This window comes from Cnephaeus nilssonii, assembly GCF_951640355.1.
Source record: "Cnephaeus nilssonii genome assembly, chromosome: 14".
In the NCBI taxonomy this organism is placed as follows: domain Eukaryota; kingdom Metazoa; phylum Chordata; class Mammalia; order Chiroptera; family Vespertilionidae; genus Cnephaeus; species Cnephaeus nilssonii.
In genome coordinates this window covers 18,495,170-18,783,527 of record NC_137085.1, presented here as the reverse complement: position 1 = coordinate 18,783,527, position 288,358 = coordinate 18,495,170, and the positions used below count along the sequence as shown (strand labels likewise).

The 288,358-nt window shown below is 42.1% G+C and overlaps 5 protein-coding genes and 1 pseudogene across 13 annotated transcripts in view; 1 reads left to right on the top strand and 5 right to left on the bottom strand.

The window, feature by feature from the left end:
* Window positions 1-4,888, top strand: part of PALM2AKAP2 (PALM2 and AKAP2 fusion) — a 445,326-nt gene extending 440,438 nt beyond the window's left edge. For all 8 annotated transcript variants that reach the window (XM_079790534.1, XM_079790539.1, XM_079790536.1 and 5 more), the window contains one exon: window positions 994-4,888. In XM_079790534.1, coding sequence (XP_079646660.1) covers window positions 994-1,092 — 99 coding nt within the window. In that variant the 3' untranslated portion in view covers window positions 1,093-4,888. The remainder of the gene's footprint in view (window positions 1-993) is intronic.
* A 14,060-nt stretch (window positions 4,889-18,948) lies between these two features.
* On the bottom strand, window positions 18,949-22,605 carry LOC307111238 (uncharacterized protein C9orf152; the record flags this gene model as incomplete). The annotated part of the gene is made up of 2 exons (XM_079790981.1): window positions 18,949-20,192; window positions 22,413-22,605. 2 exons carry the CDS (start codon window positions 22,603-22,605, stop codon window positions 19,666-19,668), a joined length of 720 nt encoding a protein of 239 aa, XP_079647107.1. The 3' UTR covers window positions 18,949-19,665.
* Window positions 22,606-40,258: 17,653 nt separating this feature from the next.
* Window positions 40,259-52,580, bottom strand: TXN (thioredoxin). The gene is made up of 5 exons (XM_079790533.1): window positions 52,409-52,580; window positions 46,271-46,375; window positions 45,828-45,887; window positions 40,912-40,977; window positions 40,259-40,452 (listed from the first exon to the last, which is right to left on the bottom strand). Exons 1-5 carry the CDS (start codon window positions 52,430-52,432, stop codon window positions 40,390-40,392), a joined length of 318 nt encoding a protein of 105 aa, XP_079646659.1. The 5' UTR covers window positions 52,433-52,580; the 3' UTR covers window positions 40,259-40,389.
* Window positions 52,581-77,202: 24,622 nt separating this feature from the next.
* Window positions 77,203-96,865, bottom strand: TXNDC8 (thioredoxin domain containing 8; the record flags this gene model as incomplete). Its single annotated transcript, XM_079790826.1, has 5 exons — window positions 77,203-77,265; window positions 78,192-78,257; window positions 88,495-88,560; window positions 90,514-90,573; window positions 96,746-96,865. The coding sequence occupies 5 exons, from the start codon at window positions 96,863-96,865 to the stop codon at window positions 77,203-77,205; spliced, it is 375 nt and encodes a 124-aa protein (XP_079646952.1).
* Window positions 96,866-118,903: 22,038 nt separating this feature from the next.
* SVEP1 (sushi, von Willebrand factor type A, EGF and pentraxin domain containing 1) lies at window positions 118,904-271,615 on the bottom strand. Its single transcript, XM_079789802.1, has 48 exons — window positions 270,668-271,615; window positions 245,648-245,903; window positions 243,448-243,624; window positions 220,993-221,151; window positions 219,922-220,101; window positions 212,931-213,110; window positions 211,413-211,610; window positions 207,682-207,800; window positions 206,871-207,000; window positions 203,390-203,497; window positions 201,840-201,971; window positions 200,596-200,790; window positions 199,294-199,415; window positions 198,781-198,889; window positions 196,665-196,829; window positions 195,696-195,929; window positions 194,053-194,214; window positions 192,229-192,390; window positions 189,114-189,275; window positions 182,461-182,547; window positions 181,343-181,444; window positions 179,374-179,487; window positions 177,052-177,165; window positions 175,468-175,669; window positions 173,859-174,016; window positions 172,591-172,792; window positions 170,335-170,510; window positions 167,161-167,285; window positions 166,073-166,196; window positions 165,257-165,427; window positions 163,960-164,133; window positions 163,419-163,538; window positions 162,060-162,236; window positions 161,751-161,835; window positions 160,662-160,853; window positions 159,494-159,661; window positions 152,285-152,957; window positions 147,572-150,357; window positions 146,442-146,667; window positions 143,211-143,366; window positions 137,818-137,881; window positions 134,257-134,430; window positions 132,861-133,037; window positions 129,399-129,569; window positions 127,696-127,791; window positions 125,833-125,928; window positions 123,597-123,690; window positions 118,904-119,146 (listed from the first exon to the last, which is right to left on the bottom strand). Exons 1-48 carry the CDS (start codon window positions 271,196-271,198, stop codon window positions 119,125-119,127), a joined length of 10,707 nt encoding a protein of 3,568 aa, XP_079645928.1. The 5' UTR covers window positions 271,199-271,615; the 3' UTR covers window positions 118,904-119,124.
* On the bottom strand, window positions 178,303-178,795 carry LOC307111078 (non-histone chromosomal protein HMG-14-like; annotated as a pseudogene). The gene has a single exon. The product of its transcript is annotated as a non-histone chromosomal protein HMG-14-like (transcript).
* Window positions 271,616-288,358: the final 16,743 nt, after the last annotated feature.

Below are 288,358 nucleotides of genomic sequence, written 5' to 3'. Positions count from 1 at the left end.
CTAATGCCACAGCAGTTGAGCTGGCTGGCTTGAATGGGCATGCTTTGGGTGGAGTGTCACGTACTCGACCATTTCTCACATGTTGGCAACCTACATGTTATTCAGCTGGGTCTTATCCTGATCAAACCAAAGCCAGAAGTGATTCCCCCCCCCCCCGCAACCCCCCCTGCTCAGGAGCCCACAGACTATTCTAGGGAGGGAGGCCCTACCCTGATGGTGGTGAGCTGACTAGTCCTTGATGTTGTCACCTTTCATCTCACTTATTAAGCACCTACGGCCTCAAGTTGCATCAAAATGCTCAGGTTGCTTTTCATTGGCCTGAAAAGCTCTCCTCTCCCCGCCCCCCCCCCCCTTAATGTCTCCTTGAAGCTTAATTATACCAAAGTAGGCTTTCATGATGTAAATATGATCACAGCTTATATAGATCCACAAAGCCTAATGGATTGAGTCCACACTGGCCCAGTGGTTTGGCATTGTTCTCTAGTTTGCTTGTTTGCAATGTGACTAAGGCAGTCTAGAGCTGTGCTGTCACTACTAGCTCTGTGAGGATATTTCAATGAAAATTAATTAAAATTAAATATTTAGTTCCTCGGCCACACCCGGCCTATTTCAAGTGCTGGGTGCCGTGGGTGGCTGGTGGCTACCCAACTGGATGGCCCAGGTACAGGGTATTTCTGTCAGACAGCACCCATCTGAAGACTTGATACAGTCAAGTCTCGTTCAAAGAAACTTGCAGAATGTTTCAGGAAAATTAGTCATCTATATTACTAACTATCGGTCAAATAGCAAAGGGACTTTGGCTTAGAGTGCACACCCAAAACCTCCCACCCCCCTGTGTTTCCTCCTACCTCCCAGCGGAAAGGGCACTCTTACTTCCCCCTCATTAGATGCTATTGAGCGGGCAAGGAGGAAAAAAAAAAACAATGGAGAAATTGGTTTGTATACATAATTAACATCATGAACTCTGCGTAATATTTTCCCCTCTCTCTTCAGGTCCTTGAGGCCACACGGGTTAATCGAAGGAAGAGCGCATTGGCCTTGCGCTGGGAGGCGGGGATCTATGCCAACCAGGAGGAGGAGGACAATGAATAATAAACTTCCTTCCACCCAGGAAGCTTCATGCGTGCTTGGGTTACCAAGAAGCCAAGCCATCCACACATCACAGCATTTTAATGGAATATTTATTAAAGTGCAAACAAACTCAGCAATCCTTCCCTAGACCAGAAGCTGCAACGATGAACCATAAAGTGAAAAAAGAAGTCCACCCATCAAACTCTAACACCCAGGAGTCACCAGAGAAAGGATTTTTTTTTTTTTTGTGGCTCAGAGAACCGCCTGGATTTGGACCAATCCACAACTGCTCCAAAGGACAAAGAAGTGACAAGCAAATCACCATGGTTGTTCCAGGCAGAACTGAGACCAGCCTGGCTGAGTGGGAGGCAACGCAATGGCGATGGGGCCACTGGAGAGCAGGGGGCCCAGGCTGGTGCAATCTACAGGCACAGATGCCTCTGCACCCGGGGCCCGCCTGCCGCTCAGCATCAGAGGTGTCGGGTGAACTCCATCGACTCCAGCAGCCATAACATGAATCCTGTTTCTCTCCTTGCTGAGAAGAGGCAATGATGAGTCCATTTATCTTACATTTCCTTGTTTTTAATCGGGAGCAATTAATGATCGCAATACATAAAAATCCCTATTTTTAAGACAATGTTTCTTCATATTGCAAAACACAATCTGTTCTACATGAGGAGGTTGAGAAAGGGGGAGAAAGCCAAACCAAATGGATTATTTTAGCTTTAGGATCTCGTCTGCTTATGCTATTGACTGATCTGCAGGTTAGAACACATTTTCATGATTATGTTTCTTCCTATGAGAACTATATTTAGTGGACAACAACTATTTTTATGATGGGATGGGGAAATGTATCCATGTATAAAGCCTGTACACATTGAACATCTGGTTCAAGAGGGTAGGGGTATTTTTAGAATGGCAACAATTGAAAAAGGGCAAACTCTGCCTTAGAGAGGGAGATGACAAGACATGAAAAGGGGTTTATATTTTACTAGTATATCATAAAGTGGACCTTAGGGGTGGTAGGAAGAATGGGAAATTATTTTGGATCAATCAGAAATGAAACATTAAAGAAAGGTCATGAAGGTAGAGAGAGAAGGGAGGGAGAAAAAGCGGGGAAAATAAGGAAGTAAGAGATATTTTTGTTGAGCAGCCGGTGTTTTTCAGGATGATACAGAAAAATATAGACTAGACATTTCAGCTACAAACGCTAAAGACGGTGTGTGTGAGTGTGTGTGTGCCTGTGTACACACACACTCACCTACCTCTGTGCGTGGGTGTGAAGTGTGTATGCTCATGAGTAAGAGTGTGTGTGTGTGTGTCAGGATTAAAATTCCAGAATGATCATGGGACAGGGTGTACAGTGATTTCCTCCAAAGCTGTTAGCCAGCGTCAGGAGTGAGTGAGGATTCCTTTTTTATGAAAAGGGACATAGAGGCACCGAACTGATGCAGTATTTGTCATTGTAAACTGACCTAACGTGGTATTTGCATGAGGCACAGTTGCAGAGTTTGGGGCAGTTTTGTAACTTGACGTGTAGGAAAGTACCGTATCTATTCTCATGCTTTGCATTCACGCTGAGCATACTGTAGAGGATGCCAGCCTTACTCTCTCTGTCATTGGAAGCAATGTGACAGGGGCGCTCCATAACTGAGTGCCCTACATTTCTGGATGAGAAAATGTTCCGTTCTGGCCATGAGAAAAAAACCTGACCAGCATTCTTTTTTTTTTTTTTCCTTTTGTTTTAAAACTGTGGTTTTTAACAAATAAGCAATAATGAAGTCAGACCTCACTAAAATTCATTTTTGTTTTTATAATGTGTCATAAGCTCTAATATGTTATTCTGATGAGTAGCAATTCCACAAAATTTGTATGTAGATGTTGTGCACATTATCTTTGTTCCTTTTATTAGACTAGTGTTGACTTAGGGGGAAGTTGATTCACAGACAAGTAGTGGGCACCAAGGAAAATGGGAACTGCCGGGTCATGTACAAGGATCCTTGGAGACTGCCAAGGGAGCCTGCAGTTTGAAGCCACATTCTACCCATGGGCAGTTGGTGCCATCTTTGTATGAATCCTGCTCTTGAATATTCCAAGTGAATATTCAACATGTGCCCACCCCTGGGGGCACCAGACCAATAATACCCCTGTGGCAAGAAATTAATTTTGGAGTGGGGGAAGCTGGCACGGAGATAGACATCCTCGGGAAAATGAGATCTGGGTTAGGTTAGAAGTCCTGTCAGGTGACAGGGGACAACCAGGAAGGATGCTTTGCCCAATGATGTCCCGTGTCGCCAAGGCAGGCTCGCAGATGAACACAGGTGGGTGGGCAGCTTGGGGCGGCCGCTGGCGAGAGTGGAGAGGAGCAGAGTGCTGCTGTGGGCAGCACCAGACACGGGCCGGAGCTGACTCGGGATCCGGCTAGGACCCTAGACATGATCTGAACGACCTCCCCATCTTTCGCAAGAGGAAGCCGTCCTCGGGGCTTAGCTGGAGATATTTGTTCTGATGTGAAGGAATCCCGTGTACCTACTTCCAGCCCACATCCGAGAAGAGGGTTTGCAGCTGAAAGGAAGGCTGTAGACCACACAGCCACGGGGCCACTTCAGAGGCAGACACCTTGGTCTTTGGCTGGTTGGGCCAGAGGCACTTACCGCACTGAGTCCTTTGGTCCGAGCTCCATGTGTAGATCAGGCAGCAAATGCAGAGTTTCCATGACAGCCCGCGGTCACATGGCTGTTTAACGGTGGCCCCCTCCTCTCTGGCATGTATCCATTCCCTCCCACTGCCTCCCACAGATAACTGTTGTCTATCTCCTCCCTCCACTCACCTGGAATCCCACGAACGTGTAAATTCCCTGGGGAGAGCCAGATTTTCTCTGCGCTCTTGAGTTTTTGTACTCATTCAAGCAACATTGGGCCCCTGCTTTGTACATAGCACTGCGCTAGGCTCTGGGATCCCCGATGAACCCCTATTTAACTTTCTGAAGATGTAACAGAGCCCGGGAGGAGAGCCATTCCTGCCGCATCCTCCGGGAGGAAGAGGCTGGTGGGAAACGTGGCCTCCCATCCACATCCCTGCCCCCAAGTAGTACGCAAGCTTGCTCATCTCGACTAGAACAGATGTTTAGATTCCTTAGATGTTAAAGGCTTTCCTGAAAGTTATTCCGTTCAGCAGTGTTTATAGACTTCCCTCCGCAGCTGAGTAACTACTGACAAGCCTTGGCTTTCTCACCCAGAAATTATGGAAACCGGGTCTGTCAGTGGCCGGAGGCCAGGCTGTGCTCTACTCAGATGACACAATGCAATTTCCTTTGCCTCTTTCCACCCGTGCATGCTGCCCACCCTAGACAATGACATAGAAGCAGTATATTGATCAGTGTCCACATATATACACAACACACACACACACAAGCATAACAAGGAACACTACAACAGTGTTGGCTCTTGTCTCTGAAGACAGATAAGCAAACATTTTTTTCAACTAAAAATGGATGTAATTAAACTATGTATTGAAAAAAGAATAGCTTACATGTTTAGAGATGGTGACTATATCCAATTTTAGTGACAACCAATTTCCTGAATTCTAAGCATTCAGTGAGTGAGCTGCCAATTTTGATTTTGTGTTGCTCTTTACCCAAATGACTTTTTTTTTTTTTTTTGAGGAGGGGGCAAAAGCAGCAATACTGTGTTTGAATATTAGACTCTGTATCCGGCTCTCCTGTGTATGTTAACCACTGAGATGTCATTCCTCTGCTTCGGTTTTATAGTGATTGTGAGGCATTCAATGCAAGTATACAATTATTTTCTCATTAAAACCCAGTGTGTGTTGTGTTTTTATAAACGATGGCTTTTCGTTTGACTGTGGGAGGGAGGTCAGAGGACTGAGTAGCCGGCGGCATCCAGTGCCCTTGGCCTCTACTTCTGTGTGGCAGGATCTGCTTCTTGCTCATTTGGAACCAAGAAAGCATCGTAGCTGGTGGGGTGCCCCTTTTGCTATGTGGTCCCCAGCTGCCCTCGATAGAAGCCAGAATCTCTGAAAGGACCCACCGAATACTGCAGGTGCCTCTGGATGAGGTAGGCAGACTCCAAGGTCAAAGAGAAGGTAGGACAAATGGCAAAACTCAAGCTTTGCAAGTGGCTCTTAGGTTTTCATTTTTATTTTTAAAATTTTTTGTATTGATTTCAGAGAGGAATGGAGAGGGAGAGATAGAAACATCAATGATGAGGGAATCATTGGTCTGCTGCCTCCTGCACAGCCCACACAGGGGATAGAGCCTGCCACCCGGGCATGTGCCCTCACCGGGAACTGAACCTGGTTCATAGGTCGCCTGGGCGAGGCTCTCATTTTTATTAGTACACTAGAGGCCCAATGCACGGAATTCGTGCCTGGGTAGGGTCCCTAGGCCTGGCCAGCAATCAGGGCCGATCAGGTTCCCGCCTCTGTGCCTCCCCCTTCCCTCACTCCCTCAGCTCCCCGCCGCCCCCTGGTGGTCAGTGCATGTCATAGCGAGTGATTGAACCCCTGGTCAAACTCCTGAGGGGGCAATTTGCATATTAGCCTTTGATTATATAGGATTCCCAGCACCTTGCTTGGCTCTCCTCTGAAGAATTCAGAATTTCAGACTTGACAGGTTAGTCAGCTCCCTCCCCAAATTTCATCCTGCCTTCCTCCCTTCTGCCTCCTCACACCCCTTCAGAATCCAGCTGCTTTGTTCCATCTCTCAAGCCCTTGCACTTACTTGCACCCCTGACCACCTGCTTCCTGCTCTCCCTCACCCACCGCCTATCCGCACCCGTCCCTCTGCCTCGAGTCTCCTCTCCATCTGCCTCTTCATCTCTCCCCGTCTATGTGGCTTCTTCCAATCCTTTTCAACCATATCTTCCTCTTCTGCGAGTCTGCGGACTTCCCTGTGCACCTGTCCTGCGCAGCATCTTCTCAGCTCTGGGTTTAGACTTCTGTACCGGGGGTTGGGGGAAATGATACAGCCTCTTTGAAAATTTGACCAAACGAGTAATAACGTGTAACATGTATGAAGCACCGAGAACGCGACAGGCACTTCCATGGTCCCCACGCAGTCCTCTGTTTCTCACAGTCATTGGATGTACTGTTTAGATTTCCACTTTACATGTCAGGAGACCTGCCACAGCTCATAAATGGCAGCACTTGAATTTGAACCTGGGCACTCTGACTCAAGGCATTGTTGTTGTTTTAATATATTTTTAATTGTTGAAAGTATTACAGATATTTCCCATTCCTTCCCCCCCCCCCAGCCCTTTCCCATCTCCCCCCCCCCCCCCCCATGTCTTCACTACGGTATTGCTTTTTTTTTTTTTGACACTATTACATATGTCCCCCATCCACCCCTCCTTGCTCACCTCCAACTAGCTCCAGCCACCCCTCCCCCAGCCCTCACCACTCTGTTGTCTGTGTCCACGGGCTACATTAACCACTCTTCACCCAGGATCACACACTGGCAACTGTACATGCACAGTCAGTAGATCTGATCACGTGTGCAAGGTCTTGGTGACCTTACAGCATCTCACGGTACTCTGCAGGAAGAGGGCTGTAGCCGATCAAGGCCAAGGCTGTGATGAGGTGCAGAGTCGGGGGAGGGGAGTGGGGTTTCTTCGTCTGAATGAATTCCCTCTGGGCTCTTCCCAGGGGTCAGCTCTTCCAGGACGCGGTGAGAGGAGCTGGCCCAGGCATCCCAGTTGCCAAAGAGGAGGCAGAAGAGACCACAAGTGGGGTGATGAAAATGGGCTAAAACCAAACTGTGGTGATTATTTGACGACTCTACTAGAAATCATTGAGCTGTACACTTGAAATGGGTAAATTTTATCATATGTAAATTATACCACAAAGCTGCAGCCAATAAGACGGACTAAAGAAACCAGAATAAGAGTCCATGAAAAGGGTCCAAGGAGACACACAGCCCTAGATGGAAAGGAATGAGTGGGGTCCATGCCAACACGCGACCGCCAGATTCACCAGCTAATGAGGAAGAAAGCTTGCTGGCCTGGGTGTCCCCTCCCCCCAACCAGGACCAGGTGGGTTGTGATTGGCTGTGGGTTCAGACATCCTGGTCCTCTTTCTATCCATTCTAACATCTGGGCGTTAGGCAGAGCCAGTGAGTCAAGGCACAAGGGACTGAGATTTGGTGGGCAGGGCTGCTGAGCACTCCGGCTGAGTAAGGCCGGGGAGTGGGCTGTGGCGCCTGGTGTGGTCCGAGTACACGGCATTTTGGAGGGTTCTGAGGAGGCCCTTCCTGCAAAGCCGCCCACGTGAAGCACTGACCCCTCATGGGCGGGGGCAGGTACGCGGGCTTTTTATCTGTGATGAGAGGTAGAGGGAACCCGTGGCCATTACCCCAGGTTCATCTCCCCTGTTTCTTATTGGTGGCAAAGAGACTATCTTGTGGGACACAGGAGGCCATGAGGTTACTTTGGAGCCTTGCTCATTCTAATTATGGAATTCCTGGGCCACAAGAGGGTAGGGACTAGATGCCTCCCGACAGAGAACCCACACAACATTCAGAACGGGCTGCTGGGGCGCAGATCACATGGGAGATTGGAAGGGAGCCATTCCAAAGGTTTGAAATGCGCAAGATGACACTCAGGCAAAGAACGGGGCCTCGGGAAATAACTGAGAGGCCACACGGGCCATTTCCAAAGGTGGCCCAAGCATCCAGATGCTTTCTCTCAGAGAAAGAAAATAAATTTTTTTTAAAGCTATACTACAACTTTAAAAAAAAAAAAATTCCCCACGTAACCTCAGTGTCAGTGAGCATCGGCGGGAGTTATCCAGACACTGGATTCTAAGTTCCCAGGTGGCGGACTCTGAACAGCTTGGAATGGATCTGCCGGTCCCCTAGAGAAGTAAAATCACGAGTCTCTCCCTCTTTGGCTTTTCTCGGCCTTCGCATCTAGACAACAGTCCGTCTCCGCAGTGGTCAGCTGCTAACACCCATGTGGCTCTGGGGGGCACTGTTCTCGAGTGCGAATGGACATTCGCATCACCTGGAGGGCTTGTTAAACGCAGCGGGGCCACATGTCCAGCGTTTCTGATTCAGGAGATCTGGGTGCAGCCTGAAAACTTTCTGGCCTGGAGACGCTGCTGCTGCTGCTGCTGGTGGTCCCGGGACCAGGGACCTCACTCTGGAATCGCCCGCCTGGAGAGTGAGTAACGAACAGGGTCTGGACACACCACCTCTGTTGGAAAACTGGCGAATTTCTAAGCTACAGGTACAGTCATGTGCAGTTCTGAGCTGTTTTGAATATTGGCTGGGTTTTTATGTGTTTGCCCAGCATATCGACTCACCGCTGCATGGGTCTTGGAAAAGCAGAGCTGAGAGTCCACCCTGACTCTCCAGCGAAGCCCTTCTGACGGGTCTGAGCAGATGAGGAAGAACAGGTAGAGAGGATAACACCTATATATGTTTAGACTTAACGGCAGGGTCCCAGGCGCATTGAACATCACTGTCTAGTGCTGTGGTTTTTTAAGATATTGGCGCTTGGGCCTCATCCCTAGATGGCGCTTGGGCCTCATCCCTGACTTACTTTCTCTAAGTGGGGCAGACGGGGGTATGGACTTGGGTATGTTTTAGCAGCTCCCCAGGTGCTTCTAATGTGTAGCCAGGGTTGTGAATCACTGGTGTGGTGGAGAAATGTGTTTGCTTTGTGACCTGATCCACTTCAGAAAGTTCTGGCGGGGCAACATCCAAGGGAAATTAGAGGCCTTGAGGGACTGAACTGGCCCATCTCACTGGTCCCAGGAGACAGAGCGGTGTTGGTGGTGTGTGTGTGTGTGTGTGTGTGTGTGTGTTGCGGGGGGGAATGGGGTTCAAAGCTGCTCTGATGTCAGGAGAGGGCTGTAGCTCTCAGCTCTCCTCCTGCCTGGAAGCCTCCATGCCGGTGGCTGTTAGGCTCAGCTGTAAAACTTTTGAGTTAATGAGGAGATAAACAAGCCACAAGGGGTGCCATAGGCATGCTCTACCTGTAACAGGTGCATGCGGAGAAAGCGCTCAAATGAACAAAGGCCCCAGATGCCACAAGATGATTTCTGCTGTAGGAAGCATGACCATCCTTCCTGTTTGTCCTCACAAGTGTTTGCCAGTTTTCGTGGTGTAATTATTCCTATAATGGCTGATTTGAAGATGCCCAGAGTTGAACAACTGGTTCACATAATTCCGGAATATTTAATAATTGGTGGAGAACAAAACCACTGTGATGAGAAGACACACAGGATGACCCAAGATGTAGGACTAAAGCCCTCATTAGTAAGAGTGGAGGAAATTCCTGGCACTATTTTCAGTGTTTTGAGTTGACTCAAGATGGTCACTTCTGCCTGCAAGTATAAAATGCGGCCAGTAGGTGGCAGTGATCCCTAAAGTCAAAACAACTTCTGAAGCCCTGATCCTTCCTGGCCAGGAGGGCGTTTCTCACCCTTCATGCTAGACTGCACTCCATCGCCAAAGACACGCGGCCGCTCCCAAAACACCGCCGTGCAAAACCGCCCCTGCTGCAATCCTACCTGCGGTGCAGGCGCGGCGCTTTACTTACATTTGCGTTTCCATGGAAAACGGCCCGTGGCCACCAGAGGGCAGCAGACCCCTGCGTGCTCATACCAATAACGCCCGTCCCAGGCGCTGCGTTGAGAGCTTTCCCTGGATGATTTAATTCAGCCTTAACGGTGCTCCTTTGCAGTGTCTACTATTAGTGTCAGCCCCGGTTTATAAATGAGGAAAGGCACACTCAGCTTGAATAACTTGCTTCAGGAGATGCGACCCGTGGTGGAAGGAGGATGCACACGCAGGCGGTCGTGCCAAAGCCTGTGCTCTTACCTCCCAAACTTCCCTTCTCCCGGACTTGGTTCAGCAGCAAACAGCCCTCCAGCCCTGGCCCCGGGCCGGCTCTGTTTGCTCTCTGACCAGGAGAGCCCATCTCAGCACAGTCCTACAGCACCAAGAGGGAGAGGGTACTGCTGACGGTTGGAAACTGGGCTTGTGCGTTGAAGTGGCTAAAACGCGGGAATATGGGTATAAGTGGGGCATCCACAGTCCCTGCCAGAAGCAGCCACGGTCACTGAGAGCCCGCACCCACTAAAATTCCGGCTCTTTCCAGCAGGTCCCCTGAGCACACAGGCATGGGGACTAAGTGATCACACGTGCTTACCGGGTTATGCAAATGTTCTAGAATGCCATAGAAAGCATCTCCAGCTCTCCAACCCAAAGCACTTGTTTCCTTTGGCTCCCACTGTTCACATGTACATACATACCTACATGCACACACATGCACACATATATTACTGAATCACCCCGATTCTACGTGTCCGTTCCTGTATTGAGTCGGGTAAAGCTAGACTGTCAACCAAGAGCCCCAATAATTAATTCAGTGGTTGAAAGAAGATAGGGGTTTATGTCTCACGTTACAGTCCACGGGGAGCATTCGAGGTCCGAGGACAGGCTTGTTTTAAGCAGCACTCCAGAAGCTCAAACTGTTTCCACCCTGTTCCTCCAGCACCGCCAGGACCTGCGGTCATGGTCCAACCCTAGGAAACAGGAAGATGCAGGAAAGCCATGTACTGGGATAATAGTGACAGGTGTGCCATTCCCTGCATCTTCGCTGGACCTTCGGGAGCTGGGACTTCCCTGATTTTTTTTAAAATATATTTTATTGATTTATTTCAGAGAGAAACGGGGAGGGATAGAGAGTTAGAAACATCGATGAGAGAGAAACATCCATCAGCTGCCTCCTGCACACTCCCTACTGGGGATGTGCCCGCAACCAAGGTCCATGCCCTTGACCAGAATCGAACCTGGGACCCTTCAGTCCCCAGGCCGACGCTCTATCCAGGGAGCCAAACCGGTTAGGCTGACTTCCTTGATTTGATGGAAGCAGACAGCAGACTGGCTTCTAGAGACTGGGAGACGGTAATTCCGGGATTTCCCCGGCTATTCCGAAAGCCGGCAAGGGGACGGCTCTCAGCCCGAAGGAATAAGCTGTTAAAACCTTCACTGAGGTTGCCCATGCTCCCTCATCACACAGTCCACATCGACTTGATCCCTTCCCGTAGTTACAACAGCACAAACTGTGGGAAGAAGAACAGCTAGCAGGACAGAGGAGAGGACCACGGGACCGCCCACCGGCCCTGCACGTCCTCTAGATCAAGCAGGACACCGACTGCGTCTTAACACGAAGGATGACGCGTGCCTCCTTGTGCAATGCAAAGAGCCCTCCAGCTCCCGCATTCCAGTCCTACAGCAAGGGAGCCGTGTCAGCATGCTAGCAGGGACTCACGCGGAGGCTTATGGGAGCAGTGTTGACATACTTACAAGGACTCGTGCGGAGGCTTGGCCTGGACTGGGTCATCAAGGACAACCACTCACAGATACAAATAAGTTGACTGTGTTCAAACGTCCCTCAGTCATGTCATCTGTCCACTCCCGTGCAGCGGAGCACCTTTCGGAGCCTCTCAGGGTCATGCAGCTGCTTGTACTTGTGCAAGTTTCTCTGACCCTGGGTTGTAAGCCATATAGATGGACCCGAAGAAGGTTCTGGTGGCCTCCCGATATCTTTGCCACGTTGTTTAGTCTGGGTTCATCTCCATTAGTTTGGAGTAACCTCATGCTTATCTCCCAAGCTGCCAGAGGATGGCCGTGACCCTTAGCTAACACTCTGTCTATATATATAAAAGGCTAAGTGTCCATCCATCTGACTGACTGGTAGCTATGATGCGCACTGACCACCAGGGGGCAAATGCTCAACACAGGAGCTGCATTGATGCACACTGGCCATTTAAAAAGTAACGGCACCATGGACCTGGAGCAGACAAATCAACATTCAGCTTCCCCCAAGTGGGACACAGGCCCTGCCACCACCCTGGAGCGATACCCCACCAAATCGCAGCCAACACTGCCAAATCCCATGTCACAAAATGCGGCCTGCAGCCCAGCCTGGAAACGGTGGCTGTGGGCGCTGGGTAATGACCTCACATAGCAACGCCCAGCTTCCTCTCCCTAGTAACTAGTTTCCTTGGAGTTTCTTCAGCCCAGGAACCCGACTTGCTTTATAGCCAGGTGCAAACATTTTACAGTTTAACCAAATGTTTATGAAGCATTTTTCCATGCCTCATCTCATTTGATCCTCCCAGAAGTCCTGGAGTAGGTAGATAGGAGACTCGGTAGAATCCTATTTTCTTTTCATTAGCAAGATGCAAATAGTGATATTAATATATTTCTTCTAATTAATTTCCTTTCAATGTGCACGTATCCGTGCACCAGGACACTAGTAATGTATTTAACTAAAGATAAATGATATTCTTTAATCGTGAGTTTATGAGTTGTTTCAGGAGAGACATACTGGCCTGCCAGAGAGGCTTAGTAGTAATAATTGAGTTTATGAAATGCATCTGGTCTTAGTGGAGCCTGGAGGGGGAGTGGCATTGAAGGTTGGCCATGTGGCTGGAACATGCCGAGGGACCAGCTCAACATCAGAGTCCCCCAGCACAGGGAGACTTTGGGCTTCCCGTGCTCAGGGGCTTTGCTGAAGGTTACTAAGCAAACTTGTTAAAATGGCATAGTCTCTCCTAAATTAGTGAGCAGTTCGCCATGTCTCCATGCAAGTGCTTGGGACACTAATAGGGATATTTTTGGCTTAAAAAATCTACAAGCGCCCGGCCGGTGTGGCTCAGTGGTTGGGTGCTCAGGAGGTTACAGTTTGATTCCCGGTCAGGGCACATGCCCCGGGGTTGCAGGCTCAAGTCCCAGTGGGGGGTGTGCAGGAGGCAGCTGATCAATGATTTTCATTCATCATTGATATTTCACTCTCTTCTTCTCCCCTCCTCTCTGAAATCAATATGTGTGTGTGTGTGTGTGTGTGTGTGTGTGTGTGTGTGTATTCTATAAGAAGAGATCTACCAAATGTGCCCCATTCATAGTGATCACACATGAAGGCAGGGGACAGCCTATATCATGACCAGGGCGCCTGCCTCTGAATCCCCTGGGTGACTTGCTAAAACAGATAGCCGGGCCTCGCTCTCAGAGTCTCTGAGTCAGTGGGTCTGGGTAGGGACAGAGAATTCTCATCTCTGACCTGTTCCCAGGTGACCCTGATGCTGCTGAACACACTCTGAGAACCACTGAGCTGGACTATCGGAGTGGATTTATCAATGGACAAAGGGGAGCTGAAAGGATGAATAATACATAGTGGGTATATCATCTTTCTGGGTGGAAATGGTTCAAGGCCAAGAAATGAAGGGGGAGGTTCAGTCCCTTGAACATGGCTTCTAGGAAGCGGCTGTTCATCAGCTGCAGGAGAAACCATCACAGCAGGGGAGCTGTGAAGAAACTGGTGTACAGCCCTACCCGGTTTGGCTCAGTGGATAAGAGCATCAGCCTGCGGACTGAAGGGTCCCAGGTTCGATTCTGGCCAAGGGTACAGGCCTGGGTTGTGGGCTCGATCCCCAGTAGGGGGCGTGCAGGAGGCAGCCAATCAATGATTCTCTCTCATCATTGATGTTTCTATCTCTCTCTCCCTCTTCCTTCCTCTCTGAAATCAATAAAAATATATTTTTAAAAAAAGAAAGAAACTGGTGTACAGATGGGAAACGTGGAAAGCAGGGGCACTGGGTCTTTTGCAACAACAAGGAAGTGTCTAAAGGGGTGTTTGTGCAGAGTAGAGACGACAATGCCTCAAAGCCTGGGGAAGTTTCGGTTTTAGGAAGCATGTCCTCCCTATAGGAAAGTTGGAGAAAAGTTTATAGTAGCCAAAATGTTGAGGATATGCCCAGAAGCAAAATCTCAACGGATCAAGAAAATGCTCTGGAGAATGGCAGTTTTGCAGCTCAGCGTATCCATTAGAATCAAGGACGAATCGCCAGGAGGGTGGTGCCAGAGAAGGAGATCCATGCGTGGTAGATTCGGGAGGCGAGAGAGAGCAAAGCAGGGGAATCTCCAGGACCGGATAAAAAGCAAAATGCCTCTGTTACACGGGCGGGTGCAGGATCGTCAACAATTCACATGTACAGCCCGTGGAGCTGGTGCTGGGCGGGGTAGACAAGGTAACAGTGAGGGCTTCTGTGGCCTCGTGCTCTGTGCCTGCATTTATCCTTCGAGGGGCCTAGAAAAAAATGGCTCTGATGTTTCAAAGGCATCTTACCCTAGAGGCGCAAGAACCATTTGAGGTAAAGACTGACCTTTGCGAAGGAAGCTACAGGCCTGGGACGTGACCCCCCCGCATGGCCTGCCCAGTTAGGAATTCATGATCAGACCATCCTGTGTGGTAAATTTCAGTCCCTGAGCTTGTCATTCCTGCCAGGGGCCCCCTTCCCCCCTCCTCCCCCTTCCCCACAGCTGGTCAGCTCTATTACACAGTCCCGTCCGCATCCACGGGTATTTACAAAACATCATGGTCCCCTCTGGCCTCCACAGAGAAGCACCCATTTCACCAGCGGCTGTTTCATTTCAAAAACACAGGGCGGGCAAAATACAGTTGTGAGTATTCAGAAATACACTTGTGAGTATGTGAAACACAGAGTTCATATTCTTGTACTACTAGTTATTAATTATTGTGTTGCTTTCCATACGCACAACTAGAAACGTACTTTTGCCCGACCTTGTATTTGAAAGGGGTTTCCCAGCTATGGTGACATAGAACTCAGTGAGGGAGGGAGTTAGAAGAAGGGAGTTTAACTTAGTAGTGTTAAAAGAGAAAAGGAGGCATGTTAAGGAATTTAAGAAATTTTTTGAGCACAAATTGATTCAAATATTTGGGCCAGCTGTGGGTAGATGAGACCAGGACCACTAGCAAAGAGAAGCGGACCTCTGATTGGGGGGGAGAGGGGGGCGGGGGGGGGCGACGGTGTGCAGCCGGTGCAGGTGTAACCTTCTCACAGGGACCCCCAGTGCCAGGGGAGCTGCTGGGATGGGGTCCCTCCCCTGCAGGGGCCGGTGGGGGCCGCCACGTGTCCACACCGGGAGCCAGATCAGTGTCAACAGCCCGGGGACAGGAGACCAAAGTGCACACAAACAGCCGGCCACATAAAGAGCCTGTGTCCTCTCTGTCCTTCTACCCTCGCGCCAAAAGCTGTGGGCACAGAAGGGGGAGGGTGGCTGAGCGGCAAGACCGCGCCCCTCCCTCTGGCCTTAAAGGTATACACCCGGCTGTGCTGGGAGAGGGGTGGCGGGGGGCGAGGGAGGAGGGTTGGTGGGCTCTGACTTGAATATGAGATAGACTTTTTAAACTCGAATGGTTTCACGTGTTCAGAACGGGAATGACAGCGCTTTCAGGAAGGAGAGCGACTGGAAAGTGAGGAAATCGGGCTGAGCCGTCGTGCAGGGAGCCTGCCCCCTAGCGGGACGGAGCAGAATTGACAGCAGATGAGAAGGACTCTCCGGTCCGCATCCTCACCCCACGGGGGCTCTTACCGCCTCACTTCACAGCTGGAGCTGGCTCTGCGTGTTCAGTGATTCAGCCAAGGTCATGTCTACACAAAGGCTGTGCTGAGACTGAAGCCCAGATGCCCCCGCCTCCAAGCCCGGGAAGACTGAAGCAAGTCTCAGGGGAGCCACGCGGGGGCGCCTTCTCTGTGGGCCGGAAGGTTGGGGGTGGTGAGGGGTTGGGGGGGCTCTGAGGGGTGACTCTAAGGAAGGTAACCTGCCTGAGGCAGGTTTTATGGTGTGAGCTGTTGCTCTCTGGTTTAGGAAAACCTGCTAGGACTGCGGAGAGTGAGGGAAGAGAACCTTAGCTCCAGTCCTGGCCAGCAGGGGAGAGAAACGCAGAGTCTTGAGTAGAGTGAGAGCCCAGATGTAACCTGAGCCCTTCGCCCCAGCAGGTTTGACAGCCCAAGGGTTGGTAAAAGCGTGTGATTGCGACACAGAGGGATGGTTCCAGGCCCATGCTCTTGGCAGAAGCAGCAGCCTTGTGGGACGGGCGTGGAAGGATGGCCAACTAGCTTCCCCTTGCCTCCGCCCCCTTCCAGCTCTGCCACAGGGAACTCTCAGTCCGCCCCCCACCCGGGCTTGGGAGGACCCAGTGCTGGGGAAAGGCAGGCCTCCAGGGCCAAGGCACTCGCAGTGCGCTTGAACCTGAACTTGCTAACACCCACCTGGCCTGCCCTTGGCTGAGACGTTTTCCCACATCTGTGACATTTCCTCTTGGACTCTGGCCTCTTAAAAACACATCAGGCACTAACTGGTTTGGCTCAGTGGCGAGAGCATGGGCCTGCAGACTGAAGGGTCCCCAGTTCGTATCTCAGCTGTAGGCTCGATCCCTGTGCCGGACCTATGGGAGGCAACCAGTCTATGTGTCTTTCTCACATGGATGTTTCTCTCTGTGTGTCTCTTCCTCTCCCTTCCACTCGCTCCAAAAATCAATGGAAAAATATCCTCGCGTGAGGACTAACAACAACAAAAAACCACACTCAAGAAAAAGTGACTCCAGACTAACGAAGGCGGACTCTAGATAACGGGCATTGGTGGGAGGTTTGCGGTTAGGGGAGGGGCTGTGCAGCATCTTACACTGTCTCTCTCTCTCTCTCTTTTTTTTTCTTAATATTTTTTTAGTTATTGATTTCAGAGAGGAAGGAAGAGGGAGAGATAGAAACATACATGATGAGAGAGAATCATGGTGGATTGGCTGCCTCCTGCAAGTCCCCCACTGGGGACCGAGCCAACAACCCGGGCATGTGCCCCTGACCGGAATTGAACCCGGGACCCTTTAGTTCGAAGGCCGACGCTCTACCCACCGAGCCAAACCGGCCAGGGCCTGTCTCTTGCCTCTTGCGGTCTGTGACTCCACGTCCCCTGGCGCTTCTTTCTCCTGGTCGCTCCTCTTCAGTGCCCTCTGCTACCTCCTCCTCCATCTACCCCACCTCTTCTAAGTAAGAATTGGGGAAATCCTTGGAGATTCTTCAACTAAGTAAATTGGGAGTCTTCCGGACTCATTTTGAACCCCGTCTTCTCTCTGCACTCTGCCTAGGCGACCTCCTCTTTTCTCATTCTTTGGAGAATCTCTACATACTCATGACACCTAAATTCGTAAGTCCAGCCCAGAACCTAGCCTCATTTTTCCACATGTCTATTTGATGTCTTTTTTAAAAAATATATTTTTATTGATTTCAGAGAGGAAGGGAGAGGGAGAGATAGAAACATCAATGATGAGAAAGAATCATTGATTGGCTGCCTTCTGCACGCCCCCTACTGGGGATCAAGCCTGCAACCTAGGCATGTGCCCTTGACTGGAATTGAACCCGGGACCTTTCAGTCCCCCTTTCAGTCCACAGGCCTGTGCTCTATCCACAGAGCCAAATCAGCTAGGGCTATTTGATGTCTTGATTTGTGTGTCCCATGAGCATCTCAAACTCAGTCTTCTCCAAACGGAACTTAGGGTTTTCCTTCAGTAAATCCTATTCTATCTCCAAAGTATGTATCAGATCTGTTCACATTTTCTCCGTCTCCCTGCTTCCACTCTTGCTTGAACTGACAGCATCTTTCCCACTTGAACTTGCCATGGCCCCCTTTCCCCTGACATTGCCTCTTCATGTGACCCTCAACTCCTCCTCCTTAGAACAACCAGAGTAATCTGGTTAATTTGCAAATCAAAATAAATTTAGTCTTGTATGTAAATCCCTTAATGGCTACTTATTGTTCTCAGAATGAAACCTAGTATTGTGCTATGGTTTGGCCCCTATCTATCTGTGTTAGCCGTTAGTGCTGCTCACCCATGCTTCCCTCTCTTCTCTCCTTCTTGGCACATGGGATGATTGTACTTTCTCATACCCTTCACGTGGAGACATGACCATGTGACTTGCTTTGGACAATGAAATGGGAGTAAAAGTGATAAGAGTCAGTACATGACTATTAATGCATAGCTTCTTCTCCTGCCAGTATTGATAAGGTGGTGTCACAAGATTAAAGCAGCCTGAATTGCTGGTAAGAGATGCAGGAAAGCTGCCCTGGGAGTTTGCCTAAATCCGCAGTAGACTTCAGGAGTGAGAAAAAAAGATTCTGTTGTGAGATTTGGGGGTTGTTTGTTTCTGCAGCAAAACACAGCCTATCCTGACCGATACACTATAATAAGGAGGGTTTGGTGGGGAATCCTTTTAAAAACAAAATCAAAGGACACAGTGCTTTTTAGAAATTTTTCTTGTTTTTCATTAGACTATTAAAAATTAACAATGAAAAAAATTAACAACAAGCTCTTATTAGTTATTCACAAAAGGAATCACAAGGAATCTCCAAATTGGACTGCGTTTCTGGATGGTCCACGGAGCAGGCACATATGTATTTTTGACTTGTAATGACAATCCTGGAAGGGGATAGGCAAGACTGTGCCCTGGGGTGTGTGGGGGGAGGGGTGAAACTGTTCAGAGAGGGGATTTATATGAGGAAAAGGCACCTTAGATGTGTTTAAATATCATTACTGAAGTCAAACATTAACCAGGAAGGACATACTTTATTCCCCATCACACCCAAGTAACACCTGCTGTGCTTTCTCTTAGGTTTAAAATATCCCAGAAGGATCAGAGTGATCCAAATTTGGCTGAAAAGGGAGCAGTTTGTGGGAAACACATTTTCTAAGCAGGAGCATTTCTTTGGCTGCTTCTGCTCGGGCTGCTATTACTATAGGTTGTCAGTGATTGGCAGTGTTTACTAATTCAATTTGGAGAGAGGGGAGTGGGAGAAAGGAAAAGAGAGACAACCAGAAAAGTAGAAGGGAGGGAAGGAAGGAAGGAAGGAAGGAAGGAAGGAAGGAAGGAAGGAAGGAAGGAAGGAAGGAAGGAAGGGAGGGAGGGAGGGAGGGAGGGAGGGAGGGAGGGAGGGAGGGAGGGAGGGAGGGAGGGAGGGAGAAGGGAGCGAGGAAGGGAAGGACAGGAAGAAGTAATTCTGTGATGACACTGGAATGTGCAGTCTCGGTGAGAGGTGACAGGTGACAGGTGAGAGGTGACCAACCCTTCCTAAAGACCCTCAAACTCACAAGGGGGTGCCGGTGGCATTGTTCCGCCCCCTTTGCCCAGGGTGACCATACCTTGGGAAGCTCAAGCTGAAATGGTGTGGTCACTAAAGTGAATGCAGTGACTTGTAAGTGAGCTGGCCTCCAGGCAGAGCAACCAGTTCTCAGAGGCCATCTTCTCCAGAACATGTGAGAAGTCACCAGAAGATGTGGGAAACAAGACTGTCCACGTTCGTTGACTCCAGGGCACTGCTACGCATTCCGTTGGCCAGGGTCCCTGTTGTATGTTTCAAACTGGCTCCCTGGTTCTAGGGGCTGAGCAGGTGTCCTCCTGGACCGCCCCGAGGAATGAGCCTCTGGGCTCCCTGGCAATGAAGCAATGTCTTCTGTGTGAGCAGAGCGGGCTGCACGGACCGGACAGCGCCCTTTCCTCCTGAACTGGGAGCAACCTGCTCTGGACAAGCTCTTCTTTTTTGAAGGACAAGACCACGTGCCCACTGCGAGGCTCATTTCCCACAATCCCTGCCAGTGAGTTAGCCCAGCTCTGCTCATAGCGAGGGGTCCTCCTTGTGGTCTGCCTCCGGGTCCTGTGATGAGACCAGAGCTGGCCTCCAGGCTGGGGCATCGGGCTGGGGAGAGAGCTTCAGGGTGGGCCGTACAAGCCCAGGTTCCGGGCGGCTTGGGAGATCCGGGGAGCTTTCCTCTGGGGGAAGGGGTAGTGCGCCGGTTTCCCAGGCCGTTGTGGGTTCTTTGTGGGAGAAGGACACGGAAGGCCATTGTGTAGGCCGGAGCCCGCGGTCTGTGTCTGGGGAGTGTCTACTCCATGTTCATGCTGGGCTGCCTCTGGGGTCGTGGCCTCCTGCGGGGTCCCCTGCCTGTTTGCCAACAAGCCCGAGTCTCTTTCCGGAGGAAGCCTTTGCTCAGCCCCCAGGAACAGGCCTTGGTGTTTTCCTTCATGGCTGGCGTCCTGGTGGGAGCTTTGGACCGAGCAGTGCATCTGTAGGTGCGTGTGCCACGGAGACCTGGGGACCTGGAGAGAGCCACCGTCGGCCTCCTCCAGCATCGCCGCTGCCTCGGGGTCCCCCTTGTCCTGGGACAGTGAGTGCCTCCTCTCCTTGTTAATCCAAACAGCACTGACCATGGATTCGGCAGGAGCAGGCGTGTTCCCTCCTGAGAAAGTAAGGCACAAGCAGGGTCACCGCTGGGAGGTACCTGGGCAGCTCCATTAAAGAGGGCTACGCCCCAAATATCACAGAGGCCAGGTGCCCAGTACATGGCGTGTGTGTGCACACATGTACATGGACACACACATGATCACACGTGTACACTCCCCACCTCACACACTCACATACTCACACCCATGCAAGCTGTCTCTCTTTCACACACACACACACACACACACACAATTATTAATTCTTTCAACAAATATTTATTGAACACTTATTATGTGCCAGGCATTATTTATCCTAGGTCCTGGTAATACAGCAGTGAACACATACCTTCATGATGTGTTCTAGTGGGGTAGAAAAACAAGCCAATGAATATAATAAAATGTAGGGTGGGGACCAATGATTTGGAGGAAGATGCAAGCATAATAGAATTTAATAATAGGCCTCAGTTTCTTAAAAATATGTTTTTATTAATTTTTAGAGAGAGAGGAAGGGAGAGGGATAGAGAGATAGAAACACCAATGAGAGAGTAACATCATTGATCTGCCTGCCTCCTGCATTCCCTCCCACGGGGGGTCAAGTCTCAACCCAATGGGAGCATGTGCCCTGACCAGGAATCGAACTGGTGACCTCTTGGTTCCTGGGTCGACGCTCAACCACTGAGCCACACCAGCCCGACTAGGCCTCAGTTTTTTCCCTGCATCGGGGGAGTGAGCCGAGGAAGCACTAAGGAACTAGCATTTCGGGCTGGACAAATGTCAAGGAGCGAAGGCACACACGTGTTCACCCATGTCAGGATTCACATACGGTGCCGGTGGGGAAGTCTTCACTTACGGGCTGTGTGTCCTGGGTTCTGACCACGGGTTTACCGCCCAAGGCGAGGAGGGAGGCATTGTGTTCCGAGCAGCTCCTTTTGGGGGGCTGGCCCTTCTCCTTCCATCCCATGGACTCTGCTCTGGGGACACGTTGGCAGCACCCACTGTTTCCCTGAGCAGCTTCAGGGGTGAGCATGCGGACCAAAAAGCAGGCCTGTGACTGGCCTGGGGGGGGGGGGGGGCTCCGGAATGTCAGGGCAGCTCCCTGGCGCATTCTGGCCTTTGTCGCCTGCAGGAGGCCCAGTAGGTGACGGTGTCCGGCGGGCATGGGGAGCGCTGGGGGACAGTCAGAGGCAGCCCTGAGCTCCAGGCCTGGGGATCCAGGAGAAACCAGGCCCCATTGTGCCAGGTCTGCAAAGTCCCTGTCCCGCCCTCGTCTGCAAAGTCCCTGTCCCGCAGACACGAACGCGGGTGGGAATTCTGAAGGCCGGTTCTTGCTTCGTAGCCGCGGTGCGGTTTTCTTCACTTCCGGGCTGTGTGCTCTGGGATTGACACCTCACAACATGAAAACCTTCGCAGCTATTCAGTGCCCTGTGCTGCTCTGAGAACAGGGGAGGGGGGGACGCGCTGCTTCCTCAGTGCCCCGTCCTGACTGAACCCATGGCCACAGCCTCTCCTAGGCAAGGCCTGACCTGGCAGGGACCGCCCACCTCCTTGGACCCAGAGCCAGGGTCTCACAATCGCTGGATTTCTGCGCCTTGTTCCTAACGTCCTCCGGCCATGAAATCTGAGTTCCACGGGAGCAGGCCTCACCCCGGGAGGAGGGGGCTGCTGTGCCTCCTGGCACCTCCCTGGCTGCTGTTTGAGGCTGCCATGAGCCAGCTCCCCAGCCAGGGCTCCTCCTGGGACCCGAGCCCTGCGCTTCCCCTGGCCAGTGCCCGGGCTGTTGGCGATGCCACATTGCCTCTCTCCCCAGCCAGTTTCTTGGGTTTGCCAGAGGTGCCTGGTAAGACCCAGCCAGGAAGCAGAGCTCCCTCCCATCTCCCCACCTGGCCTTGCAGGGGCCAAGCCTGTGCCCCAGGCAGACCCGTCCGTCTGGCAGGATGGGAACGGAAGAGCAGAGCCAGGGCACAGCAGGCTGCCGGCCAGGTGCGGGGGGGGGGGGGGGGGGGGGGGCGGGGGGGAGGCCCCTGGCTCAGCGGGCAGGGGCACGGAGCCCTCCGAGCTGCCGGCACCAGCCTCTCTGTTTGGCTCTGACTGAAGGTGCAGGTATTCCCGCTCTCCCCCATCAGGAGGGCGGGCCGGCAGAGCCCGGGCCCAGCCCTGCTTAGAGCTGCGGACCCCCCACCCACCCCATCCACCCCCACAGCCAGGCCCCCCTCCCCTCCCTGCTGCCCCGGCCCTACCTTTGGGGAGCAGCACGCAGTGCGCCTGGGCCCTCTGCTGCTGCCTCAGGTCCTCGTACTGGGCCCGCAGGAGCTGGATGCTGAGAGGGGGCCCTTTCCCCAGGGCCCGAGCCCCCGAGCCCTCAGCCATGAAGGAGGACCCCAGCAGCCAGAAGTGGGCAGGGCACAGGCCGGGGCAGGGCCACCCTTTCATCTGGATCCGGGAGGAAAGCAAACAGTGCTGGGCGGGTGGAGCGGGGAGGCGTGGGGGGGGGGGGGGGGAGGGGGGAGGGGAGGGAAGTGAGGAGGGAGGGTGGAAAGATGTAGGGAGGGGAAAGATGACCGGGAAGAAAAGGGAGGGAGAGGGAGCTATGAGGGGGGAGAGGTAAGTGAAAAGGAGCAAAATGGAGGGAAATGTTGGGCCCAGTGGAAAGGTGGAGGAAGGGGTAAAGCTAAGGGTGGGGTGGAGGGGTGGGGGTGGGGGGTGGGAATGTGAGGGGAAGGAAAAGTCGGGGGGGGGAGAATCGGGGAACAGGGAAGGAAAGAGTATGGAAAGAGGGAAGGAGAGAATGGACGAGGAAGAAGATAGTTGGGGGGTGTTAATGGATGAGAAGACAGGGAGGTCGGTCGGGGCAGAAGGAGAAAGGAATGAGTGGGGGGGAGAGATAGAGGGGTACAGGGGTGAGGGAAGGAGGAGGGGGATAAAGAGAAAGGCAGGCACAGCTGCTCAGAGTCCTTCTGGGGCTCCGAGGGGCTTCGTACTCCAGGTCCTGCCCGCTTGGTCCTGAAGTTGGGACTGCACTTCCGAGAGCCAGGCTAGGTCTCCCGGCTGCGGCAGGGCTGCAGCCCAGGCTGGAATGCCGGTGCCTGCCGGCTCTCACCTCTTGGCCTGGCACGGGGCGCGCATCAGCAAACCTGTCGGGTGGGTTGGTTTGCAGGAGGAAAAGGAACACGCTGTGCAGCCTGGGGCCCCAGGAACGTGCCTGCTGCAGCCAAGGCCCAGAGAATCCAGTGGCAAAGGGGTCCCCAAGAGGTTCCCGCAGCCCAGCCCACGTCTCGGGAGAAAGCCCAGCCCCACGCCGTCCTCTCTCTGGGGGACAGAGCCCAGGGGAGCCCAGGCCCCCAGCCAGCCCCACCGCTTACTGGCAGACACTGGGTGCAGCCTCTGCGGTCTCAGCCTTCCCCAGCCAAGCCAGCATTGTTTACCTTACCCACAGCCAGGGGCCTGCTCCCGCCGTGTGCTCTCTGGACTTCAGGCATCCTGTCGCTGGCACCAGCTTTGACCTACCCTGGCTCCCTTTGGACAGGGGAGTCCCTTTCTGTCCTCTGAGAGAGAAGCCTGTGCTTCATCTAACAGGGCTGCTCACAGGTCCTCCAGCTCTCACTGGAGCTGAGAGTAGAGGAAATGAAACCCAGAGAATCATGTTCGCTCCTGCCCCAAAGACCCAGCTATGGCAGTGGCTGCGCATGGACCTAGGACCCAGGAGGTCACGGTTTGATTCCCCATCAGGGCACATGCCCGGGTTACAGGCTTGATTCCCAAAGGAGGGTGTGTGTGTGTGCAGGAAGCAGCCAGTCCATGATTCTCTCTCATCATTGATATTTCTCTCTCTCTCTCTCTCTCTCTCTCTCTCTCCCTATCCCCCCTCCCTTCCTCTCTGAAATCAATAAAAAATACATGGAAAAAAGATCCACTATTGTATGAGACTTGAATGCCACTTATCACCAGTGAGAATCACTCCAGCGAGAATCACTCCGACTGGAGGCTGTGCCCTAAGGCCGGCCATCGGGGAGTGGGGTCCCGGGGGCTGGAAGAAGGCAGCTGTGAGGGAGCCGGTCTGAGAAGCGAAGGCCAGGAGAGCGAGGTGCACAGTGCGGGTGGGACAGGGTGAGCCCTGTCCTGGTGGAGGGCTTTCATTTCAAGTGCGTTCCACGGAGACTCCAGGGAAAGCTGGTTACCCCAATCTCTAGCTGTCCCTCGGCCCCTCTCTTTCCAGCACCTCCCCGTCACTAATCTGCTTTCTGTTTCTATGGATTTGCCTCTTCTGAGACCTCGGATAAATAGAAGCATACAAAGTGTGACATTTTCCGCCTGACTTCTTTCACTCAGCCTCGTGTTTTGAAAGTTCATCTCCGTTGTAGCACAGATCAGCACTTCATCCCCTTTGACAGTGAACAATGTTCCATTGCAGGGCAATAGCTTTTGTGTATCCATTCATCTGCTGATGGACGTCCTGGCTGCTGTGAATCGCATCGTTGTGGCTAGTGCTGCTGGGAGTATTTTGTTGGAATACCTGTCTTCAGTTCTCTCGGGTGCTCTGCCTAGAGGTGGAATTGCCGAGTCATGTGGTTTTGTGTGTTGTTTGAATTGCAAAACTTCCCTGATGATATTAAAAGATTTCTGCGTCTCATGCTTCGGTTTTTCTGTGGAAGTGCCAAGAACGCTGGCCTTTGCATGTTAGTTGGTTCAGGTGTTTGGTTTTTTTGGAAAGGAGCTCATGCTTTATAATTTTTCACCAGGTGAAAACAAGGTTTTGAGAAGCAAGGATACCTTCTGTCCTTGATATGCTTATTTTCCCAGCACCACTATTTCAAATACATTGAAAGTCCATTGTGAAAAAGGCATAAAAGTTTCCCTAAATTTGTTTGCTGCGGCTCAGAAGAATTATTACCGATGCAATTACTGCTTTATGTAATAATTGTATCAAGTCATTAGGTGAATTTTAGAGGCGGAGTAGTGGTTATGTGTCTGGAGTCTGCAGCCAGGACACCTGAGTTTGAGTCCTGGCTGTGCCATTTACTGGTTGTGAAATCTTGGGCATATTTCCTAACATAAGAAGCAGCTCTGTCCCTGGCCTGTTTTGCTCAGTGGGTAGAGCATCGGCCCACGGACTGAAGGGTCCCAGGTTCAATTCCAGTCAAAGGCTCGAACCTCGATTGCAGGCTCCATCTCCCCCCCAGTCAGGGTGTGTGCAATAGGCAACCAATCGATGTGTCTTTCTCACATCAATGTTTCTCTCTCCATGTCTCTATCCCACTCTTCCACTCTCTCTAAAAAAAAATCAGTGGAAAAATATCCTTGGGTGAGGATTAATTAAACACACACACACAAAAAAGCAGCTCTGTGCCTCAGTTTCCACGTCTGTTAACTGGAGCTAATAACAGCATCTTTGTAAGAATGCAATGTCCTTAGAACTGTGCTTGGAATGAAGTCAGCACTATATGAGCATATTTTGAATGTAAATTCACAAATTGGTCTAAATAATTACCAATACCTTTAATCAGCATAATCAACAACTAAATAAAAGTACAAGTTCTTCTAAAGGGGCAATCTTACTGATTTTAGTTTTGACAATGATCCAGACTCACTAACCAGGACAGAACAATAAATTAAACCCACATTATCCTCGTGGAACTTCCAGTCCAGTGGTGGGACAGAAATGAAAAACAAGTTAACTAACTAATACAATTAATTAACAACATAAGCAAAAGATGATTGGAAAAATAAATTTCAAATTCCCTGGCCAAATATAAATACATTTTGGTTTAATCACATTTAAAAATGTAAAAAATCAACAAGTTAACTAACAATTTGCCTAATTATAATTTATGATGTGGCTAGGTGAAGAGAATACAGTAAATAAATAAAGTTATGCATATAAGGTGTTTGGGAGAGTTCCTGGCCCTTAGAAAGTGTGCAACAAAAGTTATCTTTTTTTAAACTTATTATTCCAATAGTTATAATTTATCCAGTTTATTGACCTGTAAAATAAAAAATCCATCTTAAAGTTTTGTGCCCTCTAGTGGGCACTTTGAGTCATAGCCACACAAACAACTGCGTATTTTCCATGTTTCAGCTGCTATTTAATGAGCTTCTACTCTTGGAGCCGGCACTCCACAGGCCCGTTACACAGACTCAGGGAAGAATAGAGAACCTAATCTCTCAGACTTCTGGCGGGACTTACCTACAGCTGTCCGACCTGTGAATGTTGCCCTGTCTTGTTACTCAGGCTGTGAGCTTCGGCTTAGAATGTTGTCATTCAAGGTGCAGACCTCAGCTCTGTTGTTCGCCTACAACACTGTGGGCATCAGAGCACCACGCTCAGATCTAGTACGTGTACCAAATGCCAGGGAAATTTACTGAAAGCCCTATGGTTCTTGGCTTCTATTTCCACCAAAGACTTCCATGCATCGAGGTCTTTTGGAAAATGACTTTGGGAGCCCAGGAGGTTTTGCTCTTGACCCCCCGGGCTTACAGAAATCAGCCAACTGAGAGTTGTTCAGCGTGGCATCATTTCCCTGTGGAGTTTTCATCTTTAATTGTCCCCTTTCTGATATTCTAATGGACTATGTTTGTGTTTGTCAGTAAGGCGCCAGGTGTTAAAACATCAGAATAAAAAGACATGCTTGATACACTTCGTGTGAAAGACTTGGTGTTAAATGCAATGCTGTAATTTTCTTTAAAGTATATTTTTTATTGATTTCAGAGAGGGAGAGAGATAGAAACATCAATGATGGGAGAGAATCATTGATTGGCTGCCTCCTGCATGCCCCCTACTGGGGATGGAGCCCCCAACCGGGGCATGTGCCCTGACCAGGAATGGAACCGTGACCTCCTGGTTCATAGGTTGACTCTCAACCTCTGTCCACCGCGGCCAGGCACAATACTGTAATTTATGTCACGATTAACTGATGGAAAACCATCATCACCGTCGATGAAAGAACATCCAAATCTAGAGAACGTTTTGTAGGAGGCTGAGCCACATTTTGAGAACATGCCCAGAAGCGAGAGCTCAGCAGATTGAGAAAATGCTCTGGAAAGTGGCCGTTTTGCAGCTTGTGTGGTAAATATTGGTCACTGAGCTTGTCAGAGCTGCATTACACTCCACCCTCCTCCCCACAGCTGGCCAGGTGATCATGTAGCCCCTTCTTCGTCTACGCCATTAATATGAAGCACATGTGTGTTTTGCTGGAAATAATCTCCTGCTATCAAAAGGGTTAGAGTCTCTCTTCAGTATCGTTATCCAACAAACACAGTAACATCCAGAGGTTTTGTCCTTTCTGATTAATTTGCTGGTTTCATGGCTATCATGTTCTTTATCTGGCGACGTGCAGCCCAGAGCTACAGTTGTCACCTCTGAATTATGTATTTGGCATGAATAATCCTCTTTTCCACCTCAATGTTTTCATTCAGCACTAAAGAATTGTTTAGGAAGCAATAGGAAGTTGCAAGCATTTAATCTGGCCTGAAGTTCAAGGTGTGCATTCGATAAGAATAATTACTCATTTTCAAGAGAAATTAAACCTTCATTAATAAATAATTTATAATGCTTACTTCTAAATTTTACAAGGATGATGTTCAATATAATCTTAATTTTTATTGTTCCTAGTTTTTAAAAAGTTAAGCAGCCTTCTTATTTGGAATTTTTCTATTTGTTCCTTTTCAGTTTTTCTTCTCCTCTGTCATTATTATCTATTTCTATTATGACCTTGACTCGCAATCATTTCAGTGATCCAAAAGATTAAAAAATGATGTGTAGCTGTTTCCAAACATTCAAAATTTTAATATAATTTAATCTAAAGATATAAATCAGAAGTTAGAAAATAAAAAAACCAGAATGGTCTCACATTTTCAAAAATGATTTTTCTCTTCATATATTCAGAATTGCTTCGAAAATTGAGGGGCAAAACCAAAGAGATTATTCATTAAAGCCAAAATGTTTACTTAACTTGGGAAAATTAATTAAACCTTATTAAACAATTTCTTATTAAAAAAAAAAAACTACTCATTTCTGGTATCCCATGTCCATCTACTTGCCAATGTAAAGGATTATACCTTAGTAGCACGTTTCACGCGTTACATCTAGGCCTATATATTTATATGCAAATTCAAGATGAGATGCATTCTGTTACACTGCAAAAGGCTCCTCGGTTGCCAGGTGCAACTTTGCAAACACTGCAGTAATGAGTGGGCAGAACGGGGCTTGGGAACCCCAAGGGAGGCCGGCGGGGGTCTCTGAGGACAGGAAAGGACACGTGGCATCCCGGCCGAGAAGGAGGGGTTGGCTCGCTTTTTCTCTGACCTATGGCTTCTCCACCCTAAAGGCTATTAAACAGTCTCCCCCATCAGCAGCCACCCAGGTATGTCGAAGCTGAACCCGTGATAGATTGCCGAGCCCCAAACCGGCTCAAAACCGAGGCTTACTGGCGAACAAGGTGAATGAATTCTCTGAAGGCGGGCAGCGTGCTTTTACTGGTTTTACCGCGGCTCATTCTGGGGCGTGCCTTTTGGTAAATCCTTAAAGTCGTTTTTTTTAAATGTTTATATCAATACCTGTAGGTAATGATTGACTCCTGTAGGTTCTACCTCCAAAATACCTGGAGAGAGCCTATTTAAAATGCAGACCACTGAGTCCCAGCCCTAGAAACCCTAATTATCTGCAGGCCCAGGCATCTGCCTGGGGGAGAAGTGTCCAGGACCCACACTCTAAGAAACAGGGGTCTACACCAGCACCCCCTCTTCAACGCCTCAGTAAGGACTCAGGTCCTCACGTTCCTCACTGCACAGACTCCCCACGGACATGCAGGCCCTGGGGCATATGAACAGCGATTCCCACCCCCCAGCTGTATCTTTAAATCACCTGGAGAACGTTTAACAAATATTGACTGATGCCCGCGCCTCGCCCACAGCCCACTGGGAGCGGGCCCCAGCTGCCAATGTGATTTCAGAGCAAACCCAGTGGTTCTGTGCAGCCAGGGCGAGTGATGGTTGTAACTCACCCACCGCCTGCCTCGCTCTTTCTCGCCCTGCCTGCTCGTGTTCTAAGATTTCTTCTTGCCTAGAGCAGCTGCCCAGCCCGCGTCCCAGAGAAGCCAGGCGGACGGCAGGTGTGGCAGGAAACCTTGATCCGGCTGGTCCTCAGCCTGCCCGTGGGCTCAGCTGTGCGGAGTCCCGCCCCCAGCCCCGGGGTGGTAGCTCGGGCCGGGTGGCGGTTGCTCTCCCCTCATCTCCCCTCTGCTCTGGCCCCTGTGAACTCCGGTGCCCACTGCAGACGAGGTGCCAACCGAGGGGCAGAAGGAGAACAGGGCCGCAGTGCCCAGGAAGCTCAACACTAAGGTATGGCTGGCTGGGAAAGGGGGGTGACGCGGGCTGGGGTGGGTGGAAAGACCAGCTGCAAGCAGAGCCCGGGGTCACTGGTGTGTCCTCTGCATGGTCCCAGGGTGGCTACTCCAGCGGTGCAGGTGGATTCTGAAAACCCGTGGCCGTAGCACTTGAAAAGATTTGAGTTGAAAGCATGAGAATGGATTTGAAACCGATTGGCGTCATTACATTTTAGCAGTAACTGTTCTTTCTTTTAAATGTCATTTCCATGCTGATGGGTACGGTTGCTTAAAGGTTTATCACCTACGTGTGGGGTTAAAGTTTTGGGGTTCATGGATGGTCGCTAGCCAGGATACAAAGAGAAAAGTTTGAAAGACGTGGTTAGAAATTGGTGTGTGTAACAAACATACCCCATCAGAAAACGTCCCCAGGTGCTAAAGGCAACTTCTCTACCCGACTTCCAAGGGTTCAGTGGTATAAAAATTGTGAACTTGTTTACCCCCAAACTCCACAAAGTGGGCGAAAAGTTAGGCCACAAACTAGAAAATGCTTGCAACCTAAAATCAATCAATAACTAGTACCCAGAATGGATAAAGAATGCTGAAAAACCAGTCAGAAAAGGATGAACAAGCAATAGGAAAAAAGGGGAAAAGACTTGAACAGGTGCTTTCACAAAAGGGAAAATCTGAGCAGCCAAAAGCATATTAAAATGCCCGGCGTCACCAGTAAGCACAGAAATGCAAAATTAAACAAAACATGCTTACGTGCCCACTAAATTGGATTTCACTTCATTTACATGTAAAGTCTGAAAACCAAGTATTGTGGAGTTTGTGGCACAACAGGAACCCTTATTCTTACAAACACCTTGTAAAACTGGCAATACCTGGTGAGACGGAGAAAATGCCTGGCCTGCTCACTGTGTGGTGCTCGGACCAGCAGCATTGGCATCACCTGAGAGCTCAAAGCTGCAGGCCCTCAGACCTGAACCAGGGTCTTATGGTTTAAACGCGTCAGACTCATTTTAAGGTCTCCAGGTGCCTCCATTGTAGGCATTCGTGGTTGAGAAGCACTGCTCTGTGACCCAGTGACTCCACTCCAAGCATTTATTTTAAAGAACCCCTTTCACAGAACAATGTTCACAGCAACGCTGTGAATAAAAACAGAGCCTAACCCTCGTTCAGTAACGGTGGAATGAACAAAGTGTGGAGTAGCCATGTGATGGAATACTATACAGCCAGGAAAACAAATGCACCACAGGTGTGCATGTTAACATGGGTGATATTCACAAGTTATGAAGACGAGGGCAAGAAGCAGACCACAGAATAATACATTTATTGCAATCCCACTTACATATTTATTTGCACATGTGTTTTATGTATTCTGTATTTCACAATTAAACATTTAAAAGGAGTTATATTCTTGAAAACACGTTTGAAGTGTCACATTAAATTATTAGGATGTTTTTCTGGGAATTTTATACAAATTCTATAACACCCTCCCTAATGGTTTCTAGTTCATTTTCCTATTTAAATGATTTAAAATAAAAATATTAGTATTTCACTAGGCCACATATTGATGTCTCTAAATCCTTTCCACTTCAACCCCACGGGCTACTCAATTGTTTTCTTTGTGGACCGTGACATGAAACATCGCAAAATAGGGTCCCAGGGGCCAAATGACCTCGAAGGTCTTTGAGGGCCCAGCCTTTCCTTGCAGCTTCATCTGTTGCTCAGCCCAGATTCTAGCTGATGGGCTCCTTGCCTTTCTCCAAAGATCCCTCGAGGCCACTAAGCCCCTTCCCGTTAGGCTTTGATCAAACCCCATCACCTGTGCAAAGGGGGTTCAGAATTTCTGGGCACGATAACTACTCTTTCGTTTCCAGAGACCTCAGACCCAACCAAGCCACGTGTAGTTGTTTTGATATCTTTCTCCTCTGCTGGACCATGACCAACTCTAATGTGTTGTTATACTATGTAGTGTATCTTTGTAACATACTAGCATTCCAACGTGCTGCCAAGATGGAGAGCCAAACCCTTCATCTGACCCAATCCCGCCCCATCTTTCCTCCCTACCTCTCAGTCCCTTTTCGTTACTTGCTGGAATTTACATCAGGAGCCCTCTCTACATCTTCAATGTGTTCTTGGAGCATCACCTCCTTCTTAACAGAAATCTCCCAAGGTTTCCCCCTCCTAACCTTTTATACCCCACATACCCCAGAGTCAGGAGGTGATTGGGTTTTTTTTTGTTTGACCTCTAATGCCTCTTACAAACCACTTCTCCTTCCTGCAAAATCTACTCTTCCGAAACTCACTTATGCCCTTATACTAACTTCCTACCCTCCTTACTGCAATCATCTACTGTATGCCAGTCCCCCTATTCACTGAAGATGGTTCACTCTTTCCATTCCTGCTGTCATTTTCTTTTTCAGCGACCCATCTAATCCCTGGTCTCAGATCCCTGACCTATGGAGTTACAACCATCTCCCTCTACCCCACCTCTACCTTTCCAAAGTCACCTGAATTCTTATCTACCCTGGAAATGGCGTTACCTCTAAAATCTGTTTTTAAATCCCACTCTGTCCACCACCTCCTATCTTGCTCAATCACTCCCACCACCACCTTTCTTTGACCTTGTCGAGACCTCTGATCTCCAGTGTCCATCCAGTGTCTTCTCTCTGCCGGCCTTTTCCTGCTGGCTGTGCCTCTCTACCTACCCAGCCTCGGTTCTCTACTGCCTCAGTATCATCAGCTCTTTGAAAATGCTGCCAACCCTTTTGCATCCTCCCTCTACTGGACTTGCCTACTAAGACCCACTCCTGCTTGCGCTCTGACTCCCACCTTTGATTGCCTGCACTGAGGCAGCGAATGTGGCTGGAGAAGCACAGAACGGGGCTTTGGAGTCCTAACAAATGTCTCATTGGGCGTTCAACACCGCCTGGAAACCTTGCTCTGCTTTCACGCTTTGAGACTGAAGGGTCTCGGGGTTCTATTCTGGTCAAGGGCACATGTCCGGGTTGTGGGCTTGACCCCAGTGGGGGGCATGCAGGAGGCAGCCAATCAATGATTCTCTCGCATCATTGATGTTTCTCTCACTCTCTCCCTCTCCCTTCCTGAAATTAATAAAAATATATTTTAAATATAAAGAAATCTGCATACATCTTTATGTGTGGGTTTTTTTCTGGGTCTCTATTCTGTTCCATTGATCTGTGTCTGTTTTTATGCCAATACCATACTGTTTGATTACTGTGTCTTTGTAATATAGTTTGAAACCAGGGAGTATGATGCATCCAGCTTTGGTATTCTTACTCAAGATTACTTTGGCCATTCTCAGTCTTCTGTGGTTCTCTACATGTTTTAGGATTGTTTGTTCTATTTCTGTGGGAAAAAATGCCATTGGAATTTTTATAGGGATTGCACTAAATCTGTAGTTTGCTTTGTATGAACAGTGTAACAATAGTAATTCTTCCAGCCCATGAGCACAGAACAGCTTTCCATTTATTTGTGTCATCTTCAGTTTCTCCCATCAATGTCTTATAGTTTTCAGTGTACATGTTTTTCACCTCCTTGGTTAAATTTATTCCTAGGTATTTTATCATATTTGATGCAACATAAATGGAATTGCTTATTTAATTTCTCTTCCTGATATTTTGTTATTAGGGTATAGAAACTCAACAGATTTCTATCTATTGATCTTGTCCTGCAACTTTACTGAATTCATTAATTTTAACAATTTTCTGGTGAAGTCTTTAGGGTTTTCTCTGTGTAATATCATGTTATTTGCAAATAGCAACAGTTTCACTTTTTCTTTTCCGATTTTGATGCCTTTTATTTCTTTTTGCCTATTTGTTTTGGCTAGGACTTCCACTATGTTGAATAAAAGTGGTGAGCGTGGGCACACCCTTGCTTTGTTCCTGATCTTAGAGAAAGATTCCAGCTTTTCTGGGGTTGGGGGAGGGGTTGAGATTTACCAAAGAATTTATATGCATATATGAGTAACCCATGGACACAGACAATAGTGTGGCGAAGGCCTGGGGAGGAAGTGGGAGTGGAGAGGAAGGGGTTAATGGGGGGGGGGGGAAGGGACATCTGTAATACTTTCAATAAAGATAATTTTTTTTAAAAGCTTTCAGCTTTTCACTGTTGAATATCAAATTAGCTGTGGGCTTATCATATATGGGCTTTATTATGGTGAGGTATGTTCCCTCTATGTGCACTATGTTGAAAGTTTTTATCATAAGTTGATGTTGAATTTTGTCAAAAGCTTTTTCTGCATCTATTGGATAATTTTTATCCTTCATTTTGTTAATGTGGTGTATATCACCTTGATTGATTTGCTGATGTTGAATCATCCTTGCATCTCTGGAATAAATTCCACTTGATCATGGTGTATGATCCTTTTAATGAATTACTGAATTGTTTGCTAATATTTTGTTGAGGATTTTTACATCTATGTTCATCACGGATATTGGTAATTTTCTTGTGGAATCCTTGTCTGGTTTTGATATCAGGATAATGCTGGCCTGGGAAAATGAGTTTGGAAGTGTCTGCTCTTCCATTTTTGAAAGACCTTGAGATGGATTGGGTGATTCGTTTGAAAAGGATTCTTAAAAGCATATTTGTTCGATTACAGTTGGCATACAATATTAGTTTCAGGTGTATAACATAGTGACGAGGCATTTATCTATCTTATGGATAGATCTGGCACTATACATAGTTATTGACAGTGTTATTGATTATGCTCCCTATGCTGCCCTTTATATCCCCACGACTAGTTTCATAACTGTAACTATTTTTATGACTTTTTACTAGAGGCCCAGTGCACGAAATTCGTGCAGGGGGGGGGGCAGCGGGGAGTGTGTCCCTCAGCCTGGCCTGCACCCTCTCCAATCTGGGACCCCTCATGGGATAACCAGCAGTTGGACATCCCTCTCACAATTCAGAACTGCTGGCTCCTAACCGCTCACCTGCCTGCCTGATTGCCCCTAACTGCTTCTGCCTACCAGCCTGATTGTCCCTAACTGCTCCCCTGCTGGCTTGATTGCCCCTAACTACCTCTGCCTCGGCCCACACCTGGTACCCAGGATTCCCTCCTCCAGCTGACCACAGGCACCCAGGATCCGGGCTTCTCTCCCTCTGGTCAGCCATAGGCGCCCAGGCTGGCTGCAGCCTTAGGGGATGGTGGACAGGGGGCTTCGCCTGTGCTGCAGCTGCAAGTGCTGGCGCCCAGGACTGCAGGGTGGGCGGCTTCTTTGTCTCCCAGGCCACAGCCAGCCACAGGTGCTGGTGCCCGGGACTACAGGGTGGGCGGATTCTCCATCTACCATGCTGTAGCCAGCTGCAGGTGCTGGCACCTGGACCACAGGGTGAGCGGCTTCTCTGTCTCCCAGGCCAGAGCCAGCCACAGTTACTGGTGCCCAGGTCCGCAGGGTGGGTGGCTTCTCTGTCTCCCAGGCCACAGCCAGCCGCAGGTGCTGGTGCCCAGGACTGCAGGGTGGGTGGCTTCTCTGTCTCCCAGGCCACAGCCAGCCCGCAGGTGCTGGTGCCCGGGACTGCAGGGTGGGCGGCTTCTCTGTCTCCCAGGCCACAGCCAGCCCGCAGGTGCTGGTGCCCGGGACTGCAGGGTGGGCGGCTTCTCCATCTCCCGGGCTGCAGCCAGCCTCAGGTACTGGTGCCGGTTTCTCCATCTCTCCCAGGACGTGGGGCAGGTGGACATGGGGTGGGCAGCTTCTCCAGCTGGCTGTAGCCTGGGATCATAGGGCAAGTGGCTTCTTCATCTCCCAGATCGCATCCACCCTCAGGTACTGGCACCCGGTTTCTTGTCTCCCCCAGGACGTGGGGAGGGCGGCTTCTCCAGCTGGCTGTGGCTTGGGATCACGGGGCAGGCGGCTTCTTCATCTCCCAGGTCGCAGCCAGCCTCAGGCGCTGAGGCCGGGTTTCTCAGTCTCCCCCAGGAGGTGGGGCAGGCGGACCTGAGGTTTCTGCTGCTGGCTGCAGCCTGGGATCACAGGGCAGGCGGCTTCTTCATCTCCCGGGCTGCAGCCAGCCTCAGGCACTGGCACCTGGTTTCTTGTCTCCCCCAGGACGTGGGGTGAACCGTTTCTCCAGCTGGCTGAGGCCTGAGATCACGGGGCAGGCAGCTTCTTGGTCTCCATGGCTGCAGCCAGCCTCAGGTGCTGGGGCCCCGTTTCTCCATCTCCCCAGGACATGGGGCGGGCGGACCTGAGGCTTCTGAGGCTGGCTGAGGCCTGGGATCATGGGGCAGGTGGCTTCTTGGTCTCCGTGGCTGCAGCCAGCCTCAGGTGCTGGGGCCCCGTTTCTCCATCTCCCCAGGACATGGGGCGGGCGGACCTGAGGCTTCTGAGGCTGGCTGCAGCCTGGGATCATGGGACAGGCAGCTTCTTGGTCTCCGTGGCTGCAGCCAGCCTCAGGTGCTGGAGCCCAGTTTCTCCGTCTCCCCAGGACGTTGGGCAGGCGGACCTGAGGCTTCTGAGGCTGGCTGCAGCCTGGGATCATGGGGCAGGCGGCTTCTTGGTCTCTGTGGCTGCAGCCAGCCTCAGGCGCTGGCGCCTGACTTCTCCAACTCCCAGAGACCTGGAGAGGCTGGGGGGCGGGGCTGCCGCCATGTTTTCAGTTTAATTGCATACTCACTCAGATTGGATGGTGGGCGTGGCTGGTGGGCGTGGCTGGTGGGCGTGGCTTGTGAGTGTAGCGGAGTGATGATTTGCATACTACTCTATTATTAGATTGCTTAGGAGGATTCTTTAAAGTTTGGTTGAATTCACCAGTGAAGCCATCTGGTCCTGGACTTGTATTTGTTGGGAGGTTTTTGATTACTGTTTCAGTCTCCTGACTAGTAATCAGTCTGCTCAGATGTTCTGTTTCTTCATGGTTCAATTTGGGAAAGTTTTATGTCACTAGAAATTTGTCCATTTCTTATAGGTTAGGTTACTCTAATTGTATTTCTGTGGTACCGATGGTAATGTACCTCTTTCATTTCTGATTTTGAGTGCTCCCCCTTTTTTTCTTGGAATCTAGCTAAAGGTTTGTCAATTTTATCTTTTCAGAGAACCAACTCTGGGTTTCATTGATCTTTTTAATTACATTTTTGCTCTCTAATTTTTTCTATTTCTGCTCGGATCTTTATTTCCTTCCGACTTTAGGCTTCATTTGTTCTTTTCTTTAGATCCTTGAGGTGCAAAATTAGGTTGAGATTTTTCTTATTTCTAGAGGTAGGCATTTATCACGATGAACTTCCCTCTTAACCTTTTGCACTCGGATGTCGAGTGTGACTCGACACGGTTAGCATTAGAATAAAGGAAATCGAGAAAAAAGCAAGCGAGTGCAAAGGGTTAAAACTTTCCTCTGCTTTTGCTGCCTCCCATCAGTTTTGGTATACTGTATTTTCATTTGTCTCAAGGTATTTATTTTATTTCTTTGTTGACCCATTGGTTGTTCAGTGGCATGTAGTTCAATCTCCACGTATTTATGAATTTTCTAGTTTTCTTGTAACTGATTTCTAGTTTTATACTATTGTGGTTGGGAAAGATGCTTGATATAATTTCAGTCTTCTTAAACTTGTTATGACTTTATATGATCTATTATGTTAATGTGGACTTGAAAAATGTCTTCTGTTGCTTTTGGATGGAATGTGCTGTGTATCTGTTAAGGCTGATGTTTCCTTATTGATTTTCTTTCTGGATGCTCTATCCATTGATGTTAAGTGGGGCATTAAGAGTTCCCTATTTCTCCCTTGAGGTCTGTTAATATGTGCTTCATATATTTAGGTGCTCATGCACACATCTTTATTCCACTGGCTATGATGCAGTGACCAGCTTCTCCCATTGTGCTCTGAGTCCTTTTTATTTTTTAAAATCTTTGTTGAAAGTATTACATATGCCCCTTTTCCAAGCCTGCCTCTGCCTCACCCACCCTAGACCTTCACCCCACCCCACCCTTATTGTCTGTGTCCATGGGTTATGCATATATGCATGAGTCCCATTTTTTCTTGACTGCACAAGGAATTCCCTTTTTCAGGTATCCTATTTCCTGCAAAATCAGTCTCTACCTCTATCATTTCTATTTGCATGCTAGCAAACACACTCATCTTATAGACAAAATGCCCCCTTTTTAAAAAAAATATACTTTTATTGATTTCAGAGAGGAAAGAAGAGGGAGAGATAGAAACTTCAATGATAAGAGAGTCATTGATTGGCTGCTTCCTGCACGACCCCACTGGGGATCGAGTCCACAACCCGGGCATGTGCCCCGACCGGAATCGAACCCGGGACCCTTCAGTCCGCAGGCCAATGCTCTATCCACTGAGCAAAACGGGGTAGGGCGACAAAATGCTTAACTCCATTGCTCAGCTGTTTTAGAGCAAAGTTTCTCATGAGTTCTACAGCCCTGTTTGTCTCTCTTTACATTCTATTACTTAAATATTTTTTTTCATTTGTAAGTGTCCAGAAATCACTGCTGTGATTAGTTAGAAATGTTTCCTTGGAGACATTTTCCTGTTAATTTACATGCAGATTTACCTACAGAGATAGACAGCAAGTCTTGTGGTTTATACAAATGGAATCATACAGTGCTGAATTCATATTGTTTTGCAACTTGCTTTATTTCACGTAGTCACTGAGATTTTCCTATTTCAGTAGTAATAGCTCCTTATTCTGTAATACCTTGGAAGGATACGAAAAGTGTGACTTCCACGTCATTTCTGACCACTCTCTCCATTCCCACCCATCTGGCTTCCATCCCGATTGCTCCATAGAACTTCTTGGACACGCCACCACCTGTTTTGTGTTCCTGTCACCTTTCTCTCAGACATTTGATGGTTGGGACACCTCTTCCTCTTTGAAATCCTCTTTACTTCTGGGACTAAAACCCTTTTCTGGTTTTCCTGCTCCTTGGGCTTCCCTTACGATTTCTGTTGGTTCCTTCTCTCCTGGTCTCTAAATGTTGATGTTCGTCAGGCGGCACTGAGTGCTCTTTACTCAGAATTCTCTTCCTGGGTGATCTCACATATTCCTGTTTTGAAGCGCCATCTACATGACGTCTTCTAAATTCCTACCCCAGCAAGGCCTGTCCTGAGTTCCAGGTTAGTACCCAACAGCCTGCAGGACATCTTCATTTGAATACATATCACTGGAGCATCCGTCTTCACCTGTCCAGAGAACATGACCTCTCCAATCTTCATCTATTACAACTTCAACTACCAAGTTGCTCAAACCTTAAAGCTGGAATTTATTCTAGAATTCTACTCCTGTAAGTTATTGGATCTTCTTTCCTAAATGTTATAAGATCTGGACACAGTGTTTCATCTCTACCCCCTCCCTCAATCACAGCCATCACTATCTCTGGCCTTGATCTCTGCAAAGGCCTGACATTCCAGTCCTCCCCCGACCATTTTCCATACAGCTGCCAGGAACTCTTGTTGGAGTACTTTAGCTCTGGCTTACCCTTCAACGGCTTCTAGTTGCACCTACAACAAGGAAGGCCTCAGATAACTGGTCCCTGCCACTCTATCCAGCTTTAACTCCTGCTTCGGCTACAATGTACCAAGCTGGTTCTTGCCTCGGGGCCTTTGTGCGTGCTGCTCTTTCTAACGGAACTCTGCAGGTTAGTCCGGGTCTGTCACCTCCCAGAACCCTGCCCCAACCACTCCATCCAGAGCCAGGCTGTTATTCTCCATTATGGTGTCCATGGGCTTGTCGTGATCGTGTATAAAATTCCTGTCTATCATTCCCTAGTTTGCATGTAATCTCTGGGAAGGGTATCTTACAGTTAACAGCCCTAGTTTCGCACAGAATAAGCATTGTGAATATTTTGAAAGATCACCCAAGTTCAACTCTCTGATTTTAGATGAGAAAAGGAAGCCAGGAAAGAGAGCATCGTTTTACTCTTTACTCAGCCTGCTGCAACGAGAGGCAGTCGAGAGCCAAGTGCCCGGGCTCCGGACTCCCGTGGTTGGAATCTCGGATCCTCGGACTAGTGTGATGCTGGGGAAATTCCTTAGCCTCTTGGCCGGTTTTCTCACTGGGAAATGGAGTTTATATACCCACCTTTTTGGAGGTAAAGATTAATTAAGGATGATGTGGGGCATATGACTAAGTCTAGGATTTTTTAATTACTATACAAATTTTAAAACGTCAAGCATTCTCCCAGCGCTTTGCTGTCTCTACACTTCCGGTTCTTTGAGTGAAATAACCAGTAACTCCCACACACTTGACCACTCGGGTTGGAACTTCTAGCTGCCCTCCAAAACTAGTTTCTTAGCTACTTTGAGGGAATCAAAATTCCCACGGTAACGTTTGCAGGAATTCATTCTCTTGTGAGCTGCCCATGAAGAATTTCTGATAGAACAGGAGTCAGTTGAAGCTCACGGGATCTTGTGGGACAGGAATCTCAAACCAGAGAAACAATTCCTTCATGGTTGGACATTAGTTTGGGTCTCACTGATCATTCAGAGAGCACAGGGGATTTGCCTGCAGGAGTAGAGAATGCTATTTTCTCTGTTCTTAAAAATAAAACAACAATAGAATTTAAAAATAGTAATCTATTACCTACATTGCTCTCAACAAGATTTTCCTAGAAATACACGAAAGTAGTAACAATACAAAAGAAAAATCTTAAAAGCAATCAGTGACCTACAAGTTTTACTAAAAAGTGATCAAGAATATGTGACAATAATTAGGACACTAAATACCTTCTAATTGGCCACTTTTCATTTATTTTGAAAGCTAGTCAAGACACCAGGCAGTTTTAAAAAGGGTAGAATTAATATTTTATTGTCATTTATAATCAGATGGTAGTTGAGTATATAGTCTCTATACTTGATCTATCTTTTTTTTTTTTGTAAATAAAAAAAATTACAAGAGCCGATGGCTGGTTAACATGATTAAACGAATTCATTGATGGTGGCTTCGAGTTTTTCCTTATTAGCTCCAGAAAACTCACCCACCTGTTAAGAAAATATTGAATTGACATTAGATGGTAGCACTGTTATCTCTACTTTGTGCATAAGACATGATCACAGAATGGGGGAAAACGGGGGGCCAAGGAGAGGTATAATCTTATTCAAAATTAACACTTTAGATAACACAGTTTTAAGTTAAAAACAAAAACTAAGAGGAAATAGCCCCTCAAGAACAGGCAAAAGACTCAAATACCTCTTAACAATGACAAATATACTTCGTTATAGAATATGAAGTACCAATCACAGATTTAGTGACTGGGTCTAGCAAAGATCAATTTTCAATTAGATGCCACATTATGTACCCCAGTCAATGAAGAGCGACCTATTTAAGTTCTTAAAAGTAAACAATGGGGACATGCTTCTCGGTATGAAGGAATAAGTAACTTCTTCATTTATATCATGATTTTCTATTACTCAGCTGTCTTCAAGGTCAGATGTGCCTACCTTTTGTCCCTTTTTAAAAAACTGGAAGGTTGGCATGCATTTGACTTCACACTCCGCAGCAACATCCTGGGTTGGGGGGGGGGGGGTAGTTGGAGAGAGAATAAAAATAAAATTTAGTATTGAACTTTGACAGAAGCACAGAATCCAAAACCGGATTCTTTTTTCTGTTGTATAATCCATATCTCAGTATGAGGCCTTTATTTAGCGCATAAAAATCGGCAATGAATATAATGGTAACACAAAATCCTAGTTATATTCTCAATTAAAATTCTTACTAATATGCACTCTCCTCAGAGGGGCACCAAGGAAGGAGCCGAATGCTACTTGCATCCGATGCTATCTGGTGAGTCAATAAGCTGTTTCGTCCAATTATATCTTGGCTATTTCAAGAATCTCATAAAGCAACACATTCTTTAGTCATACTCAGGGCTATAATCCCAACTATCCCTCAGAATTAGCACCTCTATCTTTGCTCCTCGTTTTTCCAGATTTATTATGGGAATGGGGTACAGAGATGGTGATCATAAAGGCTAAAGGCCAGTGTGTTAGAAAGAGGAGCAAATTACTTGTGAAAAAATTGTTCAAGAATAACGTCACGGGGAATCTAAAAGGGGCACACACTGGTTCTTGTTTCTTTTCTGTTTTTAATTAAAATTCTACTTGCCAGTTCTCAAACAAGCCCGGCTGCATCATCAGAACTGCCTGAGGGGCACGACAAGCTTGAGCCCCATCTGACGCTAACGGTTGAACCTTCGTGGGCCACCCAGCTTTGAGACAAGTGGGCAAACTCAAAACACTGTCAATCGGGCTGGTGGGCTGGTGGGCTCCTTTCTCCTTCTCCCAGATGCGGCTCTTCCCACACCTAAGATTTTTCTGCAGCTCAAAGGCCATCGAGCATTCTTCGGTTTTGTCACAGGAACTTTTAATACAACACTCTGTTCCCATAAGGTTTGGAGGGAAATGCCATGAAAATAGTCTTGTTTGGACAAGTGTTTCGGGTGAAGAGAGCTGTTAAGGGCTGGACAGTGCCCGCTCGGCACTCGAGAGGAGCAGGTAAGAAACGGAGAACCTCACAGCCCCCCAGGCAGCAGAGCCCCGGACCCAGATCTCGGAAACCCAAGAACTTCCGTGGGGTTTCCCTGGCCACATTGTTTCAGAATGTCATGGTCAAGCTCCCCAAAATGTCAGATTCAGTTAGACAAATTTGGGAGTCTGACATTTTATTTATTTTTTATATGTTTTTACTGATTTCAGAGAGGGAGAGAGAAACATCCATGATGAGAGAGAATCATGGATCGGCTGCCTCCTGCACGCCCCCTACTGGGGATCGAGCCCACAACCCGGGCACGTGCCCTTGACCGGGAATCGAACCCGGGGCCCTTCAGTCCTCAGGCCGAGGCTCTAGTCACTGAGCCAAACCGGCCAGGGCGGGAGTCTGACATTTTAATAGTACTGAGTCAATATTGCAGGAACACAGTATTCCTATAACAATCTTCTATGGACTTGACCTTTGCTATCCAAAGTTAATGTTTTACTTTTATCACTTTTGTTTTCTTCTTCTTCTATGGACTGGTTTGCTATTTCTGAAGTGATTTCCAAGTTATGCGCACTTAAAAATTAAGTAGTTACCTCCGAGGCTCTGAAAACATTCTTAGCACTCCCCTCTTAGAAACGAAAAGCCAGCCTCCTCCCCAATAACACCTCCACTTCCTGTTTTGTGTGTGTTTCTTTTTGGTGAGCAATCTGGAATTGTAAACTGACATATAGTAAAACTCACTTTTGGGGGTGTGTGTGGACAAGTTCTGACACCTGCACAGTCATATAAACACCGCCCAAGCCAGGACACAGAACTATGCCCTCACGCCCCCCAAATTCCCTTCAGCAGCTCCCTCGTAGTCAAACCCTCTGCTCACCCCGCCCCCTAGCAACGACCGACCTGCTCTCCATCCCTACAGCTTTACCCAGTCTCTGATTTTTATTAGCATTTATTAGTAAGTGTAACAAGACTACATTTTACCTTGTTTTATTGGCTTCTGGCTTACACTCCATATAGCGAAATATCTTTAAACCTGCTTTTGTCCGCTCTATTATTAACTCATTTCTGGCTGTTCTAAAATGTCACAGAACTAGCAGGGCTAAACCACTTGTTTCTTGTTTTAATTTACCGAAGCACCACGCCCTGCGGAGAGCTGGGCGCCCATCGTTCCCAAAGGGCTAGTACGCAAACTTCTCTGTGAGTACCGAGTTTCCCTTGTGCACCACATCACGTGTCCATGCCGCCTAGCTGCCCACTTGAATCTATTACACCCAACAGGTAACTTCTTCCTATCCTCGGGGTTATGGCTCCTGCTTTCAAAACTGTGCTGCTTGCTCCAAAGACATTATAAAGGTATAAATGACCCTGGGTCTGACGTTCATGGTCGGGAGCGATCTGCATATAAATTTTAAAAACTAATTCAGTCATTAAACATTCCATCTATTTAATGATACGATCTAATGTTCAGAAATGAGACTGATGTAATTTTCACCCCTTATCTGTATTCTTTTAGAGTCCACACGAGGTGATGGTTTCACCTAGAGTTTCCAAGCAACCAGAAGACCCACTCACGCAATTCATGAATTCCACGGCGAAACGACTCACGGATTGTTTAAGGAACTGCTTTTTGTTTGAATGACCAGGTGAGTAGGAGCTGACAGAGACTGCAGCTATGTGTATGTGGTGATCAAAGGGTTCTGGAATTAGCTCAACTTTTACCTCTGCAACAGATAAAGCTACTGAGGTGGTTGTAATAGCAGCCATTAAAGGTATTCAACCTTTAGAATAGGGAGGCAAAGTGAAAGGCCGCCCGTGTGTGAGTGGGCACTTCAAGGTTTGGAAACTCAGGGTGAGTATGCCAACCAGACGTGGAAGAGCAGCTCAGGCATACAGCAGTCCTGCCTGCTCTGCACCTCTCCCCGGAGGCGGTAAGAGCGCTGGGCTACGAGGCAGGGCTCAACACGCCTCCTCCCCGCCCCCCCCCCCCCCAACTCTGCTTGATTGACATACCTCTGTGCTACAGTCCACTAGCTATTCAGCGGGGGTGCTAAGAAGCTGTTCTCAGAGTTCCTGTGAGGATTAAGTGACCTAACGCATGCAGAGAGCTTCCCACAACACCTAGCACATGGTATTACTTTCCAATAAAAAATGTATTCAGTTGCTATATGACAGGGTCAGCACCAGAAGTTTCTTTCAAGACTTTAAGTTGGGAAAAAACCCTTGCTCCCTGTTTTAACCTAACACGTACTATCTACTCTCAATTCTATTTTTCCTAAAACTATGCAACACATCAGAACAACAGCTCAACAGCCATTCACTTTACATCTACTGCATGCCAGGAAGGTGTGCTTAGTGAAGAAACCAAGGTAAGACAGTTCCTGACCCCAAGAAACTAACAGTCAAGGATAGACACACAGAGGCCATTCTAAAGATTCAGTGAATATTTAACATGTGCCGGGAATTGTTCTCAGCACTTTCTAGGTGTTATCTCATCCTGATGACTATCCTATGATGTTGCATTAACATTGCCATTTTACTGAGGCTCAAACCGAGGCGCAGAAAAGATAACCAAGCCTGTTCAGCGAACAAGGGACAGAGCTGGGGGAGAGAGCAGGCAGTCTCCTAGGAAGAGGATCCACCCCACTCCACAATCGTAAATGCCAGAGGAAAAGGGGCCGAGGATACCATGGGGACAGAGGAAGGAAAACTAACTGAGTCTGGGGCACAAAAGGGGGTAACTGGAGAAGTGTTCCTAGAAAAGATGTGAAGTCTGCAGCTAGGAGTTCATCAGCTAGGAAAGGCAAGGCCGTGCCCGCAGAGCATAGAGAGCGAGGGGACGCGTGTGGAATTGGTGAACGTGCTGTGGGAAGGTCCTCACAGATTCAGAAAGTATAACCCTGTACCCACTTTTATCGACCCTTTAGTACATTCCATAGTTGCTCAACGAATATGCAACTCTGACCAGCTGATGGGGCAGGTACTAACATCTGACCGTAGCGAAACACCAAGGCTCAAGGAAGGAGGATTAGCCTGAAGCAGAAGTCCCTGAGCCAGGACTGGAACCCAGGTCTAGCGCCTTTGCGGCCACATCACAGCCTGGACCGCTCCTGCCCACTGGGGCAGGGGCAAATGCTCACCTAGCTCTAAAGAGCGCCCAGTGAGACGCCTTAGCAGGCTCTCCTCGCTCAGCGGGCTGTGAGGGGCACGGTCCCGTGCTGGGAACCTGATCTGCATCCCCCACACCACCGAGCGGCCTTGAGCGGGAAAGAGCAAGGGCTGGGAAGCCAGCGACCCCATTTTAAACCCAGGCTCTGCCACTGGACCTCCATGGACCACCTCACACCTCTGTTTCTCTCTTCTGTAAAATGGGGGTGATAGCACCAGGATTTAGATGAGTCAGTACTTATAAGGCACAGAACAGGGCCTGGCCCATAAGGTGCTAAACCAGCATTTGTTAATTCAGTCCACCTGGAATCTTCCCTTAATTATTCTCTCAGCTCTCTCTCTACTAGGCAACTTGGTGTTTTTTTCTTTAAAAGCGTTGGGTTTTCTAATTGACCAAAATCAACTAAGACTAGATAAGAATAAGTGTGTGAATATACTTTCTCATGTCATTACTTCATAAGAACCTTAAAAGTGGTCTCCACATTTGGTGATAACCATCAACTCTATAGCGTTAGGTAGAATATAAAGGTTTTTAGAAGGTAGATAACTGGGAAGTAAAGTACCGAAGCCTCAACCATCTGTTTTTATGCTTATTTTAGGGTGCGACACACGTACCTCCTGATATCTGGGATTAAGCTCCTCGTTGGCACAAGTACCCATTCTTTCACAAGAAAACCTTTTAGCTAAGTAGCACTCCAGATTCCCAGCCACGTACCTGACAGTCATCCACATCCACTTCAAGGAACACCACGTTGGAATACTTCTCAGAGAGGGACTGGAACATTTTAAATGAGAAACACACAAAGAATCAGAACTTGTTAATGGCAGTCCACCCCAACCTTCTTCAATGGAAATATAACAAAAGATGCCGAAATTTGGACTGGGGACCAGGTAAGCATAAGAATCAAACGCCTCCTAGAGTAAAATAACTCGAGGCCCCAATTTCAGAGAGAGCGAGCTAAAGCAAAACTATTTAAGACAACCGAATTAGCTTGTCAACGCTGTCTTCAATGGGCTATGAGTGTCAGAGCTAACTTATTTAGGTTGTTACATTATTACTTTTAGACCAGACACAACCACCAACCCACAAACTTTGTTTTTTGCCCCCAGGGTTGTGACCACCAACCTCTCACAAAGCAGAAGGCGCTCCGTACTCACATGAAAGAAGGGTTTGATCATTTTGCAAGGCCCGCACCACGTGGCGGAGAAGTCGACCACGACCAGCTTATCTCCCGCACTGTTCAAGGCTTCCTGGAAAGCATACTGAGGAACAAAGAAAGGCACGTGTCAACTAAAAAGCCCCAATAAAACCTGATGAAATGGGACACAATTCAGAGGTCCTGGAAGCAAAACCCATCTTTTAATAGAAAAACCCAAAGAAACTGCTTGAAAAACAAAAACTTGATAAGATGAAACAAGTATGGGTATAGTGTATCCATATTCATGTGTCTATGAATATTTTATAAAATATTAGTCAATCTATATCCAAACTAAGGAAAAAATAGACATTTGTATTAAAAATGTTTCCACATCAAGTCTAGGTACAGTGTAACCTCATTTCAGCAAACTTAATTCATTCCGGAAGGCTGTTCGAAAACCGAATCATTTTTTCCCCCCCATTAGAAATATAATCCATTCCAGACCCCCAAAGATTCCGTTTTAACCTTTCTTACATACAGTATATGTCTATTCTGTGTAATCTATAAATAAACACTTTAAGTACAGAAAGGACATGAAGTGTAAATTAAATTTTAAAAACTAAAGGAAATATAGTAAAAACGAAAATTTTACAAATTATAAGCAGCAAAAAAATAAAAAAAACACGAAAATATTCACAGCACAATATCCTGATATCTTAACAGTAGTAAACTGATTTACAGTATCTTGATATCTTAACAGTAGTAAACTGACTTATATTTGCACAATTTCTCCTTTGTCACCTGGGAGATGTGTGACTCATCCTACAGGTATCAGCATGAAAGGGTTGTCAGGTTGAGAAGCGAACTGTTCGAGACGGGAGACGTTTGAGAAACGAGGTTCCACTGTATTTTGGACACATTTACTAAATGCTTACCTGGTGAAAGGGGATCACCTGAATTAAGTTGTCACAAAGACACAGAATTTTGCTATCTACAACACAAGTTGTTGTTGTTTTTAATCTAACGCTTTTTTCATTAAATTAATATTTCCTATGGTGGAACTTTCCAAAAGCAAAAGAAAGGAAAAGTAACCTCCTCCAAATGCTTACATTCAGTCACTGGCGACAGTAAGCATATTTCTTAGTATTCCTTTTAATGGCGTTTCCAGAGTTCAGATCAGAACTGTGTATAGTTGACTTCTGCCCTTTATCTCAAAACTCTGCCCTCATTGTTGACCGAATGAAAGACAGTTTTATAGTTCCTCCTAAGGAATGCGTGTTAAATAAAATGCCAGGAGCAGAAATGACCAAGAAATCCCTCACCACCAACCTCCGTGAATAATTTACCAATGGTCTTGATACTGTAACCCTGGGAACCTAACATTTCAGTTAAGAAACTCATTTAACCACAATTAGTCAGTCAGTGCTGATCAAAACCGGGGCAACGAAGAGAAATCAAGACACAAACATCTACATCTGAAGTCCAGGTTTTCTTCAAGGAGAAAATGCGGATCACACTGGTTTCATTAAAAACGAATGTTCCGCCATAACCCGTTTGGCTCAGTGGATAGAGCGTCCGCCTGCGGACTCAAGGGTCCCAGGTTCGATTCCGGTCAGGGGCATGTACCTTGATTGCGGGCACATACCCAGTGGGGAGTGTGCAGGAGGCAGCTGATCGATGTTTCTCTCTCATCGATGTTTCTAACTCTCTATCCCTCTCCCTTCCTCTCTGTAAAAAAAATCAATAAAATATATTTTAAAAAACAAACAACAAAACCAACCCACAAATGTTCCCCTCCTTTGACAGCTAAGAATCAGATCAGATCTGGTCCAGTAGAAAGGGAAAGGAAATAAAGCACCACTAAGACCTCGAATGAATGAATTCCCCTGAAGTACAGTTACTTCTCTAGATTTCTAATTTTACTTCATGTTTTTTTTTTGGGAAATAATTCACAAATGGTGTTTCCAGAATGGCATGTCATTACTTATGTAACCTTTTCAGTTACGCAGGTACAAACTGTCACCCTGCCTTTGGGGGTCGGTGGGGAGAGTCAGAATGATAGAAATTGGCCCTAGCTGGGTAGCTCAGTTGGTGAGAGCACCATCTGATACGCCAAGATGGCAGGTTCCATCCCTGGTCAGGGCACATACAAGAATCAAGCGATGAATGCATGAATAAGTGGAACAACAAATTTCTCTCCCTCCCCCTCTAAAATAAAAAAGAGTTCTACAAATTACATTTCCAAATCATCACTGATTTTTCCAGATGAAACTTTTATAAGGTCAAACAAGCCATTCTACACAAGCAAGATCCAGAAAAGACAGGAAAAAAGTCAAGGAATGACACTGTGGTCAGATGAATACAGTGGACCCTTGAACAACACGGGTTTGAACTACGTGGGTCCATTTATAAAGTTTCCCAATGAGTATAGACAGCATTGTAAATGTATTCTCCTTCCTTATGACTTTCTTTTCTCTAGCTTACTTTATGGGAAGAATCCAGTATACAATACATATAACATACAACATATGTGTTAGCTGACTGTTAATGCTATCTGTAAAGTTTTTGGTCAACAGTCGACTATTTGTGGGGAATCAAAAGTTCTACTCGCATTCTCAGTTGTGTGGCGGTTGATGTCCCTAACCCCTATGTTGTACAAGGGTCAACTGTATATTGTTTTGTGAACATAGCTGGCTGGCTCTCAGTAAATACTTGGTAAGGTTACTTTCAACATAGAATATTATTTCAAACACTCTCAAGGAATTCCCCAAACAATTCTGAATTAAATTCCAGCAAAACTACCTAAAAATCTGAAGGAAAAAAAAAAAAAAAGGCACGCAATAGGAACTTTGGGCTCAAATGAACCTGAGTTGGAGCCTGGTATGTGTAGACTTCATAACCATTTCTCATCTCCTGATACTTAAAATTTACCTAAAACAGACATCAGTTTGAAAATGATTCAAAATTACTTCACTAAGAAGCAAACCACAATCCCTAGCTTCCAGAAACTAAAAATGAAAATTATTAAAGGTCCTCTTTACTGACACAAATATTTTAAAACAAATTTTTAAATTCTCACCCAAGGATTATTTTGTCCATTGATTTTTTAGAGTGGAAGGGAGGGAGGGGGAGAGAAAGAGGGAAAGGGAGACACCCTAGCCTCTTCGGCTCAGTGGATAGAGCATCGGCTTGCAGACCTAAGGGTCCTGGGTTCGATTCCAGTCAAGGGCATGCACCTGGGTTGCAGGCTCCTCCCTGGCCCAGAGCCCTGGTCAGGGAGCATGCAGGAGGCAACAAATCAATGTGTTTCTCTCACATCGATGTTTCTCTCTGTCTTTCCCTCTCTCTTCCACTCTCCCTAAAAATCAATGGAAAGATATCCTCGGGTGAGGATTAAAAAACAAACAAACAAACAAAAACCTGAAAGGGAGAGAGACAGACATCAATGTGAGAGAGGCACATCAACGGGTTGCCTCCTGCATAACCCCCAACGGGGTCAGGGATGGGGGACTGAACCCGGAGACCAGTCTGTGCGCCGGCGGACTGGGAATCGAACCTGAGACCCTTCAGTGCGTGGGCAGACACTCTAACCACAGGGCCTGACACAAATATTTTAAAAACAAAACTCCATTAGGTAGGGTACATAAATAGAAGCAGAGTCTAGCATCTCTTTTCCTAAACACAACCATTCCACAGATAACTAATAAAAGCACAAGAGTAGTTTGTAAAGCATTGAGCAAAATGCCCGTGTTCAATAAATGGCAGCTGATATTCTTTAAAAAAACAACAGCAGCAGCCAACTAAACAATAATGAAAACGAAGAAAAGAACCTGTGTGATTTCTTCCTCATCACATTAGCCCAACTGTATCTGAAACAGATCGCAGGGGCTCCAAGCTATTCCCCCACCCCTGGAAGCGTAGTTTTGGAAAGCCAATGGCACCAAGATGAAAATCTAAAGTGTATTCCATATTTACAAGTGACATTCGAATCAGTTTCCTTTTTGACTAATGACTCTGGGTTATAAATCTGAAGACCCACTGATTATCAGAGCCTAATGTCGTGCTGCTTTGAGGAACAAATTTCTCACCCCGCTTCTACATCTCATTGATTAGGGGAGGAGGGCGCCGTAAATAGGACCACGTAAACGGGTGCTGCCGGAATCACTCCATTGTCTGTCTGTGCCGCCTGGGTTCCGAGACTGCTCATACAGACCCCGCCAAGGCGTTTCACTCCTTTCCTGGGTGCCCACCTGTCAGGGTACACTGAGGTGGCCAGACCCTGGACGAAACCCCCCACCCCATAAGCTGGTAGTTCTCATTCAGCAGGTATTAAATAAAAGTATGCAGAACAAAAACCAATATTAAGGACCTCTGTTTTCAACAAAGGAGAAGGCTGCTGATTTCAATATAAATGCCCACAATTTGAAAAATGAATCCCAATAGGAAAGTAAAATCATTAAGGACCAGCGGATAATAAGACTACAAACAGCCAATCAACACATGTGGGAGAAGAAAAGTCAGTCAGTCACTAATCACCAATCAAAGAAATTCCAATGAGAATTTTCTTACTAAGGATCTGGCCAAAGTTTTGGGGGAAAGTCAGCGTTGAAAGGAAAGGGAGGGGCAATCACATGATTCATGTGGCAATTACAAGCCTTAAAGGTGCCCATCCCTTAACCCAGGCGCTGCACTCCAGCCGCTAACCCCAGCACAGGGCGTCACGAACAAAACGGCCACTGAAGCCGCAAAAACTGCCCAAATGTCCAGCAGTGTGTTCAGATACCGACATGGCTACAAAGAGCTTCGGATGACATGTAAACTGTTCAGGCTAAACTAGACAGGAACAGAAAAGCTCAGAAACAAAATAGCATACAGACATAATTTCAATGAGTACTTTGTGGCTTGAAGGAAAGAGCAAATCCCTCTCGTCCCAACCTTTCTACAGTGATCACATATATTTTCTGGTTCTAAAAGTGACAAAAAGATAAGGGCCCATTACAGAGAAAGAGGTTCTCGAAGCCCGCCCCAAAGGGCCCGGGGCACTCCAGGTAGGCGCGGACCCGCCTTGGGCCAGCTTCCCTGGGGCGGGAATACCGCGGGGTCAATGCTTTCCAGATTCTTCCACGGTTCGAGCAACATCCATTCTCTCCCCCTCACTTTTCTGAATCTGCATTTAACAAACACTTCTTGAGTGGCTACAGTATACCAGACACTATGTGAGTTAGGCTCTTGAGTTTTCCAGGCGGGAAGGTATCAGTCTCGGCAAGAACTTTTTTTTTGCCTGGGGCATCCTCAAGGATGGAACCACCGAAAGCTGGGTACCAGACAGCTGCTCCCGGGGGCATCCCTGGCTCCAGCGAGAGTCACCGACGGAGGGTGAGTCCCACCGACGGGCAGGGCAGCGGAGGTCCCTGGGCCCAGCTTTGGGGACTGAGTCATTCCAAAGCCAGCGCTGCCGGAAACACGCCCCACGCCGCGGGAGGAGGAGTCCCGAGGGCGCGGCCCGGGCCTCACTTCCTTGCGGGCACCTGGGCCTCCGGGGCTCGGGGTGGTCCGGCACACCGAGGGAAGGGAAGCGGATTCTCCGGCCAGGAACCGCCCCCTCGGCTAGGGTACAGTGCGCGTCCCGTCTGGGCACAGCACTGGCGGAGGCAGCCGGGGGTCTCCGTCCCAGATCCGCTCCTATGGAAGCCCACCCCACCAGCGCGCGTGGATCACGCCACTCACCGGGGAGGGTGTGGCGGCCAGCCACCCCGGTCTTCTCCAAAGGGCCCCCCATTTCCTGGCCCGGACGCGTGTCCGGATCCATAAGGGGGCCAAGAGTAGACTCGCTGCACCCAAGCGAGAGTTCCCAGACAGGGGTGGTGCAGGAAGCGCAGTGAGGGGACCGCCCGTACACTCCACGCACGCGTGCATGTCCCCCCGCTCACTGGGCACCCCGACCCTGCCCTCCAGGGGGCTCCCGTCCCCCTCCTCCCTTCCTCCAGGGCATGCTCGGGCGCCTAGGGCGCGCCCAGGCCTGGGCTTCTAGCAGCCCCAGGCCGAGCCGCCGCGTCCCCTTCCTCCGGGATGCGGAGCGGCGGCCTGCCCACCTCCAGCCCATAGCCTTCCCCGGCGGCCACGGAGGCCACGCGTCGCGCCCTGGCCTTGCGCCTACCTTGCTCTCGATCTGCTTCACCATTTTGGCGGCTGAGGTCTGACCGGCGACCGTAGGAGGCGATGCAAGTGGATGAAAAGCTGCAGACCGAGCAGAGACGGCACGCAGACCGCCTTCCCTTTATAGTCACCGGGGAGCTGGGCGCGGGCGCGCGCGGCGTGCGTGTGGCGGGGGCGCGCCCGCTCGGCCCTCCCGAGCCCGCCCAGGCGCCGCGGCCGGGCCCGCCTCCCGGAGCCGCTCCATGGGGGCGGGGCCGCGGCCTGGGGGCGGGGCTTCCGCGGGCCCGGGGCGGACCTCCAGGGATACCGGGCTGCGGGGGAAACCCCCCGTGGCCCCCTCACCCCCTCTAACCTTTACCACCACCGTGCCCTCCCCTCTACCCTCCCCCCCCCCACTCCCGGTACCCTAGCTGGGAGCCGGGGTCTGCAGGGGCCACAGAGCGACTTAAAGGGCGCGTGCACTGCGAATGACCTGGGGCGGCGGGGAGGCGGCGAGTCGGCGGCCCCTCCCAGAGCCGCAGGCAGGTTCACCTGGGAAGGGGTCAGCCAGGCCTTACTCGAGCTCCTTCCTTAATCGTGAAGGAGCCGCCTAGCCAGGGCTGGATTGATCGGAAAGGCCCGCCACACCCACACCCCCAGTCCCCCTAAAGTGCTGAGTAACCATGACCAGGAAGTTTATCTGCGCCGCACCCCCACCTTCTTTTCGGCACTTAAAGTGATGGCTTTCTCTTCCCTCCTCCCTTTTCTTTCACTTTCACTGAAGAATCCACTGCTCCATGACACAGCACTTTAGTTTGGAGGCAAGGCAGGGGAACTGGCCCAGCTCTGGAAGGGCAGACTTGAGTCGAGCAAGGAGAATAGGCCAGGCACGGAACTCATCAGGGCAGAAAGCCCCTGTGCCTAGCAACTGGGAAAACAAAAGTTTCCCTCCAGGGTAACCTTTCCTCCCCTCGCATATGCTAATCATGTGGTAGACCCCCCTTAGAGGAGGAACAAGGGGCCCAAAGAGGGGCCCCCTGGGACTCCCCTGTGGGCCCTTGCACGACCAGTCAGTCCCCTAAGCATTAACCCCGAGGGATAACATCTAGGCCTCAGTTGTGTTTCAGCTCCAGGCCCAGAGACGCAGCAAAACCAAACAAGGGTTGCGGTGGCTGAGTTCAGGACCAGCTGCAATGACTAATGATCCCTGAAAGGTCACACCTGGAAAGCTGAGGAATGTTCTGTTGAGATCCTCTCCTGGGACTGCCCCTAAAATCCCCACCCTCAAAAGCCCTTAGGGGCTTTTTGCTATTTTGTTCTACATTCTCTCAGGGAGGACCCAGCCCACCCACTCTCTTCTGCCAAGAATGCTGAACTGAACCAAGTGCCCTCTGACTCCACCATCCTAACACCCAGAGTCATTTTTGCTGCCGCCAACAATCTCAGATGCACAAAAACAATAGATAATTTCCAAGTTAAAGGATGACCCAAAGAAAGCTACAGGCCTAAGACATGACTACCTACCATGACCCACTTTTAGTTAGGAATTTTTACGTTCAGACCATCCTGTGTGGTTACTTTGGTCTCTGTTTTTTTGTGTGTGTGTGTTTGTGTGTTTAATTTTATTGATTTCGGAGAGACAGGGAGAGAGAATCATTGATCAGCTGCCTCCTGCACATCCCCTACTGGGGATCAAGTCCTCAACCTGGGCATATGCCCTGACCAGGAATCGAACCAGGAATTGAACCGGTAATCGAACCAGTGATCTCTTGGGTTCCTGGGTCAACACTCAACTGCTGAGCCACACCCAGCTGGTCTGGTCTCTGGTTTTGTAAGGTCTACCACTCAGGTCTCCTGTGAGCAAGTCAGGTTTGATATGTGGCCCTTTTTCCAACCACAATGGTCTCTAACTCATGGTGGTGGTGTTGTGAGAGTTAAACAGGGATCAGGACAGTGCACATAGTAGTAAGCACTCAATAAACAGTTATAATTACAGCTGTCGTGAGTACCAATTAGGCTTGCTTGGAGTCCTGGGGGTGCCATGATGAGCTTGGCGACCTTATATTTATGGCACCAGTTCACACACTTGTGTGAGCTTTTTCTAGCAGTAGTAGGGATGCTACAATTACAGGGAACTGGGAGGCTAGCATGTGTGTTAAGAGGTGGGATGATGTTGGGGTGCAGGGTCTCAGCATGGATTTTCAGAGTGGAGCAGCTCAGGATGAAGCTACACCTAGGTATGTTTACGTGGGATGGTGAACTGCAAGTTTTGAACCTATTGTGCAAAGTTTCTAGAAGGTCGAGGCATAGAGACCACAGGTAAGGATATGGGCAAGGGACACATTGTAAGGACAGTCCTAGGCAGAAGGAGGATAGACTGGCCTGAATGCAGTGGCCTTCTCAGAGAATAAGGACATTGGTGCACAGAAGAGGCCTTACGGGGCACCTGGAGCAGATTATATAACTTGCTTTTCTGCCTCTGTGTCTTCAGCCCAACTTGCACCCCAGCAAGTATACCCAGTTTACAGGGCATTATAAAATAATACTATGTCATAGGACCAGTAACTGGCACATTTACATGAAGGATGACAATAAATAATTGAGTTGCAGGAAGAGGAGGTACAGAGCTCTCTAACAGACATGCTCAGCTGTCATTCCTTACTCTCAGGGACATTCCAAATGCCCAGTGACTCAGTTAGTTGGAGGAGGTATGACTCCCTCCCACCTTCAGAGGACCAATACAGAGTGGCTGTGGGGGATGCTACAGTATAGGGAACTGGGAGGCTAGCATGTGCGTCAAGAGCCCAGACTCTGCAATTAGATTCCCTTGACCTCATCCCCTCTCTACCACTTAGTAGCTGGGTAACACTAGACAAGTCCAAATAGCCTTTATGTGCCTCAGTTTCCTCACCCATAAAGTGGGGATAATAAAAGTGAGCTAAAATATCCGTGAAGTGCTCAGGTCCATGCCTGGTATGCAGTAAATGCTACATAAACTATGATTACAGGCTACTGAATGGAATGCTGAAATCCCTCTGGAATGACGGCAGGGCTGGGAGGGGAGACTGTAAAACAGGTGTCAAAGTCCTAAGTGACTTAAGTAAACAGTGAGCTTGCTAACATGAGTCTCAAAGGAAAAGGATATTTTTCTCCTCCAAGAGGAAAAGAGAAGTGGGCTAAACCTGACCCCAGGAAAAGAGGAGGGTCCCCTGCCGCCAGGACAGGGGAAACTTGAGTCCTTGGGATTTCAGTTGTGGCGAGGAGGGGACACTGGGTGAGGAGAGTGAGGTGCGGGGAAATGGAGACAGCCCAACGAGGGAGGATCCTTTTCTGAGGAGAGGTAGGGGTGAGAGGAGAGGCGGGTGTTGTAAAAGCCTTTATGTGGGGGGTGTTTTCTGTGTGTTAGAACCCTCAGGAGACATGCCAGAAAACTGACCTCAACCGAAGAGAAAGTAACTCATATCACCGGGAACTCCGGGGGCCAAAGTCTGTCACAGGGGCACCATTTCTCCCGGTTCCTTCTCAGCAGGCTCTCCACCTCATCTATGTAAAACTCCAGGCTTAGGTTCCCAACAGTTCAGTATCCCTGAAGGAAGAGCATTCCTTTCCCTTGTTCTAGTGACTGTCCTCGAGGCTGACCTTCACGGACTTGAGGTGGGATGGGGGATGGGGAGAAGGAGGGCATCAGCCTAGCTTGAACCACCTGCCCTGGGAGTGAGGAAAATCTGGAGGGCTATCAGAGAGAGGGAAATGGGTGCTAGACAGGCAAAAATGGTAATTCCTGCTCCTCAAGAAGAGAAGAGAGAACATGGGTGATAAAGGAGCTTGCTCCAGGTCTCTGGGGCTCCAAGCGGGGAGGGGGGCAGGTTAGAAAAGTAGGTTTGTTGTCTTTGTTCAGGTCTGAATTTGAAGAAAATGCAGCTCTAGGGCTTCTGAAGCAAGCTTTTCTCAGATCATAGGTTTCTCCAAGTGTGGCCCTTGGCATAGGCCTCATTTGGCATAGCTGGGGGTCCTTGAGGATACTGCGGATTCCCCGGGCCACACCCAGACAGACATATGGAATCACAGTCTTGTGAGGTAGACCCCCCACATCTGCATTTAAAGAAGCATCCAGGTAACTAGGCACACTGCGTTGGGATTGTTAAACTCAAAGACTGTGTCTAGCAAGAGAGTTGAGATGAGGACAGAAAAGAAACCATGGTAAATGATATAAAATTGGGAGCTCAAAATACTATGACAAAGAAGTGTCAAAGGAAAAGAAACAAATACACATGTACAATAATTGTCAGGCCTAGAGCTAGGTGCATTGCATCATTCTTCTCAACATCTGCTAGGAGATAGATATTATTCTTCCTGTTTTACAGGAGGGAAATCAAGGCTCAGGAGGCTACCTGGTCACACCAATTGGGCACTGACTCTTAGTCTCTGTTCATGACAGGGAGAAAATGCTGGCACAGTTTTCAAGGCAGCTCATCCACACATGGTAACCTCCTCTCACTTCCTAATTTCAAAACTTCTTACAAAACTACAATTTCAAAACAGCACAGTATAGATCAATGGGATGGCATTGAGAGTTCAGAAATAAACCCATAAATCTATGGCCAACTGATTTTCGAAAGGGTGCAAGACAATTCCATAGGGAAAGGATGGTTATCTTCAACAAATGGTGCTGTGACAACTGGATATCTACACTAATAAAAGAGCAACATGCTAATCGACTATACCTTTGCGATGCCCACCAGCCAATCAGGAGTGGGTATGCAAATTAACCCAACAAACATGGCGGGTTAATTTGCATACACAGGCAGTGAGTGGCCAGGGGTGGGGAGGGATGCTTGCGTCATCGCCATGGTGACGACGCAGGCGTACCACACCAACCCAGGCGCTCCGGGCCTCTGGGCAGCGTGGGAAGGCAGAAAGGCGGCTCCAGGCAGAGCAAAAAGGCAGCTCTGGCCAGAGTGAAGGCGGTGCCGGCAGCCAGGGGAAGGAAGGCCCATTCTTGCACAAATCTTCGTGCATCGGGCCTCTAGTCCACTTATAAAAGAAGGAGGTTGGATCCTTACCTCACAACATTTATAGAAATGAACTTGAAATAGATTAAAGACCTAAATCTAAGAGCTTAAATTGTAAAATGCTTAGAAGGAAACACAGATGTCAATTTCTGTGAACTTGAATTAGGCAATGATTTCTTAGATACACCAAAGGAGCAACCACCAACCAAATAAAAAACACAAATATTGGACTTCTTCAAAATTAAAAAGTCTTGTGCTTCAAAGGATGCCATGAAGAAAGTGAAAAAGACAACCCATAGAGTAGGAAGAAATACTTGGAAATCATATATTTGACAAGGGACTTGTATCTAGAATATATAAAGAACTCTTATAACTCAATAGTAATAAGACAACTCATTTAAAAAATGGGCAAAGGATTTGAATAGACATTTCTCCAAAGAAGATATACAAATGGCCAATAAATACATTGAAAATCTGTTCAACATTATTAATCATTAGGGAACTATAAATCAAAACCTCAATGAGATTATCTGCTCTTTACCTACACGGGTACTGGTGTGCCAAATCATTCATTGGCACTCTATTAACAACCAGGGGAAGTAGCAGTGGAAGTAGAAATGAAGAAATTCCAGGTGCTTTATTGAAGTAAAGATATGCACAATTATTCTTACAAACAGGTAACCTCTGAGGAAGGAGACTGATCCCATAAAAGTTGTACGTGATTGGATCCTTAGGACGTAAGAGTTCAGTTGAAATACATGGCTGTCCAGGATCTAATCCTAGAACTATTTAGAAGTCACTTGACTACAAATACATAATTAAATGGTCCAACAAGTACATTCAACACTATTCCTGATGTTGGCATTGAGGGTGCGGTCAAGGTATTGCAAGCCCAGTTGGATTTTTATGTCATAGTGGCCTTTACCTTTTGTTTATCATTGTGACCTGGCACATTCTCCTTCCAGGGAAACAGGGTTAGTCCTTGAATTAGAGTTTTTTATCAGCAAAGATGAAATTAAAGAGATAACAACATTTTAAAAACTTATCATTGTAAGTAACTTTTACGAGATGTGAGGTCATTTGTTTGGCTGATAACCTATCTTTACTTCAATAAAGCACCTGGAATTTCTTCATTTCTACTTCCACCGCTACTACCCTGGTTCAGACCACTTCATCTCTTATCTGCACCACTGTCAGTCTCAGAATTCATCTCCCTTCTACCATGGTTGGATTTTTCACACACCAACATGTAAACCTGAGCATGTCACTCCTCTACTTCTTCAACGACCTTTTCACTGCTCCATGAGCACAAAGGAAAATGCTGACCACGGCCACAGGATCACGTATGCTCTGGTCCTCACCTGTTCTACAACCTCATCTCATGCCACTTTTGTTCTCATTCACCATCCCTCCAGGCGCACCATGGTTCCCTCTGCTCCTCTCTCTAAGCATGTTCTTAAGTTGGGGGCTTTAGAGGAGGTAATTAGTCACACCTCAGTCCTCTTTCACGAGTTTGGAATCAACTGGGGAAAAGATAGAGGCTCAAACCCAGAAAGATAAAAATATCAGCATTATTCCTGAAAACACTGGATTGAAAAACAGACTTAGAGGTATAGCTATAGTGAGATCTTCTTAGGAACCAAAATTTCCTTGTAGAACTACAAGGACTAGGGCAGAGGGATTTCATCTCTACTTACTTCAGGCCCCTTCCTGGTTTATTTCTTGGTGATGGCAGAAACTAGTAAGTACTTTGTCTAATAATAAATGGCATGCTTTATGGTAGCAGTTACCATGTTAACACAATTCCGAAATAATTGTAGAGATACTGAACTTTTTCTCCCCTTCGATTTTTCACTTTTGCAATTTACAGGAAATTTATCATATGTGACTCACACTTAGTCATTTTCTCAGGAAACACATTTTGAAAATAATTGTGGGTTTTTTTTTCTGGAGAAATCTGATAACTGAAAAATATATATAACCTGCCGTCCCCTCCCCAACAAACCCAACAAATAATTTCATTCCATGTAATCCTGAGTTGGAGCAGAGTTCTGTGAAATAACACTGAACACTATTATCAAAATTTTCATAGACCTAAAACAGATAATTATATTTAACTTTTCACCATTCTCACCTGAAAACAGCTATGAGCTCTTAGTGGAAACTATGGTTTGAGCACCAAACACTTAAATATGAAGCAAAAAAAAAAAAAGAACTGCAAGGTAGCTGAATTAAAATGCAATTTGTCCTTGGCCAGTGTGGGTCAGTTGGTTAGCTGTCGCCCCAGGCATCAGAAGGTTGCTGGTTTGCTTCCCAGTCAGGGCACATGCCCGGGTTGTGTGCTCCATCCCTGGTAGCGGGTGTGCAGGAGGCAGTCAGTCCAGGTTTCGCTCTCACATTGATGTTTCTCTCTCTCCCCCTCTCCCTTTGTCTCTCTCTCTCTCAATAAATAAATAAATAAATAAATAAATAAATAAATAAATAAATAAATAAATAGATAAATAAATAACTAAATAAAGCAATCTGTCTTGTAAACTCTGATTGTGGAACAAATTCTGCCCTCTTCAGGCCAAACAGAATCAAACAAACAAAAGAGTGGTTCCAGAGCTGCTTCTTTTGGTAAAGCTTCCCAGGCTACTTGAAAATGGAATCCTAGTGTAGCACATGCTTTTCTCTCTCAGTTCCTTCCATACTGCTATCCCTACAATGGCCATGCAGTTCTCTAGGCAAGCAGGAACATTTCTTTGACGGGAAGAGACGGAGACACCCAAGTGCGGTGATTTGCCTGGAGCTGCTTGGTATGGAGCAGGAAACTCTGGGTAAGACTCTGCCTTAATGGTGATCTAGAGGTCAAAGGCATTGGTCCTCGGCTCAGCTGTCACCATTCCTGATTCTGGACAGTCTCACACTTGCATGGGAGGGAGGAAGACAGACTGTAACAGTTAGAATTCTCTTGTTCCAAGTGACAGGAACCAAACTGATCCAGAAAAGGGAATTTGGCAATTCCAGGGGGAGGTCGGGCATGGACTGATGAAGGAGGTCAAGTATGTCACCAGGGCCTAGCTTTCCTTTTATCTTTTGGTTCTCCATCCTCTGATTTGCACTATTCTCAGACAGGCCTTTTCACTGTGGTAAGGGCTTGGTTGCTGCAGTTTTAAACCTTTCCATCATTTCAAATCCAGTTTTAAACCTTTCCATCATTTCAAATCCAGAAAAAGAACAAAAATGTTTTTCCCCAGGAGTCCTAGTCTGGGTTGTATTGTGTCTCATTGACTCTTACTGAGTGGACTAGTCAACATGACCACGTATTGGACCAGGCCTAGGTCTCATGCTCTACCACTTAACTAGGCTGGGACAACGAGAAGTAGGATCCTGGAGGAGCCTTTAGAGACACCCCCCCCCCCCCGCCCCCCAACACACACACCTTGGCTTCTTTAGTAGGATGACAGGCTTTGGTTTACTCTCCCCTCTTAAATTTCACGCAGTGCGGGAGCAATACTTTTCTGTGAGGAAATCAGTGTATGTGAGAAAAGAAGAATGGATGCTGTGTCAGAAAAAAAAAAAAATCCACTACCTGTATGTTTTAGTAGCCTGTTCATGCTTGAAAATGTCAATTGTTAAGAGATCTTTGCTTCACATGTGGCTTCCAGAGCCATGCCAGCCATTCCAGCTGTGAGGGAATGAAGCTGGGAAAGGCTGCAGAGGCTGTGTCCCGCTCATAAATTCCAGCTTCAACCCCAGCAAACCACCTTCATCATCAACTCAAGGAGCCAGTTAGCCCAAGGGACGCACTAATTCCCTGGCATGTGTGCAGGGTAGCCGGAGTGGCTCAGTGGTTGAGCTTTGACCTATGAACCAGGAGGTCACAGTTGGATTCCCCACTCAGGTTCTATTATGTCTCATGCCTGGGTTGTGGACTTAATCCCCAGTGTGGGGCATGCAGGAGGCAGCTGGTCAATGATTCTCTCTCATCATTGATGTTTCTATCTCTCCCATCCTCTCTGAAATCAATGAAAAAAATATTAAAAAAAAAGAATTTCATGATCTAGAACCAAGATGCTTCATTCACAATCCAAAGCAGAAAGAGGGCAGTGTTTCTAGTCTATAACCATTAGCTTAATTAGATCGCTTCATTAGTCTACCCAATGACAACTGGCAAATTAGCATCAGTTAGTTATTTCCCTTTGAATAATAATTTCCTTTGAATTCCAAAGGGAATTCAAATCATGAAGATATATTATTCTGGGAAAATAAGAAGGTGAAAAGGAGTACAGTATAATTTAGGAGCCCAAAAGTATTAATGATGTTTTTCACACTACAGGTTTTCATTGTATTCATATTATCAAACTTTATAATAGTGAGATTATTATATATGAGAAGAATTTAGTTTTATCAGTGAGAATAGGCCAAAGGAAAGGAAAATTCTTAGTAAGGAAAATGTTTTGGCTATGCCAGAATTTTATAATCCTTCATTTTTAAGTCATCTAACATTTCCAGAATTGTTTCCACGTTACACTTAGGTTAGTTAAAGCAGGAGGCATTGTTGTGAAATTCCTTAAGCCATAAACAAAGCAGAAGCTTGCAAAGAACCCTGTTCTTCTAAGGCCCAGCTAGACAGGAATGAGCAGAGTAGGAATGAGAGGCCCGGTATGGAATGTCACCAGGTAGAAAGCCTCAGGTGCCTAGCAACAGACAAAGCTGGGAAATCAAGACTCTTGCCCCCAGGGTGGCTTTTTTCCTCTCTAGTTTATCACTTGTCATGTGGTTTAGAGTCACTGAATTTTCATATCAATGGTCTTGTGGTTTAGACCCTCCCCTGACCTTTCTTCCCGCAACATGCTGCTGGTCACGTGGTAGACCCTCTTAGAGGAGGAACGAGGAGGCCCAAGAATAGCCTCCTGTGACTCCCATACAAGCCTTTGCATGGCCACTCCCTTAAGCCCTCAAGACAGTGAGGTCTGACTCACATCAAATAATCTCAGGAGCACAGCCTCAGATCTGCTGACCGCAGAGGCAGAGAGAACATCTAGGCCTCAGTTGTGTTTCAGCTCCAGGCCCAGAAAAGCAGCAAGGCCAGGTGGGAAGACCCCATGGCTGACACCAGGACCAGATGCAATGACTAATGACTGGCTGCCCTGGCACCAACCAATTAGCAGAGGCCACGACCCCGAAAGGACGCACCTGGAAAGCGGTTGAAGATGCTATTGAGACCCTCCCCTAGGGTCTCCCGTAAGAGCCCTGCCTTTAGAGAGGGGAGAAGTGGTCCTCAGGGAGGAGGACCCAGGTGCTCGCTCTTTCTCTTGGGCACACCAGTGCCTTCCCCCCTCTCCTTCCTCCCCACCCAGGTGTGTTCTCTCTGCCTTTTTCTCCCCTAAGCTCCAAGGGCCCACACAACCCAGACGGCTTCCTTCGATCTACCTCTGTGACTTTCTAAATAAAACTTTCTCCTTCAATTTAAATTCCTTGGCTCTGAATTCTTTCTTTGCTGAACTCAAGGACTGAGGTTGCTGAACTGAGGCCCAGTACCATTCGGGTGCATTTCACCAACAGCACCATGCTACTTCTGCTTTAAAAATGCGCCTTTCCTCCTGCCCTGGCTGGGTGGCTCAGCTGGATGGAGTGTTGTCCCACACACCAACAGGCTGCCGGTTTGATTCCTGGTCAGGGGACATACCTAGGTTGCAGGTTCGATCCCCAGTCAGGGCACATACGGGAGGCAACCAATCGATGTTTCTCTCTCTCTACCGTCCTTTCTCTAAAAATCAATAAAAACATATCCTCGGGTGAATATTAAAAAAAAAAAAAAGTTCCCTTCCCTCTTTGTGTTTCATGCTGATATCAGTGCTAACGGGTAGGTTCAAACTTTTGTAGTGGATGTTGAGATTTACATGATTAGGGTTCATAATTGCAACAGCCAAAGCTTACGTTGCATGATTTGTTCTCACAGAATTCCGGGCAATGATGTAGAACCAGGCTTGGAAACTGAGCGGGAGCCAGGAAGGGAGGTAGCAGGATGGACCACAACCATAAACCAGCCACGAGCTCAGTCAGGTGAGGACCCTTTGCCATTGCAACTGAGCCTTCTGCTGCCACTGGAAACTGGCTGCCGTGGGATTAGGACTGTCGGATAAAATACTTAAATTTAAATGATTAATAAACAACGTGTAATTGTTTTAGTGCAATATGTCCCAATGCAATCAATACTTGGGACATATACTAAAAAATACTAAACAATTATTGTTTTTTAATATGGAATTTGAACTTACCATAATTGGTGGGTCTTTTGTATTTTCATTTGCATTCCTACATTCAATGTACCATTGCTACTGCCACTGCTATCCCTGGAAACAAGCTACCACTGCCACCCACGTGGATTTTCCAGAAGGTTCCTGGCTTTTTGCCTCACGGGTTCTCAAAGGAACCTGACTGAGACAGTACGCGTGATCCGTGGAGTTTCTGTTACACGCCCCTGCTCCAGCTGCAACAGAGGCCAGAAAGCTGATGGTGTCTCTGTTGTCTGTTATTATCAACGGAAGGTGGCCTCTGTCTTCTACTGTGTCTCACTCGTAAACTTCTCAGACACAGGGATGGGGCAGTAGTGCGTTTCAGTTAAAGGAGAAGGAAAGCTAAATGCCTACCCTGTTTTCTCTTTCACACACGCTTCTTCCTGTTGCCGAGGGGCCAGGCACGATGATACAGTTCCCTTTGCCAGTGACTGGTTCAAGAACCCAGATCTCAGCCAGTTAGCACAGGGCATCTCCTTGGCCACAAGGGGTTGTGTGAGGATTGGGCACGTGACTTAACCTGGGCCAAGGGGCTGAGGGGAAAGTTCGCTAGAGGATTCTAGAGGCACTTCCCTTATCCTGGGGTCTGCACTAAGAAAGGACCTCACCTTCCTCCCGAGGTGGTTTTGTGCAGTCGTGAGGCTGGATATTCTGCAGCCTCCTGCTTCCAGCCTGAGACGAAGAACAGAGGGAGAAAATGAGGGCAGAAAGCATCGCGGTAACTGCAGAGAAGTAGAGCTGGAACCACTGGATTAAGGCCCCCGTGCCTCTCGCACATCTGGATGCCCAGGTACCTGCTCCGATCCGCTTGTGTTTCGGCAACAGGGTTGGGTGTTCTTGTACTTGGAGCCAAAACAACCCAACTGAAAACAGAATTCATGAAGGGGGAGCCACCCTTGTAAGCTTTATCGTTTGTGGGGTTCTGAAAGTTCAGCATAATGTGTTCTGATCGAACTAGAAATCATTGCTATTATGGAATTTGTGAGGCGAAGATTAGCATTTAGATGAATGCAACACAAATTACTGGCGATTCGCTTCATTGGGCCGGGGAAGCAGTTACCATGATTGACAGATTGCTGTTCTTTTTGCATGAGTGCTGGGGTGACCCAGCCTCTCAGAGGGTACCCTCTGAGGAGAGAAACGTATTTAAATTCCTGGAAAGGCCTACGGTACAAACATAAATAGGATTCTGAAACTACCTTCCCTCCTTCATTCTTCACTGTGGGGAGGGGGGACAGCTACAGTGTTGGCCTGCCTAGCAACCGCCCCCCCCCCCCACCCCCGCTTTGGTTAGTAACACCCTGTTGGGAGAATTCTCTCTCCTCCATTCCCTGAAATCCTGTTGGACTAGCCATCTAGGCACCACAGCTGCTCCTTGTGCCTAAGCCCAACGGTAGGCCTGTGACTTCAGGCCAAATTCAGAAGAATTCTCCAGGGCAGTGATGCAAGAGGGAAACATCTCTGGTGTTATTAGTAAAGGCTTTGCCTTTTTGAGGCTTGATTCTGCTCCCACCGCCGCCCCCAGTGGCTTTGAGCGAATTTCTCTTGCATGTTGCCAAAAACCTTAGCGGATACTCTCAACCTAACAATCCTCAAACACAACCTAGCCTTTATTCAGGAGTTGCATTTTCGATTTTCAGTAGGCATGTATGACTATAAGCCTGATATAAACCTCTTTATAACTTCTACCATGTGCCTAAATTATTGCATAATCAATTACTAACAAAACCTTTACAGGGAACTAAAGTATTGAAAACTCAAGTGTGTTTTTAAGGTTAAGAACCCACTTGTACAGCACTTACTGTGTCCAAGACATTGTTTCTTGGTTTAATCATCATTATAATCCAGTGATGTAAATACTATCATTATCCCCATTTTACAGATTTTGAAACTGGAGCACAGAGAGGTTAAGTAACATTCTCAAGGCCACACAGCTAGAAAATGGTGAACTTGCGATTCAAACCATGGCAGTCTGACTCCAGTCCACGCTCTTATCTGCTGCGTAAAAGCTGGCATCATTAGAGTACTAAGACCTAAACAACAAAACGGACTTCCCATGACTAAGGTCAGTTGTGACAGGTCGTAGTGATAGGAGGCCTTCCAGCACAGAAGCAAGAAAGATCAACAGAGTTGGCTGAAGCTCCCGGACTTCAACTTCCGACTTTGAGCCACACGAAAACTGCTTAGGCTTTCCACGCACAAAACCCCTCAGCTAATTAGCTAGCAAACACGAACTGAGTCCCAACACCTGCTACTGTTTTTCTTTCCCTGTTGCCAGGTGCTCCACCAGCAGCCTTGGATCCATAAGTAATTACAATGGAAGCTAAATGATAAAAATTAATCATGTGCCTTTAACTTATTGATTTCCATTAACACACCCCAGCAGACTGCGACATTTTAAAGGCTGCCACAGCAAAGGAGAGCGCAGAGGACCAAAGCCTTTCGTACAGTTGACTCAGCGAGGAGTCAGATCCCCTCCGCGGTGAGAACGCTCCCATCTCACCATCAGAAACTCTGGTATAGGAAGTAGCCAGGGAGGGACTCACCCATTCATCCGATGAAGTGCACGGAGTGCCTGCTAAGTGCCAAGCACCGCCCTGGGCCCTGGGGTTATGGGGCGGAGAACAAGCAGACGATTCGACAATCAATCGTTGCCCTCACGGCGCAGGCGTTCTATGGGGGGGTTGCGGTTCCACAGCCACCTAAGAATTGAGAAAGCCTGACTCCCTCTGCCTCCTGGTTGTGTTCATGGCTCTGATGAATGAAGGAACGAGGTCACCTGAGGGCCGTGCTGAGCTGTGCATCTGGCCAGGGCAGCTGGTCCGGTCCTGCGGGAGGTGCCCCAGGCAAGGACACTGTGGCTCAAGACGGCCCGGCAGAGGCAACCATGTCTGCTGGGAGATGGTGAGAATGTATCGTGTGCCCAGGGTTTTACATGAATAAACCAACGCACTTGTTTATTCTAACGCACATGTATTCTAACGCACTTCATTCTCACAACCACCTGACTTCTGCAAGCAGGAGCACTGCATCCCGAGACTGCTGCCCTGGACTCGTCTTTCTTCTTTCATCCCCCTCCCCAAAGGGGTACCGTCCCTCACCCCACACCTCGGATGTGCGCACCTTGCCTGAGGACTTGTACAAGACCCGGCCAAGCATCCACGGGTTCTTCTCAAAATACCAAACGGTCTGTGACTTCAGAGGAGTTTGTGAAAAACAACTTACATGGATCCTTCTGGTAAAACCAGAACTTGGGAAACTGTGAGGCGTACCAGCACAGTCGCCTGATGCTGTGGCCGTTATCTCGGTGGCAAGCACTCAGCCTGTGCCTGCATCCGGCCGGTGCAGCGCCTCTGACCCCCCGTGGGTGGGAGGCTGCCGGCTAGAAGCCCAGCAGCTGTGGCAGGCGGCAACCAGCACCCAGACACAGCTGCTCCTCGGAAGGTGAAGGGAGTGAGTAGCCATCGGGGTGATGCTGCTGACTCTCCAGCGGTAGGTGTGGATCCAGGTTTGTCCAACGGTACCACACACGTCATGACGGGAACTGTTAATGAGACTGAAAATGGCAGACCCGAGCCGAAGCCGGCGGCTGGGCTGGAGAATTCGGGAAAGGGGTTTCTTTACCAAAGAATCACCGGCTGCAGAGGCTGGTGCTCCGGGGGCTGAAGACCACGTGACAGCGGCTGAAGACCACGTGACAGCGGCGTCAGAGTCTGTTCCAGGCCCTGGTGCTGAAACACACAGACACGAAGCTCTTGTACATGCCCTTCCTGAACTTTTTTATTATTATTATTATTATTATTATTATTGTTTAAAGTATTACATATGCCTTCCTGAAAATTTGAGGCCAGAGGTCATATGTCTTGCAAATAAGACCCCCAGGCCTCCTTCACTAAACTTTGTATGCAGCTTAGTTTAATGCAGATTTGAAATAGGCTGTTTCATAAAACAAAAGCAACACATAATGCAATCAATTAGGCAATGAGATTTGCCAACGCACCTGTTTTGACTCCAGTTCTGTGAAGGTGAGGGGTGTCTTAGACGCCATTGCTTCTCTTAAGTGCTGTCTGCAGGGCGCCGTAGTGATGGGGACCTTGCCTACAATGCCACACTTAGGCCTGGTATTGAAAACAGTACCACGCGGCAGCATTTCAGTTGAGTTACAAGCATTGCTGATACGGATGTGTTCAGTTATTTGTTCTCTCTAATGCCTTCCTGGTTCTGGTCTGAAACTTCCTGTTGGCACCTGCCAGTGAGATCATCTTGCAGAATGGCGTGGAAGAAAGTCCCCCAGGCTGGGCTGGGAGCAGCTGAGGCATCTGCCGTTGAGTGCTTCTCTCAGAAATGCTGCTTGGCTAATCCCAATGATGGGACAGGGGCCAGGTTTGTAAAAAAAAAAAAAAAAAAAAGCCTCCGTGATAAGAAAACACTGTGTTCTAGTTCATTGGTAGGGTTGTTTTTCCTTAATGGTACATGGTGTGTCTTACAATCGAGGGCATCTTGGAGTCAGTAAAACACAGGATTGTTATGCTCATTTCACAGATGAGGAAGCAGAGACACAATAATGTGAATAAACTTGCTCCAAATCCCAGAGCTAGTAAGTTGGCAGAGCCAGAATTTGATCCTGGCTGACTTAGAGTCTAAATACTCAGTTAACCTTTGCACAATACTGTTCCCCAGCATTCATGCAGCAGCTTGAGGAAGGTTATTGTAGCCTGACTTACCCAATTGGCCAACCACCTGATTCATCGGGTGCCTACTATGTGCCAGACAGTGTCATATATTGGAGATAGGTCCAGTGGTGAGCAAAAACCTGGAGCTACTCTCAAGGAGCGCACAGCTTACTAAGGGAGTAGGTCTTAATTACACAACAACAGGAATAAATGCACAGTTGCAACTGTGCAGTAACAGGAAGGAGAACTATACAGTGCTATTAAAATGTAAAATGAGGGGCCCTTTTTATAATCTGGGAAATCAGAGAAGGCTTCCTGGAAGAAGAGTCCTTTGAGTTAAAGGTAAAGAGGTAAAGAGGCAAAGAGGGTGGAAGGAGGAGCATCCAAGAAAGAGGAAACAGCATGTAAAAAAGGCCTGGTGGTGGGAAAGAGGTTAGCGCCTTCCCAAACTGGAAAGAAGCCAGAGTGGCTATAGTGTGTGTGTGTGTGTGTGTGTGTGTGTGTGTGTGTGTGTGTGTGTGTGTGTGTATTGGGGGGGGGGGGAGGTTTAGACCAGAGAAACCATAAAATAAGTGGAGTCTATCTTCTCTGTCCCCTGTCCCGCCTTTCTAGAATCTTGCCCCCATCTTAGCATCCTTTTCTCCATCCACTTCACCACCACCCTTCCTCTACCTGATCCCTAACTTTGAACTGTTCTCAGGATGTCTCTTTCTCCCCACTCCCTTTCCCAGGAATGTACCTTTAAAAAAAAAGAGTATTGGGAATTTGATGTGTCTCCATCTGGTATAACTTGCATTTTAATAAAGACCACTTGGGAGAGGATAGACACTGTTTACCATAGGAAATGAGTAACTATTGGTATAATTTAAGGAGCCTGCAATGCACAGGTTTCTCATAAAACTATAAACACAGGGTGACTCAATAAGGAAACAGCTGAGGAAAGTCAGGAAGATCTAATTCTCACCTTGGCATACAGGCCGTTCCAGGCTGTTCCTCATGGCTAATTCTGCTTCTCCCTTCCTCCTGTATCTTGGCTCTCTCTGTACAAAAGAGTGGCTGGGTGGATGGCGTTCCCAGGCCCAATGAAAGGCATAGACAAGGATGGAATAATTTCAATATATGAATTTTCCCCATTGCAGTGCTAACAACAGTAACAACAATGGCACAACCAACAATGACGGAATGTTTTCTATTCTTTCCATCCCCAAGCCTTGTAAAAGAAGTTATCAGTAAACTTTCTGGTTAACATAAGCTAAACCTCAATCTTTGGATTCTTTTTACCTGGACTATCTTGAATACACATTTGAGCTGACTTAGAAATGAATGCTAAAATTTTAAGAAAAAAATAATTTGATTAATGTATTTCATAGACGTAGACTTAGCATTGAGGAAACTGGCTCAATTAAAAGAGATGCAGAGCCCTAGTCGGTTTGGCTCAGTGGATAGAGTGTCAGCCCGCAGACTGAAGGGTCCTGGGTTTGGTTCTGGTCAAGGGCACGTACCTTTGTTGCAGGGTCCACGGCCCTGGTTAGGGTGTGCGCAGGGAGGCAACCAATCGATGTGTCTCTCTCACATCAATGTTTCTCTCAGTCTCTTCCTCTCCCTTCCACTCTCTCTAAAAATCAATGGAAAAATATCCTCAGGTGAGGAGTCACACACACACACACACACACACACACACCAAACAAACAAACAAAAAAGAGAATAAATCTCATTAAAAAAAAAGAGAGAGATATGCAGAGATTAAATAGAGAGATGGGATCCTGAGGACACAGAGCTGAAAGGGAGCTTAAAGAATATGGATTCCAACTTTCTCATTGTACGGGGGTGGGGGGGGGGGGGAATTACATCCCAGGTAAAGTAAATTGTCTAAAGCCAAAGAATCCAAGAAAAAGATTTGGGAGGGTGAGGGTGACATGTTTACAAAAGCAAGTGCCAATGAAGAATTTGCTAGATTTAAGTCACATATTAATATGAAATTGCAAGTTGAATGATAGCTATTGCTAAACTAGGCATGAATGAAGATGAAGGTTGGAGAATGGTGTCTATATGGTTAGTGTTCCTCTGCTGAGAGCAGATGACTCCTCATCCTGAACTCTTCCCTGGAGCAGCTGGTGAGCAGGGCAAGCACCAGCTCACCGAGGTGTGTTCCCAATGGTGTGTGCCGTGATTAGGAGACAGTAAAACACAGGATTTTGTGAAACACTACTAAGCCAAAGTGTGATGGAACATCCTGACGGGAAATGTGGGAAGAATGGTTTTCCATCAAAATGGCTCTTTACTATTTTAAGCAAGAAGGGACTATGTCTTGATTTCTCTCATGTTTCTTATTGCCCAAACGTAGTCTATCAATTATTTGCGAAAGACAGTGTGCAATCTACCAGTCGCTTACAAAGGTTAATTTCTGGTCCTGCCCTACTCTGCTGTGGTTAAATATTGTCAGCTTTATGAAAGGCAATAAAACACTGAACTTTTACAACACTTCAGTCTCTTTGGATGTCTAGCTGATGAATACACTTTACTGCACATTATACTAGAGGCTGTTGGAGGCTACAAACGATGTAAAAATAAATAATGAATGAATGAATGAAATAGTTCATAGGCTCAAAGAGATTATAATCTGGCTGGAATAGTAGAAAACATAATCACCCTCGTCACCATCATTGTTTCTACCCTTGATCACTTGCTATGGACAGGTACCATACAAAACATGTCATGTGCATTATTCCATTTAATACTCACATCGACCTTTCGGAGTTGCCATGAAAACCTGGCTTACAGATGAGAAGACTGAGCCCCAGCGAGGGCTCCCTCCTGGCAGACGCTGAGTCATAACCACAAACCCACGTCTCTCTGACTCTCGGGCCTGTGATTCTTCCATCGCGCACACTCCCCTCACAGGAAAGCGCTAAAGCAAAACATGATGATTAATTGCGTACCTGATTCATCGAGACAGAACTGGCCCTAACGTGGAGTAGATCTGTTCTTGGCTGCTGCTGCTGCTATTTATTCTGCCTGTCTTTGGATTCAGTGTACCAAGTTCTCACCCTCGTGTGTGATTTATGTGGGAGCTGACTGTAGACGGTAAAGTATATAGAAGCCAGGCAGGGTGTGGCTTGTTACTATGTGTGCTGAAGACAAGATGGAGAATAACGTAGACACCTTTGCTCCTTCCTACAGATCTAGTTCAGGAATTATAAATGTATTACATTTGAGCATATTATCTTTCCCCCTGCCAAACCTGCATTCCTAGCTAGAAATAGAAATGTATTCCTGATATTAGTTGAAATCTTAGGGTTTCCTGGGGGAGCTGGACAGCAGTCATTCAATAGTTACCAAGACTCCACTAAGTGCCTGGTAGTGTCCTCAGTGCTGCATACACACGGATGCAAAGCCACCGCTTTTATCCTTAGGCAGCTGAGTCTCATTGGAGACAGACATAGGATTGCCAAGCTTAGCAAATAAAAAATAAATATTGAATGAGGCATTTGCTAAAAATTATCCTTTGTCTGAAATGCAAATTTAACTAGGTGCCACGTACTTTATCTGGTAACCCAGGGCAGACATAAAAATCCACCGTACCCCACAAAAGATGGGGGCTCCGGTGGTTGGGCCCACACAGCACCCTGGACGTACCTGAGGAGGAATGCCTCCCCTGTCTGCGATAGCCCAGGTAGGCTTCACATGGCTGGGTGGGCTGACTGGAAGGAATGATGCCTTTGCTGGGTGATCCTGAATAAGACTTGACAGGCAGAGATGGGGGGAGGAAATTCCAGATACCGGGGTGAGCACAGAGTTTGAGATAATGGCTGGAGTGCATGGGCAATGGGAGAAAGGCATAAATGCAACGCGGGTCAGGCCATAAAGGGCTTTGGCAGAAAGGTGAATGAGTCACCGCTTCATTTTGCCATCAACAGGAAATCATCCAATCTATACTTTTTCTTCTTATATTTCCATGTTATCAGACTTTGGCTTAGTGGTGTTTCACAAAATGTGGGCCGTGGACCAATGTTATCGTGAGAGGTAATTTCAGGGAATAATTCGGATGTTAGGGATTGCATGGGGAATGCACCATTAAACAACTTTGACTCATGTAGGGAGAAGGTTAATTCTTTTTTTTCCAATTTAAAACTCAATTTTATTTTTTATGTGTACACTTAAGAAAATTAATAGACCTTTTAAGAGCAGTTTTAGATTTAGAAGACATTTAGCAGAGATTCAAGAGAGTTCTCATATACCCCCTCCTGATTCCCTTTTTATTTTCTTTCAATACTGGTTACTCAAGAAGGAAGTCTTAATTTGGTGCTATTCTAGCTTTAAAATTTCTATAGTAGTTCATTCTGTTGGAGGGGAGAGGGGAGGGAGAGAACGGGGGAGAAAGAGAGAGGGGGAGAAGGGGGAGGAGAGAGAGAGAGAGAGAGAGAGAGAGAGAGAGAGAGAGAGAGAGAATTAGGAAGAGAGAGGGGAGAAGAGGGGGAGGGGAGGACAGAGGAGAGAGAACTCTGCCTCTGAGTCTTTGACCAGCCATATACCAAGTTAGACTTCAAAACAAAAATAATTTTGTTTTCAGTGCATTTTGTTTATTTCAAGTTTTGTTCTGAGAACAATACTCATCTTCCCTTTAACGTGTGGTGATAAAAAGAGTTGTTGCCAAAAGATTTGTTCATATTCAAAAGGTGAATAGATTTAAGTAAACGGTAACAGAAGTGACATGGCCCTGAGGCCCTGGCCGAGGTTGCTTTCTTACCTGGTGGCAGGTTCCCTCCTGGCCTTTTCGGTGTTGAAGTTTCTGGAGGACAGCCCAGCTTTTTTGGGAGAATGAATGAGGATCACCCACCTGGGCCGCAGTGCCTTTTGGGAAATCCGATATGTTGCTTAAACGCTTCCTTCACGGCTTTTCTTTGACCTCTTATTCCCATTGTTACATACTCCTTTTCTTTTCTTTTTTTTTTTTTTTTAACACATTTTTATTGATTTCAGAGAGGAAGGGAAAGGGAGAGATAGAAACATCAATGATGAGAGATAATCATTGATCGGCTGACTCCTGCACACTGTCCCCCGCCCCCCCCCCCCCCCCCCCACGTTCATCATTCCTCTATTTTCCTCTAGCACACCTGGGTTCACATTTGGGCTCAGTCATTTTCTAGCTGTGTGACCTTGGGCAAGGCACTTCATCTCTCTGAGCTTGCTTGTAAAATGAGAACAGTATGACCGCAGAGTTGCTTGAGGATTAAATGCTATATTAGCGTGTGGGATTCTTGAGCCTCAGTATTTACCAAGACCTGCATTGGTACGTTACTGTGGACTAAACTCCAGATCTTATTTGCATTTCACCGCTTTTTCCACTTATGTCCTTTTTCTGCTCCAGGCTCCAGTTCAGGGCACCACCCTGCATTTAGTGGTCATGTCTCCTTGGTCTCCTCGGGTCTGTGCACTGGGCTGGATACCAGGGGGTTAGAGATGAGTAAGAACATGCTCCCACCCTCTGGGAGTGACCCAGGCTAAACATCCTGAAGGTAAAGGATAAGCAAGTCAAGGTTAAACAGAGATCAACCCCATCCCCTGCCCAACCTCTAGGAGCCTTGCTCACTCACCTGTTTTTCTGTATCACTTGGCATTTGCATAAAGATTGATTAGGGCCTCTCTCACCAAAATTCCTTCAGCTTCATTGGCAGAGGGCGTTCCCCTGCTGAAGTAGTATTTGTACTCTACCCGTCCCTAGGATAGGCCTGGTGCTCGCATAAAAAACCCTTCAATTAATGACTGGGGGATGAATGAGTGGAGAAACAATGATAACCGAGAGCAAGGAGGGCTCTGAGGAACTCAATGTAAAATGTGTGCTGGGGGGTGACAGGAATGGAGGGAGGAAGGAAAGCTGGGTGAGGAAGAGGTCCTGGAACTGAGAGTGGAGAAGGTCTCAACGTGGCCTACCGCCTAACTTTGCCGGAGCTATCTTTGACTGTGCCCCATAGAAAATGAGGTGTGTGTGTGTGTGTGTGTGTGGGGGGGGGGATTAGGATTTTAAATTTAGACTGAAATCTGTGATTCTAGGTGAGCAAAATGTGGACAATAAGCCAGAACTTTCTAAGCTTGTTAAAGATGTGTTCGTTGCAGATGAAAGAGCTAGGTAAAATATTTTGTTACGGTTAAATAACGTTATTATTTTCACAGGGAGGAAATGATACAGTGAGTCTGAACGTATTTTTTATTATTATTATTCTTTAATGCGAACTCTGAGAGATGAGAGAACTGTGCTTGGGAATCGGGGGGCCGGGACAGACAGACATGGTCCTTGGACTCGTGCACCAGGAAGAAGGAAGGGCTCTCGGGAAGGACTGTGGACTTGAAGCCGACTGCATTTTGACTGCAGAACTGCAATAGGCCTGTGGAGGTTGGAAAGCGGCTCCACTGAGCTGCAGATTTCATTGTGGGCCTTGGAGACGGATGGGCCTGGGTGTGAATCCTGACTGCCCGCCTCCTGTGTGACCTTGGACAGATCAAACGCTGAGTCTATTTCCTTGTGCACGCTGACAATGCTAAGAACCTATTAGGGATGTTGTGAGTAGATGAGGTGGTGCAAATAACACATGGCACGAAGAATCGGGTAAATTGTAGCTACGGTTTAGAGTCCTGGAAGTGCAAATTGAGACGTTTTGCTCTAAACCTCTCTTCAATGGGCTCTTATCTGAGATGAGGGCACCAGAGAAGATGACTGAAAAATGTTGACACTATATTTTGTTAAGCAGTGAGAGTGACTGGTAAAATTTAAGATAAAGATGGCATTGTTATAAGCCCAGCTGTATTATTTTGCTTCAATTCTTGGTCTCAGTTTTGGAACCAGACAGCCTGGGGTCTAATATAGATTCACCTGGGAAAACTTGGGCAAGTCATTTAACTATGTTGTGTCTGTCCTCTCCTCTGTAAGAAAACAGGGATAAAAGTAGTACCTCATGTACCAGTATATGTAGTGATGTCCTGGAGCCAAATCTTAACCAGCTCATAAGAGCCTTTTACATACATCTTTTCCATACTCTGCAAGATCAGGTTAGTAGCTTGAAATCCACCAAGTATTTACACGAAATTGGCAATCACTACAAACCTGGACTACCCCTTACCCCCTACCCCCCCACACCCCCACCACACACACACCCAGTCGTTAAATATTTACCAGGTACACAGCTACTTACAGAATTGTTGCAGTGGTCAAATGAGGGATAAATGCAAAGGGCTTAGGGCCGTGGTCGGCAAACTGCGGCTTGCGAGCCACATGCGGCTCTTTGGCCCCTTGAGTGTGGCTCTTCCACAAAATACCACGGCCTGGGCGAGTCTATTTTGAAGAAGTGGCGTTAGAAGAAGTTTAAGTTTAAAAAATTTGGCTCTCTAAAGAAATTTCAATAGTTGTACTGTTGATATTTGGCTCTGTTGACTAATGAGTTTGCCGACCACTGGCTTAGGGTATTGTCTAGCACATACTGGTAAGTACATAAATATTTATATACATAAGCATAGGTGGATATATGTTCTCTTGTCCAATACTTTTTGCTTTAAATTGTTACTTTGTTTTAAACATTTATGTTTAGTATGGGACACAATATTTTGAGTCTTTCCAGCCTCTTGCTTGTCTGGGATCCCTGCCATCCCCACCCCTATCCTTATAGCATGAGCAAAACTGTTTTTATCCTGTGATCCTACCCACTGGCTAGAGTCTTCCTGAGGCACAGTCTGGCTGGTCTCTTGAGTGGAGGGGATAACTTGGGAGTAATTCTCAGGGGATACTTTCCCACACGAGGACTGGGAAGTAAAGAACACCTATCCAAAACAACGGGAATGGCGATTCCGATGAGAAGAGAAAAAAGCAGAGGACATACATCCTCAGAACCATCCTGGGCCCTCCAGGTCCCTTCTCTCCTCATTTCTATTCTCGTAGAAAGGCTGGCTCTATCTTTGTCTTTGGGTTCTATCAATCAAGTTTTATTTTAAGGGACCATAACGTACTTGGCACAGAGTAAGTGCCCAATAAATATTTGTTGAATGGTAAATCAGTGTTGCTTCTTGCTTAAGCTAGCATGGGTTGGTTTCCTCTACTCTACATGCCAAAGAATTCTAACAAGGCACATGGATCCTATGCTTTGTCAAAATCTCAGTCACTGATGGCTAGGGAGAGCTGGCTCCCCGACTTAAAACCCCTGGTGTTCATCTGATGGCAGCTCTAGGGTGGGCGCAGTTAATAGGAGAAGCAGCCAACTTCTCTGAGCTCTAATGGTCTGAGCGATCTCAGTTTAAAAAACATATATAGGTAGTAAAATGTCTTTCTGGCTTTTGTTTTTGAGGGATTAAAAAAAACACATTATAGGATCATTTTAGAAAGGCAATGAGGGAGAGAAAAACGACACAATTCTAGGTAATACACTGGAAAAGAATTTTGTACCATGAACAATGGCTTCATTGGGAAGAAACCTCTATATATTTGGAGTGCCCAGGGAATGAGGCATTTATTGGTTTCTAGATCACCATGAAGAATTCCATCTTTGGTGATCTCTGGAATCGTCCTAATGACCTGATACTATGTAGCTGGACAGGGTCTCTGTTGTGAAGGCCATAACAATATTGCCTCAGGAATGTGCTCAGAGTAAGTGGAAAGGACATCTTAGAGAATGGGAATGACCGCAATCTCTGATAGCTCAAGGCTATTAAGCAATTTCTCAGTGAGCTGCAAGCAGAAATTCAACCTGCAACGCATTAGGAGAGAGCACAGTAGAACATTACAATATTTGCTGGAAATGAAAACACAAACACTTGGCTGTGGGCTTTAAAATGCTGCAAGTGTATTTTGTCTTGGAGATCAGGTTACATTAGTTCTTGAATCTTCGTTTCTAATTTGCTAGCATCAGCTCCACAAAATTCAAAAATCTGTTCACAAATACACAAAGGTGAAATGTTTATTGGTTCAAATATTGCAAAGATTTTGAAGCTTTGAGGTGTTCTGTTCCTGCTTGTAAAAAGTATCCTCTACTCATTTTTATCATCTACACAATACTTTAAATAGAAATACGCATTGAACACATTAAACTCATGATGCTTTCGTTGTTGGGCACCTTTTCAAAATGGTGTATGCTAGTGTTTTGCCAGATTTCCAGAATTCTCCATGACATGCCTCTACACTAAGGTCTAAAACACAGAATGTTGTTGGCAGTGAGGAAACCCAGTCACTGAACTGTCTGAGCTTTAATCCATCGGTATTGAGGGCTTGTTAACTCACATAGAGGATTTTCTGAAGTCAAAGGACTCGGACTTCCCATCCACTTATGTTTGCCCGGGTAAAGGTATTGCAATCATTGCTTCTAAGCAGCACATTTTCTTCCCAAATGTTCGGGTCTCTGAATCAGGGCGCATTTCACAGTGGATGGGATGTTTTATTTGCAACGCTTTTCAGTAGCATATAAAGAAGGGTGCATCTGTCCATGCGCATCTTAGATATGATGAAATAGGAAAGCTAAAGACCTTACTATTCATGGTCATTTCAGTACCAATTGTCTGAGGTAGTTGGGGAGAAGGAACAGTGTGGGTAAACTGAGGCTGGGACTGGAGTTTCTAGTGAGGGAGATTTCAGCAGCCAAAAAAAAAAAAAAGTGTTTGGACTTTGGGGTAGGGGATTGGAAAAGGTTAGAACTGACTTCAAAGCTTACTGTGCAGCAGAGAAGAAACTATCCCCACACCTAATGATTCCACTTCCCCAGCACTGAGTCTGGGGGCTGCCTGTGGGCATCCTGGCTCATTCTATTCCTTTAAAGTAAAACCCCTGTCTTGTGGCTCTGTCTGGATCCCATTTCACTTACCGGCTTTCTCTCGACTCCACTTCTATAGCAGCAAATTGCTCTTTTGATTCTCGTGAATAGGTTTACCTAAGTGTGGGTGCAGAATTTCATGATTTATCTGGGTTGTCTGGTTTGCAGCCATCTCCTCTAAAAAAGTTCTCTTAGGCTTGGCCACCGGGGGAGGAGGGTGTCAGGAAGGGTCTGTACGAGTCTCTCTTTGCTAAGAGTCAGGTGGCAGCTGGATGGTGGCTCTAGGAATGAAGAGAGTTCCATAGTCCTCTGAGGCAGAGCAGGTGTCCTGGCAAGAACATAGGCAGGGCTTGGCCACCTGAATGACCGACCTTGTCAGGGAGCGGGAAAAAGATACTGAGCTCAGCTAAGTGACCAGCGTGCTAAGTGCATTGCCAGGAAGCCAGCGGCCCGTGAGGCAAGGTGTTGAGAGAGAGGGGAAAAGGCTTTTTACATTTCTTTTCACTTGGAGGAAAGAGGACATCCTCGGTAGCTCAACTGGGTCTTAAAAGAGCATCACCCTCTGCCTCTCAGCAACGCTGGAGTGGGATGCTGGGTGTGAGCGGTTTCGGGGTTCCCCCACAGTCTCAGTCTGTCTTTCCCCACGGGAGCTGGAGGCAGACATCCTAGGTCTGCAGTCTTCCTCTTGTGGCATCGGCCTTAGAGCCCTGTCCTACCCCACTGCTTCAGGAGTCCTTTGACTCACGTGAGCAGAAGACAGACACTGGCAAGGAAGGGAGGGGAACTTCCCAAGGTGAGTCTGCTCCCCGTGACCACCGCCATGTAATTCTAGGCAGTCCCCCGGGCCCCCAGGAGTCTAGAAGAAGATAATTTTGGTATTTTTGTGGAAATAACTTCAGTGGAGCTGATGGTGCCTGCTTATTTTAGGACCTCCCCTACCGCCGAAGGGCATGATGGAGACAGAGAGAGTTTAGGGCCATTAAAGAAGGGCTTCTTTTCTTAGAGGAGACTGCCCTCCTGCAGGGATGGCACCGGCTGGGGAGGGGGGCAGTAAGAAGTGGGAGGGCACAGCCCTGAAGGGAATTTCCAGGGAGGGGTGTCTTCCATGACCATGGAGTTATGACAGGCCCGTGCTGTGACACCAGGACAGCCACCAAGGGCAGCCAGAAGCCACAAGTGCAACAAGAGCCTTGGTCACTGTGGAATTTGACCCCCTTTTCTTCTAGATACACTGAACCTAGTGCAGGCACCATCACCCGCCCCTGTTACCCGAGCCCAGAAACCAAGGTCACATTTAAAAAATTCATATACACTCAGATAGGATTTTGAACTCATCAGCTTTCGCCTGGACTTCAGCAACGGCTTATTATTTGTTTCTCTGTCTCCAGTCTTGTGCCTCTTAGGTCCCTTCATTCCCCTTGAAACTCATAAAACACAGTTCCGGTGATGCTATCCTTCTTTGTGAAATTCTTCAGTGTTTCTCTATCATCATCAAATCCAAGCTTCTTACCACGGATTCCGTGATTTTATCCTGTCTACATTGAATGCCGCTGCCTACCATAAGCTCTGAACCCTAGCAACACTTTGTAGATGAATTCATTTAACCAATACTTAATCGGTACCAGTACCTACTACAAGCCAGACAAAACAGACACAATTCCCTCAGGGAGCTCATATTCTAGTGATAATTTAGTAATTCTTTACCTTTGTTATATTATCATCAAACAATTCCTGACACATACTCATGCTATTTCATAACTCTTTGTTTCCTCTGTGAGCTCACAGTACCCTGGCATTCCATTGGTAAAAAAAATGATTTTGTTATCTTCCTTCCCCATTAGTCCAAGGATGGGAGCTATACCTTATTTTTTCCTCCATATGTTTAGTATCTAGCCCAGAGCCTTACACCTAGGCTCTCTGTGAATGGTTTTAGGCCTGAAGTGAGTGGAGCAAAGCTGATTTCTGGGCACTAAAGTCCAGGTCTGAGGCTCTGGGTAGTGCTAAGTTTCAGGCACTAGAAGGCACACCCTTCTCACACTGGGCCCTAGTTTATTCTTGCTCTGCCCAGTATGCCAAAGGCAAATGTTGCATTTGTGTCTCTTTGTCTAGCACGGACTTTGCATACAGGAGCTTAATGAATGCAGTTAATGAAGGAGGAACAGCTTACTGAGAAGAGCTTATTTCATAGGTAGCTCTATTTTTTTTTAAAGAGATAATATATACACGGCAACTAGCATATTCTTTCTGCCCAAATGTTTTCTCATTTTAACCTGACTATTTGGCCGTGCCTCTCAAAGGCACCCTCCACTCTGAAGCATTAGGGAGTACGTTTGCTTCTCTCTTCTCCATGCCTGCATTTCCTTTGTGCTGCTGGCACCCTCATGGTGACTGCTAACCACAGTTATAAGCTCAGTTCAAGAGACCACTGGGCCATGGGGTGGTTGTCCATGCACAACAGAAACACCTATGTGCAACAGTCAGTTAAAAATAACTTTTACTTGGTCATGTTCAAATACACATAAAAATAGACGAATGAAGCAAACTTCCCCATTTGCCCATCACCCAGCTGCGACCAGAGGCAGGCTTTTTTTTTTTTCTTTTTTCTAAAAACATCAAATCTTCTACAAAACTTCTATTACTGTTACTAGGAAAATGCAAAGAGGCTGGAGTCAGTGGTCCCTTCCTAAGAGATGGACAAATGAAGGAGTCTGAGTATTGATGCCCTCAGAGAATAATGATAATAAAACTAGAGACCCGATGCACGAAATTCGTGCAGGAGTAGGCCCTTCGCAGCTGCCGGCCGGCTGCCTCGATCCCTCCCTCCCAGCCAAGACGGCTGCAGCCCCAGCTTGGTCCGGAAGGACGTCCGGTCTAATTAGCATATTATGCTTTTATTATGATAGATGCCATGGCCCATTGATATGCAGTGTGGTTGAGTGAACACCGAAGTTATATTTGGACCAATTGTATGAAAATGTGAGTATTTTCCAGCCATCTGTACTGAGTTCAAACCAGTGACAACAACAACAACAAAATCCTCAAAGCAACAGCAACAATAACAATACAAACAAAAAAAGCCCAACCAACTGGCCCACACAAGACATTTTGTGGGGAGAGCTGTAGAAATGTTTGTATGTGCAATACAAGTTTGTAATCTGTACTGACACAACGTTCTTTTTCTTTACGAACGGTTTATTTACTAAGGCAGTCAGTCTTATGAACAAGATGGGAAGGATATGTCTAGCAGGAGAACTTGTAAAAGTCCCTTAACCTTGTATTACAAGGTGGACAGTACTGATTAGTTTGTTCCCACCTTGGCCACTTCTCTGACTCCACCCAGACCCATTCCTTCCCCAGGTGTTTGCACACTTCCCCTTTGACATTCACAACGGCCAGCCAGGCCTTGCAAATGTAAGCAGCTTAGTTAAGATTTTTGGAGTTGAGCAAAAGCAAACCGAGAAGCCAGGACCTCCTTGGAACAGTCTGTTTCAAACAGCTTGAATTTCTATGGATGTGAATTCAAGAACAGAGCATGTAAAAGCGATCTATCATCTTTTTTTTTTCTTTCTATTCCACACTGCACCTTTTCTCAGCTTGTACCAATAGTGAGATTTCAGTTAAATACTAACTTACTTCATTTTGTTGTAGCTAATTTTGAAACTCCGCATATCTATCTATCTATCTATCTATCTATCTATCTATCTATCTATCTATATCTGTATCTATCTATATCTATCTATCTATCTAATCTATCTATCTATATCTGTATCTATCTATATCTATATCTATCTATCTATATCTATCTATCTATCTATCTATATCTGTATCTATCTATATCTATCTATCTAATCTATCTATCTATCTATCTATATCTGTATCTATCTATATCTATCTATCTATCTATCTATCTATCTATATCTATCTATATCTATATCTATCTATCTATCTATCTATCTATCTATCTATCTATATCTGTATCTATCTATATCTATATCTATCTATCTATATCTATCTATCTATCTATATCTGTATCTATCTATATCTATCTATCTATCTAATCTATCTATCTATCTATCTATCTATATCTATCTATATCTATCTATCTATCTATCTATCTATCTATCTATCTATCTATATCTGTATCTATCTATATCTATCTATCTATCTATCTATCTATCTATCTATCTATCTATCTATCTATCTATCTTAGAGTCTTGGTGGCATAAATAATGACCGAAGTGCTTTTCTCCTTCTATGTCAGAGATTGACAAACTTTTTTGTAAAGGGGCTGATAATACCTCCTTTAGGCTTTGCAGGCCATGTGGTCTCTGTCGAAACTATTCAAATCTGCTATGTGGTTCGAAAGTAGCCACAGACAATGTTTAAACAAATGGGCATGGTTGTGTTCCAGTAACATGTTATTTACAAAAACTGGTGGAGGGTGAGATTTGGCCTTCGGGCCGTAGCTGGCCAACCCGTATTCTCTGCCATCAGCGGAAGCTGTTGAGGACACACAGGAAGCCACCTGGGAGCTAGTGACTCAGTACAGTGTGGCTTTCTCTTAAAGGGGAAGGGGGACATGAATCTAATTTGGGAATTCATTTCAAGCCCCACTAGAATAGGAAAAGTAATTTGTTGGACTCTGGCTGGAGGAGATGCCATTCTGCTCACTGCTGGAAGTATGGGGTGGAACGTAAGAATGGTTTGGAGTCATTTCCTTCAATGGCATATATTCTATTCTCATGTTTCCACTGGAAAATCTGCACAGCTCTGAAGTGCTGGGAAAATATGCTTGTTTTTCTCTTTCCTGACATTCCTCCAAGTTGTATATTCCCTTCCTGAGTTCTCCCCAAATTCAAGGCGAGCTTATCAATTAGACCTAGACAAAGGAAGGAGTTCGTGTCTAACTCCTCCCTTTTGGGGGTGTTCTGCTTAAGGGCCAGAGCTGCTCTCCTCCCCCTCCCCCACTGCCCCACTGTTCTTCTGGAAAGCACATCTCAAGGGGGCCTAAGGTCTGTTTTCCACAGATAGGTCTGGAAGGCTAACACCCTCTGGCCTCACTTTTGAGGATCAATAGTTGTGAAAAGCAGCAATATCTTCTTCACTGGGTAGGTAAGTTTCTCTTCTGCTCCCCCAATTCTCCCACAGGTGGCTCACCTCAAGGTCTAGGTTTCAAGGGATAGTAGGAAGTCTGTTGACTTGGGTCCAAGCCATGCCCTTCAACTAATGCAGTTTGGCACTATTGCTACTTATAACAGAGGTGACATTTGATGTTCCACATGGCTCCGGGAAAGAAAAGAGTTAATGCAGCAGATCTGGGGGCTTAATCCTTGCATGTCTCCAAGAGAACAGTGATAGGACTTTCACCCCTCTCCTCCCCACAAGGAAACGTGGCCCTCTGAGTGTTCCTTGTGTCAGTGATTGATGACTTTATTATAAATACCTGGAGCGAAGGACTGGGACATGCTAGCTTGTCAAGTTGCTTTGTGTCAACATCAATATTGATGATGTGTGCCTGGTTTTGTTTTTGGGGTCCCAAGTTTCCACTGTCATGGCTAGTTGTGTAGCAATGGTTGCCTAGCATGATATATCTATGTGGCTAGTCCCCACATAAAGTCCTCAGACCCTGAGATTCCTAAGGGCACCCCTAAAGTAGAGGTGCACATGTCCCTAAAGTTCATTGCTGGAGAGAGTACTCCTGTATGTCCTTGGACAAGAAAGAACATCAGAAGTCTGTGCTGAACCTTTCTAGACTCCATCAATGCATGTCTGTTTCATGCTGCTTTTACTCTGTATTCTTTGCTGTGATAAATCTCAGCTATGAGTACAACCTGCTATGAGTCTTGTAAGTCTTTCTGGAGAATCACCCAATGGAATACTCCCATTTTTCAATAATTTAAAATTCAGAGAAGAATGGGACTGAGACTAGGGTATAAAATTCAAGGGGTGCCAGAAACTCAGGCTTCAAGGGAAGTAATATTTTAACACATGTATAATAATCCTATCTAATAAAAGAGTAATATGCAAATTGACTGTCACTCCAACACACAAAGATGGCTACCCCCATGTGGTCAAAGATGGCTGCCCCCATGTGGACACAAGATGGCCACTACAAGATGGCCAGCAGGGGAGGGCAGTTGGGAGGGATCAGGCCAGCAGGAGAGGGCAGTTGAGAGGGACCAGGCCTGCAGGGGAGGGCAGTTCAGGGTGACCAGGTTGGCAGAGGAGGAAAGTTGGGGGCAACCAAGCCTGCAGGGGAGAGCAGTTGGGGGGGACCAGGCCTGCAGGGGAGGGCAGTTAGGGGCAATCAGGCTGGCAGGGGAGCAGTTAGGCATCAATCAGGCTGGCAGGGGAGTGGTTAGAGGGTGATCAGGCTGGCAGGAAGAAGCAGTTAGGGGCAATCAGGAAGGCAGGCAAGTGAGCAGTTGGGATCCAGCAGTCCTGGATTGTGAGAGGGATGTCCGACTGCCCGTTTAGGCCCAATCCTACTGGGATCGGGCCTAAACGGGCAGTCGGACAACCCTCGAGGGGTCCCAGATTGGAGAGGGTGCATGCTGGGCTGAGGGACAACCCCACCGTGCACGAATTTCGTGCACCGGTCCTCTAGTAAAAACATAATATGCTAATTAGACCAGACATCCTTCCGGACGAAACCAGGGCTGCAAGAGAAGCCTGGGTCCCAGGTGCCAGAGGGAAGCTGGTGCTGGCAACTGGGGGAAGGAAGGCCTACTCTCACATGAATTTCTAGTATTATTAAAATACGAGGCCTCTAGTATTTTAATAATATTAGAAATTAATGCAAAAATCCATGATAAACAAAACATCAAAAATTCAAATAAAGACAGGATTCTCCCCATACACTTGCAATATCCTGCCTCACTTGCCTCAGCCTAATAATCCCTGCCCTGGAGAAAAGAGGTACAAAGTCATTACTGCCTTTCAGTTGCTAAAGCAGAGAGCCGCACCTTTGGCAACGGCACCAAAGGTTGCTAAATGGTGAAGAGTGGTTGCTGCACTTCTCCGACTTTCCCTCCATCTCACTCAGTTCTTGCCTCCTCCAGTCAATTACCCTTTGCCCATGGATCAGCTGCTTATGGGGCTGATATGCAGCCCCTTTTAGGGATCTGCACCCTTTGGGACCTTGAAGGCCATGTGAGAGTTCTTTTTTCCCTTCTCACGCAGAACCCTTCCGTGTTTAAAACAATCCTTAACAACTTGGACGCCATTGGGTCGGTAACTCCGCAATGCTAAGAAGACTTAGCTTATTATAGTTATTCAAAGAGCTGTCAAGATTTCTCATAACAGTTATTTCCAAATTTCTCTTTATTTTTACATTTTCAGGAAGACAGGTGCACAGGGAGACCCTGGGGATCTACTAGCAGCTGTGTTTTGTACCAAGTCCAGTGCTAGGGCACCTTATGTACACTTTCATGACAATCATTCAAAGACACAAGATAGAGTCCTATTTTACAGAACAGAACACTGAACCTCAAGGTGGTTAAGCACAGTCCCAAGGTCACACACTAATAAGAGGCAGACCTGGGGTCCAACCTACAGCTGTCTGACTCCAGAGATGGCAGAAATGAGTATCTGCAGATACTCTTTTTAGAGGGCGGGTCAAGCACAACTTTCTATGAGCTTGACAGTGAGAGCATTTGGGAGGTGATTTTCCAGGGACCACCCTACTCCTCACTTCCTACGGTCTCACCTATGGTCCCTGCCTGACCCTTGAGGACACCGCGTGTGTGACCCCTGCTTCCAACACTGTCCTCCTTTCAGCACACAATGTTGCTGCCTACTGGGAATTCTTTTCACCTCTCTCCCTGCTTCAAGGAGGGCACTTGCTAGAAGTGACTTCCACGACCTCCGACCTCCGCAAGGGCCCTGTGCTTCAGAAGCATAAAGGCAAACGTTTCCTCCCAGTTACGACAAGAGCTCAGTTCTTCTGAATTATTCTTTTGCGAATAGTTCATTTATTAGCATCTACCTCTCCATATCTCATCATTCTTAGGAGAGGACTGAAGTGCATTTTATTCTGTCAAAGAATGAAAGGAGGAACCGACTGCGGACAGTGGCCCATATTCACGCAGTTGGCCAAGACTTGCTAAGTCTTTGTTATTCTACCTTCGCCTACTCCGTGGACATATACCAACTTTGGTCTGGAACTGAAGCCATTAACCAAGGGGATCTATTCATCAGCTTCAGAGGCTCATCGAATACCCTAGTATTACATGCACATTCTGGTTTACGTGCATTTTTGCTGGAGAAAGTTTATAGGCTTTTAAGAGAGTTGATAAACAAAAATTTATGAACTACTTACAATGAAATACAGTATAAAATTCTGGTTACAAAAACCAGCCAAGGTTTTGGATGCCCCACCTGGAAGACACCACAGCAACGGACTTTTTAAAAACTTTTTTTAAAACAGTTACTCTTACTGGAACACTAAGGAGCACACCAGGCAGGAACAAGCCCATCTTATTTATTACCTGCAATAGGCTTTGGCTGTCCTGTGCCCTGAAACTGAGAAACAATGACAGCTATTGTTTATAGGGCATCCCCGCCAGGTATTTGTTCAACCCCTGGATGGAAACTGCCCGCACCAAGAAATGCCCATTGTACACCATGGCCCTAGGTCATTGTTACATAGCTGAATTGGCTTTAGATTTTTAACGTTTTATTTTGTTTATATTCTATATACCCTGAAGGTATTTGAAATGAGCTAGAATCTAGAGCACGACAGAATAACAAAGCCTTGAAAGGATGATGCTATGTATAGAATGCCAGAAAACTGGCTAAGGGAGGCCTTGGTATTTGAGTATCAGAGGTAATGTGGAGGTTCTTGGCAGCAATGGAAAAACAGAAACCCAAGGGATTCCCTAAGCCTTCTGATGGAATGCAAGGGAGCCGGTTATATTTTTAAGGGAGGCAGACATTCTCCAAAGTCTGTGATCTAAGAGGAATTGCCATAAGGCTTTTGGTACAATCTACATTAAAAATAAAAGGGACAGTGGCTCTTTGCCAGTGAATGGAGGCATGGAGCAGAATAGAAAGAATTCAGTCAAGACGTGGTGGATGAATGGGTTTAGGAAGTAGAAAGCATCCTCATTTTTGAGATAAAAGAGGGGAAGACACAAATAATATGAGATGTAGGCAGGGGTGGTTATGAATGCATATATTAAATAGCTTCAATTTTCAAGTAAAAGCTCAAGAGAGGGAGTAGGTAGTCTTATTTTTTTTAAACATTATTTAAATCTACTATACTGATTATGTATAGTAAATACATACAAATAGAAGCTGGGTATAAAATTCTACAGCTAGCATAGCATATCAAGTGCTTTTATTCTTCATATTGCAGACATAATCTTTATAAAGTTTAAGCATGATTTTTTTACTGTACATATATTCTTCATAAAACTTTTTAATTGATACTATTTCATAGAGTAGATATATAATAAATTACTTAGCCATTCTACTAAAAAAAAAGGCATTTAGCTTCCTTCCATATTTGATTAGCAATAATGTTACAATTACTATACACATAGCTGTTTATCTTTCTTTGCAGTATATCTGAAGCAAAATTTCCCAACAATGGAATGATGGTGTGAAAGGCAATTAAATGTTTGTTTCTCTGAACAGTGTTGCATAAGGTATGCACAATCATCAATGCTCTCAGCCATATGTTTCTATTGAAAATTACCAGTGTTATCACACACCAAGTATTTCAGACATTTCATTCCATTAATATCTTCATGAGATAATGTACTGAGTGCTTAAAGAATGTCAGGATGGGTCTAAAAACTTTACTCATGTTAATTCATTTAATTCTCATAACCACTCCGTGAGGGGAAAAACTTATGCTGATTCATTTTTATTTTTTACAGCCAGGGAACCTAAGATACAAAGGGGTTGTTAAGTAAACTGCTAGGAAGTGGTAGCTCTGGTGTTTGGACCATAGAAATCTGAATCCAGAACCTACCTCGCCCACCAATGGACTTTATAGCCTTGTGATTGTTTTTGCTTAACATTTCCCCAACTGTTGTTAAAAACTTGTATACATTTGCATGACAATTTCATCATGTCCTTTTTCTGTGAGATTCCTTTTGAAGGGTTCTGCCTCAGACAGAGATAATAGTGGGGTATTTCTTACGAATTTGGACACCTCAGAGGGTCTGAATAGGGAGATCTATTATAATTCATGCATTTTTTTTTTTAACTCATGGCCAATATGTAAAGTTCAGAAACGAAGAATTACATTGCTAGGTATTAAAAACAAATGCAGTTGTTTCATCCTTTTTAGACTCTGATAGTTCTATAATCTCTTTCAACTTTGTCCGTTATCATGGAAACATACCTTTTTGGTTTGCTTGAACAACTGAAATGTGGGTATTACTCTGACGTTACAAGTGTGGGCCAACTCCTGGGAAAGAAAAGAAAGGGCATGGAGTCACAACTTTGGTATCCTCTGTCTTTACCAAGCATGGAGCTTGGCGATTTCTCAGGAGATCGGTCTGAAAGCTCAGGGACAGCTGACATTTATAGATTCTCCTGCCAACAACTTTTCTAACATATAAAGCTTCCAGGAACGTTACACTAGGAAATGACTGTGCCCAGCATTCCTGAGCTTTCTCACCCGGAGCTCTAGAAGAGAGGTGAGAGATGGAAGCCAAGACAGAATGGATTGAATGACTAAATGCGCTCTGTTTTGAGAGTTTACAAAAGATTGCAGAGAGCCCCAGTGGAACCCAGGGTAGAGGGAGAATATTGCAAACACAAAAACTAAAAGGAAGAAAGGAAGAGTAAAGGTATCTGTAACTCACACTTGAGACATGTGGTGATGTGATGGTCTACCATTTTAAGTATGATTTACATGTTTCTTTTACTTTTTTTAAACCTTCACTGACCATCTGTGTAAAAATTCTGGAGCAAAACCCCAAGACAAACGTAAAAATTTCAGTTGTGTTAAACTGTTATAATCTGCTTTCAATGCCAGTTTTTATTTATCTTGTTTAGAGTTGAAAGAAAATTGCCCACCCACAGAATCAACAGAATTGGGTTTTTCTCCATAAAATTCTTAGCACTTTATGGCACTAAATCTCTCTCCTGCCACCTACAACACACACACACACACACACACACACACACACACACACACACATTAAATTATAATTTCCATGACAACAACTAATAAATAAATTGCTATCAGGAAAGAAAACTGTGCATTTTGGTTAACCTTAAAAGACAGAGCTACAATAATAAAAAAAAAGGCAAGCAATAATGCGTTAGTGAGGTTGTGGAGAAATCAGAATGCTCAGATGTTGCTGGTGGGGCTGTAAAATGGTTTGTCAATTCCCTATGAAGCTCAACATAGAGTAACCATACGACCCAGCAATTCCACTCCTAGATATATACCCACGAGAACAGAATACATATTAAAGGGCACAATGGGTGAATAACAGATTTTTAGTTATTCTGAAGCTCAAATTCAACCTAAGGTATGCATAGGTCACTAGTTAATGTTACCTTTCCTCATTATAAATGAACAAATGTTGGGAAGAATAATTCTGTAGGCACACTGTGTGCATTATTAATAAGGCACATTTTGATTGAAGACCCATGGCTCATTATTTTGGAGGGGGGTGGACTGAGAAAGGAAGGCTCTAGGGACATAAGGGAAGGATTTCCTGGAATTTCTTGTGATGTTTAGAAAACTCCCCACAAAAAAAGATACAGCAAGAGAAAAGTAAAATATATTAACGTGTGTGTAATGCTGCCCAGCTGGTGTGGCTCAGTCACTGAGTGTGGACCTATGAACCAGGCAGTCAGGGCACATGCCAGGTTGAGGGCTCAATCCCCAGTAGGGGGTGTGCAGGAGGCAGCCAATCAATGATTCTCTCTCATTGATGTGTCTATTTCTCTCTCCCTTTCCTCTTAAATGAAATCAATATAAAGATATTTAAAAAAATTAAATGTGTGTAATGCATTGAGTTAGAAATTGATTAATAATAATCCATTACAGGGGCGAAATCACTTTTCGCCTTGAGCCCAACTCCAGCCATCTGCTGTTGCCTGCCTCTAGCCACTCCGCTGAGCAGGTTTCCAGCAGAGTCCAGAGAACACTGGGACTCATTAGTGACGTCTGCTACAGTATGAGCTGGGGGAGGGCGGCAGGAGAGCCACATATTCGCTGGCTTTTTGTCTGTTTGTTTTTTAAGCTATACAAAACATACAAGAGCATTACGAGGGAGTTTTCAATAGTTTATCAGGAAGAATTGTGAAATTCTACTTGACTTTAAATTGGCTATAATCACTGAACCAGTGCTCTCAAGGACATTACATTTGGACTTTACGTGGAAGGATTTCAGACTCTTACCCGAGAATCGTCCACATCCACATTAGCAAACACGACATTTTGGTAATGGAGAGACATTGCCTTGGAAAATAAAAGAATAAAAATTTCCTGTTAGCTTAGTGTTAATATTGAACTACACATTAGAGGTATTTTTTTTTGGCAAAACCAAGAAATGAACAAAAAGGGTGTTCAAGACAGCTAAGCATCATTCTGGCCTTTCACTGCTGCCTAGAATTTGAAGCACCAAAGTCAAATGTCAGATGATGCCAAGGTCAAGCGAAGGTCCATGGTAGAACCAGAGTCTAAAGAACCAAACTGAAGACCAGAGTTTCAAAGTTAGAAAAGGACACAAAGCAAATAAATAATGAAATGTATGTGGCAGACCCAGATACCCTGTGGGATGGAGGGAGAGATGGTAGCTTTTTCCTGAAGGGGGCGGGGGTGGTGGGGAGGGAGAGAATCTGTCTTCTGTGGTCTGAAAAATACAGAGCTCTGAACCAAATACTCAAACTCTGCCTTTACTTTCTCTTCTTGCCAGGCTTTTTTTTGTTTTTAAATGTATTTTTATTGATTTCGGAGAGGAAGGGAGAGATAGAAACATCAATGATGAGAGAGAATCATTGATTGGCTGTCTCCTGCATGCCCCCTACTGGAGATCGAGCCTGCCACTGGGGCATGTGCCCCAACTGGGAATTGAACCATGACCTCCTGGCTTATAGGCCGATGCTCAACCACTAAGCCACACCAGCCGGGCCTGGAAGGTGGGAGGCAGGAAGAAACAATGATCATCTGCTTCTGTTGTGTTCTGGAAGCATTTTTGGCAGTGGCGGTGACAACGGCGTTAGTGATGGGTCTGGGGGATAGTGGACACATCAGCAGCAGCGACAGCCTGTAAGTGTCAATCCGGTGTGGTCTTTTCCAGATGGCTGTGTTCATGCACTTAAGGACACCTAATTGCACATTGATTTGTTTGCTTTAATGTCATATTTCAAGCATATTTAGTGACTTATTTCAGATGGGACCTGTCTCTGATGGTGGTGTAAGGTATGCTGAGCTTGGCCAAGTGGAGTCAGTCAGAGACGGGGCTGCTGCTGAGGGTTGTGCTCATGGGGAAGAAGGAAGAAGCATGGCGCCGGGTGAGTATTGGATTTGTGCACAGTTCTGTTGAAGGGTTCTTTCCAATTTTTTATCCATGGATGGTGACCAAAGTAGGAGTTCCTTCTTCAGAGGCTCATTAAGATGGTGAAATTGGGGGAAAACATTTAGATAATAAACATAAAGGCCTTTGGAGCTTTAGAGTATATTTCAGGTTAAAAAAAACAAAGATGTTGACTTAGATTGGCAGCATCTCCATACCTGGCAGGAAAATGGTGTCACCCAAGAACTCCAGGGCAATTGACTTGCACTTGTCAAGTTTGGTGATTTATGGATGTTCCCTCATAGGAGTCATGGGAATGGGTTTGACCTATGTGGTCACCTAATTCCCAGGATCAGTTCTATTTATGAAGTTTTCAGAGCCTCCCAAATCTGTCAGGAAATGTACAAGGATGTGGCAGTTATTATTTTTGAATCAAGTAGCAGCCAGAAGACATGGTACAGATATGGTCCCTTGCTAGGCTGGAGTTCCTTTATGGGCATTGCCTTCTTTCCTATCCCCACTCCATCCACCTAGGACCACTCCCGCCCTGCCTCCAACAACAACTCTTCCTTCTGCTCTGTTCTTCCTCATATACAATCTGTTAGTTTTTGGTCTTAATTCTAAAATGTCTCCTGACTTTGATCTTTCCTATTTTTCTCCAGAAACAACCAAATCTCCAAAATTTAGATTGTTGTTCACCTTGGGTTACCTGACTTCAGTCTTTCCTACTCATTCTTAAATAACACTGCCAAAAGTATTTTCTAAAACCCACATTTGATCATGGAAAACACTCCTTAAAATTCTTAGGACAGAACAGCAACTTGAGTTATTACACAAGGTCCTTTTTGATCTGGCCTCAGCTTCCTTTTTGAAACTCATTTGATGCCACTTCCACTGTGCACATTGTGAGTTTGCCTCGCAGACTACTTGCCTTCCCCATGAACACACCAAGCAATTTCTCAACAAATTTGTAACATTTCCTTTCCAGAAATGCTCTGAATTGTATGCCTGATGATTCACTCAGCCCAGGGTTAGCAAACTATGCTCTGTAAACCAAAGCCAGCTCTCCATCTGGTCTTGTAAGTACAACTTTATTGGAACACAGCTTATCCATTCGTTTGTATATTGCCATTGGCTGCTTTTATGCTACAACAGCAAAGCTGAGTAGTTATCACAGTGACCATATGGCCTGCAAACCTGAAAATATTGATTTTCTAGAGTTTTACAGAAAGAATTTGCAATCCCTGCTCTTAGTCATCAAATGGGACTGTGGAATTTACTGAAGATTTAAAGTTTTAAATCACTTTTTTAAAAGCACATTTTCTTATAATTCACCTTATTCTTGTTTCAATGCATCCTTTAGCAAAAATGCTATGGGTTGTAGACTTGTAGTTTTGGTGTGTCTAAAATGTCTTGAATCCTTCCTCCTCCTTGAGTAATGGTTTAGCTAGCTAACTTCCATTCCATCTTCCTTCAGAGCCTATAAAGGTAAAAGGTAAAGATGTCTTGGACTCTCTTGCAGCTAGCATTCTGGGAGCAAATTGGTTTTACCAATGAGATGTATGCAGGTGAGACTTGGAAGGCAGATGTGAGACAGAAGGCACTTTCTGTTTGTTCTTGAATGTTCCTGCTAAAAAGCAAGACTATGGGTATGGGAAGGTAGTTGTGATGAAGGCAGCAGCGGTTGGCTGACTCAGGGATCCCGTGTCACATATCAGTTTCCTGGATGTCCAGAGGCAGCTGTGGCAGCAGTAGCTTCCTGATTCTGGTTCTGGCTCCCTGATTGCTGCTCTGCGGATGTTTTTTTTTTTTTTTTTTTTTCTTCCATTAGTGGCTCCCATTTCCCCTCACTTCTGATAATGGCAAAGTTAGGATCCCTGTAGGTGGGTCTGTGGTATTGTGAAAGAGTTGCTCATGGAGCGGCAGTGCAGAGACCATTCATCCAGTCTTTCAGCTATTTTACATACCAGTAAGCATGGAATTCCTTGTATTTAAATCCCTTTCTGTCTCATTTGTTTTCTGTTTCCTCTTTTGACCTCTGACTGATAAAATGAACTAGAGGAAATAAAGCCTTTTCTCCAGCACCCTTATGGGCTATGAGTTTAAAAAAAATTATACCCATACATGAATATGTTCTCTTGCAAAAGTTCAAACAGTACAAGAAAAACAAAGCAAAGCATGAACTTCTCCCAAATATATGTGGGCGTGTGAGTGTGTGTGTACATGTATAGTTACACATGCATATATGTGTGTTTGTTTTACATAAATGGGACCATACCATATAAGTCTTCCTATATTATACTCTTTTTATTTACTACTATGCTGTCTTCTATACGTATGAGCCTACTTGATTCTTTTCAACATCTGAACAGTATTTCACAGTGTGGATGAACCAAAATGTATTTAAAAACTACGTTTGCATTAGTTGGATCTCAAGAGAAAACAGATGACACATTCAAATTAGGATACTTCAGGGTGTTTATCTCCACAGGGCTAAAATAACTAACAATAAAGTTAAGAATGAGTGTAGGAGTGGCTGCGGGAACCTGGTTATAGCAGCAAAGCTGTTACTACTCTTAAGTCCCTAAGGTATGAAGGGAGAGGTTACCAAGCCTTAGATTTCATTGCACTTTATGAAAATGTCTCTGGTTGACTGTTGGAATTTGATCAGCCTTTATTCTGTAGCATGTGAGTATAAGTAGACTCTTAAAGCTGAACTGTGGGGATTCTCCAAAAATTTGAGTCATAATAGAGGGGTATGTCACATATTAAAATGTTCCATATCTGTATATTCCATGAATTTTAGGCATAGAATGGATGTTCGTATGTCATGTAGCTAATTTCTATATTTGGATCTAAGTTTATTTTAAATTAAATGTCAAAGGTTGTGGCTGTGGATAGAATTAATTCAAGTGAATTCAAGAGTTTAAGTCAGAAAAGTAGAAATATTAGAAACCTCCTTGGAAATAAACCAGAGTATTTTCACTTGTGTAGCATAATCAAAACTTTATATTTGAAGGAATAGATTTCACCAACTTGACCGTAAATGTAAAACTTCTCCACTTAAGGAGAAGTGCAGAATTCTATACTGAAAATAAATAAGTAAAATGGTAAAAACTTTTAAATGAAGCAATAGGAAAATTAAATAGCTAAAACATTGTATAAACATTAAATTATAATCTAAAGACTACAAAAACCTGAACCAGTGTGTATGTGGAAAAAGATCTGAATATATATAAAAGGCTAATATGCTAAGTGTCCGTCCAATCGGTTGCTATGACATGCACCAACTACCAGGGGGCAGATGCTTAACGCAGGAGCTGCTATGACATGCACTGGCCATTTACAGAGAAACGGCACTGTGGATCTGGCACCCACAAAGCAACACTCAGTTTCCCCCAAGTGGGACATGGGCCCCACCACCACCCCAGAACGACACCCCACCAAATCACAGCCAACACTGCCAAGACCCCATGGCACAAAATGTGGCCCACAGCTCAGCCCAGCCTGGAAACAGTGGCTGCGGGTGCCGGGTAATGACATCACGTAGCAACACCTGCTTCCTCTCCCTAGTGACTAGCCTCCTTGCAGTTTCTTCAGCCCAGGAACATGACTTGCTTTATAGCCAGGTGGAAACATTTTACACTTTAACCAAATGTCTGTGAAGCATTTTCCCATGCCTCATCTTATTTGATCTTCACAGAAGTCCTGGAGTAGGTAGATAGGAGACTCAGTGGAATCCTATTTTCTTTTCATTAGCTGGAAAATGGAGATTTACAAAGCTTAGAAACTTGACCCGACTGAAAAGAAGAAATGGTGGACCTTGAAAATGACTTCAGGTTTTCTCACTGCACAGAATATAGTCAAAGACTGCTGCAGTTAAATATTTTACCCTTTGTTCTCCCTGTGTGATCTACAATAATAAACTGCTTCGTGTTGATATTTACTGCTGTGTGGCTGACAATTACCTGAAAGAGAAGTTGGGGTGCTTCACTGGGCTGGAAAAAGTTTAGCTAAATCAGAAATCAGGTCTAATTAAGCAAGTTTATTTTCTATATATAGAAGGCTAAGTTGACTCGTGCATGCATGATACATATAAAACTCTCGCTGGCGCCAATTGCATATGTGTGTTTCCATCTGTCATTGTCAATCGTGAATTTGGTTGACACTTCTATTATAGAGAAAGGGCGAATAGCAATATTAGCACATTGCAGACCAGTAGTTTTATTGCTAGCTTTACCCAGTGGCCAGATAAGTTTCTATTGAATGAGTACACAAAATGTTTTACATAAATGTTAAAGGCATGCTTTAAAATTAAATACCCATTATATTTTGAAGTTATTTATTACATGTTCTTACAAGATACTATCTTTTTAAAGTATGATACTTCGTAAAACACTGTGTAATATGAAAACATGAGAATTCTAATGATCTGTCTGCAATGTGTTAAAATATTTCTTCTAATTTCCTTTCTATGTGCACAAATTTGTGCACCGAGCCTTTAGTATATATATGAAATTATAGTACAAATCCCAGAAGATTAAGACTATTTGTCCATGGATAATTCTCCAAGGAACATCATATGTGAAAAATATTCTACTTAGTAAAATATAATCATATATATATATATATATATATATATATATATATATGATCATATATATATGATTATATTTTACTAAGTAGAATATTTTACAAAAATATTTTATAAGGTAGATCAAAGATACAAAAGAAATATGATGTAAGGGATATATGTTTTGATAATAGGGTTGAAGGATTGGGGGTAGTTTATTCTTACATGTTATAATTTTAAAAAGTATTATGTATATCTGGAATCTAATCCAATACTGAGAAGTCCTAAACTCAGGAACTTTGGTAAAATGTCATTATTATGAATAATCCATTCACTTGTACAATTGTCTCCTTGTGCACATATGATGTTCCTTGGAGAATTATCCATAGAAAAATAGTCTTAATCTTCTGGGGTGTGTACTATAATTTCCTAATGGCTCATAAGTGCCAAACTTGATTTTCTGGGAACAATATTTGGGGACTTTGAATTCGTGCACATTAAATTCCTTCTAAAACTGTGAAATAGAGACTGATGATACTTACATGAATAAGAGGACAAATCTTTTTGCAAGGACCACACCATTTTGCTGAAAATTCAACCACCACAAGTTTGCAGCCGGCAGATTTCAAAAGTGTTTTGAATTCATCCTGAGACCAGAACATAAATGAGGAAATGTGCACAATCACTGAGACTCAAGAAGTTTTACAAAGTATAAAATGACAGGTAAGTTCTTAAAAACCTTAACCAGGTTCCCCACATCATTGTTCTCTAGGTGGCCCAACTTTCTTAAATGTCCCAGAGGAGATATATATATATATAAAGTATATATAGTGATGGACTCCTCCCCCCCAAATTAGGATTGTTGGTAATGGTTGTTTACCTCTGGGGAGAAATTGAGATTGGCCAGTGAGAGATGAGGGGTAAAGGGTCGGGTTGCATGGTTCAAGGTGAACATCTATATTTGATTTTTTGGGGGTCATTTCTTACCAGAGGATATTTTTCCATTGATTTTTAGAGAAAGTGGAAGGGAGGAGGAGGAGGAGGAGAGAGAAACATTGATGTGAGAGAGACACATTGATTGGTTGCCTCCTGCATGGGTTTGACCAGGGCTGAGGATGGAGCCTGCAACTGAGGTATGTGCCCTTGACTGAAATGGAACCCAGGACACTTCAGTCCGCAGGCTGACACTCTATGCACTGAGCCAAACAGGCTAGGGCTATATTTGATTTTCTAAACAAGGACCTAAACATGCATTAATAGTGAAATTTAAAAGAAGAACTAATCTAACAACTTGAATTGCTTGTTTTGTTTGGGGGGAGTGATCATTGTTAAAGCTGTCATCAAAACCATACATGTAAGGATTGGACATGCTTCCTGCTGAATGTCTTAAGTGAATTTTCCATCACCTGCCCACATCATCTAAGTGTGTAGGGTTTCCCTTCCTGGGACCTCAGGTCACAGTATCTATATTTGCTTGCTTTATGAACAGTGACTGTAGGGGCATGGTTTATCTCCCCACAAGCCCCCTATAGAACTCAATCCTGATTCATTCCTTTACCTTCACGGACTCTGACTGGCACCTGATAAGTGATCTTGGAATGTTTAGTTAACTATGTTTGCTAATATCTAGTGTTCTAGTAAAGATTTATTTTTCCTTTTCTGACTGGAATTGCAATAGTAGTTAACTTACTCTGTGTCTGGTATTCTCTCCCTTCATCTTTAAAACCACCCTATGGAGTGGGTGTTATTAGCATTATCTCCATTTTACAAATGAAAATGGATTAATTTTTCTCATGGCCAACCAGCTGGTGAGTGGTGTAGTTGGGATTGCTAACCTAGGCAGCCTGACTCCAGGGTCAATTTCCCTTAACTGCTACAGTCTCTTCTGAGTTCTTTATAGCAATGGGGCTTGATCTCCCTCTCACAGGTCCTCATTGTATCATGTGTTCATCCCTGGAGCAATCATTAAATTGGGGGGATGGGATCACCAACTGGATTAAGTCAAGCAGGTCCTACCACTGGAATTAGGCAAGTGGTTAATTCCATACCAATGGCACACTGCAAATGTAGGTTTACAGTGGTTCATATGGAAAAATATATAATACAAGAATAAACTCTGTGTTTCATGTACTCACAACTGTGAAACTTCTTTTGCCCACCTCTGTGTAATAGGGGAGCCTTGACGTGTACATTACCATTTGGTTTAGTTTCAAGCAGGTGAAACTGATGGCTTAACAAAGATACATTCTGGCCCTAACCAGTTTGGCTCAGTGGATAGAGCATCGGCCTGCAGACTCAAGGGTCCCAGGTTCGATTCCGGTCAAGGGCATGTACCTTGGTTGTGGGCACATACCCAGTACGGGGTGTGCAGGGGGCAGTTGATTGATGTTTTTCTCTCAACTCTCTCTCCCTCTCTCTTCCTCTCTGTAAAAAATCAATAAAATATATTAAAAAAAGATACACTCTGTTCCATAACATTGATCCTTTAGGACAGTGATTTTCAACTGATGTGCCTCAAGAATTTTTAAAATATTCAATACCTGACTAGTGAGGGGCATTGACCTATTTTCCCTTAGATTGTGAAATAAAAAGATGACAACAGCCAACACCATAGCTGTCCGGTGTGAATGAATCAAAGTTATACCTATTTATTTTTTCTAATGGGCAAAAATATGTTTTTTGATGTGCTACAGAATTTTAATAATTCCTTTATGTGTGCATGAGGTGAAAAAGGTTGAAAATTGCTTCTCTAGGATATGGAAAAATTAACTTGTCAGGGAGCTACGCCAGGCCTCTATTTTTCAGTTGCTTCTGAAGTTATAAGGTAGATGCCATCCATCTTCACAAATCCCAACACCCACCACATCTCAGCAGTTGTTAGGGTATAAACTGGCCTAGTGTGACTGATGAAGTTGACTTGGCTAAGTTCTCTGAAGAAAATACCCCATAGTATATGTGTTGATTCAATATGCATCTATTGAGGCCTGTTCTATGCCAGGTCCTGGACACACTGCTAGGACACAACTGTGGACAGAAAACAAGACAAAACATTCCCTGCCTTCATGGAACTTGTATTTTAGAGGGATAACTGATGGTAGGATCGATGGAAAGATCAATAAGTAACATATATCATGTGTTAGGGATCATTGCTAATAAAGAGAAAAGGAGAAGAATAAAGTTGGAAGAAAGTATGGAAGCTGGGTTACAATTGTAGCCTGGGTGGCCAAGGTCCACATCGATGAGAAGGGGACAGTTGAATAAAGACATGGAGGAGAGAGCAGGCCCCTCCTGAGGAGGCGACGGAGGAGGCTTCTCAGGGTGGTTAGGCTTCTCAGGGAATGGGTTATACTGAGAGATTCCCAGAAAATTCAAAAACAAAGCACCAAAAGCATTAGCAAATGTGTGCTGTTTTAAAAAATACATATATTTCTACTGATTTCAGAGAGGAAGGGAGAGGGAGAGAGAGAGAGAAACATCAGTGATGAGAGATATTTTTTCCTATCCCACTGCATAGGAATGCCTCTTCTGTTCTCTTTCCCAGAATAAGAGAAGTACGTGAGCTCTTTTACTTCTAGAGAATTTTCCAGGTACAGCTAAGGTAGAATCTGTGGGATCAGAATAGGATATGTTAGGAGCTGGCCTGGATCCAGCCAGTGTCAGAGCGAGAAATGAGCATTAGGGAGGAACAAAGCCCTTCTGGATCGATTTGTCCCTTGGCTATTCTGTAGGTAGTGCCACCTTCAAGAAACAGAATGAAGAGCAAGCATTTCAAAATCTCCCCTTGCCACAAAGCAACAAAGGTACTGGGTGGAGAAAATAACTCTTTTTTTAAAAAAATATGTTTTTATTGATTTCAGAGAGGGAAGGAGAGGGAGAGAGAGATGGAAACATCAATGATGAGAGAAAATTATTGATCGGCTGCCTCCTGCATGCCCCACACTGGGGATTAAGCCTGCAAACTGAGCATGTGCCCTGACCAGGAATTGAACCATGACCTCCCGGTTTATAGGTTGACGCTCAACCACTGAGTCACGCCAGCTGGGCAGAAATAATTATTAAAGTTGATAAAAATCTGTTTCAAGATGGTCTCTATTGAAATATTCAATGAAGCCGAATAAGTACTTGCCTCGTCTTTAATGCACTGCATCGTGAGTTACACCAGGGAATTGCTGATGAAACTCTCCAGTTGGGTCAGCTGGCTCCCTGTAGCTGTGTCTTATCATTATAGAACCTTAGCTGCAACATAGGGTAGCTTCTCTATGACATCATTAAACATGACATCTCAGAACCTAGAACTTTGGCAGACTTGGAACTAATGTCGTTTTTATGCCATGACTATTAGTCGACGTGTGGTCAGCCAAGAATCAGCCAACTGCAGATGCAGTAATGTCTATTTTTGACCTCCTGAAACCCATTTCCATACAGCCCTCTCTTTTCCCCAGGCCTGCAACCACCAAATGAGAACTCAGCAAGGTATTAGATGGGTGAGTGTTATTATTAGTGAGGGTTTTGAAGGGGTTATTTTGCAGTTGAGGTAAACATTAAAGTCTTACTCCTATAATAAGTTTCCTGTAAATTTGGTTTTATGAGTCATAGATTCCCTACACTTGGCTATTTTTCTCTAATTATTTAAGAGGCAAAGAAGCCTCACTTGGGTGCACTGGATTAGGGGCTGGCACACTTTTTCTGGAAAGGCCCTGATAATAGTTGAGGGTGTATAGACCACATGCAGTATTTGTTGCAAATTCTTTTTTTTTAAATGTATTTTTAATGGTTTCAGAGAGGAAGGGAGAGGGAGAGAGAGATAGAAACATCAGTGATGAGAGAGAATCATTGATGGGCTGCCTCCTGCACACTCCACAACTGGGGATCGAGCCCACAACCCGGGCATGTGCTCTGACTGGGAATTGAAGCAGGATCTCCTGGTTCATAGATCGATGCTCAACCACTGAGCCACGCCACCTGGGCTTTGTTGCATATTCTTAGCTTACAAAAGCATCAGCAGTTCGCCGAACCCTGCACATGATGATTTGTCATTTTCAGAATTTAGTGTCAGAAAACCCCCCAAATATGACCATGGCCAATGTTCCCCAAACTTTCTTTGGAGCAACAAGAATAACAACAAAGTGAGAAAGTAGATTTCTATCTGAAGTAAGATCCTTCTTTGTGGTTTCCTGTACAACCAGCCAGGTCTCCCAGGATGGGTTCCCCGCCTTTCCTCTTTATACGCATTACATAAAATGTAAAGCATGACTATTTCTTGTATAGCCATGGACCAGGTTGGTTTTGTAGCGAGTATCTACACCCTGCACCCATTTCTTCCACTTCGCATCAAAAATATACTAACTTTTTCATGGGCAAATTTATCCCCCCTCCATTTTATAGCAGCAGCTATGCAGTGGTATGGGTTTAATGTAGGCCAAAACTCACACTCGGACCCTGATTACCTTCACCCAGTGGTCGGCAAACTCATTAGTCAACTGAGCCAAATATCAACAGTACAACGATTGAAATTTCTTCTGAGAGCCAAATTTTTTAAACTTAAACTTCTTCTAATGCCACTTCTTCAAAACAGACTCGCCCGGGCCGTGGTATTTTGTGGAAGAGCCACACTCAAGGGGCCAAAGAGCCGCATGTGGCTCGCGAGCCGCGGTTTGCCGACCATGGCCTTAACCCAACCTGCAATCCTATCTTCAGGCCAGAAAGCAGGAAAGCCAGCGAAAGCAGTTCCTAGCACGTATGACAGGGTTTAAAATCTTCTCTTTCCCCACCTGGATACAAACAAGACGATGCCGGTGGGCAGCTATTATAAAACATGCGGGAACCCGATCTTTGTTTAAGGCCAGCATTTTATAAAGCAGCAAGCAGACCTAGAGGGAATCTTTTTTTTTTTTTAATATCTTGACCTACTATCAGATATAATATAGAAATTTCTCCACTTGGGTCTATTTGCAAGAACTATGACTTAACATCATGATTGGTGTATAAAAATGTCTCCCATAAAGTTCACCATAATAGAGCAATATCTAACTTTGGGATTCAGGAAGTTAATTTCTAAACTCCAATATGTTCAGGCTCAAAATATTCATGAATGCTCTGAAATACCCACTTGCCAACTGGCATTCCAGTGATTGAAACTTGCTTCCAAGCCTCCTCCACTGCCTAATATTTATCAAGGCAGGACATGGAAGAAAAATGAGCCTTGGACTCACAAATGTTATTTTCCCATGTCCTGGTATTTGAAAGGTGCTAAACTTGGGTAAAATAACCCAGTTCCAAATCTGTGTGAGATCTTGAGCAAATTATCCTATATAATAAAATTGTCCTAATATGCAAATAGACTGAACAGTGGAATGACTGGTCGCTATGATGCACGCACTGACCACCAGGGGGCAGACGCTCAACACAGGAGCTTCCCCCAGCCCTCAGGCCCCAGGCTAACCAAGTTGGGTGCCAGTGGGGGCCCCGCAGAGGGAGGCAACTGGTGGCAGCAGTGGGGGGTGGGGCTGGAGAGTGGGTGGCACCAGGCTGGCTAAGACAGGAGCCAGCAGGGGTCCCCCAATTGCCCCACCAGTCGTCCCACAGATCAGCCCTGATCACCAGCCAGGCCTAGGGACCCTACCGTGCATGAATTTTGTGCACCGGGCCTCTAGTTACTTATTTAAGCTTCTACCTCCTAATCTGTGAAACAGAATCATGCTCACCTCATAGGGATATGGTGAGAACAAACAGATATGAAGTCTAGTCAAGTGGGTACAGTTTCCAGCCCATGCTAGGAAAGGCAAAGCATGCATCCCATGCTGACATCCCAAGTTTATATTTCAGAAAGGGCTCTCTTCCCTCTTAGAGAACAGAAAACGAACAGCAACTCAACGTGCTCCCTTCTGTGTTGGCTGAACTCCAGAAAGGAAAACGCAGGTTGCCACTGAACTGCCCACAAGCCTTTGGGACCACACTATGTTGGCCATACCACAGTGTTGGCCGACGTTTATACACGGCAATATTTTAGGAATAAATAAAGCCTCCTACTCATCTTGAAACAAGTTGTAAGGTCTGGCCACACTGGGCCTCGAGTCCTGTGTTGCATGGTAACTGCAAGGTGGAGAGAGAGCGGCTGCCCCTCAGAGGAGGCACGATCCATCCAGTTGACCCCCAGCCCCACTGTCTCCTTCTTACTTCCAGAACTCAAGGTGGATTGGCAAGATGCCATTTTTTGTTGTTGTTGTGGGTGTGCAGCTACGTTACCTTTACTATAATAACAAGTATTTGAAGCATTTCTAATGCATTTGTCCACGATCTGCTTTGTTCTTTCTTCTTTGCCTCTGTGGTGCTGTTCTTATTTATGTGACTTGGCTTCTAGTAGCTTTTGAGTTTGAGACCCCTGATGTTGTTGCTTCTACCATCGCAGCCAGGAATCTTACTGATGGTTACATACTGAAGACGTATCATGTCCGTCTCCCTTTTCTTTCCTCTCTTTTTCCACCCAAGAAGGAAAGGTGATGTTCACACAGACTGAACATCTTCTAAGGCCTCAGTTAAGAACCACTGTTAAGAAGTGTGGCCTTGTTTCTAGGCATCACTTTCATTTCCGTCAACTTACAAGTACCCAGTTAGTGAAGGCGACTGTCCACTCTACCGATGAGTCGATCGAGGTGAAGCAAGTTTGTATAACTTATCCTCGCTAGAATTCATTCAGAATCCAAGTCTGGGCCACCTGTCACATAGGGAGGAACACAGGGCCAGCTAAAACATGCAAGTCTCTTAGAAGAGCCTTCAAGCCCCGGATGAATTGGAGTCAGAGTGATTGGCTTTTTGCTTCTGCACCAAGAAGACACTGACCATGACTACCCTCCCTTTCCTTAAGAAAATGAGCTCTTCTTGAACTTCACTGCATTTGGCAAGAACACAGTACAGCATTAACTCTCAGACACAGCTACTGTCTGACAAGCAGACAAACACCTGCCCGTCCCTGGGTCCCTGGAAGGGGAGCAAGGCTGGGCAGTACTTTGCTTTTCGGTTCTGGTTGACTTTTCCACAGAACTCACTGCTAAGCAGCTTGCCCAGCCCAAGGGCAGGGACAGAACAAGCTGACGCCGCCCAGAAGCCTGTTTGTTCGTAAGCAGATGAAGGTTAAAACCCAGAAAACGACCACATTCACAGAAATGAAAAGCATTTCAATATGTTACAGAGTGCAGGGCAAATTTCTAGTCCTGGAAGAAAGCCCCTGGTCACGTATTTTTCAGGAAAAAAAAATCCAGGCTTTCCCTTGGCACTTGCCTGCCTTCTTTATTCCCTGACAGGCACCCACATGTATTTTCCTAGACTCGTTTCTGACCTCACCGTGGGGCTCATTAGCTCCAAGACAATCCGGGTGGAGTCTTTTTGAGAAGTCAGGGTTGAGTGGTTGTTTTTTTTTTTTTTTTTAAATAATTCCAGGGTGGAATCCTAAGTGGGTTGGGAATCTTAAACCTTGAAAAAATTAACAAGAAAAAAAACAGAGTTGGAGGGAAAGAAACAAAGGGAGAAAGGAAAAGAAAGGATGAAAAGAAAGCCCATGAGAGGAAAAGGGAGAAGGAAAGCCCAAAAGATGGCAAAGTGAAAATTTTTTACAAAACTATAAAATAAATAAATCATCCATATACTTACTTGTAAACCACCTCAGAACTTAGAGACACACAGAGATATTAAGTACCACAGAAGTAGATAGGGACTTACTTAATACAAAACTCAGGTGACTATTAGTCTTATCCTAAGGAAGAATGTCAGTTTATTCTTTCTTACCAAATGCCCTGGTGGTATCTTGTTTTGTGTGTACAGGTTTAGGCTTTAGTTTCATGGGGAGATGGAGTTGGTCAAGGATATACATGAAAGAGAGATGAGAGGGGCTGCTCTAAAGTGCTTTGCATGGAGGAAGAGAATTGTGTCCATTACTAGAGTCTTAATACTCAGTATGCTCTGCAGACTAGCAGTACCATCTGGGAATTTGTGAAAAAGGAAGAAAGAAAGGACGGAAGGGAAGGTGGGAGGGAGGGAGGGAGGGAGGACACAGAAAACCATGTGGTGGTTACCAGAAGAAAAGGGGGTGGGGGCAGGTGGAAGAGGGTGAAGGGGATCAAATATATGGTGATAGAAGGAGACTTGACTCTGGGTGGTGAGCACACACCGCAATATACGGATGATAGAATTGTACACCTGAAATCTGTATGATTTTATTAACCATTGCCCCCCAATACATTTAATAAAATTTAAAATAAAGAACGAAGCTACAGGAACAACAGCAACAACAGAATAATAAATGAAAGGAGGGGGATGAGAAGGAAATTGTATACAGGAGGATAATGGATTTATAAGTAGGACTTGCATTATGTGGACGAGAAGGGTGCATTCTCTTTAGTTCTCTAAGACCTTACTATCTAAGGTCACAGAGACTTTGGCATCACCTGGGAGCTTGATAGAAATGCAGAACTTCAGGACCCATCCCAGATCCAGTGAGTATGAGTCTGTATTCCAGGATTCCCAGGTGATTCTTAGGTTTGAGAAGCACTGCCTTAAACATATCAGGGCGCTGTCTGTGGGACAGAAGACCTGGGACATGATGTATCAGCGTTGCCTGGGAATTGGGAGAAGTGCAAATTCTCAGGCCCCACCCTGGACCTACTGAATCAGAATTTCTAAGGGTGAGGCCCGGATGTATATGTCTTAACAAGCCCTCCAGGTGATTGTGCTGCATGCTCAAGTTTGAGAATCACTCGGGTTAGAAGCTGTCTAGAGGAAATAAATGATAAAAGAGAGTGAGGAGAAGAGAGAAGGGGAGATTTAGATTGGGGTTTTTCTCCACTCTATCAGGGAACTTCTATGTGGGGACATTATGAGGTTGGGGCACGGAAGTCTTCCATTTTTATAGAGAGCAAAGGGACCAGAAACTAGACGAAGAGGCATCCTCACCTCCTACCACTCTGTCCATTACCTTTTGATTTTATCACCTTTATTTGAGACAAAATTATTAAATCTTTTTTCCCCCCATCATGTATGCTTTTGCTCAAGAGTGAGTGAAGCCAACTTCAATGGCATGGGGAGGACAATACATCCCCAAGTCAATGTCATATCATTTTGCTCTAAAGAATGGATGATAAATAAATCCAGCCATGGAAGATCCTCAAATGGAGAAGGAATTTAGGGGGTCAAAGATGAGGAATCTAGTGCCTGGTTGCATGAGGATGCCAAGGATATAGCGTGGGACATGCTTTAACCCTTTCCACATACCCTCCACTCTTTGATGTGGACAACTCTTCTTTCTTGATGTTAAATAAAGTCAGATACAAGTGGACTTTTGAGCTCCATTTTCCACCACATTGCTGACCTATGAAGCCACCGCTCTCGTGATGTTCAGTACATTCTCTTACCACTTTATGGCAATCCAGAAAGATTACAAAGATGACTATAGCTGTCTAGTGTTGCACTTTACCTGCTCTTCTTGAGGCTGTAGTTGGAGAGGACCTACACTGAGTAAAAAGGAAGGGCTGGGGGAAGTGGCCAACCTTCTCTTCTCTACTCTATTCCTAATAGTGTCACTCTGGGTATGTCCCTCTACCCTGAGCTTTATGTTTAAAATCTGAATATTAAGAGAGTCGCTGGTCCCCCAAACTCTTCACTTGCCTAAGGCCCTTTTCCATTCTGGCGACAACATTGCGGAGAGCTGTCAAGAGGATTGGCTTGTTGCGATTGCTACTACAGAAGCTGATTTGGGCAAAGGCACACTTCCTAGAGAGAGAAATATGAAGCTGAAAGTCAGCACACAAGGAAAAAGAGAAAAATGATCATATCAACAATCCAGAGACAAAGTCAGGGTTTAGGGGTGCAGTCCAGATATGCTGCCAAAAAGACAGGCCCTGCAGCACATGTTTCTGTGAATCACCAGGGAACTTGATGACCAGGCTGATAATGGGTGGAGGAGGTAGTTTAAGTGTGTGGAAGGGAATGCCTGTTTTAAGAGGCATCTTAATGAAAAAAAACTAGATTTTGCCAACTCGGTTTTCCCATAGTCTCCACTCACTGATTCGGAAAACCAAACAGAGTTGGGATCTGGAGGGGCACTCCACAGTGACTCACACAAACAAAAACAACGATGCTTAGAAAGCTCTGCTCAAATCAAAGTTTAGGGTTTCAAAGAACTCATGTTTTTTTCTTTATCTTGATGTTTCTTTTAAATTAGAAACAGCAGGGTTTAGAACACAGAGACTCAAGAAGGCTTTTCACAGATCTAGGAAAAATCTCTAGAATGCACTTAAGCTTATAAATTTTCATATGTTAAATACTATATAGATACAATTCCAGACACTGAAGATTTCATTTGATCATTTCTTATAAAATCTGAGATACTATGACAGTAAGATATATCATTAAACTGACAATTCTATATGCCATGACATTGTAGAATATACTCCCATTTCAGAGATGTTAAAATAGAAAAAAAAATGTTTTGGATGAATGACACATACTGAAGATACTAACTCTGTTGAATATTATGGTTTATGTTTAAGTCTAACTTTAACTGCTACCTAGACACTATTATATCTCAGGATATGGTTAGGCAACTCTGGCTAAGACCTCAAGGCCTTCTTCTAGTACCCAGGTCAGAATCCTGAGCACCAAGCCAGTAGAATTAAGTGTAGAGGGTCGCTGGTGGCATGCTGGTAACAGGGGTGCTGGGCAGTTGGGTATAAAAAGCTTGATTGTCTTGTAAAATTGACAGCATGGCACGTAAAAGGCCAAGGATAAGAGCGTTCTTCAATTCCAGTTCCAAGTACAGGACAGTGCAGTTATCTCCATCCTTGTTTCTTCTTTAGTGAAAGAGGCTTGGGACCATCAAGGCATCAAATCCATAAGATCCACAGAATGTCTCATTCACCTGTGTAGCATCAGCAAGGAAGCACTGGGCTAATGTTTGTACTTTCCTCTGAAGTGTTCATCTTTCAGTGTTGTTGTGAAGTTTCCTCCAGTTTAGCATGCTTGCCTGAACTGAATACGGGGTTAGGAAATTAAAAAGCCTGGGCAACTGCCCCATGGACAATTAGTGTAGTAATGGGACTCACAAGGAAATGTGCTTGAGAACAATGGACTGATCAGTAAATTATGTGAGCACCTACTTCTTTGTGAGAATCCTGAATCCTTACAACAACAATTACAGTGGGTCCTACTATTGCTTCCATTGTGAAGATCAGGAAAATGAGGCATTCTTGTCCAACTCATGTGGCTTGTAAGGTAGGAGTCAGGATCAAATATGGGTGGTTAAATTCAAGAGCATGTGCTTTAAATCACTGTACCCATAAATAAGAAATCAATCTTTCCATCAAGGAGATTCAGACACATAAACTAGCTGTAACACAAAGAAAAGTACTTCAATAGAGATGTGTACAAAGTGCTATGGAGTCTAGAGAATGAAGCAATTACATTCAGGGATCTTACATATTAATAAGAAAATTAAGCATGAATGAGTTAGACTTTCTTTTTAATAAGGGAAACATCTTATTATTCTATAATTTCATCTCATACAGTTCCAAGATACCACGCATTTGCCTGTTTGTAGGTTGAACAGTAATGTACTCACTCCAAAATTCATGGGTGTCCAACACAAGGGTCTTTAGATACAAACCAATGTTTGGGTTGCAGAAAGTTTCAAACACAAAAGTAAGGAGTATAATATAATAAACCCGTGAGTACCCCTCACTCAGCTTCCATTATTATCAGCATTTTGCTGCTCTTGCTTTAGCTATACCCATCTTCCTTTTCTCCAGGCCCATTTTTCAAAATTTATTCTGGAGCACTTGAAACCAAATCCAAGCACTCATGTTATTTCACTCATTAATATTTCAGTATGACTAGCTAAATATACCAGCTCTTAAAACATAATAAAAATATCATTATCCTAACCAATGACACGAGCAATTCCAAATATTTCATCTAATCCCCAGTCTATGTCTAAATTTTCCTGATTAAAAAGCATGGTTTTAATGGATGAACTTCTACTTCTTTTGTACAGAATAGAGATAGACAGTTTTCTTTCTCTGTTCTAGTCTGGTATATTTGCAAAGACATGGAATCTTTTGGAGGAGCAATTTAGGCTGTACAGAAATAAATATAAAATGAACGATTTTTATAGATCACACATGAAACACAACTTTATTTATAAGGTTAAAGCTACAAAGTAGATTGAAAAGCAAACAGCTGGCAATGATGGAAATGGAATGGCATGTGCCCTGTACCTGGGGACTCCCCTGCATGCTCTTTTGGTATGCTATATGAAAGCTCTTCCCCGCCCCCCACACCACCAATTATTTCATTTCATTCTTTCCTTAGTATTGTTTGAGCACCTACTATATACCAAGTATCACCAAAGACATATTGATAAATAAGATATAACCTTGTCTTCAAGCGGGGAGGGACGGAGGTGAATGATAACCATCTGCTATGGGCCAAACTCAGAACTGCAGTGGAGAAGCAACTACCAGCAGGGGGAAATCAGAACAGGAAACAGGAGTCTACTGGATAGGAGGGGGAAAGGCATATACAAGGAGTCGAGTTTGTAAATTAAAGTGTGCTATATGCCAGAAGGTAAGATTAGGAGAGAAACCAGGTGGAACTATTTGAGACATTTTATAAATTTTTAACTATAAGAGAGGGGACAAGGAACTGTAGGAATCTGTAGAGTTCAATGTCCCATTCTTGTTTGTACTGTATGCACTTCACTCCTGGTTGTCTTGGTACTAGATCTTCAAATTATAGGGACTGTATTAAAATATAAAGCACATTAAATAAACATAGTCTGAAGCAGAACTTCTAGTTTGCTTTACCTTGGGGAAAGTTCTTGGGTGTTGTTAGGAAGGGGTGTATGATAGTTGACCAGAAGTTCAACTAGACCTGAAGCTCAGCTAGCTGAGAAGTTCAGCTCGACCAGATCACAGAGACAGGTCCTGCCATTAAGACCAAGGAAAAGGATGACTGTGACTTGGGTATATTTGTTTTTCCTTCAGTTTATAATACAACTAGCAAAACAGAAGTAGTAATAATGATATGCCTGAGATCAAGAATACAAAAGAATGGGTGTGCCTTCTGTTGCCTCCACTGTTCCACTGGCTAGGGTCATCAAAGTTTGAGCATGTCAGCAGCCTGTGCAGTGAGGAATCAACCAGAGCTCAGTGCCTGGTCTACCTTTTATTCTAGTAGGAGACACCAGAGCACCCAAGAGTCTACCCTATTAAAATAAGTTTTTACAACAACATGTTATAGTCTTCTGAATTCCATTCTTTATTTTTGGGTATACTTAAGGTTCAAGTGTAGCAAGCTGGACAGCGGCTTAAGATCAAAGTGATAAACTATTTTGATAGGGATAAAAAGGTGTGTGTGTGTGTGTGTGTGTGTGTGTGTGTGTGTGTGTGTGTGTGTATGTTGAGAGCTTCTGGATATATCTAACCTATTACTTCTCCTTCTGAATCTCAATACACCACACTCATACACAGAGTATATTCATTATGTAGTTGAATATCCATATTGGTTTGCCTGTTCTACTCATTGCTGACTAGAAGGAATCTTGGAATGAGAAAGGGCAGAGATCACATACCCTGTGTTTTATATAAGCTGATCTTTGGGTGGAGATGAGAAGGTGGGTTTAGAATAAAGTCAGCATCATCTGAGAGCTCAAGAGCACATGACAGAAAGAAAAGTGTGGGGATGGTATCACAATGGTGGGGTTAGGTGAGAACGGGGGGTAGAGGAAAGTGACATGGGAAAAGGAAATGGCTTGTATAAAAACCTCAAGACGAGAGTGTGGATATTCAGAGAACTTAAAGGCATTCAACATGAGGTCCTCTCAATGCTGCAATTATGACTTATGGAACATTTGGGGCTGTCTTTTAAACGTAGCCTGAAGTTATTTGGTGGGACTCTTACAAAAAACAAAGCTGCCTTGTGATTAGGAACATTTTCTTTTGCAAACATCAGAAACATAGCCTGTAATAACAAACTACCATAGTTATAAAGCTTGCCTGGGGTTGAAAATGCCAGCCATATTCTCGCTAGGGTTTAAGTTCTAGAAAGTGTGCTGTGGCTGACTTGGAACCTTAGCCTTGGACTTCAGGTGTCAGGAGAGGAATTTCCGGATCTTGTAGGTATTGCTTCTTTGTTCCTCAGGTTTTTGTTGTTGTTGTTGTTGTTGTTTGTTTTTGTTAATTCTCACCTGAGGATATTTTTCCATTGATTTTTAAAGAGAGTGGAAGGGAGAGGGAGAGACAGAAAGAAACATTGATGTGAGAGAGACACATTGATTGGTTGCCTCCTGCCTGCACACCAACCAAGGCCGGGAACCTGCAACCAATGTAAGTGTCCTTGACTGGAATCAAACTCGGGATCCTTTAGTCCGTGTGATGACACTATCCACTGGGCCAAACCCGCTAGGGCTGTATGTCAGTTTTCTTTAATATAAAGTGGGAGCTCTGTAGAGTTAGTGACGATGGGTTGGGGAAGGGATGAGTAGAGGGAGGAACATCAACATTTGTTCAGCCATTGCTCCATGTTAGGCATCCACATAACTTCCAATTCTCACAACTTTAAGAGACAATGTAGGAGAAAGTACATTTTAAATTACAGGGACAGAATACAAATTCTAAGGTGCACAAAAAAGAGTTTGGAACTATTTCCCCTTTGACTATATAGTTTGTAGATTCTCAGTAAAAGATACATAGTCTTTGAAAGAACCCTATATAATAAAGAGCTAATATGCAAATGGTCGTCACACCCTCATACCATCATGCCATAACAGCTCAGACACTCAACACTGGGGAGAGAGGAATGGGGACCAGCCAGGCTGCAGCCCAGGAGAGGGACAAGTCGCCCGCCCTGTGGTCCCAGGCGCCTGCGGCTGCGGCCCAGGCAAAGATGCCCGCCTACGGTCCTCTGCAGCTGCGGCCAGCCCAGGTCCTGGGTGCCTATGATCTGCCAGAGGAGGGAATCCTGGGTCCTGGGTGGTAGGCGAGGCAGAGGTGGTTAGGAGCGATCAGGCCACTAGGGAAGCAGTTATGGGCAATCAGGCAAGCAGGCAGAGGGGTTAGGGGCGATCAGGCAGGCAGGCAGGCAGGGGAGCAGTTATGAGCCAGTGGTCCCGGATTGCAAGAGGCAGTCGGACATCCCCCGAGGGGTCCTGGATTGGAGAGGGTGCAGGCCAGGCTAAGGGACCCCCATGCATGAATTTTGTGCACCAGGCTTCTAGTATGGTATAACTGAGAAATGCACGCAGGTAGTTTTTGCTACTTTTTTATGGTCTTCACTGTAATCCATTTGTTCAGGTTTTTCTAGTTTGTCAGTTTGCACTCTTTATTCCACTTGCTGATCAGATACACTTTTATCTTCCAGGAGCATAAACTAGCTTGAGCACTTGGCTGGAAGAGTGAAAAGTCCAGTGGACACAGTGAAAGGAGGAATCTTCATGATTCAGAAGGGCGAGGATGGGTGGGTAATAGACAGGTCAGGACTTGGGAGGGTGGAGCAAACACTAGAAATGGTTTCTATGAGGAGTGGGTGTGATCAGCATTTCCTCTGAAGAGAAGGGGGCAGCAGTCTCGTACAGCCACCCAAGCAGCCTAGATATATGCGAGTTTCTTTAGAGTAACTTGGCTTCTTTCACAAAACTTAACACCCAGGAATCTCATGCCGAGGATCCCATGTGCTTGGTGGCTTTGCTTGCAGCCAGGATCCTGTGGCAGCAGTACCAGCTGGAGACAATGCAGCCCTGACAATATGTTTGCAGCTTTTCATTATTTTCTAAAGAGTCCATTTCTTTCAGGTTCCATCCAAGTCTACACTTTGGGTCCAAGTTACCTTGAATGGCTGGTTGTTAAGATAATTGGGGGAAAGAAATAAAGATCTGAAGTTGTTGTTACTGCCCAAAGCCAGAGTTACGAGGGAATCGTAAGTAGCTCTAATCCGTAACCCCCCCCCCCCGCCCCCACAAACAGTATTGCTGCTGCTATGCTGGTTGTTAAGGAAGCATAAGAAAGTAATTCTGAAGGAACTTGGCTAGTAAATTTGAGATATTAAGTGTCCACCTTTTATGTACATCTGTAGCATAAAGCACAAAGATAGAAAGAACGAAGGGGGAAGAGACAAAGAAAGAGAAACATTGATGTGAGAGAGACACATTGATTGGTTGCCTCCTGCACTGGGATTGAGCCTGCATCCGAGGTACACGCCCTTGTTGGGAATTGAACCTGGGACCATTCAGTTCTCGGGCTGATGCTCTATCCACTGAGCCAAACTGGCTGGGGCTAAGGTAGAATAGTTTAGAATTCTTTATTGTCCGACCTTTCATGCATGCCTATATTTTCACCAATAATAATGCCATGATGAACTTTATTATGCCTAAAACTTGCTTTACATTAGCTCAACATATATAAAAATACTTTTAAAGTGCTTTCTAAAATTATTATACCAACTTACACTCACTGACAATGTATAAAATTTCCTATTTCATTCCACATTTGCCAGCAATGTTTTTAATGTTAAAAATAAGTCATTGCTAATCTGATAAACAAAACGATTTCTCACTATTTGAATACTGGTGAGGTTGACATTTCCTCTCATACATATGAATTTATTATATTTCTTTGGTGAGATATCTGTGTTCTTGAGTTCCATAAAAGTTTTTCAATTTATATAACACATACATTATAATAAAAATTATTCCTTGGTCTGTCATAAAAATGTGTCTTTACATTTTATGATTTTTTGAATGACTTCCAGACTTTCTATGTACTTTTGCTATGAAATCTGCTCATCATTCCTACTATGATTTCTCTTACCTTCTAGATTTAGGTTTTTAAGTCTTCAAATTCTTGAGAAAAAGTCTAAAAATACATATTTTTGTTTTAGTATTTATGCTTAACTCCCCAATGAACCTTGAATTTATTTTTTACATGATAATATAAAAGCTTTTCAAATTTTTACCAATTGTCTAATGCCAGTCACTCAAAATTTCTCTCACTTTCTAATATAATGAAATTCCATTGATTATTGATGTTTTCTTGATCACTTATGTGTTTTTAAATAGAATATTTGAAATTATAGGTATAGACTATCACAGTGCTGCTTTTGTGATTCTTGACATAGCATGTACTATTTTAATTACTGCAACTTTTTTTATTTTTTAGTACAGATGGCCCTTTTCATTATTTTTCTTTAAAATATTATAATTTTTTTATTCTTAACAAATACTAAGTACATAATTTGGTCATGCTACTACCTGCTCCTCCCCTCTGCCCCCCCCCCCCAAAAAAAATCCAATATGGCAGGTGTGATTTGAATTACATTAGTACTACAATTTTATTTGGGGAAAAATCAATATGTTTAAGACATGTTTTCCAATCCAGGAAATGAAATGCTTCTTATTTGAGCATTTATAAATGTTTATAGATTTATAGAGTAATTTTGTAGTGTTCTTCCTTGTGACTACATACATCTTATTCTCTCTAATAAAATGGTAATATGCAAATTAACCATCACTCCGCTACATAAACCACGCCCACCAGCCAAGCCACGCCCACCAGCCAATCAGGGAAAGTATGCAAATTAACCCCAATCCAAGATGGCTACAGCCACAGAGAGCAAGGTTTCCCAGGTAACAGAGCAAGTCAAGCTTTCCATAGCTGTTGCAGGCCTAAGCCTCCACTCAAGCTATAAAGTTTCAATTATAGAAGGTAAACAAATTCAAACAAATGGCGGCAGAATGGAGCTTGAGAGAGCAGGCCAGGGTTGCCATTAGACTGCATGGCGGAACAACTGGCCTTAAGGCTACAAAGTTTCAATTGTAGAAGGTGAATTAACTGCCACAGAAATGGCTGCCGCCCCAGAAATGGCTGCCGCCCCAGAAATGGCTGCCGCCCCAGGCTACAAAGTTTCAATTGTAGAAGGAAAATAAATTCCAGATACCAGGGCCTCCCCTTGGGTTGCCAGGGGGCGTGGCCGGCCTGCAAACCACCACAGGCCTCTCGCCCAGGTCGCCCCATGCCCCAGGGGAACCCCCACCCTGATCCAGGACACACTTCAGGGCAAACCAGCTGGCCCCCACCCATGCACCAGGCCTCTATCCTATCTAATAAAAGAGTAATATACAGATTGATCATCACTGCAACACACAATATAGCTGCCCCCATGTGGTCAAAGATCCTGCCCCCATGTGGACACAAGATGGCCACTACAAGATGGCCAGCAGGAGAGGGAAGTTGGGAGGCACCCGGCCTGCAAGGGAGGGCAGTTGAGAGGCACCAGGCCTGCAAGGGAGGGCAGTTGGAGGTGATCAACCCTGTAGGAGAGGGCAGTTAGGGGTGACCAGGCTGGCAGAGGAGGGAAGTTGGGGGCAAACAGGCTGGCAGGGGAGCAGTTAAGCATCAACCAGGCTGGCAGCGGAGTGGTTAGGGGGTGATCAGGCTGGCAGGCAGAAGCGGTTAGGGGCAATCAGGAAGGCAGGCAGGCAAGTAGTTGGGAGCCAGCAGTCCTGGATTGTGAGAGGGATGTCCGACTGCCCGTTTAAACGGGCAGTCGGACATCCCTCCAGGAGTCCCAGATTGGAGAGGGTACAGGCTGGGCTGAAGGACAACCCCCCGCCGTGCACGAATTTCGTGCACCGGGCTTCTAGTTTATATAATACATACCTATATTATTATTAATATTGTAAGATCTTTTTCACTATATTTTTATTTATAAACTAGAGGCCCGGTGCACAAAATTTCATGCACTGGGGAGGGGAATCCCTCAGCCCCGCCTGCGCCCTCTCGCAGTCCGGGACCCCTCAGCAGACATCCTTCTTGCAGTCTGGGACTTGCCCGCCTTACTTGCGAGCCGTGAGCCTGGCTTCTTGCTGAGCGTGTTCCCCCTGTGGGAGCGCACTGACCACCAGGGGGCAGCTCCTGCATTGAGCGTCTGTTCCCTGGTGGTCAGTGTGCGTCATAGAGGCCAGTTGTTCCGCCATGCAGTCAATTTGCATATTAGGATTTTATTATATAGGATGACATGCAGGAAAGCTCTTTGTTTTTGTATATTTATCATGTAACCACCCAGTTTCCTGAACTCAGTGTTTCTAATGGATTTTCACCTTATAAGGTATATCATCGTATCTTCTGCCAAAATGAAAATTGTTACTCTTAACTTTTTCATTTTATACCCTTTATTTACTTTATAAATTTATATACTATGGCTTTGGCTGGAACTCACAGAATGATGTTTAAAATCAAGCCCTGGCCAGTGTGGTTCAGTTGGTTGGGCATCATCCCATGCACCAAAAGATTACCAATTTGATTCCTGGTCAGTGCACATGCCCGAGTTGCAGGCTTGATCTCTGATAGGGGGCATGCAAGAGACAACGAATTGATGATCTACTCTCACATTGATATATAAATCAATATATATATTGATTTCAGAGAGGGAGAGAGATAGAAATATCAACAATGAGAGAATAAATTTTCTGGTTCCATTTTTCTATTACTTGGATTTTGAGATCTGTTTTATAGTTTTATGATTAGAAATAAAAAAAGTGCAACATAATTTGGAAGTTGATAAGATATCTACATATATAAAAGGCTAATATGCTAAGTATCCCTCCACCTGTACAACTGGTTGTTATGATGTGCAACTGACCACCAGGGGGCAGACACTAAATGCAGAAGCTGCCATATCGCGTACTGGCCATTTACAGAGAAATGGCAGCACGGACCTGGTGCCAACAAACCAACACTCAGCTTCCCCTAAGTGGGACACCGGCCCCACCACCATCCCAGAGCGACACCCCACCAAATCACAGCCAACACTGCCATGGCACAAAATGCAGCCCACAGCCCAGCCCAGCCTGGAAACAGTGGCTGTGGGTGTAGGGTAATGACGTCACATAGCAATGCCTGGCTTTCTCTCCCTAGCAACTAGCCTCCTTGCAGTTTCTTCAGCCCAGGAACTCGACTTGCTTTATAGCCAGGTGGAAACATTTTCACTTTAACCAAATGTCTGTGAAGCATTTTCCCGTGCCTCATCTCATTTGATCCTCACAGAAATCCTGGAGTAGGTAGATAGGAGACTCAGTGGAATCCTATTTTCTTTTCATTAGCAAGACAATGGAGATTTAGAAAGCTTAGAAACTTGACCCAACCGAAAAGAAGAAATGGTGGATCTTGAAAATGACTTCAGTTTTTCTCACTGCACAGAATATAGTCAAACACTGCTGCAGTTAAATATTTTACCCTTTGTTCTCCCTGAGTGAGCTACAATAATAATCTGCTTCGTGTTGATATTTACTGCTGTGTTGCTGACAAATACCTGAAAGAGAAGTTGGGGTGCTTCACTGGGCTGGAAAAAGTTTAGCTAAATCAGAAAGCAGGTTTAATTAAGCAAGTTTATTCTATATCTATAAAAGGCTAAGTTGACTTGTGCATGCGTGATACATCTAAAGCTCTTGCTGGCACTAATCGCATGTGTGTGTTTCCATCTGTCATTGTTGATCATGAATTTGGTTGACACTTCTATTATAGAGAAAGGGCGAATAGCAACATTAAAATATTTCTTCTAATTAATTTCCTTTCAATGTGCACAAATCCATGCACCGGGCCACTAGTAAATAAATAAAAGATATATTCATAAGCATGTAAGATTGGCCAAGGGAGTGAATGTCAGGAGAAGGAGTCAATAGCCGAGGGAAGTTCAGGGCAATGGAGAGAAGCAAGAGGACAATAAAGATCTTTTTCATCATTCATGTCTCCACAGTGTTACAATGCACCCTGTGCCTATGTGGAAGTCGTTCTCCCAGAGGTTGGAGACGAGTTTTTCTATTTTAAACAAAATTGTGATTTTCCTATTTTAAACAAAATCTAGTATTTGGCTTTATTTTCCAGAAGTCTGGGGAAATCTTTATGCTGGTAGAAGTAGAGGGATGGCGTTAGGTGGAGCAGTGGGGGCTGAGGGGAAGCTCAGTTCTACCTTGGGTATAGCCTCAATTCATTTTTGCAGGTGGGACCAGGAGCAGAGTTCTGGTGAACTTGTCCCATTTGCCTTTTCCCTCCCCTTTCCTGTCCTCCTATTGCTACTGTCTTTCTTCCAAAGCAATTGTGGGATTGTGATCCAGAAAGGGCTCTCTGTTACTCTTCCAGTTCTTGCATTTTTTATGCCAGATGTGAGAAGGAAGGGGAGCACTTTATTTTGTGTGCCATGGTCATGATGTTCACCCCAACCCCCACATCTACTAAGTTGATACCTATGGCTTTCCAAACGTTGGGAAAGGAGTTAGCCAGGCTGTCCTCAGCACCAGGACAGCATTTCACGTGGAGGGTAGTAGATCCAACAGCGATTCTCTGATTAAATAAAAGGAAACCTTCATGGTTACACATATTGTACAGAAGATAGAAATAGAATGAAGGTGTCTCCTTTACTGTAATCTCTTGGTATACTACATGTGATCCAGCAGCATAGATACAAGTCATTAATCCTCTTCATTGTTTTGTGGCCACCTCACAAAATGGCACTATCCAGCAAAATATTATTTAGTAGCAAAATATATTTTAATTGAAACATTTTAAGTAACTGAATAAAAATGTGTACCAGGAACTTTCCCAACAGACAGCAGAGTATGTACATTTTGTGAGTGGAGCAGCATCTTTTTAATATATTTTTATATAGAAAATACAGGCATATTTAAAAATGGAAACATGTAAGAAAGTATATCACAAGAAGTAACAAATATAACACAAAATAAAAAGGTAAACCCCAAATAACAAGTGTACTACACAAAACGAGACCCAGCACCGTGTTGGAATTTCTTTGCGTAAGTTCCAGGACGCCCAGGGCTACCAGGAAGAGATGACCCTGCTCTTAGGAGAGCTCCTTGGTTGTGCAGTGGTTAAAACCCAGTCCTCCTTTTCCTGGAACAGAAAAAACGAAGAGATTCAACAGAAAAGACTGAACTGAAGAGGTAATAGCCCCTTTGGGGTCAATTTAAACAGGATTGAAAATCTCAGATACCTGGGCATTATCCATGGCGTTGTTTATAAAGATGGGAGTCATTCCTTGAGACAACTAAAGGGCGTGAAGATCATGTGCTAACTCATGAAAAAATCCAAGAATCAGCAGGCCTGGGTTTTAGCCTTGGCTCTGTCACTAGTTTCCTGTCTGATAATCCTCTCATCTGTAAACTGAGGGGTTTGGACTTCGTGAACCCAAAGGTCTCTTATAGCTTTCACAGTCTATACTTTTTATTTGTGGTATTTGCTTATGATCAATTTTATGAAGAAGGACATAGAGATCAGGGGAAATACAATCTCTTTTTTTAAGGATTGAACTACCTGGGAACAATACCAGGTGAGTCTTAGTCATTGGTAGAGAAAGTAACTGGTTGAGGTATTTAATTAATGCTACAGGGCATTTCTTCGCTGGCTGTCACAGATGCCCAGAAATTGCTCCGTCTGTCATCAAACATTTGTTGAGCATTAATTTTTGTGCCTGTGCTAAGCATGAGGGATACAATCTTTTAATTACTCAATCTCACGGGAGAGAAGAAAATAAAACATGATTTGTAAACATTTATTGTTTTAATTTCTCAGAAAAGCTTTCTCCCCTCCCCATTTCAGGGAATTATATTCCACCTTTCTTTCCTCTGGGAACTGCCAATCTCCTCTCCCCTTTACCCAAAGGTGAGGTGAAAGTTTTGACAAGAAGACTCTTCATGTTAGTACGACATAGCCCGACCTAGGACCACAGTTGACTGATTGATTCACGGTTGCCCCCCGAATCCACCTGGACTAGGCAGTTCTTCTGATTTTTAAACTGGGTCAGCACACTATTTCAGTGGATACAGTAGTATGACATGTAAAATGCGGGAGCTGCAAGCACTGAACAGCAGAGAAAACCACTCTGCAGCAGGAGAAAGGATGGAGTAGATGCTGGAGAGAGAAGGTGAGACAGGAGGTGGAGAAGCTTCAGGTGGCTTTCAAGTCCTCAGTGGGATCCTCCTGATGTTCAGCCATCCATGTAATTGGGTTCCATGCAAGGTCCCTCAATTGTGATAACAAATCCCTTTCTTTGCTTAAACTAGTTAGAGTTGCAATTAGAGTCCTCACTAATATGGATCTTCTAGAAAAATGGATCACAGTATAATGGGGGGTGGAGAGGGGCTGCCCAGTCCTTGAATGTGGGATACACTTACAAGCTTAATTTGCCATATATTTTTTGATTCCTTATCAAACGTTTGCACAAAAAAATGTAATTTTGTTCTCTTTATTAGACAGTATTTTCACATAGACTCTTTTGGGAGTATTTTGATGTTAGGAAACCACACAAACTCAGGTTTCCTTATCTGTTTGAAGGAGTTGAAATAGAAAGTCTAAAATTATAAGAATGTTGTAAATAGTTCCTGTTCCTTTTTGAGTCACTGTAATTCTTATTCCTTTTATCCTCTGTCTCTCTCTCTCCTCTCTTCTCTCCTCTTCTCTTCTCTTACTTTCCCCCAAAATCCATTCCAGTTTGACTCTCATTTTTTTATATTCATTTAACTCTACTCTCAGATGAAAGCATCATCTTTATCTTGGAAGCTTCTAAATAGACTTGTACAATCCAAGCTTGCTCTTTAGGGTTTAGTTTATTTTTTCTCTCTGCAGAGATGGCATATGCTTGAGATGATATGAGGAAATTTATTGGCACAAGATGGATTTTTTTTGTTAATTAAGTTTTTATTTAAATAGATTTTTGTCTTTGAAAAGTTGACTTTGACATTCCAATCAAAATAAAAGGAAATGAAAAAGAAGAGTTGTTTTCAATGAACTGAAATTCCCATTTTTAAAAATGAATATGCTCTTTGTTTTCAATGACTCCTATAAGATGGAAGTAAATGTACATTATACAAATCTAAATGATGTAATGCAATAGTGCATATTGAAAGTCATAAAATAGAGCTGGAACTACTCCAATATTGCAACATTTTTATATTGAAAATATTTATCCACGGCATGATGACAATTTATTTGATATTTCCTGAGGGTTAAAACAGTCAAGAAAGAACAACGCTGGAAGCATCATGTTTCTGATTTCAAACGATATTACAAAGCTATTGTAATCAAAACAGTATAGCATTGCCATAGAAGCAGATACATAGATCAATGAACAGAAGAGAGAGCCCAGAAATAAACCCATGCATACATAGCCAATTAACTTATGACAAAGGAGCCAGAATCTACGATGGGGAAAGGATAGTCTCTTCAATAAATGCTATTGGGAAAACTAGAGAGCCATATGCAAAGGAATGAAACTATGTTATACCACACAAAAACGTAACTCAAAACGAGTGAAAGAAAATATGGGCAGTAAGCTCCTTGACATTGACCTTGGCAATGATTTTTTGGATTTGTTACCAAAAGCAAAGGCGACCCAAGCAAAATCAACAAGTGGTACTACATAAAACTAAAAAGTTTCTGCACAGCAAAGAAAACCATAAAAAAAAGAAAGAAAAGGCAACCTACTGAGTGGTAGAAAATGTTTGCAAATCATGTATCTGATAAAGAGTTAATTTCCAAAATATATAAAGAACTCATACAACTCAACAACCAAAAAACAAACAATCCAATTAAAAAATGGGCAGAGGATCTGAATAGACATTTTTCCCAAAGAGGACATACAGATGGCCAATACACATGAAATGATGCTCAAATTACTAATCATTAGAGAAATGCAAATTAAAACCACAATGAGGTATCACCTCACACATGTTAGAATGGCTATTATAAAAAAGACAAAATAAAATAACAAGTGTTGGCAAGGATGTGGAGAAAAGGGAACCTTGTGTATTGTTGGTGGGAATATAAATTGGTATAGCTACTGTGGAAAACAGTAGAGTCCTCAAAAAAATAAAAATAGAACTACCATAAGATCTAGTAATTCCACTTCTGGAATATTATTCAGCCATAAAAAAGAAGAAAATATTGCCATTTTCAACAAGGATGGATCCTGAGGGCATTATGCTACCTGAAATAATAAGTCAGACAGAGAAAAACAAATACCATATCACCTCACTTAAGTATGGAATCTAAAACAAATAAAAAAATCAAAACCAAACTCATATACAGAAAACAGATTAGTGGCTGCAAGAGGTGGAATGAAGGTGTGGAAGGTTGGTGAATGGAGTAAGAAATCAAAAGGTACAAACATCCTGTTGTAAAATAAGTAAGTCATGGGGATGTAATGTAGAGCATGGCAATTACAGTTAATAATATTGTACTGCATATTTTAAAGTTAAGACAATAAATCTTTCTATCTTAAAAGTTCTCATCACACACACAAAAAAACAATTTTGTAACTATGCATGGTGATAGATGTTAACTAGATTTATCATGGGGATAATTTCACTATATATATATATATATATATATATATATATATATATATATATAGTGAAATTATATTTATCTGTATGTATATATATATACAGATATCAAATCATTATGTTGTACACTTGAAATAATGTAATGTTGTATGTATGCCAATCAACAATGTTTTTTAGAAACCTTAACTTATTTTTTTTTTTTGAAAAGAGACAATAAAAGGTTTTATTATTCAAAGGTATAACTGGGTAAGTTGATTTGTTTACATCCATTCTTGTGAAATATTTCTTAAAAAAATACGACTAACTTCTTTGTAAATAGCAGGCACATACCTCAACTATGATGACCTAATTTTTGGTGGATAATGTACATGATTAGGCAGAAATAGGTAAGCTCACCTTAACTTATTTTTTAAACTATTTCCCCTTTGACTTATTTTTATGATGATCTTTTTTCAATTATATTTATCTAATTCGATATTAGAAACCAATTGACAGAACATGTATTTATATAACATTTTTGTAGCCAATTAAGTTTATTTTTATTGCAACCAGGAATGCAAATGACCGTCAATAAATGTACTGAGTTTATTATTTACTTCACACCCTTGAATATAAAAAATACAATCTTCTATTCAAGAAGGCAGTTGACTTATTTAACCCTTTTTTTTATGGAAAAATATGCAATGCTTCACGAATTTGAGTCAACCTTGTGAAGGGATCAAGTTTATCTGCCCAGTATTATTCCAATTTTGGTATATGTGCTGCCAAAGTGAGTACAAGATTATTTATTTTTTAGGTATCATTGTTTGATTTGTCAATCCTTAACTAATATTTCTTTGGGTTGGCTTTAGTTCAAATTTAGAGAGTGTATCTCACAATGGACATTTTGGAATACAAAATGCTCACACTCGCACTAGAGATACCTTCTGGTTCTTGAACAACTTAACTTGAATTTCGATCTCTTTATGTTAGTGATAAACATTAGTCTTTGGCTGTCTTACCTGGAACAGTCATGTCCAGTCCAAGCTGAGAGACAATGGCATCGGTTTGGTCTTACGCATTTTCCACCATTTAAGCAGGGAGACTGGCAAACAGCTGGGATAAAAAAAAAATGCATGCATTTATTTAATCAGCACTTAGAAATTCTGAAGATGTCCATGAAAGCATGTAAATAAGATTTGACTCTGTTTTCGGCTCCAGCCACCAACACTCCTCATTATGCATTTCTGCCCTTTTGCTTGACCTCATGTCCTTGTGTGGCTCCACCTCCCTTTTTCCTTCCAAGCTAGTCATGTTCATATTTAAGTTCCAGGTTAAGTCCTACTTATGTATTGAAATCTTTGCTGGTAACGTCAAGTCCACTGTCTTTTCTCTTCTTTAATATTTTTATTTATATAACTAATTTGGCACATGCTGTTTTGAACTGTGAATTTTTCATATGCTCAATTAGACTGTAAATCCCTTGAGGGAGCTAGCACTGAACTCTATGATTCAGTCATTACATCAGACATCAACTCATGACAATAAATCAGGCAAGAGCTTGTCTAAAATAACAGATGACTCAAAAGCCCTTGTGTTGGCTAGGAAACATATTTCATGACTTTTACTGGCCTTAATTAGAAAGATGGAACTGGAGTAGAGTTAAAAATTAGCCAAATATGAAACCCTGAATGAACACTCAAAGATTTACTATAAAGACATCTTCCTTATAAATCCGTAGTCTCATCACCGAACTCTTTATTTGCATGAGTCTATTTGTTAAAGAAACTTAGGATGTTAAAAACTGATAAAGACCCAACACCAGCAAGTTTAACATATCAAAGAGAAAGGAGAACTCCCTCCAGGGAGGAAATGAAATGCCTGCTGAGAGAAAGCTGGAAATGAGAAACATTTCAGTTTCTATTTCAGCCTCATTATAGCTTGGAAAGGTAAGCTTGCCCAGATGAAGAGTTCATCTTTGGTGAGATATAAATAGATGTACTTCTTTAATCATTCATGCATATAATATGGGCGGGGGGGGGGGGGGCAGATGCCAGCCAGTACCAGGCACTTGGGTGGAAGAGAGAGGACAAGAAATAAAACATTAGTCTTTGCCCTTGGGGAGCCATCTTGGCAAGTGAAGAGTAAGAGTAGGCCAACAGAATGCACATATGTGCAATACAATAAAAGGAAAGTATGAAACAAAGCAGGCTTAAAAATAGTAAAAATGAAGCCCAATAATTTAAACCAACTCTCCATAGATTCTGCTTACCAATATAAAAAATATTACTCCTTCTCAGGAGCATGATGATTTAATGGTGCCTGACTGTACTAAGCACTTATGTTCACTTCCTTGTCTAAAAGCTTAACATCTTCCTCCTTCCCTTTAACATGGGAGCTCCCATGGTTCCCTTCTGAGCCACCTTCTCATGCCATGTGTCGTCTGCATAGTCTTATTCTTTTCCCCATGATTTTTTTCCTATGATAACCTACAAATTTCTCTCTTCAGTATAGATGTATCTTCTGGGAGCAATCAGCCACCTGCCTATCAGACCTCTCCCTTGTATGTTCCACAGGCCCCTCAAAGTGAGTCAATACTTAACTCCTATCTAAACCTCAGACCTGCTCCTCTTGGGGTCTCTGTCTCAGTAAATGGCACCATCAGGGACCCAAACTGGAAATATCAGCGTTGACTCTTCTCAGACCTTTACTCCCGCAATGAAACCTGTAACTGAGTAGTGTTGATTCACCTCCCAAACTTCTCTCAAATCTATTTGGGTTGTCATTTCTCCAGACTTTATTATCACTTGCCCATTCTGCTTTGATAACTTCCTAACTGGTCTCCTTGTTGTAAGTCATGCTTTCTGCCATTTTCCATATTGCTGCCAAAAGCATTTTTCTAGAAGAAAATCTGATTACGTGATTTTCCCACTTAAAACCCTTCAGTGGCTTCTGCTACTCACTAGACATGATCCAGCATTTTGAACTTGGCACTCAAAATAAATATTCTTCTGAACCTCTGACACTAAGAAGCCTGACAACTCAGTCAACTTAGCTGCTCTTCTCTGGCACATGACTCTGAAAGGTGCCTTTGAGGCATTCAGATTCACCATTCGAGGGGCCATTTGAGGAATTCTTGAGAAACCCTGATACCCTTTCTTTCACTGCCACCTCAGAATCTGAGTCCTACTCATCAATGTCCTCTAGGACTTCAAGGAGCTAAGTCACCAAGACAACAAACCATGATAGGACGCCTACCTGTATGACAGCGGGACCCCGTCCAGCCAGGTGGGCAGTCGCACTGATAAGGGGCCACACAGCGACCGCCATTCAGACAGGGAAGAATACATATTGCTAGAGAGGAGATCGAAAAGGACTTGATGAAAATACACACACTAAGATACGTTCACGTCTTCAAAAAACATTATCCAGGAAGAACAAAACCTTGTATGACCCACGAGAGAACTTCCCGTATGTGTTGTGTTTATTAATCAGTATCACTGGGAAAACACAATTAGGAAAGTAACTCTGGCCCCTTAGCCTGCAGTCATGACTGATGCCAAATGCGCTCCTTTGGAGAAGACCCACTGTAATCAATATCTGCTAAGTGCTTTGCTTTCCCTTCACAGAATAAGCAGAATGTTCTCCATTTATTGCAGTTTCAAATTTCCATTACAAATTACATAAAATGCTCTAAGAGGGTTTGGCTGCCACGAGGCACTCTTCTTGTCTTGAATTAAATGTGAGAATGGGAGTCAGACAGGCTATCCTACAGGCTGTTGGCAACACATTAGTAGTGATGGGAAAACTTGCTCTTTGTATCCTTGGAGCCGAGGCCTGGTGATGATTGAATCAGGCCTCTCCTACACCCTCCACAGTAAGCATTCCTCCTATTGAGCTCTTTAAAGAGGTATAGTCTGTTTAAAAGGAGTGAGATTGTCTATTGGTTTGCTACTCCAAGCATGGTTCTCAAACCAAAAGCATTGGCATGACCTAGGAATTGGCTGGAAATACAGAATCTCAGGTCCCAACTCAGATCTACTAAATCAGAATCTGCATTTAACAACATCTCCCAGGTGATCTGTGTGCATATTAAAGCTTGGGAAATCCTGCTCTAACCCAGGAGGGCAGGTGCATGCTCAGTGAGATAAGCAAGGCCTGTTGCTAGGGCACCCCAGGGTAAATGTTCCCTGAGTCTTTGGACTCTTGCCATTACAGCAGGTCAAGTATGGAAGCCCTAAGTGGGAAGGAATGACTGGGGAGAAGAGGAAGAAAAAGTGTAATTTCTCTCCTTTCTTCATCATTGTGAGAATACTTGCTTTGGTGATTTGTTAATAGCCTAAATTTTTCCTTTCTACAGTAGTTGAAATAGTTACACTTAAAAAAAGTCTTAGAATCTCATAAAATGTCTGGCCTTAGAAAAACCTGATGTAGACAATGACCATCTCATTAATGACTTTTAATGTTATTTACATATACCACTCCCAACGAAAAATGAAATCATTTTTTCCTCACATGTATTTTTTAAGATAGTAAAACAAAATGTGGCTTAGACATTAAAAAATGTTTAAAACCACTTATTCACGGCCTTCTGGAAGTTCCAATTGAAATGTATTACTATGAGAATAAAAATTCTATATTAATTTACCAACCACTGTGTAGATATGGGAATGCCAACTTTCCTTATTTCCTTATTGGGAAGAACTGCCCTTAATGAAAAAGAGTAAATGGTGAGCTGCAAAGTACAATGTTAGGCAATGCCATGAATTTACAGCTGTAGCAATGAGTGGTAGAATATATAAAAAGACTAGAGATGAAGGAAGACAAAGTCTGGGAAACCCCTGATGATTAGCTCCTTTCCAGATGATCCTTAGCAATTTGTGCCAGGAGAATGTGGAGATGACTTTGATGGATGTTGATAACTAGATTTTCATGGTCTAATATTCTAGATCTCCTGGAAGTGATTCACATATTCCGATCAGCTCTAGCTGCCCTGTCTGGCCTGATGCAGGATAAGCAAATAAATTCCTGCCACCAGTAGAGCCAGTTCCTAGTAACTCTGAGTTGGCAGCTTCCAGGCAAATTATCCGGACTCAAAGTAAGGTTTGAAGAAAGACTCACGTTCTTCACAGAGGCGCCCCATCCAGCCGTCTGGACAGGAGCAAGCATTTGGACGTTGGCAGATACCTCCATTCTGACATGGGAATCGACAGACGGCTGTAAAAGAAGCAGATGGTCATAAATCGAGGGAATTATGGAAGGAGGGCTGTGAGAAAATAGGATTACTCATGTATATTGCATACTATATCCTTGACTTAAGCTTTAAGGAAGAGAAACAAAACTGAATCTCAAGATTTGGTTGGGGATGAACTTGAGGGGCTCAGAAGGGCCACAACACGGCTATCAAGGTTTTAGTAATTTGGAGATTCAGGGTAGGGGGGACAGGTGGCTTATATAAAGGAATGCCCCTTTAGAAGACTTGCAAATGCCCTTCCAAAGGTGGCCTTTGGTGGCCAGTAGCTCTTTGGTGCTGCCACCACCTCATAGTATCTTAAGACAAAAAAAAAAAAAAAAAAAAGAAAGAAAGAAAAAGAAAGAAACAAGAGCAAACAAACACACAACCCTCATTTTGACTTCTCATGTTAAGTAAAATCTGGACTATTCCCTGCAGATGCCACCTCCTCAGCAGCCCTCTTAAAAGAAGGTTGCACTTTCTCTTACATCCCATGTGCTGATGATCTCATATCTCGCTGTTGCTTTCAGAAAATTAATCTGCTTTCTCCTGTAATAACCCTAGACATTTTTGAGGCTCATGCCATTCATCATGGACTACTTCAATTCTCCCTGCCCCCACAAGTTATGAAAGACTTTGGCTTTCATACCAAATCCAAATCTGATCATTGTCCATGAGGCCATGTGGACAACCTCTCCAACAATTTGATTATTGTTTTAGTTCCTTGGATATGTGTATCTTGTTCACTAGCACAGTTCCTGACTTTCAGTAAATGTTTCTAGAATGAATGGAACAATTATGATTTGTAAATAAAATTATTAGAAAAGTATACGTTTTAGAAGGACGTGCTTGAATGCTTCGTTATCTCCCTCTTTCTATTTTGCAGAATTACAAGCATAGAATCTTTTATTCCCCCAAGATTTTATGGAAAGCACACACAAAATTCATCCTTGGGTTTGAAAATTCCATACAGCAAGTAAAGAGACAGAAGTGCTCATGTGAACACAGAGTGCTGGCCACCACCCAAGTATGGCCAGATGGGATGAGAGCTCTGCTTCCCTGAGGCCGCCTGGTACCTCTTGTTTTATCCTCTGCCCATTAGGTGGGCTGTCCCATCTCCTATGGGACTTGGGGCCTGCCTAGGATAGGTGGGTAGAACCGGTATCTGTGCTAAAACACTTGAGGGGCCAAGAGGTGCACCCAGGACCCAGACATGACACAGCTTCTCTTAGCAGCTGAGAATACTCCTGAGATTTGGGGAGAAGATGTGCCTGAGGATCCATGATTAACTCAGGAAGGGACACTGTGCTGGGCTAGAGTTCTGTGTGCAAGCTTTCAAAACTCAAACCAATAAAGTAAAAAAATAAAATGACACAAATGTTAAAATTTAAAGACAAGAAAAAATAAAATAGCATGCTCTCTACTTTTGGAATGTGTTAGATTTTACATAACTCTAACTTAAATGAATCTTCATGAACTGGCTTCCAAAAGGTCACTTAATGCCCTCGCCTAGTTGTGGTCCATATCAGACTTCCATATATATATTTCCCTATGGTTTCACTAAGAAATAACCATCCAAATGTTTCCTTACCCCTGCAAATAGGAGGTGATGTCCAGTTTCCACTCTCTAGGCAAACACTCCTTAGGGAACCTTCCAACATGTAGCCACTGTAACACGAGTAGGTGATCATGTCCCCATACTGATAATGTACGCCTCGAGCAATTGCATTTGGTACATGACTTGGTGGACCGCATGAGATTTCTATAGGAAAACAAAACAACAATGAGGCTTGTGCTACTAATCCAGCTGGTGGATGGAGAAGAACACAGTCTTATTTCTAAGACTTAATTAATTGAAAGAGCAAAAAACAAACAAAAAAAACACACAAAAAAACACCCCAAAACATAAAGGCTACCATTTCACCTATAAATATCTAAGAGATACTAGGAACTAAAAGCATAATTTGCTGCTGTCTAGCAAAATTAGATGTGCAAGATGAAAAGTTTCGTCTTCTGATTCAAATGTTGAAGCTGAGCTGTTTTATACTCAAGGCAAGACGTCTGCACGAGACCAAGAAGGAGCTCTGCTAATTTGCCTAAAACGTGGCTGCAAGAGAACTTCATTGCAGGCTGCTTATCTAATTAGAAGAGAAGGAGCACGAGGATTACTTGCAGTCCACCATTTTAGAATAAAAAGCATTAACAGCAGCACTACATATTCTTTTTTAAAATAGATTTTTATTGATTTCAGAGAGGAAGTGGGAGGGAAAGACAGAAACATCAATGATGAGAATCTTTGATCAGCTGCCTCCTGCACGCCCCCTAATGGGGATTGAGCTCACAACTCGGGAGTGTGACCTTGACCGGAATCAAACCCAGGACCCTTCAGTCCACAGGCAAGAAGCTCTATCCACTGAGCCGAACTGGCTAGGGCTGCAGTACTGCATATTCCATCAGGCTGTTTTATTAGTGCCTATAACAGTGCCAGGCATGCAATGGATGCTCTGTACATATTTGAAAAATGAGCAAATGAATGTTGTCTCTGGCCTATAGATACTGATTTTACATACCTTGAGGTTTCTCTACTTTTGAAATGCGTTAGATTTTGCATAAGTTTAACTTAAATGAATCTTCATGAACTGGCTTCCAAAAGGTGACTTAGTGTCCTAGCCAGTTTGGCTCAGTGGATGGAGCGACGGCTCGCTGACTGAAAGATCCCGACTCCAATTCCGGTCAAGGGCACGTACTTCGGTTGCAGGCTTGATTCCTGGTCCTGGTCAGGAGGCAACCAATCGATGCATCTCTCTCACATTGATGTTTCTCTCTGTCTCTCCCCCTCCTTTCCACTCTCTCTAAAAATCAACGGAAAAATATCCTCAGGTGAGGATTAACAACAACAAAAATTAAAAGGTCACTTAGTGGTCAGGATACCATTCAAAACTTTTCAGAGGGGATGTTCAATGTATATCATCCTTTTAAATTTTCTTTTTCTTCCAAGATGGACACAAATATTAATTTAATCAGTAGGATAACAAATATGTATTAATACCTACTGTGTATCAGAAAGTGGAAAAAATAAATGATGATAACGCTGTCCCTTATCTCAGACAGGATGGGAATGACAGACAAAGAATACTGCAATACAACTGAGAAAGAGCTGTAGTAGAGCCCTGGGTACTGTGCTGTAGAAAAAAGAATGAGTAACTAAATTGAATTAGTGAAATGGGATATAAATAGTAATGTAATATAAATTATGATTCCTGAGTGGAATGTAACTAATTGCACTTAGGATTGTCAGGGTGTAAGTTGTAGTGAGAGTGGCTTTTGGATGAGGCTACAAAGCTCAAGTGGGTCAGAGGGAAAGAGCTTCCAGGCTGGGGAGCATCATGTTGCACGATCATGGAGAGATGATGGGTGGTTTATACAAGTGGTTATCAAGCATGGATTTCAGATCCCCTATACGGGAATCATCTTGGCTCCTTATTAAAAATACAAATTTCTGGGGTTTCTAGGACAGGAGTCTGCATCTTACATAGTTTGGGTGATTCTCATGCACATTAAATTTTAATCCCTGATTTGTAAGAATATGTAACAGGAGGAGGTGAAAAGAATGAGGAAAGTAGCTGCTCAGGTTCTTCAGGCAAGATATTTCGTTCTAAGCCAAAGACTTCCAGTCTAATAGAAAGTACAAAAGAGAGATTGAAGATAACAAACAATAGTGGGAATGGTCTCCTTCTCTCCAAGCCAACCCCTGATCCTCTCAAGAACATTGAGGAACAATTGAGCATACACTGAAGGAGCATGAGTAACAAACACAGGTCTCTCCTGCTAGTTCTTTCAGTGCCCTGAGTGGTAAGTCTCAAGGAGCCAAGATCAATGTGAGGGTATGTGGGCAGGAGGAGGCCGCCTGTAACACACAGTTTCCTGGAGTAAAGTAAACATGCTAATGCTGCAGTTGGGCTGCCAGTTGAAAATTCAAGGACTTGAGCTATTGGTGTATCTCTTACTATAAGGAGATAGTGCTAATGTATACCAATTCACTGATCCTTCAAAACTAATATATAAGATCGGTATTGGTGCTATTTATTCACTTAACATAAGAGCCTTAACATTCAGGGAAGTTAGGGTACTAGCATAAATTTAGAGTTAGAAAGTTTTGAGGATAGAATTCAAATCAAGCTCTTATCTGATTCCAGATTCCCCGCGGCCCTCATATACACATTTCTTATCTCATTAACTGGGATGCAAGTGTCCTGAAGATGGAGGCCATTGTAGGCATAATCGATTCTTATATCATGCAGCCCAGTGCCTTTGCATCTGGTTAGACTCAATGAATATTAGTTCATTGATTGCAACAGAGGGAGTAACTTGGAGTACAAGGAAGGCTGGAGGGCAGGATGTTGGGAAGGGGAGATGTTTTAAGTATAGAAAGTGTCAAGAATTATGGCAGCAGGAGATGCTGCCAGATGGCCTGTTATATATCAAGGGGGTGCACGCCCAGAGATTCTCAAATTGTGGTTCGGGCACCGGCAATATCACCATCAGTACCACCCAGGAACTTGCTAGAAATGCAAATTTCAGGCCTCATCCCAGACCTACTAGATCAGAAACTCTAGGCCGCTGAGGGGCAGGAGAGCAGCAATGTTTTTAAGAAGCCTTCTAGGTGCTTCTCATGCAGGCTCAAACTTGAGAACCACGATGGAATGTTTGTATTGCAAAGCATTCAGAGCTGATTAAGGGATAGTTTGGGAACTCTGACAATGTGGAGAGAAACTGTGTTTTAGATTTAACAATAGAAGATTTCATCTTAGAAGAGCACATTTCAAAAATCTGTAGTGAATCCTAGTCAGGTGGGTTTTAGCCTAGTTCTGGAAACTTTTCTTTCAATGTTTGGAATTCAAAGGCCTTTTATGAGAATTTTAAAAACTATCAATAAGAAGCTGATATGCATGATAAGACAGAGACCTAAATATCTACAATTAAGTTACTCATCTCAAAGATGAGAAAACATCCTGCACTACTGTATTTAACTGGATTCCACCTGTCCACTCACTTTCACACTTGGCACTTGTCCGTGTCCACGTCTCGTCGGGGTTGCAGGTAATGACGCCCTGGCCCTGGAGCAGGAAGCCTTCTCTACACTTGATGGACACGTTCTGGTCCACATAAAACTCCTTTTCAGAGAGCAGAGCATTCTCAGGAATGACAAAAGGGACGGGGCATGGGTTTGCTGTTAAAAAGAAAAGAAAATGCTTACTGCTATTTCCCCTCTTTTCTTAATTTATTTCTTTGAAGGCAAAGGATGAGCCCTCTAAGAGGCTTAAAAATATAGAGCTTCAAACAGTAGACACAGACTCGTTTGGCATTCCCATGAAATTATTTGGGAGAAGAAATTATTTAGATAAGATCTGAAAGCATCAAGTATTCAACCACGAATACATGGTCCTACACCTCTAAGAGGGCACATGAAAAATGCAAATTTCTGGGGATTGATTATGGCCCACAACATTTTTTAGACTGGTTTTGACCAGCCCTGGGGAAGCAAAGGCATGCTAGAAAGCAAGGAGTGCATCACACATTCTCTTAATGTCTGAAGAATATTAAGGCATAGAGTAAATGCTTCTCGTGGTCGCTCTACTTCCTTTTACTGAACATCCTTCAGAAGGATGAGCCAGAGGGTCATCAGACACATTGAAGTGAATGAATATGACTGTAGACCTTGCTATTAATGGTATCAGAACTGAAACAGTAGAGTTTGCAAGGCTTATTGACAAAAATTGATTCATTTTACCAGGTCTACAGGAAAAACGGGAAATGATAGTGGAACAATTTCTTACTGCAAATGTGTGACACACATATCAACGCATATTTCAAGCAATTTCAGTGCTTTCTTCTCCCCCCGCCCCCCAAGTGGGCACAAAGGAAGTCTTTGTGAAGGAGTTAGATGCCAGATCAATCTTAAAGGCTCAGTCACTGTATCACAGCACTTTAAACGTAACTAGAGCTCTCTCAATTTATACCTTGCTCATGAATATTGTTTTCATTCCAGTGGTTATAACTAATTATCTTTATGTACTATGTTTATATATACTTTATTCATATTCCACATTTAGCAGATATTCTTTCTTCACCCCTTTCACATCCTCAACCAAATTCATTATACATACATTTATGTCAAATCTTTTTCATTAAGTTGCATTTTTCTCTTAGTGCCTTAAACCTGTAACCAGTCAAAGAATCTGATAAAAGCTGCTTTGCAGAGGAGATATTTTAGAAATCACAAGCAGGTTTTTAAGAACACAGCAGAGTATGTGGCTTGGGAATGCACAGTTTGCTTTCTCTGGGCCAATCTCTCTTATCAGTGAGTCCCGCTGTAATTTAGACATTTGGGGAACTCATCGTGAAACCGAATCTGATTAAAACCTTTCTGAGCATAAGTCAACACACACGTTTGCAGTGAGGAACTGGGTGGCTCCAGGTTCCATTTTCAGTGCAATAGGCCTCGGGCGACCCTTCCAGACTGTAGCCTCTGTTGCAGGAATACACCACGCTGGGGCCAATGGTGGCATTTTCCACCTCAGCTTTCCCGTTCAGAAACCCAAGTGGAGCTTCACAACTGATCTCTGAAAAGAAAAAAAGAAAAGCTTCAGATCAAATCCTTCTCCCAATTCTCTTTCCTTCTTCTGCTATAATTGCTAAAGGTACCCAATTCACCATATAAAATATTATAGCCTACTCATGTGTGAGGCACAATGACAGGGGCATTGAAGAAGCAAATACCCAGCATGCATAAGCTTTATATTAATACATGCAGGCAATTAAAGATTGTTATTTTGCCCAATTGACTCTAGCTGTAGTTATGTATAATGCTGGGGGTATGGATGAGCAAAGGAATTCTCATTTATTAAGTTGTTGCCATGGCCAAGAACTTTCCAGACATTATCAAATTTATTTCTTACAACAAGAAATAAAATACAGACTGTCAGTTAAATTTGAATATCAGATAAACAACAAATAAAGTTTTAGAATAAGTATGCCTCAAATATTTCATGGGACATATATTAAAAAGCATTTTAAATCTGAAGTTTAAAAGTAACTGGGTGTCCTTTTTGTTTGTTGGCTACATTTACATCCTTAGTTACAACTCTGAGATTATCTCAATTGAAGAAAAGTGAGGCTCAGAGAGGTGAAATAATTTGACCAAGGTCATACTACTTCTAAAGAGAGATAAAAGATAAAAATTATTAGAAGGTAAAATATAATAGGAAAGTGTAAATCACAAGAAATCATGAGCCTGACCAAAAATTCAGATAAGGAGCATTTTATATGGCTTCTAAGGATATAGACTCCATAAACTGATGGTTAGTTTTAGTGCAGTTACAAAGCATGGCTTGGCACATTTGAGAAATGTTATTAGCAGGAATGTGCTAGTAGGATAGCAGGATTATTCTTTCTGAGTCTTAAGAAATGGGTTTGAGTCTTAATCTGATGATCTTGGTGAAGGTAGAGGAAGTGGTCTAGACCAGTGAGTCTCAACTTGGGCTGCACACAGGGGTCCTGGGGAAGCTTTATGCCGAGAGGCCTGTCCCAGACCAAATGAATCAGAATCTCTGCTGTGGTCTTGCTTTTGATATTTTTTTAAAAGTTCCCCAAACGATTCTAATGCTGACTCAGAATTAAGAGCCACTGGATTATATAGATGCTAACTGACTTCTTTGGGCTTCTTTCAGCCTGGTGAGTACTTAGACCATGAACTTGAACTAGGGAAGTACCCTGGAATCACTAGGGAGCTTCAAAAACATATTGATATTGGATCCTACCCTCTGAGACTCTGACCTAAATGGTACAGGGTGCAGACTGGGGAAAGAATTCTCCAAAGTTCCCAGAATATTTCAATGTGCGGAAGGCTAATAACCACAGGTCCAAGGTACTACTTCTCAAATTGCAATGTGCACAGGAATCACCTAGGGATCTCATTCAAATGCTAATTTTAATTCAGTGGGATTGGGGTGTGGCCCAAGAGTCTGCATTTCTAGCAAGATCCCAGGTACTATTGATGCTGTTGGGCCACTCTTTGAAGAGCACCGTCTAGGGTATCCTATGGACTTGAACAGGCTTCCCTGAAATCTGATGGATACAGATATCAATCTATTTAATAATTTAATAAATATTATATGAGGATCTTTCAAATTGGGATGCTCCATATGAGCACTATTTCCTCCAAAAACTATTCGTGTTTTTTATATGCCTAGGAAAAAAGCGCAAATACAGTATATCAAAATAGCAATAGTTTTTAAACTTGAAGGTATGGGGAAGCAAGGGACTTGGTTGGAAAATCTGCAAGGAGGAAACTGCAAAAGGTCAGGACCTCCAGGGGGAGTTGGCTGAAGACAACCACCCCTGCCTTGACTTTTCCAAACAAGTCTGAGTCCCTGGGTGTTTACTGGAATCTTTATGCTTAGTCTTTAGACATCTTTGCCTAAAGGACACTGCATGTGTCTTCTCAAGGATGATTACCCTACTGATAGTAACTAATACTTAATTTTAGTTCAAGCTGTTGTTACAATAAAAGCCTAAGCAGACAGGTGAAAGGGGCTGTCTGGTTTCGCTAGCCAGGCAGTCCCTTAGCCCTCTCTTTCACAGAACCCTGTGTCATCCGTCGCTCAGGGTCTGCTGGTCAGCCCCAGCATGAGTGGTGGGATTAAAACTATTATTTTCTTTTTGCTTATTTCTGCCATTTATTTTGCAAATAGCTTGTATAATCTTATTTAAGAGTTAGAAAGAGGGGAAAAAGAAAAATACAGAAAATAATAGGATTCAAGTAGAGCTTTTTATCATTATCTTGCATTTCAGAGAGAGAAACTAGACTAACCATTGTCATTGTAGTTTGACTTAAACCTGCTGCAAACTGAAACAACTTCTTCACATTTCCTACTCAGGCATACCCATTTCCATTTCACTCCCTATTCCCCTCCCCTATGCATGCACACACTTTCTGATCATAAACAGCTGAGACAAAAATGCCATTATCAGGAATGCCCAATAATGCCTTTCTGTGACTTTAGATGTTACTCAATATTTTTTTTAAATATTTTTCTACATAATACTTATATAACTTTTTGAGAACAAAAATATCATATATCCTCTATTGAGTTTCAGCCATATAATATTTCTTAAAAGACTTAAGATTTCTATATACATGAAATCAATTGATTAATTTACCTCAGAAGATATGTTTGAAACGACAGTGAACAAAGATTCAAGTACCTCAAGTTCCAGTCACAGCTCTGCCACCAAATTAATTTATGACACTGGGCAGGTCACTTCACCTCTCCCGGCCCCATGTACTCGTTGAGCAAGATGAATAAATCTTACTCACATTGATGTAGTTCGGCCTAGTTAAGCTAGATCACCTGGAAGGTTGCTTAGACTAGATTGGTTAAGAGGCCCCTTCCAGTGTGAAAGTTTGATGACTCCACCAGGCTTGTTAAGAGGAAAAAATATTTAAAAGCTTTTCACATTGATTGATTTGTAATTATTGTATATAAACACACTGCCGTTTGACAGAGGAATCATATGGGTCTCTGTTGCTAAATACACTTGACTCTTCCCATAAAATGAGTTAATGTAAAATTCCATGAAAAATGTGAATATTTAATTATTTAACATATGTGCCAACATCACTTTAGGAAGATGTCAGTATTGGTCAGTACTGTCACCAAACACCAACAGATCTAAGTTTTCTAATTTATAATTATCTGGGGGAAAAACACAAAATGCAAATAAATTCAATCATTAACTATTACAGAGTCAGTCATCTTGTGCTCTATTCCAACATAATCAATGATCTCAACTATAGTTTTTGACCCTTTTATTGATTTGATGTCCTTCAGCAAAAGTCCAAAGTCAATTTTTTAAATTACAAAACTGCTTTGTAAAGACACTGTTGTCTCATTGCTATTCCGTATCCCCAGTATCATTTTTGGGACGCTAAGGGCCATTTGACTTACTTTTGCACGTTGCTACCCTGCCACTCCACTGTCTGTTCTCCTGACAGAAACGTTCAACGTTCCCCTGTGAATCAATGAAAAAAAGTCATCGACATGGTCATAACTGTACAATGGAAAAATAATAAGGGAATGCAAAGTAATCATAGCTGTGAACTCGAATATCTCAGCAATGGAATGCTAAATAAATTCATTAAGTAGACATAGCTTAAGAGGTAGATTTAGATTTGTAAAAATGTTTTCATCAAATTACTTCAAGATTCATATCCTGGCTGACAAGTGTAATTAAGGTGTAAGCTTTGTTTCACTTTCTATTTAAATGACTAGTTATAACCAATAGTAAAGACTGAAGAATGTGTTTGAAGTGTCAAAGAGGTATATTTGCTTAGTATATTTTAAAATTATTTTGAAAATACCTGAGTGGTACAACAAAGAATGAAATTGTGTTGTTGTTTTTTTTTTTGTATCTTTCAACATGACACATGCCAAGATATCTTATTGGTATGAGGATTGAATTTTTCAACAATATAATTTATCCCAGATAAATTTACCCTAATAAGGGCACAAGCATTTAAAATTTTAAATATTTTCACCTTAGCTGGTTTGCTCAGTGGATAGAGCATTGGCCTGCAGACTAAAGAGTCCGGGTTCAATTCCAGTCAAGGGCATGTACCTTGGTTTCAGGCTCCTCCCCAGCCCAGGCCTTGGTCAAGGCTCGTGCAGGAGGCAACCAATCGATATATTTCTCTCACGTTGATATTTCTCTCTGTCTTTCCCTCTCTCTTCCACTCTCCCTAAAAATCAATGGAAAAATATCCTCGGGTGAGAATTAACAAAAAAATAAAAAAATTTTAAATACTTTGGGTAAAAGCTTCCCAAAATTTACTTTCTTGCCTTGTGAAATAAGAGTAAAATGAATGTAATTTACTTGAGAAATTATTTATAATTATTATATTGAATATACTTTTTGTATATTTTTCAATATCCCATTACCCTTAGGGGGTTATAAAAATTGTTTGGCCCCTATAGCTATTATAGGCTTATATATCACTATTCTTTGATTTCTGTTACAATTTTTATTAGTCTTTGCTTAGTCTTTCTTGTTTATCTTTTATTAGAGGTCCAGTGCACAAAAGTCGTGCACTCAGCAGGGTCGTCCCTCAGCCTGGCCTGTGCCCTTTCACAGTCTGGGAGCCCTCGGGGGATGTCCGACTGATGGCTTAGGCCCGCTCCCCTTGAGGAGCGGGCCTAAGCTATCAGTCAGACATCCTTAGCACTGCTATGGAGGTAGGAGAGGCTCCCGCTACCACAGCTGCGCTCACCAGCCATGAGCTCCTGCATTGAGCATCTGCCCCCTGGTGGTCAGTGCACGTCATAGCGACTGGTCTTTCCACCGTTTGCTCAATTTGCATATTAGCCTTTTATTATATAGGATGGTAATCATCAATGTTCCTAATGATAACTCTTTTCATGCTTTAAATTCCTAATCTCTGGAATAATAAACAAGATAAAGTAAATAAAATTCTGTAACATTAAGAGTTAAAAAAAAGGTCAGGTTCTAAGTAATGTATTAAAGGGTTTGACTCCAAGTCAAATATATGAACTTCAGCATATGAATTCTGTCACATGCTTTTTCATTGCTCATAGTCCTTTGGGCATCTCATTGTCTTAAAATTGTGTCCTAAATTAGCAAGATGTCTGAAAAGAACCTCTCACCTCTACTTTGGTTTTTATTTGGATTCACTGATGTCTTTCACCCTTATTCATCTATTCAAAATATTTTCTCTAAGCTTTCAGATTAATTACTGACAAATCTTTACCTGTTAAAATTCCATTGACTTTGATGGAATGACACTGTCCTGATTTTCCAAGAAAATAATTCATTCTATAAAATGAAATGTTCCCTAAATGATGTATTCATTATTTTCTTCTTATTGAAAAACCAATACGTGTTCATTATAGAAAGTTTGGAACATAAAAGAAAAATAGAAGGGTTTCCAGGATTCTTCATCCAGAGATAAACACCATTAATATTTGCTATACTTTTTCTAGGCTAATGTACTTACGTATGCACAGGAAAATATACTATTTTAGCTTGTGAATTATTTTTTTAAATTAATTTTGAGGAAGTATATGCCAAGCCTTAAAATCCAGCTAACTCCCCAATGATGTGGGCTCTTCAGAGTAGACTATACTCAAGTAGTTAATTTTAATTAATAGCTTAGTATTTTTCTCAGTAATATTTTCCTTGTTCTCTTTCCTCTAATGATTTGAATGATAATATTCTGTTTTGACTATGATGATTTTTATGCCAGTAAAAACTCAAATATATTTTCTGTAACTATTGATGTAAAAAATCCAACACCATCTGTTGACTCCCTCCTCAATAAGCTGTAAATTTTATGATACTGTTCCTTCTTTCTTTTTCTCTGTTTCTGTTCATATCTTGCTTTGATGAATGGAGCTGGAATTTTAGATCTAGATTAGCATTAAATTATTATTTTTAATGTACCTGCTTAATCAACAATTAGGTTAATTATATTAAGTTTTAGAATCAAAGCAACCACTTTATTGCTCACTAGCAATGGTTTTATAACATGACCACCCCATTTTTGAGTTTTGTATTTTCATTTATTCTCCAGTTGCCTACAGTAATTTTTATTTCAATAAGATTGGATGCATAATAAAATGTTTGAGGTTTAGATAGCTCCAAAGAGTACCTTACATATAAATGACATCTTATTTACATAGTCAAATAATTTAACATCAGTTGTCCCAATTGCTTTGTCTGATTTTGGTAATAACACAAATACAGAAAGTAATAATAAGTACCTTATAATGAACTCAGACAATGCACAAAGGGCCATGCTCACCACTTTATTTCTTTTATCTCCAGCTCTTGCAGTAACTTTGCAAAAGTGGTTATTGCATTTCTAGCACAGACATGATGAAATAGAGGCTCAGGTGGTTCGGGTGGTTCCCAGAATTTTCATCCAGCAAAAGTGAAGACCAGTAACAGAGGTCTTCCAGGATCAAGTCCCTATTTTTTTTTTTTTTAATTGATTTCAGAGAGGAAGGCAGAGGGAGAGAAAGACGGAAACATCAATGATGACAGAGAATCATTGGCGGGCTGCCTCCTGCACACCCCCCACTGGGGATTGAGCCCACAACTCGGGCACATGCCCTGACCAGGAATCAAACCATGACTTCCTGGTTCATAGGTCGACGCTCAACCATTGAGCCACCGAGGCTGGGCCAAGTCCCTATTCTTAAACACTTTCCCTTCTACTGGCCTTTGGTATACAGGTTACTTGTTAAAAATACAAATCCCGCTTGGCTAGCATGGCTCAGTGGTTGAGGGTCGACCTAGGATCCAGGAGGTTACAGTTTGATACCCAGGTTGTGGAGTGTGCAGGAATAGCCAATCAATGATTCTCTCTCATCATTGATGTTTCTCTTTCTTCCTCTCTGAAATAAAAAAAAAATATATATATATATTAAAAAAAATACAAATCCCCAGGTCCTATTTGGTTTAGAAGGTCTTGGCCTATGAGTATCCACTCCTTTTATAACTCCCCAGGTGATTCTCAAGTAAGTGGCTCTTGGACCACACCTTAAGAAACATAATGAATGGCATGTCTATCCATCAGGAGGCACATAATGTCTGGTTGCCTCTATTTTTTTTCCTGATATGAACAGCTTTGATGATGATGGCCTAAACCCATTAATTGGCATGAGTTGCAAATTCTTGGATTTATATTCTATAATTTGTTACCTGGAATACTTATCTAAAGGAGAACTTCCCCTTCATCTACTATTGGATTATCTAGCAGTCTGGGTAGTATGGAAAAACATTCTTCCCTTTTTGTTGTGTGTTTTCAAAATAATGAGTTTGTTCATTACCAAGACATTTTTTAGCATCATCATAGGTCTAGTATTAGTCACGACACATTTGATGTGTTTCAGTCCATTGAAGTTACTACCCTATTGATGCCAAAATGGCCTCTTTTTTGGTCTGTGGGAGCCTTGTTCAGTTGGCTCCTCAGTTTCTGTAAACTGAGCTACCGTGGCCGGGCCAAGTCCCTTGTTAAAAATACAAAAATACCTTTGGTAGGTTCTCTCCTGTCTCATGTTACAAGATTTTCTAAGCGAATCTTTTACATTTCTTGTCCCAGACCTGGAATCAGTAATTTCTGCAAGTACCTGGATATTAATGTATTTTTAAAAAGTTTCTCAGGTAATTCTAACGTGTAATGTGGAGTGAGAACAACTGCTACAGCACCTCTCTCAATTTTGCAGTTAACACCAGGACATTCCCCAAAATTACCTACTTCCTCAAATGTAATGACCCACCAGTTTTCTACATATTTGTTTAAATCTTATACTACTTTTTTTTCCTTAACAAATTGCAAAATTAATACTCGCACATGAAGAACAACTGGTTTTCAAAAACAACTTTCCAATTGCAACCAACTGTTATATCATTATCTTTTCTTTCTTATAATTTTTCAATCTTTTGAAGAATTTGAGCAAGATCCATATAAGCTCGGTTCCAGTTGTTCATGGGCCTATCTTATGACAATTCTCTGATTGTGTGGCCAGAAAATGGAATGCACTGTACAAATTTAACAGACCACTGGCAATGAATAGTTCTGCAAAACCTACATTTAAATACCACTACAATAATAAAAGCAGGGAGGAACAGTTTCCTGAGAAACCAGATGACAACATTCTGTAATGTAGGACAGATTTCTTAAATTTCCAAGTTTGATGATATCGCCATGCTTTCATCAAAATTGACTGCAGCCTTCCCACCAAAGTAATTAGGGAGGCGGAGGTGCTGCTGATGGGGTTTGAATATGACAAACCAGGAGTGGTCATGAGACCTAACCTGGTCCTTGGTTTGAACTGCTATGAGGACTTTTCAGGCCAGATCTGCCATGTGGGAACCTGGCATCTCCATCAGGAACCTGTCTAGGTGTTTGAGCCCACTGCTTGAGGAAATCCTAGCCTTGCATACCTAAATCCCTATCCTATGGTCACCTCCCCCTGGTGACAGATGGACTGCCTGTTGCAGAGTCTGACCAACAGACAACGGGCAGAATACGACCAATAGACGGCTGAAACGCAGGCTTACAGTATCAGTCTTATGGTTGGCATACTAACTGCTCCCTTTTCATGGCTTTGATTTTTTTTTTAATTCAAGACTTATTTTGCTTTTTAGAACTGCAAGTCACCTTGAATATTTCTTGTAAAGTATTAGGGTAAAAGGCAACAAAGTATAAAGGAATATTTTAGGACCAAAATGAGTGAAACAAATCAGTGCTAGTACTAAACATGTTCCTAAGGAGGCTGGAAAAACAAATTAATTCTGGTTAGACAGTTTGTTTGCTCACCTCTAATTCATAGCCGGGCTCACACTGATAAATCACCGTGCTTCCAAAGCTGTACGTACTGCCAATCACAAATCCATATTCTGGACTTTCAGGTTTCCCGCAAGAAACTGGACTGCACGATTCATCAGAAAATGGTGGCTCCCAGGTGCCATCAAGCTAAGTAACAAATACCAAGTTGTGAGTTGTATTTAGGAGTTAAATTATATGAATGAGGAAATATGTCAATATTGATTGCATAGCAGGATGATCTCCAAAATGGTAGTCAAAAGGACCTACAATTTGGTCCTACTTCTGCTATTTACTGTCTGTGGCCTTAATAAACACCTTAATCATTATATAGTTTTTATAGTCATTACTAAACAATTTTGGACATTTCTTAAACATATAAAACAAGCATTTTCTTCCTAATAAAATCCATTAAAAAACCAGTAACAGCAAGGAGTATGTTTTCATTATGATGCATGAGGGCTGGGTGATTGATACAAACATTCTGTGACATACCAATGCACCCTTGTATTTCACAAAATTCTACAGTGTATTTTAAAGTTTATGAGAAAAGGCAAATTTTAGGCATACCACTCCAAGTTTAAGCAGATGGCTTCCATTTCTCCATTCCAACTTGAATACTTGAAAACATTCTATTATATATTTTGGAGTGGGTCACATAGTTAAAAAAAAAAATATATATATATATACACATACACCCATATACTTTATTTCCCGACCATCATGGTCAGAATGAACATTTCTCAGCCCTCTATTTAGGTAAAGTGAAGTATGCACAGATATTTCCTTAGACTATTATTCTCTTGCTAATAGTTTTGTCTTCTTTGAGGAAATGGTTCATGAGTTGGATAACTGTCTAAAACAGGATTTGAGGCAAAGCCTTTTATTATACATATCAGCAAGAAGTAATTATGTATACATATATGCCTGCATCATAATCAACCATTCCCCTAATGTTGGAAATATAAATTGTACCTAATTTTATACTATATATAGTGCTTCAATATTTCTGAATTAATCATTCTAGGTATTTCTAGTAACTTTTAAAATGAGATAATATTGTTTTATTCAGCTATATCTGGAATTTATTTTGGTACATTTTAATTTCCTCCCTAATGGTAACTTAATTGTATCAAAATAATTTGTTTACTAATTATTCCTTTCTCTACTGCCTTGTGATGATCTACTTTATTTATTTTTTTAAAAATATATTTTTATTGATTTCAAAGAGGAAGGGAGAGGGAGAGATAGAAACATCAATGATGAGAGAGGATCATTGATTGGCTGCCTCCTGCATGCCCCACACTGGGGATCAAGCTCACAACCCAGGCATGTGACCTTGACAGGGAATCGAACCTGGGACCTTTCATTCCACAGGCCGACACTCTATCCACTGAGCCAACCCAGCTAGGGCGTGATGATCTACTTTTGACTCATTTCTTCTCTTTCATTTGTTTTTCATTTTACCTAGTTTTACACCAATACCACACTGATAGGAGTTCTGTAATTCTGTAATTTATCTTAATTTCAGGAGGAGCTGCTCCTATTTAGTATTCATTTTCCAGAATTCATATTGATCTTTTCATGCATTTGTTTTATGAACCAAAGGACCATTTTGTTATATTACAATAAAATATTTTTAGGCACCGAATATAGTTTTATACAATGTATACATTTAAACGGTTAGAAAGGGTCTATTTACACCAAAAACTAAACCAAAACTCAACTGAGTGAAGGTTAGGGGTCATACTATGTGTGGAGAAAGTAAATAAATTACTGACTTGGAAAAAACGAGCATAGACACCTGTAAGGCAGGGTCCTTCGGGGCACGTGAGAGGCCATCTCCTCGTGCACACACTCTCAATGGGAGAACACTGAGTTGATTCTCATAAGTATGCTGAGGCTTTGCTTGGTTCAGAAAGCTCAGAGTCTTTGAAAAAGTTTCCCTTCAAACTGCTTCATCTCTAAATCTAAGCGGGAACATCTGGAACTCTACCGATTTTGAGAGCATGGCCACTTTGATGTTCCTGTTCCCGGTAATGTTTGCTTTTAGGCTTGGCAGCAACCAAGCATTGAATATGCATGATTTACAAATGGGAAACTGGAAGGAGAAGGAAGTAGTTCTCAAGTCCCTCCTTATGGCAGGCATATACTACACACTTCATTACATTAAATAATGCAATCCTTTCAATGGCAGATATATGTAAAAAAGAAAACAAGTTGGAGCAATATAAGGTCACAGAGCCTAAAAATATTTGAGATGAAGTTCAAAGGCATGTTTAATGGAAAAGCCACTCTATACCATGCAGCATTCCTCCTCCCCCTACCCCAAATTCCAGCAAAGAAAGACCATATCAATGATTTATTTTTCTTTCTTTGGTACAACTTCAGGAAGCCAGGAGAAGGGAATGCCCTAGGGAGTTGGCTGCCTTTGGTGCTGAGCTAGGCACTTTCCCTCGTTATCTATATAGCTTTTCATACTGACCATACAAGATATGCTTTACTATACATTTTCATTTCTTTTTTTTAAATACTCACTTGAGGATATTTTTCCATTGATTTTTAGAGAGAGTGGAAGAGAGGGAAAGACAGAGAGACACATAGATGTGAAAGAAACACATCGACTGGCTGCCCCCTGCATGCACCCGGACCAGGGCCTGAGCCAGGAGCCTGCAACCGAGGTACGTGCCCTTGACTGGAATTGAACCTGGGACACTTCAGTCCGCAGGCCAATGCTCTATTCACTGAGCCAAACGGGCTAGGGCTCTATACATTTTTCTAGTAAGGAAACTAAAACCCAGAAATTTTAAGTAACTTTCTTAAAGTCACACATCTCAAAAGTAGCAGAATCAGAACCTGACTCCAATTTCTGTCTGTTTCTGCAGCCTCGGATCTTTCTACTAGAACTGGAAACCTATTTGGAATCATCAGGGCTCATTTCTATACATAGACTCTTCTGAATGTCTATGTGTAGACTATATAACCATATGGTTAATTTTTCCTGAATATCTTGTTATAGATATTTTAATATTTGCCTCTTTTTATTGAACTCTACCTTGGCATTTTCGTTAGTTTAAAAACAGGAATATTGGAAAGATATATTTTATTATATTTCTACCAAAAGACTTCTCAAATCCTTTGACATGATTGGAAACATGAGGCATCTTCTTGTGTTGATATTTATCAATGAGTTACACTTACACATTCTAATTAAGACAATCTTACCCGACATGTCGATATGTTAACTCCCTCATAGGTGTAGCCTTCTGCACATGACACAGAAACTTGCTGATTCACACTGAAATCATCCCCATGAACAAGGACACGTGTGATGTTTGCTGGCAGAGAACATTTTTTGGGACTACAGGAGATTCTCTCAGGGGACCAACGGCCATCTTTCTGACAGGTGAATGTGTCTATGTCTGTATCCATCATATAACCTTCCAGACATCTGCAATAGACAGGCAAAAATAAGTGCCTTAAAGAGAGGACAATGCTGCTGGTGATCTGTTCTTGAATGTAAGACGCTGTTATAAGGCTCAGTAGGTATTTTGTATGCTATACCAAAACTGATGCAAGCATCAGGTGGAGGCATTGCCATGCAAAAACACCAACATGATAACCAGACCAACCCTCTGTTATCCACGTTAAGGATTAGCCAAGATTAAAGTTGCTTGAAATGTTGTTATTATTGCCCTTCATTGTAGATAATCACACTACTGAATTCCTGTTTATTCTAAAACAGCTAACAGTTCAAGAAATTCTAGACAAAGTCCAAAGTAGACTCAACTACTAGTAAGAATATAACATAATTAATATTTATTGGGTATTTACTTTGTGCCCAGCACTGTTCTAGGTCCTTTACTTAGGATACTTCTTTAAATCCTGATTATTAGGTACTATAATGTCACAGTAGTGTGGCTGTTCAAATTTAAATCAACCTGGCTCTAAAACTCTATGATTTAAAAATTTTGCATTTATTTATTCAGCAAATACTTACTTATTAAATTCCAGTCACTGTTCTAAGTGCTCTACAAATATTAACTCATTTAATACTCAAGTCAACCCTATGAGTAGGTACTACCATTATCTTTATTCTCATTTTGTAGATGATGAAACTCACACAAGCAAGCTGAGATTTCTACCTAGAGAATCTGGCTCTAGAATTAAATAATTTAATTAGCTAACATTTATTAGGTGGATATGTGTTGTTGTTTTTTAAATTTCACAAATTACAGGCCAAGTAGGAGTCAAACTTGGAGCAATCGTTTCTCTATTAAGTGATTTTGACCAATCACTTTTCATTTACAACTCTTTTTCCCTCATCTATTGGAAACTTTGAGCCATGGTCTTACCTGAGTTTCACTATACTTTCATAGGTGTGTGCCTCTCCAATTGCCACTGCATTGGCAACAGACGGCGGGGGTCCACAGGACAGGGGCTGACAAACTGGGTAAGGCGGGCTCCACATCCCGTTCTCGGTGCAAATCAAATCTGAACTGCCCTGGATGACATACCCAGGTCTGCAGCTGTAAGTTATCACATTTTCCTCCAAAGAGTCACTCTCACTGATGAATGCATTTGGTATTGTTGGTAGAGAACCACAAGACATGTGTTCACAGCGGGGGAAGTCAGAGCTCCACTGGCCATTGGCTTCACAGGTGATTTCAGAAGGTCCCAGGAGCTTGAAGCCTTTAAAGCACTGAAGCTGAGCTGTTTTTCCACAATCCACATCTGTTCTGTTGACAGTTCCACCTTGAATGACTGGTGTGACGCACTTGCAAGGCTGGCAAGAAGGTGGGCTGCCACTCCAGGAGCCATTGGAGAGACACCTTCTTGAAGGGCTTCCATGGAGTTTATAACCGGAAAGGCACTGATACTGTATATGCCCCCCATGATAAAAGGAAAAGCCATTAGGGAAGCCATGGGAAAGATCTTCAGGAGGCCCACAGTTAACTGGTTTACAGAGAGGAAACTCGGCATCCCAGTTCCCATCTGATTGACAGGTGAGTTTTGGAGCACCATGCAACACGTAGCCCTCCTGACAGCGGAACACCACTTCCTTCCCAAAGCCATACTCCAGGCCATCCATCACCCCATTTGCCACCTGGGGTGGGGTGGCACAGTTGACAGGCACACAGATGGGAGTGGTTCCACTCCAACTTCCATTGGCCAGACAAACACGACTCCTGGCTCCCTCAAGTAAGAACCCTATATGGCAAATGTACTCAACCTCTTTTTGGAATGTGTACTCATCTCCTCTCACCTGGCCATTGGCTAAGATTGGGGGTGAACGACAGTCCACAGGAATGCAAACTGGCTCATTCCCATCCCAATTTTTATTTTCTTGGCACGTTCTCCTCTCAGTGCCATTCAACACATACCCAGGATCACATTCATAGTACAACACGCTCAGGTATGTGTAGTTGTTTCCTTTGATGGAGCCATTTGTAACTGGACTTGGCTTTTTGCATGCAATGGCCTCACAGTGTGGGGAAGCACCACTCCACTCTTTATTCTGTAGACAAAGTCTTATGTCGGAGCCCACCAGAATGTGTCCGGGTTTGCAGCTATACTGGACGGCACTGCCCATGGTGGTCTCTGAAACATGCAAAAAGCCATTTTCAGGAGCAACAGGCAGGTCACATTCAATTGAAATGCAGGATGGTGCACTGCTGTTCCAAGTTCCATCTTCCTGGCAGATTAGCACAGGGTTCCCCAAAAGTTCATAACCTGGATTACAGGTGTATGAGACCATGGAGCCATGTAGAAAGTTTGTTGAAAGTGTAGCAGGAGTTGAGTTTTCCCAGGTTTTAGCCATTGCTTCCAGATAATGATGAGGGTGAGGAGTCAGATATGGAACTTCCATCATATCTTCCTCTTGGTCAAAATATCCCTGACCATCCTTGAGCTTAGTATAGCCTCCAAAGTCAATTTCAGGAGGGAGACCACAGTCTACAGGTTCACATGTTGGGATGGAGCTTGACCAACCTGACTCTTCACAGGTATGCATGGCATGACCAGCCATCTGGAATCCAGGGAAGCAGCTGTAGATGATCATGGAACCATAGCTATAATCTGCACCTTCTACAAAGCCATTATCAATGGGTTGTGGGGGGTCACAGTGGACGGCACTGCAAGATGGGACATCCATATCCCAATCACCTGTCTCTAAACAGGTCAAGGTCCTGGGACCTTCGAGCCTGAAGCCTTGGTCACAAGAGTATGTGATGGTTTGTCCAGAGTATAGGTTTGTGTGAGAGAATTGTCCATTCAAAATCTCCTTGGGCTTTGGACACTCAATGGGTTTACATGTTGGTTTGCCTCCAAGCCAGTGACCATTTTCTCCACAAAGGATGGTAGTATTTCCCACCAACTCAAAACCTGGCCTGCAGGTATAGAGAGCTGTGCTGAGATAGACAAGACCATGCACATCAATGATGCCATTGAGGATTTCCTCAGGTTGGGGGCATTCCACTGGGACACATTCTGGCAGTGGAGAGCTCCAGGTACCATCAGCTTGGCAGAGGGTGGTAGGATCTCCTCTTAGGAAAAACCCATCCACACATGAATAACTGACGGTACTTCCGAAATGAAGAGCAGAAGCAGGAGCAGGGACACCAAAGGCAATTAGGGGAGGTGGGAGGCAAAGAACCATCTTACAAACAGGAAAAGAATCATTCCATTGCTGGGATGGCAGGCATTTCAGGACAGAGGGGCCCTGGAGGACATGCCCTTCTTTACAGGAGAGCATCACCACTCCCACCTCAGCAGTCACCTCTTTCAGCACCAGCTGGTTTTCCAGGAGGGGTGGATCTGGGCACTTGGTGGGCACACACTTTTGGTTTGGCTTCTTGTTCCATTTGCCAGATTTCTGGCATGTCCAAGAGTTATCACCAATAAGTTCATAACCCTCATTACAGAAAAACTGGACTTTGGACCCCACTTCAAAATTTTCTCCTTTCATGTAGCCATTCTGGATCGGGGGAGGTTTTCCACAGCTGAGAGGGATGCACGACAGAGGGGACTCACTGTGCCAGTGGCGATTGGCTTGGCAGACAAATACAGGACTTCCAATGAGCTTATATCCCGGGTTACACCGATATCTCACTTCACTCTCAAAGATCCTGCCAGTGACATGCTGCATGACAGGGAGAAACAATTAAGTACAATTTGTATGACAGATCATATGATGAACTTAATACATTGAATAGTAAAAACGAACTAAATTAAAATGCCTACTTTAAAATAAATCAATTAATACAAGCAAATAAGGATTTATGTTTTTTTTTTCCCAATAGGTCCAAATGCTTTTTTTTAAATAAGTTCAAAGGACAGTAGGAAGTCAAATTAGGTCATCACTACTGCAGAAATTATTATCACAGTGCTGAGCCCATACGTAAAAGATAAGTACTAAGTGAATAAACTGATGGATGAATTTTTGAATTTTTAAAGTAATACTGAAAATTATGTTACTTGGTAAGTTCAAAAAATCGTGCTGACCAAAGCAACACTATAGTTCATTGTTTTAATCACAAAAGAGTGAACACATAATCAAACATACATTATTTGTTAATTTCATTAGATAATTTAAAAAGCCAATGAAATATTTTTCATGGATATGGTCCTAAAAGTACTGTCAGAGTTTGATACTCATTCTTAATATACTTTTTAAAAATTGCTGCTAAAACACAAACAAGGGAAATTAAAAAAAACACTATTGAACTTTTAAACAGAATACTTGATATTCATGATCTCAAAATTCAAATAAGTAAGTGCATAATTAACAGCTCATTTTTAGGCGGGACGAAAGATGGGTTAGTTATGAAACCTTTAAAAGATTACTATGGGTCTTTGTTGTGAAGACTAGCTTCCATGCTGTAATGAACTTCTTGGTATTTGGACATAATTACTTGTTCATTTTACTTATTTATTGCTTGGGCACCCCTCATATGCGTCAGCATCAGGCCATTACAGATATAACCTGTACTGTTAAATACTACCTGGCACCAGTAGGAGCTCCAGAAATATTTGTTAAATGAATAAAGAAAGAAAGCCTCCTTACATATACTATAATCCTCTTCCAAAGGAAATGTAATGCATTTGAGCAAAATAAATAAAAGCCGTCTTAAATAAATGGCTTTTACTGTTGTTTTGTTGCTTTTGAATATAAAGGAGAACAGGTACTATGTATGTGTTGGCCTTTAAAAAGTGTTCAATTTAAATGTTGTCTATTTAAAATGGCCCTTGTTTTGAGGGAATAGATTTTCCTGCTTTCTTGATGGACTTAATGAGAAGACACATACTAGTGTGAAAGCAGGACATGTGTGGGTCTAATGTAACCCTTTGTCCATCACAGTAAAATTACTTTTAAACCCACTAAAACAAGCCTGCAAGAACTGCATCATAGCGAATAGATGGCTTAATCCCATCTTTTGTCTAAAAACTAGAAATGATAATAGATTTCTTTAGACCTTAAGTTATTTCTATAAAATAAAGTACATATCCATCTTGGAATAACTTCTATAAAGCAAAGTGTATTTTATTGAAGTTGGTTTATTCTAACAATAGTTAAGGTTGAGATACTGCTACAAAGTGCTTCAAATGTCTATATACTAGTAGAATGTAGAAAGCTAATACATTAGAAGGATTCATATCTCTATCACTTTTTCTCCAATATTCACCACCTACGGATTTAGCTACTTCTGTTTTTCAACAATCTGTTCACTGGCCCTGCTTTAAAAAAAGTACATATATTTATATTTATTCTATATTCTATATTCTTGATTTCAGAGAGGAAGGGAGAAGGAGAGAGAGATAGAAACACCAATGATGAGAGAGAATTATTGATCAGTTGCCTCCTGCATGTCCCACACTGGAGATCGAGCCTGCAACCCGGGCATGTGGCCTGACCAGGAATTGAACCGTGACCTCCTGGTTCATAGGTGGATACTCAATCACTGAGCCATGCCGGCCGGGCTGGCCCTGCTTTTGAATCCCAGGTTAGCCACACTGGCTGGCCCTGAAAGTGAAGAAAGCCATGGACCACTTGCTAACCAGTCTCTTACCTCCAGAAAGCCATTCTCAATCTTCGGTGGCTCACTGCACGACACTGGGTGGCATGTAGGTATGGGGCTACTCCACTGTCCTGTGGCTTCGCAGGTGCTCTTCTTCTCCCCTTTGATGTAGAAGCCCCTGTTGCAGCTGTAAGCCACCATGGCCCCAAAACTGTAGTTTGATCCACTCGCATAGCCATTCATGATGCTCGGTGGCTCTCCACACCGCACGGGGATGCACTGGATGGACATGGGGGAGGGGTTCCACTCCCCGCCTCTCATGCATTCAATCTTTGCTGAGGTGTTCAGTATGAAACCTTCCATGCATTTGAAGCTCACAACGGAGCCTGCTGCAAATTTTGCTTTGCTTATAGATTCCAAGATGCTGTAGGAAACAGATGGGGGTTTTTCACAGAAGTGAGCTATACACCGGGGCATGGCCTGACCTTCTGGGGGAACCCACTTGCCCTGGGCATTGCAGAGCAGCTGGGAATTGTCTGCCAGGCTGTAACCATCCGCACAGTAGTAGAATGCAATGTCTCCAAATAACCGATGGGCAGTCTCTGGAGAGGCGTGGTCCACGTGGGGGGGCTCATCACAGGAGACAGCCAGACACTGCTGGTTACTTCCACTCCACTTGCCACTGGCCAGGCATTCAATGGTGTCAGGTCCAGCGAGGGTGTAGCTATGAGATGGGGGGTGGGGTAGGGGGTGGAGGGAAAGAAACAATAAGGATAATATTTGAGAAAAGGTATTTGTGCCTCTTTATTTGATTTTATATTTATTATCTGTCCCACAGCAACTTTACTTTTATTCTTTAAAATAATATTTTCTATTCAGCTTATTGATCACATGACTTTTAATTGGGATATAGAAATATTTCTTGATTTTAATATTCATGCTCTTTCAGAAAGGGAAGTGGATTGAAGATTATTACGATTTAAGGAACTCTAAAACTTGTGACACATGTCTTTAAAAATAAAATGAGTAAGCTATACCCCTGTTTGACTCAATTCAAAATTGGAACTTCATCTGTCTTTAGATGGTTTTAGTTGGTTGATTTTATCACTAGTCTTTGAAACAATCTCTTATGAGCCATATGTAGCCTACATATAGCTCACAGTTACACACTTACTTATATTCAATGAACTTTAAAGCAGCGATTATAATTTTAGTCTCCTTAACCATGTGGTTAGCATTAAAAGCTACATTCTACATATGGCTCTGCTATTCAAGCAGAATGAATTATGCTTAATAACTCTCAGTCTTTTTGTACAAGGTGGTTACCCATATATGACATACTTGCAAAAATCTTAAATTATTCTCAAGTGCTCCCTCAATGAAGTAGAACAAAATAGTAGGGTATGCAGTATTAGAATAATTATATCTGAGTCATTCTTAGTTTTATTCTCACTTTCTTACTGAAGGGAAAGGTGATCAGTCTATCATTTTGATATTAATAAAGGGTGAGGGGACCAAAATAATTTGGTACCTAATTTAATCTGTTTAGACATACTAATTTCTTCACTTTATAGATGAATGAATGATTATGTAGACAGGTTAAGAAACCTGCCTAGAGTCACACAGCTGCAAGCAGCAGAGTTAGGATCTGAAGTTAGTTTATTGGATTCTAACACTTATACCTTTTCATGACATTGTTCTGTCTCTTTTCCTCTTCTAAATGAGGTTGCTTAGACTGAAACTTGTGGGCATCCTTTGGAAACTGTATTGCCTTATTACAACTACAAATTATTTGACCCACCTTTCAGGAAAGATTCTCAAGTCATTAGTTAGCAAACATTCTCGTGAGGTCCCAATGAGTTTTATAAGAAATTAGCTATTATAGAGAGGTTGGAATTCCTTCACCCTAGCAAGCAAGGTTTATGAAATCTATGAGATCAAGGGGAAAATGATAGAGCATCAGCAGAAGTGTGTGCATCCACCCTACCTATGATCACATATGTTACTGTCTCAAAATGAACACTCTCCACACCTCCGATAGCTGAGCTCTGCCTCCAATTAGAGTCTGCTGCATTCATTGTTTTGGATAAGCATCATTCTTTGTATAAGAATCTGAGCCTAATACATTTTTAGATGGCTTCTGTCTTAAAGGATCCAGGAGGTATACAAAAACAATATCCTAAAAACATAATTTTATTATTAAAAAAAAACATTATCCAAGGCCTGAGTGCCCAGGTTCTACTACTTCTGTGTAGCATGTGCTCTGGGTAAAAATTCCATTGGTAGAGGCTCCTGATGTTTTATAGCACAATTTACATCCCTTGCACACTTTGAACCATGCATCATTACTGTCATGGGTCCCTTGATGTTGCTAGCATAAGTCATTGGCTAAAATGCACAGACATCACCTGAGACATCCCTGATTTATTAGGATCCATCATGCCATCTATAAAACGCTTCCTTTAATTAATAGGACCAGCTGTTCTGTGGCAGAAGCATCTGCCTCCAGAACCTTCCTTATTCCTCAAAGCCTCTTAAGGACACAAGAACTGTGTTTTGTAATTTGGCAGGACTCTGTTAGACCTCTGATCTCTCATCTTCTGGAAAATCTCCACCAACCATTCCTCCCTAGTGGAAAATCACAGCAAAACTCTTCTGTAATGGAATGGAAAATTACCACTAAATACATAGATTTTGAATAAATGAATTTAAAGGATGCATTTTTGATACTACCCATGATTTCTTAGGTCTTATATTATTTCTTTTTCTGACCTACAATCTTGACTTTTCTTTATGATTCTCAGTCAACATATAGTCATTAAATAATTTAAGGGCCAACCTATGTGCTAGAGTCACTTACATACTTTAACTATCATGCTATGTGCTAGACTTACTTCCTTAGTGCACAGATGCAACACGAATACATTTACTTGTTTACACATCTGCGCCACTCCCCACCCCCATTACCTGCTGCATTGTAGGCCCCTTCACACATAAAGTGGTTGCTTAAAGGAGAAGTAATTGATTCTATCCTAAGAATGAAAAGAGGAAGGCCTCATAGAAGAAAGGCTTTTGAGTGGAGTCAGAGAGAAGTTGGAAAGGAATCATTCGAGGCAGAAAAGTAACATGAGCAAAGAAATGGGAGTATGATAGAGCTGGGCCATCTGAGAACTTACAAATAGTTAGAAAAGCGTATGAACCCCCAGAAAAGGAAGTGGTGAGCACTAGAAGTGTGTATTTTGACGGATTGTGACGGTTGATGGGCGGAGATGTAGTAGGCACAGATTAACTGGAAGTGGTTTTTGACAAGAATCTTAGATTTTATCAGACAAAATGTCACTAGAACAGAAAGCTATTTAAGTGGTTTATTAACCACATGACCTAAAGAGTATCGATGCATAGAAGTAAGCTAGGTGGGAGTTTCGCATGTTGGTGAAAGCCACAAAACTCTGTCCTTAGCCTAGGCGTCCACCAGTTTGTAAGCAACCCATAACTATTGGGTAGGGAGAAAGAATTGTTTTAGGCCAGTTCAATGTTTCTAATTCTGCAAGGCAATATTTAACAAAGAGAAGTGCCGATCTGAGATTGAGCTGGCTGACATGTCTGTCTTCCCCGACCAAATGTCTGTCTCCCAACGCTGCAAGTTTGGCCCCTGAGCCAGAGTGGAGCTTCATTTTCCAGTCATGGAAATGTGTGGAGCGGCTGGGATTCTTCCTGAAGCCTCCTAATGCGCTCCAATGAACGAGCTGTAGGAGAACCTGGTACCAAGCTGGCACTACTTGAATGGTTTGCCTTTCAAAGCAGCAGAGACATTTATGGAGTGGCTTCAAGAGTGGAGCTAAAGCCAGTGCTTTAGATGAGATAATATCTTTTTAAAAATATTTTTTTCAGGGAGAGAGGGTGGAAGGAAGAGAGAGAGAGAGAGAAGAGAGAGAGAGAGAGAGAGAGAGAGAGAGAGAGAGAGAGAGAGAGAGAGAGAGAGATATTTGTTGCTCCACTTATTTATGCATTCATTGGTTGATTCTTGTATATTCCCTGATCAGGGATGGAACCTGCAACCTTGAAATAAGGACTAAAAGAAAGACACAAAATATTATTTAAAAAGAAGAGACTATATAAAAATAAATATTTGAAAAATAAACAAATAGAAATTCTAAAACATATAGAAAATAATTTCTGAAAATTAATGGACACATTCAAAAATAGATTACACATAGTAGAAAGAAACATTAGTGAACTGGAAGAAATATGTGAGGAAATTACCCAAATGTAACAAAAGCTTATAAAGAGATGGAAAATGTGACAGGTCAATAAATATGGAAAATAGAAAGAAAAGGTCCAATATATAACCTAATAAGACAAAAAGAGAGAAGAGAGGAAGTAAAGAAGAAGAAATATTTGATGTGAAACTGGATGAAACTATTTTAAAATTGGTGAAAGACATCCATTCTCAGATGTAAGAAGTGCAATGTGTCCTGGACAAGATGAACAGTGATAAACGCACCATTAGTCACATCATAGAGAAACACCAAACCAACAAAGATTAAAAAAAAAAAAAACCCAACGGAACAACAATTCAACAATTGGTTGATTACAAACTGGTGGACGCCTAGGCTAAGGACAGTGTTTTGTGGCTTTCACCAACATGTGAAATGTTAATCTCAGCACTGTTAACATTTTGGACTAGATAATTCTTTGCTGGGAGGTGAGGAGGGGTGTCCTCTACATTGTAGGCATTTGGCAGTATACCTGGACTCTATCCACTAGATGCTAACAGCACCTTTCCCCCAGTTGTGACAACCAAAAATGTCTCCCGACATTGCCAGATGTTCCTGGAGGGTAATACTGCCCCCAGTGGAGAACCACTAAATTAGCCTGTGATGGAATTCTCAAGAGCAACATTAGTAGTCATAAGGCAAATGGAACATCTTCAAAATGTTTGTGGGGAAAATACTATTAATGTAGACTTGTACACCCAGCTAAACTATAATCCAAGAGCAAGGGTAAAACTATTATTTTCAGACAAAGATTGTATAATTCACTAAGTCCTGCCCAAAGAAAATATAAAGGACAATGCTTTAGGAATTAGAAACACGAAGTCCAAAAGGAAGGAATGGAATGCAAAACAAACAAATGAGAAGCAAAGCCCCAACAGTGATGAAGAGATTAATAAACACATGAGTAGATCTAAGTAAGCATTGACTATATTAAAAATGACTAATTTGGAAAGTTGTAAGAAAAAGGGGAAATAAAATGTAGATAATGATATGACATTTATGATGAGCCCGGTGATAGAAGTTAATGTTTTCCAAGATCTTTGAACTGGTCAGGAAGAAGGAAGAGATACTGAGTATGATCTCAGGGTAGGAAGAATTTCTTGAATTTGGCACACACTAGAAACAGACTATAAAGAAAACGACTGATAAATGTCAAACACTATCTAGCAATGTTAAAAATGTGCAGATCATATGATCCCACAGCTCCAAGTCTTGGTGTCTAGGCCAGAGATATTCTTATTGACATGTGCCAGAAGACATGAGATAGTTCCCATGAAAGTCCTTTGAAAAATTTAAAACCCTCTACCAATGTACAGATTTGTTGTAATGATTTTCATTATTGTCTCTAATTCTTCTTTTAATAAATCCCTTTTGTATAATATATAGATATAACATTAGGCAGATAAGGAACTCTTACGAAATGTTATAAGTGAATGATTAGTGACAAAAATACACGTATGATTTGTGAAGGAGAACAATGTAAATTTTATATACAGTGTGATCTTTAATACTAGAAAATATATGCAAAGACAAAATTCTGGGAAGAAATATAGTAAAATATCACTAACATTTATCTTTAGATAATTTTTTAAAATAAACTTTTATTTTCTAGTTTTATATGGTGACAATGCCTCACTTTTTAAGTGAGAAAAAAAACAAAACGTTGTCAATATTTAGTTATTATTTGGGACATTTATATTTGATAAGATTTCACAAAAATGACTAATTTTTATTAGTCTACGCAGTTTATTCTGAAACAGTTTTTAAATGAGTTTTTAATCTACGAGAGAGAGATGGGGCCATCAGAAGCTAACTCCTGCACTGATAGTTTAATATTAAAGATTTCCTTTTCACTTAAGAAGGTGTTAAGATTTGAGATTTCTGTCTGCTATTTATGCAATTTGCAACAGAATGTCACCACCTGCTGGCAGGCCTGTATTTGTGGGACGGTCTATCCAAGTGAAACAAACTTCAACTTCGATGATTGTACAGAAACTGTACCCTCTCAGATGTGCTCCAATCATAATGATAATGGCAATTTTTGTTGAGTTTATTAATTTTTTCTTGCTAGGCCAAGCATTATGTCATTTTATTCCTTGCATTATCCATAAGAATAATGAACCTTTAATGAACTCATCTGATGTAGGAAATCAAAGCAGAGAGAGGTTACACAGTTTTCCCAAGGCCACACAGTGAGTGAATGCCAGAGCCGAGCTCACAAACCCGGGCAATGGCAACCCTCCTGTGGTTCCTGCTCCCAACTGTGTGAAAAGCAACTGTGGTAAATCTGGAGTGTGAAAGCACGAGGAATGGTGAAAATATTCACTGAGGAAGCAGGCGGGGAAATGTGGGGTCGCCTGGGATTCAATTACCCCTCCATTCTTCCTGGCCTGTCTGAGACCCTAAGCAGATCACCACCCATCCAGAGTGACCTCTCCTTTCTCTGCACCCCCCGGGGCTTTCGTGAGGATCAAATGAGACATTGAGGGTAAAAGCTTTGTAATCTGCATCCTGTATTTTTTTTTTCAAATTCATCTCTGAATTAAAATGAGCTCTTCAAATTCATCTCTGAATTAAAATGAGCTCTTTAAAAATGTAACAGCCTGAAACTGAGTATTTTTTTCTTGAAGACATGTCATCTTTCTGTTGTGATTTAAAGTCTTGCCTTTGGTTTGCAGAGGATAAATGCTTATTTAGCTGTGCTTTTTGCATCGTTAATTAAAGTGTAATGATCTTTTCCACTGCATTGCCCAACGCCCATTACTCAAGGCCTAACTTGATAAATCACTCTAATCCCAAGCAAACATGGTTCCCTCAGGAGAACTTGCTCCCTTTCTGCTGTCAGGGAATAAGAGCATAAAGCTCTCCTCGGCTTTGGCTGACAGCAAATGCAATTTAACGTGCAGTGGAGCCCGTCTCCAAAGTCGGAAGCATCCCTGCCCTCAGCGGCTCCCAATGCTCCTTACCGCACAAGGTTACTCACCCTTCTTTGCAGGTGTAAGAGACCGTGCTCCCCAAAGTGAAGTTACTCCCGGTGATGACAGCATCTTTGATGGCAGGAGGCTCTCCACAGAAGACAAGATGACAGGTAGGTGGCGCTCTGTCCCAGCTGCCAGATGCCGAGCATTCAAGGATGGAAGGGCCCTGTAAGCTACAAGAAAGAATGACACCGCTCTTTCATTGTCTGTTTATTTCCTGCTATGGCACTGAAACAGGAAGGACGTAGAAGAGAACAGGGGACCCCTGAGGAATCTAAATACATGAATATAAAATTTCTTCATATGTTACTGCTTTATATAAAAGGAAGGGGAACCTGAGCAGGCTGTAGACCCTTTAAAACAATGAATGGGCTAAAACAACATAACTTGGTGCAAAATAAAATGTGCTCATTGGTGGTGTTGTAGGGCCCTCTAGACCTTGTGAGGAGGTTACCTAGATCAGAAGGGGTTAGCGGGCTGGCTAGGAGACAGACACCAGGATAACAGAGATGCTCGGGGTCACTGATGTCAAAGGGCACTATCCTGGCCCTGAGCCTGGGATCTGAACTGTGTTGCTCATGACTCTGACCTCTGGTCTCCCTCAGATTTTGCAAACCTCGCATCCTGTGGCATGGCTTATCCATCTTTGCTTGCCAACCGGATTCTGATGGCCTGTATTACTCACTCCACGTTCTGTGCACTTGACCTGTTTCACTTCAGATCCTGTTGCCCAAGTTTCTGATCACAGACTGACTCTCTCCATAGTCCCCTCTGTTTGTGCGCCCCCGGACTCCCCCCGCCCCCCCACCCTATTATTCAAATTACCTTCTTACCGTATTAAGGACCCAGGTCCTTAACTTGACATGCTTTTTATAACATCCCATGTGATGATGAGTATAAGCTTGGTAAGTCATATACCAAAAATCCAGGCCTTGTCTTACACTTCACAACACTTTTTGCCTTCATGTTTAATGTCTAAATGCTTATAGCAATTGAACTAGAGTTTCCAGATGGAATATTTCCCTGGGCATTTACTGTAAGCTGGGCCTCAGGAAGCATACCAATTTGAGAAACTTGTATTGAAAACCAGCCAGTCACATGCAAATGAAACCTACTGAGTAAATGGCGAGTAACGGGTATTATAGGAAGCTTGGCTGGTGTCTGCGGACTTACCTGTATCCACTGTCACAGGAATAAGATGCGGTAGAAAGGTAGGTAAGCCCGCTCAAAACGTATTTCCCATGATTTATATTTTCAGGGCTAGGACACTTGATCGGTTCACACACAGGAGGAGAGTGACTCCAAGAACTGCTAGCAAGACAGGATGATTCTTTATCACCCTCCAGAGTATATCCTTTATTACACCTAAAGGAGATAAAGGAAAAGAACAGAATATAATTTGCTTTACTTCCCATAATTTTATCTGTGCCCAAGCCCCCCAAAAATATTGAGAACTTATTCATACTGAAAGAGTTCTTTTTTCCTACTGAATAATGCTTTGAAATTATTTTTTTTTTATGGTTCAATACTGTACATCATCCCCACAGGAATCTTGCTGGGTGATAAGTAGGACTACAGATTTAAGGATTCGGCTTGCCTCCAGTTTGTGTCATGGATTAGCAGCTACAAACAGAACATTCTTGGTTTGAGAGTGGTCTGGTCTAGTATTAGCCCCTGTAATATTAGATTTGGCGCCAAAGCTCCCTTATTTATTTATTTATTTATTTATTTATTTATTTATTTATTTATTTATATTGATTTCAGAGATGAAGGGAGAGACAGACAGAGACAGAGAGAAACATCAATGATGAGAGAGAATCATTGATTGGCTGCTTCCTGCACGCCCCACACTGGAGACTGAGCCCGCAACCCAGGCACGTGCATGACCGTGAATCAACCGTGACCTCCTAGTTCATAGATTGACACTCAACCACTGAGCCACACTGGCCAGACCAAAGCTCCCCTTTTAACCAAAGATACTAGCTTGCAGAGCTTTCTTACATGGCATCCATTCTTAGAGCTTCTCAAGGAGATGCTGGTGGCAGGAACGGGTTGTGGTCTAGGGATTTAAGGATTCTAGATATGACTACCATCTGATAGATTATTGCATTCAGTTTCTTCATACTACACACAACCCAATTAACTCCATATTAATTCAAAACCTTCCTCTGGGCCTATTCTTCCTCCTTTATCCCAGTATTATATCACTGCCAGCAGGTCACCAACAACTTCTACAATGTCATTTCAATTTTAGATGCTCACCTAAATATCACTTTACTGCCATAGGTAAATGCTGATCCATCAATGGCACCATTTTCTGGAGCAGCTGGTTCACCACAGGAAACAGCTGCGAGGACGGAACACAAACAGCATTGCTTTTCTTAGTGAGGGCGTGCAAAGTCTCTGAAAGTTCAAGGGCAGCTCTAGGTTTTCTTGTCATGTTTACACATAAGCGTAAAAGTTGGGTTTTAGATACTAAGAACATTGACGCAATACAATCCTTGACATTTCTAGCCCTCAAATGTCTAGGATTGCCTAACACCACTGACATGGGGAATTTACTAAACATACCTTCACAATGTGGTATCAGATGGCTCCATTCTCCAGACTCCAAGCACATGATTTTGTTTGCGCCCATCAGCTGGTATCCTTCCTCACAAGAAAATGTGACTTCGGCACCCACTGTGTGAATCTCACCAGAAGAGTGGCCATTTTCTGGATTTCCTGGAACCTTACATTTTATTGGTTCTTGAAAGAGAGAAACAGTTTTGGAGGAACAGTAAGTGGCTTTCACACAACCATCCAAGGTCTCACGGCAAAATAATTCCACTACAGGTTAGGTACCAGTTAGAGCCTGAGGAAAAGGCTTTTGAAGGCAGACACATGAAGGCCAGAGATACGATGAACGATTAGACCAGAAAATATATTTAATAGGCATTTAAACAATATTTTGAAACAGCAAAAAATATATAAAATTTTATCTGGCCGAAAAGGCAGTTATATATTGGGAGGTAGTGGTGGAGCCAGGGCATGGCTTAACCAGGATTCAGTCCCCTTGACTTCCCCTAACCTCATAGCCATCTTTTCAGAGTAATTGACGCTCTCTCAAGCTCATCCAAAGCACATTTAGGAGAAGTCTCCAGCCTCACTATTCAAACAGACTACAGATGGTGAGCCCCTACCACATGCAAATTTGGGGTCAGTCACCACTTCTAGGATGGGAAATAAGTTAAGGGGAGATGTGTGGCTAGCTCTGAGTCACAGAAGTGACTATAATACTTGAATTCTCCAAAAGGGAAGATATATTGATTCAATTTTTCTGAAGAGCACTTAAATGCTAAGAACTTCAAATGAAATGCTCTCAAAAAGTCAATGTATTATAAGACAGATTTTGAGAATTATTCTTTATTATTTTTCTGGTAGTTGCTTTCTCTAATAAATGTAGAAAAATACTGATGAGTGGAGAGATGGGTCAGTATTATCAAAGTTATCACAACATATAGAGATGTGGTAAGGCAAGATGGCTATTTTTTTCCAATGATATTATTCTGTGTGGCTGAGGCAGAAGAAAGATACTGATGATGAAGATGTGATAATGCATCTTTCTTGTTCTGACTGAGGCAGTGGAAGCCATTGGTTATATTTCTAAATTCACCCTATTATTCTTTTACTCTGTAGGCATTTCTTCAATAGTTGGGTGATATAGCTGGCTCTCAGTTTTGTTGTTCAGAACTTGGGAGGTTGGGAGAGGCACAGTGCTAATTTAAAGCACCTTTAGTTGTTACTTATGTGTCTTTTTAAATTTGGTTTATCTTCCCCATCTCCCCTTTGATGCTGAAAATATTGTCTTATTTTCAAATAACATACATTGGAGATATATATAATTGAAAAAATTTAAATAAACTTGCCAATTACACATATACTAGTTACCTGCACAGTGTTTACCATCTCCCGTGTAGTGAGGGTTACACAAGCAAGTGTAGGACCCATTCGTGTTCAGGCAGGAAGCATACTTGCTACAATCGGACCCAAGTGCACATTCGTCAACATCTAAAATGAAGACAGATCACAAAGAGCAAAGTTAATTTTTCTTACGTATCAAGCATTTGTTTTTATTTTTAAATCATTACATATCACTTAATGTATAACACTATATTATCTATATAAATTTTAAATATAATCATAATCACATTCAGATATATAATAAAAGCTATTATTTCTTTAGTTTATAGATGGGTAAGTAGAAGAACAACAACAATATAAAGATACTCTTAATATGGAGCCTAGTAAAAATTTAAACTTTTTTGGCACCTCTGTGGACAGCTGTTTTGCCACTGTGGTTTGCCCAGAGTTTACTGGGATGAGATGAAATTAACAAAGAAATACCATGAGAGAGTCTCAGGGGTTTGGGATGATTGTCTCCCATAGAATTTGAATAAATCAACACAGTAATTGTCAAGATTTATCTCACCAATGCATGATGGTGAAATGCCATTCCAGCTCCCATTATCCGTACAGAACATCCTGGAATCACCCAACAAATAGTAGCCGTTGTTGCACTGGTAGGTCACTGTGCTGCCAGCATGGAAGTCCTCGGCTGAATAAAAGCCATTGTCCAAAGAGGGTGGCAACCCACAGCTAATGCCTATAATGTGACCAGGAAGAACACAACTACATTAGGGACAAAGTGCTTAAGGGGCATTTTCTTTATATTGACAGATAGTTGAGTTAAGCATGAATTTTTCATTGCCCACACACATTAGATGGAGAGTGCTCTAGGGGTGGTAGCACAACCATCATTGAAAACCACCTGAAGTCTAGCTGAAAGATATAAAGAAAAACCCACATCGAGACTGGAAGGAGGGGTAGAGAGGCAGAATGGACTGGTCCCACACCCATGTGTGGCGGTTAATAATTGGGAGGGATATTTTGGCTGCAGAGGTCCCCCTGAGAAGCAAAGGGTCCCAGAACTCTAGGCCCCCAGCCCAGAGTTCTAGTGCCAGGAAGAGAGGTCCCATAATTTCTGGCTATGAAAACCGGCAGGGATTGTGGATGAGTGAGATGGAGGGCTGTTAGAGTCCCAGGCATTTCTCTTAAAGGGCCCACACATGGACTTACATAGACTCACTACCTCTGAGGCCCAGCCACTATGGCAGTAACTCCAAAAGCACCAGGGACAAACCAGAAGAACTAAATTGTTTGGCTTCAGAGTGAGGGCTGGAGGGGCAGTTTTCTCCCAGACAGAAGTGCTGGCAGAGGCCATTCATTGCTCCTTTGCTGAGACCGCCCCCTGCAGGTGCAGGACTGCACCTTTTCTGAGTCTCCATCAACATAGCTAACACCTCGCAGGTGATTCCCTGACAACTCACCCATCAACATTTTGGGCCCACTTAAGCCACTTCCAATGGCATTTCCATATAAGTGACCTGTCTTGACTCTTGCTGCGGACTTTCTTAAAATCTCTTAAAGGTCCAGAAACCCCATACAAGCAACATCTGGCCCTGTACCTCCTGCTAAGTGGCCCACGCCCGGCACTAGCAGCAGCCAGCCTCACTTTGCAGCTTGGTGGTCTCTCTGGATCTTCATTGCCCACCACCCTCCTGGTGCCCAGCATACAGGGCTCATTACACAAAGGAAGCACTCAATGGATGTTTTCTATATTTGCTACTGTAAAGTGTCTAGCTTTTACATAGCATTCCTGAAAAGTGTTCTTATGGTTCCAGTATTTTTCAAGAGGCACTAAAATGCCTTCAACAAAGGCAGCTCACGTTCACAGTGAGGGAGTGGTTGTGTCCACTGTCCTTGATTCAGACAGTACTGCACAGGGTTCCCGACCATCTGGAAGCCAGGTTCACAGGACAGATTCACTCTGGAGCCTGGTTTTAAGTCTACTAATGCAGTCCGCAGATGAGGTATGGATCCTTCTAAGGGTGGGCAATCTGAGGGCAAACAACACATGTAGAGAGCTTGTCAACAACAGTGGAGCATCGCCACGTCAAGGTTTTCAAATTGTATGTTATACCAACATTTGAGAGCCACTCTACTGATATTAAAATCACTGGCAAGCAAAATTGCCAGAAAAAATATTCCAGTCAACAAACAACTTACCCTCTTTCAGGGGGAAATATATATACTTTAAAGGAAATATGATAGGAATAATTAAAATGTTCTTATAAGTTATGAATGTAGGATATATTTAGAAATTTGTTTAAACACATTGAATTTTAGGATGCAGTTTTGATCATTCAGAGTTTGACTATCAAATGTGCAGGTTATAACATCCACTGTGCTACCCACCCCTGGAGGGCTGCTAGCAAGTGTAGAGCCGAGAGAGTGCCCATCTCAAATGGGAGGACAGGACTTCGCTGTTTATTCCACAATTAATTTGTACCCTGTTATTCAGAATGTATTTAGTAGTTAAAAAAAATCCTTTGGATGAAGTTGGGTAAAAATGAACTATTTGTTAACCAATAGACTAAAGGGCACACACTCTTGGATTAACAGAATTTCAAAGTGTCTCCTTTTGCTAGAAACCCAAAGTAGTCAAAGAGATAGTAGAGTCTACGGAAGAAGAAAACTCTAACCGGAACAGAATATGCTCTTGGAATCGATCTTCACTTTCCCCACAATTCCCGACAGGAAGTCAGGCCAGGCTAACACATTTCCTTTAGTGAGCTCCTCTGGGCATGAGGTAGCCAATGATTTCACCTGAAGATTTAAGAACACATCTTTAGATAAACCTTCCTTGTTTCCCTGAGACAGAGTTATTATGTCTTAATGTAGTCCTATTAAAAACATCTGCAGATTTTGGATGGGGTGGGGTGGAGGGAAGCAGGCTTTTGTAAGACATGATTTTGGGGCAACAGGAAAATTCTCTTCTTCACCTCCATCTTTCCCTTTCCCAAATATTTTATGATTGCTGGAAATTCTGAAATTCTATGCAGAGAATTTGTCTAAAGCTTTGCAGTCTGTTAAGGTGCTGTAGAGGTCCCCTCTCTCCATTTTCCTGTCTGCTATCTCTGATCTAAAGTTGAGGCAATAAAAGCTTAGACAAGCTCTGCCACTAATAATAAGAGCAAGCATTTATCAAGCCCTTAGTATGTGACAAACACCACCGTGATAGTACATGCCGGATTAGGTTAAATCCCAAGCTCCACTATGCCGTTCTATTTATCTTCATAGATAAAAACACATACACACACACACCCTAAAGCTTAGAGAGAGGGAGTAATATGTTCAAAATCATCATGGCAAGTTTGTGGTAAAACAGGGATTTGAACCCAGGCCACTGTAGTGCTTTCACTACTCACTCATCTGTAACTCTCTATGTATAATTTTATGCCATTCCTAAATTCCTGCACTTTAAGGAGACGGGTTTGAAGTATTATTCTCTATGATCTTTTCCAGCTCTGAAATGACAAGATTTTATAAAATAATCATGTCCAAAACAATTTAAAAACATCACCGAGAAACTGAAAAGGGGATTTATTGAAAGTTACGGTAGATAACCTCTAGCTGGCTTAGTCTACGATCATAGCCTCAAATGATACTGGCGGCAAAGTCTGAAAACCCAGAGGTTGCAATAAGATAGGGCATCATTAGGCTGTTCACATTTTTACTAGTTTTGTACCTTTGTATCTCATTACTGTCATACACTGAAAATGGAATTGACCTGCTGTGGAGACAGGACATAGTCCCAGAGGTTGAGCTGGCTTATGGAGCCCACAAAAGACTCCGCTGGGTTGAATCCCTCTCCTTTTTTGTCTTGCTCTTGCCCAAGAACTAATGCACCACCACCTAAAGAGGGAAGAGAAAAAAGGAGGGAAACTGGTCTGATGGTTATTCCTAAAATGCTAACTTAACAAAAGCACAGCCAACATAAATGTATTAGGCTAAGTTATTAAAAAACTCAGTTATGTACATTTACTACATGTTTTATCAATAAGGACAAATTCAATGTTTTATAAAACAACTTAAAATAAAGTTGTATTTAAATATTAGATTTATAAAAATTTAACTATAAAACTAATATAGGTATACATGTATATGCATATATAATTTTATGTCAACAAAATAGTAAGTCCTATTTGGCCTCCTTTCTCCTAGGCCCGCGGTCGGCAAACTGCGGCTTGCGAGCCACATGCGGCTCTTTGGCCCCTTGAGTATGGCTCTTCCATAAAATACCACGGCCTGGGTGAGTCTATTTTGAAGAAGTGGCATTAGAAGAAGTTTAAGTTTAAAAAATTTGGCTCTCAAAAGAAATTTCAATCATTGTACTGTTGATATTTGGCTCTGTTGACTAATGAGTTTGCCGACCACTGTCCTAGGCAATTATCCTCCATAGTAGACTATCAGTTGATACTCTTTTTCTTATGTCTTAAACCTACAATGCTTACATTTCTTTCACAGATTCCAAGGAATCTTCTAAAGTTGCCAAATCCAATGGACATTCTTCAATATTCACCTCTGGTGACTTCTCTGTACCATGTTTCTTTTGTCCATTTCATTCTATTTAACTGTCTGTCCTTTTTGCACTGGGTGGTCTGTGTCTGTCCCTCTAGAGCTAACCTTCACCCTTCCCCACTCTACTTTGTGCCCCCAAAGGCTGACACCTATGGACTGCACCACATCATTTCCTTGTCCCTCTGGCTTCTTTCTGATCCTGTGGCAAATGGAAGGACCAGCCCGAGATAAGAAAATGAGATGAGGAAGTTTAATATCCTGGATACTTTCCTCCCAGGCAACGGAGGGTAGTGGCTGCCTTCCTCTGTCTGACATCACTGTTCCCGCTGAGTGATTTCTCTCCATCGCTACAGGCTGGCCTAAATTCTGGCAACAGCTCTCACTCCTTGTCATTTCAGGCCCGTCCCTCCTGACTTTCCATTGATGCTACTCACGGGGTGTTTTACTATATTATATTGGTTCTCTTAACGCTGGTCATACTTTTGAAGAGTCCCTTCATTCAACTCTTCAGTTAGCTTCCTTGGGTGTGCCACCTGCTCCCTGCCAGGAGCCTTGTGGTGCCACGTGGTTTCCATGAGAACATCCTCTCCTGGTTCTCCTCGAACCTTTCTGCTCCTTTCTCTGCCTGCCTCTTAGATGCTGATGCCCCAGGATCCTACCCCGCTTCCTCTCTTCTTCCTTCAACCGCTCTCCTTATCTGACCTCACTCACCTGCCGATCAATGTCTATAGATCCCTCTTTTAAGATTTCCCAACCTACATCTATTTCTTATAAAATAAATAATTAAAAATTAATACATACACCTGGATGGAAATTTGAAAAAAATAAATATAAAGAATTCACCCTACCCAGAAATAATCATTTAATACTTTGTGTATTTCCTTCTAGGTTATATTTTTATTTTAATTATTTTTTAGTGTGTGTGTATGTGATATTTAAAAACACACAACTCAGGATTCACAATATACATGATGTTTCAATCTTGTTTTCTTGATGTTCAGCTCTTGTTTCATGAATTTTAAGTTATTTTATATGAATGTACAATAATCTATAATTTGCTTAATTAACTAAACCACTTCTAATTGGATACCTTGAGATAAATATATTAGTACGTAAATACTTGATTCTTGGTAGTTGAATTGTTGATTGCATGCACAAGGTTTCTCTAAGGCTCTTGATGGAAGTTTCTAAATTGTTTCCCAGAAAGGTTGTATCACAACCTTTTATACAATTCAACTATGCTGAATCCTTGCCAGTCATACCTTATCACTAAAAACAACTGTCAATTTGATATAAAGTTGTGTCAACCTATATCTTTGGTTGCATGTATTCCTGTGATCAGAATTCAAATTCATTATGTCTAAAACCAAATACAGAATCTTCCCTGACTCCAACTCTTGCTCTGATAACTGTGCTTCCCCTAGAATTCCTATCGCAGCTTACAGACTCTTCAATAAGCTTCTTCGTCCAAACTGAAACCAGCCATTCACTGAGCTCTGTTAAATGAGTTTTGCAATATTTATGGACTCCAATTCATTCTTACTGCTGAGATCAGACAACCATCTCCCTGGGTGGATACTATTTCAGCTTCCTCCCCGCTCCCTATTCCTTTAACCTACTTTTCACTCTTCCATCAGGGTTTAATTTTTTATAAGATAGAAATGCTGTTTTTAAAATTATAAATTAAATCATTATGAAAATATCAGAAAAAATAAAGAAGAAAATAAAAGATATCTGCCATCCCACCACTCAGAGAAGAGATAGTTGAAAACAAGAAATCTCCACCCTACTTTACCTGGTAATGCCACTTCCCATTGAAACACTTACAATGTTTCCACATTTATTAAACTTCCAACCATTCCTCCTCATTTGATGCACATCATAGAAAAATCTATATAGAGCAAACTTATTGCCTTGTACAATGCTGAGAACCCCGGATCGCCTAATACTTTTGCTTTCCTTCAAACTAAAACTCTTCAAATATTTTCCTAAAAGTGTTTATAGAGGGGAGTTTTGATTTTTAGTGCTCCAGCTTATGCACTGGATATATTTGTATACTGTGAAGACTGATCATAAAACAAAACAAAATCAACATACAAATAACACCAGCAATTAATTTCCTTGGAAGACACATTAGTTCAGAATGCTTCTTGATAGCCTTATTAAAGCCCCAAAGGCATTTCTTACACCGAGGGTCACAAAGCACACCTAGAAAAAGCTTCTAATAATTTACAGGCTGGGTAGTCAGGGGGTAGTAAATAAAAGAGAGACTTAATGATCTTTGTCTAAAACCTAACACAACAAAGCTAGCAAACTCCATGTTCACCTAAGCACCACCACTTTTAGTGATTAACACAATTCTATTTCTTTTGCTAAGACATACCAGGTATGGCCGAACCTACGGAGAGACCCACACCACCATCAGATAATTTCCCATCAATATAGACTTTCCAGGCTCCATCCACACTTGTCCAGGTGATTGCAATATGATGCCAACTGCCGTCATTCACGGAGGGACAATCTGTTATCTTTTCCTTGCCGTTCACATAAAGAACCCAGCTGTGGAAAGATTCCAGGGGACAGAGTCATCAGTCATATGTTGTAATCCCACCTGTGGGGCATGCTACTGTTTTTTTCTTCTCTTTCCATGTGGGTATATAAAGCCATTACTTCTTCCCCCTTCCGCCTGCCCCCCCCCCCCCCCGATTTGGTCATATTTCACAGAAGCAGATTTGATTTACTAATTATGCTTTATCATAGCTCACTGAATATTTGTGTTTCTTAAACATGGAGAACTAGGAAAAAGTCTTAGGATGAGCTGGGACACATTGGTCTAATTTAACTGACCATCCACTCTGGAGAGAGTAAGCCAAGAATGAAAGGAATGCCATCAGTAGATGAGTGGATAAAAAAAGCTGTGGTACATTTGCCCAATGGGTTACTATGTAACTGTAAAAAAGAAGGATCTCTTACTCTTTGAGAGACCTGAAGAGTATTATACTATGTGAAATAAGCCAGTCAGAGAAAGACAAGTATTACATGATCTCACTCATATGTGGAATCTAATAAACAAGATAAGCTGATGAACAAAATAGATCCAGAGACACGGAAGCATGGAACAGACTGATAAATCTCAGAGGGAAGGTGGGGAGGCAGGAAGAGATTAACCAAAGAATTTATATGCCTATATGCATAGCCTATGGACACAGACAATAGTGTGGTGAAGGCTGGGGGGTGGAGGCAAGGTGGAGAGGGTCAATGGGGGGATAAAAAGGAGACATCTGTAATACTTTCAACAATAAAGATATATTTTAAAAAGTAAAATGCAAAAATAAAATGCAAGGAATGAGAGTTGTACAAGCACAGAATGGTTGTCTTCCTCTAGATGTATGTTCTTAAAATCAGGAATAAACTTCAGAAAATAAGTCTGTCTCTCCATTGCCAAAGCTATCACATGGCAGACAAAGCACGTGGATCCAAAGAAAAGAATAACTAGAATGAAACAAAGGTGACCAACACACGAGGGTTCCAACAACCACGTCACTTAGGGAAATGTCAAAGATAATAAGCAGTTTAAAGTGAAATATTTTCAAAAGCAAATGGAGAAAAAGAAAAGATCAGGGAAAACTGATAAGATAAGAACTCATTACGTATCTGTCTCGGCATCTTCTTAGCCCCTATTCCATGATCTTTATGATGAAATAATGTTTTTATAATATTGGTTTTCCTCTGGAAAGAGAGCTCAGTGGGTCTTTGAGGCTTGCAACCTTCTCAGTAGCGATAGGCCACAAATTTGGAGGCGTCTGAGAGGAACAGGCCATGCAGTGAACCACAGAATCTATCCAGAGTGAAGGTATAAACCTCAGCCTCGCCAAGGACTCCACATGCGGTGAAGAGCGGTGGTTCTGAAGGGACCACAGAGCTGAGGCAATGGACAGCTCAGGGATTAGTACTGTGGACAGATGACCAATGATGGGAGTCTTGTCCAGGTCTGTGGGTTTTATAAAAACTCTGGGTTCTATGAATTAATCTGCGAGAACCCACTCAGTAGTGAGAGCAATAGCTGAGGTTGAGGGGCCTGATAGCCCAGAGGGATGGGGCCCTGTGACTGAAATTAACTGATCCAAAAAGAAAAGAGAAATGTCATCTTGCACACCCGAGTTTGTAGACTGCTTCCTACTCAATACGTGTCTCTCATAGGTCAGCAATGTCGATGATATCCCTTAATGCCTGGAGGCCCTGATTTGTAAAAGAAGGAGCAAGGCTCTACAAGTCAGCGTCTGAGACTTGACTTTGCCACTCCCAGAGTGTGAGATTTGAGGTACACCATTTAGAGTCTTAGAAACTGTTTTAATATATGTTAAATGTGCATGAGTTCCTCAGGACACTGTGAAGATCAAATGAAGTACTTAGTAATCAGCAGTACTTAGTAAAACAAGAAGAAGATGCTTAGTAAGTAGCAAAATACATGTATAAGGTATTATCACGAAAATTGCCCTCTTATAGAACTTGTCCATATGCACCATTTGGTTACTGTCACCCTGCTATCCTGCCGAGGCACCTGACTCCCCTGCTCCCCAGTCCCCGGTGTGAGGTCTAACTTGGTGCTGGGATAAGATTTCCTGCCATTTCTGCTCACCCATTGTAATCCGTCAGGAGGAAGGTATTGTCGCTGCCATTCTCCAGTGCGTAGGAGATTGGCGTTCCGTAGTTGTTGATGTCAGAGGATTTCATCCAGAATGTGCAGGTTATGGCACGGAGAGATGGAAGCACACCGTCTAGTATGACGTAACCATAGGTACCAGAAACCTCAAAATCCAGGTTAAAACGCGTAGACTGTTCTGCAACAAATAAGGAAAGTGTGTAGACCATGGTGCTTGCAGGGCGTTTTTCAATCGTCTAAAGCTGTGGTCGGCAAACTGCGGCTCGCGAGCCACATGCGGCTCTTTGGCCCCTTGAGTGTGGCTCTTCCACAAAATACCACGGCCTGGGTGAGTCTATTTTGAAGAAGTGGCGTTAGAAGAAGTTTAAGTTTAAAAAATTTGGCTCTCAAAAGAAATTTCAATCGTTGTACTGTTGATATTTGGCTCTGTTGACTAATGAGTTTGCCGACCACTGGTCTAAAGTAAGCAGCAGGTACACAGGGCTACTGTCAAAGCAGCCACTGCAGTAAATAGGATGACCTGAGAAGTGGTTTCAAAATTAAAAATATATTCTTTACAAAATATAAAACACATTCTTTTAAATAAAATAATCAGTGAGTATCTAAGATAGGAAAAACACTCAGTAGTGAAAGGAACAGAGATATAGGGCGTGGTTGGAAGGAGAGGTGAGACTGGGGAGTTACTAAAGATGAGAGACACTAAAGCATGGCTGGATGCTGTTGGGAATGACCCAGTAGAGTGGAGTAACTGATGCAGGGGAGAAGGAGAGGCAACTAACTTAAGGGCACCATTCCATCCCGACTCAGGGCTCTGGCTCTTCCCTAGTTCATGACCAATTCAGCTTTGCCTCAATCCTACATACCTCACTCAAAACAAAAGTCCTACGGTTAAAAGGCCGCAGTGCCCCGAGCAAGCAGTTTAGCATTGATTCTCAAATATGTCCATGGCCTGTGACCTCCTTAATCAAGTAGCTTATCAAAGCGTCCCTTCTAAACCTATAGAATGTGAAGAGTTCTACTAAATTTTTCTCATTTCCCCCTTACACCTCTAAGTTTCTATATACTTGTCTGTGCTATTGCAGATAAGATTACCTAGTTTATTAGAGGGCTCTGAAGATTAAATAATTAATGCTTATTACAGTGTTTTTTTTTTTTTTTACATAGGTGGTGCTTGGTGCAGGTAAAAATTGATTGGGTTATATCAGTATTTTTAGTATTGTTGTTAATACTACATCCATATATACCTGTTTCACACCTGCTGCCTGAAAATCCCGGCTGACATTTACAACTGTATGAGTTTAATTCATCCACACAGGTGGCTTGATTTCTACACGGGTTAGACTGACATTCGTTGATGTCCAGTTCACAGTGCAGCCCTGTGAAGCCAGCTGCACACTGGCACCTGAAGGAAAACAAAATGTAACAATGAGAACAGCTGCAGAAAGGCAGTAGAGGATGGATGTCTCCCACTTATGATAACGTGTCTCAAGGACTACAAAAACTGAAATGCTCCACATCAAAACTTTAACTGCTAGTTATTTTTGCTAGTTCATCTAATAAACTTATTTAATACAACATTTATTTGAAATGTTTTAGTAGGAGGTAGTTCTTATCAAGATGAAGTATTATTCACACACTGGGAGTTTCTCTCCCCATAGATGTTCTAGGAAAAAAATATTAAAAGTCCAGTGCTTCTGTATTTGCTTCTTGTGTAATTGTGTTTTCTTTCATCTTTTATTGCCTTCCCAAGTACACTGGCAGCCTGTATCCATGGGTTCCACATCTGTAGATTCAGTCTATCATGCATGGAAACTATTCTACAAAAAATTATTATGTGTGGCTGACATGTACTATGCAGTTAGGCATTCGATGGTTGATGGTTGCATCTGTACTGAACATGTACAGATTGTTTTCTTGTCATTATTCCCTAAACAATACAGTATAACAACTATTTCCATAGCATTTACATTGTAATGGGTATTGTAAATAATCTAGAGACCATTTAAAGTATATGGGAGGATGTATGTAGATTATATGCAAATACTAGGCCATCTATACTAATAAAAGGGTACTATGCTAATTAGACTGAATGTCTTCTGGACATCCTTCCGGATGTCCTTCTGGACAAAGCCACAGTGGCGGGGTCCAAGGCAGAGGCAGTTAGGGGCAATCAGGCTTGCAGAGGAGAGCAGTTAGGGGCGACCAGGCCAGCAGGGGAGAGCAGTTAGGGCAACCAGGCCAGCAGGGGAGCTCAGTTAGGGGTGACCAGGTCAGCAGGGGAGCAGTGAGGGGCAACAGGCAGGCAGGCAGAATGGTTAGGGGTTATCAGGCAAGCAGGCAGAGTGGTTAGGGGCAACCAGGCAGGCAGGCAGGCGAACAGTTAGCAGCCAGCAGTCCCAGATTGTGAGAGAGATGTCTGACTGCCGGTTTAGGCCCGATCGGACATCCCCCAAAGGGTCTCAGATTGAAGAGGGTGCAGGCCGGGCTGAATTTCGTGCACCAGGCCTCTAGTTTTATATAAGGGACTTGAGCATCCCTAGGAGTCCTGGAACCAATTCCCCATGGCTATGGAGAGATGACTATATAAAACAGCAGTTCCCAAATGCAGCTGAGCACCACAATGATTGGGAAATTTAAATCATATAGTTTGCCTATTTTAAAATTATATACTCTATGCCAGACTTAGTGAATCAGAATCGCAGGTAGTGGGGAGATTCTACTGTAGCCTATTCTTGGGGTAGAATTTGGGAATAGCTGACCTGGGACTCAAGAATAATACTCCATAAAGACTACATAATGACTGAACAATTAAGTAAATAAAAATAGTAGAAAGAATCAGACTTAGTCTTATACCTGAAGCTATTGACACCATCTTTACAAGTAGCTCCATTTTTGCATGGTTGACTGAGACACTCATCCATGTTTTTTTCACACCGGGTACCCCAAAATCCAGGTGGGCATTTGCACAAGAACCTCCCAACCTGATCTTCACAGACTGCATTATTTAAGCATGGGCTTGACTGGCATTCATTGACTTCTGTTTCACAGTGCAGGCCTGGGGATGGTGAGGAGGAGAAAGAGCCCAGTGTTAATCCCTTGGGAGGACTGTGATCCAAATGTTGACTTGGAAGATGCTGCTTCTAAAGGGAGGCTGCAGAGCCACTGCCTATCAAACTGGTTTGAGATTCATTCCTTAATGAGCTCTGGCTTTTCTAAGTCATTTAGGACTGCGTTTTTGATAATCTACTCTTTTTACCTTATGTCTTTCTGAAACTAACATCAGTAGTAGACATCTACTTGAGATAATGTTAAAAAGTAAAACTAGCCTGGCTGGTATGGCTCAGTGGTTGAGCATCAGTCTATGAACCAGGAGGTCATGGTTTGATTCCCGGTCAGGGCACATGCCCAGGTTTTGGGCTCCATCCCCAGTACTGGGTGTGCAGGAGGCAGCCAATCAATGCTTCTGTTTAATTGTCAATGTTTCCATCTCTCTTTCCCTTTCCCTTCCTCTCTGAAATAAATAAAAAAAATATTTTAAAAAATAGTAAGCTATCCTATCTAATAAAGAGGGAATATGCAAATTGACTATCACTCCGTCACAAAGATGGTGGCACCCATAGCCACCAGATGGCGACGCCCAGTCCTCTCAGCCCCACAGGAGTCTCCCAGTCCCAGGGGAGGGGGTGGCCGCTGAGAGCAGGCAGCGTGTGCGGTCTGGCGGAATGCTTGCTTTGTCGCCATGGCGATGAGGCAAGTATTCCACCCTGGCCGCGGAGGGCCTCTGGGCAGCGGGCACAGAGCGGCCGGCAGGGAGGGTGGGGGGCGCGGCCTGGCCAGGCTGGGCATGGAATGCTTGCGTCATTGCAGGCTGGGCTGAGGGACCCCCCCCCCCACCATGCACGAATTTTGTGCACTGGGCTTCTAGTTTTTTAATAATGTTAAAAAGGAAAACTAGCACATTTAGTTAAAAAATGTCCTCTGTTTCTTTGACATTGCCTCTTTTCTTCATTGTCCATTTTTTGGACTTCCTCTTTATCAATTATATATTTAACCATATTATTTAGCATCTATTTCAATATAATCTTCTATGCTTTATCTCCAGTTCCTTCTTGAATACTTGTCTTACCATATAAACTCTTATCTTCTCTCTCTCTTTCTCTGTCTATGTCTCTACCTTTCTTTAGAAATACACAAAGACATTATTTTTTTTCTGAACTGTTTAGGAGTAAATTGCAGATGTGATGCCATGTTACCTCTAAATGCCTCAGAATTTTCTCAAAAATAAGGGCTTTCATGGCAAAAAAAGGGACTTTCTCTTATATAATCATGACACCTTTATAAAATCAGAAAATTAACATATATAATGTTAGTAAATGTAATAATTTGTGGTGCTTTATAGGACTTTAAGACAATGCAGGAAGAATGGAAACATCCTACCTATGTATCCTTTCGCACATGTGCAGCGATAGCCAGCCACACCATCCACGCAGACACCTTTATTTAGACAGGGACTGGAGCTGCACTCATTTATATTTTCTTCACAGAGTGGACCTGCAAAGAATCATAAAATATCTGAACTGGAGAAGTTTAAGACTAATACTTCCCAAGTGAGTCGTTCAGGAATAAAGCAGAATAATTAGAAATCATGGCTAATGTGTTTGTAAAAAATTTTGCTCTTTGCCAAATATATTGAATTAAAACATTTTCTTTTATTGTGTGAACTGCAAAACTTTACTAGCAAGAAATCTGATATTTTCAGGATGCAATGGAAAATGACAACCATAAATATCTAGCTATTTTTAGTTAAGTAGATAAATGTGACTTTGTTTTAAACTTTATCATATTGTTAGCTAGTTGTTCACCCTTTTTTGAGTTTATCCCTTGAATCTTTAACATGATTTATTTACCTACTAGTTGCAAGTTTATACTCTTAAGTAACACAGACTCAATATTCCCATCCACTACCCCCAGCAAACACCATTCCACTCTGTTTCTATGAGTTTGGCTTTTTTCTTTCTTAATTAATTAAGATTTTATTGGTTGTTTTGAGGATAAGTACACAGACATTTCAATTTATACACAATTCTTAATATATGTACCAAAGACCAAAAGTTGTATAGTTGTGATTATTTTCTACACAGTTAGCCCAGTGACTTTCCAGCTTAAAATTTGGAGGCTAATTTTCCTTAATAGAATATCAAGTACCAGTATCTTCAAATGCTGATATGCTGTTACATCAAAGTCCCACTAATTCACAATTTAATATCATATATACATAATCAAATTTTCAATCTTTCACAGCACATTAACAACGTTACTAGGGAAACTGGACTATCACACCAAAGATGTTGCAGAAAATTCTGATGGGGAGAGCCAAGGTCAAGGGTGGTTTATTTAGGAAACAATTCTACCAAAAGCATGAGAATGAAAGTAGTTTAAAATGTTAAAGACAAGTGAAGTGCTCAACTAATCTCAAATTGCCATTTAAACTGATAGGTATTAAGGATAAAAAATTACCCCCATCTATGGGAGGTTAAGCTGCTGTCCAAGACAATTAAAGCCTCCCATGTTCAATATCCCACTGTTTTCTGGTTGTACAAAAATAAAATAAAATAGACAACCAGCAAATAATTTCACCTCTTACAAAACATTTATACTTCAAAAAATGGAATGAACTGGAATTCCCTTCTAAGAAAGGTTTCTAGAGCTACTAAAAAACTTGTTTCCCAAATAGTTGCTAAAAACATTCCTGTGGATTATACAACAAGGGGGATAGGGACTACTGATGAGACATGGTACATGACATTGATCAGACTTGGCTTCTTTCTCTCCTGCTTTATCCGAGGCTGCACTCCCTTGGTTTTTGCTTTTCTGTTTTCAGCAGGTAGATCTTCTGCAGGTTCCTGGTTAGCCACTTCGGCCTGCTTTCCCCTTGCTCCCCTTTTCCCTTTGTTTGTACTTTTTTGTCTTTATCGTTCCTGCTGCTTTTTCTGGCCTCCCTTCCACTTTTGCAGAAGCAGGTTTAGCTGACAACCTTCCTGATCTCCTTTTGGGCTCCTCCTCACTGCCCCTCGGTAATGGAGCTGACCTTCCCCTTGGGCACCCTGGCAGCAGGGCAGGTGTATGCCCAGTGCCTGCAGGCTGCTTGGCATTGAGAGCCTTTCAGAACCTGAGTTGCCATTTCTCCCACTGTCCAAGCTGCTTGGACCCGCCATGAGGGCGGTGGGAGAACAGACTGAGTTTGGCTTTTTAAGATTCCATAGAAGTGAGGTCATAGGTCTTTCTCTGTCTGACTTATCTCACTTAGATAGTGCCCACAAAGATGTATCTATATCTACTACATTTACTTTATCCCTCCATCCCTTGATATACACGTCTGTTGTTTCCATATTTTGGCTATTGTGAACCATGCTACAGTGAACACAGGGCTGCAGACAGCCCTTTGGCACAGTTACTTCATTTCCTTGGATAGATACTGGGAAGTGAAATTGCTGGATCATATGGTAGTTCTAAACTTTTAACTTTCTGAGGAATCTCCATACTGTTTTCCATAATGGCTGTGGTTATCACAATTTGCATTCCCACCACCAGTGCATGAGGGCTTCCTTTTCTTCATGTCCTTGCCAACACTGTTACCTATCTTTTGATAAAAGCCACTCTAACAGGTACGAGGTGATGTCTCATTATGGTTTTGATTTTCAGCAATGAAATGTCAATGATTCCAAGGTTTAATGTGAAAACAAAAAACTCTCCCCTTACCTGTGTAACCAGATGGACATTCACAAATGAATCCCCCTACTTGGTCTTTACAAATTCCATTGTTGAGGCATGGCAGTGAGCTGCATTCATCAATGTCTGTTTCACACTTTGAGCCTAAAATGCAAACCAAACACTGAAGGACAATCAGAGGGAGGGAGTAAGAAAAGTAGAGTCAGGATCATTAAAAGGTATTTATCCCCATAATCTGAATTTATGGAGAGTGGTGGTGGAAAAGAAAAGGCCAGTACTCATATTAAGTGTTACCATCTAGGTAAGTATTTCATAAAGGTACTGCCTCTTTCTAAACAGATTTAAGATATCCTTAGAAGGCTATATAAAAGATAGCAAACTATCTCAAGTTACTAACAGAAGTACTGGGAGGGGGAGGAAAACCTGGACTCACAAAATGGAGCCAGGAATTTGGTTAATTTTCAAGTGGAAAATATAAAGTCAAATATACCTGCTACCAGGTCACTTGGCTGAAGGGTAGAGGTGGAGCTAAATCCTACCAGAACTCAACTCACATGCCAGGTGCCCGAGTGGTACTGCATCTTCCTACAGAGTGCAGATAGGCAATCTATGGGCTAGCTCTGCTGGAAACCATGTCTTCCTCTCTACCACAGGGTCTCAAAGTGTGGCCCCTGGATCAACAGCATCAGCATAACCTGGGACTTGGTAGAAATGCAAATTCTCAGACCTTCCCCAGAGCTACTGAGTCAGAGAGTCTGGGGTAGTGGTGCAGAAATCTGTTTTCTCAAACCCTCCAGATGATTCTGATGCACATCAATGTCTGAGAACCACTGTCCTATAGTTTGACCTTTCTCAACCATTACTCATCTATACAATTCTAGGAAAAGATCCATTATTTCTTATAAAATGTCCGGAAAATTTTTTAAATAAAAATTAAAACGGGCACACACAAGCAAGCTATGGTAAGTAGAATGCCAATACTCCTGATAGCCTTGGACTATGTTTTGTTTTCCAACTTTCCTTTTGTTTATTTTGTGGTAAATTCTTTTATTTGGATATTTTTCTCATTAAAAAGGTTTTATGTTGGTTGGACAAAATTCAGAAAGATGGCTGTGGCTATAACAATTTGCATTCCCACTCATAACTTAATTTCTAGAAGAAAACATGATTTTAAATAAATTGCAATTGTAGGATATTGTTTATTTCCCATCAAAAATGATGTTTCAGGACTGAGCCAGAAAGAGAACCAAACTGCAAGGAAACGTAATTCTTACATAATTCCTACATAATCAAGTCCAAAGCCATATTGTTTTTCTAAGCACAACTTCCGGAAAGAGAAACAAAGCAACTAACCATAGTTATTCACAAGAATGTCCACTAGTGTGAAGCAAATGAGGGAAACTAGAGTTTGCTTAAAATGTTTATGCTGGCCAATTTGCTCTGTGTTGAGTATCATGCATTTTGTGTTAGAATGAAACCTTGGAACTGTATTCCAATTTAAATTGTAAGATATAATGAGACTTTTTCATCGAAAATATAATTCTTTTTAAAAAATACATTTTAATATTTTATTGATTTTTTACAGAGAGGAAGGGAAAGAGATAGAGAGCTAGAGACATCGACGAGAGAGAAACATCGATCAGCTGCCTCCTGCACACCCTCTACTGGGGATGTGACCGCAACCAAGGTACATGCCCTTGACCAGAATCGAACCTGGGACCTTTCAGTCCACAGGCCGACGCTCTATCCACTGAGCCAAACCGGTCAGGGTGAAAATATAATTCTTTATTCTTCTTCCAAAATGTGCAAAGAAAACTGTCATTTGTAAGATATGTATATGTTTTTTCACCTATTAGTTTATCTTGTTTAAGTTTTTATGCATTGATACGGCCTAATGTATCTTACAGGGTTTATTTTTAATGTTCCAAAGTTTGACACTGCAAGTCACAATCATTTCATATTATGAAAAACACATTAAAATTTGCATTCCTGTATTTACCTGTATATCCAGGTGAACAGAGACAGACATAACCATGCCCAAGTTGTTGGCAGGTTCCACTGTTGTGGCAGGGGTTTAAGAAGCATTCGTGGAAAACCTGCCCTTGACAGAAAAGAAATCCATCAGAGACAAAACACTCTATTCATTTCAAAGAGATCCTGACTAGGGAGTCAGAAGGTTTGCAACATTAGACAGCTGATTCCTGACTTCAGGTGAGTTCACTCAAGCTCAATGGTCTGCATATATGTTGGTGATGTTCTGGTAAACCAGTGTTTCTAAATGCTGGCTGCACATTAGCATCCATTGAGGTATTTTAAAAGTATGCTGAGGATAGTGCCGGCTAAATCAGGATCTCTGGGAGTGGGAGTTGTGCATCATTATTTTTAAAAGTTGACCAGTGGATTCTTATATGTCTCTAGGGTTGATGGCTCCAGCTCTAGAAGTCCTTACAAAATCAGTGTCCACTAAGCTTAGTTTCAAATATGATTTATGAAGCCCTTACAAATCAGTATGTTTGGATGAGGCTGTAGGAAGTTGAAATAAGAAATAAAACCTTATTATCCTCCTTAAAAATACTTAGAGCCAAGGAATTTATCATGACATTAGGCAGGGTTAATTCAGAGTAATGGCTGAACAATTAATTTAGTTATGTTCATGAGTTATGCTTAATTTTTTTTAAACCCAGGCCGTTCTCCAACAAATGATTTTTTTTTGCAGACAAAAAGATTTTAAATAATTTTCATGAAAGTTCACTAACTCTTCCTGCCAATCAGAAAAGGCCTTTGGCTAATACAAATGCCCTTACTCAAATGATAGGTTATGCTTATGGTAAGTTAATTATTAGTGAGCCAAAAGGCTCCCCATATATATACATTCTCTATACTAAAAATTGCTTGGAAAAAATCCATTTTTGGTACTTGGTACTTCTGATACTAAATTTTTGGAAAGTTCTTATCAGAAGTCACAAATACAATTACTCATGGATAATATTTATGAGTCTTTATTACTTAAAGTTTCAACTCTGATAATTTTCCTCTGTGTGGCATGTATAATGACAAATTGTTTTCCAAACATCCCACTAGAGAAAATTTTATACATAGAAAATGGACTTGCCTGACTGCCAACTTCATACTTCTTTTTGATATGTCCTGGAGAAGGTTGGGGCACTATACTTTCCTCTGCTGCTGAGAAAGTTGAACCAAAACCTGATGAAATTAATAGGAAAGCATTAGAGAAACATACTGTTGTGTGGTAGATCTTGCCAATATGTAGACTCTATTTAAGTACTATAGTCAAGACTCTAGTTCTTGCCCGGCTGTCATGGCTCAGTGGTTGAGCATTGACCTATGAACCAGGAGGTCACCATTCAATTCCCGGTCAGGACACATGCATGGGTTGTGGGCTTGATCCCCAATATGGGTTATGCAGGAGGCAGCTGATCAATGATTCTCTCTCATCATTGATGTTTCTATTTCTCTCTCCCTTTCCCTTTCTCTCTGAAATAAAAATATATTTTAAAAAAGATTCAGGTTCTCAGAATAGACAAAGCCACATATATTTTGTTTTATTAAAAAAGAAAATACAGAGATGGATGTGATATGTCATTAAATTCTAGACCCTTAGAAAGAAATTGGAAGTTATCAAAATTCCCAAATTAAGAATCTTTGAGTCACTGTCATAAAAAAGACATCAAAAGGACAATTTAACAAGTCTAGACACCAAAATCCACTGAAAATGTTAATATTCAGAACTGAAGCTATCACAGAGACAAGCAAAAATCCCTGACACAGGATTATGAACAGCAATTGGAGAAAAAAATTAAAAAGCAGGAGGAAAGCCTAAGGGAGCTTCGGGACAACATGAAACGAAGTAACATGCGTATAATAGGGCTGCCAGAAGGACAAGAAGAGCAGCAGGGATTAGAAAATCTATTTGAAGAAATAATGACAGAAAACTTCCCGGATATGGGAAAGATAAAAGTTACGCAAGTAAAGAGAGTCCCAAGCAGGATCAACCCCAAAAGACCCACACCAAGACATGTCATAATTTCAATGGCAAATATAAATGATAAAGAGAGAATCCTAAAGGCGGCAAGAGAGAGACAGAGAGTTACCTACAAAGGAACACCCATCAGATTGTCAAATGATTACTCATCAGAAACACAACAAGCTAGAAGTGAATGGAAGGAGGTATACAAAGTGTTGCAAAGCAAAGGACTGAATCCAAGAATACTATATCCAGCAAGACTATCAATCAAAATTGAAGGGGAAATCAGGAGCTTTGCAGACAAAAAAAAGCCTCAGGGAGTTTATCACCACCAAACCAGCAATGCAAGAATTGCTAAAGGGAATACTGTAAAAAGAAGAAATAAACAGGTAAGAAGGAATACAGACACAAAAATAGATGTGACTGCAAACAAATACCTTTCAGTAATAACTTTAAATGTAAACGGACTAAATGCTCCAATCAAAAGACATCGAGTAGCTGAATGGATAAAAAAACACGACCCATGTATATGCTGTCTACAAGAGACCCACCTCAGAACAAGAGACTTACACAGATTGAAAGTGAAGGGATGGAAAAATATCTTTCAGGCAAATGGAAATGAAAAAAAAGCAGGGGTAGCAATACTTATATCTGACAAAATAGACCTCAAAGTAAATGCCATAACAAGAGATAAGGAAGGCCACTTCATAATACTAAAGGGAGAAATCCAACAAGAAGAAATAATTCTGGTAAACATATACGCTCCCAATATAGGAGCACCCAAATACATAAAAAAACTCCTGGAGGATATCAAGGGAGAGATTAATAGCAATACAATCATAGTAGGAGACTTTAATACCCCACTATCACCACTGGACAAATCCTCTAAACAAAAAATCAGCAAAGAAACAGCAATCTTAAATGACTCACTAGACCAGATGGAATTAATTGACATCTTCAGAACATTTCACCCCAAAGCCACAGAATATACATTCTTCTCAAGTGCACATGGGTCATTTTCAAAGATAGACCATATGCTGGGTCACAGGCAAAATCTCTTCAAATTCAAGAAGATAGAAATTATATCAAGCATCTTCTCAGATCACAGTGGCATAAAACTGGAAATCAACTACAATAAATACAATCCAAAGAAATCAAACACATGGAGACTAAACAGCATGCTATTAAACAAGGACTGGGTCACCAGAGAGATCAAGGAAGAAATAAAAAACATCATGGCAACAAATGACAATGAAAACACAACAATCCAAAATCTATGGGACACAGCGAAAGCAGTCTTGAGAGGGAAGTTCATAGCTCTACAAGCCTATTGCAAAAAACAAGAAACAATGGTAATAAATTACTTAACCCTACAACTCAAAGAGCTAGAAAAAGAGCAGCAAGAAAAGCCCAGTGTAACCAGAAGGAAGGAAATAACAAGGATCAGAGCGGAGATAAATGACATAGAGACCAAAGAAACAATACATAAGATCAACAAAACCAAGAGCTGGTTCTTTGAAAGGATAAACAAGATTGATGGACCTCTAGCCAGGCTCACCAAGAAGCAAAGAGAGAGGACCCAAATAAACAAAATCAGAAATGAAAGAGGTGAAATAACAACAGACCCTGCTGAGATACAAAGGATTGTTACAAAATACTACGAACAACTCTATTCCAACAAACTGGACAACCTGGAGGAAATGGACATATTCCTAGAAAAATATAACCTTCCAAAAATCAATCAAGAAGAATCTAAACAGCTCAATAGGCCAATAACTATGGACGAAATTGAAGCAGTCATCAAAAAGCTTCCGGCAAACAAAAGCCCGGGGCCTGATGGCTTCACAGGAGAGTTTTACCAAACATTCAAGGAAGAACTAAAACCTATCCTCCTCAGACTATTCCAAAAAATTCAAGTGGAAGGAACACTTCCAAGCTCCTTCTATGAAGCCAGCATCACCCTAATACCAAAACCAGATAAAGACAACACAATGAAAGAGAATTACAGACCAATATCCCTCATGAACATAGATGCCAAAATCCTCAACAAAATTCTAGCAAATCGGCTCCAGCAGTACATCAGAAAGATCATACACCATGACCAAGTAGGATTTATCCCAGGAATGCAAGGATGGTACAATATCCGCAAATCAATAAACGTGATACATCACATAAACAAATTGAAAGATAAAAATCACATAGTCATATCCATTGATGCAGAAAAAGCATTTGACAAAATCCAACACCCTTTCTTGATAAAAACTCTCAACAAGGTGGGAATAGATGGCTCATACCTCAACATAATAAAAGCTATATATGATAAACCCACAGCAAACATCATACTCAATGGACAAAAACTAAAAACATTTCCCCTAAGAACAGGAACAAGACAGGGATGCCCACTCTCACCACTCCTGTTTGACATAGTACTGGAAGTATTAGCCATTGCAATTAGACAAGAAGAAGAAATAAAAGGCATCCAAATTGGAAAAGAACAAGTAAAGCTGTCTTTATTTGCAGACGACATGATATTGTACATAAAAAATCCGAAAGACTCCGTCAAAAAACTAATAGACTTAATAAATGAATTCGGCAATGTAGCAGGATACAAAATTAACGCCAAGAAATCTATGGCCTTTCTATACACCAATAGTGAACTTACAGACAGAGAGACTAAAAAGGCAATCCCATTTACCATCGCACCAAAAAAATTAAGATACCTAGGAATAAACTTAACTAAGGAGGTAAAAGACCTATACACGGAAAACTACAGGACACTGAAAAAAGAGATAGAGGAAGACGTAAACAGATGGAAGAACATACCATGTTCATGGATTGGTAGAATCAACGTCATTAAAATGTCCATACTACCCAAAGCAATCTATAGATTCAATGCACTCCCCATTAAAATACCAACGGCATATTTCACAGACCTTGAAAGAACTCTCCAAAAATTCATCTGGAATAAAAAAAGACCCCGAATAGCCACAGCAATCCTGAGAAAGAAGAATAAAGTAGGAGGGATCTCAATACCAGATTTCAAGCTGTATTACAAAGCCACTGTTCTCAAAACAGCCTGGTACTGGCACAAGAACAGACACATAGATCAATGGAACAGAATAGAGAATCCAGATATTGACCCAAACCACTATGCTCAATTAATATTTGACAAAGGAGGCATGAACATACAATGGAATAAAGATAGTCTCTTCAATAAATGGTGTTGGGAAAATTGGACAGATACATGCAAAAAAATGAAGCTTGATCACCAACTTACGCCATACACAAAAATAAACTCAAAATGGATACAGGACTTAAACATAAGACGGGAAACCATAAAAATACTAGAGCAATCCACAGGCAGCAAAATGTCAGACATATGCCAAAAGAAATTCTTCACTGACACTGCCCCTAGGGCAATGGAAGCTAAAGAGAAAATTAACAAATGGGACTACATGAAAATAAAAAGCTTTTTCACAGCAAAAGAAACCATCAACAAAACAACAAGAAGGCCCACTGCATGGGAGAACATATTTGCAAATGGCATCACTGATAAAGGTTTAATCTCCAACATCTACAGGCAGCTTATACAACTTAATAAAAGGAAGATACATGATCCAATAAAAAAATGGGCAACAGACCTAAATAGAATCTTTTCAAAAGAAGACAGAAGGAAGGCCAAGAGACACATGAAAACATGCTCAACGTCACTAATTATCCGAGAGATGCAAATCAAAACAACACTGCGGTACCATCTCACACCTGTCAGAATGGCTATCATCAACAAATCAACAAACGACAAGTGTTGGCGAGGATGCGGGGAAAAAGGAACCCTCGTGCACTGCTGGTGGGATTGCAGACTGGTGCAGCCACTGTGGAGAACAGTATGGAGTTTCCTCAAAAAACTGAAAATGGAATTCCCATTTGACCCAGTAATTCCACTCCTGGGAATATATCCGAAGAAACTAGAAACACCAATTAGAAAGGATATATGCACCCCTATGTTCATAGCAGCACAATTCACCATAGCTAAGATTTGGAAACAGCCTAGGTGCCCGTCAGCAGATGACTGGATCAGAAAACTGTGGTACATCTACACAATGGAATACTATGCTGCCATAAAAAAGAAGGAATTCTCATCATTTGCAGCAACCTGGGAGGAATTGGAGAACATTATGTTAAGTGAAATAAGTCAGTCAATGAAAGAAAAATACCACATGATCTCACTCATTTATGGATAATAAAGAACATTATAAACTTGAACAAAAAGTTAGATACAGAGACAGTAAAGCATCAAACAGACTGTCAAATTATAAGGGGAAGGTTAGGGAGAGGTGGGGGAGATAAGAGATCAATCAAAGGACTTGTATGCATGCATATAAGCATAACCAATGGATGCAAAACTCTGGGGGGTGGGGGCATATATGGGAGTGGGGTGTGGGGAGGGCAATGGTAAGATATGTACACATATAATACCTTAATAAAAAAATTGGGAAAAAAAAAATCCCTGACACAGGATTATCCTCTCTAATAAAATGGTAATATGCAAATTAACCATCATTCCGCTACATAAGCCACGCCCACCAGCCAAGCCACACCCATCAGCCAATCAGGGCGAGTATGCAAATTAACCCCAATCCAAGATGGCTACAGCCACAGAGAGCAAGGTTTCCCAGGTAACAGAGCAAGCCAAGCTTTCCATAGCCGTTGCAGGCCTAAGCCTCCACTCAAGCTACAAAGTTTCAATTGTAGAAGGTAAACAAATTGAAACAAATGGCGGCAGAATGGAGCTTCAGAGAGCAGGCCAGGGTTGCCGGCGGCAACAGGGGAAGCAAAGCTTTCTGCACACCCTGGCCGGGCTCACCCGCTTAAGGCTACAAAGTTTCAATTGTAGAAGGTGAATTAACTGCCACAGAAATGGCTGCCGCCCCAGAAATGGCTGCCGCCCCAGGCTACAAAGTTTCAATTGTAGAAAGAAAATAAATTCCAGATACCAGGGCCTCCCCTTGGGTTGCCAGGAGGCGTGGCCAGCCTGCAAATCACCACAGGCCCCTCGCTCAGGCCACCCCACACCCCAAGGGAACCCCCACCCTTATCTGTGACACCCTTCAGGGCAAACCAGCTGGCCCCCACCCGTGCACCAGGCCTCTATCCTATCTGATAAAAGAGTAATATACAGATTGATCATCACTGCAACACACAATATAGCTGCCCCCATGTGGTCAAAGATCCTGCCCCCATGTGGACACAAGATGGCCACCACAAGATGGCCAGCAGGAGAGGGCAGTTGGGAGGCACCCGGCCTGCAAGGGAGGGCAGTTGTGAGGGACCAGGCCTGCAAGGGAGGGCAGTTGAGAGGGACGAGGCTTGCAAGGGAGGGCAGTTGGAGGTGATCAACCCTGCAGGAGAGGGCAGTTAGGGGTGACCAGGCTGGCAGAGGAGGGAAGTTGGGGGCAAACAGGCTGGCAGGGGAGCAGTTAAGCATCAACCAGGCTGGCAGCGGAGTGGTTAGGGGGTGATCAGGCTGGCAGGCAGAAGCGGTTAGGGGCAATCAGGAAGGCAGGCAGGCAAGCAGTTGGGAGCCAGCAGTCCTGGATTGTGAGAGGGATGTCCGACTGCCCGTTTAGGCCCGATCCCACCAGGATCGGGCCTAAACGGGCAGTCGGACATCCCTCCAGGAGTCCCAGATTGGAGAGGGTACAGGCTGGGCTTAGGGACAACCCCCCGCCGTGCACGAATTTCGTGCACCGGGCTTCTAGTGTAGAAATAAAATAGAGGATCTTACTGGAGCAATCTGTGATGGATGTGGCACCAGCGAAGGTTGTAGTTCCGTAAAAGGGACAAGCCAAGCAGAAGGACTTCCCTGCATCTGGTTGGTAGTAGTCTTGAGGACAAGGATGACAGGGCATTAACCCAGAGCGAGAGAATTCTCCTAGTGGACAAGGTACTGTAAAGGTAAAAACAAACCATTTGTGCAGTGAAGTAACACTGCCTATATTGAAAAGAAATGCTTTAACCTTTGGTTGTAAGAAAGCCATTGAATTGCTAATACATTTTCTTGTGTATATTTACTGCCCAGACAATTCTATCACCCAAATAAATGTTTTGTTTTTCCTTCCTGTCTTTAACAATACACTAGGGAGTTATTGTATTTATGTCAATCTGTTATGTGTTGAATGGTATTAACTCAATAAAAATTAGAATTGGCCATATATTATATTCTGATTTTTCTATTTTACATTATATAATAAGCATTTCCCAAATCATTTGCCAAATTATTAAATAACAGGGTTTTGAATAAATGAAAAAGATTACATTGACAGACCATCACTGATCTAACATTTCATCTACTATTGGACATTTAAGTTGATTCTATTTGGTTGCTATTATAAATAATGCTGATGTGAAATTTTCTACTCCCATTCTGAGTCTCCTTTAAACTTTCTCCTCGAGGATGAGGGTAAGAAGTGTTGTCCTCCTGTCCCTTCTCCTAAGGGACCATGTGTACACACACCACCACCTAAAAAATCATATGTGGGGGGTTTATCCTTCAGCTAAAAATCATTTTAAAAAATGAAAAAAATTCAGACTGTTGTAATCACACCAAGAATATTTACTAGGCTAAGAAACGATAAAAAATGAAATGTATAAAGCAAGTAATATTATTTTAACATAATAATATACTGAAATATAATTGCTATATTGGTGAAAGATATTGTAAGTTCAGCATACTAAAGAATGCATAAAGTAATATCTTAGAAAAAATAAGGTAAACTGTACAACATGCCCATAAAATCAATCAATCAAGAAAGAAAGCAAATAAAGAAAAAGGAAAAAAATAAAAAAGGAAGGTAGGGAGAAAGAAAATAAGAGAAAGGAAAGAGAATGTACTGAAAAATAGAAAATATATATGGGACCGTTTTAGAACTCCTACAAATTTAATTTTAAAGTAAAATGGTGTTTATCCAGCACCGCAGGAGAGTGTTGAGTTCAGTCATTTCCAATTCTCACTCATGACAAACAGAATGTGGTTAAACTCGTGCTAGGAATATTAGGAGAAATAGGCCAGTTACCAGAAGTTTGGAGACTTTCTGGAAATTATAATTGCTTAATTGTAATAATTTGGTATTAGACAAACCCCAAGGCTTTTTTGGAAAGCTAAAGGAAAAATAAAGTTGTCAAATGCGAACTTGTTTCACTGTAAAAATCCTAGTTGCTTTTGTGGTTAGAGAAAGGGAGAGAGAATTTTTTACTGCAGACTTTCTCCCCAAACTAGTTTGTATACTGACAAAATAAGAGTCTCTATTAGATCTGTTTCAACCATAATGTGAAGTCTTATTTGACTTTTATTAAGATAAAAAAAATCCAAAGCTGGTATTACACAACAGACATGGTTTATGAGTTTCAATTAGATCCTAGTTAAATTCTCAACTCTTCAGTGAAACATTAAATTGATGAACACTATTCGCCCCATTCCTCAGGTCTAACAGACTCATCCACAGTGATCCTACTAGACTGAGATAATTTTAATGGATGGAGCATATAAAAACCTACAGTATGTTTTTCCTGTGGCACTCAACTTATGAGGACTATTATCTCCCAAGATGCAATGCTGGACACTTCCTTGGCCACTACTACACTCAAAGGTCCTCGTAACCTAAGCAGTTGCTTTCTAGGAGTAACCGTCTCTAATTAAATAGAGATGTGTGTATATATAACTAGCATGCAACGAGGGTGGAAGGTGTGTGTGTGCATGTACCGCTTGAGAGAAATGGGAAACCAGCGGATTGGCTTCTTAAAAATATCACCTATTTAATAAGGGAACAGCTTTTTAATTTTTAGATTGCCACAGACTGTAGGTTTTAAAATAAGGATGTAGAGAATGAAGAGAATAAACAATTTTTTAAAAAGTCACTTTGCAACTTTTTAAAAAGGCATGCTTGTTTTGTTCTGATGTATCAGAGGGAGGACAAAACCTTTTTATTTTTAATCCAGTTCCATTGATTTTGCAAAGTAGTTGCAGTTTTTGGAATATCTGGACATAGGCTGGCCTTGACTTCATTTCTGGTTTTCACAGTCATCCTAAATTTTCATCTTTTATTTCTGTTTTTGTCTTCCAGTTTTTACACTGCTGGAAATCTGTACTCGATATGGATGTTAAAACTATTTGAAAATTGAAACTCCAATCTTTTTATTTATATTTAAACCAGTGGCTCTCAACATGATCTCCCTGGACCAAATAGAATCAGTTTCACTGCAGAACCAGTTAGAAATGCAGGCCCACACTAGACACGCTAAATTAGAAACTGCCTCAACGAGCCCTCCATGCTAATACCTGAAAATCAAAATTAGTGTTGTACTCAACTTTTCCTGTTGTTTTAGAATCACCTGGGGAAACTTAAAAAAAAAAAAAGAGGAAGAAAACCAGACAAATTAAATCAGAATGTCTGAGGATAGAGATTGGACTTCAGTATTTTTAAAATACAGATGTAAATGTGCTGATATTTTTGTGTGTGTAGCCAGAGTGGATAACTGCTCATGAAAATCTTCCCATTGCAGGGAATGAAATGCCATAATCCATAGAATATATTTTTAGAGTTTCAAGGAACATTGGACAGGACTTCATTTTATAAATGAGGAAACACAGTTCCTCGCTGAGATGTATTTCTACCATCTCAGGAAGCCACACGTTTGTCACTGTTGAGTTTAGGGTCAAGTCTCGTATTTCTTTGCATTCCTAACAGCACTAGCACAGTGCTTATTCTGCCGGTGTTTATAGTTCATATTGGCTGGCTGGATAAAAGGGACAGTTATTTACATTCTTTTCATACAGTAGACATTTGGTTTTGCATGGAACCTAGTAGGTTTGAAGAAATATCAATGTCTAAGGCTTTGATAACCTCCACAAGCAGAAATGTCCACGGCTCCTCTCTTCACAGTTGAAGTGTTTTTTGGACATGAGAGGCAGCTCCTGGCACCAACGGCTGGCTGATAACTGCCCAGTGGACACGATTCACAAGTCTCCAGCCCATTTGATGAGTAGGTGCCTTGTTTACAAAGAGCTAAAAAGGAAAAAGTAATATGGTTAATACCAATGACATTAAGCTGTAAAACACTAGCTCTGTGTAGGATAGGGTTTTCTTCATTTTAATCTACTGAGGACAGAATGAAGTACAGGAACTCCAGGCATACACAATGTATTTTAGTCTTCCTCATGCTTCTGTATAGTAGTAAGTTTTAACTCATTTCCAGTTACTTCCGGTATTACCCAGCACAGTGTTTGACACGGAGAAGGTGTCGGTAAGTAGTTTTTGAGTGAAGTTCAAAATCTGTATCTCGGAAAGTCACTGTTATGAGAACAAGTTAGCGTGGGGGGATCTGTTCGTGTACAAGTTCTCAGCTTGTCCACTGCTCTCTGGAGTGACAGAAACAAAACCCCAAATTGGGCTAGAGCCTCATGACTAAGCTGGCACCTCTGTTGCTCTAGTTAAGAGCTGACCCTCCCACCTCCTACCTACAGACACTACTTCATTGGAGGGCTGGAGGAGTACAAAGTAGAAAATAGTCTTAGCACCAGGCCCAGCGAGGCTAGTTAAGCAACATTCTAAAATTCATCACGGTGGTTTTGTAGTAGAGGAGTCAGGGTTAGACTCCCTGACTCCATCCAGGTGCTGTCCTTTCCCTTTGCCCTTGTCCTGCACATGACTCTCACTCTCAGGACTGCTAGCATGTTTCGTGTACCTCCCGTCACCCAGCGCTGCTCTGGAGTTCATATTTGCCAGTGTATATCCACACCTGCACTTGTAAGAACAGCAAAGAGGCCCAATTTTCAAACTCCTTTTTTTAGGTGTGTCTTACTATAACTTCAATTATGAAACAAAATGTCTCCTTAAAAATGTTCACTGAGAATAACAGGAAATATTTTGAAAATATTGAATGTCTTATTTAGTAGCAAGGATATATGCATATGTATCTGTAGTTATGAATTTCCAAGTAAATTGGAGAATGGATCCCATCAAGTCAAATGCTGTTCTAACAAGAAAAGCAACCTAATGATTGTTAAGTGTTATCAAAGTCCTTCCTACCAATTCAAGTGAGATTCAATAAAAACATCCAGGGTAGCTACTGAATGTGGATTGAAATTATTGACTTAGAGTGGAGTTTAACTTAGAGCAATAGAATGTTTCAAAAGAAAAGATAAATAGACTCCTTTAAAGTATGGGAAACATTAAGGTAATCCTATATAATAAAAGCCTAGTATGCTAAGTGTCCGACTGTTGGACTGTTCAACCAGTGACTATGATGCGCACTGGCCACCAGGGGGCAGACGCTCCAACCGATAGGTTAGCTTGCTGCTGGGGTCCGGATGATTGGGACTGGGCAAGATGGGCCAGATATGCACTGGAATCCTCCCATGATCCCTCCCTGGCCCCGATCATGCACCGGTGGGCTCCCTCGGCCTGGCCTGTGCCCTCTTGCAATCTGGGACCCCTCAGGGGATGTCGGAGAGCCGGTTTTGGCCTGATCCCTGCAGGCCAGGCCAAGGGACCCCACTGGTGCATGAATCCGTGCACCGGGCCTCTAGTATTTTATAATTAAGAGAAAGAAAAATTAAAGCAACGGCTTTCAGTGATGCTCTTATTTAATCCCATTTGCCATTTAGATTCCATATCTGGAGACAAAATTCAGGCTTCTTCTGTTCAAAATGTGCACGTAGCCTCTACCTTTACATTCCAAGATGTTTCTTGAATGGAGATATTCAGTGTTAGTCCCATTTGGGCAGAGTTTGCACTCAAGTTGCCCTTCTTCATCTTGATACGATCCCATCAAGCAGCTTTCACAGCCATACCGATTCAGAGAATAATAGGTTCCCACAGGGCATTTGACTAAAGAGAAAATAAACAGGAAACTCTGAATATAGTAGAAAACAGCATGGGTGAGTTAAGTAGACCCTTGCCTCTGACTGCAAGAATAACTGCCAATGGGAGGAAAGTCTGAGGCATCCTCAGAGCCATGACCCCAAGGAAAAAGGCAAATTTTAGGACCTTACTTCCTAGAAGATTTGATCTATTATTTGCCACGCTTGGAGTGATTCTGAATTTCTGAGACCAAAGTAGAACATTAACCTCACTGAAAGACTCCTAGCAAAGGAAGTATTCTTATAGGGAGGACACTTGAAACTAGGACCTAGGTGATTCTGAGGTGTTAAAGTGTGTAAGAATATCCTGGGAACTTACTAAAATGCAGATTCTAAGGCCCTGCTCCCAAAGATCCAGAGGCATTAGTTCTGTGATGGAGCCCAAGTCACGATGCATTTCAACAAGTACTGCAGGTGATGCTGATACAGGTCATCTGAAGACCTTATCGAGAAATGTGGAACACTGCTCTTGGCAATTTCTGCTTTTTACTCACAAGGTGGGGGGGAGGAGGGGGAGAGCAGGCTCAGAATGACAATTTCAATGTGCTTTTGTTGGGCCAAACTGATCTCACTATGGAAAACCCAACTGAGTTCTGGGAATAGCACTAAGAACTGTTGAGGAAGGTTTTCCAAGATCCCTCAACTGCTGAGAGATTAACAGAAGACTCATGTCATTTGATTCAGTTGAGTTTAAGGAGATTGGTTAGAGGAGATTCCACTATCTATAGATGGTGACTTATTTGGAAAACAGGCTGGAATTGATCCAGATTGTGGTAGTCTAGAACAAGGGTTAAAAGTTAATGGACTGGGGGGAAGAAGAATGGGGAGTGACTGCTTAATAGGTGTGGGGTCTCCTTTGGGGGTAATGAAAATGTTTGGAAATTATGAGAGAGGTGATGGTTCAGCAACATTGTCAATGTACCATTGAGCTGTACACTTTAAAGTGGTTAATTTTGTGCCATGTGCATTTGGTGTTGGCTGCCCGAGTGGGAATCTTAGCGACACCACCTATTGTTTTAATGGGTTTAGACTTACTGGGCTGGTTCTTAGCCTCCCTGGCTTCAGTTTTCTCACCTGTAAAGTGTGCTTAATCATAATGGCACCTCACAGAGCTGCTAAACAACATTAAACATGAGAGGTTTAATCCTGTTCAGCCAGCATAGAGAAGTGGTAAAAAACTATTAGTTATTATTATTGGAGCTGCTGCTGAAAGCTGTGAGGTCTAAAGATCTATGGATAAAACTGATATTTGAGTTCCTCATTAAAATAGTTTTCTTGTCCTAATCAATAGTGGTCAGTTATACCTTTGAAACAAAATAGTAATAACAACCTCACAACAACAGCAAAACATGTTTCACTTCAATATCCCGTTATAGTTGTAAACCGCTCTACCTATATCATTTAACCCAATATACACCAAATATTTTTGATTGCAGGGGAAAGTCTTACCACACATCCGCCCTCTGAGTACTGAGCCTGGTCTGCAGAAGAGGAAAGCCTTTTCTGTTTCTAAGGAATTGCTATCAGCTACAAGTATTTCAGATGCCAGCTGGAAGGAATACATGGGCTCCTTATCAAGGGTCATTTTCAAGTGATTTGTGATGGTCTCCAATGTGTTAAGGAGTCGTCGCTGATTTTGCAATTCAATAGTGTCATTTCTTTCATCAGGTAAAGGCACACTAGCTGAGATAAAAACAACACAGAATAAAACACACACGCACATGGGGTTTCAGGAAGCCATTTGTAGTTAGTTTTTAATGGTATATTAAAAATATTCCAGGAAAAGAACCTCAAACTCTACCACTACCTATAAAACAACTAGTACATGGATAATATTAAGAACTATACAGTTTGTTTTAATCCTTCATTCCCATTCTGGATCTGAACCACCTTTGTTCAGAGTTCTTCATTATAGCATATTAAATTCTTATAAGCTCTTGCTTTTTAAAAGCATGCCTTTGTTCATCATGCCAAGATGAGAACAAAGCAGGGTGTTTGTTGCTGTCAGAATCATAACATACATCTGTGACACTGATTTGCAAAAATATCATTAGACTTAGGTGACCATGTTCTCCCTAATTTTCAGTTCCAGGATCATTTCCTGATAATAACAAACAGAAGATTTGAAAAATAGGTCTGCAACTTGCCCTGGCCAGTGTGGCTCAGTTGGTTGGAGCGTTGTCTTGTACACCGAAAGGTCACGGGTTCGATTCCTGATCAGGGCACATACCCAGGTTTTGGGTTATTGGTTTGATCCCTGGTTGGCAACCAATTGATGGTTCTCTCTCTCTCTTCTTCTCCCTTCCTCTCTCTCTAAAATCAATAAAAACAAATCCTAGGGTGAGGATTAAAAAAGAATAGGTCTGTAACCAAGAATTTCACATATTGTTTTTTTTCAAATGGACTGTTTGTTCTTACCTGTAATGTTAAAAGTGAACTTAACTTTGTGGTCAGTTAATGGGGCACTTCTTTTAATCCGTGAAGATCGAGCTTTGTCAGCACCTGCAGGTGTTTCTTGCACAGAGTCCAAGAAGTCGTCATAAGAGTAATCTAGCCGATTAGCTGCACCCCAACCACCTGGTCCTGGGTATTTGGGGCAGAGAAACAAATGATTTCTATAGTTGCATCTTTATCAGCATTTAGCTTCAAAGGTTAAGTCACAAGTCCAATGACCCTTGACCTCTGCTTAAATTACCCATATGCGGTAATCTGTGAGTATGCTTTTGTACCTACATATTTGCCAACCTGGGTATTAGGATTCTTATTTGACTCTTTTAATCTGACAGGTCAAAAGTGGCATCTCATTTTAGTTTTAATTTGAATTACATGGTTATTATGAGGTTAAACCATTTTAATATATTTATGGGACCTCTGTCTTTCATACATTACGATTTGTGAAGGTGTTGTTATAAATACTACACTGACCTTGTGACTATTGTAAAGACATTCAAGGAGAAAAGCTTGTCTCTTAGGATCCCTTGTACCTCTGCCTATGTTTGAATCTAGAAAACTGACAGTTGGATCCCTCTTGGATGACAAATATCACCCATCTTAAAGCTGACTCCCTCCGTGTATATTCTTGTATCTCACAACCTACCTCAACAATCTGGGATGGGAAACCTGGTCACGTGTGACAGAATAGGCATTGTAATTCTACATGTGCTACTGCCAACTCCACTACCAATGCCACTTTATACTTTTCTTTCTAAAACTGTAATGCCCAATATGTTCACTGAGAGTTGTACATATAGTTAAAAATGAAAAACAATGTGGACATTTAAATTATATTGAAGCATAATATTTAATGACATAAAAATGTCCTCAATATAATGTCAACTAAAAATTTGTGTTTATAACATAGAATGGGGATATATACACATACACATATGGTTATCAATATTAACATATGAATAGAATTATTTTTGGGATTGTGGATTATCTTGATTTCATTCTTTGTTTCTTAGCATTTTCTTTTTTTTGCAATAAACATATATGCACAAATAATATTTTTTAAATGTAAAAAGTGTAACCAATAGTCAACATCACTCTTAATGCTAAATTACTAATAACATTACAAATATGATTAGCATCTGAAAGAAAAAGGATGTCTACTGTATGTGAATTAATACTGTCTCAAATAACTTTCTAAGCACTTCACTTGAACTTATTCATTTAATCTTTACAACGGCCCTATGAGTTCAGTACTCTTATATCCCCATTTTATAGGTGAGGAGACTGAGGCACAGAATAGTGTGATAAATTGCTCAAGACCACACAGCTAGTAGGTGGTAGAGCCAGGTTCTGGATCCAAGTAGTATATCATAAAGTCCATGTACTTAAATTGACCATGACACTATCTTGTTATCACTTTGTGAAAACATTACTCTGAAAGTTCTGGAGAGTTTTATAAAAATGAAATAAAAAAAGAAGAAAAAGTATTAGAGAGGACAATGATTTTGCTAATCAAGAGATACAAAAAAAAATCACAAGTTATACTTTGGAATTACATTAATAAAAGTTATTTGACAATTATATCTCAATAAAAAAAATGAGAGGAACAAACTGTTCAGAGCCCACCTGAAGCAAACATCAAAAATCCACTTGATGGTATATTAGACTTGAATGGATTGAATCTTAACATATTCTGAGTGAGGAATTTGAACATTTCACAAGTGTAACTATTTAAAATTAAATTTGCAATTTAAATTGAATGCCATATGAAAAATGCTGTTAGAACTCTGTAACTATTATCCTCTTCTAAAGCATCATATCAATATTTGAATGTGACTTTTCTTAGTTTTTATCATCTTGAAGAGTTTTGGCTAAGAGTTTGGAATAATTTATTTGACCTATCCCTAAAATTTAATCTATCCCTAAAGATCACGAAGTACAGTAACACATTATCCAAGCATTTAAGAATACCTTGAATAAATTAATTAAAGTTCATTTTTCTAGTTTGCCCTACTCTTCTGAAATTATTTTCTAATTTTGCAAATCAGTCTTGCAAACTACCAACACTAAATCATTTAATTACCAATTGCAAAGCCATTTTCGTAGTCATAATTATATTCCAGACAGTATTTTTTGGTCAGGTCCTCCAGTCTGCAGTCAATGTCGTCAGCGTCACTACAAAATGATGGGACCTGCAAATAGAAAATGAAGAGGAGAAAAAGCAGTCACGTCTCCGTGTGCTTTGGCCTACACACCTCCGTCAGTAGGAGGGAGGGGGCTTGGAGTTCCACGTGTTCTCCCAAACACTCCTGACCCTCCTGTAACTCCCTGTGAACCACCAGGGTTATTCTCATGCCTCTTCTGTTTACATCACTTTCTAAACATTCAAAACTTTTAAATACAGATTTACTTATAATTCACTGCATAAGTGCAAAACCCATGAATAATTCTAAATATTAAGAACAAGTTTGGCTCACAAAGCAGAGGCAAATCATTAGGACAAGACATTTCTGTTGCAGGTGACCCAGAGAGGCTCTGAAAAGCTCAACAGCGTCCTTTGAAACATCGCAAACGATAGAGGAGGACTCTGACATACCATTTTCCCCAGGGTCGTCTCAAATGCTTCTGAAAACTTTTTCAACAGGTCCGTGTCATCACAACGAGTTGCTTTGTACAGCATCTCAAAGGACTTGAACCCATGATTTGCAAACCGTTTTACTGGAAAATGTTGGGGAAAACAGCTTCAGTTGGTTAGTGTTTTCAAAACAGAGATTTAACTTTCCCTGGAATAACCGTAACTTAGTATTGTAAACTTAACATAATTTGTGGATTGTTATAAAAACAAGAGACGAGCATCAAGGAAAGTTTTTAGGTATTAATTAATCACTGAAAACCAAGTACAAGCCAAATAAGCACTGTACCTAGTTACCAGGTGATGAATTTGCTTTGATAAATTATTCTTTACCTTCCTACCATTTAAGGAAAAACAATAAATAAAAATTGTTTTCATTATATTCCTGGGAAAAATCATGGCTGGATCAAAGATATTCTATTCCATATTTATTTAAATTTACAACATACATGTTTATATTCCCAACCACTAGACATTTAAAATTTTTTCTGAATATTATGCAAAATTACCTTTGTTGACAGTGTAATTTCACAGAGACAAATTTGTCTTTTGGGGAAATTAGACTCAGCAAGATGCCTCAAAATATTCTGAGATAAGGCCTCCTAATAGTATCACCATTAAAATCCTACCTTCTGATAGTCTATGGTAGAGGCAAGTGATACTGCTTCTACTTACTTCTCAAATTTGGGGAAAAACAGCTCAGTTAAGTAGCTTTTATTCTTTTTCCAGGACACTTAAACTCCATCTATGGTACTGGATCAAATATTCACTCCAGATAATGTTATTTACACCAAAGATATTCGGTTGGCTGTTTTTATAACAATACATATTTAAGATGATCTAAATTTAAATCAGAGCTAAGGAATATACGACTGACCTCCCTCACTCCATCACAGATCCTGGCTCTTTAAATGTTATATCTTCCCCAGTCTATAAGATTATACCTCACGTTCAATTTCACAAGTCAAGAACAACATACTGACAAGTCTCTGCAGATATTTCTGGTAAATAACAAGGAGAAGGTCTATATGGTTTTGCCTTAAATTGAATCTTGTCCTGTAGCAGTACTCTGGTCGGGTAATACTTTAAATGGATGGATGAATGAACATTTATCCACAAACATGTCAAATTCATGGCACTATTTTCTACTCACAAAACCTAATCCCTAAAATTAAGGCAATTTCCCTCTTTAAATGCATAGAAATCTACACAATCAGCCGGCAGACACACATACTAAAGGAATTCAGAAAAATAATCAACACTTACTAGCACAGTCTGGCCATTCAGTGGAATATGGTGGTTTCCAGATACCATCTTCATAAGCACAATAATACTTCTCCATAGACCCTTCTGTGAAATCATAGCCCTCCAGGCAACTTAATGTGCAGTTAACTCCAGCACTATCTTGAGTACATATGAAATCCCCATTTACAGGGGTAAATGGAATTTCACAGGGAGAACCTGTATAAAAAATACAGTGATAGAAGAAAAATAAATCAAATTCCAGGAGTCTGAGTTGAATTATTAGAAAGATTCCTTCTGTCCACCATATTCCTAGAAGGACTTTCATCACAAAGCCTTAGCATGGTATTGTAGCAATGCTTGCTTTTTCTTTTCTTTTTTAAAAATATATTTTTATTAATTTCAGAGAGGAAGGGAGAGGGAGAGAGATAGAAACATAAAAAATGAGAGAGAATCACTGATTGGCTGCCTCCTGCATGTCCCCTGCTGGGGATCGAACCGGCAATCCGGGCACATGCCCTGTCCGGAATCGAATGCCTTAATTTAATGGCATTCTGTTCATAGGTCAGCACTCAACCATTGATCCACGCTGGATTAGCACAATGCTTGCCTTTTAATCCCTAGGTGGACACAGTTGAAAAGCTGTATCTACATGTAATTAAAAGTTGTGCATATTTTACAAAAAGTATTTCTGGTTTGGGATTGTTATTTTTGGCATTCTTTAGTAAAAATAAAAACGACATTATATGGCAAATACATTTTCAGAATCTGTCTCCTCAAGCATTCAAAATAAGATCATGACAATACTTTGTACATTTAGAGAAAATGTTAATAAAATGTTCATTAAAGATCACCCTGGAAGAAAATATTTTTGTTTATCATGAAGTGAAGTAATAATAATTAGAAACCTAAATAAAATCTGTCAGTATTCTAACTTTAAAAATCTGCTGCTCATAACCTGGCCAGTGTGAGCGTCAACCCATGAACCAAGAGGTCCCTGGTTCAATTCCCAGTCAGGGTACATGCCCGGGTTGTAGGCTTGATCCCCAGTTGGGTGGGGGGGAGGGCATGGAGTGCAGGATGCAGCCAATTGATTTTTCTCTCTGATCTATGTTTCTATCTCTCTATCCTTCTCCCTTCCACTCTCTCTAAAAATCAATAAAAACATATTTTTAAAAAATCTATTTCTTATAGCCTATTTTGTTTCACAACAGCAATTATACATATCAAATGTCACCTAGATTTTTGGAGACTTAGGAACAGCATACCTTTTATGACAATGTGAATGTCACATGTTCTTTTATTGCCTGAGGGGTCAGTGGCTGTATACCGTACCACAGTCTCCCCTTGAGGAAAGAGATCTCCTGGTGTATGACTTCGGGTGATGACCAACACAGCCCCTGGAAAGGAAAGAAGGAACCCGATTTTGGGGTTACTGGTGTGCACTCACTTCACTAGCAACCTTATTTTACTCTTCAGTTTCTGATTTTTAGAGAGAGTGGAAGGGAGAGGGATAGAGAGATTGAACCAGTTGGGCATTCAATTTATGTTGATTTGACCACTAGTAGAAATTAAAAGATGTAATATCCTATCTAATAATAGAGTAACATGTAAATTAACCATCACTCTGCTATGCCCACGATTGGGCGGCAGGAGGCTGGGGGGCGGGACTCGGGGTGGCCTATCCGGCCATTGAGAGGCACGGATCCGCTGCCACTGAGGGGGGCTACCCTGCTGTTGAGAGGCTGCCACGGACACCTGGCTACTCTGCCATTGAGAGGCGCAGCTGGGTGTCCGTGGCAGGCCCCCTCAGAGGCCGCGGATCTGGCCGTTGAGAGGCACAGGGGGCGGGAGTCCCTCCCCCTGTGCCTCTCAACAGCAGGGTAGCCTCCTTCAGCAGCCGTGGACCATCAAAAGTGGGGGAGCTGGGTGCCTTTCTGCTCCGGCACCAGGCCTTTCAGAAGCCTCCGCCGAGCAGAGGCTTCTGAAAGGCCTGGTGCACCAGCGGACAGGCACCCAGCTCCACCGCGGAAAGCAAAAGCGTGTAGGGGACCCTACACGTGCATGATTCAATCATGCACTGGGCCTCTAGTCCATATTATAACATAGAAACAGCAGACTCAAAAACCTCATTAAGTTAAGGCATTCTTGCTTAATAAATGATTTTCCTTGAATAAGGTCAGTCTATCTGAATATGGAAAATTCTAATTTTCATTTTTTAATATTGTTGACTAGATTTTGCTGAAATCTTAAAAGGGAAATTTAATTGTACTTGCTCATTTTTTGGCTTTCCTGTGATCGTCTCTAATTTTTTTTGTCAAATGTTTAAGAAATGAGTATGAATAGAATCCCACTCAAGATACCAATACAATGCGTAGTTTGTGCCTTCAGGACAAAGTAAGCTTAGCGACTGAGTAAATTTATTAGATCCCCTTTCAAGTACAACACCTAGCACAGGTTAATAAATGTCCATTGTATATTGAAGGAAGGGAAACCCCAGGGGTAGGTTAGATTAATAATGTTAACTTATATACACAGGGGTGGGCAAAAGTAGATTTACAGTTGCACTGTGACCTTCTTTTGAGCTAAAAAAGCTGTTGTAATGATCATAACCTGCATGTATGTTTCCACACAAACAACTATAAACCTACTTTGCCAACATTTGTAATTGTCCTAGCATTAAAACATATTACCTTCTATAATTATTCAGTCCACTTAGATATAATTTACTTTTCATTTCTCTTGTGTTTTCTGAAAGTTTTTAAAAATAAAATATGTCCGTGTTACCGTACTGAGAACAAAATGCCTATACTCTCACCGGAGTTGTCTGAGAACTGAGGCTCATCCCAGGTTGCAGGATGCTGCTTCTCGGAGACCTGGATGGGAGGTGGGGATCTGCACCTGTCTATGCTGGGTGGTTCCACATCTAAAAAACATGAAATCAGAGAAAGAAGTCACAGTTGACATTAAAAAATGATGAGGGGGTTGCCAGAGAGAACTGATGTCTGCTTGTGTTTGGCAAGGAACCCTGACCTTGTTAAACACAAGGTTGACCATGGGGCCCCCTTCCTCATGAGGCATGTTTTAGCCCTGGTCTCAACATTAAAAGAAAAAGCTGATTCTTGCATACTGCCCTCTGCCTGTTGAAGAAGAAATTCCAGGTTACTAAAATCACGTGAGCACAGTGGTATGAAAGGTAATACAGATGTGGTGGGCATTTAATTTGTGTGTCCCACCAGCAATAGTTAAGCTGATATACCTGCCAGTGATAAGAACCTTCCCAGATAAGCAGGAGAGAAATGACCAATCTTAGTCATTGCCCTCGGATCACTCCCAGGATCCTCCTCTTATCGGAAGGGGCAACACAGGCTAAAGGTAAGGAACACTGGGTAGAAAGATCTGAGTCATGTTTCAGAATATGCAAGATGTGAGGATTTGATATTGCTGAAATGCAAGGAAATTACGTGCAAAGCTGGACACTGGAGTCTAAGAGTTCTAAGGTTGATAAATTCTAGGTAAAGACAAATAACAGAGTGTGGTGTGGACATGGAAGTCAGGTGCTACAGTGGAGAGGGGTGAAAGCCACAGTAGAAGTTCAAGAACTACGAATAGGTGTTGCTGAGCACTGTAATCCACATTGAAGGAGTAGTTTGAGGTGGCCTGAGTGAGCCAGTTTTCAAAGCTCTGATTGGATGTGGTAGGATTTTTAGGGTATCAGTAAAGAACAACAAAGAAGGTGGATAGAAGGTAATTTTAATTATTTTACACATTTGAAATGTCCTTATGTCCATAATCGCATGTCTTTGAGAGAGACTGTTACAGGCATCAAGTCTAGGGTATTTTTATCTATAATATATGAAAACACATACTCTAAAATTAAATGAGCTACACCTGTGAGAACATATAGATATCCGTTTTAAGTTAAGTCTTATGAATAAATGTTCAATTTTTCTCTTTTCTTCATGCTTGTCATTTCATCAGAGCTGTAGCTTTGGGTTACTACCCTCCTGGGCTGTAAGCTTTGGTAATCAGAAATGGAGTTTCTTTTGCACATGGTTAGGTCTCCACAGAACTTGGCCCATAATCGGTGCTCAGAAAACATTGTTGAATGAAGAAAAGAGTAAAGGGATGCTCATAGGAGGTCAGTGCACTTTGAGGTTGTTGAATCAAGTCAATTCATAGTTCAATTGAAAAATTTGGCAGTATTTGTTATTTTCCTAAAGAAATTATACATTGATATTTACAAGATTTTCTAAAATCTGATTTTAGCCACACATTTTAAAGCTGAATCAGAGGTACAAGATGCTTGCAGTCAGACTAGTAAAATACTGTCAATAGAAGGGGAGGTACAGCAGATGCACTGTCTCCAAAAGAGAGAGACAACTTCCCAAGCAAGTGAGGCGACTGTGGAACATTAAGCAAAAGCAATCCTGCTTCTTCTCTTTATCAGTAAGACACCAACACCCTGTCAACTGAGGTAAACAAGAAAAGGCAGGCTTTGGAACATTTTCTCTCTGACTCTGTCGCTCTGTCTTTCTCCCCTAGCCTCCCCCTCCTTCTCTCTCTTTCTCAACCCCTTTCTTTCCCCTGATCCCTCTTCCTTCCCATTTTCTCTCTCTCTTTCTAATTTGAAAATTCAGCTAGTGTCTAGCTAGACACTTGAGTTACACATTTTACCTTTCAACATGCTGACTCTTTGTTGTGAAAAATTAAAACTTCACAAACTCTTGAACCACAAATCCAATGTATTTTCCATGTTTCTGCTAAAGTTCATGTTGAAAACATTGAAAAGGCAATGTAAAAACACTATTATGAAATGAATTAGACTGAGTTTTACTTGAGTCTTTTTATCCGCTTTTGCCAAAAACTTATAATTCCGAGGGTAAAAAGCCAGTTTAATATACATTAGTTATTTCAAGAACGTATGTAGAACTCTTAAAATAAGTTTAATATATTGAGCTTTAAAATAAACACATTAAAATATATCAGAGACAAATGTCACAAAATGTTAATATTTATATAGCACTTAATGTGTCAGGCACTAGTTCAAGGAATTTATATAACTTAACTAATTAAAAACCTCACTATGTTTCTATGAGGTAATATATTTATTAATTCTATTTTTTGGATAAGGAAATTGAGGCACAGAGATGTGACTGGTCACATTGCCTTTAAGTGGAAAAGCTGGATATGGAGTCAAACAGTTTGGGTTCAGAGTCTGTGGTCTTGACCATTGTAGATGACTATACATCCTACTTCTCCACGTAGTAAGTCTTGGTATTTGGTAGCTATTGAATATCTACCAAATTGACTGAAAGCACAATGACCAATTGGGTAATGAAATAGTAAACCAGGCCAAAAAAAAAAAAAAAAAAAGAAGGACTGATCTATAGTAGTGGTTGGGAGAATATGAGAGACTGGGAGAGATTTCAAAGACATTAAGTAGATGAAACCAGTAGATGAAAACTTATTGGGTGCTGGTGCTGGAGGAAGAAGAGTCAAAGATGACTTCCAGATGTCTGCTTGGTGGCCAGGTTGTTGGTTGTACCATTTTCTGAGTTGAGAAATATATTATGTTTGGGTGAATTTTAATTGCCTGTGGTACATTCATATGAGATATTCACAGTAGGCAGTTTTATATAGTGATTTGAATTTCAGAAAAAAAGATCTGATCTGGAGATGGAAATCTAGGAGTTGTCAGTTAACAAAGTCACCAGGAAAACTATGAAGAGAAAGACAAGAGAACCAAGGCTGGAATCCTGGGGATATTAAACATTTGGGAGTTGTTCTGAGGAAGAGAAGCCCAGGAAAGCAATAAAGAAGGGTAAATGAGAAAAACTGGGGAAAAACAGAAAATACTGGTGTCAGAGAAGCTGGGAAGGAGACAGTTTTAATAAGGAGAGTATGGTTCATAATGTAAAATCTACTGAAAGATTATGTAAAATAAGGACTAAAAAGTACGTGGTAGGAATGACTTTAGAGATCATTGGTGACCTTGATGAGAGTAGCTTATATGAGTGAAGGAGAATGAAGCCAGACTTGAGTGACTTTGAGAATAAATGGCAGTTAAGTCAAAAGAGATGACAACCATTGGGAACTTTTGAAAAGGCTTGGATGGGAGGAAATCAAAGGGAAACAGTGATAGTTAAAGAGTATGTATGTTTCAAAAGGGCGGCTTGAGCAGGTTTTAATGCCAGTAGGAAGAATCAATAGAAAGGGAGTTGTTGAAGCCAAAGAAGCAAAGTCCTAGAGGAACTGGATTATTTTCACAAACTGACCCAAGTAATTTGAAGACTTACCAATGACCTTGATATGGAAAGTGCAGCTGGCTTGGTTGCTGGATAGGTCAATTGCTGTGTACGTGATAGCAACCTCTCCAATTGGGAAAAGGTAAGGTGGGGTAAAAGCTGGATGAACATGGATTGACAGCTTTTGGAGATAATATTTTGAAATTTAAAGTTAGTATCAACAGTACATTTATTCTTTGTTACTTATATACTATTTGTAAAGTTTAAAATGACACAATATTTCACATATAGGGAAAAGGAAAAAAAGACAGGCACAGTCTTTTGGTGTATTTCTTTCCAGACTATTCTATTTGCATAGTGTGTAGCACTGGCATAATATGAAATGTTTCTTGTTTTTTAAACATATCTTAAAACACCTTTTATGCTGTTGCCTAGTCTTTAGAACTTAAGATGATTTAATTGTAGCCATAATATTCTGTAGAATAAATATATGATAATTTAAGAAAAATCCATTGACAGACACTTAAATTGGTCCTGAATTTTACTACTGTAAACAGCACTGGGATGAACAGTTTTGCATAAAGAATTTAAAAATATTTTTATTATGTCCTTATAATAAATTTCCATGGATGGGATTATTAACCTCAAAGTTACTAACATTTAATGTAGCTACTACAAAATTTATTTCCCAAAGCATAGTACTAATTTGCATTCTCACTGCCAATATTTGATAGTATCAATGTGTATATGTATATAGAGAGAATGCTATCATTAGAGTATTAGTAAATCTTCAATATCACACATATTTATAGTGTATTTAGAATTCATTTGAAAAGTATGCACATGTTTGCATAAACCTTACCTTTTCCCCAGAGTTGTCTTTAGCTGTTGGGATTTGCCAGGTGATATTAGCAGAGTCTTGCTGTTCCTGCGTCTTAGCCTCTATATCCGGAGGACAGTTGATTTGAGGAGCCTCCACATCTGACTCAGAAAATACACAAATCATTTAATATGTTAAGTAAGTCTATATCACTTAAGGATTAGATAAGAATATATTAATACTTTGTGTCTCGTCATTTCCATATCGATTCCTGATTGATTTGAAATGCACAACTGCCTTCAGGATAATTGATCTCAGCATAGCTTCCTAGGACCTCCAAGAGCTACTACCGGCTGACCTCAGCCTTGCCTTTATAAATCCCCTACTGGAATTCACTCTCCACGATGAATACTCTCAATCCCATGAAAGCTCCATGGTCTTTCTGGAACCTTTGCTTGTGATCTTTTATTTACCTGAATCAATACCCCCTTCACCCTTTACCTAGGTAACTATTACTTGTCCTTTAATTCTCAGCTTGGACACAAGCTCCTCTGACTCCCCTGGTCCATTTTAGGTGCTCACTCAAGTTACCACAACTCTCTGTCCTTCCTAACCATAAAACTCATCATGACAGTTTGAAGTGGAATTGTCTCCCCCAAAAGAATTTAAGGCCTTTGAATGCCAGGGTATCTTTTGTCCCATAGTGCTATATATATCTGGCATAGAATAGGACCTTGATAAATATTTTTTGAATGAAATAAAGAAATAAACAGAAAAATGAATGTTGACTGGCAGGAAGGAACTACACTTTAAAACAAGGGCTGTCAAGTAGGATGAATTAGTAGTGCAAAAAGATACTGTCAAAACAAACAACAAATTACAGTCAATGAAATTTTCCTGCAGTGTGAAACTTTCAGTACAAATACTGAATTAGAAGTGGTAACATTATACATATCCACATTAGTTACTGTAGAGCTAAGTTCTTATTATATCCTATGTAATAAAAGGGTAATATGCAAATTGACCCTAACGGCAGAAGGACCAGAACAACTGCTGGACCAGTCACTATGAGGCGCACTGACCACCTCTTGGTCTCTTTCCCCAGCTGGCAGGCTCTGATCGCCTGATGGCTACCCGTGGTAGGGGTGGGACCGGCGAGCAGGCGGAAACAGCCAACCTCTCGGTCCCTTCCCCCCGCTGTCAGGCACTGATCACCCGATAGTGAACAGGGAACCGGGGGGTGGGTAGTGGCGGGGGGGGGGGGGACGGGGACAGCTGTGGGCAGCCGGGGAAGATGGCCCTGATCGCAGGCCAGGCCTAGGGACCGTACCAGAGCATAAATTTTGTGTGCCGGGCCTCTAGTATATAATAAATACCCTCATTTGAAGTTGCATTAAATTAGGTCTTTTGTAACTTGCAGTGGGGTACATATATCCAAACTGATTTAATTAATCTTCTTGTTTCTTTGCAATTTTATTCAATTTATATTTTCTCCAATAATTATCTGACTATTTCCCCTCACAAATATATATTAGCACTAGAAGCCCGGTGCATGAAATTCGTGCACGGCAGGGGGTTGTCCCTCAGCCCAGCCTGTACCCCCTCCAATCTGGGACTCCTGGAGGGATGTCCGATTGCCTGTTTAGGCCTGATCCTGGTGGGATCGGGCCTAAACGGGCAGTTGGACATCCCTCTCACAATCCAGGACTGCTGGCTCCCAACTGCTTGCCTGCCTGCCTTCCTGATTGCCCCTAACCGCTTCTGCCTGCCAAGGCTGGCAGGCAGAAGCGGTTAGGGGCAATCAGGAAGGCAGGCAGGCAAGCAGATCACCCCCTAACCACTCTGCTGCCAGCCTGGTTGATGCTTAACTGCTCCCCTGCCAGCCTGTTTGCCCCCAACTTCCCTCCTCTGCCAGCCTGGTCACCCCTAACTGCCCTCTCCTGCAGGGTTGATCACCTCCAACTGCCCTCCCTTGCAAGCCTGGTCCCTCGCAACTGCCCTCCCTTGCAGGCCGGGTGCCTCCCAACTGCCCTCTCCTGCTGGCCATCTTGTGGTGGCCATCTTGTGTCCACATGGGGGCAGGATCTTTGACCACATGGGGGCAGCTATATTGTGTGTTGCAGTGATGACCAATCTGTATATTACTCTTTTATTAGATAGGATAGAGGCCTGGTGCACGGGTGGGGGCCAGCTGGTTTGCCCTGAAGGGTGACACAGATAAGGGTGGGGGTTCCCTTGGGGTGTGGGGCGGCCTGAGTGAGGGGCCTGTGGTGGTTTGCAGGCCGGCCACGCCCCCTGGCAACCCAAAGGGAGGCCCTGGTATCTGGAATTTATTTTCCTTCTACAATTGAAACTTTGTAGCCTGGGGCGGAGCCAAGCCTGGGGCTCCGGCAGCCATTTCAGTGGCAGTTAATTCACCTTCTACAATTGAAACTTTGTAGCCTTAAGCGGGTGAGCCCGGCCAGGGTGTGCGGAAAGCTTTGTTTCCCCTGTTGCCGCCAACAACCCTGGCCTGCTCTCTCAAGCTCCATTCTGCCGCCATTTGTTTGAATTTGTTTACCTTCTATAATTGAAACTTTGTAGCTTGAGTGGAGGCTTAGGCCTGCAACAGCTATGGAAAGCTTGGCTTCCTCTGTTACCTGGGAAACCTTGCTCTCTGTGGCTGTAGCCATCTTGGATTGGGGTTAATTTGCATACTCGCCCTGATTGGCTGGTGGGCGTGGCTTGGCTGGTGGGCGTGGCTTATGTAGAGGAGTGATGGTTAATTTGCATATTACCATTTTATAGAGAGGATATTGCCTCTGAAAATTTGAAAAAATATTTGACTTTTCATTCATACTTGAATAACAGTTTGACAGATTTGAAATTTAAAGTTTACAGCCATTTCTCTCTCCGTATTCGTTGGACATTGCTACATTTCCTTCTGGCATTTAGAGTTCTAAAAGAGAAGTGAGTCAGATTCTTCTTTCTTTTGCTCAATTTCTCACTGGAAACTTATTTATTTAATATTTTGTCATTAACTTTGGACCTCAGAAACTTCACCAGAAGTAGTGAAAACATGCCTGCCTTATACTTAGGGGCTATTTTTTTATCTAAAGGTTCAAGCTTTTCTGTGTATCTCAGGGAAACTTTCTTTTACTGGTAGGAAAATTCTTCTCTTCCACCCCCCTTTTCTCTCTCTTTCTGGAACTCTTTGTTAAATGGATATTAGGTTTCTCAATTAATCATTGGTATCTCTTAATTTCCATCTATTCAGTTTCATCAGTTGGAATAGTCAAGTTCTTTATTAGTTCTGATTCTGAAGGAACACTCAACTTGGTTGTTCAAATCACGAATATTGTTTTCAACAACATCTGTTTCATGTTTTTGCCCTTCTCTTAGAGATATTCATATTTTTACCTTTAAGAACTCTTGTTTTCAACACCCACCCCTTCATAGCTGTTTCTCCCTGCTGCAAGGAAGATGGCAATGTTCTCCTGTGAATAATGGATGCAGGTCTCAAAATGCATTTAGTCTCACCTTCTTTATATGGGTCAGAAATTCCTCAAAGAATTTCTGCATCTACTGATGTAAAACTTACCTGACTTCCAGTTCCTATATTATCCTTATTTTCATATGTCTTCTGTCATTGCCTGGCATGTTGCAATTGGATTTTGTAAATCCACCATTTATCATGGGTTTGCAGCAGAAGTTGCAAAGGACAGTTCCACAATCCACCAACTTGTATTTACATGGGAATTTGGTTTTTAATCTGATCAACATAGAAGACCTACCTTTACAAACAGCTGTCTGAACTCTGGCACTCCATTTTCCAGAGGTGGTACATTGCAATTCTTCTCTGACTCCAGCTAAAATGAATCCTTCGTGGCAACTTAGCTGACAAATTGTCCCAGGTTTGGCTGGCTGCCTGCCGCAGCTGGGGGGGGATATGATGACACCTTTGGGCGTCTGAAATGTGGAGCACTGGCGCTCTATGGTAAGGAATAAGAAAACGAGAGATGTTCTTTGCGTTCTCACAAATTGCAAATGCCACACATTCTCTTTACCCAATAAAAGTACTGACAATGTTGGTCAGGCCAATGTCTTTCAGTACTTATAACAGTAGGTATGGCATTGTTACTGCACTGAATCTTTGTGTATTTTTTAAAAACATATTTTATTGATTTTTTTACAGAGAGGAAGAGAGAGGGATAGAGAGTCAGAAACATCGATGAGAGAGAAACATTGATCAGATGCCTCTTGCACACCCCCTACTGGGGATGTGCCCGCAACCAAGGTACACGCCCTTGACCAGAATCGAACCTGGGACCCTTGAGTCCGCAGGCCAATGCTCTATCCACTGAGCCAAACCGGTTTCGGCTGAATCTTTGTTTAATAGTAAATGTTATTCTTCTGTATCAGAGAGATAATCTCTTCTCGGTATTATAATATCAGTTTTTCTGAGCCTGCATAGTGAGGGTCAACTGTAAATGAATCCCCTAGTAAGTCCAACGTCCCTCCTGGCCACACCCTCCCTTATGATCACCCAAGAATCGAGTACTAGATTATACTAGAACAAAGCTGTAAATCAATTTTGGACGACCTGGCATATTTATAGCATCTCGCTTTCCCATCTGAGGTCCTGGCACATCTCAATTTTTTCCAAACATGTAGTTCTTCTTCTCCTTATTTGGGAAGTTGTTTATTTCATTACATGCCTGCTAATGCTCCTAGGTTACTGTATCTGATACAGAGTAAGGTTTCACTAAATAGTAGTTATCAACATCTCATCATATTATCATAACCATTGTTATTTGTATCTACAGTGTATAAGAAGCAGAAAACTGAAAAAGCTACTGAATTTATTCATTTGGGACCCAACTGCAATAGCGAGATGTCACAGCTCTTAGTGAAGGACAAGGCAGAATATAGAATGAATTTTATGGTCCATCTTAAGATTCATTGGTTCATAATTCAGTCCTCTCATCAACAAGGTGAAAGTAAATTGTGTTTAACAAAGTAATGGGATTATATAGCATTTCCTTTAAAAAAAACACATCAAAATTGGCCCCATTTAAAAAAAATGATTTAAAGCTGTAAACTTCAGTGACTTGGAAAATTAGAATTTCACCAGTGGAGGGGAATAAAACAACATTTATTTATATGCCTATATCTCTGTGCATCTGTATATATGATTTTGTATTTATAGTCATTATGAGTCAATTTTTAGTTCTAGGTCTTCACAGAAAACAGGGGAATCAGAGAGCAAGAGAAATGAATCATGAAATGCGCCATAGCTTCCAGAAACTTACCCACACAGCGAGGTTCTAAACTATCCCACTGGGCGTTTCCTTGACAGGTCAGCTTGGCACTTCCTTCTAGTCTGTACCCTTCATTGCAGGTAACCAAACACGTTGTCTTGTAGGACATTTCCCCCGTGGAACAGCTCAGGTGGCCATGTCTGGGTTGGCGGAGACGAGGGCACGTTCTTACTATATAAAATGAAAACTATTAGATCACTTGTTACTGAATAAGGACAAAAATGATAATTATAAGTTTAATAACGCTGACACATTGCATGCAAGAAAAGGCCCTTTTCTCCTTTTCTTAAAATGGCAAAGAGTAAAACATACCATTATTTTTTGAGTGAGTGCTAGACAATTAATAGCCTGTGTTTTACCAAATGCATTGCCCAAGCGATCTCACTGTGTTCAGCCATCTACCCATAGGTGGGGAACTTAAACTGTCTCTAAGGAGTCTGGTCCTAAATCAGGGGTGGGGAACCTTTTTTCTTCCAAGGGCCATTTGGATATTTATAACATCACTTGCAGACCATACCAAATTATCAACTTAAAAATTAGCCTGCTGTATTTGGTCAGACATTTAGTTAACTCACCCCTAATGCCTTGGCAGGGCCAGACTAAATGATTTCGAGGGCCCAACATTCCCCACCCCTAACCTAAGTGGATGATGATGCCTATAGACAGGGGGTGCTTGACAAAGGCCTTGGCTGTGACTTTCCAGGCTGTATTCCAACAAAAGGAAGGGAACAGAGATTCCAGGTTGATGAGCAACTCAATTCTCAGATCTCATGGGCATGTCCTGGGTCTTTTAATGATCCCAGGATCTGCAAAGCAGCCCAACCCTTGCAATCTTAAAATTCCAGTATTCTATTCTCTGACGACAACTCTTGTCCTTTTAGCATTTTCACTCCCTTTTCCCAGACCTTTACTGTAAATCCTAGTTCATGATGCTGATCTTGATGTAGGCATTAACATTGAATTGTTTGTTTTTTGCTACTCGGGCGAAGAATGCTACTTGCCCTCCCCAGAACCATTCTTCCTAGTTTATTCAGCATAATAACATTCACAGCTAGAAGACAATTCCCCCCCTCCATCATAAGGAATGACAGTCAATGAGATAAAAGCTGAAGTTGTGTGGGATTTCTGGACAAGTTTTTTAATTGAGAGAGTACTTTTTTGCCTTCCCCCTCTTTCTCCTTTTTTGTCTTAAAATACAGATATGAGGGATAGTACTCCAGCGTATTATAGTGTAAGTATAGGCATGTGACTCCCTGTCATACACAGAGATATGAGGAGGGAAAGAGTGGATTCCTGTTGAATATGTCAAAGGGTGGGTGCATATAATCATTTTAATAGTTTACAGATATAATCCTATGGCATCAGGAATTATACAAAAAACAAAGACAATTCCTACAAAGGAACAAAGTTCAGTTTGCTCTCAGATAGCACTACTGCAACACAAAAGGCCAGAAGGCGACACAGCAATCTCTAGACATTTTTGAACAAAATCATTTGGATTCAATTTTATTGGGACTCTGGATAAGATGTATTTTTTCTTTCTTTTACTTTTCTGCATTTTCCAATTTTTAAATATCAAACACATATTTATTTATGATGAAAGCTTAATTTTAAAATAATAGGGAAGAAAGCTGGGGCAAATATTCGGTGTATATTCAACCGAAGTAATTTTTAAAATAAAATATACTCTGAAGTAACCCATTCAAATGATATTAGTCAGCAGAGCATAAATACTGGGTGCATTAAATATATGTTTAGGATTGATTGCTCCTTAGAGAAAATTCAAGAATTAGATGTTAGGTGAAGCCATAAAGCCTAGTTTTTCAGTCCCTGGGATGGTTTGAAAAAAGTCAATTACCAATGACAACAAAATAGAAATCTTTTGCCTTCCACACTGGATTTTTATTAAGTGTGTGTGTCCATCACATAAGTAGAATCTTTATTAAATGTGTATATCAAGGTTATTTAGCCTTCCACATTCTGACTTTCACTGAGTGTGTCCATCATGTGTAGCATAATGCCAGGTGCCAGGAAGGATTAAAAGATGAATAAGATAAATTCCTGCCCAGCTGGTGTGGCTCAGTGGTTGAGCGTTGACCCATGAACTAGGAGGGTTGATTGATTCCTGGTCAGGGCACATGCCCAGGTTGTGGGGCTCAATCCCCAGTAGGAAGCATTCAGGAGGCATCACTGGCATTTCTTTCCCTCTCTCTCCTTCACCCTTCCTCTCTGAAATCAATAAAAACTAAAAAAATAAGATAAATTCCTATGATCAGGATACATAAAATCTGAAAAAACATATTAAACAACTGATTTTGGAGTCAATATACTGCTTAAATCACTCTGACTTTCCAAGCGGAGACAAGATGGATTTACAACATCTCTCAAGAGTACTGAGAGTAAATTACATTTGGTGTTTCATACACATGCAAATTATATTGCTTCTCAAATGTTGGTTTTAATAAGTTTTCATTGCTCCTCAGGGAAAACAAAGGATTCAATAATTCCTATTTGGTCATCAACATTTTATACTCCTTGTCAATCAAGAATGGCCATTTATTATCATTTTTAATAGGAACATGCTTATTTATTAGTATCCATTTATATTTTCTTATTTCAACAGCTGAAAAACTCTACAAATGTTTCTTGACTTACATTCATGTTAAAGCAATCCTTAAATACAGTCTTTTTAGAAAATAGCAATATAGTCTTTTAGAGAATAATCTACTATGTAGTAGACAATATAAAAACTTGCTCTCTGGCTCTCATTTAAAAGATAATTCGATTTTCCCCAGACACACACTTTCTGTAAATCTCAAATTGTGATAGTATCCATACTAAAAATAAAATATTTCTGATGTGAAGTGTAGGACTCTCATTGTTATTTGAACCTTTTTCTCAGAAAAAAAAAAACCTCCACAAAATTTGATGTACTGTGATGTTGTGGTATAGCTAGTTGTTATTGAGAAGCCACAAAAGAATCCTTACAAGTTGGTAATGAGATGTATAATTCAGATAAAATTGAAAAAGAGTGTAAGTCTTTATGAAGAGTATATGAGAGGAATAAGAATCAATTAGTATCTAACACTATAAAATATTAATGATGTAACATTAAATGTGTAAAAGGCTTTATATTTTACACTGGTCTTTCATTTCAGCCTCAATTTTATAAACCTTTTTAAGAAAAAATACACTAAAATTATTCTGTCCTTATAATTAGATTTAAATTAGATCTTTAAAATATTACTCTCTCCATTCTACCCAGCCTGAAAAGAAGTGAATGGCCACACAATGGCCACTTTTCATTTAATTCCAGATGCCCAAATTGTAAGGCACACCATAATTTTGAGCCACTAATAAAGAAATGATAATATTTATAAACACTTAATGCCACTATAAGATGCATCCCAGTTTTAGAGATATTTAAATGTGCGGGGGAAGTGTGTGAGAATTAATGAAATATGCTGTTTCATAGAACAGCAAGTAATTAAATCCACTAATGATGAGCCAGAGGAAGAGTCTGAATAGAAAATATCTCCATTCAGGACAACTTTTTACACTGGAAAGTTAGGTAGTGTTTGGGAGTGAAATTGAAGGGATCTTAAGAAGATCCATGGTCCTGTACCATATGGCCTTCTTTGATTGACATTTTTTTTATTTAATAATAGGATATCAACTCAAATAATATAAAAGAGAACAAGCCTGCATTTAAAAAATGCAAATGCATAATAGGAAGTGACACAAGCAGATCATCAAGGTGTCTGTTTATCAATGTACTTATCAATATATGTATTTGTTCAAGTTTTCAATCATTCACAAGAGGTATAAGCAAGAATTGAAGGGGAAAAGGTACATTCTGTGCTCACAATGAACTCTGTCTAGCTGAAGTGATAGACAAGTTAAGTAATAAAAGTAAGTGTGGTGGTCTGTATTGTAACAAGTTGGCTCAGCTGAGAAACACCTTGTCAGAATCCCCTTATGTGGATCAGGTAAGGGTTGATCAAAAAAACTTTCACTAGATTTGCAAGGTGGGAGGAAGAGTGGCCATTGTATCTAGACTCAATGATAGACAAATGCAGACATGTCCTATGGGTCCCAGCTTGTCTTGGTTCCTCTCCATCCCACATCCTGACTGCTGACCCTATTAACCAAAGGTGGCCCCAAGTTCATGGCCGGCCAGGTTCGTGGCTGTAGAGCATCAGGATGTGGCTACACAGAGGCAAAACTTCTCTTAGACTCTCCAACACATTTCTCCCTTGTGGTTCCATTTCAGCAGCTGGACGGCTTGGATTCTCATACTGGACTGGCAGTTAACTTCTCTGATACTCCAACTTCTCTTCTGGAGCTTCCATTTTCCAGATCCTTCCAAAATTGTGTGAGGTCTGATTCCTAAAGCAGTCTCTTATCCCCCAACGTGCATGGTGTGTTTCCTGTGCTTTCCTGCCTGACCCTGACACACAGAGCACAAGGGCTAGAACGGGTGGAGGACAGGGCCCTCTAAGCCGAGGAGGTTAGCAACAGGGAGGGTTTCTACATAGGAACCAAGAGCAAAGGCTGGATGATTGAACAATCAAAGCTGTGGGAACAAACGGGTGGCTTCCTGAGAGGGAGTGGCCATGTCTTCTGGATGCTAGGGTAGAATGTGGATTGTGGGGGATAAAGAGAAAGGGCCAGTCCTTATCCTAAGGGGGTTGTCCATCTGCTTTTCTCACTCTCTTTGGAAGGCCAGTAAGTGAAAAGTTAAAATGTAATGTTTTCCACCCTCTACAATGAGGTCTTTGGAAGAAGGGGTAGAGATTTTAACTGTTGACTTTACAAGAATATTTCTTTTAAATTTAAATGTCTTTTTCTTTCCCCCCCAATTACGGTTCGCATTCAATATTATTTTATATTAGTATTGAGTGTATAGCATAGTGGTTAGACAATCACATATTTTACAAAGTATTCCCCCTGATATTTCCAGTCCCTACCTGGTACCATACATAGTTATGATATTATTGACTAAGAGATTTTCTATGATTAACTTTTTCAGTAATGGGATGTGACTTTTTACCATTAGAAATCATGTGACTGAAAATGTCTTCCCCCATAAAAAGCAGCTTGTCTGAGTTTAGAGATCTAGAGTCTACTGTTTTTCTTGGTCTTCTAATATTTGGAATGGCTAGTAAGGGGCAAAAGTTTCTATTTTTTCCAGGGCATTCAGAAATTTCACTAAGATTATTTCCAGACATGGATCTGTTTTTACGATTTTTTTCTGGTACATAGTAAGTGATTTTAAACTGAAGATCAAAGATTTTTAATTGTGTATATTTTCAAGATTTCTGATTAGGGATATATTATGTAATCTTCTGTGAGGGTTTCTTCTCCACTCCATTCTCTTTCTGGATTCTTAACACAAGAAGAGTCTATTTCCTGTGACTATTCTCATGTCTCTTTAGACTTTTATATATTTATTTTAATCTTTGAAATTTTGCCCTATTTTCAGAATTTCATGAGTTGATTTTCTAACTTATTAATTTGACTCTTAACTATGTCCATTCATTGTGTCAGCAATCTTTTTGTTTGTTTGCTTCCTAAGAAATATTTTTGCGCTCAGATTATTTCCATTTCTTGGAATTCTGGTCTTATTTTAGTAATGTAATTGCCTTTGAATCTCAGAGATTCCATGTTTTCCCCCTTTCTTTCAGATCTCCTTTGCTCAATTTTCTGATTCTCTTCATTTTTTCCTTGTTTTTTTCGTAGATGTAAATGAGAATCTGGACTGGGACCTGATTTAGGCAAATCCACATTTATAGTTGGGTTCATATCAGTAGCTGATAAAAATAAACAGAGGAGGTCTCCTGGGGTTCACATATGACCTTGCGGTGGTGGGCTTCCCTTTTGGGGGCTGGAGCCAAGAGAAGACCAGAAGACAGAACTCCTTACTCTAATCCAGTGAGCTGAGCGATGGGGGGTCTGGGCGCAGTCAAATCCTCAGCAAAGTGTATTGCCAAAGGATGCCAAGGGGATGGGGATTGGTTGCCAGATTCAGAAAACAGCAACAAAACACCACAAACAAATTAGGATATCTAGTTAAATGTGTATTTCACAAAAATCAACAAATAATTTTTAGTATAAGTAGGTCCCAAATTTGGTATTAGATTTATACTAAAAAATTATTTGTTGTTTATCTAAAATTCCGATTTAACTGGAGGTCCTGTATTTCATCTGGCAACCCTAGACAGGGGCTAAATACTGTCTTCAGCAGCTTCATGGGCAGGGATTCTCAAGTCCTGCACCTTGCTCCCCTCTTACCTTTTCTTTGATAGCTTTCTCTTCCAACCCTACTGGTGAAACCTTAGGACGTTGCCTGTGCAACAGTTGTAAGTAGGGAAGTTGATCACAGATATGGCAAGATTGGAAGTGAACTTAGGTACCATTCTGTTTGTTGTTTCCCTGTATTTAATGTGGGATCCTTAGGTTCTACCTGAGTTACTGTCCCCTTTTCTATGGGCCTGACTATGCTCTTTGAGGTTTCACTTTAGCAAACTCCCACTTTCTCTAGCATACTGCTATTCCAAGTGCAGGTTAAAGATGGATAAATTAGCTCATTGCTTCTACTGCAGGCTATTGCTGTGGTTTCCTAAGTCCTGCAATCACAGCAGGCATCAAAATCCCCTCTCTGATCATCCCCAAACTTCCCCTGGCACCCAGTCTTGGCTGCTTAAAATCTGAGGTTTGGGGTAACCTGTCTATTTCCTTCCCAGGCAGGCCCTTCCTTTGCTCGCTCACAGAAGAATTATAAAAGGCATGATTCATAATGATGTGGTCAATTGAACTTAGCAGTTCTAACTTCAAACTTCCTATAATTTTTTTTTTTCCTTTCTGTGGTCTGTGGTCTATGAAATTAAAAGAAACAAAGAACTTACTGGTCCATTAGAGTTTAAGTCAAGAAACTCAAGCAAGACAATCAATAAACAATGTGAATTGGCAATCTGCATACCTTTGCAGGAGCTCTCTGAACCAGACCACAAACCATTGGGTTGACACAAGAGGATGTTGCTTCCCACGAGGTCAAATCCAGGGTGACAACGGACCCCACAGGCAGCATTGAAGTGGTTGTGGCAAGTGTTTTGGATAAAGTAACCGTTTTCTGGAGGCTTCAGGGCAGGGCAGTGCACAACTAACGTTTATAAAAGTAAAATGAAAAAGCAAAGTTAGTCTTTACCTATGAAGCATCCACTACCCCCCATTTTGGGGGACAAATCTAGGGTGACATCAGACCACACACACTTCTTTGGTTTAAGAGGACAGTTTATAGATACAGCTAATTTACCCACAGAATTCCCACTTGCATTTGAATTTCTAAGTGCGTACTGTACCTGGAAGAACCCATATATCTCACTTCCATTAGGTATTTACTCCCACTTAAAATTTAAAAACAAATTAAATATTATTTGGTATGCTTGAAACATTTTTTATTTTGATATATATGTAGATACAAAATTTTCTAGTTCTCAGCCTTCCTATGCCATTAGCTATCTTCTTTCTTAATTAAGGTGGCAGGAAATAAAAACCAGATAAGGCCAGCAAAGGGGTGTCTGCTTCAAATCCCAAGAGTCACAGCTTCTTGTATATGTTATAGGCTAATTAAATGTTTTTAATTTTTGATATGAATAACACTAAGACACTTTACTTATAAAAACACTTTCTTTAAATGGATTTAACTATCACCGGGGCCCAAATTTGTTCTTTTGTTACTCGAATTTGTTGTTAAAAAGTTTTGGCTTTTTCCATTTAGATTCATTTTAGAACTTTTCTAAGTGGGTAAATCTTTCTGGTTTCATAGTTATATTACTCCTGGCTCAGATCTCCTTTCTCTGGAGCAAGAAATGGGTGTATTCAGTGATAAGAAATGCTACTTAATAAGAGCAAGGACTCCCCCCACCCAGATATGATTAGAGAAAGAAATACTAAAGATCATTTTTAAATGAAATGGATGAAAATACCAGCATCTTATCCCTCCAAGAGACCCACTTTTCTATTTCCTGTTTGCCAATGGGGGCAGGCTTACCTTCGCAGGTCTGGCCGGATGCCCGGTAGCCCTCCTTGCAGACGCAGTCCTCAGGGGACGTACTTCCGGGTGGAGAGGTGTGATTTTCATCAGGACACGGAAGGCAAGTGCTGATGCCCCCTGGCACACCTTCTGGTTTAAATGTCCCTGGCGGGCAAGCTGTGGGCAGGCCAGAGAAGTCCGTTTTATGTGGTATATCAATTGATAATTAGCAACATTTTTGAGACTAATTAGAGAGGAAAAACCGAACAACAGCTTTTCATAGTAAAAATCATATAATTCAAGAAAGGACAGCTGCCACTTTTTTTGTTTTGTTTTTTAAAGAATGATGGAGTTTGTTATTTGCAGGTTATGAAGTGGCCTCTTCTGTCCCACAATTAGTTACAATTACAACACAGCACAGCATGATATGTCTGAGCTTTTTTGTGGGAAAACTCCAAATAGCAATGCATCTAAAGGGACTAAAATAAATGAATGACACTGGATATATAAAAATATCATCATAATAGGTATGCTCCATATTCCATCTCTGCGCCCCCCAACCTGCGTAGCTTCATCTTCCCCACTGCACCCCCAGCACCCTCTCCCAGCAGATACGCAAAAGGCACTAAGCCCATACTTTCTGTTCTGAGCCCTTGACAAAGGACAGGAGAAAGTGAAGGGCTTGAGGAAGATAATTCAACTGATGGGAAATAGGCCCTTTGAAGAAACAAGAGTTAGAACCTTGATTTTCCCAGGCTGAAGAAAAAAAAAAGAAAAAAGATTAAAAGCAGGATCTAATTGACCTTGCTTCAAAGCCTTCCTTTGCACTGACAACATGGCTTTGAATTTGTCACTTACTCTCTCTGGAGTTACATATCTGTAAAATAACTCCAAGTTAAGAATTCAATAATGAAGAAATTGTGGAATAAAGGGACTGCCAGTGCTCAGTTAAGTCAATTAAATGTAGCTCAGTCAAGTATGCATTTGATTATTTAAAAACAACAGCAACTAAGTAATGTGCTCCACTATGATGACATCTGATATAAACTCAATTAATCCTCACAGTTTTAGTAAGTAATATTAATAATTATAATATGTTATTACTGAATGCATTAATGTAATAGTTTTATGACAATTTTAAAGATGAGAAAATGGAAGCTTAAAGAGATGTGAAGATTTGACTGTTAATTAGTAAGTGACAGAACTAGAATTTTTGTTTAGACCATAACATTGATTTATTGGTGAATTTTTATGACAAAAATTCAAAATTACATGGATCTTGTTCTTAATTAGCAAGTCAAATATTTTTAAATGGTAGCATACTCTCTCTCTATTGCTATTTGTTTAAGGTCTGTTTCTGGGTAATAAGATCTGGCTTATTTATTTTTTAAAGACTTTATTTTTTTAAGGTTTACAATAAAATTGAAATAAAGGATGCAGTTGTAATTTAAAGAAACTATTTATGCAACATTTATTATGTCCCAAGGACTATTCTACATATTATCTTTTTAATCTCCTTAAGGACCTATGCATTAACTAATATTATTAATCTCCTTTTATAGATGAGAAAAGTAAGGCGCCAAGAGGTTAAATCACTGCCCAAGTTGCACACTGAGTAAGAGGAAGAGTTGGAATTTGAACCCAGATCATCTGGATCCAGAGGCCATGTTCTTTTTTTTTTTGGTAATCCTCATCTGATTTTTAGAGTGGAAGGGAGAGGGAGAAACAGCGAGAGAGAATGATGTGAAAGAGACACATTCATTGATTGCCTCCCACACAGTCCCAATCAGGGCCGGGGATTGAGAGGTACATGTCCCTGAGCAGAATTGAACCTGGGACACTTCAGTCCGAGGGCCAACGCTCTATCCACTGAGCCAAACCAGCTAGGGCCCAAAGAGCATGTTCTTTACTACTACATGTGCTGTGCCTCAAGCCAAGGTTTCCTGTGTTAACCATTGTAATATGCTAAAAATATAAATTATCATTATTGAGAGACAAGGTTTAATTATTAGAAAAATAACATTCTAAAATTCTTGATTATATTTTAAAACAGAAGATAATATTTTTGCATGACATATAGTAGAAAATTCTAGAATTAGATCAATTTATTATTATTTAAGAATAAGAAACATTTTAAAATAATTATAATGATAATATGCAAAATGCTTCAGCAGAAAGGGAACATTGCTGCAAAGCATATTATTAAATATTGAATTATTCATATTACTGAGAATTTCCTTCTAGAAAAAGTTCAGTAAATATTTGTGCAGACCCTCAAGAAGACGCAAAACTACATGGTCTCCTTTAAACAGGAATCAGCAGCTGTAGGAGAAAATGATTAAGTTGTAAATGCACAAATGTAAAAGAAAATATACACTGTAACAGCAAAATTAAAATTGTCATTGGATGCAGTAAAAAGAAGCCGTAAAGCTCCAGAACAACAGAACTGAGTAGACTCAGGAGAAGTAATAGTTGTGATATTAATGCAATTATTTATTCCTTACCTGAAGCTTAAGAGAAAAAAAAAACACCTCATCAAATTCCAGGCAAAATTAATAAAAAGTAATTCACATCCAGGATAAAGAAAAGTATTACAAACATCTAGGTAAGAAAAACAAGTTACTTACAAATGGGACAGTCAAACTGATATTTCATTTTTCCTGTACAAAAACAAATGCCAGGAAAAAGATATACAGCTACATGGGGAGAATATTATAAGCCCCCAATTCCATATCTGAGCAAGTTATTGGTAAATATGAGGAAAGAGAAAGACATTCAAGGATATGTATGACTTCTGGAAATAAAGATGTATTTCACTGATTGAAAATAAAGAACTCAGGTATGGGGGAAATGACAATAAATTGCTTGAGATTAAGCAACTAGTGGAACATATAATCTATTGCCAAATCTCTTACTAACATAACTGTGAGAATGAATACCAAATAAAGCCCATTGTTATAAAGAAGGGCATATGCTCCAAGAAAGAAAATAATCATCTTTGTATAATATAAAGAAGAAAGATTTAAAATACGAGATAAACTCGGAGATGGGTGAGAAGATGAAGAAGGTGATGTTCTCATTTCTTTCCATATACATCAATGTGATAAAACTGAAAGAAAATCATAGCTTCAAATTTGCACATAAAAATACAAATAAGCATGAACAGAAAAAGAATGCATAACCCCCAAATCGGGGGAGGGGAAAAAAGGACAAAGGTAAAAAACATAGGAAAATAGAAGAAATATCAGAAAGCATTAGAAACAAAGGTGATGGAAGAGTATCAAATTCATCAGTCATTATGTCTGTCCCCCAGAGTACGTTACCCTTACCTCTGCTCTGGCACACGTCACACTGTATGTAACATAAGCACTTGTCTCTCTCTTTTAGTGGCCAACATGCTCTTGGAAGTTCAGTCTTCCAGTTTTCTGACCCCAACCATTACCCATCCCATAGCCTGAGCCAGCAGTCAATCAATCAAAGGAGGGCAGGAGAACAAGCTCTGTTGGAAGGTGGAGGGTGGGTTTAGTTGGAAGGAGGACTGAGGTCAGAGAAACTAACAACAGGGTGAATGAAAGAACATTAGGCTTGGAGTCAAGACAACTGAGTTGCAATCTTGGCTCTCCCACTAACAAGCTGTGGGTCACTGGCAAGTGACTTTGTTTTCTTTTCCTACAAAATACAGAAGTTACAATTAGTGATGTCTATGACATTTCCAATGCTAACATTTGGTGATTCTATAAATAGAAAAAGACTGAAAAGTAAGTTAAAAATGCCTTCCATATTAGCAGTCAGATTATGTTTACAGATTTTATAATTTATCTAAAAATAATATTACACAAAAAGGAACTAATCTTATTCTTACTCTCCAAAACCTTTTGAGTAATCAAGAATTTACAACACTGGAGAGCAGTGTTTTGGATAAAAATATACAAAAGCACATTTGGAAATATATTGTGAAATTCATAATGATAATGGAAAACAGATTTGAGAACTATTTAAAGGCATTGCACAATTCTGGTGGAGAGGTGCAATCAAACTCTCTGATTCCCAAGAGGGAAAAATTCCTCATCTAAAACCAGGCAAAAGTGAAAAGATGAAACAGACTGCGGTTTGAACAAGTTCCACAAGTGATGGTAAATGGCTAGGGTATGTTTTTTTCTTTTTAATATGAAATGTTTCCTTCCTGGAAATGAACCAAATATTATTTCTTAATTGCTGTTTTTGTTGTTGTTAAAATAAGCACTTTCTCTTTTCAGAAACATCTTGGCGGTTACCAGCTACTATTACTGGAAGTGTGATTCTTGAAGCTAACATTAGGTTTTTCTTCAACTGATAACTCAGTTCTTTGGCGGTAGTAAATTAAAACATCAATAAGTTTGGAACATGTAAAATACAAAGAAGTCTTCATTCTCTGTAATCTATCCTACCCATTAAATATCAATTTCTTAAATGACTATTTTAGTTAATATTAATTACATTATACAATAACTTACATTTCATTAAAATCTTTCCTATTCATAATCTAAGATTCATTTTTAAAAAAATCTTTATAAATATTAACAGCCTCTGTTCCTTGCATAAAGGACCAGTGGCATCAGCTGCCTCTAGGCAGTGCCCTACACAACTCCAAGGGTGCTCATTCATGTAGATTACAAAAGTATCCAGGAGTTGTGCCACTTAAAAGCCCTAGTTCCTAGCATACCTAAGTAAGGCACCAAGCAAGTTCCTGGGCCCCCAGAGAAAGGCTCTTTATTATTACCATATTATGCTTCTCAACCTTGTGGATTTGTTCTGAATAAGGAATCTGTTCCTACAAATAGTTGTGCTAGGATTTTTGTTTGTTTGTTTTTTTATTAAAAAATTTTAATGTTGACACTATTGTAGATGTCCGCCATTTCCACCCCCTTTGCCCACCTCCACCCACCCTGCCTCCCCTTCTCTTGGCCTTCACCACACTACTGTCCCTGTCCATGGGCTATGAATATATGTTCTTTAGCTAATCCCTTCACCTTCTTTATCCAGTCACCAATCCCCCTTCCCCCTGGCACTATTTTGAGCACAGGAATCCACTGCACTAGAAGAGAAACAATTTCTCCAAAGCTGAGCCAATATGTTCACAAATATCTATAATAATAAAAGCGTAATATGCTAATTAGACCGGATGTCCTTCCAGATGACCTTCCGGACAAAGCTGGGGCTGCGAGGGAAGCCTGGGTTCCGGGTGCTGGAGGGAAGCTGGTGCCGGCAGCCGGGGGAAGGAAGGCCTACTCTTGTGTGAATTTCGTGCACCGGGCCTCTAGTAAGAGTATAAGAGACAAGAACCTAGACATACATACGAGGAGGTTTTGGTTTTTTTATTAGACAGACAAGATGCTTTCTATTTTCATGAATGAATTAGGTGAGGAGACTTGTAACTGCCCTGGATTCTGCATATCCAAATCTGTGTGAAATGAATTAGCATCCTGCCAAATCACCCCGAGATTGCTTAGCTCATTTGGCTGGAATACAGACTACTGGGAGAAAACTGTGAATCTGAGCAACTGTGTGGTGCCATAGCAGCAAATGGCCCTAGCTGCAGGACACCATGTTGCAAACCTAAACACCTGCTCAGACTAGAAAGATTACTGATGGATTAGGACGAGTCTATCAAAAACCAAAAACCTCAGAAGATTGTGTCTAAAAGAAGATGCATCAGCAGTTAACTGTCATATGTTAAGAATTAATACACGAAAAAAAAATTTAAACTCAATAGCTCATTCTCATATTATTTTACATTCCCATCACCAGGAATAAAAGTACACGTTTTACTGTACTCTCATTAGCACTGGGCATTACAGTTTTTAAAACTACCAATTGATCATTATTTAAACGTGAAGTCCTGTGAATTTCAGGGTAACAGCGTTTTTACTTAAACCCAGAGTGAAGATTCAGACGTGTGTAGGCCCAACAAAAGTTTATTTGCAAAAAGGACTTGAGAGCCTTATGGGAGAAAACTTCCAACATGGTAGGAGTAATATTCCGAGTGTTACAGGCCAGAATGGCACGACCTTTGACCAATGAGAAACAGACATAGTGGTGACATTAAGCAGAGTTCTGCAAGCCTGCCTATCTGCCAAATGCACTGGACTGCCAATGAACCTAGAAAAGGGGTTGGGTCAGTAAAGGGGCATTCAAGGGGCTCAGGGCAGCAGCTCTTTACCCACCAGTACGTAAGTATTTCAATATTGTATCAACTTTTACAACTGTACTGATGCATATCTGCTGAATATCAGCCTGTCGAAGGAACAAGAAAACTGCTGCACATTGGACCTAATAACATTTGAACTTAGCAGTCAGTATAGTTCGGTGTTGACACATTTGTTTCCCTGTGGGTCTTAATTTAAAGAGTGGTAAGTTATACCCAGCCTGTGTGGCTCAATGGTTGAGCATTGACCTAAGAACCAGCAGGTCACTGTTTGATTTCTAGTTGGGGCACATACAAGCCTGAGTTGTGGGCTTGATTCCTGGTAGGGAACATACAGAAGTCAGCTCTCTCTCCTCATTGACCTCTCTCTCTCTCTTTCTCTCGCACGCTCTCTCCCTTCTTTCCTCTCTGAAATCAATAAAAATATTTTTTAAAATTATTTTAAAAATAAAATAAAGAGTGGTAAGTTATGAGTAAAATCTCAGGCCTTATTTGCCTTTGGTATTTCCTTTCCTCATCGCCTCCACCTCACTTCCATAAGACTTTAAGGTCTTTGGGGATTTGGAAATGTGGATACTATCAGTTGCTGTTTTCCATGTCCTTTGTTGCTACACTAATTTAAAACATTATTTTATGACTTGATTGATTCTGTAACCTCCATACCTACAACCTCTTCTTTTTCTGGCCACAGATGCCAAATTACATTTCCTATAACAAGGCTCTGATCATGCCACTTTCCTGCTCAAACATCTTCAATGGTTTGCAGTTGCCCATTAACCGAAGGCCATCTCTGTAACCCGGAATTTAAGTCCCAGCACAGTCTGGTCCCTACCCCTTTCCTTTCTTGCCCCCAATACCATCATGTTCATATATTAGCCTGTTTTTCCATTTATAGAAGCTACCTCTAGTCACCATCACAAGTCTGCACTTTCCTTTCTCCACAATACTACACCCCATTTCTAACTGTCCAAATTCTATCTTTCAAGCTCAGTTCAAATCACATCACCTCCATAACTAAATGTCAATATTTTTTGAACAGCTATAGCATTCTGTATATCATATATTCCACATCACTTTTATTTTTGTTTAACATCAGTTGTTTAGAATTGGATTAAACCACAGTTCTTAGTTCATGACACACATTCTGACTTCTTTATAGTAATCACAGCTTTTTTTCATAATAAGCTACTTTAAAGCAACTACTATACAGCAATCATATTTTCCAAAGTACCTAAAAGATCTTTGATAAATAGTTAAAGGAGCCAACAAACATATTTAAATGACTTCCTTCTGTAGTGTCCATAAAAGCTGATTCAAAATGATCCATTCTGTGTGGTCTAATCTATTGCACCTTGAAGTACTCCACTCAGCTAGTAATTTTTTTCCTCCCATATTCCCATATTAAAATGTTTGGATTATTTTCTGATTAATGTGTGTATAAATAAAATTGCAATTATTTTCCTTTGGCAACTGTAATGCTTTTAACATATTAAATTTTACCAGGCCACCACCTTTCTCCACTTTCATCCATTCAAGTAGGGTGTGGTGCTCAGGATCAAGTGAGAATCCTCAGATGGGAATTCTGCTAATTATTACTAGCTCTGACACTGTCTTACCTTCTCCAAGTTGTGTAACCAATTGGAGAATTGGATTTTCCATCACGACAACATGGATGATTATGTTTGTATCTAAGTAGTTGTAAAACTAAAATTTCATGACCCTCTGTAGGGATGAAAAGGATATGACGGGTAAAGGGGTAATAAGGATACAGAAAAGAATAAGATAGAACTTAGTCTGTACCCTTACCGCCATTCTAATCTTAAATAGATGATTAAAAAGAAAGTACCATGTTATATGACAACAGATAAGAGGGATGTTATCTAGGTTTGAGGCAGGTGCAGGTGATCAGGTAAGCTCTTTTTGATCATTATGATTTCAGAGGTGAGACCAGAACCATGAATAGAAGTGAAGGGAGGTGTAGAAGCAGGGTGATGACATTCCAGACTGAGGGATCAATATGTGTAGACCCAAAGGCAAGAGAGAGAACGCTTGAAAAAATAAGAGTTCACTCTGGCTGGAGTGCAGAGGAGTGAGCCTAGAAAAGTGAGTGAGTGCCAGACGTCACATTCAAAAGCTTCAAGTTTATCCTCAAAACAATAAGAACAATGACAATGTTTTCATTTAGGGTATGTGTCAAGATCATTTTGGATACTTTCTGGAGAAATATTTTGAAGGATATAATTTTTCATTTTCAAGCACATGGTATGCTTCACTCACTCCCATGTATCCCTACAGATAAGGATGATTTAAGAACTTTGACCTATGATTAAGTAATGTTTTTGCTTAATTGTGTTTATGTTTTCCTCCGTAATTCTTACAAAAGTCATCATGGGACATAAGATATGTGATAAATGGAGATCACTATGCTTCCACAAAGGCTATTCCTAATTAACGCACACAGAGCAGTGTCGCTGTTGGATTGATAGCACCAGGAAAAACCTGGCCACAGAGAAGAAATGGTGCACACAAAAGCAGAGGAGTCTGTTCTCAGAAAGATGAAGTAGATAAACTTTTCTTAGTCTTCCTACTAAGTACAACTAAAAGCCCTAACATTATATATAAAATAAACAGAAAGTGGCATAAAAGAAGGCAGACCGGTGAGGGAAGTAGAGATCCAAGAACCTTCATGATGGTGCTCCTTGAGCTTCCTTCTTCCTTGCATATCCCAGACTCAGAGAAGAAGGTGGCCATCCCAAAGCATGAATAGGAATGGGAAAAACACCCCAAAAACCAAACAACAAAAGGCAAAGAAAATAGCAGCCTCGCAAGATAGAACACATTTAGACAATAACCACTGAACTCTTCTCCTCTAGCTAAACACCACAGAAAAACTGTGGTCCAACCTCAGCCATACCAGGCAGAGGCTAAGTGGAACCTAGACTTCTACTCTTGCAAAGCTCTAGTGAGCACTCCAGGGACTCTGCCCGAGTGCTACCAGAGAAGATTAAGTAGACAGAGGGGTCCTTTATGCTAACGGAGACCATAGGGGTGAGGATTGTGTCTCACTTCCACGCTCACCCAGAAGTAACAAGGGGTCCCACTGTAGTGGTGTTATGGTAGGAGAGTCAGGACTTCCACCACCAACCAGCAAAGAGGTCACCGCCTTGCAGTGTTAGTGGAGGCCATGTGAGGAGCCACAAAGAGGCCCTCCTAGCCCTCCCAGCCAGGATGCTGTCAGTGGCAGCTTAGCAAGGAGCCAGAACTTCCATCCAGATCCAGTGGTAATGAGGACCCTGGATACACATACTTATCAATGGGGGCAAAATGAGGAACCTGGCAGAAACAAAGGCAGTGTTCTTCATTCCTCTTCCTCTGCTTAGAGGAATGTTTACATAACATCTTAAAATTCTCCAAAATTATGGAAATGGAGAATAGATTAGCGGTTGCAAGAGGTAAAGGGGGCCAATAGGGGTAGGAGGAAAGAGCATACTATGGGTCCTTGTGGTGATGGGGCCATTCTGTATCTTGCCTGCATCAATGACAATATCCTGGTTGGGATATTACACTATAGTTTTGCAAGATGTTAGCTTTGGGAGAAACTAGAAAAATGACATAGGGGAGCTCTCTGTATTATTTCTTACTGCTTGTGACACTATAATGATCTCAAAAGAAAAGGTGTAATGAAAAACAAAAAGCAAAAGGCAAAGAAGCACAATTTCTAAGTATTTCAGAAATAGTCAAGAGATAGAAACTGCCTCTTGGGGACTGGGGTATTTTTTTTTATGCCTCCACTACACAGCACATGGACTTGGAGTAAGCATTAATAAATTTTGAGTGAATGAATAAGTAAATATATAAAGCAAAGTGCATGTTTAGATACTAGAACACAGCATATGGAAACTCTGCTTGGTTCCCAACTTCCTGGGAATTTTCCACTCCTTTTTTGGAGAAGCAAAGGTGAACAAGTCTACTGACCCTGAGAAGCACTGGCTTAGAATCAAAGGCAGCCATCTGGAAGGCCGCGTTCAGCAATAGGAAGTGGCTAATCACACATTTCTTTATTTCATGTTCTCTAGTTACTGAGATTATTTTTGACATTTAGCCCTAAACCCATGGTATTTGTGTGTGTGTATGTGCACCTGTGTAAAGCTATTTGCATGTGTTGATGATTAAGGGTGTGGGGTAGTGTTTCAATTCATGTAACAATGCAAGATAGCATTCCAGGGTATTACGAATTTTTAGACTTAAGTAATTATTTAATAAATATGTAAAGTAAACCAGTACTACTATACTATACGTAGCATAATGTTAGTGGTTGGGAAATTTTCTGTTACCTGATATTTGTAAATTTTGCTAAATTATGGAAGCAGTTAAATGAAAATAAATCATTAACTATGGAAAATGTTATAAGACAGACTAGAGGCCCAGTGCATGAATTCGTGCACGGGTGGGGTCCCTCGGCCTGGCCAGTGATCTGGGCCGATTGGGGCTGGCCAGCCTGAGGGAGGGACTATGGGAAGTTGGCTGGCCCAGGGCCACGGGAGGTTGGCAATGGGAGTGCACTGACCACCAGGGGGCAGCTCCTGCATTGAGTGTCTGCCGCCGGTGGTCAGTATGCATCATAGTGACCGGTCGTTCAGTTGACCAGTCGTAATGGTCACTTAGGCTTTTATATATATAGATTTGTAAGGTGGCAAGGTAAATACTTCAAAATCAATAACTTTGTATAGAAAAACGTTTAAAAAATGCAATGAAATCCCATTTATAATAAGAAATCTATATATTGCTAAGAATAATTTGAAGGAGAGTAGTGTAAAATTTTTCTGAAACTGATATATGAATAAGAAGAGCAACTTACAAATTTATGTTGGAGGAATATACCTCTCCAGTCATTCTAATACTCATGTATACTGTTCATCATATTCTGTTCCATGTATCAAGGTGTCCATAAAGCAATGTTTAGGCATGAAAAAATATCCCTGACCTCCAACCAATCACACCTCTCTTTAAATAAGGCACAATAAGCAGGTCCTCTAAGAAGCCCGAAGATGTAATCTATTCAAGATTTGGATAAAAATACATAAAATAATTTAATCAACACTTGTTGAATTGTAAATTTTTATAAAAACTTGTAATACTTTAATTTCCCCCCAAACATGATTCATTTGAACAAACTGCTTCCAAGTGGAATAGTAACGGGTAGTCTTTTATTAAGTCCTTTTAAAGTCTCTTTGGAGGACTTTCCAGAAATTTGAGAAAGTGAATGATTGTAATGATTGGGTAACAACTCCTTTTGTAAGCTATAAGTTTTCCAATTCTTCAGTTTCAATCAAATTGAAAAAGGACCTAAGGGAATCATCACTTAATAGATCATTTATAATACTTTTTTGATGATAGATAACTCATGTTATTTTTGGCATGGAACTCAGGAGGAACTCAGAGAATTTAGTGACATCAGTTTAACACGACTCTTTCAAGTCCCATCTACATATTTGTATGAAGAAGTTTGTCAGCACTAAAACCTATAAAAATAGAAATAAAATTGATGCTGTATGCTCTCATTCTAATAGCAATAAGACCGTCAAACCTCAGAGGGAAGGTAGGGGAGGGTGGGGGTAAGAGGGAGAGATCAACCAAAGGACTTGTATGCATGCATATAAGCCTAACCAATGGACACAGACACCAGGGGGTTGAGGTCATAAGTAGGGGGGTAGGGTGGGTCAATGGGGGGATAAGGACACATATGTAATACCTTAATCAATAAAGAAAAAAAATCCATGGGTACATGAATTAATAATCCATCTCATTAAAAGATGAAGCTCCAATAGTATCTTATTTTTTATGTGTAATAAGTATCAAAATGTACACTTTGACAAATTATATACAAATCACAATTATAATAATAACTCAGTCTAATAGCAATTTTGTCATAGAAAATTTAAAAATTAGTTTCAATTTATATTTACAATTTCTGTAGCAGAGAAGTAGAATGCTGTGTTCAATAAAAGGCTTTAAGACATAAACATATATTGCATTCAAATAGAATTATGTGATGGAAGTAGAATGGAAGAGATTTAAGAAAAGAAGCCATGCCAAGTTTTAAACAACTCGCTTGTTCACAAATGCATACTTCTAGAAGGAATCCAATTTGCTACGGCATTTTAATTTCAGTGGGTACATTCCAAAGTGATAAAATAGTTTCATTTTAAAATGTCAAAACAGTACTATGGAGATCCCATCTTTTAAAATCCTGCCAAAAAAAATTTAGATGGCTCAGGGGTACATGGGTTTTCGATTTTTTTTAGGAGTTACGTGAGCAGAGACCCTTGAAGACTACTGATTTGGCAGATGATGTTTTCCGTGTGTGTCCTTTTCATTATTACTGGAAAGAGTTACCAATAGTGGGGATGGGGTAAAGAAGAAGAAAAAAGGAAAATTTTACAGTAATAAGCGGGATTTGGTCATAATACTGATTTTGACAATTTTAGAATATTGGGTAAATTTTTGTATGTATTTCTAAAGAACGCTGTATTCTGACTTTGGGAGGTTTCAGTTCAAGACGGCGATGTAGGAAGATCTTGGGTCACCCCCTCCCAAGAACTCACCAAATACGCACCTTCATATGGAACAACTGCCTCTGAAAAACACACACCTAAAAACTGTCTGAGCATCAGGCAAAGAAAAGAAGGCCCAGGTGGAAGCAGGGAGAAGAGGCTGAGACACAGTCTCACCCTAAATCCCATCCCTGGTGTGGAGCCCCACATTTGGGTGGGAACTCAAAACCCAAAGCTTCTCCCTGAAGAGCAAAAGCTTTGAACCCCACACTTGGCATCCCAACTGAAAGCCCTGCACCTGAGAGATGAACTCCCATAACATCCACAAATGTCTCTTAAAGGGCTACTCACCGGCACCAGGGCTCAGCACAGAGGCAGCCGGTCCAGAGGTGCCCAGACTTATGTGAATGAGGCTCATTTGCTCCTGAAGGCATGGGCCTGAGGGGCAGACATCTAACCAAGGTAGAGTTGAATGACATGGTTCATCTAAGGGCCATGGGCAGGTGGGCAGCATATTCATGCTCTCTCTCTGCCTTGCTTCAGCCTGCGGGCACCATCTTGCTTTTCCCCCCCTTCTTTGTCCTGGCAGACACCATCTAGATGCTCTCTCTCTTCGCCACACTCCAAAGGGCCAGTATCTCCCTGAGGGAGGCTTTGACACACATGTGGTGCCCCAGTTTTTGCTGCTACCGCCCAGGGGATACCCCATGATCGCCTGGCTGTAGTGGGCAGGGAGCTGTGTGCTTTGGTGCCAAGGGGCTGTAACAATTGGAGAGACAGTTGTCAGCAAGGCAAGCTACCACCCCAGGGCACTGCACAGACAGCAGACTGAAACAGTCCTTCTGCTTAAGAGGCCTCCTATGTGTTTGTCCTGGAGCTCTGGCCTGGGGGCAGGCTTCAGGCTTGGGACACAACCATGGGCCTGCAGGTGCTCTCAGGTAACAAAGGCAGATGGATGCCATCTTTGCTCTCTCCCTCCACCTCCCTACAGCTGATATGTCCCAGAAAGGAGCTTATACATTTGTCTGGAGCCCCAATATATATGACTTCTGCCTAGGGGAGACCTCCACATTGCCTAGCTCTTAGGCTTATGGTCCCATAGGAATGTATATATTTTCAGACTTCAAAAGCTTCTACCTGAGGGTCTTGGCATACCCTCAACCCCTAGGAGACATTAAAAATAAAATAGGCTCCTTCAGAATCACGAAGGTTTGAAAGACAACCAAGAACCAAGGTCGGGTTGAATCATGGTTCCTCTCCTATAGGAGGCCATTCCTTCAAGATTGGGAGAGGTGGCTGTTTTTATCTACTGCACAGAGACCAACACAGAGAGCAGAATGAAGGAACAAGGAATAGATTCCAAACAAAGTAACAAGATATAACCTCGAGGGAAAAAACCTTAAGGAAATGGAGATAAGTAATTTACCTGATAAAGAGTTCAAAGGAATGGTCATACAGATGTTCATAGAACTTGGAAGCAGACTAGGTGAACACAATGAGAACTTCAATAAAGAGTGAGAAATACAAAAAAGTACCAAATGTAAGTCACAGAGCTGAAGAACACAACAACTAAGCTTAGAAATACAATGGACTGACTTCGGAATTTAGTGATATTTCACATTTATGGTCTAATTCTATGTGTTTTCCTGTTACAAAATCATGATGACTGGAAAATACACTCCCAGGACTGTAATATCTGAGCAAACTAGCCTCCTATAGGAAGCAGTTAACCATTCTGGTCCTTAAGTTGTTGGAAACCCATGTCAACATGCTAGCAATATTTCCTCATAAAAAGCAAGTAGGAATACATTCTACAAATTCCTTACACCTTACAAATCCATTATTAGTCACCTCTGGGGATGTTTTGGGGGAAATCAACTAAACTCTGCTCAGAGAACAAGATTTCCAAATGTTTTGGTTTTCATTCAAGAATTTCTAGAGCTCTCTGTCCTCTCTCTTTCCAAAGAAATTATATAATAATACTTAGAAAGGAAAGTGTTTGTGTGTGTGTGTGTGTGTGTGTGTGTGTGTGTGTGTGTGTGTAGACTGGGAGTGCGGATTTATCTGCATATGTTTACATATATAATAAGATATTCCCAAGTAAATATTCAAGTGTTTCTATTTCCTAGTTATCCTCCTTTTATAAAAAACAATAGAACTGGGGCTTTGGCTCGTATCTAGCCCTCGTCTTGGCCCCCATCTAGCTATAATTTTCAATCTGCTAATTATTCCAAACTCACTGAAATGGAGTCCATATCTGCAAAGAGCAGTGTCCTCAAATGCCTATTGTTTCCATGCTCTGTCTCTCAAATCCCTTCAGGGGAAACTCAGAACAGCTGCAACCGCTTGGATTTACAACAGAAGTTCACAGACTATTCACAACTGATGGGATGATCCAGCCATTTAAAAATGACCAATCTAGTGCATCCATGGTTCACTGCATTTGACTTATTGTTGACAAAGTTAAACCACATGTAAATATTTTACATTTAAATGAATTAAATACATTTTTAAAAACTTCTTACCATGTGCCTTTTTGCTAGGGATCCTGTGGTTCACAAGGCAGAGGTGGAAACCATGCAATGGCCTAAGATTTCAACCATGAGTTCTTGTCCGTCTAAGATTTTGATATTCAAGTTGATGTCTTACCAAACCCTTTTTCCTGAGCACTTACTATGGGCACTGAAAGCAGGCAGTGGGGATACAAAATGAATTAGAGAGTCCCCGCTTGTTAGAATCACTAGTCTGATGAACTAGGAATAAAGACAATAGTTGGTGTGGTGGGAAAAGGAGACAGAAGAAGCATGAAAAAAGGTCTGAGGAATGAAACAATGTGTTATTTAGGGGAAACTACAACTAGTTCCAGCGTTTAGCTCAAAGGGTAAAGAGAGATCAAGTCATGCAAAGCCTTTATTCCATGCTAAGGAGCTTAAGTTTATTTTATGAATGAGTCACAAATGAAAAACATTAAGCAGATTTGCATTTTATATAATTCATTTTCTTCTTTACCTTCCTAGTATTAGTTTGAACCATGTGACGCTGCTATTTCATGGGTTGAAAAGGATCAAATATTGATGATCTCCTAAGGGTCAAACTAATACTTAATATAATTTGAAATTATATTTTTAATTGTGTTTATATGTTGAATGTCTATCTCTATGGCTAGACTGTAGACTCTGGAGCCAGACAATTTGGGTTTATAAAACAGTTCTAATAGCTGTATATCCCTGGACAAGTTACTTAACCTCAAACTTTTACTTTCCTTGTCTCTAATGGAACAATACTCCAGAGAGTTATTGTGAACATTAAACAAGCTAATATACATTAATGCTTGGAAAGTATCTGGAATAGAGTGAGCACTATTTTAATATTAGTTATCATCATCATCATTATCGTCATCATCACTGTCCAAAAGCCTATGTTAAATGTGAAGGATGAAGAAAATACTAGAGCTAGAAATGGAAGCACCATCTTTTGATTAGATGCTATACTTTTTCAGTAATCTTCCCTTAGCTCAAGTTAAATGACTAATCCTAGAAAGATATTTTCTCAGCCCTTTAAACTTTCGAATGTAGTGTTAAAGTCCCACACAATTTCTGAATCATACAAAATATTTGCAGGAAATGAAACTGAGTTATGTGGGATTTTCTTTTTTTAATCATATGCCTTTTATAAAGCATTGATTTAAAACAACAAAAATTGATATGCAAGTGTTCCTGGCCTTTCTCCATTTCTAATTCCCTAAGGAGTGATATAAAATCAAGAAGAAAGAGCAAAGACAATAGATTTGAGCTAAGGCTTGGGAGGCGAATGTGTATGTGTGTGTGTGTGTGTGTGTGTGTGTGTGTGTGAGAATTTGAAGAAATATGTGCAAAAGAGTTATGGTTTCTAAGGGAAACAATGATGAGAAAAGGCAGATTTTAAGAAATGGAGTTAGAAAAAAACAAGTAAATGACTTACACTATTTTGAAGTTTATCTTGGTTGCTGAACTGGATTTCTTTCATTGCAATGCCTCTCTTAGACTGGACCACATGGTGGGTGGCTTTCTAAGTATTACAACTTTTCCTAGCATATTTTTAGTGTTATATTCTGTCAAATATGGTGTCCATGTTCAGTGCCATTATATAAGTGATTGAGACATACACGAACAGCCCTGCCAGCATGGCTCAGTGGTTGAACATTGATCTATGATACAGGAAGTTACAGTTCCATTCCTGGTCAGGGCACATGCCTGGTTGCAGGCTCGATCCCCAGTAGAGGGTGTGCAGGAGGCAGCAATCAATGATTCTCTCTCATAATTCATGTTTCTCTCTTTCCCTCTCCCTTCCTCTCTGAAATCAATACATATTTTTTAAAAGACATATACATGAATAAAGCATCGTTCTACCTTGAATTATCTATTTATTCTATGGTCCTTGCTTCTGTAAAACCTATTAACCACACTCTCTTCAAGACCACCAGCTAAAAGAACATGATTATTTTGAAACCAACTCAAAAGTTTTGAGCCAAGGGAAATTAAAAACCAGTTCAAACATACTGATGTCTTACAAAATTGAACTCTTTGGCAAAGTATTACTTGTTAGTAATTTCTAATAAGTATCTTCAGGCTTGCATTGAAGTGATGTTCATGATATGGAACAAATCCACAATCATTAAAATTTGTGTGTGCATCAGGGTCTTATCCATGAGCAGCTGCTTCCTGGTGATGATGATGGTGCTCAGGCCATTTCAAGTAAAGCCACTGCTTTGGACAGGATTGGGAGTACCTGTGTAACCCAGGTTGCCAATCCCCCAGAACTGTGGTCGGCAAACTGCGGCTCGCGAGCCACATGCGGCTCTTTGGCCCCTTGAGTGTGGCTCTTCCACAGTATACCACGGCCTGGGCGAGTCTATTTTGAAGAAGTGGCGTTAGAAGTTTAAGTTTAAAAAATTTGGCTCTCAAAAGAAATTTCAATCGTTGTACTGTTGATATTTGGCTCTGTTGACTAACGAGTTTGCCGACCACTGCCCCAGAACATTATGGTGATCAGCTTTACTTAAGTCTCCCAGGCACCCTTCAAAGTAGTCTAGTATAAAGAAAGGACTCCAGACTAGGAATTAGAAAACCTTAATTCTATTTCTGGTCAAATTTCCTATATGGTCATGGGATAGAGTTTACTAGTCTCCCAGAATGATGAGAAATCCTTATAGCTAGCTCTAGTATTCTACTCTTCTGTAAAAGTCATTAACAAATACAATTTGCCTCAGCATATACTTTTCCCCTAATCAAGGTAAACAGTCTACTTTTTTTCAACATCCAATGGCACATTATCTCACTGCCTTTTCTTGGTGTTCTGGATTTTCATTGGATACTCATCAGGTCACCTTTAGTAGGTGCAAGGTTTCTTGATGGTATTCACCTGCATGCACAGTTCTCCCTTCTCCTCCCCAGAGCACAACTGCTAGTCTAGCTTAGAAAAGTAAAATTTATACCCTAGCCAATTTGGCTCAGTGGATAGAGCATCGGACTTCGGACCAAAGGGTCCCAGGTTCGATTCCTATGGCAGGCTCCTCCCTGGCCTGGGCCCTGGTTGGGCGTGTACAGAAGGCAACCAATAGATGTGTTTCTTTCACATTGATATTTTTCTCTGTCTCTCCCTCTCTCTTCCACTCACTCTAAAAACCAATGGAAAGGGGAAAAAGGAGACATGAGTAATACTTTTACCATTTGCAACAGCATGGATGGAACTGGAGAGCATTATGCTAAGAGAAATAAGCCAGTCAGAGAAAGATAAATATCACATGATCTCACTCATTTGTGGAATTTAATGAACAACATAAAACTGATGAAGAAAAACAGATCCAGAGACAGAGAACCATCGATCAGACCATCAAACCTCAGAAGGAAGGTAGGGGAGGGTGGGGGTAAGGGAGAGAGATCAACCAAAGGACTTGTATGAATGCATATAAGCCTAACCAATGGACACAGACACCAGGGGGATAAGGGCATGAGTGTGTGTGTGGGGGGGAGTCAATGGGGGGATAAGGACACATATGTAATACCTTAATCAATAAAGAAAAAAATAAAAATAAATAAATAAGTAAATAAGTAAAATAAACATAAAAAACTTTAAACAATAAAAAATTTAAAATAAAACAAAAATCAATGGAAAAATATCCTCAGGTGAAGATAAAAAAAGTAAAATTTACAAAATATATGGTGTCAGCTATCTTCAAGTATCTCATTCTTGAGATAATTATCTTAAGGTTCATCTATCAGCTTTCTTATATTTATATTATTTCACAATGATTAAAAGCTACCATTGAGAATTGATATGCCTGATATTATCCAAAAGCACTCTAAGTATATATTCTCTAAATTACATAATTATATATATATTTATACATATATATGTCTTTATATACATGTAATGTATATATAAGGTGATAAAAAGTAGATTTATAGGTAAATATTACAGTAATTAATAAATAATAATAAAAGTGCAAACTCTGGCCCTGGCCAGATAGCTCAGTTGGTTAGAGCGTCTTCCTGATACACCAAGGTTGTGGGTTCAATCCAGGTCAGAGCAATATACAAGAATCAACCAATGAATGCATAAATAAATGGAACAACAAATCAATGTTTTATAAGCTTTCTCTCTTTTCCTCTCTCTTTAAAACCAATAAATAACAAATTTTTAAAGAATAAATTCTGTTTTGCATACTCACAACTATAACCTACTTTTGCCCACCCCATATATACACACACATATCTAAATACTTCTATGTACACAGATATCTGTATATATACATGTGTGTGCGCGCACGTGTATATGTAAAACTACACCATTATTTAGCACATTTTACCAAAGAAACTGAGAATCAGAAGAAATTAATCATCCAAAGCCACATAGTTTGTAATCAGCAGAGGTTACATTTGAGCCAGGTCTTCTTTGTTTTTAAACACTTCAAGCACAGTTCAGTGTCTATGGAAAAGCAATGTATACAAGAAGCTATTTTCAAAACTGCAAAATAAGTGGTATGTTATCTTGGAAATAACATAGGACTTTAGGAAAAAGTGTCCTGGGACCCTTCCCAGGTCCTGTTGATGGCCGGATATGCCATCTTGAGGGAAATACTCATATTTTCTGAGACCTCAATTTCCTCTTGCAGAATGAGGGGTTTAGAGTAGATAATCTCAAAGGTTTCTTTTGGCTCTCAAGAGGAATGATTTGCTTCTGAAAGGCATCATTTCTACAATAAGGATAAATACTCAGAATTCCAACTATTCCAAATGAAAGGTAACATTCTCTCCTTCAGCAATAAATAGCTATGGTCTAGTCATCCTTCAGATCTTAGCTTAGAAGGCATGATCTTAGTCTATCCTTCCCTGTAGGCCCCTCTTCATACCATGAGCATTTTTTCTTAATAGCATACATCACAGTTGGCATTTACAAGTTCATTTGTCTGCTCACCATTGAAACCCTGTGTGGACTTGGCATGGAGAAGGGACTCCATAACATCTGTCAACTGCATAGATTTTAAAGGGGCTCACGGCTTCCAGGTTTTCAGTACTGTATGATTTCAAGCTAATATTTCTTTCTGTCTTTCCGGAAGAAAAGAGCTTGGTCATGAGTCTTTCATGACATAGGGAGGACGTACTTCATTTGTTTTTCTTAGTTCCTGGCAACTTTGTTTATTTTTCTTAGTTTCTGGCATGCAGGAGAAGCCCTGGATGAGCCCTGCCTCCTGCAATTCTACTCAGTCACCACGCACATCTAGGAGTTCCGATACCACTTTTCCTAATATCTTGGGGATGAATACTGAAGATGACAATATGCACATTTATTTCGATGCAACTATGTCTAGTTTATACATTGCATGGGAGAAAGTATGAAGCTGAGGCTTACTTACTAATTTAAAAAAGGGGCGGATAAACGATTCCTTCTGTGCTTGGTGTCCTTGGCTAGAAGCAGCAGTACAAGTGCTCCTGTGCCCTCTACTGAGGCTCTACTGACAGGCCTGCCCCTCACACATTGTACAGACTGCTGTGTCTTTCGGCCGGGAATGTACGACTGGCAACAGCCACAGCTACTTGGGTAATTGGGGGCAGTGGGTTTGTGAGCCACCCCCTCTCTTCCTGCAGCTGCTCCCCTGGGATGCAAGATTACAGAGCCGTGGAGCAGAGGGGGCTGCCGCCCAGCGTGCCTGAGGCTGCTGGGCGGCCATTCGGCAGTGGCTTGTTGGCAGGGAGCAGTCCAGCCTGGGACCACACGGAAGGCAGACATGCTGACTGCAGCCCGGAGCAAGAAAATGAGCGCTTCTGCCTGTGTCTGGTGGGCGAGGTTGGGAGGAAGAAAGCAGGGGTGCTGGGGACAGTGCCAAGCAGGGCTGTTGATGGAAGTGTGGGAAGATTCAAGGGGAGGCATATTGCCAACTCAGAGGCAGTCAGGCTGATTTCCCCCCTTTTTTCAGCTTAAATGAGAAATCCTGCTGGGTCGAGTGGGAGCAGGGCCAAGATAGGAGTGACTTTGCCGGGCGGGGGGGAAGGATGGTGGACCCAGGAAGGATGTGTCTGCCAGCTGGGATCAGGCCCAGGGAAGGGAGGGGAAATTGAGGGAAGGAAGAAGAGGGGCAGCAAGATTAAAGAGAGGAAAAGAAGAGCACAAGAGGAAACGGCCTCGGAGGAGAAGAAGAAAGAGAAAGCAGGTCAGGTAGACAGGGGAGGACCATGCTTCTGTGTGGCAGAAGGCCTACCTCCCAAATGTCAGAGCAATGTCCACATGACCCAAGCAATGACAGACCACATGGCACAGTATAAAGTAAACCTACTGTGCTCCTGGTGCATCTTAATTTCCACAGGAATACATTTTTCCCAAACATCAAATCATGGAAGAGCTGCGACTTATAAAAAAATCATGTTGCTTTTTAGGTTAAAAAAAAAAAAAAAGAAGAACAGACAAAATGCTATCATAGAAAAACTATATACTACTTCTAAATACTAGGTATTTCCTAAAATATAATGAAGGACACACAAATCCTGCATTGATCTTCTTGCCTTTCTAAGAAAATATTTAAAATATCAAGAGCCTCTGGTAAAGAAAGCTAGAGGAGGTAAAATTACAAATATCAATGAAGTGAATTCCATGTTGAAGTGACAGCACTTTTAGAGCTTTCTGAAATCCCTTTACGGAGGCTTGTGAAGAGCTCAAGTACCATCAAGTGCATGTTACACTTTTCTGTGACAATCCCACGAGTTCATGGGGCCGGAGGACAAGACTCCCACTGGCTTCTATCTCATACAGAGACTGAGGCGTATTTTGGTTTATGTGCTTTGAGGACAGATTTGGCTGTTGACTGACTACACACAAGACACCCCACATCCTCCCTTCTCAGTTCTGAGCCTAGGCTTCAAGGGGCTTTGCAAGCTTCCATTCTTCCTCTTGGAATTCTACCAGCACACGGACACACCCAGGCTGGCCGGATGGAGTCTGAAGGGCCACATAAAGGACCACCTAGCGGTCCTAGACAAAGCCATTTTAGACCAGACTCCAGCCGGCTAAGAGAACCCAGCTAAGATCAGCCACGCAGCCTACCCAACTCACAGCTCATGACAGATGCATGAGTTGTCACGCTGAGACCAAAAGAGCTGTCTAGCTGACTCATGAGTAATAAGTACTGAAACCTTTGAGTTTTGGGATCATTGTTTACATGGCAACAGACAACTGAGAGTTAGACACAAACTGGAGACTCACCTGTGCACTCATACTGTAGACCTTCCCCGTAATATCCCTTTTCACAGACGCATTCAAATTGACCTGTGTGTGTCCCACATTTGCAGCTTGCCATTCGGTCACAGCAGTCTCTGCCGGCTTCACACAGATGTGAGCAATAGGACATATCCTCTTGAATGAAACTCCCAGAAGGCAGATCTACCCACGACAGAAGGTAATAAAAAATGAATTAACGGTTGAATGCTACAGCTCTAGTTACTAAGATGTAAGTGCAAGCTGAAGAAAATATCTTTTCATATCTAATTCCCAACTGCTCCCCACTTCCACCCAAAAATGAAATTGTGTTACTTGCACTACTACAGACTGGGGATTTGTTTCAGCCAGTTATTTTAGTCCGGGACCTCCTCACGAGTTCTGGAGGCCATGCGGGGTCAGGCAGATATTAAGTACTTCGGGGAGGAATCTCCAGATGCGGCAGGAAGTAAGGCAGTCGGTCCACACCAGCAGTGCTCCTCTGCTTCAGTATTTCCAAAATCCTTGTCCAAATACATGAACTACAATCCTGACGGCTGCATAAGGGTGGTGCTGTGAGCTACTGACTAAAGGCTTAATTCCACCACTTGTATAGTCATTGGATTAAAGATTTAAATAACTGTACCACACAAGTTGAATAATAGAAGGAGGATCTGGTTTGCCTCTCAACTTTAAGTAAATCATTAAGTTTTATGTAAAAGAGACATGAAGAAAACCCCCAGTTACTGAACTGCCATGTGTTGAACACTATCCTTGATGAAATTTTAAATAGTTTATGCAATCCTCCTAATAAAATTATGTTATATATTACAGGATTTTAAAAATAGAGAAAACTGAAACTCATAGATGTTAGATAAATTACTTAAGGTAATAAAAAAGGATAGTTATGCCCTGACAGGTTTGGCTCAGTGGATAGAGCGTCGGCCTGCAGACACAAGGGTCCCGGGTTTGATTCCGGTCAAGGGCATGTACCTTGGTTGCGGGGCACATACCCAGAGGGGGTTGTGCAGGAGGCAGCTGATCGATGTTTCTCTCTCATTGATGTTTCTAGCTCTCTATCCCTCTCCCTTCCTCTCTGAAAAAAATCAATAAAATATATTTTTTAAAAAAGGATAGCTATTGAGGGCTTAGTATCACAGGCTCTCAGTATCATTAGGAATCGTTTCATATGCATTAACCCATTTAAATTTTGCAGTAATCTGATATAGTAGGTACTATTCTCATTCCCTCATTTATAAGAAGAAACTTAAGGAGTTCAGAAGTGAAATCATTTGCCAAAAGCCACTCAGCTAGTGGATGGCTAAGTGGGATTTTTTGCTGTGTCCACAGCTAGCCTGAGGTCTTGCCCTGGACTCGTCCCTTGGAATGACAGTGGGGCTGATCTGCTTATTATAAACATCCCTAATTGCTTAAAATCTCATGATGCCGTGATTTCCCATCAAAGCGAATCTTTCGCACCGATACCTGCCAGGAACATGCTTATTTGCCACATGGGTTCGGTCTGAGGCCAGATCTCCTGTCATTTCCTCAGTCTACACTTTCTCTTGCGGCTCACCAAGACCCATGCCCGTGTTTTGCCTGGAAGTTCATCTAACTTAACCCGTACAACTAAACATCTTTATAAATGTGTACAAAGAGTTCAAATGAATGGATTTGCTGATCGTATTCTCTGTTGGGGCAATGGTCTTCAGCTTCTACGTAGCTCATGTATCTTCAAACTGTCAGGTCAAGAAGTATGCGTTAAGCATTTTACTGTCCCAATATCTTCATGTGTATTTCTGGAAACATTCTGGTAAGATTCACTAGGCATATCTCTGAATGTTTACTTCATCTCTCCGGGTAACTGTAAATGAGATCTCAGTCAAGGCTTCCCACTCTGTGTGTGGCCTCCACACACACCTAAATGCATTCCATTGATGCTAACGGTTCCTGGTGGGAGCATATGGATATTTTAGTGAAAATATATCACAGCTGTTAAAAAAACAAAACAGATACTATTGTTGCAAGTTCAGAATGCCATCTCTGTGTACGAAGTTCAACATATCTCATAACACAGCAAGGACCCCTGTGCAGCATGCTTGGTGAGGACTTCACGGGGTTGGATATTACTCTCTAGTGGGTTTCAGGCAGTAAGAGATACCGAAACCCCATTCAAATGCATCATCCTATGCCATCAGGTTTCCAGTACCTTCGTGCAATGCCCGGCGAGCTAAAGCCTCAAACTCTTCAAAACTGTGCAGCAGGTAGCAGTGCTCCTCCTTTGGGGGAGAAGCCATGTCGTTCAGTTCTCGAATGTTGCCCTGCCATATGCCAAAAGTGAAGATCTCCACTCCAAAGTCTCGCAGCATTGCTGCGACTGGCCTAGGATCGCCACCATTGGAATAGCCATCAGTGATGAGAAATATAACTTTGGTCGCATTTTCTCTAGAATGATGAAGAATTTGCTGTAACAAAAGAGAGAAAGTTAGCATGAGTTTGTAGTGCATTGACCTACTAACTGTGTCCCTTCTTATGTAAAACAGTGTTTGACCCCAGCTGGCATGGCTCAGTGGTTGAGCGTTGACCTAGGTATGACCCAGGAGGTCACCGTTCGATTCTGGTCAGGACACATGCCTGGACTGCCGGCTCGATCCCCAGTAGGGGGCGTGCAGGAGGCAGCCAATCGATTCTTTCTCATTATTGATGTTTCTATCTTTCTCTCTCTCTCCGTTCCTCTCTAAAAATAAATAAAAAATGTATTTTAAAAAATAAAATAGTGTTTGTGACAATCATTAGCATTTCACTTGAATGGGGGAAGGAACATTGATCACAGAGAAATACGCACATACTAGAGCCTACAAGGGTCTCGCAGAACCACAATAAACCTTAGAGGCATTTAAAATGTCTCAGCAACAGCACTGCCATGGACCTCGCTAATGAAGAACAGCAAGTGTTTATGGAATGAATTTTTATTAATAGTATCACTATTGTTAAACTTTTTTTTTAAAATTTTCAAGCTCTCAAAACATGAACCAAATCTGAGTCCCATGAATCTACTTCCAAGTATAATCACCTGTCTGTTTGTCTATCTCCCTCCACCTCATGATCATACACTAAAAGCCTAACCAGAGGAAAATGTAAGTGAATATGTGTTTTTCAGAGTTAATAATGGCCAGCCTGCCTTCGATATTTGTTTTTCCACTGCTCCTCCAATATTGTAGAATGGATTCAATACTTCAACTTTCTTACTGGGACCACCCAGTATTAGCACAAAATCAGCTGTTGGTGGTGGTGTCCTATCTTCATGAGAAAATACTGATTTACTCAACCTGACACCTGGGCTTTATTATTTTAGGATGAGTGAGTTCTGCTTTATAAATGTTATATGCTATTCCTTCTCTATAGATAAAAGAAATGAAACTTTTGAAAAAGGTATCTATTTATTGCCAATGATGCTTTGTAACATCAAACTGAAAAGGCACAAAGAACCCAGGGGTGAGTCTGGCATTGTAGCTAAATGGCCTCTTATTGCTTTTCATTATAGTTGGATAAGAAAGGTAATAAAGTGCCAGAGTATATTTTCTGGCAAGTTTTTAGAAGGCATTCAATGCTTATTAGGTAGTAATTCAAGAAACACTACATTCAGAAAGTAGTCTGGAAGAACGACAATGATATCCTAGATTTTGTTAAAGTTAAAAGTGATGATATAATTTAAATAATAACTTTGTCTCAATTCACTTTAAGGGACAGATTCAGCCATAAGATCCAGATTCTCTTAAGATTACAAAAGTCATGCTTATAGAAAGCATGTTTCATAAATATATGGTCATTAGGTATTGATTCTAATAAAAAATCCTTACCAAATTTGTTAGTATTTGTGAGCTAGAGATAAAACCATTAAGTCTGAATTTAAAGGCAAATTAAACTAAAAAAAAAATGACTCTGGGGAACATTTGGAAAGCCGCAATTGAGAAGAAATAGTCAAATACTTCACCCCACTCCTTCTCAAAAGCCTACTACATGGCTATTAAAGGCTACTAAGGGCACACCAAAGAGAACCAGAAACGATCTGAAACTCCTTCTAGTTGAATAAAGGATAATTTGAGTATTAATAAAAATAAGAATTGGAATGGGGCTTGAAAAGTATGAAGTATATATATATATATATATATATATATATATATGAATATATACATATACATATATTCATATGCATATATATACATATACACACATACACACACACACATATATATATATATGTATTTACTGGTATAAACATTTTCAGTTAGTACACACCCTAGGCAAAAGCCCTAGCAATTGGAATGGACTGAAACACACACACACACACACACACACACACACACACACACTCTTTTTCATTCAGTACCACCTCTAAGGAAAAATTCAACCATCTGTTATGGATGGCATGAAGCTAGATATTACTTTATTTGTCCCAAAAGTTGTGTGTCAGTATTCAAAGGAGACCTCCTAGCTCCAGGGCTCCAAGATGTGGCAGGTTGTGTTTACAACATTCGTGCTCTTGACTAAGCTATAAACTCTTTCTTTCTGAGTTGTTCCACTCTGAAATCATAACTCAGCTCCCCTAAGCTTTTGCTCATTTTGATTACTCTTCCCTCCAGCAAAACCATGGCAGTTCACTGTAAACAAGACACTAAACAAATGGGAACGTTGATGGAAAGGAGAAAGAGCAAGTCAATTGTTTTTCACCCCAGTATGCTATTCTTGACAGTACCTGGCCTAGAGTACTAGTATGTGCTCATCAATATTTATTCAATGAACTAATCCATGAATGAGTGGAATGGATGAACTCTAGGATACGCTACCAAGAGTTACGTAACTCACGTTAACTCATGTTGGCCTTGAGTGAGCAGTAGGAATGTATGAAATATCTGTGTGTGTGTGTGTGTGCATACATACACACGCACTGTGTTTTGTACAACTTGTACCAAAATGTTTCCTTTTTGTGCCTTTATTGTCCTGACATGAACAAATTCTATCGTGTAATATTAATCTTAGTTCATTTTCAATAACATTCCTCACATCCAGGAAAAGGATTGAGCAGGGATTTCTTGCTGTACTGCTCCTTACATAAACAACACTTTAAGGTGTGATTCTATTTTTCTTCTCTTCTTGCGGGGAATGGGTGAATTTTTACAGGAACCATTACATCTGTTGGCAAGGCAATATATTAAGCTTAAAATACTAAGAATAGCAGGACTAGTAGTTCAAGCAAAGAATTACACAAGGTCTGGGTTTGGAATGTCCTTCAGAGGAGGAGTGAAGAACTTACTGAAAATCATCTGTCCCCCTCCCCAATCTTTGTGCTTTATTGTACTTGAATAAAAAACATAAAAAACACACAACATTTTCCATCCCACAGTTCTAAGAAGCAAATAGGTCTGTGGTAACTTCTGTGGAATGTGGCGGAGGCCTCGCACGTGATTCTCCTTGCAGTGTTCCTGAAATAGTTTACATCATCTGCTATACTCTGTAAGGCATTCAAGAAATAGAATTTTTTGGGTCCAGGATATTGAATGAGGCAAACCCTTTGCTGCCAAAGAAAAACTCAACGTGAACTTTGTATGGTAAAAGGTTATCGCCATCTGTATTGTATCAAGCCTCTGATTAGCTTGTATAAATCTCTGGCAGGGAAGTAAGCTCCCCTTGTCCAGCAATAGTCATTAGAATGATAAAAATGCAGGATTGTGTAACATCGTTCTAACACCCGAGATCCATCACCATTACACAAGACTGCAACCCTCCCCCTTTCCCCCCAAAAGTCAGGCCACAAGAGAACTATTTTGAAAAACGGTCTTGAAAGAAAAATAGAGGTCACAAAATATCTGACTTGGGGACAATATTTGCCCTTGGGCTCCGGTAATTAAATACATGTGGATATAATTCCAAGCACAACCCAACCTCAGCCATGATAAACCGCCAACCTTGAGTGAGGATAACTCAAGACAGAGAACTTCATAGGTCATCTTTTATTTTTTATATATATATATTTTTTAAATTTCTTTATTGATTAAGGTGTCACATATTTGTCCTCATCCCCCCATTCCCATCCCACACCCCTCCCCTTGGATGCCCCAACCCTCTGTTGAACTTAAGCATTGGTTAGGCTCATATGCATGCACACAAGACCTTTGGTTGATCTCTCCCCCCTCCCCCCACCCTCCCCTATCCTCCCTCTGAGGCCCGATAGTCCGATCGATGCCTCCTTGTTTCTGGTTCTGTTCTTGTTCATCAGTCTATGTTGTTCATCATTTACCCTAGATGAGCGAGATCATGTGTCACTAGAGATATACTTATAAGAATTGAATGTGCGACGAGCAATAATAGTTATGCTGACAGGCAAATGAATCAGTCTGTAGTGAGTTTCTTTCTGGACCAACAGTTCTTTTGAGACCCAATATCAATGTCCACCAGTTCCCTATGAGTACATGTCGGCACTGACCCCTCAGCTCTGGATGGTGGACAAATGGTGGTAATGCAGGTCCGACTCCCTCTGGTTTGGTCTCGGCCGGACCCAGGGGCACTGCTTCACCCGGATCCAGGGGCCCACGGCCTCACCCGGACCCAGGGGCACTGCTTCACCCGGATCCAGGGGCCCGCGGCCTCACCCGGACCCGGGACCCAGGCCCACCCGGATCCAGGGGCCCGCGGCCTCACCCGGACCCGGGACCCAGGCCCACCCGGATCCAGGGGCCCGCGGCCTCACCCGGACCCGGGACCCAGGCCCACCCGGATCCTGGGGCCCGCGGCCTCACCCGGACCCGGGACCCAGGCCCACCCGGATCCAGGGGCCCGCGGCCTCACCCGGACCCGGGACCCAGGCCCACCCGGATGCAGGGGCCCGCGGCCTCACCCGGACCCGGGACCCAGGCCCACCCGGATCCAGGGGCCCGCGGCCTCACCCGGACCCGGGACCCAGGCCCACCCGGATCCAGGGGCCCGCGGCCTCACCCAGACCCGGGACCCAGGCTCACCCGGATCCAGGGGCCCGCGGCCTCACCCGGACCCGGGGCCAGGCTCACCCGGATCCAGGGGCCCGCGGCCTCACCCGGACCCGGGGCCAGGCTCACCCGGATCCAGGGGCCCGCGGCCTCACCCGGATCCAGGGGCCCGCGGACTCACCAGGACCCGGGACCCAGGCTCACCCGGATGCAGGGGCCCGCGGCCTCACCCGGACCCGGGACCCAGGCTCACCCGGATGCAGGGGCCCGCGGCCTCACCCGGACCCGGGACCCAGGCTCACCCGGATGCAGGGGCCCGCGGCCTCACCCGGACCCGGGACCCAGGCTCACCCGGATGCAGGGGCCCGCGGCCTCACCCGGACCCGGGACCCAGGCTCACCCGGATGCAGGGGCCCGCGGCCTCACCCGGACCCGGGTCCCGGCTCACCCGGATCCAGGGGCCCGCGGCCTCACCCGGACCCGGGGCCAGGCTCACCCGGATCCAGGGGCCCGCGGCCTCACCCGGACCCGGGACCCAGGCTCACCCGGATCCAGGGGCCCGCGGCCTCACCCGGACCCGGGACCCAGGCTCACCCGGATCCAGGGGCCCGCGGCCTCACCCGGACCCGGGACCCAGGCTCACCCGGATCCAGGGGCCCGCGGCCTCACCCGGACCCGGGACCCAGGCTCACCCGGATCCAGGGGCCCGCGGCCTCACCCGGACCCGGGACCCAGGCTCACCCGGATCCAGGGGCCCGCGGACTCACCCGGACCCGGGACCCAGGCTCACCCGGATCCAGGGGCCCGCGGACTCACCCGGACCCGGGACCCAGGCTCACCCGGATCCAGGGGCCCGCGGCCTCACCCGGACCCGGGACCCAGGCTCACCCGGATCCAGGGGCCCGCGGCCTCACCCGGACCCGGGACCCAGGCTCACCCGGATCCAGGGGCCCGCGGCCTCACCCGGACCCGGGACCCAGGCTCACCCGGATCCAGGGGCCCGCGGCCTCACCCGGACCCTGGGCCAGGCTCACCCGGATCCAGGGGCCCGCGGCCTCACCCGGACCCGGGGCCAGGCTCACCCGGATCCAGGGGCCCACGGCCTCACCCGGACCCGGGGCCAGGCTCACCCGGATCCAGGGGCCCGCGGACTCACCCGGACCCGGGGCCAGGCTCACCCGGATCCAGGGGCCCGCGGACTCACCCCGATCCTGGGCCAGGCTCACCCGGATCCAGGGGCCCGCGGACTCACCCGGACCCGGGACTATTTTTTATATTTTTAAAATATATTTTTATTTATTTCAGAGAGGAAGGGAGAGGGAGAGTCTTAGAAACATCGATGAAAAGAGTGAATCATCGATCAGCTGCCTCCTGCCTGCCCCAGACCAGGGATGGAGACCGCAACCCAGGCATACTAGTATGTCCTGACCAGGAATTGAACCATGACCTTCTGGTTCATAGGTCAACACTCTACCACTGAGCCATGCTAGACAGGCTCATAGGTCATCTTTTTAAAAATTGGATGCCACGTCCAATTTTTAAAAAGATGACCTATGAGCCTATTCCTTTATTAACTTTTGGTCGAGAATATGTTTGTATATTTTCAGAAAACAACTCCAAGACCACGTGGATTCCTGCAACAGAGAGGAAATGACAGAACTGCTCCAGCCATGAAGACAGAAGAGAAACAGTTCAGAGATGGAAGACACTGACGATGCCTTGCCATACTAGCAGACAGCTGTGCGTCGCTGAAGGATGCCCAGGACCAAACCAGAGACAGTCGGACCTGCATCACCACCATTTGTCCACCATCCAGAACTGAAATATCATTGCTGACATGTACACATAAGGAACTGTTCGATATTGAAATTGGGACTCAAAAGAACTGTTGGCCCAGAAAGAAACTCACTACAGACTGATTCATTTGCCTCTCAGCATAACCATTATGGCTTGTCTCATTTTCGGTTCTTATAAGTGTATTTCTTGTATCACATGATCTCACGCATCTAGTCTAGGGGAAATAATGAACAATCTAAACTGATGAACAAAAACAGACCCGGAGACAGGGAGGCATTGATCAGATTGTCAAACCTCAGAGGGAAGGTAGGGGAGGGTGAGGGAAAGGGGGAGAGATCAACCAAAGGACTTGTATGCATGCATATAAGCCTAACCAGTGGTCACAGACAACAGGGGGGTGGGGAGCATACGTGGGGAGGGGTTTGGGATGGGAATGGGGGGATGAGGACAATTATGTGATACCATAATCAATAAAGAAATTTAAAAAAATAAAAATAAAAATTGGACGCCATGAACTGTCACCTACTGTGATTATATCAGAGCCTTTTTCCTCCAGGGAACAGAAAACTAGTAAATGATGCCAGGGTTCCAACTTGTTTTCCACATTTTTTTTCTTTGTTAGGAAACAAGAACTATAAACAAGGCACCATAAGATACATATAATACTTGTCTCATCCTTCAAATTCTAAAATTTCACCAAGCTTTGTCTGTTAGTTAATATTTTAATTTGAATAGTCAAATAGTCTCCAGTTTAAGGAATGTTTATTGTTTAATATTTTTGAATTGTATTTCTGGGAAAAGAAGTTATGTATGCTTCTGTTGGCTCCTCATTGCCTGGACTTCATATATTCTATTCCTTTTTTTCATTTTTATCTCATCTTCCTTCCTTCTGGATTTGGTGTAAATGTCTCAAGTTTTTCTTCCATGTCACTGTTTGGTTTTATGCAGTGTTGGTTCTTTTCCCTCTAATGAAGAATTAATCTTGGCATTGCATTTATTTCCCTTGCTACTGTGGATGAAAGAGGGGCCACGTACTGAACCCAACAAGCGCAGGGGAGACCAGATGACAGGCCCTACAAACTCAGAGAGCGAAGGTCTGAACAACATGGATGGTCTGAACATAGAAATTCCTAAGTAAAAGCGGGTTATAGAGGGCAGTGATATCCTAGGCCTGTAGCTTCCTTGACAAAGGTCCATCTTTACTTAAGTGAGCCTGTCTATTTTGCATCTAAAATTAACATACCTTTGAAATGTCAGAGTAATCTCCTATTCCCAGGCACAACGGCCAGCACCAGAGTATGTGACCACGGTCCCCTCATTGCTATCTTGTTGCCCATGCACCATCTCTATGCGCTGTAAATGTTAATTCACTATCCTATACCCACCCATGTGAAAGAACTATTTGTCTCTCTGCTTTGCCTTTTGTCCAATTTTAGAGATTTTCCCCCCCTTTGCTTTCTCCCACTCCCTTAACCTACCACCAAACGATTTTCTATAACCCTGCTTATGTCTCCTCCTTGATTCTAATGTATAAGATAAGCTTCAAAACTGCCATTCTCAGGAACATTTTCTCAATCCCTGGAGATTTTCACTCCTGGAATCTGTTGTCATTTTTGGCTCAAACTCATAGAAATTCTCTAGAGGTCTGGACGTTTCCTATGATGACATTAAAATCCTTCTTCATTGTACACAGTTCTCTGCATTCCTTTGAGCTTCTCAGCCAGTTCTGTTGTCCTTTCACTCCTTTATTTATCTCCTCACATCTCATCTCCACTTCAATGTTTTATTTACTTAAGTGTATATAACGAACACTTCCTAGGATGTAGGGCTGTTTCTCATAGTGAATTACTGAACCTTATATCTGTATCTTACACTCAATTGTTTTTAGCAGAAAATGTTCCAGGAAGCCAGGTGGAAGGTTATTTCCCCCTTTTTCCTCGTATTGACTGATAATTCTGACCTTTGTGCGTTTAGCCATGTCGCTGCGAACTAGGTTGAAACCCACGGGGTCTGCCTGGAAATTCTGAACAACTCTTTCTCATCTCCCCATATGTCTACCCCCTCTTTTTACTAGTTCCTCATAATCAAGATCAAAGTTCATCTCCTTTTTGAAGCTATCCTAAATTCTTCTGCTATGCAGAAAATACTAAATCATCGCCAATAGCATCCACTACATTGCATTATGCTAATCCCATCATAATTATAGTTAATGCATATATATCTGGCTGTATCTCAAATTAGATTGCAAGATACTATACTGCAAGGATTGACCCTTATATTTTCACTCTATTGATTAACAAAAAACAACTCTGAAATAGTGGTTGAAAGAATAAACAAATGTCTTAATTTCCACTAGCTATATGTCCAACATGCAGAATAAACCAATAAATTTAGGCTCAACATTGTTGTTACAGTGAGTACTGTTCTACAATTGCGGAATGAAAATTCTCATAAATATAATATTTAAACTTGTTTCACTAAATCTGTATTGACCCTCTATTATATACCAGGCACTGTCCTAGGGATTTTTCATTACTGTATTTGATGCTACAATAAAAATGTTAATGAAACAAGCAAAAAATAGAACAATGGCAAATATACAACTGGGAAGAGTATTTTTGTCATAACTAAGGTTTCTTATTAATACTTTAACATCAAATCAATCATACTTAGTATGTCTCATTTATTTTAAGTATTTACTCAGGCTTCATAGACTGAAATTCGAGAATGAAAAAAAAAAAGTTGGCTCAAGTAACATTTAGGCTATTTATTACAGTCTAGCCAAATCACAGAAGAACCAGAGGGTCAAAAAAGAACTTAATCTCAGATTTATATGCAGAATTTTCCACCCACATACATGCTTTAGTTATTAAACATGGACACAGATCATTTTGAAATGGACCCATAGGGACAGTACATCAAATTGTGAAATGGTGTGCACAGGAATTGATGAGTAGCAGACTTAACCCAGACTACAAAAACACAACAGAACAAACATGCAAAAGACAAATCAACTTTCTAATAATGCCAAATTCCATCTCCCATTCTATAAACATGCAAGGAGTAAAGAAGATCTGGATAGCAAAAAGTCAAACAAAAATTAATGAGGGCTAACTGACATATCACTATTAAAAAAACTGCTGATTTACTACAAGATAACAAAGGCACTATTAATATTGTTATGAATAAATATATAAAATTATTTCAGTTGACATGCTCAATGCCTACACAATATGACCAAGTGGCAGTTAGCTCATAAAGTCAAAGATGAAAATTTATTCATATGCTTCACATCAAGAGGTCAAAGGAAAAAGTAAGTAAAATAATATCAGATGATATTTGGATACTAGTTTTGTAAATCACTTAGGCCCGTGGTCGGCAAACTTCGGCTCGAGAGCTACATGCGGCTCTTTGGCCCCTTGAGTGTGGCTCTTCCACAAAATACCATGGCCTGGGCGCGTCTATTTTGAAGACGTGGTGTTAGAAGAAGTTTAAATTTAAAAATTTTGGCTCTCAAAAGAAATTTCAATTGTTGTACTGTTGATATTTGGCTCTGTTGACTAATGAGTTTGCCGACCACTGACTTAGGCAAAGAATAGAGAGCCACTCAATGTGACAAAGAGAGCTATCATAAACCAATGGGCAAAATCATGCTTGAAGCATTCTCACTAAATTCAGGAACAAGCCAAGAATGCACCATCACTGGTGGGAAGTCTAGGCAACATAATAAGGCAAGAAACATATCTACTTAATTAGCTTAACCAAAGTGGGAGATATTTTGGGAACATATAGAAATATCTTCCAAGGAGTGGAAAGAAGAACTGAGCTTCAAGAGGGACTGAAATAGGAACAACCAAAGCACAGGAACATAGTGGTTACTCCCTCCAGCCTTCCATCTGTTTCCTTTTCTCAGCTTCGGTCCGCACGTCTTCATTCACTCCTTGCATTGATAGGATTTCTCTGGTTTCTGTGCAGTTGTAACACTATATTCCCTACCTACTGGCAAAAAACATCCCTCCTCCCAAAGCAAAACAAAACAAAACTACAATCCAAACTACCCACTCAGAACTCTTTGTGCCCTAGTCCAGATTCCAGGAAAAAGGATATAAGTGATCCATCTGAATCTCTGCATTGCCACCTCAATCCACATAGAAAGGGATGACGCCCATGGGTGAGCAAGCAGTTTAGGAAGAGAAGGGGTACTGCTCTCAGTGAAAGTGGTTGTTGACAGACATGGACTACAGGAGAAAAGAGCTTCAAAGAAAAGAAAGAATTTAATGCTATGCCTACACTTATCCAGTAGAAAAGTTGTTTTGGAAATTTATCAGGTCAAATTGTGTTTCCAAAAAAGTGCCAAATACCAGGAAACATGGTGTCGAGGCTGGGAGAATGCAAGTATAATAATATTCATGCAATTTATGATTCAAAGCTGTTAAAGAAATTATTTCTTTTTACAAGGTATTTTAAGAGTAACTATGAAGAAAAAGTTTAGCAGGAGTTTAGAATACATGCAAGATACAGAGAATCAAATCATTATATTGCAAATATTTGAGTTTCAGCAACAACATAGCTCTAAAACTCTCCAAAAGCCAGATATATTTCAAATCAATTGTATTCACATATGCGTGAGGGTTGAGGGGAGATTTTAAGTTCATGAACTTATCGTGTATTTTATTTTTTATAGTTATTGTAAATTTATAAAAAACACATTTAATTGTGACATTTATTAGCATTCCAAATAAATGAGATTTGGAGTTTGGCTTGTTTTTCTTTTCTTGTTTTGTATTTTAGATTATATGAATGACCACATCAATTACCATTATGGAGAAAAAACTGCATTTCATATCTTTTAAACCCCAAATGATTAATGGTTGAGTTTTCAGAGATTAGACTATTTATCATATATATTATATTATATGCTTAAGTTATCAATCAATGACTCTAGTAATATTTATATATGTCATCATTCAAAGGTATTGACTTTTTTTTTAAAATATATTTTATTGATGTTTTACAGAGAGGAAGAGAGAGGGATAGAGAGTTAGAAACATCGATGAGAGAGAAACATCGATCAGCTGCCTCCTGCACACCCCCTACTGGGGATGTGCCCACAACCAAGGTACATGCCCTTGACCGGAATCGAACCTGGGACCCTTGAGTCCGCAGGCCGACACTCTATCCACTGAGCCAAACCAGTTTCGGCCAAAGGTATTGACTTTTAAAATTCCTTTGAATATAATATAGTCTCTGTTTAATTAACCAATTCTTACAATTTAATTACACACTTACACTTAAAATAGTGACATTGTTTCTTAAATATGTATTGGGTATTAAATAAATCTAGTTCATCAGCTCAAGTACTTGACAAAATATTTTTCTAAGTATTAATGACCATAGAGCTGATTGCTAAAAAGAGTTTGTTTTGTTTTTACATGAAGAAACTACTAAAATACTCATAAGAAGATATTTTTCTTCTTCTGTGAAATGGGATGGCATATGGAAAAAAGAAGAATATTATGATGGAGGGGAATACTGAGTCTCCCAGATTAGGATAAACTGAATTAAGGTGTAAGACCAAGTTTTATAATGAGGTCTGGCATATAAATTTATAAACTTAAGTTTACACTGGCTTATATTTTGAGACAGAGACTAGATGTACCTAGACTAGAAAAACTGATTTTATTTGAGTCATATTTCTATTTTAATAAAGGGTCTGAGGTTGAGTATTGATATTGGATTAAAGGAATCTAAGAATTCAGAAACTAGGTAAATGAGAAGCCAGATGTGTAGCAAGGAGAAGGTATGACCAGTTGCTTCAGTGGCTTGGTATCTGCAATGATTGGTAGATACATCTGTTAAGGTACATGAGGTGGTGTGTGTGTGGGGGGGGGGCGGGGTGGTGCTAGCCAATGCAATTATGCTGCATAAAATGACATGTGAGAAGTAATTCCCCAGATTGATTGTACAGAGGAGTGAAAGATAAGGGTGATCACTTGGGATTATTAACTACTTTAAAAAGTGTCTATTCAAATTAACAATCTCCAAATGTCTTAGTTCTATGACTGTTCCATTTGGCCTTCTGCTTAGTCATCTATATACCTAAGTCTGGCTCATGGCTGCCTCTCTGCCTTGTGCCTTTTCAGTGGACTTCACTAATGAGTATGTATCAGTGGGTCTTGCATCTACTAGATCTTCTGACAATATAGCACAGAGGCAGTATTTCAAGGTGGTTAAGAATCTACATCAAAATAAAAAGCTTTTTCACAGCAAAAGAAACCATCAACAAAACAACAAGAAGGCCCACTGCATGGGAGAACATATTTGCAAATGGCATCACTGATAAAGGTTTAATCTCCAACATCTACAGGCAGCTTATACAACTTAATAAAAGGAAGATAAATGATCCAATAAAAAAATGGGCAACAGACCTAAATAGAATCTTTTCAAAAGAAGACAGAAGGAAGGCCAAGAGACACATGAAAACATGCTCAACGTCACTAATTATCAGAGAGATGCAAATCAAAACAACAATGCGGTACCATCTCACACCTGTCAGAATGGCTATCATCAACAAATCAACAAACGACAAGTGTTGGCGAGGATGCGGAGAAAAAGGAACCCTCGTGCACTGCTGGTGGGATTGCAGACTGGTGCAGCCACTGTGGAGAACAGTATGGAGTTTCCTCAAAAAACTGAAAATGGAACTCCCATTTGACCCAGTAATCCCACTCCTGGGAATATATCCGAAGAAACTAGAAACACCAATTAGAAAGGATATATGCACCCCTATGTTCATAGCAGCGCAATTCACCATAGCTAAGATTTGGAAACAGCCTAGGTGCCCGTCAGCAGATGACTGGATCAGAAAACTGTGGTACATCTACACAATGGAATACTATGCTGCCATAAAAAAGAAGGAATTCTCATCATTTGCAGCAATCTGGGAGGAATTGGAGAACATTATGTTAAGTGAAATAAGTCAGTCAATGAAAGAAAAATACCACATGATCTCACTCATTTATGGATAATAAAGAACATTATAAACTTGAACAAAAAGATAGATACAGAGACAGTAAAGCATCAAACAGACTGTCAAATTACAAGGGGAAGGTTAGGGAGAGGTGGGGGAGATAAGAGATCAATCAAAGGACTTGTATGCATGCATATAAGCATAACCAATGGATGCAAAACTCTGGGGGGTGGGGGCATATATGGGAGTGGGGTGTGGGGAGGGCAATGGTAAGATATGTACACATATAATACCTTAATAAAAAAATTGGAAAAAAAAAAAAAAAGAATTTAAACTTTGGTCCAGGCTGTCTGAATTTGAATTCTAATACCTTGACTTACCAGCAGTGTAACGTCGGTCAAGTTACTTACATTTCTTGTGCCTCAGTTTCCTCATCTGTACTTTGCAGATAATAACAATAACCTAACTAAGCAGGTTTTTCTGCTGCATGCAAATATATTTTTTAAATATTTTTTAAAATTTTATTGATTTTTTACAAAGAGGAAGGAGAGGGATAGAGTTAGAAACATCAGTGAGAGAGAAACATCGATCCGCTGCCTCCTGCACACCCCCTAGTGGGGATGTGCCCACAACCAAGGTACAGGCCCTTGACTGGAATCAAACCCGGGACCCTTCAGTTCACCGGCTGAAGCTCTATCCACTGAGTCAAACCAGTCAGGGCTCTGCTGCAAATATTTAATGAATTCATATAGGGAAAATGCTTAGAGTGGTACCCGACAAGTAGTAATTACTCATTACCATTATCAGGATGAGTTCAAGGAACTTTTAACACATTTCTAGAATATGTCTGTCAAGTGGGTAAACCAATTATAATAAAATTCAACATGTCAGTCTGAGCTGTGAATTAAAACAGGTCATCATCTTTGCAGAGGCTGAGAAGATAGGACAGGGGATTCGGGAAAATTGTGACCTATAACCAATAACCACACAACTCTATCGGAGCCACGAAGGGGGTGATAATGTCCTGGGGAGAGGAACAGAACAGTACCTACTTGATGCTGTGCTGTTGGGAGGATAACATTATGAGTGGTTAAAGAACAGCGCTGATGATAATATGGAGAGGGGACATTATTGAAAACAGATGTCTGCAGATTCCCTCTGAACACACTGGATAGAGTTCTTTCCAGAGGTGGTGTGTGCTTCCTTGACCAGATTTAGGGGGGTGGGGGGAGGAAGGCAGGGATTCACACCTATCTGAGATTCTACTCAATATTTTATATTGCCCCCAGGAAAAAGTGGTCTGAAGTGTGAATTACTATTCACCCCTGTTATAATCTATCATTTAAAAAGTCAAGCATTCACTGAATAGTCCTTTGAGAAGATGTTATAACTATTCTTGTTTTAGTTAGAAAAGAAATCGGAGAAGTACAATGCTATACTAAAATAAAAACACTAAATAATTAAACATATATCTTTTCAAGAACTCTAAAGTTATAATGAATACCCATTTCTAGGTCTTGTAGCAAATAGAAAGTCAAATAAGATTTGATCTCTACCCTCAACAAGCAGAGGGGAAACAGACTTCACCTGAACAGTAAGTACTAGGAAAGAGCTATGTACCCAGTTTCCTTATCTAATTAACTATTTCTCCACAGTATTAATAAACACTTTGGGAAAATAGCAAATGCATGAATACAGATTCTGAAATAACTACACTTCTGTCTACTAAATTCTGATATTGGGTCCTATGCCTTGAAACTATAAAAGAGAAAATTTCAAAAGAGCAAAAAGTGAAAGGAAATGGGGAAAAGTCACTGGTGCTCTCTGTGTTTGTGGACTACTCAATGCTGGTCCATGTGTGTGTTCTTTGGAGAATTCACCAACTTTCTCAGATCCCATGTCTAGCAGGACACACAACTTCTTACTCCTGGAGCTGTCGCACTTAGTGGGCGATACATTCGTTATTTCCCATGGTTCTCCTTCACACATGGAAAACCCTGGCTTTGCCAAAAGTTGGTAGTGCAGGCTTCCTCCTTTCTGCCTACAACAGCATACACTGATGATGCCCCCATCCCCATATCCCAGCATCTGTGCCTCTTTTTCTGAGGACTTTTTTTTTTGGGGGGGGGGGTGCCTAGAGAACATTCCATCCACTTGAAGGGAAGGTGGGAGTGACAGAGAGTGAATACCCTCCAGAGAGCAACTCTCAACAGTGACTGATGGAAGTTAGTCTCTAAATAATCCCAAATCCCTCTCAGTTGTCATAATTCTAAAGTTTGAATTCTAGACTGGTTTCCCATCTTCCCCCTTGGGGTTAAACACCAGTTACTTTTTCTGCTCTTGGTTCTCTTGTCTCACTGTCCTATCAATGTTTAGTGGGATCACCTCCCAAATAAAGTACTTGGACTTGAATCCTCATCTTAGGCTCTGCTTCTAGAAAAATCCAAAGCGGGACACTGGCCCTGTCCTGGCTGGCTTTATCTCCATTAAATAGGCACAGGGGCAAACCAAGTCTTCCGCCCCCAAAAAACTGCCAACTAGTATAGAGATAGCTGGTCTCCCACTGCTTAGCTGCTGGAAGAGGAAAGCTCTCTTGGAGATTCGGGAGGGATTCACCCTTCAGTATGAGCACTGCTCTCCCCAGAGATCCCAATGTCTGCTCTGTTTCTCTGTCTCTGCCTCTTGCTCCCCAGACATGGGGTGGTACAAACTAGAGCAGGATGATGGGTGGGGCCTGTTCTGCACATTGTCTGTGACCTCAGAGGGAATGCACAGTCTCAGTTGTTGGCGGCTCTCTTTAAATGTGCGCTACTCAGTGCTTCTCAGTTGAAGCCATGGGTCCTGGTGCCAACTCTGGGGCAACAGAGGAAGTCACATATAACATCCTGTTACAGATGAGTATTTAACATGCAAACTTTTACTGCTGATTAGATACAAACAGCCTACACTTTGGTATCTTTATTGCTAGGACATTCCAACAATAACTGCCTGAAGCCATCACTTTTGGAGCAACGTTTAAAAGCCAGGCATGCATATTTTGTAGGAAATAGTGACTAAAAAGAGAGAAATCTTGGCTGGGAATAGCACTGTGAAAAACACAAACAAATAAACAAATGAAAATTGCTTAATTTCTTTCAAAGTCCATATTAGATTCATCTGGAAAGGTAAAGCCTATAAAATTGGATTAAAATGAGGCCTTACTTGCAGGTATGACTCAAATGGTGTAAGTCAAAATGAGTGAGCCTAGTTGAAAGAGATGCCGATATCAAAATACACTATCAAACAACACTTTGGGATGTGCCTGAACCCTCTCGATCAACAACAGCAAAGAGGCTGCCTTTTACTGCTGAGGACAAATATCACACTAAGAAATGAAGCTTGAATGCTACAGATGAATTAATTGTAGAAATGGGTCCTTTACGGCAATTATTTCATTTACATGTGATAACATCAGTGGGTTAGAGCACATCTTTCTTCCCCAAGATTGTTCTCTGATGAGTATTACCAGGGAGAGTGAGAGAGACTGAGAAACCACTGGGTCAGCATCGCTCTCTGTGAGACAAGCCAAAGGAAGCCACGTTCTCCTGACCTCTTATCAAGGTGATAGTCAGTTACTTCCACCCTCTGCAGCCTCTGTGTCTCCTCCTGGCCAGTTGTCTGGGCTCCTTTCCTCAGTGAATACCCACAGGTAGCCTGGCAAGCAGTGAAACAACCACTACCAACTGTGTGCAGTTTGTGTGTGTGTGTGTGTGTGTGTGTGTGTGTGTGTGTGTGTGTGTGTGTGTGTTTCTGCGCGCTAACGCAGTTTTTTATGTGACTCTGGATTCTCAAGAACCAGTGTGACACTAGAAGAGAGGAGAGTGAGTACCATGGGCTAGGGGGTCAGTGATTTCCCAGCACACATTTCTCACATCCTGGAGGACTCAATGCTAAAGCCCTTGGCATTGGACAAAAAAAGGTTGAAATTGTTTCATTTCAATTTCCTGATAAGAAACTAAAGCATCATTTTATTTCCTAAACAGAGCTGTATTGTGGAATAGAATTCCAAAGTTCTCAGGAATATTTAAGATAAAACCTGAGATGTAAAAGGATTGTTATACTGGAGACCAGTCACTTCAGGCTATGCCTTCAGGTGCCCCAAAGATATGTCTTCAATCACCTTCCCAGGTAGACAGCAATGCTTCACTTCCTAGTAGGCAATACATGGTCATTACAACTAATTTTCCAAATTAGTTATTAGCAGAAGAAATGGATATACTTAAATAGGTAAATATACTGCCTGTAGATAACTACCATTAACATTTTGAAAATTTTCTTCCCAGCTTATTTTGAGTGCATATATTTTATATTATGAAACTGGACTTCTATGGATAGTTTTACATACTGACAGTAAACACACACAGCTTCAGCTCACTGAATATGTCGTTTGGACAATTTACTATGTCATTAAACAGTTTTTAGGATGTGATTTTATTGAGTACAACATATGCCAGGATGGATATATTTTTATTTGATTAAAGTTGGAACTTGTGGTTGCTGCTTCTAGCTTTTTGGGGAGTTACCCTCTAGTCCCCTTACATCCTCCAGCCCCTGCACTTCCTTTTCTCACTCATTTCTCCCTCTTCCCCTGCAGAGGAGGATTTCCTCAGCCCTCCCGCTCCCCTTCTCTTTGGCCGTTTGCTGCCCAGGAGAGCCTGTTTCACAGAGCCAGGCTCCAATGCGCCCAGCACCGCCTGTTCCTGGGAAGGCCAGTCACTCTCATTTAGAGAGTCAGTATTAGGAAGCTGTGCAGCAAAAGCCACATTCTCCATCACCAATATCATCATTGATTTTTTAAAATCTGTATTCTGCATTATCAACAGTATACCCAATAACCAGGTACAGTATAGTGGGAATTATATAATGAAGGCAATTAGGAGCGTTTCAGCAGGAATTAAGAAAGTAGTGCATAGAACCCATAACCCTCAAAATATATTTTATATAATCCATCAGGAACTTACAACTTGAAAAATGTCCACCTTGGACTTTGCTTTGTAAATGACTAAGTCAATTTATTAAATAATTAACCTTATTTAATAAATGACTCAATCATGTAGTACGTCCTGCTAAAAAACTTTCTTCAAAATGTTTATATTAATCTTATAGGAAGTTATATTTCCTTAATTTTGAATGGCATCTTCACATGAAAGAAGGTAGCTATCACTAATTTAACAGGTATAGTAATTATAACCTATCCTGATGTTCAAAGCTTCCACACGTACTTGAGCTATGAAAGAAATGTGCCCTGGATTTGAAAAATCTCTGTTGCAAAACTCTTTACGCAAATAAAACAGCAACTGCTTGAATTACCTCATGAGAAACACAGATAGCAAAGAAGATGACTTCTTTCTAAACCTTTTCATAAAGGTTGATAAGATAATGCACTTACTCGCATATTACAGATTTTTTCCCCACTGTCATTCACGTCAAGGGAAATATTGTAACCACACACGTGGAGGACAACAGCTCTCACAGAGCATTCCTATTCACAATCGGCCTCCAAGCCTACAGCAGGTTACTGTGTAAAGCAGACTCTCTGCCAGAAGTCCACTCTTCATATGGCCTAAATAGAGAACAATCTTTTAAAAATATATATATATATTTTTATTGCTTTCAGAGAGGAAGGGAGAGGGAGAGGGAGATAGACACATCAATGATGAGAGTCATTGATCAGCTGCCTCCTATACGCCCCACACTGAAGATCGAGCCCACAACCCGGGCATGTGCCCTGACTGAGAATCAAACCGTGACCTCCTGGTTCATAGGTTGATGCTCAATGACTAAGTCACACCAGCCAGGCAAGAGAACAATCTAAATTCATTTTACTGCAGAGGTCTCCTAACCTGAGCACTTACCCAGGAAAAGCCAAAGAACCAGGTTGTCCTGAAAAATGTCATGTGGCTTTGTGTGATTAGCAAGGAAACATCAATTTTATTTTGTAGTGTGCATTTCCCCCATCACTCTCGGTATACTCTTTCATTCAGGAGTGAATGCCTTGTTATTTAGAAGCTTCTGGCTTCTGGGAAACTAACATAGGAAGCCTCTGTTGCCGAGTTGAAGTGGACTGCTCTGGAACTTGGATAGTTTTACTAAAGAAGTATAATATAGCACAAGGACTAAGGTATTTTTTACTTAGGCAAAGCCTGGCCCTTCCATCTTGAGCAGTCCCAAGCCACCGCCCTTGATGGAAGAAATGAAGTGGGATTTCCAAACATTTCCTTGGTTAGATAGATGTTCTTCCTAACACACTGGTATGGCAAGGACCACTCCTCACTTCCTCAGCATCCATCCTTGTGTTTCTCTTTAGCAATAAAGCCATGAAACTAAAGGTTGGGATGAGACCGATTTTCCTCCAATGAGAGCTACATGGAAGTATTGTGTGATTGCCAGAGAGTCCTTAAAGAAGGATGTGACTGTCTTTGCCGGTTCCTCCTTCCTGGGGCCTGGAAGAAGCATTCATAGTGCCCAATATAAAGTGTGCTGTTTAGGAAGGCAATTTATAAATTCATGTTGGGAGAAAAGCCAAGAAGATAAGGCATTACAAAACACTCATTCCCTGGGAAGGAAACCCTGAAGAACTTTCTGTTAATTTTGTAAAAGTTTTTCATGTAATTAAGTTCCAGGTGCTAAATCTTTCCCCATTATATTGATTGTGTCTCTGAAAAAAATAAACCTTTGCCAACTACAGATTTATTCTTTAGTCTTTGCACCTTTGCTGAATGCTGGGATGATGTCTAAAAAGCAAAGGTCTACACTGCAGTTTATCTATTCAAATAAAGTGTGATAATAGTGTCCACACATATACTCCCCATCAAGTGGTACAATCCCGACACTAAATAAAGCAACATAGTTATCCCTTTTCTTTAGTTTCTCACATGTGCTGAAAGATAACAGTAAATTTGGCATGGGTAAAGGAAACTCTACATCTTGAGATTTTACATCAGAGGAGTAAGGTATCTGAATTGTGATGGGTACTGTGTATCTGCAAGCATGTGTCTGTGTACTTCTATGTGTTTGTATGTTTGTCTGCCTGTGTTTGTATCTGTGCATAATTGTGGGGGCATTCAGTTTCAAATGGAAAAGATCTGAAAAACTAATTTTTCTGGAGAAAGTAATTAATAACCTCCAAAATGTCTCTAGGATTTTCCATTTCTCCTAAAGGCCAGATCACAGTCAGTTCCAATATTAGCATTCTGCCCACACATGGGAATCTGATGAACTGCCTCACTTCCATGATATATAGGTTTCATATTCAAACCCAAACTAGGTATATAGCTTACCATTCTCAAACTGATTCTGCGATGAAACAAGCTTGCCTGATCTCTATGGAAAAATCCATATTCAAACCTCCACCAATGCCATTTCTAAACACTGGTCATCTTCTATCAATTTTCTCCAAGCATATTTTAATTATTCCTAAGCGTGCTCAACAGAGGTTTGGAAAAGTTACAATAAAGACATGTCAGCTTCCAGGTTAGACAGGGACTGAGTCCAGCTGCATCTGCTCAGAACCCAACCAAAATGAGAAAAGCAAAATAAAATCCAGGGCAAGTTCAGTTCACACAAACTTTTGAGAAGTCTTCGCTTGTTAGATTACACATGGATCCAGACTAAAGAAAGGCACTGGGAACCTTGCTGGCAGTTCCACTTTCCAAGACAGGATGTAATATTTGGAAGGAAGAGGCTGAAGACAGAGTAGGTCTTGAGGCGAGCAGTGCATACCCGACTCATTACCCATTTAACTGTTTTGGATCAACAGTACTCGGAGGCCCCCGACAAACCTGGCCAAACCAAACAGAGGAGCTAGTAGATGGCAAGTTTTCCCCTGATGCAGAGGTTCTTCTCTGATGGAGTGGGCAGAGACACCAGGAAGAAGGCCAGGCATGGGGACCTCAGGAGCACTTGGAGTGGACACCAACAGAGAAATGGGTCTGCAGAACTGAACCCTGCCTGGCGCAACTACTTCGATAAACAGAGAGCATCTTTCAGGAATTAGTTCAGCTTTGAAAGGCAAAAGTCTTTCAAACCTTGTAAGAGACCAGAAATGAACAGATAAAAAGAAAGTTAGATTCAATAGATTGATGAAAGGATAGATGCTATCACAAACAAAATTAAAAGGCAAGTGAAACACCGAGAAAAAATATTTCCCTCGTATGTAGCAGCAGATGGTTGATATTACGAAGATTTAAAGAGCATTTGCAAATAAGTAAGAAAAATAACCACCCTCGAATAAAAAAATAGATAATAATCCCAAAATATTTTAATGAGTATCCAAAAAAGAGTTCTATATGACAAATAATATATAAAAAAATGTATTCAGCCTCACTGGTAAAGAAATGCAACTTACAATGGGACTCACTTGCCCGGCCAGAGTGGCTCAGTTTATTGAAGTGTCATTCCATGCACCGAAAGGTTGAGGGTTCAATTCCCAGTCAGGGTACATACCTGGGTTGCAGGTTTGATCCCGTTGGGGAATGTACAGAAGGCAACTGATCAATGTTTCTCTCTCACATCACATTGATGATGTTGTTTTCTCTCTCTCCCTTCCTCTCTCTAAGCATGTCCTCAGATGAGTATTTTTTTTTAATGTGACTCAATTTTTTTTTACATATAAAGTTGGGGAGGCATATTTAAATGATACTAACCTGTTCTGTCTAGGTACTGATCCTAAGAGTACAATTTGCTACCAATTTTCTGTAGAGAAACTTGGCACACGTATCAAAGTCCTTAGAAAATGGGCATACTCTTTGATGCAATAATACCTACCACTTTAGAAATTTGCATTAAGGAAATTTTTAGAGACTTGGACAAAGAGTTAGTCACACAGCATTGTTTGTAACAGCCTAAATATATAATAATCAGTAATTGCATGATAAAAATAAATACAATTCTACAGTGGAATTCTGTGTGACTATGGAAAAGCGATAAAGTAGATGTGTATTTCTTATTATGGGAAAAGACTGAAAATATGGTGGAAAAAAATCAAATTACAAAAGAAGATGTACAGTGCAATCCTTTTTGGTAAACATCATGTATGTACAATAGGTGTACATGCACAAAAACATACTTATTAACTAGACAACTGTAAAAAGTCAAGAAGGGTATGTACCAAAGTATTATAGTGTACTTTCAGAAACTTTTTCTGATTATTTTACACAATAAACACTTAGTTTCAATAAAATGTATTTTAAAAAAAAGAAAAACAAATGAACTAGAGACTTCAACAAGCATGCAGCTACTGAAGACAGTAAAAAAAAAACAATGTTTCTATACAAAAAAATGTTTAAATTTTAATTTGAAAAGATGTCATTCATAATTGCAGTATTGAATAGAATATATTTAGGTCTGAATTTTGAAAATATATGCAGGACTTAATTATTAGAAATCTATAACTTTACTGAAGGGTATAAACTGGTTATAAGTGGATAAGCCATATTTTTGATGTGGAAAGACTACTATTGTAAAATATAAATAATCCCCAAGTTAACAATTTTTATATTGAAATTAAAATCCTGGATGGTTTCATTTGGAATATGTGAAAATGAGATAAAATTCTATTAAGTAAATAAATACATAAGAGTTGATTTTTTAAAAATAGATGAGAAAAAGGAGAATTTTCAGTACCAGATATTTAAGTATACTATAAAGTTATAATAATTAAATCATATCTGCAAAGCTTAAAAATAATAGAAAACCTAAAGTTAATAGCAAACCAGGAGGAAATCAAATTCCCCGTGAGTAGTTAGAGCATGATAAAAGTGCTACTCAATTAAATTGGAAAAGGATGAATGGCTATTAAACAAATGTTGCTGAGACAACTGGTTAACCATTTATTAAAAGTAATATTAGACATATTTGTCATACTATACACTAAAATAAGTTTTTGGTGACTTAAACTGTTAAATGGAAAACTACTTATACAATTTGGGAAATGGGAATACCATTCTAAGAATATAAGCGAATATAGGTTCTTAAGAACAAAGTTTGATAGATTTAAATATATAAAAACTCAAATCATCTATCTACCAATACTGCAATGAACCAAAGTGAAAGACAGTAAACTGGAAAAACATGTACATCATATACAAAAAAAAGTTACCAGTCTTACTATATAAAGAGCTTCTACAAATCATTAAGGAAAAAAACACATTCCATTATTGTAAAATGGGCAAAACTTATGAGCAGAAAAAATACAAATGCCCAATAAATGTACTGAAAAATGTTCATCCTCAATAAAACTAAAAAAAAAAAAAATGATTTTGCTAAAATGGCACCTCTAATCTCCTACCAAATTGGCAAAGATATTAAAAATAATAGTACATGTTATATTGGTGACCATGTGGCAAACTTACTGCTGTGATACTGTACTGGTGGTAATGTACATTTATACAGCCCTCCAAGGGAGAATGGACAGTATGTATCAAGAAATTCATAAATTTTCCTATCCTTTCATTCAGAAACTTTATAGGAATTCTTCCTAAAGGAGTAAAAGGGGTCCAAAAATACATGTGTTTACTATGACTTAGCTAATAAAAGAAATCTGTGTCCAACAATAGTGACAGGTAAAATAAGTTATGACACAGGTATTCAATAAAATAGTATGAAACTAACACAGATAAACAACATATCTATATTATATACATGGTAAAATGTATAGCATTTCATGATATAACAAATGAAAAATGTAGGCTACAGCACAGCCAGACACCAATTTGGTTAGAAGTATGTACAGATGTGATACTGGGCAAATGTTCAACACTATGTAAACAGTGGCTTTTTAAGGGTGATGGGATTACAGGCTTTTTTTTTTTCTTTTCCTCCTTTCTTTTTCATGATTTCCACAAACACTGGCATGCTATTATGTGTCAAATACTTCTATATATTCCAAATTTTCTTCAACTGAATATGTATTACTTTGTAGTCAAAGTTAAATTTTGTAAAAGCCCATCATCTAAGCCTGACTTCCTCTTCCAGATACTAAGAATCCTGCAAAGGTCGCAGAGGGTATGCAATGAAATGCATATTGAAAGCATAAACGGCGTATAAGAAAACTGGGGACATATGCACTCCATGTCTGATCTTTAGAGACATTTCATAAGACACACTCACCTGTTCCAGCTGAAGCACGGTCTGTTCTTACAAGTGTGAATAGGACAGCATCTTAAAGACACCTTCCCAATGGGGTCCTCAAAGATGACCACTTAATGCGGCCTAACATCCAGGCAAGCATTTAAAATCCGTTATCCCATGGGACCCCCACAACAACAGGAAGGTAGCATGATGGATTGATTTTGTGCAGGGGAACACTAGACTTAGGTGGCTTGTGGCTTGCCCAAGGTAACAGCTGGGCAGGCGGTGGTGGGTGGGAAGGGCCCGGGATGTGGGGAGCGGGGAAGTGGGGAAGCGGGGGCTGGGTTCCGCGGAGGGGCGGGTGCCTTACCGCGGCTTGCTGGAAGGCGCCCTTGGTGTAGGTGCCACCACCCCGGTAGGTGATGGCGGGGATCTCGCGGCTGAGCAGTGCGCACTTGTGCTGGTGCGCGCGGCGGGAGGAGATGTAGTCAACGCGCGGCACCACGTTGTTCTTGGACGAGAAAGTCACGATGGCCACGCGCGTGGCCGTGGGCACCACGGGGAAGTCGGACAGCAGCTTGCGGACGAACTTGAGCTCGCTGAGGAAGTTGGCTTGACCCACGCTGGACGACTCGTCCACCAGGAAGACGAGCTCCAGGCGCTCGCTGAGCTCCCGCAGCCGCCGCACGCGCCGCCGGAACGCCTGGCCCAGCCGCTCCACTTTGCTCTCGGGCGCGTCCTCGCTGGGCGCGGGCGGCGCGGGCAGCCTCCCCGGGGCCCCCGCGGCGGTCTCGGGGAAGAGGCGGAAGCTGAAATTGCGGGACGGGGACGTCTGCTGAAAGGTCGACCAGCCCGAAACGAGCGCCAGACCCCAGCAACAAAGGGCCAGGCGCGGCCACATCGCGCTGGAGACGGAGCGGCTGCCCCGCAGCTCAGGCGGCGACCCTGGCGCGGAGACGCTCGGCGGCCGGGCTCGCGGAGGGGCGTGCGCGGCGCGGGGCGCGGGACGGCGGCCAGGAGCCTTACCGCCCTTTCATCTGACACTGGGGACACAATCCAGACTCCTCCGGCAGCGGGGGGCCTCGGGAGGAAACGGCGCGCCCTCTTTACCCCCTCCCCGTCTTTTTTCTCCTCTCTCCTCCTCCTTTCTCTCCCTGAAGCCTATAAAATGTTTGAAGGAAAGGGGGCAGTCAAGAAAAATCTCCCGCTTGCCTCCTTCTCTCCCTCCTGCGCTGTCTCGCTCCCCCCCCTGCCCTCTCCTGCCTCTATCTCTGCCTCGGTCTCTCTCCTCCCCCTCTGGTTCTTCTCCCGGGATCCAGCCAGAGGCTAGGAGATTCCATGACACCAGAACCCGCGCGTCTGTCAGGCTGTCAACATTCCCGCAGCAAGCGCACCAGCGCCCAAGGCCTGATTGATCCCACATGTCTGGCAGGAGCCGCAGAGGAATTCACTGGAGATGGATCCAGATACCGAGAGTGCCACAGTAATTGGAAACACTTTGTAGAGGAAAACACACACACGGACCGGCCAGGGAATTGAAAGCATCCTTTGAAAACTGCTTGCTCACCTTTTGCGTCTTTTTTCTCCCCCTCAGTGCCCCAAAGTCTTCACCAAATACATGTTTGACTATACTGGGGGCGGGGGGGTGGGGGGTGGGGGTTTCTAGGCCTTGGTGTGTGTGAGTGCAGACTCTTGAGGGCGCCCTCAGATCACACCATATATGGGGTGTCTCTGCCCCACTGGGATGATTTGTCCTGGTGCTTCAGTCATGCATTTACTTATTCATCCTTTTTTTTCCATTCAACAAATATATTTTTAAAATTTATTGGGGTGATATTGGTTTATAGGACCATATAGGTTTCAAATGTACATTTCTATGATACATATATTGCATTGTGTGCTCACTATCCAAAGTCAACAAATATTTTTGAGTGCCTATTATGTGCCAGGACACTGGGTATAGGAGGAGGAACAAAAATTGACATGGATCTTGTCCTCACAGAATTTATAGGGTAATGAGCAAGGTGGCCATTAGCCAGATATTCCACAAATAATATATATAATCACAACTGACCGTTCTAAGTGCTATGAAGGAAAGTTTAGGTAGACAAACTTGACCTTGGAGAAGCCTGGGAAGCCTTCTCCGAGGACATGACGTTTGTGTGCTGAACTCTGAAGAATGAGTTGGCGTCCCTTTTCCCCAGCCCCCTTCAGGTGCTCATGGTTTGTTTCAACATGTGAGATGCCTTTGAATGATACTCAGCAAGTAGCTACTTTGAAACAAGTTGCACCTGGGAGTGCAGCAAGCTCCTAAAGGGGGTGGTGCTTGTGCAAGAAAGAGCACACTTTGCGTAAGAGGTGGAGTCTTTGGTTAAGAGATTCCAGATAGGAGTCAGGAGTCCTGTGTAGATAAGCCTCTGCCGTTATAAAAACCACCTGAACTCAGTCACTTCCAATCCTTGGCTTCAGTTTTACATCTATTTCGTGATGGAATTCACTGATCTCAGTTTCCTGTCTCTAATATAAGATGATTTAATTGCATCTATATTTAATGAAATACCTTCAGTGAGAGATAGCACAGTGTATTGGTTGAACTGTTAGGGTTCTGGAATTTCTTTGCCTGGGATGAAACCTGGGCTCTGCCATTAACTAGCTGTATGAACGTGACATCAGTTTGCTCATCTATAAAATGGATTAATAGTAATAGCATATTAAGAGTTATTGTGAGGATTTAATCATAAAAACAAAGTTCTTAGGACAGTGCTTAGAATAAATGCTGGTTGCTATTTTGCCACCTTTAATCATGAATACTCTTCAAATCCTTATTTTTTCTAACAATACTTACAGACTATCTACTGTGCCAGAAAGTCAAATACTGACAATTTAAAGATGAGTAAGACTCAGTTCCAGTCCTCCTGAAGTTCAAGGGCTATCATAAGAGAACACTGATTTGCAAGCAATTACAAAGCAGTAGGATGGCTGCAAGAATGGAAAAAGGGAAGCAAGATCTAAATCTTCCTGGGGAATGAGCGAGATCTCATTTGAGTCGAGACTTGGAAAAAGAAAACTTTTTGTACAAATTTCATCTGCTCTGTGTTATTCTAACATATCACCAAGCACAAATGTTTCAGGACTCTTATGTGCCAGGCACCATGGCAACTACTATGTGTACTCCCTCATGTGTTCCCTACAAAAACCCAAGGAGGTAGATAATTACCTTAAGACTCTTTGGTTGCAAGGAATAGATACCCAACTTCTTGTGTAAAGAAAAAAGGGATTTCTTGGTGCATGTAACTACACTGGAGAAAAAGCAGGGATAGACTGATCTCAAAAATGCCAATGGAGGAAAAAAAAGAGAGAGAGAGAGAGACATATGCACTACTATTTGTAATACTTCAAACAATAAAATTTTTTTTAAAAAAAAAGGCTTAGAAAAGGAAATCAAGAACTACTTAGGTCTTGTATTTTTCTCTTGCTTCTGCTTTTCTTTGCATGTTAGATTTAGTCTCTGTCTTCAGATTTATGATCTGAGAAGGAGAGATTCTTTCTCACGAGGTCAAGTTAAAAAATATTAACACAAACTACCACCAGCAGCAATAGCACCACCACCACCATCTTAAAGAAGCCCCACTAGAGCAGGCCTGGGCTGTATGCCTATTCCTTAACCCAGACTGGGGTTGAGGGGATGGGGCATTATAATTGTCCTAATTTAGGTCAGACACTCACTGTGGCAGAGACACCTAGTCACCTACCTACCACATCTGATTTCCCTTCCTGAACAGCAATGGAGCTCCTAAGTTTTAGCTGGGCACAGTGGTGCCTGAAAGAAAAACTACGTATCTCAGCCACCCTTGCAGATGGATGTGGCCATGGAGCTAGGTTCTGGGCAATGACATGTAAGTACTGGTTTTGTGTGGCAGCTTCCAGGAAACCCCTTTAAAAGGCAGCTGCTATCTTTTATCTGTTGTCTCTTCCTTTTTCCCCTTACTCGATCTTTCCACCCGGAACTTGAATGTGGTGCAGAATGCTAGCAGCTATTTTGGACCGTGAGACTGAAGGTCACATTCTAGGGATGGGTGAGTAATAAACTGGAAAGAGCCTGGGTTCCTGCAGACCTCAGAGAGCAGAACCACTAGACCCATCTCAGATGGCCAATCTACCCCTTTTATTTTGAGTTTTACTGTCACATTCAGCCAAACTTGATCCTGACTAATAAACCCACTTCTGTAGCCATGGAGGGTACACTCTCAATATATGCTTTCATGAATGCTACAGCACAGCAAAGGGGACAGAGTTTCTCACTGTCTCCTGAAGTTACCCCCGAAGCGACACAGATCACTTCTGTTCCATTTTACTGACCAAAGAAAATTACATGGCCATGTCTAACCCCCAAGGAAGTAGGGAACAACAATCCTACCATATTCCCAGAAAGCAAAAAGCGAGAAATATTTGGTGAATGCCACAAATAATTACCATACTGGGTCACATAACAATGGGAAGACAGTTGAGTTCAAAAAGCAAAGTAGAGGCAAAACCCTGGGAAGCTAAGTCTGGCCTAACGTTTTGGAGGTTCCTATTGAAAGATTTAGAAATCAGTTTCTACAAGGACTTTCTGATCTTTAGTTTGGAACAGTACGTTTATTTACTATGTAACCATGCTATTCTTACATATAACCATAGTGAGTTATAGTGCCTGATTCTAGCAAGAGTTTGTGATTGAATAGCTCTGGGGAAGCTTTGCCTCATCTTCCTGGATTTATAACTCCTATTGCTGAGAATAGTTCTTCCTCCAAGTTTTGCCTCCTGAAGAATCCTGTCACTTTGCAGCCTCTGCCATCACTGCTGCTGCCAAGAGATTGCCTGAAGTTTGGAAAGTGTGGAAACAGTGAGAGGAAAAACAAACACAAACACTCTCTCCTTCCCACTCTCTAAGCCTGAACTTACATGCCTCTTCTGGAGCGCTCTCTGTCTGCACCTCTGCCTACTTTTGGGTTTCGGACGATTGCATTAAGCTCTAGTGATCTTGGAGAAGAAGAAAATGGTAAACTCACTGGTGGTTCAGTGGTATTTTAAATTCTGATCTTCTTCCCCACACTACCTGCTACTATTAACTGTCCTGAGTTCTCAAATAGTGGCTCCATGCACCCTGTACAGATTTTATAGTTGTATTCCATAGGAGAGATAGGGTAGAGAATACTTATTCCATCTTACTCCGAATTAGAATCATTACTTTATATTTTAAATAATTTTATTTTCCTCCACTACTCTTTCAAGGTTTTCTGTTCACTTAAAGTTTTATATTTCTGAAGATTTACATTTTTTAGGAAATTATTTTTTAATTTAAATGTAGATATTAACATTTATTAGCATAAAGATTTAAGTAGCATACATTTTTAATTATGTGCTCCTCCATATGTAAGGTGTTATTTAATTTCTATGTTATATATTGGCAATTTTACTTTTTTTCTTTTGATTACTGTTATGGACATTTTATCTATTTTATGATTTTTAGAGAACCAACACTTAGACTCTTCGTTTTCTGATACATTAATTTACACTTTTATACTGACAATTTGTTTTGTAGTTCCTTACCTTGAAACCTTTGTTCATTTATTTTCATTTAATTTGCTTTTTAAATAAAGCTCTTGCAGATATAATTTTCTATTTACACATGAGTATTAGCTTTAGTGTTATTATTATTTTCTAAACAACCTATAGCTGGACTTTTACTTCTGCTTTGGCCCAGAAATTATTTTATTTTTGTTATTTACTTCTGCTTTGGCCCAGTGATTTATTTTATTTTTATGTTATTATTTTAACTCTAGTGCTTGTATGTTTTGTTAACCTATTTTAAAAATATATATATATTATTGACTTTTTACAGAGAGGAAGGGAGAGGGATAGAGAGTTAGAAACATCGATGAGAGAGAAACATCGATCAGCTGCCTCCTGCACACCTCCTACTGGAGATGTGCCCGCAACCAAGGCACATGCCTTGACCGGAATCGAACCTGGGACCTTTCAGTCCGCAGGCCGATACTCTATCCACTGAGCCAAACATGTTAGGGCTTAACCTATTTTTAAATTAATTCCCAAGTTTATTTTATGGAGGTCAAAGAATAGAACTATTCTTACTGAAATGTCTTGTGACCTAATATATGAATAACGTGAAACATACCATTAGATTTTTGAGAAAAGTAAGCATTTTTTGGATGTAAGATATAAATTCTTCTATCTTATAAATCAACTTTATTGTATACATTAGCCAAATGCTATATTCCATCTTTAATCTATTCCATCTGTTCATGACTGAAAGTATGTTTAATTCTGGTAAAGTTATTCTTTGACAATTTATATTTTTACTTTTAGGGTTTGCTTTTAATTTTTGTAATACATTAAATTCTATGCATAAATGTTCATAATAGTTGTATATTCTCTAAAAATAAAGATCCACTTATTAACAAAGTAATGTCATAATTTCAACAACATAATATTAGCTTTTATTTATTTAATATAGTTATTTTGAATTTTACTGTGTCTGGATGGCACTTCAACTTAATTATAATAATAATTATTAATATAAGCATCACCATCAGTATCACTATTTTCAATTTGTTTGATACTTCCATGCTCAGTCTTTTTATCCCCTTTTTCAATATGTCTCTCTTTGAGATGCATTAGATTAGATTTCTGATAAAATTAAGAGATAAATATAAATTAAATCATAATAAATCAGATGAACATGTAGATGAAAATTTATGAGATTATAGGGTAAGGAAGAATGTTGTAAGCATACAAACAAAGAAACCATGAAGAGAAACATTAATTTACTTGACCATGTAGCAATGAACACTTCTATTCATCATAAAACATTACAAACAAATTAAAAGAAAAATGACAAACTGGAAAATGGCAGAAAAAAATCTTATTATCCTTATATATAAAGCACTTTTGTAAGTCGTCTACATTAGCAAGACAATTGAAAATATGGACAAAGGGTAATGGAAAAGCAATTCACAAAAGAATAAATGTAGATGGACACCAAGCAGAAGAGAAACCATTCAACCACATGTGTAATTATGGAAATATGCATTATAACCAAAACAAGAAACTTTCTTTTTTGCATTTCATGTTGGCAAAAATTTATGAATATATCTTCAGTACCAGAACTGCCTAAGGCTGGGTTGGCAGACACAAAGCACATGTGCTTCCATTCTTCCGTCCTCATTAAGGTTCAACATTACTAATTCATCTTAGCATTCTTTGCTGCTGGACCCAGATGTGGTCTTGCAGGCCTTCTCATCAGGGAGTACCAGGTCACCACCACTAATTAATCGGGGTTGGTACTCCAGATGGAATCTATTTGCCATCTCTAAAGTTTGATGAAAGTGGAACTGTTCTACATGGTTAGTCCTTGGCAGCTTGATCCAATAGTATGATTGTTTTAAAGGTCTGATAATGATCATATCCTTTAGCTAGGAATCCTTTCTAAGGAGATCATCAGAGATGAGCACACACATTTATGTATGAGGCTGGAATTTACAGTACTAAATACAAAAGCAAAACATTGGAAATATTGGAAACATTTTTAACATATCCTAAGAGAATGGTTGGGTAAAGCATAGTAAATGCATACAAATATTTACATAGTCATTATGCTTGTTTTCAAAAATATTCAATGCTATGAACATACTCAATACACCCTGTTAAATTGTGAGGGGAGGAAAAAAACAAGTTTGTTGTTCATATTACTCAGGTAACATGAATTTTTTCAAAATGCACTAGAAAAAAATCATAAATATGTAATAATATGTTTATCTTAGGGTGGAGCAATTGCTATTGATTATTACCTTATTCATTATACTTTAAGCTACAGAATATACCTTTGTATCCATGTCTAAGTAGTGTTGGGGGTGATCATTGAGAGAATGGGACCACCAAGTGATTCGCAAGCTGGACCCAAGCATTCAGAGGCTCCTCACCCTCTCCTGTTCTTGGAATGTATGTCTGCCCACCATTCCCATAGTAGGAACTGTTTTCACAGATGAGCCTTGAGAGAAAATGTATTGTTGAGACCATCAGGACAGTATATGTGACTGACCCTTCATTAAAGCCTCTGTATAAACTTTTAAAATTCTGGCCAAGAGATGCAGGATTTTCCTGTCTTGCAGCCGCCCAAGACAAGCATCAGATGGAAGACCCCTTGTTTATTACACCTGCTACCTTCCAGTCTAGAGTGGTCTGCCTCTTCCTATGGTCTCTCTTTGCACTCCGTGTATGGGGGTCAGCTTCATATTTCACCCGGGAAATTCCTGAGTTTGTGAATCCACAAGATACATATTATGAGATACATATTTATCAATAGTATCCCATGGTTAAATAGTTTAACATTATAAACTTCCTAAAATGTCTTTGTATAATAGGAAGGTGTTTTTTCAAATTCTGGCTTTATGTGAAGAATGGTTTTCAAATATTTATTGTGGTGTACAAACCTCCTTAAAACTTAATAACTTAAAACAATCATTTATTATTGCCTTCCATGATTCTGTGGGTTAACTGGGATCAGTTGACTGGGTTTCACTTGGTTCTCATGTGATTGCAGTTAGATGGAGGCCATGGCTGGAGTCACCTAGGGGCTCAATTGAGCAGCATGTCCAGGATGGCTTCTTTGCCCATATGTATGAAACTCAAAGCATCTCCATGTGGTTCTCTAAGAGAATAGCCCAGATGTCTAATACAGTGTTCACATCTCCAAGAGGCAGGAAGCACAAGCTGCTGGCTCTGTTAAGAGTGACGACTGGAGATGGTATAGCATCACTTCCGCCATATTCTAATGGTGAAAGCAGATACAAAGCCTATTTAGATTCAAGGGGATGAGGAAATAGATTTACTTCTTTATAGGGAATTAATGAGATCACATTGCAGAAGATCATGTGGAATGAAAAATATTACTGTGGACCTCTTTGGAAAATACTCTCTGCCATTCAATATTAGAAGCAAATCTGTCACTTTTAGGACTCTCCTACCTGTTCTTCAACTTGCCAGGCTCATACCCAATGATTCTAATTCTTTATAGAGCTTTAATGTACTCAATGGGTCTGAAGCTGATATAAAAGCTAAAAATTACTTTTTATTTTACTACTTGATAAAGGACCAATTTACAGTAGCCTAATGGATCCCTTGTGGAATGTAAGTTGATCTCAGACTTACAATGTTTGCAAACTTGAACGGTTTAAAATGAGATAACAGCCCTGGCTGGTTCTCTCAGTGGTTAGAGCGTCAGCCCACAGACCAAAGGATCGCAGGTTCCATTCCTAGTCAAGGGCACATATCTTGGTTGAGGTGCAGGTTCCCCAACCCTGGTAGGGGGGCATGCTGGAGGCAACCAATCGATGCGTCTTTCTCACCTCAATGTTTCTCTCTTTCTCCCCCTCTTCCCTTCCTTCCACTCTCTTTCTAGAAATAAATGGAGAAACAATATCCTCCAGTGAAGATTTAAAAAATAATAATAATAAAATGAGGTAACATACTCCACTAACTTCTGTTCATCCTGTTAATTTGTGCTGTTTTCCTCCAGACAGATGTTTCTTACGCTTAATTTGCCTAACAATATTCAGACTAGGAAATCATCCTAGCATTAAAACGATGCACCAAACGTACCCACATTTATTTTCCAGACCCTTGGCTCTTTCTAGATCTGCCCTCCATTTTTCAACATCCTTAATTTCTATTGAACCCAGATGGAATCTACGATTGCTGAGAAAGGAAGAAAACAAAACATGTGACAGTATTTTATACTCTTCCATACTATATGGGAAAGGTCTGAAGATATATAATACTAGAGGCCCAATGTATGAAAATTCGTGCAAGAATAGGCCTTCCTTCCCCCGGCTGCCGGCACCGGCTTCCCTCCAGCACCCAAGACCCGGGCTGGCTTCCCTCCACCCCGGCTTTGTCAGGAAAGACGTCCGGAATTATGCCAGAAGGACGTCTGGTCTAATTACCATATTACCCTTTTATTATTATAGATGCTCTTAAAAAACATGCACACATGGGCATTTAGTTACGAAAGTGGTAGGCAACTTCTGAAATGTCCTCTAATGATCCTGTCTACTGATATTCATGCCTTTTTACAATTCTTTCCCTTTGAATGTGGGTTGGCCTTAATGACTAACTTCCAACAAATAAAATATGGCAAAAAGGTTGGGAAGTCACTTTCAAAATTAGGTTACACAATGTCTGTTTTCTGTTTTACTCACTCTCTTTCACTCTCTCACTCACTTTGCTGTGAGATGCCCCATGGAGAGGCCCACAGGGCAAGGAATGATATCTCTGGCCAGCAGCCAGCAAGGACCTGCAGCCTGTCAACAGGCAAGGAGTGAGCTTTGAAGTGGAACTCTGAAGCTGTCAATAGCCACATGAGTGAGCGGGGAAGCAGACCCTCCCAATGTCAAGCCTTGAGATGATTGCAGCCCTGGGCAATACCATGACGGCAACCTTATGAGACACTCTGAGCCAGAAAACCCAGCTTAGCAACACCTGGAATCCTGACCCATAGAAAATGCCAGATACTAAATGTTTGCTGTGTTAAGCCGCTAAGCTTTAGGGTAATTTGCCATGACAGCAGCAACATAGTTCCTGAATCCCATAGAGAAAGCTCAAACAGCACAGAAAGGGCTTGGAAAACTGAACTTACATTGGAATTGACATCCACAGAAGGAGAGACAAAATTTGTGGTCTGAACTTAACTGGCTTGATCGACTGCTAAAACTGAACAAAACTAAACAAAAGAAATTGACATCTCCAGATGATTTTAATAGACCTGGACTCTCACAACGTAATATTCAAAATGTTCAGGATACCACTCAAAATTACATTTAAAAAAAAAGAAAAACCTGATCACTTTTGACTGGGAAGAGACCAGCAGGGGAGGGCAGACCCTAAGATGGCCTAGATATTTGAATTATCAGAAAAAGATATTAACCCTTTGCACTCGCTTGCTTTTTCTCGATTCCTGCTACCGATGCTAACCGTGTCGAGTTACACTCGACATCCGAGTGCAAAAGGTTAAAGCAGCTATTATAAATATGCTCCATAAGGTAAAGGTGAACACTGTTAAAATGTATAGAAAAGTAGAAGTTTTGAGCAGAGAAACTATAAAAATGAATCAAATGGAAATTTAAAAACTGAAAAATTCAATAACTAAACTTTTAAAAATTACTGGAGGAGCTCAATGGCAAAAAGGGATGACAAGGGAAATACTCAGTGAACTTGAGAATAAATCTATTAAAATTATCCAATCTGAAGGACAAAGGGAAACATTAGAAATAAAAAAAGAACAAAGTCTTTGTCATCCATGACACAATATGTAAGTTCTAATATTTGTGTCACTGGAGTCCCAGAAAAGAGGAGAAATGTATTGGTGCAAATACACACACACACACACACACACACACACACACACACACACACGAGGCCTGGTGCATGAAATTCGTGCATGGGGGTGTGTGTCTCTCAGCCCAGCCTACACCCTCTCCAATCTGGGACCCCTCGAGGGATGTCCGACTTCCTGTTTAGGCCCAATCCCACTGGCCATCTTGTGGCGGCCATTTTGTGTCCACATGGGGCAGCCATCTTGTGTGTTGGAGTGATAGTCAATTTGCATATTACTCTTTTATTAGATTATAAGATAGGATAGAGGCCTGGTGCATGGGTGGGGGCCAGCTGGTTTGCCCTGAAGGATGTCCTGGATCAGGGTGGGGGTTCCCTTGGGGCATGGGGCAGCCTGGGCGAGGGGCCTGTGGTGGTTTTCAGGCTGGCCACGCCCCCAGCAACCCAAGCGGAGGCCCTGGAATCTGGGATTTATTTATCTTCTATAATTGAAACTTTGTAGCCTTGAGCAAAGGCCAGGGCGGGTGGAAAGCTTGGCTTCCTCCATCGCCAGGGAAACCCAAGCCTCCTGCTCGCTCCGTGGCCGCAGCCATTATTGTTGGGATTTATTTATCTTCTATAATTGAAACTTTATAGCCTTGAGTGGAGTCCAGGGCCCGCCAGAGTGTGCGGGGAAGCTTGGCTTCCTCCATTGCCAGGGAAACCCAAGCCTCCTGCTCGCTCCGTGGCTGCAGCCATCTTGTTTGGGTTAATTTGCGTACTCGCTCCTGATTGGCTGGTGGGTGTGACTTGTGGGTGCAGTGGAGGTATGGTCAATTTGCATATTACCCTTCTATTAGATAGGAGATATATATCTGATCTAATAGAAGGGTAATATGCAAATTGACCATCACTCCAACACAAAAGATGGCTGCCCTCATGTGGACACAAGGTGGACACCACAAGATGGCCAGAAGGGGAAGGAAGTTGGGAAGGACCAGGCCTGCAAGGGAGGGCAGTTGTGGGCAATCAGGCCAGCTGGGGAGGGCAGTTGGGAAGGACCAGGCCTGCAAGGGAGGGCAGTTGGGGGCGATCAAGCCTACAGGGGAGGGCAGTTAGGGGTGACCAGGCTGGCAGAGGAGGGAAGTTGGGGGCGACCAGGTCTGCAGGGAAGGGCAGTTGGGGGGAACCCAGGCCTGCAGGGGAGAGTAGTTGGGGGGGGGGACCAGGCCTGTAGGGGAGGGCAGTTAGGGATGACCAGGCCTGCAGGGGAGGGCAGTTAGGGGTGACCAGGCCTGCAGGGGAGGGCAGTTAGGGGCAATCAGGCTTGCAGGGGAGCAGTTAGGCATCAATCAGGCTGGCAGGGGAGTGGTTAGAGAGTGATCAGGCTGGCAGGCAGAAGCGGTTAGGGGCAATCAGGAAGGCAGGCAGGCAAGCAGTTGGGAGCCAGCAGTCCTGGATTGTGAGAGGGATGTCTGGCTGCCTGTTTAGGCCCGATCCTACCGGGATCGGGCCTAAACTGGCAGTTGGACATCCTTCGAGGGGTCTCAGATTGGAGAGGGTGCAGGCTGGGCTGAGGGACACACACCCCCATGCAAGAATTTCGTGCACCAGGCGTCTAGTGTGTGTGTGTATATATATATGTGTGTGTGTATATATATATATATATATATATATATATATATATATATATATATGAAAAAATAACAAGTGAAGACTTCTTAAATTTAGTGAAAGACATAACTTTGCAAATTTAACAGGTTCTGAGAGCCCTATACAGGATAAACTAAAAAATAACAACAAACAACTATGCCTAGATACATCATAGTCAAACTACTGAAAATCAAAGATTCAAATGTATACTATATTTAAATATATAGAAATATAATGCATTTGCAGATATATATACATATCAGTATATTTTAAATACTAGAGGCCCGGTGCACAAATTTGTGCACAGGTGGAGTCTCTTGGCCTGGCTGGCAATTGAGGCATACTGGGGGACTGGCTGGCTCGGGGGAGGGACCCTGGGAGGTTGGCCGGCCGGCCCCCTGATTGGGGACTGGGGGGCGGGCCGTGGGAGGTTGGCCATCTGGCCCCCCTGATTGGGGCCGATGGTGGGGCCGGCTGGCTGGGGGGTGGTTGGCTGTGGGAGTACACTGACCACCAGGGGGCAGCTCCTGCATTGAACTTCTGCCCCCTGGTGGTTAGTGCACATCATAGTGACTGGTCGACCAGTTGTCCCAGTTGTTCTGGTTGTTCGGTCATAACAGTTGCTTAGGCTTTTATATATATAGATATATCAGTATATATTTGTGTATATATATATATATATATATATATATATATATATATATATATATATATATCAGTGTATATACTTATTTATATCAGTATATGTATATATATTTCAGTCAGAAACAAATTACACATTATATACATGGAAATAATATTTTGAATGACCAAGGATTTCTCATCAAAATCCATGGAGGACAAATACAGTGAAATAACAACTTTCAATTTCTGAAAGAAAGTACTTATCAACCTCCAATTCTAGACTCAATAAAATGTCCTACATGAATGACAGCAAGATAAATAATTTTTTAGCTGATGAAAGGCTAGAATAATTAGAAACCAGCAGGTCTACTCTAAAAGTAATACTATAGGCAGCTTTAAAAGATGAAGAAAAATGATACCTGAGGGAAACATGGAATTCCAGAAATAAGAGAAGAGTAACAGAAATGGTAAATATCAAGATGACATTCTTTTTTATTTAAAAAAATTTAAATAAGTATAACTATTAAATGCAACAATGGTAACATTGTCTGGTTATCAATATGAGTGTATGAATATAATTTACAACTGTAATATAAAGAAGGGAGTGCAAAAGGACCTATGTGGATGTAAGGTTTCTACATTTTCACATGTTCCAATTAAAAAAGAGATTTTTTAAATAAGGCTCAACGAAAAATAAATAAATGAACCAAAAATAAATAAATAAATAAATAAATAAATAAATAAATAAATAAATAAAAGGGACTCAACTATGTAAATCCACTTTAAATATGGATGAAAGTAAAAGGCAAAATATATATCATAAAAACACCAATAAAAAGAGTTGCTATAATAGTATCAGACAAAGCAGTTGCTATTTAATATCAGACAGAGTGGACATTAGAATAAGGAAATATTATCAGAGATAACAAGGAACAGTAAATTAGTTATTAAACACTGGAAAAGGGGTGAATTCCCCAAGAAGACATAACAGTCCTAAATGTGTAAGGTCCTAACAACAAGGACCAAATTGCATGAAGCAAGAACTGAAATAAGAACTAAGTAAATTAACAAATATAGTTGGAAATATCTGTAATCAGTAATCCATAGAATTAGACAGAAATTAGCAATGGTATAGAAGACTTAAAAACTAATTGCCATTTATAAATATTCCACCCAACAATACCAGAATACACATTCCTTTCAAATGAATATTCACCAAAATAGATCATATCCTGGGCCATAAAATAAGCTTTAATCAATATATAAGAATTAAAATAATACAAAGTATGTGCTCACTATAATGGAATGAAACTGGAAATCAATAACAGAAAGACATCTGGAAAAATCTCAAAAATGTTTGGAAATTAAACAACCTATGGGCCAAAGAAAAATCTCAAGAGGAATTAGAAAATATTTTTAACTGAATGAAAATGAAAATACAACACATCATAATTTATGCAATGTGACTAAAACAGTACTTAGTGAGAAATTTACAGCATTAAATGCTTATATTTAAAAAGGTCTCAAGCTAATTATTTAACCTTATATTTATAAACTAGTGAAGAAAAACAAATTAAATCTAAAATATATATAATGTATATATTATAAGGGGCATATAAACCCTAAATAAATGAACAGAAATATGTAAAGAAGAAAACAGAAAAAGAATAAAGAAAATCAATGAAACCAAAGAATGGTTGTCTTATTAAGACTCTAGCCAGACAGACCATGGGGAGAAAAAGATGCAAGTTTTCGAGATTAGAACTGAAAGGGAAAATATCATCACTATAGACCTCACAGACATTACAAGAACAACAAAAGCGGGGGCGGGGGAAGAGAATAAAGGAATATTACAAACAACTCTATCACAAAAATTCCACAACTTAGATGAGATGGATCAATTCCTTGAAAACTATCAAGTATCAAAAGTCACCCCAAACCAAACTTTTGGTGATTCTTTGGTGTACCCTTTTTCCTATAAATCTCTAATTCCATCCCTTCCCCTTCCCAGACCATCTTGATTGAGAGGAGAATTTGTATAATCTTAAAGAACCTTGGACAGTTTAGGCTTCTGCAGAAAAATTTTAAAGAGTGTCTGATTAGCCTCTCTTCCCAGGATCCCCTCTCCCATTGCCCTCCAACAACACTTTCTCAGCAGGATTTGTGTACTTTGTATTTGTGCACATCCAGAAAGAGTCAAAGCACTTGCCTGCTGCTCTCTCTATGGCCAAGCCCTTCATCAAGGGCCTTTCTTCATTCAGCAACACTACTTCCCAATTCAACCAGTTTTCAATAGCATGTGGCTTGTTATGTAAGCTTTACTTTCTGCTTTAAAGGACCAACTGAGTCCTCAGAGGCACTAAGATCCTTTTTTAATTTTTTTTTATTAAGGTATTACATATGTACATATTTTACCATTGCCCCCCCCCCCCCACTCCCATACATGCCCTCACCCCCCAGTGTTTTGCATCCATTGGTTATGCTTATATGCCTGCATACAAGTCCTTTGGTTGATCTCTTATCTCCCCCACCTCTCCCTAACCTTCCCGCTGCAATTTGACAGTCAGTTTGATGCTTGAGGCACTAAGATCCTTGACCAAACAACAATGGCAAGGTCAGGCCACTAAAAGGACATCTGCTATAGCTCTCCCTTCTAATTCGAGGAAGATGTCAATGTGTTTTGTACAGCTTTTGTCCATAGATTCTGGTTCATGGATTAACATCTAGCGCCCCGCCTCTCTTGTCAGTTTTCCAGTTAGTTTGTGTTTATAAGAAGGAAAATGCATACACCAAAAACATAGTTCTCATCTCTGTCTGAAAGTGATTAAGTCGTGTTTTTTTTTTTTTTTTTTTTTTTTTTTTACCAATTTCTTATACTTTTGGAGTGGTATCTGCAAACTAATACTGCCTGTGAGGGACAAATATATACTGCCAGGAAGCATTTGCCAGTATTGTGATAGGTATGGCAAGGTACATTCCTGGTAATACTTTGAGACAATACAAAAGCAGTGGCGTGTGCAATAGATTCGCTAATCAAGCCAAAAAGTTACAATGTTTGAACCTCCCAAGAGTCACCCCACAACTAATAGGAATTTCTTTAAACCACCAAAGTTGGGCATTATTCTCCTCCCCCATTCCCTGGGAATTCTGACTCCCATCCAAGACCTTCCCTCTCACCAAGACCTGGAGGATATGATGTTTATGGTCTCTCCCAAACTGGACCTCTCCTCGTAGTTACCTGTTAGCTACTAGTTTCTCATTGAAGTGACCCCAGCTTTGCAGAAACATAGCAATTCTGGCACCAACCTTTCTCTGAGCTGAGCCCTTCCCTCTCGCTCTTATTTTTCCTTGCAGAACCAGAATCTATGGTGTGTGCTAACCTTGCTTCTGTAAGAAAATGTAACTCCTACTCCCCACTTTCCTACCTTTCAGCAGCTAGCAGGCACTGCACACCCTGACCTCTTTCACATAATTACCACTTTCTTTATGCTTTACCCTTTCTCTAGACAGGTATTTTCTTTTTCTAATTTTTCTTCATCTGAGAATACTTTATTACCCCTTTATTGCTTTTTAAATTTTATTTTTCAATTACAGTTTACCTTCAATATTATTTTGTTTTAGTTTCAGATTCTAAAGAGGTATTTTCCTTTTTGTTTTCTTGTTTCCCCTTCTAAGTCCCTAGGAATGTTAACTTTAGGGCTTGATTTTCACTGTAAATGTTTTCCACGTTTGTGCCATAAATGTCACCAGAGGACTTATAGATTACTTGAAGATGAAGACAGAGTATGCGATGAAGAATGAAAAAACTCCTATAACAGATAAATCAAAATGCCAGTCAATGAGTATTTTCTGATAAACATAAGAGCAGCCATTAATTTATAGTAATTCTGAGAACTATAGCCAGTTTGAGTACAGACATACCTCGGAGATATTGCGCGTTGGGTTCAGGACCACTGCAATAAAGTGAGCAGCACAATAAAGCAAGACATTATCTTTGTGCTGGAGGTCTTGATTTCAATTCGTAAAAAACACAGTAATGTGAGGCACAATAAAACAGGGTATACCTGTAATCAATCAAGTGAATCTGCATAGTCTTTCTTCTGAAGAACACTGATGTGAATGTACACTGGCATCACCCAGGAAATTTATAAAACACCAATACCTACGACTCACCCACAAAGACTCTGAATTTAACATGTATGAGATGCAACCTGAGCTCAAAAATTTTCCCCCAGGTGACTATTGTGTAACAAAGTGACTCTTTTGTGCAGCAAACTTTAGCATGATCAGAAACATGAGTTTGATAAAACATAGGTGGCTAGAGTTTCTGATTAAGTAGGGTTGGATAGGGCCTGATGAGTTCCATTTCAAACACATCTCCAGATGAAATGGTTGCTCTGGAGGCCATACTTCA

Coding starts and splice junctions, on each gene's coding strand:
- TXN (XM_079790533.1), bottom strand. CDS start 52,432: ATGGTGAAGCAGATCGAGAGCAAG. Junction 46,376..52,408: donor TGAAGCAGATCGAGAGCAAG/GTAGGCGCAAGG, acceptor TTTGTTCCTCAG/TATGCTTTCCAGGAAGCCTT. Junction 40,453..40,911: donor TTTTTAAAAAGGGACAAAAG/GTAGGCACATCT, acceptor TTTTCTTAACAG/GTGGGTGAGTTTTCTGGAGC.
- SVEP1 (XM_079789802.1), bottom strand. CDS start 271,198: ATGTGGCCGCGCCTGGCCCTTTGTTGCTGGGGTCTGGCGCTCGTTTCG. Junction 170,511..172,590: donor CTCCTGACGGATTACAATGG/GTGAGCAGAAAT, acceptor ATCTTTCCACAG/CTGGGTTCTTTATGTGAACG. Junction 165,428..166,072: donor CAAGAGCATATTCTGTTCCG/GTTAGAGTTTTC, acceptor GTTTGCCCTCAG/ATTGCCCACCCTTAGAAGGA.